This window comes from Tachyglossus aculeatus, chromosome 8, assembly GCF_015852505.1.
Source record: "Tachyglossus aculeatus isolate mTacAcu1 chromosome 8, mTacAcu1.pri, whole genome shotgun sequence".
NCBI lineage: Eukaryota > Metazoa > Chordata > Mammalia > Monotremata > Tachyglossidae > Tachyglossus > Tachyglossus aculeatus.
This window is the reverse complement of record NC_052073.1, coordinates 25014641-25300500: the sequence shown is the minus strand read 5'-3', so window position 1 is coordinate 25300500 and position 285860 is coordinate 25014641. Positions and strand designations below refer to the sequence as shown.

Here is a 285860-nt window from a genome sequence, read left to right as displayed (position 1 = left end):
CCGCTGCTCTTAATCCGGCGCGGCTCCCTCTCCTCCTCCTCCTTTTCTTCCTCTTCCTCCTCCTCCTCCTCCTCCTCCTCCTCCTCCTCCTCCTCCTCCTCCTCCTCCTGGTGCTGCCTCAGCCGCCGGTCCTGGCTTCGACGCTGTCTTGGTGTTTTTGTACTTTTGTGCTGTTCCCTCGCTGTCCCCACTCCAGCCCCTGCTCCTTTCGGGCCGGGGGAAAAAGGCGGGCTCTCTGTGGATTCACCTAACACTTGGTCCCTCTCTTCCTCCCCCTTCCACCTCCTTTCCTCCTCCTCCTCCTTCAACCTCCTTTTCTTCTCCTCCTCCTCCTTCCACCTCCTTTCCTCCTCCTTCTCCTTTCCTTCTCCTCCTCCTCCTTCAACCTCCTTTTCTTCTCCTCCTCCTCCTTCAACCTCCTTTCCTTCTCCTCCTCCTCTTCCTTCTCCTCCCCCTCCTTCTCTTCCTCATTCAATCATTCATCCAGTCATATTTATTGAGGGCTTCCAGTGTGCAGAGCACTGTACTAAGCCCTTGGGAGAGTACACTATAATAATAAACAGACACATTCCCTGCCCACAACAAGCTTGCAGTCTAGAGGGGTAGGGGCTATAAGGATAGAATCCGCCTCCAACAATCCCTCCGTGACCTGTTTCAATCTTTTGTCATCCTGAAAATCAGGAAATTATCTCCTATGTCCCACCCAAGCCTCGGTTTCATGAATCACAAGGGTCAAGAGCAATCAGCCAATCAATAATAATAATAATAATAGCATTTATTAAGCACTTACTAGGTGCAAAGCACTGTTCTAAGCGCTGGGGAGGTTACACGGTGATCAGGTTGTCCCATGGGGGGCTCACAGTCTTAATCCCCATTTTACAGATGAGGGAACTGAGGCCCAGAGGAGTTAAGTGACTTGCCCAAAGTCACACAGCTGACAATTGGCAGAGTCGGGATTTGAACCCATGACCTCTGACTCCAAAGCCCGTGCTCTTTTCCACTGAGCCACAGTGCTTCTCAGTGGTATTTGTTGAGTGCTTACTGCCTACAGAGCACTGCACTAAGCACTTGAGAGAGGATAATACAACAGAGTTGGTAAGCTTGTTCCCTGTTCACAAGTCTCTTACAGTCTAGAGCAGTGCTTTGGGGGGACAGGAGGAGGGTTGGTGGTATCAATAGGGTAGGGACCATCACTATATGTTGCCAACTTGTACTTCCCATGCACTTAGTACAGTGCTCTGCACACAGTAAGCGCTCAGTAAATACGATTGAATGAATGAGTGAACTGAAGAGACTTTAAGGCCGTGACCGGGCAGGGGCAGAGATGTAAGACACAAGATGTGGGGTTTAGAGTTTAAAATCAGGATAGAATTGTGGGCATTGGAGGAAGAGATGAGGTGTAAATAGTTGTATGTTTTTTTTTTCTGGGCAAGGAACATGTCACTTCGTTATTCCATACTTCCCAAGCACCTAGTACAGTGCACTGCACAATGTGGGTGCTTAATAATAATAATGTTGGTATTTGTTAAGCGCTTACTATGTGCCAAGCACTGTTCTAAGCACTGGGGGGATACAAGGTAATCAAGGTTGTCCCACGTGGGGCTCACAGTCTTAATCCCCATTTTACAGATGAGGGAACTGAGGCACAGAGAAGTTAAGTGACTTGCCCAAAGTCACACAGCTGACAAGTTGCAGAGTCAGGATCGGAGCCCATGTCCTCTGAGTCCCAAGCCCATGCTCTTTCCACTGAGCCACGCTGCTTCTCTATGCAGGCTGCTACTATTACCGATCAATGAATTGATAAATAAATGGTATTTATTCATCATCAGTGGTATCTATTGAGGGCTTAATTCATTCATTCAATCGTATTTATTGAGCACTTACTGTGTGCAGAGCACTGTGCTAAGCGCTTGGGAAGTACAACCTGTGCTTAGAGCTATGTACTACGTGATTGGGGAAGTAAAACACAGTAGAGTTGGTGGACACAATCCCTGCTCTCAAAAATCTTACAATGTACTGAGGGATCACAGCTACTACTACTACTATTACTATCACTGCTGCTACTGGGAGGAGTGCAGAAGGTGGGCATTGGAAGGCTCTTTTTGAGTGCCAAGCAAGCAGGAAGAAATACTTGAGGTCTTGAGACCTCAATTTGGGAGGAAGAACAGGGCTGACAGGGCTAACACTCTAATTAGCAGGGAGAGCAGGATTTGAATTCACATTTTGCAGTTGAGGAATCTGAGGCACAGAGAAGTTAAGTGACTTCCCCAAGGTCACATAGCAGGGAAGTGGCAGAGCTGGAATTAGAACCCAAGTCCTCTAACCCCCAGGTCCATGCTCTTTCCACTAGGCTATGCTGCTTTCTGATGCCTGACTTCTTGAAATGCAAAGCTCTGTCCCATTTTCTCTCTCATGAGAAACCTTTCCCTCTTTACTGGAGGGAAGAGACCAAAATTACCTTAAACACATGCCCTAAGACTCAAAAGCAGCCTTCCCCAAACTCCAGAGTCTCTGGTTTTAGACTCTTCCCTCACCCTGATCCTGGCTTTCCCCTCAGGCAGTGCTGAGGAAGCAGCATGGCTAGTGGAAAGAGCCCAGACTGGGAGTCAGAGAACCTGGGTTCCCAACCCAGCAGGAAGGGGGAAGGAAGAGGTAAGAAGACTGTGGAGAGAGAAGAGCAGGAGATGAAGGAGGGCGGGGAGGGGGGAGCAGGATGGAGAGCAGCCTCTGATATTTCTGGATAAAAGGAGCATTCATTGAAATCAGGGGCTGACACTGAGGTCTTGGGAAGAGCAAAGGAATCCCCATGGGGGCAACAAGACAAGACAGGAATGTGACAGATGAGAAAACCCACAGAACAAAGGCGAGATTCGACGGTCTGGCACACAGAGAGGCTGGGTGAGAGACCACCAGGGCCCAGCTCCCAGGAGCTCCTGTGGGATCACCAGCCCCTCGGGGCAGGGGTGAGGGTGGGGCAGAAAACCTGGTGAGACACCCCAAAATCCTGGTTTCTCTTCTGTCTCCATTGCTGAGAGCCCTGGGATAAGGTAATAATAATGATGGTATTTGTTAAGTGCTTACTTTGTGCCAGGCGCTATACTAAGCTCTGGAGTGGATAGAAGTGAACCGAGGTGGAGCCCGTCCCTGCCCACACGGGGCTCACAATCTCACTCCCCGTTTTACAAATGAGTTGACGGAGGCACAGAGAATTGAAGTGACTTGCCCAAGGTCATGTAGCAGACGAGTAGCGAAGCTGAGATTAGAACCCTTGACCTTCTGATTCCCTGGTCTGTGCTCATTCCACTAAACCAAGCTGCTCCCCTGCTGCTCTGTGAGCTCTTTCTCGGAAGGGAACGTGCCTACCAACTTAGCTATGTTGTACTCTCCCAAGCACTCAGTACAGTGCTCTGCATACAGTAGGCGTTCAGTAAATATAAGCGCTCAATAAACACCACTGATTGATTGACTGTGCTGCATTTTTCCCTATCTGAAGAAAGCTTTTTTCTTCCAGGGGCGCTCCTTGGGAAGAGCTGGCACTGGCTGAGAGTCAGCAAGGTCCTCTCCGTCGGCAATGGCCATTTTGTGCACATGTTCAGAGGGATGGGATTCTAGCTCTGGGTGAATCCTTGGAGACCAGAGCAGACTGCTCAGCCGTTTTCTGCCCTCTCCGGGCTCTGCCTTTGACTTTTGATGGCTACAGGTAGGGATGACATTTCCCCCACCAGCACCCATCCGGGCCCTGGCCCTGGCTCTACTCCAATTCCAGTTTCTTTCCTGGCCCGGCCCCTCTCTCCCGGCCCCCCAGCCCATCGATCCCCTGTGTCTCCAAGGGCCCCATTCACATCCTCCTCCTGGACCACAATGTCTCCTGGGGCTTTAAAGCTTCACATGGAGGAAGCCAAGGGGAGAAGATGGAGGACTGGGGGCAGAATCTAGACTGCACCTCTTGAAGTGAGTAGGGAACGTGTCTGGACAGGGCACAGGCCTGGAACTCAGAAGGTTATAGATTCTAATCCCAGCCCCACCACTTGTCTGCTGTGTGACCTTGGTCAAGTCACTTCATTTCTCTGTGTCTCAGTTCCTTCATCTGTAAAATAAGATTATGACTGTGAGCCCTATGAGGGACAGGGACTGTGTCGAACATGATTAGCTCATATCTTCCCCAGTGCTTAGAACAGTGAAAGTGTAAGTGCATATAATAAGCCCTTAAAAATACCACAGTTATTATTATTACCAACTCTGTTATATGTGTCTACCAACTCTGTTACATTGTACTCTCCCAATAGCTTGGTACAGCGCTCTGCACACTATAAGTGCTCAATAAATACAATTGATTGATTGGCTGATTGATTGAAAATCAGGACTGGGCAGGGGAGGACTGAGGGAGCAGAGAGGAGAAGGTGGAGGGCTAAGGGATGAATCGGGAGTGGGCAAGGAAAGGCCAAGGAAGTAAGGAGAATCTTGCTTTTGCTGAATATGGGACATTTTGTCCCAGGATCCTATCTCACCCTCTGGAGTGGATCCTGCTCCCTTCCTTCAGGGGTTAACTTCCCTCTCTGGAAAAGGCGACTCTGAGACGCCCGCTGCCAGGGCCATTCGGCTCCAAGAACGACTGGAATGTCAGCCGGAGCTCCTGGCAGACCCCGGGCTACTGCAGTGACAGTGGCAGCAGAACAACAGCAACAGTAGCAGCGGTGTTGGCAGCAGGGTAAGCAACAGTAAGGAGGGGAAGCAGCAGTCAGTAGAGGTGGCAGCAATAGCAGTGGCTTGAGGGCAGCAGAAGCAGTGACAACCTGCCCCCTGAGAACCACACCCTCCGTGGCGTAGAATACAGGCCTGGGAGTCAGAAGGTCATGAGTTACAATCCCCACTCCTTCACTTGTCTGTTGTTTGACCTTGGACACTGAGTAGGTACCATTTAATTAGATCGGACTCAGTACCTGTCCCCCCGAGGCTCTCAGTCCCCTGCCCGCATCGATAAGGCACTGGTGGTTTTTATGCCTGGGATTTGTATTTTTTGATTTGGCCCTGCCTCTACCTTGGCTCCCACTGCTGTGTCCTGCCTTCGTGTTCCCAGAGAGCTGAGAGGGGAACGCAACGTCACTGGAGATAGGGACACGACACGCTCTGGGTTAAGAGGGTTAGGAGGGTTTCTCTGCCAAGGGCCTCTCTTCCCTGTTACCTGACAATTTCTACAAAACGTCAGCCCACTGTGCTGACAGAGAGTGTCTGGATTTCCCTGAGACCACCAGTGGCTGTATTTTTTTAATGATATCAATTAAGCGCTTACTAGGTGCCAGGCACTGTACTAAGCACTGGGTAGATAAAAGATAATCAGGTTGGATATCGTCCTTGTTGCACATGGTGCTCGCAGTCATAATCCTTTAGTCTTGGAAGCAGCGTGCCTAGTGGCTCGAACCTCGGCCTGGGAGTCAGAAGGTCATGGGTTCTTATCCCGGCTCTGTCACTTGTCTGCTCTGTGACCTTAGGCAAGTCACTTCACTTCTCTATGTCTCAGTTACCTCATCTGTAAAATGGGGATTGAGACTGTGAGCCCCACGTGGGACAGGGACTGTGCCAAACCCGATTGGCTTGTATCCACCTCAGCGATGAGTACAGTGCCTGGCATATAGTAATCAATCAATCAATCAATCAATCAATCAATCAATCATATTTATTGAGCGCTTACTGTGTGCAGAGCACTGTACTGAGTGCTTGGGAAGTACAAGTTAGCAACATATACAGTCCCTACCCAACAGTGGGCTCAACAAATGCCACAATTATTATTATTATTATTCTCCATGTCTCGGTTACCTCATCTTTAAAACGAGGATTAAGACTGAAAGCGCCTTGAGGGAGAGGAACTGTGTCCAACTCGCTTCTATCTACCCCAGTGCTTAGTACAGTGCCTAGCACATAGTAAGTGCTTAACAAACACCATAAAAAATAATAATCCCCATTTTACAGGCAGGGGGATTGAGGCACAGAGACGTGAATTGATTGTCCGAGGTCACGCAGCAGACAAGGGAATTAGACTCCCAGGCTCATGCTCTATCCACGAGGCCACATCCAGGGGCCTCTGGGCTGGGGAGATCTCCTAAGGCCTCTGGAATCTCCTCTGCCCTCTGCCCGGATATTCCAGCTCTCCGCCTCCGAGCAGGAGAAAGGGTGCTTCCCGCCTGGCAGCTGAGACCGAAATTCCAGGAACTCCAGGTGTTTTATATCTGACTCATCGCCGCGGCCAAAACCCCAAGTATGGAGGATTCTGCCTCCTCCCGCTCCCCTGATGAGCCGCAGTTGCACAGAAGCATCGCGCGGTCTGCAGTCGCCTCATCAGTCCCGCTCGCCGAGACCACTTCCCCTCCCCGAGCCCCAGCCTGGGCCCCCAACCCCCCGGGCTCTAAGCCCTCTTCTCGGGGGGGACGGGGAGGAAACTACTATTGGGGTGGCTGCCAGGACACTAAGGAGCCTCAGTTGGAGGGGTGAGGTTCCTCCGTGGCTGGGACAGGCTGGGAACAACTGCAAGCTGTGGGTTGCCTCAGGGAGGCCTACGGGGGGTGGCAATCAATTAATCGATCAATCAATGGTATTTATTAAGTACCTACGATGTGTAGAGCACCCTAAGCGCTTGGGAGAGAAGCAGCATGGCATAGGTGCGGAGCACAGGACTGGGATCCAGAAAGTCTTGGGTTCTAATCCCGGCTCCACCACTAGTTTGGTGGGTGACCCTGGGCAAGTCACTTCACTTCTCTGGGCCTCAGTTCCCTCATCTGCCAAATGGGGATTGAGACTGTGAGACCCATGTGGGACAGGGACTGTGTCCAACCTGAGTTGCTTATATCCACCCCAGTGCTTAGAACAGTGCCTGGCACATATGGACAGCTGCAGCAAGTTGACTGTAAGTTTATTGTGGGCAAGGAACGTGTATGTTTATTGTTGTATTGTACTCCACCAAGTGCTTAGTACAGTGCTCCACACACAGTAATGTTCAATAAATATGATTGACTGATTGACTACAGGGTGAAGTCCCTCTAGATTATAAACTCCTTGTGGGCAGGGAACATGTTTACCAACTCTGTTGAATTGTACCCTCCCAAGTGCCTAAGACAGTGCTCAGTACATGGTAAATGCTTGATAAATACCATTGATGATGATGGAGTCATAGTAGTGAGAGCATCTACTTAGTGGGCTTAAATCCCCGCTCTGCCACTGGCCTGCTGTGGGACCTTGGCTGGTCATTCGACTCTCTCGGCTTCCATTTCTCCATCTGTCAAATGGAGATGAGATAGCTCCTCTCCCTATCTCGGTGTGGGACAGGAGCTGCATCTGATCTGATTCTCTCTTTTTTTCTCTTAATGACAATTGTTAAGTACTTACTATGTGCCAGGCACTGTACTGAGTGCTGGGGTAGATACAAATTAATAAGGTTGGACACGATCCATGTCTCACAGGGCATTCACAGTCTTAATCCCCATTGTACAGATGAGGGAACTGAGGCCTAGAGAACTGAATCGACTTGTCCAAGGTCACACAGCAGAAAAGTGGCGGAGCAGAGGTTAGAACCCAGGTTCCCTGACTCCCAAGCCCGTGCTCTTACAATCTTATTACAGAATAAGAATGGTGATAAATACCATAACTAATCCAGTATCCAAGGGTTTTCTCTAGCAAGTATCAATTTTTCACCCCTGCGGGCTTGAGGATAGGAAGCTGAGGATGGAATGGGGCGGGCATGCAGCTGCTGCCACTGCTGCAGAGTTTTGCCACCTTGGGGAAAACAGTCTGCCCAGGGGCCAGGAATACTTCGTTAGCCTTGGAGAGGAGAACAAGGAAAACAGCCCGAGCCGCCGCACCGGGACTCTGCGGGAGGAAGTCCACGCCAAAAAGTAAGCAACGAAAGTTAAAGAAGTGATTGTCCTCAGTTTGTTTAGCTATCCTCCAGGTAATTGAACAGCCTAGCGGGCAGGAGACTGAAGCAAAGAAGGAGACAATATGCCTAGTGTGTCACAGACTCGTTGAGGAGTTTCTCTAAACAGGGAACAAGAAAAGGAGGGAGAGAAACTTCCCCAGATAAAAGACCCTAGGCTTTGGTCCCCCACTGAAGGCGTTTTTTGTGACACTGGGCTGGCCTGCCTGAGTTGAGGAGCATCCAACTCAGCACACACATGCACATAGTTCTTCCCCAGCATTTCGGGATTTCGAGCTCAGTGAGATGGTGAAATAAGGAGTATGCCTCTTTCCTTCTTGAACCCTCTGAACCTGGGGCCTTTCCCATCCGCTCACCTCCTGGTGGCTTCCGGAGCCTCTGTGAGAATGGGGAGGACACTGAATGATGTGAGCATGGGTTGGGAAAGAAATGAGCCCTTGGCAAGAACAAGGCCCTAGCAGTTGCAGCGGAAAGGACAGTCACCACGAATTTTTGCATTATTTCCCCTCCTGGGAGAGGCCCTCCTTGGCAGCCCCTGTAACTCTCATTCCTCCCCTCTTTTTCCAAACCCTCCCAAAAGGGTATCTCCTCCAGGGTGCTCTCCCTGAGTACCGCTACCCACCTGTCCGGGTCAGCACTCAGGTGTATATCTATTGATTTGCTGTTGATTTTATCAGCTGGTGGGTAGAATTTGTATCTATTCTCTCACACTTACACTGTAGGCTTCACTCATGGATCAAAATAATAAGCACTCAATAAATATGATTGAATGAATGAATAACCAAACCTTTTTTTCTTTCTTTTTAAAGATTTTAGGTTGTTTACTTTCCGATCATGTCCCAGAGAATCCAAAGAGGGAGGTGGGATGGACCACATAATATTGATAATGGTAGCTGTTTCGCTCTTACTAGATGGCAAGCACCAGCCTAAGCATTGAGATAGATTCAAGTTAATCAGGTTGGACACAATCCCTGTCCCATATAGGGCTCACAGGCTAGGGGAGATGACAGTTTTACCATCTCCAGCACGTTCCAGCACAGCACTCTACAGGCAGGGGATGTTCAGAAGAGTGCCATGCATAAAATAGGGGCTTATTACAGTGCTCTGGAATGTTCTATACACAGTAGGTGCTCAGTACAGCTATGACCATATAGCATGACTCAGTTCTGTAAGCTCTACCAGTATCTGAGATGCAAACTCAACCTCATTTCAACCAACCCTTTTTTTCTTTCTTTTTAAAGATTTTAGGTTGTTTACTTTCTGATCATGTCCCAGAGAATCCAAAGAGGGAGGTGAGATGGACCACATTAATTCATCCCTTGAAAATCGGGATGTCTGATCTTGCCGGTGTGGTGACTTCTGCCCTGATTATACTGTACTTTCCCACGTGCTCTGCAATGCAGTAAGAACTCAATAAATATGATTGATTGATTGATTGATAATAATAATAATAATTATGGTACTTGTTAAGCACTTACTATGTGCCAAGCACTGTTCTAAACGCTGGGGTAGATATGAGTTAATCAGGTTGGACACGGCCCCTGGCCCACACGGGGCTCACGCTCTTAATCCACATTTTACAGATGAGGTAACTGAGACCCAGAGAAGTAAAATGACTTGCCCATGGTCACAGAGCAGACATGTGGCAGAGCAGGATTAGAACCCATGACCTTCTAACTCCCAGGCTCCCACTAAACCAAGGTGCTTCTTTGCCAGTTTCTGCCCACACCCCGGGGGGTTTATTTCATCAGAGAGTCCCTTCCGATAGGGGACACATGACCACTGGCAATATCCTTTTCAGATCCTCGCAGCCTGACAGGAGCCACGGGGGCTTGGACAAAAACTGTGACAGTTGCCCTCCCTTTGGGACCCCTGAGACGGACCGGCTCCACTTCTCTCTCCATCCCTGACACTCTTTCTTAATAGATAAGCAGGGCTGGTTCCACTGGTGCCTTGGTCCAGGACCTTCTGCAGGTAACACTGAGGCGAGAACCTCATCCTCCTGTCTCTCCCCACTTCAATCTATACTTCACGCTGCTGCCTGGATCCTCTTTGTGCAGAAACGCTCTGGGCATGTTACTCCCCTGCTCAAAAATCTCCAGTGGCTACCAATCAACCTACACATCAGGCAAAAACTCCTCAATCTCAGCTTCAAGGCTGTCCATTACCTCGCCCCCTCCTACCTCACCTCCCTTCTTTCTTTCTCCAGCCCAGCCCGTACCCTCCGCTACTCTGCCGCTAATCTCCTCACTGGGCCTCATTCTCGCCTGTCCCGCCGTCGACCCCCGGCCCACGTCCTCCCACTGGCCTGGATTCCCTCCCTCCGCACATCCGCCAAGCTAGCTCTCTTCCTCCCTTCAAAGCCCTACTGAGAGCTCACCTCCTCCAGGAGGCCTTCCCAGACTGAGCCTCCTTTTTCCTCTCCCCCTCCCCATCCCCCCCCGCCCTACCTCCTTCCTCTCCCCACAGCTCCTGGATATATGTTTGTACATATTTATTACTCTATTTTACTTGTACATATTTACTATTCTATTTATTTTATTTTATTAAAATGTTTTGTTTTGTTGTCTGTCTCCCCCTTCTAGACTGTGAGCCCACTGTTGGGTAGGGACCATCTCTATATGTTGCCAACTTCTACTCCCCAAGTGCTTAGTACAGTGCTCTGCACACAGTAAGCACTCAATAACTATGATTGAATGTATGAGTGAGAACCGCTCCACTTCGGGAGGGTGCTTGGATCGTGTCTCCGCCACCAACTCTGACAGTCAGAGCCCAAAGACTCTTTCTGGCCACCTCCCGCTTCGATTCATCCCACATTTTGGAGGAAGAGGAAACAGACATCTTACCTTGCAAAAACTTTCCTCTACTATAACCCAGCCTGCACACTTTGGTCCTCTAGTGAAAAACTTCTCACTCTATCTCCTTCTCGTCTGTCTCCCGGCGGATCTCTTGCCCATGTCTGGCCTCTGACCTGGAACGCCCTCCCTCCTCATATCCGACAGACATTGACTCTCCTGCCTTCAAAGCCTTATTGAAGGCACATTTCCTCCAAGAGGTCTTCCCTGATTAAGCTCTCTTATCGTTTTTGTCAACCCCCTTCTGCATCACCGTGACTTGTTCCCTTTATTCATCCCCCTCTCCCAGCCCCACAGAACTTATGGAGATATCTGTAATTTATTTATTTATATTAATGTCTGTCTCCCCCCTCTAGACCGTAAGCTTGTTGTGGACAGGGAATGTGTCTATTATATTGTTCTATTGTCCTCTCCCAAGCGCTTAGTTCTGTGCTCTGCACACAGTAAGCACTCAATAATACGGTTACTATAGTGCTCTGCACACAGTAAGTGCTTAATAAATAGGATTGGCTGACTGACTGACTCTCGGGGGAGTGGGGCAGCGAGGTCGGAGTTGGACTGACTTTTCAGAGTTCCCTGGGGAGGGGAAGGAGGGACCGGAGGGTCCCACACAGGGAGAATAACATGACCTTGGTCTCCGAGCATTTGGTCCTGGGCTGGACAAACCAAGAGGCCCAGGAGGGGAGAAGGGGAAGGGACACTGAAGCTGCCCCCTACCCCCGGCCCCCCCAGGATGGGATGAACCAGGGGGTTGGGAGGTGGGGTGCCTGGAGAAACAATAAGAGGGGATTTTTCTTGCCTTTACGTTTTGTTTTCTGTTGGGTGAGCCTGTCGGGGACCCTGGCGGGGTGAATCAGTGTGGAGGCCCTTGTGCAAACTTTCCCAGGCCCGGCTGTGTCAGCTCTGATACGTGACACCCTTGTCTGCTTCTCCATCCCCTGGGCCCGACCTGGGGGTTGGGGGCTGCCCGGGGCGGGGAGGGAGCACTGGGGCCAGAATGACATCATGGTTACCTGGCACCTCTGCCTGCCGGCTCCCCAAGCCAGATGCAGGCTCCCCCGAGCCCGCCTGTTCTACAGGCAGGAAGGAGACCGATGTTGCTACAGCTTGGGGGAGGGTGGAGATGGAATGCCCCTTCCACCAACAAGTCCCAGCTGTCCAAGCCAGGGATGCAGCATGGCTTAGTGAATAGTAATAATAATAATAATAATAGCATTTATTAAGTGCTTACTATGTGCAAAGCGCTGTTCTAAGCTCTGGGGAGGTTACAAGGTGATCAGGTTGTCCCACAAGGGGCTCACAGTCTTAATCCCTATTTTACAGATGAGGTAACTGAGGCACAGAGAAGTTAAGTGACTTGCCCAAAGCCACACAGCTGACAATTGGCAGAGCCGGGATTTGAACCCATGACCTCTGACTCCAAAGACCGGGCTCTTTCCACTGAGGCATGCTGCTTCTCAGCGTGATAGAGCACAAGCCTGGGAGTCAGAAGGAACTGGGTTCTAATCCCGGCTCTGCCACATGTCCACTGTGTGATCTTGGGCAAATCACCTCACTTTTCTGGGCTTCAGTTACCTCTTCTGTAATAATAATAATAATGGTAATGGTATTTGTTAAGCACTTACTATATGCCAAGCATTGTTCTAAGCACTGGGGTAGATACAAAGTAATCAGCTTGTCCCACAGAGGTCATTTTACAGATGAGGTAACTGAGGCACAGAGATATTAAGTGGCTTGCCCAAGGTCACACGGCAGGCAAGTGGCGGAGCCATGTTTAGAACATCCTCTAACTCCCAAGTTCATGCTCTTTCCAGTTAACCACATTGTTTTGGTAAAAAGAGGATTTAGAGTGTGAGTCCCATGTGGGACAGGGACTGGGTCCAATCTACTTAACTTGTACCGACCCTACTACTTGGCACATAGCAAGCGCTTAATAAGTTCAGTGCTTATTACAGTGCCTGGCACATAGAAAGTGCTTAACCAATACCACAGTTGAGAATTATTATTATAACCATAATTGTTATTATTATTATTACCTCAGGAATTTCCTCTCATGGGCTGGAGCAGGGAGGCCCAGACTGGAAAGGCCTCAGAGCGACAGAAGGGCCTGGATTGAGTGTCCCCTTGGCATGTTCACTCGGGCTGGGGCTGGTGATTCGTTCGTTCAATTGCATTTATTGAGGGCTTACTGTGTGTAAAGCACTGTGCAAAGCACTGATGACTGGGCTCGGGGCATTCCCCTCTCACCACTCATTTCCTGCTCGATCTGAGCGTGCTTACTGCAATGTTGATGCCTCCCCTCTCCCAGAGGCCCTGGTACCTTCTCCTCCTCCCCTTGTGTGTGGGTCCCCCATTCCCTACACCTGGGGCCCAGGGAGAGTGGGGAGGGGGTGGAGAGGACTGGTGGCAGTGAGGACCCCACCCTGCCCTCTTTTATGTGCTCACCTCAGTAAGCAGAGGGAAGCATCCCCTCAAGCCTGGACAGTGTGGCATTCTTGCCCCACGTCTAGCATGCCTCAGCCCCCCACGAGGGGCCACGAGTAGTGATCTGCCCAGGAAGGAGTTGGCTGGGGAGAGGTGCCTCAGTGGGACCTTGTCTGGGCAGGGTTTATGTGCCTGTGGGCCAGCCCCAATCTGCAAGCAGAGGAGGTTCCAGAAACCCCTTCAAATCAGGGGAGGGAGGGGGGAACATATGAGCTTGCACCAGCCCCAGGCTGGACCTTGTTTCTGGTTGATTTCTGGACCTGTTCTGGATTCCTTACCCTGTTCAGTTCCACCTCACCCCACTGAGACAGGACTAAGCCGGATTCTGACCCGCGGGGACGGAACCGTAGAGTCAAGGCCCGGGCCTGCCCCACTCTCTGTTCCTAGGGCCATGGACACAAGGACCACTTCTTCTCCCTCTCTCCTTGCAGCAGGCCGAGGAATCCAATTTAAATCAAGTCAAGCGACCCCCGTGGAAGCGGAGGAGAGGGTCCTCAGGAGGACTTTGGAGATAGGAAGAGCTGTGGTCTAGTGGATTTGAAGCCAAAGGGAGTCTGAGGCCAGGGGAAGGTGCAGGATTGCGTAGCATACTTCTGATACCCACTTGTTGCCGTGTGAAGAGATTGGGGTAGGGTACAGTTTCACTCTTCTAGCTGGCAGAGGTGTGGGCAGATGAAGGGAGCCCCCCCGCCCCTGGCAAGGAGAGTTGGCTCTGGTGGGAGGGGCAGGCCACAAGTCTCTCTGCTCTGTGTCAACATCTGGCCTGAACACATCTGTCAAATATCCTGGAGATTTTTAACAACATGATATTTTACGAACTGTATGTCTGAAAGGAGAGGGGGTGAAGCGTGCAGAGGGGCAGATGGAGAAAACGTTTCTTTTCTTTTTCTTTTTTTTAAAAAATCCGGCTGCTCCATAAATTTTTCCAACAGCCCTTAAAACGGGGCCGACCCTGGGCTTCGTAATGGCGGATGGCTACCCCAGGTCCCCACCCAGTTGCCCCAGCTTCCAGCCCCGGCCCCTCCCCCAGCCCGGGGCTCCAAGGGAGATGGAGGGAGATGGACTCGAGCTGAAGAAACCCAGGGCAAATTCCTATCCCTGCTCCTCACTCCAGGATATCCCCTCCCCACTGCCTCCCCGCAGGCCTCCGGGCCCGCCTCAGACACCAGATCGGCTTCCTTAGATGACACTCAGCACCTCAAAGGAAATATTTAGCAGATTTCCATCCGGCTTCCAGAGACCAACCTTCCCTGGACTGTCTCCTCAGGGTGTGACCGAATGCCGACCCTGGCCCCTTGTCCCTCTGGGCTCCTGGCACGTTGGTGATCGCTTTTCCTTCTCTGTTCCCCCAGAGTCGGGGTCTCCGTTCATGAAATCACAATCAGTGATATTACTGAGCGCTTACTGTGTGTGGACTATTGTACTAAGTGCTTGGAAGCGTATAAGGGCTTGGAGAAGTAGCATGGCATAGTGGGATAGAGCAGAGGCCTGAGAATTTGAAGGATTTATGTTCTCATCTTGGCTCCACCACTTGCCTGTGTGTGACTGTGGGCAAGTCATTTCACTTCTCTGTGCCTCAGTTACCTCATCTGTAAAATGGGGATTGAAACTGTGAGCCCCACAAGGGACAGGGACTGTGTCCAACTTGATTTGCTTGTATCCACCCTGGTGCTTAATACAGTGCCTGGCACATAGAATTGGACCCTTCATCACAGAGCAAATGAATCCTGATTGTTGGGTGGCCAAGGCCAAGGTTGGTTGGGGACACCAGAGTTTGGGGGGCCTGCAGGGAACCCCAGTGGTTCTGTGGTTCCATTACCTCCGCCAACACCATCACCATCATTATCCTCATCATTAATAGTAATGTTACTTAGTAAGTGCTTACTATGTGTGAGGTACTGTGCCAAGTGCTGCAGTAATAATAATAATAATAGTAGTGGTATTTATTAAGTACTTACTATGTGTCAGACACTGTACTAAGCACTGGGGTGAATGCAAGCAAATTGGGTTGGATCTAGTCCCTGCCCCACATGAGACTTTCAGTCTTAATCCCCATTTTACAGATGATGGAACTGAGGCCCACAAAAGTAAAGTGACTTGCCCAAGGTCACTCAGCAGACAAGTGGTCGAGCAGGAATTAGAACCCAGGTCCTTCCGACCCCCAGGGCCATGCTCTATCCACTAAGTGAGCAAACAGATGAAGACCTGCCCCTCTCCCTCAAGGGGCTAGGGGCTTACAAAAATATGTAGTTTCTGTTGAGCTCTACTCAGTAGTGCAATAATAATAATAATAGTAAAATAATAATGATGGCATTTATTAAGCACTTACTATGTGCAAAGCACTGTTCTAAGCACTGGGGAGGATACAAGGAGATGAGGTTATCCCACAGGGGGCTCACAGTCTTCATCCCCATTTTACAGATGAGGGAACTGAGGCCCATAGAATAATAATAATAATAATGTCGGTATTTGTTAAGCGCTTGCTATGTGCCAAGCACTGTTCTAAGCACCGGGGTAGATACAAGGTAATCAGGTTGCCCCACGTGGGGCTCACAGTCTTCATCCCCATTTTACAGATGAGGTAACTGAGGCACAGAGAAATTAAGTGACTTGCCCAATTGGCAATTGCCCAGCTGGCAATTGGCAGAGCGGAATTCGAACCCCTGACCCCTGACTCCAGAGCCCGTGTTCTTTCTGCTGAGCCACGGAAGCTCCAGGCTGTGGGAGTTGAGAGTAGAGAGCCAACAAGGAGCTGCTCAGCTCCTCTTCAGCCCACAGGAGTGTAAGGATTGAGGAAATTGGGCCCAGTGTGAGAGGTGTTCCCAGAGATGAGGAGGGAGGAAAGGTGAGCGGGAGCAAACCGAAGACCTCCACGTGGTGGTCAGTTAGGTCCAGCCAGCGAGGAGAATTCTGGGATCCACAGGACCAGGGTGAGGGCAGGGCCAGGACAGGTTTGATGCGAAGGTCACGATGGCTAGCACGTGGTAGAAAGACTCGGAAAGACCACCTTTTGTGGGAAGACTCAGAAGGACCACCCTCTGTCTGCCCACTGCAGAGGGGCACCATGTCGCCTCCTGTGTCCCTTGGATCAGGTGACGGCCTGGCACCATGGCAGGACAGTCTGGGTCTCCTATACTAGCAGTAGATGCCCGTGTAACACTGGGCATCTGCTCTGCCTGGATCCCACTCCCTCTTCATATCCAACAGACAATCACTCTCCCCACCTTCCAAATCTTACTGAAGGCCCATCTCCTCCAAGAGGCCTTCCCTGACTAAGCCCTCATTTCCTTTCTTCCCACTTCCTTCTGCGTCCCCCTTACACTTGGGTTTGCCCTCTTTATCCACCCCTCCCTCAGCCCCACAGCACTTATGTACAGATCTGTAATGTATTTATTTATATTAATGTCAGTTTCTCCCTCTAGACTTTAAGCTCTTTGTGGGCAGAGATCGTGTCTACTAACTGTTATATTATCCTCTCCCAGGTGCTTAGTACAGTGCTCTGCACAAAGTTAGCGCTCAATAAATGTGATTGGTTGAATGAGAGTGATCTTCTGTTTGGTCAGCAATGTGGGATACCTTCGGGCGTCCTCTTGAAAGCTGTTCCAGTGTGGTAACACCTTGATAGGCGGGAGGGTTTTTGGTGTTTTTTATGGTATTTGTTAAGCACTTTCTATGTACCAGGCACCATACTAAGTGCTAGGGTAGATACAAGCTAATCAAGTTGGACACAGTCCCTGTCCGACATGGGGCTCACAGTCTTAATCCCCATTTTACAGAAGAGGCAATTGAGGCACAGAGAAGCTAGGTGATTTGGCCAAGGTCACACAGCAGACAAGTGTTGGAGCCAGAGTGGGAGGTATATAATAAGCACTTAACAAATACCATTAAAAAAGCTAGTCATGCTTTTCTCCTGGCCTGGCCAAGGACCGAGAGCTTCAGCTCTGCCAGTGGATGGAGGGATGGAGGAGTTTAATAATAAGAACAATAATAATAATAATAATAATGACATTTGTTAAGTGTTTACTATGTTCCAGGCACTGGGTTAGTTATAAGGTAAGGGGGTTAGATGCATTCCCTGCCCCAGATAGGGTTCAGATTCTCAATCCCCATTTTACAGATGAGGTAACTGAGACTCAAAGAAGTGAAGTGACTTGCTCAAGGTCACACGGTAGACATATGACAGAGCCAGGATTAGAACCTAGAACCTTCTGATTTCAGGCCCATGCTCTATCCATTAGGGTACACTGCTTCTCTATCTGATCGACAGGGAGGCTGATGGGTTGCTCTATTTCAGGCAGAGGGCTTGTCTTAGCATGTTTTGTTTCATACTCTCCCTTTAGCCGGGCTTCTTTCTGGGGGTCTCTGGCAGCAGCCCAGGAAACAATTTAGAGGTGAGACCAGGCAGGAATAGTCCTTTTGAGAGATCCCCAGGGGTTCCATGGGCCGTTATTCACAGGAGCCAATAAATGGCTACATGTGTGGCTAGGGATTACCTCAGACGTCAGGAATAGGTAGAGCGAACCTTGGCCCGTGGAATTCTCCTGGGATGTGTGGGGGTATTTGAGGAGTCATTTGAGATGTTAACAAGAAAAACATCCATTACTTGCCAGCGTGTGGTGAGAGCCCCTAACTTGCTGCTTTCAGAATGCAGACCCTCGCCTCTGTGGGGTGGTTTTCTTCTCCCTTAGGAAAGGAAACTCAGTGAGTGGGGTCTGATCCAGTTGACTAGTGAGGGGGCTTCCAACTCCACGGGTGAGACATAGGTGCCAATGCCTTGGGGCCCGACTTTCAGCCTTTCTCATTCCTCATCGTCAATCAGGCCTGAGAGATTCCAAGTAAGGATGAAAAGATCCCAAGTCAGAAGGACCTGAGTTCTAATCCCATCTCCATCACTTGTCTGCTGTGTGACCTTGGGCAAGTCACTTCATTTCTCTGGGCCTCAGTTGTCTCATCTGTAAATTGGGGATTCATACTGTGAGCCCCAAGTGGGACACAGACCATGCCCACCCTTGTCAGCTTGTATCTACCTCACCTCTTAGTACTGAGTAGGGCATATAGTAAATTCTTAACAAATACCATTATAAAAAAAAAGTTGTGTCGTTGCTACCCATCAGCTCTTCATATTCTGCAGGCCATGCCCCAACTCCATCTGGTTTGCTCCCCATGAAACTCTGCCTGTTTTTTACCCTTTCACCCCAACAAAAAATGGGTCCCCATGAGGATGGAGAGGGCTATTTGTGTGGGCAAAGAGGCCCAGGCATAAGGGCTACTGGGAGCAGGGGAGGGCAGCCCCCTGAAAGTTATCTGACAACAAGGTTTGGGAATCACTGAATGTTCTCCGAATCCTCAAGCCATGCCACAAAATGGTGCTTTTTTTCCTCCTCCTTCTCCTCTTCCTTCTCCTTCTCCTCCTCTTCTTCCTTCTCCTGTTCTTTCTCCTCCTCCTCCTCCTCTTCTTCCTCCTCCTCCTTCTCTTTCTCCTCCTTTTCCTTCTCCTCCTCTTCCTTTGCTGGGTTAAATTGGATCCAGTCACCAATTTCCCAGTTGAGAACTGAGGCCCAGTTGTACAGAATTCTTGCCCAGGTAAAAGATTGGAGTTGCCTTAATTTGAAGGAGAGGCTGTTGGGAAATATCTCTGGGCAAAAAACGGACTCTAGTAGGTGTGGAGAAAGAACCCTTCCAGAGCAGGGAAAGGAAATTCTTGAGTTTATGTAGGAACAATGCCAGCATCTCAGAATAGGGTCTCCCGATGTGTTCCTGTGGATTTTCAAAATCCACAGCCTGTCTAGAAACACCACACGGCTTTATCTTTTGCCTCTTGAAACTGCGGAAGTTTGGCAAGGGGGGATGGGGTGGTTTGGTTGTGCTACGGATCTGGAAATCTCCCGGCACAAATTGCTTCCAATTTCGGCCGAGCCTCTTCTGAGCCTGGCTCCCTCCACCCCAGCTGGTCTGTTTTCAGGCTCTGAAACCCTGGAGAGAATTCTCCAGAGAGAAGCTGAACTCATGCCTCTCTCATGTCATCTTCCCTGTTGAATTGTTCATTCATGACAGAGATTCACGCTGGAAGCCGAGATGGGGTTCTGGATCCAGCTGGGTCCTATAAACCATTGGCTGAGACACCTCCCCACTTTGGCAGTGTTCTTAAAAAATAAAATTTCATTTTGAGTGGCGAGGAAGGGAAAATGAATGTGGTACTGTTGATGCTCCTGTACCACGGCAGTGTGGCCTGATGGAAAGAACATGGGATTGGAACCAGGAGATCTGGGTTCTAATCCCAGCCTTCTAGGTGCTAATAATAATTATGGTATTTGTTGAGTGCTATGTGACTTTGGGCAAGTCACTTCACTTCTCTGGGCCTGGGATTAAGATTGTGAGCCCCATGTGTGACATGGAATGTGTCCAACCTTGTGTCTACCTCAGCGCTTAGTACAGTGTCTGGCACATGTAAGTGCTTAACAAATACCACAATTATTATGCTCCAGGCTCTGTACTAAACGTTGGGGTAGATACAAGCAAATCAGGTTGGACACAGTCCCTGACCCACATGGGGCTCATAGTCTCAATCAAGCGATCTTGGGCAAATCATTTAACCTCTTTTTTTAATGGTATTTGTTGAGTGCTTACTATGCGTCAGGCATGTACTAAGCTAATCAGGTGGGACCACAGTCCATGGCCCACTTGGGGCTCACAATTTTAATCCCCATTTTACAGATGAGGTAAGTGAGGCCCAGAGAAGTGAAGTGACTTGTCTAAGGTCACACAGCAGACAAGTGGTGGAGCCAGAATTAGAATCCAGGTCCTTCTGATTCCCAGGCCCCAGGTTCTATCCACTAATCCATGCTATCTCTGGATTGCACTTTCCTCTTCTAAAGAATGGGGTTCAGATATTAATTTATCTCTCGCTGAGATGATGAGCCTCGAGTGGGACAATTATGTTGCCAATTTGTACTTCCCAAGTGCTTAGTACAGTGCTCTGCACATAGTAAGTGCTCAATAAATACGATTGATGATGATGATGATGGGACATGGACTATAGCCAACTCGATTAACTAGTATCTATCCTAGTGCTTAGAACAGTGCTTGACACCTAGTAAGTGCTTAAGAAATACAATAATGATAATATCATTATTAGTATTATTATTTCTCTCCCAGCTTTGGCACAGCCGCATGCTCTTTGGGATAGAGCAGGTGCTTAATAAATACCTTAATTATCACTAAGGAAAATACAAGTTGTAATACATATGTCCTAACTGACTCTATGTGCATGTGCCCAGGTGATTCTTTCAGTACTCATTTCACCAGTGCTTAGAACAGTGCTTTGCACATAGTAAGTGCTTAATAAATGTTATCATTATTATTATTATTATTTTCTATCACACACACACACAGACCATCATCATCAGAAGAAGAATGTTCCCTCATTTTTCCATCATGATGTATCCAAAATCAGAAGACCTGACTGAACTTCAAAGATTGTGTTCAGCGTAACTCAGGGTCTGACCATTATCAAGGCTGGGTTAAGGGGGTTTTAGAAAGCAATGAATCCATCAGTAGTATTTATTGAGTGCTTACTGTGGGCTGATCATTAAATTAAGCCCTTGGGAGAGGACATGTTCCCTGACCATAAGGAGCTTACCATCTGGTGGGGGAGACAGACATTAATACGAATAAATAAATTAAGGATACGTACATAAGTGTTGAGGGGCTGAGGGTGGGGTGAATATAGGGTGCAAAGCATACTGACCATTTGGCTCCATTGTTCTTGAACTAACCACCCAGAGTTAAATCTGTTTCAGTCTAGATTTATAGCCACTTGGAGAGCAACTCACTTCATCTCCTCACTTCATGGTGGGAAAAATCTTCCTTGATTCTTCCATCACCGTCCATCCAGAATGTACGACGAGAACACGTGCCCTAGGACAATTGACTGAATTGCAAACAATGTGAGCTCCATGTGGGACAAAGACGATGTCTGAACTAGTTCCCCCTATCCCAAGATTCTGCTATTCCAAGCTTAGAAGCAGCAAGGATAGAGCATCGGCTTGGGAGTCATAAGAGGGAGGGCATTCCAGGCTGGAGTTAGGATGTGGGCGAGGGGTGAGTGGTGAGACAGGTGAGCTCGAGGCACAGTGAGAAGGTTAGCATGAGAGCAGCAAAGTGTGAGGGCAGGGAATTTGTCTACCAACTCTGTGTATTGTACTCTCCCTAATATACAGTGTTATGCACACAGAAAGTGCTCAGTAAGTATGATTGACTGAATAATTGATTTATAGTTTACTGCAGATAAATGGTCACACAGCAGACAAGTAGCAGAGCCAGAATTAGAAGCCAGCTGCTGCTGACATCCAGGCCTGTGCTCTATCCATTAGGTCATGCTGCTTCTCAATAAATACCAATGATGGATTGATTGACTGATTGATTGATTGAGCCTTGCCCATACCTAGCCCACACATGGTTCTTTGACAATTGCCCACCCTGGCACTTGGTGGTCAATGTCTGATGCTGCCAGTATTTTCCTACTTTTGAGGTGCTGGGAAGGAAGGAGATCTTTGGATGTCCTCCGCAGCGAACTTTGACTGGAGAATAAGAAAGGGAAAAGGGAACTGGGACGATATTCTGAGCTCCCTTTCCCAGCTAGCCTTGGGCATTGTTGACGTGTTAGGTTTCATATTTAATTATCAATGGCCTTTATACTTGTCTTCCTCCCAGACTAACTCCTTGGGTTATGAGACTGTCTAAAATCAATCAATCAATCAGTTGTATTTATTGAGTGCTTACTGTGTGCAGAGCACTGTAATAAGTGCTTGGGAGAGTGTAATCCAACAGAGTTCCCTGTCCACAGTGACCTCATAGTCTAGAGGGGCAGACAGACATTATCATAAATAAAGAATTTATAGATAGACTGTGAGTTTGCTGTGGACAGGAATGTCACAGTTTATTGTGTTATTGTTGCATTGTCCTTTCCCAAGTGCTTAGTACAGTGCTCTGCACACAGTAGAGGTTCAATAAATAAGATTGAATGAATGAGATAGGAACGTAATGCTGTGGGTCTGAGGGTGGGACTAATACCAAATGCTCAAAGGACACAGATAGAAGCTCATAGACGACACAGGGACAGGGAGGTGGGTAAAAGAGGGCTTCAGTGGGGAAGGCCTCGTGGAGGAGATATGACCTTAGATAAGGTTTGGGGGAGAGCGGCGGTGTGGCATATATGGAAGGGGAGGGCATTCCAGGCCAGAGGGAGAATGTGGGAAAGGGGTCAGAGATGTGGTAGATGAGATTAAATCATGGTGAGCAACCTGGCTTTAGAGAAGCAAAGTGTGCAGGCTGGGATGGAGTACTCAGTGAGGTGCGGTAGTAGAGGTCAAGGTGATGGAATGCTTTAAAGCAGCTGGTAATCACCAAAGACCACAAGTCCAAAACCGGCTCATTTTTGTATCCAACCAATGATCCATCCAACACAATCCTTTGTCTCCAACAGTGGCCCACAATGCTCCTGGGGACTGCGTAATGGTGGTGTTCTTTGACATCCACCCTAATGGAAGCATTTAACATCCCTAACTCTTCCCTTCTACCTCCCTAATTTTTCCTCCAGAAGCCCATTTGGGATCACCCATCTATAAAATTCTCCACACTTCTCTTGAATCTGCTGATATTTTTGGCCTGAGCAAGTTCTTGTGCTAACAAATTCCATATGCTTACCACCCACCATGTGGAGAAATGCTTCCTGTGGTCTGATTTAAACCTTCCACCTTCAAGCTTCAGTGGGTGCCTTCTTGTCCAGGAGATGTGGGATTTGGTGAGTGACAATTCCTTATATTCCCATCATTCCTTACTCCATGCCTCCCAGCTCACTGGACCCTCTCCACTTCCCGGGTGGTGTCAAACCTTTTATTTCCTTCCTTCAGAGAATTCTTAAAACACACAGATGCACACCCTCCTCCAGGAAGCCTTCCAGGACTGGATGGAGGTGAGGTGGTGATTTCCCCCCTATTATAATTCAGTACTTTGGCATTCCTCGCCACCTCAATAACGAGGAGCAATATAAGCAGTATTTCTCTTCCAAGGAGGAATTCATTTTCTTCAGGAATCAGGAGAATCTGCTGCTAATCTCCTCACCGTACCTCGTTCTCGCCTGTCCCGCCATCGACCCCCGGCCCATGTCAACCCCCGAGCCTGGAATGCCCTCCCTCTGCCCATCCGCCAAGCTAGCTCTCTTCCTCCCTTCAAGGCCCTACTGAGAGCTCACCTACTCCAGGAGGCCTTCCCAGACTGAGCCCCTTCCTTCCTCTCCCCCTCGCCCCCCTCTCCATTCCCCCATCTTACCTCCTTCCCTTCCCCACAGCACCTGTATATATGTTTTTACATATTTGTTACTCTATTTATTTATTTATTTATTTTACTTGTACATATCTATTCTATTTATTTTATTTTGTTAGTATGTTTGGTTTTGTTCTCTGTCTCCCCCTTTTAGACGGTGAGCCCACTGTTGGGTAGGGACTGTCTCTATATGTTGCCAACTTGTACTTCCCAAGCGCTTAGTACAGTGCTCTGCACACAGTAAGTGCTCAATAAATACGATTGATGATGATGATGCTTCCCCTCCCCTGACACCTGCCATAGTCCTATAGTGCAGACACAGGGCTCCCAGAGGCCTCCACCACAGACAGCTGCACCAGTGGGCCGGTTTCTCCTGTTTCCCCGTGTCCAGGCCGGCCAAAGGGAGTCAGCGCAGAACGCGAATGAAAAACATTGAATAATAAGTAGTCCGGCCTTTCCTGCGGAAAAAACCTGAAATATGAGGACTATCGAGGGCCTGGCAACTTTCTTCTGGAACCTCAGCCAGAAGCTACGGCTGAGCGTGTGGAGGGGACGGGGGAGACAGAGAAGGCTTGATTATGAGATGAGGGAGGGAAACCTGGATCTGTGATTTATTAGTGATCTCATTCCCGGAGTGGCTCCCTCCTGGCGAAAGAAAGACTCAGAATTCTCTCTGCAGACAAAGCTGCCCGCAACCGGTTTTTCAGGTGGTTTTTCCCGAGTTGCTCCCGTGAGGAAATGCATTGAGGAGGGAAGAGAGGGAGGGAGATGGTGTGGACCGAGTCTGGTCTTTCCTCTTTGGGAAAATTCTTCCAGGGAAGGGCAAAACCCAGGCATATAATAATAATAAATGATGGTTATTGGTTAAGCTCTTACTATGTGCCAGGCAGGGTACTAAGCCCTGGTGTGGATACAAGCAAATCGGGTTGGATACAGTACCCTGTCCCACATGGGACTCACGCCTCAATCTCCTTTTCCCAGATGAGGTAGCTGAGGCCCAGAGAACTGAAGTGCCTTCCCAAGGTCACACAGCAGAACCCATGACCTTCTGACTCCAGGTTCGTGTTCTATCTACTACACCAAGCTGCTTCTCTACAAGGATGGCCCATTCCTCATCAGAGACTTTTCCAGAGCTGACTGAGTTCAGAGGACCTGAGCTATCCCCCAGCCATCAAGTTAAAGGCAGAAGCCAGCTGCCCTTCAAGTTCTCTAAGTCTAACGTAATGAGAATTCTTTTGGATTCTAAAGTGGGGCCATTCCACAATTTCATAGCGCTAGATATCCATTACCAGATTGGCTCTTGCTTTCTTTTATCATTCCAAATCTCGTGAGAGGCCTGTACACTTCTAGGGGATGTTATTCATTCAATCATATTTATTGAGCGCTTACTGTGTGCAGAGCACTGTACTAAGCGCTTGGGAAGTACAAGTTGGCAACATAATGTTGCAATGTTATCTATTGCTTGGGTTTTAAAGATAATAGCAGCTCAAACCTTGTTCTTCCTGCTGAGATGTACTTATAAATTCGGTCAGCACCAAACGAATGGGGAAGTGGAAATAAGCCAAGAAGGAATTCATACGAGAGAATATTTATTCATAAAAACTGTAAAATAGAAGCCGTCTCTGTTGGGGTCAGCACCAAGCCCTCTGATTAGTGCAGAGCCAGCTGGCAGGCTATGAATAAGAGTAGGAATAAGGGTAGGGGCAGGAGTGTGAGCTCATTGTGGGCAGGGAACATTGTTGTTGTTGTATTGCACTCTCCCAAGCACTAGGTACAGTGCTTTGCACCCAGTAAGCACTCAGTAAATGCGATTGAATGAGTGAATGAATGATAAGGGACGGGGCAGGGGAAGGGACAGAGATACAGTGAAGCCTAGTGGATAGAACATGGGTCTGGAAATCAGAAGGATGTAGGTTTTAATCCTGGCTCTGCCACTTGTCTGCTGTGTGACCTTGGGTAAGTCACTACACTTCTCTGGGCCTCAGTGACCTCAGGTGTGTAATGGGGACTGTATAAGACTGTGAGCCCCATGTGGGACAGGGACTGTGTCCGACCTGATTTTTTTGTATCTACCCCAGAGCTTAGTAAATGCTACTACTAATAATGGTATTTGTTAAGTGCTTACTATGTGCCAGGCACTGTACTAAGTGCTGGGGTTGAGACAAGCAAATCGGGTGGGACATAGTACCCATCACGTGGACGTAGTACAGTGGCTGGCACCTTGTAAGCACTTAACAAATACCATAAACCAAAAAATGGATGGGGTGGGATCAAGGCCTTCCCAGACTGAGCCCCCTCCTTCCTCTCCCCCTCCTTCCCCTCCCCACAGCACCTGCATATATGTTTGTACAGATTTATTACTCTATTTATTTTACTTGTACATATTTACTATTCTATTTATTTTATTTTGTTAATATGCTTTGTTTTGCTGTCTGTCTCCCCCTTCTAGACTGTGAGCCCGCTGTTGGGTAGGGACCATCTCTATGTGTTGCCAACTTGTACTTCCCAAGCACTAAGTACAGTGCTCTGCATCATCATCATCAATCATATTTATTGAGTGCTTACTGTGTGCAGCTTTACTCTGCACACAGTAAGCCCTCAATAAATATGATTGAATGAATAAATGAATGAATCAAGGGCAAGAGGAGGGGCAGGGACAAGAGCCAGGGGCAGGACCAGGGATAAGGACAAGCGTAGGGGCAGAAATAAAGGTAGGGGAAGGTCCCAGCTCACACACTCAGCTCCTCTAGTGCTAACCATCTCATTGTGCCTCGTTCTCACCTGTCCCGCCGTCGACCCCTGGCCCATGTCCTACCTCTGTCCTGGAATGCGCTCCAGTCCCCCTTCAAGGCCCTACTGAAGGCTCACCTCCTCCAAGAGGCCCTCCCCGACTAAGCCCCCTTTTCCTCAGCTCCCCCTTCCTTCCATGTCACCTCAACTCTCTCCCTTCTCCCCCCACCCATAGCCCTTATGCTTATGTGCATATATCGCTAATTCTATTGAGTTATATTGATGCCTGTTTACTCGTTTTGATGTCTGTCTCCAACCGCCCCCCAGACTGTAAGCCAGATGTGGGCAGGGATTGTTTCTTTATTGCTGAATTGTATTTTCCAAGTGCTTAGTACAGAGCTCTGCACACAGTAAGCGCTCAATAAATATGATCGAATGAATAAGTGACAGGGACGGGGCAGGGGCAAGACTTGGGGCAAGAATAATAATAGTAATGATGATGATGGTATTTGTTAAGCGCTTACTATGTGCAAAGCACTGTGTTCTAAGCGCTAGGGTGGTTACAAGGTGATCAGGTTGTCCCACGGGGTGCTCACAGTTTTAATCCCCTTTTTGCAGATGAGATAACTGAGGCACAGAGAAGTTAAGTGACTTGCCCAAAGTCACACAGCTGACAATTGGCAGAGCCGGGATTTGAACCCATGAGCTCTGACTCCAAAGCCCAGGCTCTTTCCACTGAGCCACGCTGTTTCCCATAGCCACGCTGCTTCCCAGCAGTCTTCCCAGAAGACTGTGAGCCCACTGTTGGGTAGGGACCGTCTCTATATGTTGCCAACTTGTATTTCCCAAGCGCTTAGTACAGTGCTCCGCACACAGTAAGCGCTCAATAAATACGATTGAATGAACGAAAGAACAAGGGTAGGGGCAGATGTAAAGATTTTAGGGATAGGGCCAGTAGGACGGGGGCAGGAGAAGGGCCAGGGATGAGGCTAAGGGCAGGAGCCGGGGCAGGGATTGCCTCGGGAGCAGAAGCCCTTGAGAGACAAGGGCAAAGAGGAAGACAACTAGACACACAACGGGAATTTTACTGCATGTAGTTTACTGCATTTTCCAATCGAAAAATATTTTCTTTAACAACTCAGCAGAGCCTTTTAATACAGGGTAAAGTTCCAGACAGGACTGACCAAAATGTGATTTTGTTTCTAGTAAAGTTTAAAGCATTGACATCTGAAGTTGAGTTTTTTCTGGTGTCCGCAATTTATTCATTTGAGAGACAAACCCTTTTAACTCATGAGTTGGTTCCAGGGAGACATATAAAAGCAGAACTATTTTAGAAATGGGATCATGTCCTTCCTGCATTTTCACTGGTCTATTAACATTTCTGACCAGAAATGGATGACTTTGAGTTTACCGTGTAGTAATTTAAAATGTTGGGCATTGAGACTTATTATTTCAGAAAGTGGTATATCTCTGGGATCTTTCCTTCTTTTTGTTTCATGGTATTTGTTAAGCGCCTACTATGTGTCAAGCACTGTTTTAAGTGCTGGAGTAGACACAAGATAAACAGGTTGGACACAGTCCCTGTCTAAATCAGAGGGAAGAATAATCCCCACTTTACAGATGAAGTACCTGGGCATTGAGGCTTATTATTTCAGAAAGTGGTATATCTCTGGGATCTTTCCTTCTGTTTGTTTTATGGTATTTGTTAAGCACCTACTACGTGTCAAGCACTGTTTTAAGCGCTGGAGTAGACACAAGATAGTCAGGTTGGACACAGTCCCTGTCTAAATCAGAGGGAAGAATAATCCCCACTTTACAGATGAAGTATGTGGGCATTGAGGCTTATTATTTCAGAAAGTGATGTATCTCTGGGATTTTTCCTTCTTTTTGTTTTATGGTATTTGTTAAGCACCTACTATTCGTCAAGCACTGTTTTAAGCGCTGGTGTAGACACATGATAATCAGGTTGGTCACAGTCCCTGCCTAAATCAGAGGGAAGAATAATCCCCACTTTCCAGATGAAGTACCTGAGGCAGAGAGATGTAGAGTGACTTGCCCAAGGTCACTCAGCAGACAAATGGAAGAGCTGGGTTTAGAGCCCAGGCCCTCAAACTCCTAGACCTGTGTTCTTGCCACTAGGCCATGCTGCTTCGTGGACAGGGATCATGTCTGCCAGTGGAAAGAGCCCGGGCTTTGGAGTCAGAGGTCATGGGTTCAAATCCCGGCTCTGCCACTTGTCAGCTGTGTGAGTTTGGGCAAGTCACTGCACTTCTCTGGGCCTCAGTTCCCTCATCTGGAAAATGGGGATTAAGACTGTGAGCCCCCCATGGGACAACCTGGTCACCTTGTAACCTCCCCAGCACTTAGAACAGTGCTTTGCACATAGTAAGTGCTTAATAAATGCCATTAAAAAAAACTTTATTGTATTTTACTTGCCCAAGCCCTTAGTACAGTGCTATGCACACTATAGGCACTCAATAAATACTATTGATTGATTGATTGATTGGTTGGTCAGTTGATTCTGAAGGCAGCTGAATATGTGATTCAACAGTGAAACTTTTCTTCTGAAAGCAGGACACCAAGTTACCCCTTAAAGATCAGAGGCAATTGGTGGCATTCCATTGTTATCACTTAAAATGAGGCAGTGTTGTCTAGTGGATAGATCATGGGCCTTGGAGTCTGAAGGACCTGGATTCTAATCCTGGCTCTGCCACTTGTCTGATCTTGGGCAAGTCACTTCACTTCTCTAGGCCTCAGTTACCTCATCTGAAAAACAGGGACAAAGGCTTTGAACCCCATGTGGAACATGGCCTTCGTCCAACCTGATTTGCTTGTATCTACCCCAGAGCTTAGTATAGTGCCTGGCACACAGTAAGTGCTTTAATATCACTTATTATTATTATTATATCTGGAGGGTTCCCTGGGGGTGGAATAGAACTCCATTTTTAAAAATAGCATTTCTTTACCCCTTGGTGACAAGGACTGGGGGTAAATAAAAGTTAATCAGGTAAGACCGATTTACCTTGCATCTACCTCAGTGCTTAGAACAGTGCCTGGCACATAATAAATGCTTAACAGATACCATAATTATTATTATTATTATTACAAAGTCATCAGGCTGTACCAAGTCCCTGTCCCACCTGGGGCTCCCATTCCCCATTTTCAGATGAGGAAACTGAGGCACAGAGAAGTGAATTGCTCAAGGTCACAGAGCAGACAAGTGGCAGAGGCAGGATTAGAACACAAATCCTCTGAGTCCCAGAGCCACTAGGTCATGGTGTTTTACTTGGTTTTCTTTCGGGAGCTCTTGCTTGGAGATGGGGGAGAAAGTGGCTCTGCTTACAGGGTGAGGTGGGGGAAGGCATGGGGAAGAAAGCCCAAGGTATCCATCTTAATCCCATCCATCTCAAGGTGGCCATGGGGAGGGGTCTGCCCACCTCTCTTATGGAGATTTGGCCAGATTCAGTGCCTGCACTTTGCTCTTCTTTTTTTATTTTTTCCTCCTTTCTCCATAGTAAAACATTCCTGATCCACATGAACCTTCTCAGCTGGATATTTATTATTGTTTCTTTTTGCCTTGATATGGAAACGGCGAGGGCGGTGATGAATAATGGGGAGGCTGTCCCTATCAGCTTCAGCCTCTTGAAGGGTCTCTAGGCCCTGTGGTGAGACACAGGTGCCGGCTGGGGGAAGAATAGGATGATGATGGTCTTCTCACCACCCATGCTCTGGCCCGCCCAACCAGAGAGGAGGGAGGGAAATTAATAATAATAATAATAATAATATGGTTTTTCATAGGTGCTTATTATATGTCAAGCGCTGTTTTGAGCTCTGGGGAAATACAATTTTTTATCCCCCTCCGCAGCAGTTATGTATATCTCTGTAATTTAAGTATGTATTTTTTTTTGGTATTAATGTCTGTCTCCCTCTCTAGACTGTAAACCTGTTGTTAGCAGGAAATGTGTCAATTTATTGTTATATTGCACTCTCCCAAGCGCTTAGTACAGTACTTTGCACGCAGTAAGCGCTCAATAAACATGACTGAATGAATGAATGTATGAATACAAGATTATCAAGTCAAGCTCCGTTTCTGTCCCACAGTGGGCTCGCGGTCTAAGTTGGAAAGAGAACAGGTCTTGAGTCCTCATTTTACCGATGATGTAACTGAGGCACAGAAGTGAAGTGACTTGCCCAAAGTCATACAGGAGACAAGAGGGGAAGCCGGGATTAGAACCCAGGTCCTCTGACTCTCAGGCCCGTGCTCTTTCCACTTGGCCACACTGCTCCTCGAAAATGTGCCAGAGATGGGGCTGTCCAGGCATGGACACTTGGGATGGCAGTAGCGGAAATGGATGCAGCGGGGCCTAGTGGATAGAGCGCTGGCCTGGACATTAGAAGATCCGTGTTCTAATCCTGGCTCCATCACCTCTCTGCTGTGTGACATTGGGCAAGTCACTACACTTTTCTGTGCCTCAGTTATCTCATCTGTATAATGGGGATTAAGAATTTGAGCCCCACATGGGACATGGACTCTGTCCAACCTGATTAGCTTGTGTCTAGCCCAGCGCTTAGCACAGTGCCTGGCTCATAGTGAGCACTTAACAAAGACTGTAAGCTTGTTGTGGGCAGGGAATGTGTCCGTTCATTGTTGCATTGAACTCTCCCAAGCACTTAGTATAGTGCTCTGCATACAGTAGGCATGGCTCAGTGGGAAGAGCCCAGGCTTGGGAGTCAGAGGTCATGGGTTCTAATCCTGGCTCCGCCGCTTGTCAGCTGTGTGACTTTGGGCAAGGCACTTAACTTCTCTGTGCCTCGGTTACCTCATCTGTAAATGGGGATTAAGACTGTGAGCCCCACGTGGGACAACTTGATCACCTTATATCCTCCCCAGTGCTTAGAACAGTTCTTTGTACATAGTAAGTGCTTAACAAATGCCATCATCATTATTATTATTAATAAGTGATCAATAAATGCAATTGAATGAATGAAATGCCATAAAATAGCATTTACTGTCTGCACATCACTGCACTAAGCACTGGGAAGGAGTGAGAATAAGACATGGACTCCATCCCTTGAGGCAAGGTTTGTGTCTTCCCTCTGTGATTAAAACACACACCCTCATTCTCTCTCCTCCCCCAACTACGCAGACCCTGCTGCTATCTCCTTTTTTTTTTTACCTATGCGCCAGGCACCGTATTAAGTGCTGGGGTATCGGTGCAAGTTAAGTAGATTGGACACAGTCCTTATCCCACATAGGACTCACAGTTTTAATCCCCACTTTACAGATGAGGTAACTGAGGCACAGAGAAGTTAAATCACATGCCCAAGGTCACAGAGCAGACAAGTGGAGGAGCCGGCTAAAGATTTCCAGAAGGCTTTTCATTCAAGAAATCCCGAGGGACCGAGAATCAGCTGCCTAATCTGACCTGCCCTTACTCACTCCCAACTAAGGCAGGCTGATTTTATACTGGGCTGTCCCGTATCATTCCAGACAATCCTGCTTTCAGTGAGTCTGCCCACTGTTCAGTACTGATACCATACCAGATGCCTTCATATTTTTATTTTTGGTGCCTGCCTCCTTTTTTTTAATGGTATATATTAAGTGCTTACTATGTGTCAAACACTGTTCTAGGCTCTGGGGTAGATACAAGTTAATTAGGTTGGACACAGTCCCTGTCCCACATGGGGCTTACAGTCTAAGTAAGAGGGAGAACTGAAAAACTGAGGCTGAGAAGCCGAGTGACTTGCCCAAGATCACCCAGCAGACAAGTGGCAGAGCTGGAATCAGAACTTCCTTCCACCTCGGCCCCTGCCCCTGAATTCCACAGCTCAGAGGTGGAATTAGCATTCAGAGGGGTCTAGAATGGGAGGGAGTCCAAGGGGGAGGGGAAACAGTTATTGAATTGCCCCCATTTTACCGATGAGGAAACTGAGGCACAGAGAAGTGAGGGGACTTGCTCAAGGACACATGGCAGACAGGTGGGGCAGCCAGGATTCGCTCCCAGGCTCCCCCAGCTTCCAGGACCATGCTCCTTCTGTTAGATCACACAGCTTCCCAGTTGTAGTCCTAGGAGATGTAGTCCCAAAAGCCCACAGATTCCGTTAATAATAATAATAAGGATGGTATTGGTTAAGCGCTTACTATGTGCCAAGCACTGTCCTAAGCACTGGGGTAGATACAAGGTAATCGGGTTGCCCACACGAGGCTCTCAGTCTTAATCACCCTTTTACAGATGTAATCAGGTTGTTCCACATGAGGCTCACAGTCTTAATCCCCCTTTTACACATGAGGGAACTGAGGCACAGAGAAGTTAAGTGACTTGCCCAAAGTCACACAGCTGATAAGTGGTCAAGCCGGGATTAGAACCCACGACCTCTGACTCCCAAGCCCGGGCTCTTTCCACTAAGCCACACTGTTTCTCTGCTTCTCTATTGCATGGATAGAAACTCAGCACCCTTCAACACAGCCCTGGCCCAAAACAAGGTAAACTCCAGACACGGAGAGCTATCCCTTTATTCACCCCTCTCTCAGCCCCATGACATTTATGTCCATTTCTATAATTCATTTATATTAATGTCTGTCTTGCCATCTAGGCTGTAAGATCATAGTAGACAGGAAACGCATATACCAACTGTGTTATATTATACTCGCCCAAAAGGTTAGTATGATGCTCTGCACACAGTAAGTGCTCAATAAATAGGATTGATTGATTAGCTGATTGATTGATGACCAAAAAAAAATGATTGCAAGGTGGCCTCGATTTTCCCTGCATCGCCTTTTGAGGGGAGAGACCAGGGCATGAGAGAGCTGAAGTGATTCCTGTGACAAGAGCCAAGTTTCCTGCTTTCTTCTCCATTCAGTCCTTGAGATCTTCCTTGGGGCAGAGAAGAGGAGTAGGGGGTGGCCTTTTTAAGTTTTGAATCCCAGCCATGTCTGCAGATTCTGGAATTCTTTTCCACTCACCTGAATCTGTAGGTTTTATTTTATGCAGACCTGGGATTGAAGGTGCTTTGACTGCTTCCAGGTTGTCAGCTGAAGTCTGTTTATTCCTTGAGGAAGGTAAATTGTTTATCTTAGGGAGTCCCTTCAACTTCTGACAGGGAAAATGTATTGGAATGGGGGAAGAGTGATGACCATATCCAATGATATTTTATCCTGGTCTTGCCAATATAAATGACTTGTTGGCCCTATCCAATTGCATTGGGTCATCCTGAGTAATTAAGAGCACATGTTTTATTTATTACCTTGAAAATTCCCCACACACCTTTTTTTTCCCCGAGTATAGTATGGTAAAATGAAAACCAGATATGGCGTCTTAGGAATTCAGAATCTGAGGCTGATTGTATGAGTGACAGGGTAAGGGAGGAACCCCTAACCCTTTCTCCCCCTGCCCTGGCTCTCAACAATCTTCCCAGGAGAGTTGCTGTCAAAATGAGAGGCACCCCTCTCCCCCCAGCCCCACTTTGGTCTCTTCTGCCTCTCCCCTGTGCCTCAGTTACCTCATCTGAAAACCCCGTGAACCCTGTGTGGGACAGGGACTGTGTTCAAACTGATTACCTTGTATCTACCCCAGTGCTTAGCAATTAGTATACACTTAACAAATACCATTATTATTATTATTATTAGGCAGAGGAGGAAGGGTGGGCTGGTCAAGTCAGATTCCAAAGACTCGGGAAGCATCGTCTCCAGTGGCTTCTTGGGGAGGGGGAGGCTGGAGAGGGGTTCCTGGAGGCTCCCCGCTTCCTGAGGATGTCCCTTTCTGAGGTTCAGCCAAAGCGTAAGAGAGCCCAGCATACGATTGCAGGTTTTAGGAGCTAATCAGGTTACAGAGGGAGAAGCTGTAGGTCGTGTAGGAGATGAGTCTAGACTAAGATATCATCTATGAGTTTGCACTCCCACCCCTATGATCCTAACTTTTTTTAAAAATTGCATTTGCTAAGCACTTATTGTGTGCCAGACACTGCTCTAAGCACTGGGGTAGAGATTGGCTCTATTGCTGAATTGTACAGTGCTCTGTACACAGTAAGCACTCAATAAATATGATTGAATGAATGAGTGAATAAGTGAAAAAGAAAGAAAAGCCTTCTCCTTTTCATAGTCACCTGTTCTCCTTCCTGTCTTTCAGGGAGGTGGCATTTTCCATAGCTCATTTCTCTCACCTAATGTCATCAAAGAATGTTTGGCTGGTTGCATCTCTTTTCCATCTTTTCCATCACAGTCTTAACCCCCATTTGACAGATGAGGTAAATGAGGTCCAGAGAAGCAAAGTGACTTGTCCAGCATCATACAGAAGACAAGTGCTGGAGTGGGGATTAGAACCCAGGACTCAAAATTGCCTTTGAATCTGGCCATTAGAAGATCCTGGGAGAGGGCATGCGGAGGAGGGGGTGTCACCAAAATCGGGGTCACCAGTTAATGAGGTCAATAACCTCAGGTCCTCCTCAAGAAGCAACTACCTAAGACCTCTCCTTCCCCTAAGCCGATGTCTTGTGAGCTTCATCTCAGTCCAGGGTCTGCGTCTGCCCTTTATGAATCCCCCCGACACCTGACACTCAATAAATGTTCACGAATAACCTTTATCATCCTGCCAGGGGCTGTGATATTCCAGTGGATCAGCACCTCCAGGGCTTCACCTTGGTGATCCCGGCTTCTTCTGACACTCTTTGTGACTGGTGCGAGGCTTAGGTCAGCTTCTTGGGTCAGTTGCCAGATGGAAGTATGGAGATACGCGGGGCCCGGCCCAGAGGATGTGGTCTTTTCACGGCAACTCACCCGGGTGGCCGTTTCACCTCTTTCCCTGGCCGCGGCGTGGTCTTAAATTCAACGTGTCAGCTGAAATAATATTTCCTTGTTGGACTGTTTATACAAGGGAGAGTCCCCGGTGGTGGGGTTAATCTCATTAAGGCGAGCTGCAGTTGGGATTGTGGGGCTGGTTACGACGCTAATGACATCCAACAAATAAAACTTTCCCTTTGCTGGTCTGTTGGACCCTCGCGCACAGTAGCCGGAGCAGAGTTGACTGGGCCCCGCTGTTCTTCGAGGGTCTTGGAGAGAGAGAATCCCTTGTCTCCTTGCACACTCTGTCCGCAGAAATCCAGTGGGGCCCCTTTTCTCGTCTTTTTCCATTCGGATGAGCATCGCTCTGACTTCATAGTTAAGGGGAGATGAGGTGTCTCTGAGCCAGGAGGACACGCGCTTGAATTTTTTTTGCAGTAGTGGTGACTGTTTGCTTTGAACCATCCACACTCCCCTGTCCGGTCCCCCTGGGCTCAGTGGTGCACACCGAGAGTTGTTTGGACGTTATACTGAACTCTCCTAACCACTTTGTACAGTGCTCTGCACACTGTAAGGTCTCAATAAATACAATCGATTGATTAATTGATTGATTGTTAGGGAGAGAGGGTGCAGTCTGCAGTCACAGAACAGAATGAATCTAAGATCTGAACAGCGACAGCACTGCCCTTTCACCCTCTTTCCCCATGAGTTCGTTGTGGGACGGGAAGGTGTCGCTTTATTGTTGTAGTGCAGTCTCCCGAGCGCTTAGTACAGTGCTCTGCACATAGTAAGCACTCAATAAATAAGATTGAATGAATGAGTGAATGAATGAAAAAGCAAGAAAAGCCTTCTCCTTTTCATAGTCACCTGGTCTCCACTTTCCCTTCCTGTCTCTCAGGGAGGTGGCATTTTCCGTAGCTCATTTCTCTCACCTAATGTCATCAAAGACTGTTTGGCTAGTTGTGTCTCTTTTCCATTTTTTAAATTCATTCAATTGTACTTACTGAGCACTTACTGTGTGCAGCACTTAAATAAATAAAGTTATAATAATAATTTGGGTACTTCTTAAATGCTTGCTATATGCCAAGCACAGGGGTAGGTAAAAAAAAAATAGTCAAGTCAGACATGGGCTCGTGGTCTAAGGTGGAGGGAGAACAGGAATTTAATTCCTATTTTCAGGTGATGGCACTGAAAAATTAGGACACTCGCCCAAAGTCACACAGTAGGCAAGGAGCAGAGCTGAGATTACAATCCAGGTCCTCTGACTCCCAGCCCTGTTCTCTTCCCACTAGATCACTCTGCTTAGCTCTTTTCTATTTTATTCCAAAATAAGTGGACTATTTCTTTATGTGCCCAGTTCTCTTATAACGTGCAGTCGCTGGTTGCTTTCTTGCAGAATTCTGCCTCATGGGAAATTCCCGAATAAGAATGATAATTATTATTATAATATTTATCATAATTGTGCTATTTGTTAAGTGCTTACTATGTACCAAGTACTATACTAAGCACTGGGGTAGATACAAGATAATCAGGTCCCACATGGGGTTCACAGTCCAACTAGGAGGGAGAACAGGGATTGAATCTCCATTTTGCGGATGAGGTAACTGAGGCCCAGAGAAGTGAAGTGACTTGCCCAAGGCCGCACAGCAGACAAGCGGCAGAGCCGGGATTAGAACCTAGGTCCTCCAGCTCCTAGGCCTGAGCTCTTTCCCCTCAGCCATGCTGCTTTTCTGTTATACAAACAGGGTCTGAGTCTCCAGTCGCATAATAATAATAATAATAATAATGGCATTTATTAAGCTTTTATTATGTGCAAAGACCTGTTCTCAGCACTGGGAAGGCTACAAGGTGATCAGGTTGTCCCACGGGGGGCTCACAGTCTTAATCCCTATTTTACAGATGAGGTAACTGAGGCCCAGAGAAATGAAGTGACTTGTTCAGGGTCGCAAAGCAGACTTGTGGCAGAGTCGGGATTTTAGAACCCAGGTCCTGACTCCCAAGCCTGAGCTGTGCACAGATCCAACCCCGCAGACGACGTACAAGGGAGAGTAAGCCGGGGAAAAGAGGATTTAATCGAGGAAAGCCTCTTGAAGGAGGCTTTAAGAATGGTTGGGCGGTGCCAATGCTTTGTCTACCCAGCCCAAGCAGAATGGATGAGCAGTGGCGGTGGCAGAGGTGGCGGCATCAGCTGCCCGTAATCCCCAAGATGTGACTAGTTGTGGCGGCTCCATTCCAGGCTGATTATCTGCCCAAATGCGCCTGCAAAGGCCCAGTTAATCCCAAGTTGTTTTTACTCCACTGCTCTTCAGTGAGGAAGGCTGAGGTGGGGGGCCGCTCCCCAAACAAGGGGCTGGGCCGAGCACTCATCACCCCTCATTCGTTCGTTCAATAGTACTTATTTGAGCTCTTACTGTTTGTGTGGGGCACTGTACTAAGTGTTTGGGAGAGTCCAATATAATAATAATAATAATGATGGCATTTGTTAAGCGCTTACTATGTGCAAAGCACTGTTCTCAAGCGCTGGGGGGGTTACAAGGTGATCAGGTTGTCCCGCGTGGGGCTCACAGTCATCATCCCCATTTTACAGATGAGGTAACTGAGGCTCCGAGAAGTTAAGTGACTTGCCCAAGGTCACACAGCAGATGTGTGGCGGAGCCGGGATTCGAACCCGTGACCTCTGACTCCAAAGCCCGTGCTCTTTCCACTGAGCCACGCTGCGTAAAAAGACACATTCCCTGCACACAACGAGCCAGGGCCCAGATCTGTCTGGTCCGGCCTGGATGACCCGGAACCAATTGTCAGCTGTGTGACTTTGGGCAAGTCACTTAACTTCTCTGTGCCTCAGTTCCCTCATCATCTGTAAAATGGGGATTAAGACTGTGAGCCCCGCGTGGGACAACCTGATCACCTTGTATCCCCCCCAGTGCTTAGAACAGTGCTTTGCACATAGTAAGCGCTTAACAAATACCATCATTATAATCCTTAGGCTGAGCCCTGGGACTGAACTGGGACCAGGCCTGGGAGCAAAGACTTGGAGAGAGAAGCTCACCAAGAAGTAGCTGGCCTAGTGAATAGTGCACAGGCCTGGGAATCAGAAGGACCTGGGTTCTAATCCTGACTCTGCCACTTGTTTGCTGTGTGACCTTGGGCAAGTTACTTAACTTCTCCGTACCTCAGTTACCTCATCTGTAAAAGGGGGATTAAGACTGTGAGCCCACTGTTGGGTAGGGACTAACTCTATATGTTGCCAACTTGTACTTCCCAAGCGCTTAGTACAGTGCTCTGCACACAGTAAGTGCTCAATAAATATGATTGATTGATTGATCGATTGACATGGACTGTGTCCAACCTCATTAGCTTGTGTCTAGCCCAGTACTTAATACAGTGCCTGGCACATAGTAATTTAAATTCCTTTTGCCTCAGTTACCTCATCTGTAAAATGCGGATTAAGACTATGAGCCCCACGTGGTACATATACTGTGTTCCACATAATTAGCTTGTATGTACCCCAGAGCTCAGTACAATGCCTGGCACATAGTAATCGCTTAGCAAATACAATTAAAATAATGCCTGAGGCGATGGTTATCCCAGCCCCAGGTTCCTGAAAGTCTGCCCATTACAGGCCAATCTCTACACACTTCCCCTCCTCTCCAGGTCTTTGTCTCCTCTCTCTCTTGATCTCTTCACCTGTGAGGAGTAATTAATAACAATAATAATAATAATAATAAATGTGGTATTTGCCAGCTACTGAACTAACTGCTGGGGTGGATAAAGGCAAATCAGGTTGGACGCAATCCCTGTCTCATGTGGAGCTCACAGTTCCAATCCCCATTTTACAGATAAGGTAACTGAGGCAGCGAGAAGTAAACCAACTTGCCCAAGGACACAGAGCAGACACGTGGCAGAGCCAGGATTAGAACCCATGACCTTTTGACTGCTCTATCCACTATGCCATGCTGCTTCTCTAAAAAGGTGGCAGGCACTGTACTAAGCACTGGGGCGGGTCCAAGCAAATTGGGTTGGACACTTCTCTGTCCCACACGGGGTTCAGAGTCTTAATGCCCATTTTCCATATGAGGTAACTGAGGCCCAGGGAAGTGAAGTGACTTGTCCAAGGCCGCACAGCAGGTAAGTGGCAGAGTCAGGATTAGAACCCAAGACTTTCTGACTCCCAAGCCAGTGGTCTATCCACTATGCCATGCTGCCTCCTGAGCTTGAAAGATAGAGCCTCTCAGTGGGTCATAGGGTCCAGGAGATGGGGGGCAAACCAGCCTCTGGTGAGGAGAGGGGCAATAGGACATAGGCAGGATATTTTCCAGCTCCTCACTCCGGAGAGTTTGGATTTTCCAGCCTGTGGCTGTGGGTTTGGGGTGAACTTCAGCTCCTCAGCTGGGGAGCGGTGGGTTTCTGGTGGGATCTGTGTGTGGGTGGGCGAGGGATGTGTCAGGATGGGGATTGGGGAGGAGGCTGGCCAGACCGGCTAACCTTTAAGGCTACAGAGACCCTCCTGGCCCCCAAATCCAATCTAGGGAAGCTTAGGGAGTGGATTTAGGATTCTAATTGTCGGGATTGTGGGGTGGCAGGGGGGTGTCCTGACCTGGCCGCTGATTCCAGGGAAAAGACTTGTTTTGGGCCAGGTGGGCTACTATTTTGGCACTCCTGCGAGTAGGGAAATGCCAGGAAATTCCCAGGAGAGCCAGAGGGACAGGAGCTCCCTGGTGGGAGAGAGAGGGGAACTGTCCCCTCTGTCCTCTCACCAAGGGTTCACTAGAACCCCTTGAATGAGGACAGAACTGAAAGACCTTGTGGTTGCCCTGTCCCATCCCACCCTGGGGTCTCTTCTGTTGCCCCCTCGGTTCCCTTGTCCCACCTCCCCACCCTCGACTCAGGTTACTGGGGAACCACCTGGCCTCACAAGGGTGGGATCCTCTTTCTTCTGACCTCTCTCTCCCGTCCCCCCGGATCCCAGATCCGGGAAGTTGCCTTCACTAGGCCCTGGTAGGCCTCCCCCATCTTCATCCTCTGCCTTCTTTGCTTTCTCCCCTCTCTGCCTCCCTCCCTCTTGCTTTCATGTTTGTCTGAGCTCCGGCTGCTGCACAAAAGCTCTCAGAGCTCACTGGGCTGGGACCCAAAAAGCGAAGAATGTTTATATTCTGGTTCACTCCCATGTGGACAGATTGCAATCTCCCTCCTTCTCTCCCCCTCCCTCTTCCTTCCTCTTCCTCCCTCCCTCTGTCTTTCCCCTCTCTCTCCCTCTTCTCTCTCTTTTTCTCCCTCCCTCCCCTCCCTCCCTCCCTCCTCTCTCTCCCCTTCCCTCTCCTTTCTTCTCCCCTTCCCTCCCTCTCCTTTCTTGTTCCTCCCTCTCTCCATCCCTCCTCTCTTTCTTCCTCCCTCCTTCCCTCTTTCTCTTTTCCTTCCCTCTCTCCCTTCCATTTTTCTCTCTTTCCACTCCTACTCTCCTCACCCCAAGCTCCCCCATCCCATCATCCTGTCCCCAGACTAAACTTTCAAACCAAATCATCACAGCCATCCAAATGAATGAAGGCCTCAGCTTTTGGGAAAGTGTAGGAGGGTTGGAGAATTGTGAGAGTGAGGCTGGGGGATGGCTCATGGATTTGGAAACCATAAGGCCTTAAATGTGGGTGTGAGTGACATTTTGAACACTTGTGCGTGTGAGCGTGTGCAAATCCATTTTTCTCTGTTCTTTTCCATCAGCAGAGTGAAGCTCAGCAGGTGACAGGGTGTCTGCCGACAGAGAGGCTTGAAGTTGGGGACCAAGAACTTGTGTTTTCCACATTTCAAACTGCGCGGATCGCAAGGGCCTGGTGCGGGGTGGGGGGTGTCAGAGGATGTGGGTTCTAATCCTGACCCCATCACTTGTCTGCTGGGTGACCTTGGGCAAGTCACTTCACTTCTCTGGGCCTCAGTTACCTCAACTATAGAATGGGGATTATGATTGTGAGTCCCATGTGGGACAGGGACTGTATCTAACCTGTAACTTCACTTCTCTGTACCTCAGTTCCCTCGTCTGTAAAATGGGGATGGAGGCTGTGAACCCCTACCCAATTTGCTTGTATCCACCCCAGCGCTTAGTACAGTGCCTGCCACATAGTAAGTGCTTAACAAATACCACAGTTATCTTGTTTCTAACCCAGGGCTTAGTACAGGGCCTGGAGCAAGCACAGTAAGTACTTAGCAAATACATTTAAAAGAAAAATAAAACTTTGGGTGAGGGGCTGTACAGACACTTGTTGTGGCCAGCAGTATGGCCGGTATGATCATCTCACAGGGCATTGGGGGATGCTCTGCTCAGGCCTGTGCTTTATCCACTAAGCCACATTGCTTTTCTGCTGACAGCACACGGGTCCTGCCAGAGCCACAGTAATAATTATAATTGTGGTATTTGTTAAGCGCTTACTACGTGGCAGGCACTGTACTAAGCGCTGGGGTGGATACAAGCAAACTGGGTTGGGGTTCGCAGCCTCCATCCCCATTTTACAGATGAGGGAACTGAGGTACAGAGAAGTGAAGTGACTTGCCCAAGGTCACCCAACAGACAAGTGGCAGAGCCGGGATTAGAACACAGGTCCTTCTGACTTCTCACCTGTGCTCTATTCACTAGGCCCACAACGCTGCTTAATAGCTGCGTGTTCTCTAAGCACTTCATATGTTCCAAGTGCTGTGGGGAATTTGGGATAAAAATTAAATCAGAAACGTGGGGCTCACAAGCCAAGGGGGAGGCAGAGCAAGTATCGAAACCCCATTTTACAGATGAGGAAACTGAGGCCCAGAGAAGTTAAGTGAGAAGCAGCGTGGCTCAGTGGAAAGAGCCCGGGCTTGGAAGTCAGAGGTCATGGGTTCAAATCCCAGCTCTGCTGCTTGTCAGCTGTGTGACTTTGGGCAAGTCACTTAACTTCTCTGGGCCTCAGTTACCTCATCTGTAAAATGGAGATTAAGATTGTGAGCCCCACGTGGGACAACCTGGTCACCTTGTATCCTCCCCAACGCTTAGAACAGTGCTTTGCACAGAGTAAGCGCTTAATTACCAAAATTATTATTATTATTATTATTATTTAACAAGCATGGAAGTGGCAGAGGCAAGATTAGAACCCAGGTCTCCTGAATCCCGGCCTCTTTCTCTTTGCACAAAGTCACACTGCTTCCTGCCTGTAACTGAATTCCCACTCACGTCCGGTCTATCTATTTGCTATTCCTGTCCCCAGCCTCTGCAGCTCCCAAAAGAAGATAATCAATCAATCAATCAATCAATGGTACTTCTCTAGTGCTTACTGTGTACAGAGCACTGTACTAAACACTTGAAAAAGTACAATAGAGTTGGCAGGTTTAATCCCTGACCACAAAAAGCGTAACCACTCTCCATTGTATATTATTGTTGTTGCTGATGTGTTTTTGTGGGAGTTTTTTTTTGTTGGTGTTATTGTTTGGAGGTTTTTTTTAGGTGGGGTGGAGGTGGGGAGGGTCTTTCTCTATGATTTTGCGATTATTTGGAAAAGACCCTTCCAGACCTTACTTAGCCAATCAAAGTATCACCCTCCATTTGCCACATAGTGCTTAGTAAATATTATTATTACTATTATTATTATTATCATTATTATTATCTCCCTGACCCCAAGCCTATGGGTTAATCTAACGTTTTGTGCTGGCAGAGGTGGCATACCCAAGAGAGGGAGCTGGATTTGGAGAGGAGGTGGACTCCCCTAGGGAGTGAATAGAGTCAGGAGTCTGGGATCCAGCATGAACCATGTGCAAACAATTAAATGAATCCCGGAGAACCCACCTGCTGCACATTTTAATCCAAGCAAAAGGGGGCTGGTAGCCAATATTTTTTAACGGCAATGGATCACCAACCGACGAGACTGCCATTTACTGCACTGGTCTCTCTGCCTCCAGCCTCTCCCCACTCTGGGCCAGATTCACTCTGCTGCCCAGATCATTTTTCCTGAAATATCCTTCTGCACCTCTCTCTCCACTCCTCAGAAACCTCGAATGGCTTCCTGTCTGCCCATTTTACACTTGGATTTACACCCTTTATTCCCACTTCCCTTGTAAATAATAAATAATAATAATTTATTTATGTTAATGTCTGTCACCCCCTCTAGACTGTAAGCTTCATGTGGACGGGGAACATGTCTGCCAACTCTGTTATACTATACTCCCCCAAGTGCTTAGTACAGTGCTCAGTACATAGTAAGCACTCAATACGATTGATCATTCTTCCCCACATGAGCAGGAACTCCTGATCGTCAGCTTACTTTACCTATTCACTCTCTTATCCCAGTACACCTCAGCTCATGCTCTTTCCTCTCAAAGTAACCTACTAATTGTGCTTTTTTCTCATCTCTCCCACTGTGAAAGTTATTCTTGCCCCTATCCCTTCTAACGGGATCTCCAGTTGTTTTGTATAGTGCTCTGCCCTATCATCAGTGGTATTTATTGAATGCTTATTGTGTACAATGCACTGTACTACGCATTTGGGGCCCAGTCCCTGCCCACAGCAAATGATAAATGCTATTGATTAATTGATTGCCCCTGGGTTCACAGAAGTCAGCAGCGGCTCTATGGGGTTTATGAATGTTTCCTGATTGCCTCGGGAGAGCACATGACTAACAGGTGAGCTCAGGGGATGATCTTATCTCCTTTCAAGCAGCCTTGGGGGACTCCAGGGACATACCAGAGACCCTCCGGTGGGGTAAGTGGGGTCAAGACTGGAGACTGGCCTGTTGCAAACATAAGTGAGTTTTGTGATATGGTTCAATTGGAAATCACTGCTGAAAAGTTCAGTTAGGGGGTGGCCAGAGCCCTTGACTGTGAACCGTTTGTGGGACATGGACTCTGTCTGACCTAATTATCTTGCATTTACCCCAGTGCTTAACAAATGCCATATCTTTCCTTCTTTCTTTCCAGTGTGCAATATTGAGCTTACCTCATAAGAAACACTTAGCCAATATCAACAACAAAAAAGAAGATCGTGTGCACTTGGTAACAGAGTGACCCTGAGAAACCTAGTGAGAAGAGCACAGTTGTGGTAACTGAGGCTCAGAGAAGTTATGTGACTTGCCCAAGATCACACAGCAGGCAAATGGTGGAGCTAGGATTAGAACCCAGGTCCTTCTGACTCCCGAGACTGTGCTCTGTCAAGCTATGCTGCCTTTCTATTTTTATTATTAGGGCAAGCTGTTTACTGCTCACCCAGAATCAGGGCAGAGTGTAGCTTCTTTCTCAACATATTGCCTGCCGGAGATCATTAAGCAGCTTGGTGTCCAGGATAGAACATGAACCCGGGAGTCAGAAGGTCATGGGTTCTAATCCCACCTCCCCCACCTGTCTGCTGTGTGACCTTGGGCAAGTCACTTCACTTCTCTGGGCCTCAGTTCATCTGTAAAATGGGGATGAAGGCCCATTTGGGACAGGGACTACGTCCAACCTAATTACCTTGTATCTACCCCGGTGCTTAGAACAGTGCTTGGCAGATAGTAAGCGCTTAGCAAATCCCTTTGATATTATTACTGGCAGGGAATTTGTCTGCCGCTGTTGTGTTTTACTCTCCTAAGAGCTTAGTACAGCACATAATAAGCACTCAGTAAATACACTGATGAATTGATTGCTTGCAGAGAATAAAAAGGGAAGGATTTGTCCAGTAGGGAGGGTGGCTGGGTCTCAACAGGCTTGCAGAGTTCCTCCTTTGAGGATCCTCGTCCAGAGAGAGGCAAAGGGGGAGAGAGAGGAAGGAAGGATAAAGTGCGGGGAAAAGCATGACTGTTCTTGTCATACTTGCCAGATACACCCTTCCCAGCATCCAAATGGCACTTTCCCCCATCCACAGCTGGGACGAGTCTGCAGAAACACTCCAGGCTCCCATGGGCCTCTGGCAGGAAGTATTCAAAGATCCTCTAAACAATCAGCTGGGTGTTTCCTTTCCCTGATCTGCTCTTCTCCCATCAACCCTGTCCAGAATCAATCAGCCAATAAATGGTATTTATTGAGTGGCTACTGTGTTCAGAGCACTGTACGAAGCGCTTGGGAGAGTATAACACAACAGAATTATCAGACACCTTCCCTGCCCATAATGAGTTTACAGTCTAGAGGGAGAAGCACGTGTCTCTGATGGCAGGAGGATTTTCTCTGGTCACTGGGGAACACCAGAGAAGCAGCATGGCCTATCAATCAATCACATTTATTGAGCATTTACTATGGGCAGAGCACTGTACTAAGTACTTGGGAGAGTACAATACAATCGAATTAGCAGATGTGTTCCTTGCCCATAATAAGCTTACAGTCTAGAGCCTAATGGCTAGAGCCTAGCGTCAACAGTTTTACAGCCTAATGGAAAGAACACAGGCCGGAGAGTCAGAGGACCTGGGTTCTAATCCTGGATCTGCTACCTACCTGCTGTGTGACCTTTGGGCAAGTCACTTAACTTCTCTGTGCCTCAGTTCCCTCATCAGCAAGATGGAGATTCAAGACCTGTTCTCCCCCCTACTTAGACTGCGGAAACTGATTCGCTTATATCTACCCGAGTGCTTTGTACAGTGCTTGGCAGATAGTAAGTGCTGAACAAATATTATTATTACTATTATTAACTCACACACCTCTGACCCAGAGTGGAGTTGGCCAGAGCTGTGCTGTGAGTGCAATGAGGAATGGGATGAGAAGAGGGATGATGTGGGGAGCTAAAAGGAGAGAATTAGGGTGATAATAACTGTGGAATTTAAGTACTTGCTATGTGCCAAGCATTGAACTAAGCCCAGGGCCAGATGCAAGCTAATGAGGTCCCACATGGGGGGCACAGTCTAAGTAGAAGGGAGCAGAGGTGTTGATTCCCATTTTACAGATGAGGGAACTGAGGCCCATGAAAGTTAAGTCACTTGCCCCAAATCACACAGCAGGTAATTGGCGGAGCCGGGATTAGAACCCAGGTCCTCTGACTCCCAGGGCTGTGCTCTATCTACTAAGTCATGCTGCTTCTTTCATCCATTCATTCAATTGCATTTATTGAGCACTGACTGTGTGAAGAGCACTGTACTAAGTGCTTCTGTCAGTGTAAAGCCAACAGAGCATCCCTTCTGGGGCCAAAGGGCCAACAGAGTCTCCGTGGTTGAGGCACTTGGGGATGCTGACCCCATGGAACAGGGCACATTGGGAAGCAAAAGAGACAAGGAGGGTACTAACTGGATGCCCACAGACTGGGTTACTGGGCTGAATTGGGGCTGGGCTGTTCATGGAAAGATGGACAGACATTTTCCAGATCAGCCTGGGAACGGGGCTGCAGGAACTTTGCAACTCATCATCCAGAGGGAGCTCAGTTACTCACTCGTTCCACAGAGAAAATGATTTCCAGTGGAAACAGGTTTATTCTCGGTTCCAGGATTTTCCCATTGCTTTCTCGCCAGACCCGGGCCCGCTCACCAAATGCTACCAAACCTCACCCGGGAGTCCCAGTTTAGTAGCTCTCGCTGAAAGTAAAATGTTGTCTTGATTTTTCTGAAAATTCAAATTGGCTCAAAGCACTTTCCATATTGTACCACTCGAGAACATGAGGAAATCATTATGGAGAGTAATTAGTAATAACGTTTTTCAGTTCCACATGGACTGTGGAGCAGGCTTGTATAATTTGGGAAACAATTTTGGCCTACAAATGTATCGCTTAGGCCTTGCCTTCATCACACACACAAACTTTTTCTCTCTTTCTCCCTCTCTTTCCCTCTCTTTATTTCTCTCGCTCTCTCTTTCTCAGTCTTGCATACTGTCAGCCAGTGATCCCTCCACCACACTCTCAGGAAAGTGTGCTGGTAGGGCATTTATTGGGGGCAGTTAGCAACTACTGAACAACAGATCCCAAATATATTTGCATCAATCAATCAGTTGTATTTATTGAGAATTTACTACATACAGAACACTGTACTAAGTTCTTGGGATAGAACAACATGTCGGTAGACCCATTCCCCACCCACAAGGAGCTTACAGTCTAGAGGGAGTCTTATCTTATGCAGTCGAGTTGTCTCCAACCCATAACGATGCTGGAAACAGATGTTATTATAAATGAATAAATTTTGGTAATGTAATAAGTGCTGTAGGGCTGAGGATGGGGTGAATAAAGAGTTCAAATCCAAATGCATTCCAAGTGGCTCACATTGTCTCTCCCACAGACACTTCCAGGTCTGTAGTATTATACTAATATTAATGAAAACGGTATTCATTAAGCACTTACTACATGCCAAGTACTGGGGTTGATACAAGGCAATCAGAGGGGATACACTCCCTGTCCCACCCAAAGCTCTTACCCTAAAGGACAGAGGAGATCAGGTATTTTATTCCCACTTTACAGAGTTTTTAATATACAATATTTGTTAAACACTTACTATGTACTAAGCACTATGGTAGATTTAAGGTTGGAAACAGTCCTCGTCTTGCATGGGGCTCACAGTCTTAATCCCCATTTATCAGATGTTGTAACTGAGGCACAGAGAAGTTAAATGACTTGCCCAACAGGATTAGAACCCAGGTACTTCTGGCTCCAGGGACTGGACGCTTCCTGCTAGGCCACGTTTGTGGAAACTGAGGCCCACAGAGGATTCAGTGACTTGTCTAAGATTACTTAGTGAGCAAGATGAGTCTCCTAACTCTGTTATATGGTACTCTCCCAAGCACTTAGTACAGTGCTCTTTCCCCAGCAGGCTTCCCGGACCTCAGCCACCTCTTCCCCAACCTGCCTCGGTGAGTGGATTGAGGTGCTAAGAGTGCAACTGAACTAAGAGCTGGGGAAATAACAATAATTGTGGTATTTGTTAAGCATTTACTATGAGCCAGGCACTGTTCTAAGCACTGAGCAATATGAGCTCATTCGGGGAAGGGAATGACATTGTTTATTGTTGTACTGTACTTTCCCAAGTGCTTAGTACAGTGCTCTGCACAAAGTAAGTGCTCAATAAACATGAGTAAATGAATGAATATAAGAGAAGCAGCATGGCTCAGTGGAAAGAGCACGGGCTTTGGAGTCAGAGGTCATGGGTTCAAGTCCCGGCTCCGCCAGTTGTCAGCTGTGTGACTTTGGGCAAGTCACTTAACTTCTCTGTGCCTCAGTTACCTCATCTGTAAAATGGGGATTAAGACTGTGAGCCCCCTGTGGGACAACCTGATCATCTTGTAACCTCCCCAGCACTTAGAACAGTGCTTTGTGCATAGTAAGTGCTTTAAAAATGCCATTATTATTATTATTGGGTTGCACATGGTCCCTGCCCATTTAGGGCTCACTCTCTTAATCTCCGTCTTTACAGATGAGGGAACTGAGGCCCAGAGAAGTGAACTGACTTGCCCAAGATCATACAGCAAAAAAGTGGCAGAGGCTGAATTAGAACCCAGGTCCTTCTTACTCCCAGGCCAGGGCTCTAGCCACTAGGCCACACTGCTTCTCCTTTGGGAAGAAGTGGTCTGTCCTCAAAGAGCTCACAAGCTAATGGCGGGGGTGGGGATGTAGGGGGGAGAGGGCATCTCCTACAAACATCTGGGCACCGGCCCAATGCCCATCCCAGACCCCCCTTCTCAATGAGTCCTCTGCCCAGAAGTCTCCCTGAACTGGCCCTACTGCTCCGCGGGGAAAAATGAGAAGCAGCCTGGCCTATTGGATAGAGCACAGGCTTGGGAATCAGAAGGACCTGGGTTTTAATTTAGGCTCCGTTGCTTGTCTGCTGTGTGACCTTAGGCAAGTCACTTCACTTCTCTGGGCCTCAGTTACTTCATCTGTAAAATAGGGATTAAGACTGTGAGCCCCATGAGGGACCGGGACTGTGTCCAATCCGATTATCTTGTATCTACTCCACCGTGTAGTACAGCGCCTGGCACATAGTAAGCACTTAACAAATACCATAAAAACGGCAGGGACTGGAGAACTGCTACTAAGCACAGTGGGAAGGATAGTTGCTGGTTTCCACCTGAATGCAAGGAGAGGAATTGACTTCCCTCATGTTGCAAACAGCCCTCTTTTTAAAAAATGGTGTTTGTTAAACACCTACTGTGTATTGAGCACTGTTCTAGTGCTGAGATAAAGATGAGTCAATCAGGTTGGACACAGGCCCTGTCCCACAAGGGCTTTCCAGTCCATGTAGGAGAATGAATAGGTATTGAATTCTCCTTTTTTTTTTTTGTGGTTGAGGAAATTGAAGCACAAAGAAGTGGTTACTTCCCCAAGGTCACACAGAAGACAAGAGGTGGAGCCAAGATTAGAACCCAAGTCCTCTGATTCCCAGGCCCGTGTTCTTTCCACACAGTTTTCCTTGATCTTGGGAGAGAGGATGCACAACCTCGAGAGAGCTTGTGGTGTCCCCAGGTTCCAGGATGATTCTGAATTTCAGGTCCCGGTCTGCCTCTGGTGATCCCCGGTTGAGTCCTGTACCCATTCCTCCCTCAATTGTCCCCTAATTAGGATGGTAGTAACTTTCATTCATTCATCCATTCGATCGTATTTATTGAATGCTTACTGTGTGCAGGACACTGCACTAAACGCTTGGGATAGTACAATATCACAATAAACAGACACATTCTCTACCCGTCCACTCTCCTCCTCTTTACAGGCTGTAGGAAGGAGAGCCTTTAAGGCAGGAGAGTGCAAAACTCCTGGTGGGAGAGCAAGAGCCCCTCAGAAGAGGGAATTTGGCATTTTCAGCTCCGACTAGTTTCATAAACACAGCAGCTCTTTCTGAGAGGGAGCTGTTGAGTGACTTGATTGTTTCTTGTGGAGCCAAATGTGGGCCCGAGATTTTCCAGAGTCTCTTCTCCGTTATGCGTGTGGCATTTTCCAGATGCCGAGCCCTGGACTGAGGGTTCCTCCTGCCCCCCAGCCCAACTCCCCGCCAACTCCCGCATCCCCTCCCCAACGGGGCTGGGGGGCCTAAACCGAGGCTCTGAGCCCCACGGCGGTATTGACAGGGAAGATCCCTTGTGCCAGCTCTCACAGTGGCACTGGCTACTGCGTGCTCAGTGCTTGGGTTTCTGAGATCCTGAGGAGAGGACCCAGGCTCCCAGCCCCGGAGACAACGGTCATAATAATAATTATGGTATCTGATAAGTGCTTACTGTGTGTCAAGCACTGTTCTAAGCCCTGGGGTAGATACAAGCTAATCAAGCCAGACACAGTCCCTGTCCCACATAGGGCTCACAGTCTTAATTCTCATTTTACAGGTGAGGAAACTGAGGCACGGAGAATGAAGTGACTTGCCCAAGGCCACACAGCAGTCATGTGGTGGAGCCTGGACTAGAACCCAGATGCTTCTGAATCCCAGGCGTGTACTAGAATGGCCTGGTTCACCTGACTGTATCCTGGAAATGCTCAGAGCTTTCCCGGGAGACCCCCACTCCTCTTCCAGAGCTCTTGATGATATCAATAATAATACTAATAATAGTATTAAGCGCTCACTATGTGCCAAACACTGTTCTAAGCCCTGGGGTAAATACAAGTCATTCAGCTCAGACACAGTCCCTGTCCCACGTGGGGCTCACAGTCTTAATCCCCATTTTACAGATGAGGTACTGAATCATTGAGAAAGTAGGCGGCTTACCCAAGGCCCCACAGCAGACAACTGGCGGAGTTGGAATTAGAACCCAGTTCCTCTGACTCCCAAGCCCAGGCTCTATCCACTAGGGCCTTGCCCTTAGGGACTTCAGCCCAGCAGCCGGCCCACCCACCCACCCACCCAAACAGGGGACAGCTTGATTGTCCCAGAGGCTTTGGGGCTGGCCCAAGGTGCTAAGTGGAGAATCCCACTTCTCTCCTCTCTCTGTCAGCCCCTGTCAAGATGTTCACGTTCAGGGAGAGTCTCTTGTGAAATCGTGACAACTGAGGAGTTTCTGTGCCTTCGCCGCTCCTGGGCAGAGAGGTTTCAGCCCTTTGGAGGCAGAGACACCCCTGTGGTCCTGGCCAAGCACCTCCTAGGCTCTCAGTCCTGTAAGCGTTGGGCTTGACTCTCCCAAGTGAGTGAACAGACTCTGATAAGACAATGGAGAAGCTTTCATCCATTCATTCATTCGCTCATTCAGTCTATTTATTGAGCCCTTACTGTGTGCAGAGCACTGGACTAAGCTCTTGAGAGAGTACACTATAATGATAAACAGACTCATTCCCCACCCACAGTGAGCTTAGAGTCGAGAGGGGGAGACGATATAAATGAATAAATCACAGATATGGACATAAGTGCTGTGGGGCTGGGATGGGGGATGAATAAAGGGAGTAAGTCAGGATGACGCAGAAGGGTGTGGGAGAAGAAGAAAGGAGGGCTTAGTCAGGGAAGGCCTCTTGGAAGAGATGTGCCTTTAATAAGGCTTTGAAATGAGGAAGAGTCGTTGTCTGTTGGATTTGAGGAGAGAGGGCGTTCTAGGCCAGAGAGAGGTCATGGGAGAAGGGTTGGTGGTGATACAAATTGGCGGTGATGTAGCTAGGAATCAGGCAGGCAGGCAGACCAGCAGGGTGGTGAGGGGATGGTGGGGGGAGTGGGGAGGTGTAGGCTTGTATAATTAGGTTTCTCTGGAAAGACTCTTTTCCCCCTCCTGGCAGCCCCAAATTGGTCCCTCACATCCACCGAGTCCCTTCCCCAGCCCCCTTCAGGCCCTCTCCCCGCCTCCCCCCCGCCCCCTCGACTCTAGCACATTTTGATCCAGCCTGGAATTTTAGCTTATACAGGCGCAGAATAAACTTTTAACAAGCACCATATTTCTGGCAGCGCTGGCCACATTTAATGTATGGATTGGCTGTAGAGGAGAAAGAAAGAAAGAAAGAAAGAAAGAAAGAAAGAAAGAAAGAAAGAAAGAAGGAAAGAAAGAAAGAAAGAAAGAAAGAAAGAAAGGAGAGAGAGAGAAAGAGAGAGAGAAAGAGAGGGAGAAAGAAAGAAAGAGAGGGAGAAAGAAAGAGAGAGGGAGAAAGAGAGAGAAAGAAAGAAAAAGAGAGAAAGATAGAGAGAAAGAGAAAGAAAGAGAGAGGGAGAAAGAGAGAAAGCAAAAGAGAGAGAAAGAGAGAGAGAAAGGGAGAAAAAGAGAGAGGGAGAAAGAAAGAAAGAGAGAAAGAAAGAGAGAGAGGAAGAGAAAGAAAGAGAGAGAGAAAGAAAAAGAGAGAAAGAGAGAGAGAGAGGGAGAAAGAAAAAGAGAGAGAGAGAAATAGAGAAAAAGAGAGAGAAAGAAAGAGAGAGAGAAAGAAAAAGAAAGAGAGAGGGAGAAAGAAAGAGAAAGAGAGAGGGAGAAAGAAAGAGAAAGAGAGAGAGGGGGAAAGAGAGAGAAAGAAAAAGAGAGAGGGAGAAAGAAAGAGAGAAAGGAAGAAAGAAAGTATTGAATCCCCATTTTGCAGTTGATGAAATTGTGACACAAAGAAGTTACGTGATTTGCCCAAGGTCACACAGCAGGCAAATGGCGGAGCTGGGATTAGAATCGAGTCCGACTCCTAGGCCTGGGCTCCTTCCACTAGGCCATACTGCTTCTTGGCCATGACTTGGAACATGTCGCTTAACCTCTCTGTATCTCAACTCCCTCATCTGCAAAATAGGGATAATAGTACCTGACCTACCGCCCTCAGAGGGTTGTCGTGAGGGCAGAAATGAGCTGATGGGTGTCAGTACTTCGGGAATAAAAGCGCTAGATCCAGACTAAGGTATTCTTATTATAATTACTAGGTGATGTCAAGTGTGTTACAGGGCATGCAGGGCAACAATGGTGTCATACATGCCCTTTTGTGGAAGTGCGCTCTGTTCATGCCATCCCAGAGCACCTGTCCCGGGGGGGGTCCCCTCAGCCCCCTAAGGCTTCAGAGCCGCTAGGCTTCCCCCAGGTCAGCAGGAGATCTAGCGCATTGTCCAGATCGTGCAATTCAGTAGCAGCAGCAGTGACAGAAGGAGACTGGATGCTAAAAATAAAGCCCTGGACATACAGGGAAGCATGTCAGCCAACTCTGCTATGTTATATGCTCCTAAGTGCTTAGTTCAGTGCTCTGCACACAGTAAGCACTCAGTGTGAAACAGCATGGCCAAGTGCGTAGAGCATGGACTTGGGAGTCAGAGGTTCTGGGTTCTAATCCCAGTTCTGCCAATTGTCTGCTCTTTCTCATTCAATCGTATTTATTGAGCGCTTACTGTGTGCAGAGCACTGTACTAAGCCCTTGGGAAGTACAAGTTGGCAACATATAGAGATGGTCCCTACCCAACAGTGGCCTCACAGTCTAGAAATCTCTTCCTTCTCTGGTCTTCCTCCTCCTTCTCCTTCCTTCTGCACTTCACATCAGGGTCCCAATACCTTTGTTCCCACAGTCCCTGATACCCACAAAGGGGAAACTCTTTTGGCCCTGGAAAAATTGGAGCCTATCGGAAGCATGGCCCTACCCACAGCTTCCCAGACTCACAGCTCCCAACGCCACTGGCCTCGGAGATGCTGCTCCAGAGATGTTGCTCCTCACTGCCTGCAGGTGATCCCGGGAACCCCAGGAACTTCCCAGAGACCTGCCTTTCCCAAGAAACTCCCCAGCTCCTCAGGAACCTGGGTCTTTTTGTTGTTGTTGTTTTTTATGATACTTGTTAAGCACTTAATTATAATAATTACGGTATTTGTTAAGCACTTACTATGTACCAGGCACTGTTCTAAGTGCCAAGGTGGATACAAGCAAATCGGGCTGGACACAGTCCTTGTCCCACGTGGGGCTCACAGTTTCAATCCCCTTTTTACAGATGAGGGAACTGAGGCACAGAGAAGTGAAGTGCTTTGCCCAAGGCCACTTGGCAGACAAGTACAGTAGCCGGGATTAGTACCCATGACCTTCCGATTCCCAGGTCCGTGCTCTATCCAGCACACCATGCTGCTTCGCTCTGTATTAAGCACTGGGGTAGATACAGGGTAATCAGGTAGGACACAGTCCCTGTCCCACGTAGGCTTACAGCTTTAATCTCCCATTTTACAGATGAGGGAACTGTGGCATAGAGAAGGGAAGGGACTTGCTCAAGGTGACACAGCAGACATGTGGCGGAGCCGGGATTAGAACCCAGGTCCTGATTCTCAGTCCTGTACTCTATCCACTAGGATACACAGCTTCTTCTCAGGCTCCAGTCCCAGAGCACAGGGTTGTCAGCACCCCAGGGCCCAGGGCAGAGGGGCCCCTCCCTCCTCAAGGGTCATTCTGCTCCCACCAGTTTCGGTCTCCTGCTCTGGATCCAGCCTGGCTCCAGGGCCGGCTCTGGCTCTGACCCTCAAACAGAACCTCCTCACCATTGGCTTGAAACAGTCAGTCACCTTTCCCCCTTCTACCTCACCTCACGGCTCTCCCACTCCAACCCAGTTTGGACACCACACTCCTCCAGTGCCCACCTACTCATTGTACCTCGATGTCATCCATCTTGCCACCTACCTCTCACCCACATCCTGGCTCTGGCCAGGCAGGATTGTCCTCCCTCCACATATCCAACAATTACTTTCCCCCACTTCAAGGCCTTATTGAAGGCCCATCTCCTCTAAGAGGCCTTTCCTGATTAAGTCCTCCTTTCTTTTCTTCAACTCCCTTCTGAGTTGCCCTGCCTTGCTCCCTTTATTCATCCCCCCCTCCCAGCACCGCAGCACTTAAGTCCATATCTATACTTTACTTTTATTACTGTTATCTTCCCCTCTCGACTGTAAGCTCTTTGAGGGCAGGGAATATGTCTGTCACATTTGCTTTGTACTCTCATTCATTCAATCATAATTATTGGGCGCTTACTGTGTGCAGAGCACTGTACTAAGTACTTGGAAAGTACAATTCGGCAACAAATAGAGACAATCTCTACCCAACAACAGGCTCACAGTCTAAAATGGGATCACAAGAGCTTAGTACAGTGCTCTGCACACAGTAAGCGCTCAGTAAATATGATTGACTGACTGAGTGGCTGACTGGCTGGGCGAGGGGCCTGGATCAGGACGACATGGCCTTCCCACATTCCCCCCTCTTCACCAGCAGGGCTGAGCCTCCCCCCGACCACCCGCTCCCACCCCCGGCTCACCCAGCCCATGTGGAGAACATTCGGGTTTTCTAGGGAACAAACAGACCCCATCCCCTCCAGTCAGCCAGAACAGCCCTCTCCCCCTGGGGGGCCTCTTTCCTGGCAACTGGGGAGCCAGCGGGGAGGAAGCCGTCAAAAATGAGTTCCAAATTGCCCAGGAACACAGTGAATCCAGGCCTCCCTCCATTCATCCCTCCCTCCTTCCAGTCAACCTCTCCCCCTCGGTCAGCCTGTCCATTCTTGGGAGACTGGCTGGTCGAGGGCCTCCTGACCATGTGACCCCACTGCTGGATCATAGGATCTCGGAGTTCCCCGCAGGCTCCCCTATTCTCCAGTTGCAAATCTGGTGCCCACCTATGGCACGAAAGGTATAAAAAGTGGCCATCGGCAGGGAGGGGCAAGAAAGAACCAGTAGGATAGGGCCAGGGAGGGGCAAGAGGTTTTGGGGAGCCAGTTGTTCAGAAATAAATTTGCCCCCTCTCGCCCCTTCAACTATCTCCAGTCTTTCTGCTGGGGATCGCTCAGGTCTTGTTGGAGAGTAGGGAAGGGCGAGGCTGAGTGACCCAAAAGCTGTTGTGCTGAAGCAGAGTGGCCTAATGGATAGAGCACTGGCCTGGGAGTTAGAAGGACCTGGGTTTTAATCCTGGCTCTGTCACTTGTCTGCTGTGGGACTTCGGGCAAGTCGTTTCACTTCTCTGTGACTCAGCTTCCTGTAAAATGGGAATTATGACTGTGTCCAACTTGGTTAGCTTGGGTCTACCCGGTGCTTAGAACAGTACTTGGCACATAGTAAGCACTTAACAAATAGCATAGAAAGAGAATACTGGCATTGTGCTCACAGCTGGACAGCTGGACACCCACAGACACAAAGCCCCAATTCCCCTCCCCAGGAGGAGGGGCCGGTGCTCAAAGAGCTGCCCTGCTTGCCCACTCAGAAGAGGCAGAGGGTGGAGCAAAGAAGGGCACAATTCCCGGGTTTCTTCCCCAGTTTGGTGGCCTATGGCTAATTCCTCATCGCTCGGCTTTCTTGGCCTCTGAAAAGGTAGCTTTGGCCACTGGACCTGCCCCAAGAAGGCCTCAATGGGAGGGAGAGTGGGAGCCACCAGGGCCACTGGGGAAAGGAGGAGAGAGGTTTCCCCTACCAGGGAGACCTTGGGCAATCCTGGGCAGACCACCATGAGCTAAACTTTCCAGCTTTTCCATCTCCTTATTGCCTCTCTCTCCTTCCATGTCTCTCTATCTGGGCTTCCTCCATCTCCCTCTGTTTCTTTCCACCTGCTTTCCCTGCCTCTCTCTTCCTCCATGTCTCTCTCCCCCTGCCCTCCTCCATCTTCCTTTGTTCTCCTCCCACTCTTCTCCCCTCTTTTTTCTCCCCACTTCCTCTTTCCTCTCCTGCTCCCACCCCTCCATGCTGCTTAATAATAATGGCATTTGTTAAGCGCTTACTTTGTGCAAAGCAGTGTTCTAAGCGCTGGAGGGGGGATACAAGGAGATCAGGTTGTCCCATGAGGGGCCCACAGTCTTAATCCCCATTTTACAGATGAGGTAACTGAGGCTCAGAGAAGTTAAGTGACTTGCCCAAAATCACACAGCTGACAAGTGGCAGAGCAGGGATTTGAACCCATGACCTCTAACTCCCAAGCCCGTGCTCTTTCCATTCAGCCACGCATTGGCTCCCTTGGCCTCCTGCCCTTCCCTGAATCCCCCAGGGCAGCTGTCCACCCCAACATGCAGGCTCTAGGAGAGTGCCCCAGTTGCTGCCCACCTGAAGCCCAGAATCAGGATGCTTCCTGGGGGATTCAGAGGTCACCACTTCCCCTCCTGGTTCTGTCTGGAGGAGAGCAGCTCCCGGAACTCAGGCCCACCCTGAGGGAGTTTACTGGCTGACATCGTCTGGTCCTCCTGCCCTGGTCAAGTGCCCACTCCCTGCTGTCGCCCTAGTCCTCCTCCTGACAAATGAAAGCTGGGAGGAGGGTGTGGTTACAGGGAGAGGAATCAGCCACAGAGTAGTCCGCCTCAGCCTCAGGGAGCAGGTGCACACGTGCCTTGGGGGTCTGTGGGGTTCCTGGGACCCTTGGCGAGGGGATAGGAGAGAATGGATGTCCTCCACTTGCCCCTCTGCACTCTCAGAGCCACTGCCAGCCTACATGGCCCTGTTGACCCTGGGGGCACCCAGGTTAGGGGGCACAGCAGAACCACCAGGAGTTGAGACTTGGCAGGAATTGTACGTACCCAAGGATGAGGGGCATTGCAGCATTGGGGGAGTGGGTTGTTGGTGGGGACCAAAGTTGAGAGGCAGTGCGGCATTCGGTGGTGGAGAACTGAGACTGAGGGATGCTGCAGGGTGAACTGAGGCTGTGAGATTACAGTAATAATAATAATAATGGTAGTTATTAAGTGCTTACTATGTGTCAAGCACTGTTCTAAGTGCTGAGGAGGTTACAAGGTGATCAGGTTGTCCCGCAGGGGGCTCACAGTCTTCATCTTCATTTTACAGATGAGGTAACTGAGGGCCAAAGAAGTCAAGTGACTTGCCCAAAGTCACACAGCTGACAAGTGGCGGAGCCGGGATTTGAACCCATGACCTCTGACTCCAAAGCCCGTGCTCTTTCCACTGAGCCAATAGTCAGGGGAAACCAAGGCTGAGGGGCATTCAGCATGCTGTGGGATCTAAGCCTGATGGACATTGCAGTATGCAGGAACCAAGGCTGAGGGGCATTAGAGTTTGCAGTGGGAACCAAGGCTGAGGGACATTGTAGTCTTTCATTCATTCATTCAATTGTATTTATTGAGCGCTTACTGTGTGCAGAGCACTGTACTAAGCGCTTAGGAAGTACAAGTTGGCAACATATAGAGACGGTCCCTACCCAACAATGGGCTCACAGTCTAGAAGGGGGAGGCAGACAACAAAGCAAAACATGTGGACAGGTGTCAAGTCATCAGAATAAATAGAGATAAAGCTAGATGCACATCATTAACATAATAAATAGAATAGTAAATATGTACAAGTAAACTAGAGTAATAAATCTGTAAAAAAATATATACAGGTGCTATGGGGAGGGGAAGGAGGTAGGGCGGGGGGGATGGGGAGGAGGAGAGGAAAAAGAGGGAGCTCAGCCTTCAGGGGGAACAAAGGCCGAGGAATCCAAGACTGAAGGGCATTCAAGAATGCAGGGGGAATCAAGCCTGAGGGGCATGGCAGCATAGAAGGGAATCCAAGGCTGAGAGGACATTGAGTTTCCAGATTACAGAAGAGGATCTCCTGTTCAAATTGGGCAGATTAGATTGCCAGGTGGACACAATCCTCTCCTTCCCAGTTTGCCACCAGCTAGCGGCAAGAACCCCAGAACCGACAGCCACGCGTAGCTGCCAGGCCCCAGAAGTGAGCCCAGGGAAGTGAAAGAGATCCTCAGAGGAAGGTGTGTTGTCACAGGAGGTGTGACGGCATTAGTGCAAAACGCTGGGCCTGAATCCCTGGCTCTGATTCCCATTCTCCGCTGTGGATTCAGCTCCGACTTCCTGCTGAATCCAGAGAGTCCCAAGGAAGCACTTCCCAAAATTCGGAGCCCAGTGAGACACAACAAACATCAAGGAAAATGGGAAGGAGGAGCAGAAAGAGGAGGAGGAAGAGAAAGAATGGTATTCTTCTAGACTGTAAGCCCGTTGTTGGGTAGGGACCATCTCTATACGTTGTCGGTTTGTAATAATAATAATAATAATGATGATAGCATTTATTAAGCGCTTACTATGTGAAAAGCACTGTTCTAAGTGCTGGGGAGGTTACCAGGTGATCAGGTTGTCCCACGGGGGGCTCACAGTCTTAATCCCCATTTTACAGATGAGGTAACTGAGGCACAGAGAAGTGAAATGACTTGCCCAAAGTCACACAGCTGGCAACAGGCGGAGCCGGGATTTGAACCCATGACCTCTGACTCCAAAGCCCATGCTCTTTCCACAGAGCCACGCTGCTTGTACTTCCCAAGTGCTTCGTATGGTGCTCTGCACACAGTAAATGCTCAATAAATACAATTGAATGAATGAATGAAAGAAGAGGGGGAGGAGGAAGAAGAGGAGTTGGAGGGAAGGATATTGTATTCATTCAGTCGTATTTATTGAGAGCTTACTGTGTGCAGAGCACTGTACTAAGCACTTAGTTGTACTCTCCCAAGTGCTTAGTACAATGTTCTACACACAGTAAACGCTCAATAAATGTGATCAATTGATTGATGGATGGAGGAGGAGACGGCATTACACCTCTTACGGTCTCAGATCTCCAAACACGGCCTTTTCAGGGCTGGCGGCTGGCACCCGTCCTCGCCGGACTGTCTCCCTGCATCCAAGCTACACATCTGGAAACTGGCTGCCCTAAAACAAACCCCATTATATAACAGTTGACATCTGGAACCTTTCACCACTATATTTTCAGAAAAAAAAAACTGCTTTTGATAGGATTTCTGTGAAGAATGTGGTGGCAGCAGAACCTGCACCCTGGTCCTCTGGGGATCCTGCCAGTGGCCCCACGTGATCCCCCCCCTCGGCCGGACTCTGGCCCATTTTCCAGGGGGTTTGTTGTAGTAGATCCAGGTCCCGGGACGACGGGGAGGGAGAAGCCCCGACTGACCTTTCAAGGGAAGGCGAGGGAAAGGCATCCAAATTTGGGGTGTCTGGGTGCAGGGACTATGGTGGGAGGGAGAGTTTGGAGGCCTGGAATTGGGCCCGGGTTTTGGAGTGGACTGAAGCGAAAAGAGCATAGAGTCAGGAGGCCCGGGGCAGCAGAGATTCTGTGCTCGTCTCAACCTGGTTCTAATCTCTGCCACTTGTCTGCTGTGTGACCTTGAGAAAGTCACTTAAATTCTCTGGGCCTCAGTTTCCTCATCTGTAAAATGGGGATTCAATACCTATTCTCCCTTCAACTTAAACCATGAACCCCATGTGGGACAGGAACTGTCTGACCTGATTATCTTGTATCTACTCCAGTGCTTAGAATACTGCATGGTATATAGTAATTGCTTGACAAATGCTACTCTTCTTGCCTTCCTCTTCCTTCTTCTTTCTTCTTCCTTTCTCCTTCCTCCTCCTTCTGCCTTCTTCATTCTTATTCCTTCTTTTCTTCTTCATATTCTCCATCTAACTCTGCATTAAATTCCCCCTCCCAGGGGCCTAATGCCCCTCTATTTAAGAGGGGATAACAATCTCTTTCTCTTCCTCAGAGTAGTTATAGTCATAATATTTCTGAAGCACCGTCTGTGTGCAAAGCACTGAACTAAGTGCTGGGGAAAGGAGTACCCAGATAAGAAATAGGCAGGCTCCCTGGCCCTCGAGGGCACATAACCTAAGAATAAGGAGACAGGGGGAAAGAAGATGAAACAATTAAAGTAACTAATGTAGTTTAAAAGAATGGAAAAACACTATAAAAACCAAGAACAAGGATAAATACCATAGGAGTTACAGAGCCCTGTGGCCCGTGGCAGGGGCTGCTCAGAGTCGAATAGTTACAGAGAAGCAGCGTGGCTCAGTGTTAAAGAGCCCGAGCTTTGGAGTCAGAGGTCATGGGTTCAAATCCCAGCTCTGCCTATTGACAGCTGTGTGACTGTGGGCAAGTCACTTAATTTCTCTGCCTCAGTTACCTCATCTGTAAAACGGGGATTAAGACTGTGAGCCCGAGGGACAACCTGATCATCTTGTTACCTCCCCAGTGCTTAGAATGGTGCTTTGCACATAGTAAGCGCTTAATAAATGCCATTATTATTATTGCCACAGCTACTGCCACAGCCTCCCCAACCTTAGGATACTCAATGTTTAGAAGGCCTCAAGCTGCTGCTTCATCCTCACCTTTGTTGCATTTTGGGAAGCAGGATGGGCCTGAGGGCAAGGGGAGATTCCTGCCCGGGGGTGGGGGGTTTCTTCTGGCTGCCTCCCACTTCCTAGCACAGAGAAGCAGCATGACGTAGTGGTTAGAGTACAGCTGGGAGGCAGAAGGTCCTGGGTTCTAATCCCGGCTCCGCCGCTTGCTGTTAGAGAAGCAGCGTGGCTCAGTGGAAATCAATCAATCGTATTTATTAAGCGCTTACTGTGTGCAGAGCACTGTACTAAGCGCTTGGGAAGTACAAGTCGGCCACACATAGAGACAGTCCCTACCCAACAGCGGGCTCACAGTCTAGAAGGGGGAGACAGAGAACAAAACCAAACATACTAACAAAATAAAATAAATAGAATAGAGCCCGGGCTTTAGAGTCAGAGGTCATAGGTTCAAATCCCAGCTCTGCCAATTGTCAGCTGTGTGACTTTGGGCAAGTCACTTAACTTCTCTGGGCCTCAGTTACCTCATCTGTAAAATGGGGATGACGACTGTGAGCCCCGTATGGGGCAACTGGATCACCTTGTATCCCCCCAGTGCTTAGAACAGTGCTTTGCACATAGTAGGCGCTTAACAAATACAATCATTACTATTATTATTTGGGTAAGTCGCTTCACTTCTCTGGGCTGCAGTTCCATCATCTGTAAAATGGGGATTAAGAGTGAAAGCCCCATGTGAAACAGGGACTGTGTCCAATCTGACTGGACCTATTCCAGTGCTTAGAACAGTGCTTGGCACATACTAAGTGCCGCCTAACAAGCACCGTAATTGTTATTATGTGGGACGGGGTTTGTGTCCAACCTCATTTGCTGGTATCTACCCCAGCGCTTAGTACGGTGACTGGCACATGGTAAGCGCTTAACAAATAGAATTTTTCAAAGTGTGCTCAGTACATAATAAATGTTCAATAAATGCCATTGATTGATTGGTGCTGGTAAGAGTGGATCGTCAGACCTCTTAGTGAGGGCTTGGGGAAAGTTCTCCTGGCGGGTGTTGGGGCCTAAACCAGTGGCTTGGGCTGAGCATGGTCATTATTCCTGAGTCTGCTCTCAAAGAGCACTGTTGTGAGCAGTAGCGTGACAGACAGAAATGGAATCAGATATACCACCAGACTGAAATAAAAGTAGTTGAATAATAATAATAATCATACTTGTTAAGTGCTTACTACATGCCAAGCACAGTTCTAAGCGCTGGGGTAGATACACGGTTATCAGGTTGTCCCACGTGGGGCTCACAGTCTTAATCCCCATTTTACAGATGAGGGAACTGAGGCGCAGAGAAATTGACTTGCCCAAAATCACACAGCTGACAAGTGGCCGAGCCGAAATTAGAACCCACGACCTCTGACTCCTAAACCCGGGCTCTAGCCACTGTGCCACACTGCTTCTCAGAGGGAAAAGCAGGAACACTGAAGGAGCTGGGTGATTTGCTGTGCGTAATCAATCAGTGGTATTTGCTGAGCGCTTACGCTGGGCAGAGCACTGTGTGCAAGGACTTGAAAAGTGTCTCTCTCAGGAGTCAGAGCAAGAGCCCATTCATCTTCATGTACTCAATCAGTCGACCAGTCGATGGTATTTGAATGTTTACAGTGTGCAGAACACTGTATTAAATGCTTGGGAGAGTACAATACAATAGTAGGTAGACTTATTTTGTGCCCACGACAAGCTTATAGTTTATGCTCAAATTCCCTGTTATGCGGAGGCATTATAGCCCAACGGTAAATTCACATTATAATACAGCCCCGGTGCCCAACGCCCTTCACATAAACATTTCTTCCAACCCTAAGTCATGCTGCTTCCGAGCAGGATCACGCCGTTGGAAAAATGTCTCCAAATTCCCTGATGGCTTCTTGTCAAAGTCTGTAGTGAGGAGACATGTAGCAAAATGGAGTGAATTGGGTCTCCAACAGTGTCCTCATGATGCTTGGAAGAATGGAGAAATGGTTGTCCTCTGGATGTCATTCGGTAGCATTTATTGAGTGTTTACTGTGTGCAGTGTGTGTGTGTGTGTGTGTGTGTGAAATACCCTCCAATACCCCCCTATCTTAGGGTCTGACTGACTGGATGTCAGTCAGTAGCATTTACTGAGCGTTTACTGTGTGCATAGCACTGCACTAAGCGCTTGGGAGAGTACCATATAACAATAAACAGACACATTACTTGCCCATAACTAGCTTACAGTCTAGAGGGGAAGACAGACATTAATATAAATAAGTGAATTACAGATATAATAATAATGGTATTTGTTAAGCACTTGCTATATGCCAGACACTGTATTAAGTGCTGGGGTGGATACAAGCAAATCAGGTTGGACGCAGTCTTCTGTCCCACGTGGGGGCTCACAATCTCAATCCCCATTTTCCAGATGAGGTAATTGGGGCACAGAGAAGTTAAGTGACTTGCCCAAGGTCACACAGCAGATAGGTGGTGAAGAGTCGGGCTGAGTGTCACCAGGTCACAGGCCAGAGGTTCCAGAACCGGTGGCTCTGAGCCCCAAGGGACCCCGGCTCCCCAGCTCATGGTTACACGTGGCCGCCCTCAGGGCCTGGGCATGGTGCCCAGATGTACATTTCTGTTCAACGGAGAAAGGGTTGGAGCCAAACCTCCCTTCCGCCTCTGGCGACATCTTCGCCTCAGACGCCGAGGCGCATTTCCTCACGAAAGGAAGCCATTTGCGGCCACACGCCTGCAGCTGATGTCACTTGTCCCTGCTCCAAATTGGCCCTCCGGCAATTGCGTTGCTCGATTCGTGACTGATTTATCGCTGCCTCCGCTGATTTTGGAGTTCAGAACACTAGCTGCGGGTCCGTCCCAGGTGCCCATACCTCCCCACAAGCTCCCAGGAGACCCCAGACCCTCAAATTGCCGATTCCTTCAATCGTATTTATTGAGCGCTTACTGTGTGCAGAGCACTGTACTGAGCGCATAGGGGGGAACAATTTGGCAACATATAGAGAATGGTCCCTACCCAACAGCAGGCTCACAGTCTAGAAGGGAGAGACAGACAACAAAATAAAATATATTAACAAAATAGAATAGTAAATATGTACAAGTAAAATAGAGTAGTAAATCTGTACAAACATATATAGAGGTGCTGTGGGGAGGGGAAGGAGGTAGGGTCGGGGGGATGGAGAGGAAGGAGGGGGCTCAGTCTGGGAAGGCCTCCTGGAGGAGGTGAGCTCTCAGTAGGGCTTTGAAGGGAGGAAGAGAGAAGGCTGATGAAGCCTGAGACAGATAAGTACCAGTTAGGGGGGCAGGGTTGGAGAATGCCTAAGACACAGCACTTCTCTTAGAGATGAGGGCAATTTTGCTCTCCCCACGAAGACAGAAATCCAGGGAGGCCTGTGGGACAGTGGATTGTGGGACTCCTAGAGCTTGACATAAGTTGCCTGTGAGTCAGCTGGGGAGGAGGGCTGGCTCTCTCCCTAGGGCCCTAAGATAGGGGGTATTGGAGGGTATTTCACACAAATATCCTAATTATTATTATTATTATTCTCTGGACTTGTTACCTCATCTACAAAATGGAGATTAAGACTTTGAGCCCTCGGTGGAACTGGAACTGTGTCCAACCCAATTACCTCAAATCCATCCCAGCGCTTAGAACATATCCACCCCAGCGCTTAACACATACCATAATTATTATTATTAATTATTATTATTCTCACCTGGATGAAAAGCTGGAATGGGGCTGTTCCTGGGAAGATGGGGCTGTTTTGGGGGAGAAGGGGCATTTCTGGGGGAGAACTGCAGTCTGAAGAGCCACTTTCTCCATCATGGCCCTAGAAGCTGTCTGGCTGCGGAGGACAGTAACGTGGAGAACAAAAAACCCTCTCCCTGTCCCCTGACTCACTCCCAGAATCAGCCTGCTTCTGGCACTGAATCCAAACCAACTCCTCACATCATAGGCTGCCTGAGTTGGGGACGGGTGCCGGAGACCTTCAAATTAAAGTCAATCTGCAAGCCAAGGCCTCTTCCCTGGCCTAAATTGAACAACTTGTCTCCAAGTTTCATTCCGGCGACTTCCCAGGGAAGCCATGTTTCTTCGATCAAGAGGCCTCTTGCTCCATCTGCCCGGCAGAACTCCTCACCGCCTCTCATTCCACCGCCGCGGCCCAAGGACTTGAGGGTTGTCTAAACGCTGAGTTCTACTCTCCCATCGCCCATTTCTCCTAAATGTGGGAGCTCATCTGTAAAATGGAAATTAAGACATGGACTGGATCCAACCTTGTAGCTTCCCTAGTGCTTAGCACGGTGCCTGACACCTAGTAAGCTCTTAACAAATGCCATTAAAAAAAAGAACAATGCCCTACCTTGACAAGTGGTCCCTTCCTTGAGGAGGCCCAGGTCCTGGCTCTGGAGCCCAGGGGCAGGTAACTCTGGGTGGGCTGGCTTTCACCCAACTCGGTTCACCAAGGAGCCTGTGGTCTTTGCCAGCCTGGACCTAGTACCATTTGGGCAATTAGCCTCCCTGGTTGTCCCTTCCCACGGCTCATTTCTCCCAAGAAAGAGAGACAGAGAAAGAAGAGGGAAATAATAATAATAACTGTGGTATTTGTTAAGCGCTTACTATATTCCAAGCAGTGTACTAAGCACTGGGGTAGATACAGGATAAAAAGGTCCCACATGAGGCTCATAGCCGGAGTAGGAGAAAGAACAGGTATTGAATCTTCATTTTGCAGCGAAGGGAACTGAGGCCCAGAGAAGTTATGTGAGTAGCCCAAGGTCACACAGCTGGCGAGTGGAGGGGCTGAGAGTTGAACTCAAGTCTTCTGACTCCTAGGCCCATGGAAAGAGTGGAAAGAGTTTCCACTGGGCCATTGCTGGAATGGAGAGAGGGAGACAGGCAGACGGAAAGACAGACAAACTAGATTCCATTGGAATAGAGGTTAATAAGGGCACAAAGCCAATCACTCTCCAGAGACTTTCACTTCATTTTCGGTAACCTGCACTAAATATGATTGATAATTAATTTATATTAATGTCTGTCTTCCCCTCTAGACAGTAAGTTTGCAGTGGGCAGAGAATGTGCCTACCAACTCTGTTATATTGGACTCTCCCAAGCACTTAATACAGTGCTCTGCACACAGACTGAGCCCCCTCCTTCCTCTCCCCCTCCTCATCCCCCCTCCTTACCTCCTTCCCCTCCCTACAGCACCTGTATATATGTATATATGTTTGTACGTATTTATTACTCTATTTTATTTGTACATATTTATTCTATTTATTTTATTCTGTTAATTTGTTTTGTTGTCTGTCTCCCCCTTCTAGACTGTGAGCCCGCTGTTGGGTAGGGACCGTCTCTATATGTTGCCAACTTGTACTTCCCAAGTGCTTAGTACAGTGCTCTGCACACAGTAAGCGCTCAATAAATATGATTGAATGAATGAATGAACAGAGAGCACTCAATAAATATGATTGATTTATGAATCGATTGGTAACGTAAGATGATGCTAAATGTGTCATCCTTGGATGGTGGGTAAATTGAGAGTATCCAAGATTCCAGCACTCTCTCTTTCTGCATCCTCACTCTTGGTCTGCCCTTCATCACCCTCTGACTCATCATCATCATCGTCCTCAACAATGGTATTTATGGAGCACTTACTGTGTGCAGATCACTGCACTGAACACCTGGGAGAGTATAATACAACAGAGTTGCCTGCTCACAAGGAGTTACCAGTCTACAGGACTCCACCTTTCCCTCTCTTCCTCCTTAGACCACAGGCTCTTTCTCTTCAATGTTCTCTAAGAGTCTGGAGAGGCAATCTAGGAGCCCAGGGCTGGGGATGGGGACATTTGGTAATTGCCTCACCTTAGCTCTCTCTGCCCCTTCAATTTCCCTGACGATGGGCAAATTTGTGAGCTTCAGGGGCCTGAAAGGATGAGGCTGCCCAAGTCAGAGGTATTTTCACTGTCTAGCTTTTCTACCTTTAAAAGGAAGCAGCATGACATAATAATAATAATAGTATTTGTTGAGTTCTTACTATGTGCCAGGCACTGTACTAAGTGCTGGGGTGGATACAAGCAAATCGGGTTGGACACAGTCCCTGTCCCACAGTCTCAATCCCCATTTTGCAGATGAGGCAACTGAAGTGACGTGACTTGCCCGAGGTCCCACAGCAGACGAGTGATGGAGCCGGGATTAGAACCCATGATCTTCTGACTCTCAGGCCCGTGCTCTATCCACTATGCTAGACTCCCCACTGCCCAAGATCCCACCCCCACGGCCGCCCCCCACCCCACCTCACGGACTTGAGGAGGAAGAGGCGGAGGGCGGAGATTCCCGAACGCAGAGCTGCCGTCTGTTTTTGTTTCCTCCTTTGGAGCCGCATCCTGGGAGACTCAGACCAGCTGCTACCAGGCCCGTAAACAAAAGCGCTTTCTTCCCAGGGACCTCTCCCCGCTGCAAACCTCCAGTTTTTCCTTTTTATTTACCGGTCCCAAGCCTCGGATGAAAGGAGCGGGCCCCAGGCCAGGCCCGGTGAAACGGTCCAAGCAGAGAGCCGGGCCACAGGGAAGAAAGGGTCCGGAGGAGGTCGGCCTCTGTACAGAGGATCCTGGATCCCGGGGCTGAATCGGATTTCTTTCCCCACCTTCGAATCCTTATTGAAGGCACACCTCTTCCAAGAGGCCTTCCCTGACTAAGCGTTCCTTTCCTCTTCTCCCACTCCCGCTGCATCACCTTGACTTGCTGTCTTTATTCTTCCCCCCTCCCAGGTCCACAGCACTTATTTCCATATCTGTAAATTTATTTATATTAATGTCAGTCAATGTCAGGGAAACAACACTGTATTAGTGGAAAGAGCACACCGTCTGGAAATCTTTAGATGTGGGTTCGAGTCCCAGCTCTGCCACGTGTCTGCTGTGTGACCTTGGGCAAGCCACTGCACTTCTCTGTGCCTCAGTTACCTCATCTGTAAAATGGGGATTGAGACTGTGAGCCCCATGTGGGACAGAGACCGTGTCCAACTCGATTACCTTGTATCTACCCCGGTGCTGAGAACAGTGCTTGGCACATAGTAAGCACTTAAGAAATACAAATACAAATGTGTCTGTAATATTGTTAGAGTTTGCTTTCCCAAGCACTTAGTACAGTACTCTGGACACAGAAAGAGCTCAATAAATAAGATTGACTGACTGATTTCTCACTTTAAGTAGTGAGGGGATCTGACTCCATGAAAAGGCTCATTTTCAAACCAAGATAGCAAAGACTGAAACATCACCCCCATTATGGGCACATTCCTTGCAGGGCTCACTGCACTTGGATTTGTACTCTTATTTATTTATTTTTATGGTATTTGTTAAGCGCTTACTACTGTCAAACACTGTTCTAAGCGCTTGGGTAAGTACATGTCTGTTAGGTTGGACACAGTCCCTGTCTTTCATCAGGCTCGCAGTCTAAGTAGGAGGGAGAGCAGCTATCGAATCCCCATTTCACAGTTGAGGAAATTGAGGTACAGAGGAGTCAAGTGACGTGCCCAAGACCACACAGCAAGACAGCAAGCTATCGGGAGAGCCGGAATTAGAACCCAGGTCCTCTGATTGCCAGGCCTGTGCTCTTCTGCCCTCAGCCCTACTGGAATTATGTCCATATCTTTGCACAGTGCTTTGCACATGGTAAGCGCTTAACAAATGCCATCATTATTATCATTATATCTGTAATTTATTTTAATGTCTGTTCCCCCTTGGCAGAAAATGTCTCTACCAACTCTGTTTTATTGTACTCTCCCAAGCACTTAGTACAGTGCTCTGAACAGAGGAAATGCCCAATAAATACCATTGATCGACTGATTTCTTGCTCTATACACAGTAAGTGCTCAATGAATACAATTGATTAATTATTTATGGTGATTATGGTATTTGTTAATTGCTTACTGTGGGTCAAAAATTGCTCTGCTGGATATTAATGGCTGTCTCTCCCTCTAGACTGTAAGCACCTTGTGGATTAGGAACATGTCTCCCAACTCCGTTTTACTGTACTCTCCCAAGACCATAGTACAATGCTGTGCACACACTAAACTTAGTTGTTTATGGTGATTATGGTATTTGTTAAGTGCTGATTGTGTGTCAAGCATTGTTCTAAGTGTTGACTATTAATGTCTATCTCCCCCTTTAGAATATAAGCTTAGTGCTTAGTGCAGTGCTAAGCGCTTCGTATAGTGCTCTACACACAGTAAGCGCTCAATAAATACAATTGAATGAATGAATAAGCTGCTTGTGAGCAGGCAACATGTCTATCAACTAAAAAAAAAATTCCTTCTCAAGAAGCACACCCCTCACCTCCACTGCTCTCTCTCCACAAGGCCTACTGGTTTTCTTAAGGTGAATGGTGCTAGACAGGGGCAAAATATCCACTATCAGCCCCTGCTTTCCATCAGGTAGAAAACAAAAATGAGACTGCAAGGACTCCGAAGAGCAAGCAGGATAGTTTTCACAGCTTATGCTACTAAGGAGCCTCAAAGCCACCTCCCTTTTTTAAAATGGTATTTGTTAAGTGCTTACTATGTGCCAGACACTATACTAAGGACTGGAGCCCCATGTGGGACAGGGACCGTCTCCAACCCAATTTACTTGTATCCTAATTTACTTGTGTCCTACCTAATTTACCTAGTAAAGGCTTAATGAATACCATAATAATTATTATCATCAATTCATCATCATCATCAATCATGTTTATTGAGTGCTTACTATGTGCAGAGCACTGTACTAAGCACTTGGGAAGTACAAATTGGCAACATATAGAGACAGTCCCTACCCAACAGTGGGCTCACAGTCTAAAAGGGGGAGACAGAGAACAAAACCAAACATACTAACAAAATAAAATAGATAGAATAAATAGAATATTAGAATTAGAATTATAGATACAATAGATACAGATATAGATACAAACAGATATAGATATAATTAGAATTATTAGATACAAGCTAATTAGGTTGAACACAGTCCATGCCCCTGTGGGGCTCACAGTCTTATTTCCCATTTTACAGATGGGAACTGAAGTCCAGAGAAGTTAAGTGACTTGCCCAAAGTCACACAACAGATAAGTGCCGCAGCCAGAATTAGATCCGGATCCTCTGACCCCCAGGCCTGCGTTCTTTCCACTAGGACTCGCTGCTTCTCACCTGCTCCTTGACTGGGTTTCCCAGACATATTTAATAACCGCGGTATTTTTTAAGCACTTACTATGTACCAGGCACTGTACTAAATTCTGGGGTGAATACAAGCAGGTCGGGCTGGACCTAGTTCCCGTCCCACATGGGACTCACAGTCTTAAACCCCATTTTCCAGATGAGGTAAATGAGGGATGGAGGCAGAATTAGAACTCAAGTCCTGACTCTACTCCTCCTAACCCTTTTCTTGTTGAGCACTAACGGCTCGGGTCTGGATGGATGGTCATCTACCAACACTTCCAGAAGACTTTCCATGGAGGAACTTCCCTGTGGAGAGCCGTGGGTGCCGTGAAACTTCCATGGGCCCCTCAGAAATGAGGCCCGGTGGAGGTGATGGATCCAGGAGGAAATCAGTTTTCTATTTCCCTGGAGCCTGGTGATGTTTTCTTGGAGGCGGCTGCGGAATTTCACTGCTTGTACCCAATCCGGGAGAATGGGGTAGCCAGGAGCCGAGAGGAGAGGGATGCTTTGATCCCAGGCCTGGATTCATTTGCACTTTCCAGAGAGTGTTTAAGACACATACTTGGCAAAAGAGGACTTTCTCTTGTACCAAAACTCCCTGGACTTTGTTTATTTGTGATGTATCCCCCACCTCTTTTTGTGTCCTTCCTCCCTTTCCTTAGCCCAAGACTGCTCCCCTGCTGAGCTCCCAAATCTCAGGGCTTCTCTGACAGCTCCTCCTTTCCCGGGGGGCCAGAAGACTGAGGATTGTTTCCCCTCTTTCCATTAATTGCTTGGGGAGAGGGGAGACAGGGGAGCAGGCAGAGATGGGAAAAGGAGAAAAAATGAGCCAGGAACAGGATGATGAGTCGATAAAAGAAGAGGAGGGGCTTTGGGAATGGAAGAGGAGGCTCCATGAAGGCAAGCAAATTATCTGGATAACGTAGGCCCCCTAAGCCCCAAAGTATCTTGGAGCCCTTGATTATTCTGATAATTTGCTCATAATAATAATAATAATGATGATGGCATTTATTAAGCACTTACTATGTGCAAAGCACTGTTCTAAGCATTGGGGAGATTACAAGGTGATCAGGTTGGGCTCTAGACTGTGAGCCCACTCTTCTAGACTGTGAGCCCACTGTTGGGTAGGGACCGTCTCTATATGTTGCCAACTTGTACTTCCCAAGCGCTTAGTACAGTGCTCTGCACACAGTAACGCTGGATAAATACGATTGATTGATTGGGGCTCACAGTCTTAATCCCCATTTTACAGATGAGGTAATTGAGGCACAGAGAAGTTAAGTGACTTGCCCAAAGTCACACAGCTGGCAGTTGGCGGAGCTGGGATTTCACCCTGACTCCAAAGCCCGTGCTCTTTCCACTGAGCCACGCTGCTTCTCTAGCCACTCTAGACTCATTCCCAGTGCTGGCCTAGTGGAAAGAGCACAGGCCTAGAAATCAGAGGACCTGGGTTCTAATCCCAGTGCTCCCACATGTCTGCTGTGTGACCTTGGGCCAGTCACTCAGTTTCTGTGGGCCTCACTTACCTCATCGGTAAAATGAGGGTTAAAGCCATCAGGCCCATGCGGGACATGGACTGCTTCCACCCTGACTAGCTTGTATCTACAACGAGCGCTTAGTATAGTGCCTGGCACATAGTAAGCGCTTAACAAATGCCACAAGCAAACATCTCTGGAACCTCGAGGTTTCGGGGGGGCAGGTCCCCCCGGAGTCTCTCTGTCCTTTCCCAGAGGCCAGGGTTCAGACCTAGGGATGCAAAGACGTGGAGATGGACAGAGGGGCCCTCAGCATCCTTTCTCTCCCAGCCCTGGCCCCTGTGTCCCTGGACCACAGGGCCAAAACATTATTTCCAAGGAATGTTAAGTCCCCTTTATCCACAAATAACATTCCCCCTTGCTTGAGAACCTTTATATTAAAGAAAAACAGAACTAGGGACATTCCATTCCAGCCAGCAGGGCCCAAGAGATGGAGCAGGGAGGCCAGAGAGCTCTCTCACACTTTGCCTAATCAAAGAAAGGCCCCAGGCTTTCAGATTCCAGGCCTGGGTGAGGGATTGGGATAATCCATTGAAGGGGCTTCATTCCTGCCTGCTGGGAGCAGCCCTCGCATGGGAGAGGGAAATGCTTCCCTCATAGTGCAGGTGGAGGAGCTGCTGCCTCAGTTTCCCCCAAGCAGTCCCGGTCCCCCCCCAAACCTGGCTACCAGATGGTCAGCCGCTTGCCGTCATGGCTAACAACTGGATTTGGAGGACAGCGGGGCTGCTTTGCTCCTCTGTTGCCAACCTTCTCACTGTACTTCTATCTCGTCTATCTCACCACCGATCCTTCGCCCACATCCTGCCTCTGGCCTGGAACACCCTCCCTTCAACAGACAATGACTCTCCCCACTTTGAAAGCCTTATTGAAGGTACATCTCCTCCAAGAGGTCTTCCCTGACTAAAATCAGCTTTCCTCTTCTCTCACTCCCTTCTACGCTGCCCTGACTTGCTCTCTTTATTCATTCCCCCTCCCAGCTCCATAGCACATATGTACATATTTGTAACTTATTTATTTATCTCAGTGTCTGTCTTCCCCTCGCTGTGGCCAGGGAATGTGTCTGTTATATTGTTATATTGTACTCTCCTAAAGGTTTTGTTGTCTGTCTCCCCGCTTCTAGATTGTGAGCCCGTTGTTGGGTGGGGATTGTCTCTATTTGTGCTGAGTTGTACTCTCCAAGCACTTAGTACAGTGCTCTGCACACAGAAAGCACTCAATAAATACTATTGAATAAATGAAAGAATACAGTGCTCTGCACCCAGTAAGAGCTCCAAAAATATGATGGACTGAATGACTAACTCTTTCCAACTCCCATCCTTTCTTGGTGGTGATGTTCTCTGGCAGTCTTGCCCCTTATCCACGGCCATATTTCCAGAGGCAGGCTAGCTTTGTCCATGCCCATGTCTTCCTGCTGGAGGGTCCTCCAAGACGGATGTAGAGGGAGCTCAAGGAGAATCCCATTCATTCATTCATTCATTCATTCAATCGTATTTATTGAGCGCTTACTGTGTGCAGAGCACTGTACTAAGTGCTTGGGAGAGTACAAGGAACAGACACATTCCCTGCCCAAAACGAGCTTCCAGTCTAGAGGGGAAGACAGACATTAATATAAATAAATAAATTGCAGATCTAGTTAACCAGGCAGCAAAGCTGTGGGCAGTTGGGTTAGGTGTTGATACAGTGCAGGACCACTCATCTGGGAGGCCAATTCTGATCTCCTTTCTGTCTGGAACTCCCTTCCCCAATGTATTCAACAGACCATTGCTCTCCCTTTTTTTGAAGCGCTGAACAAAGACCATAAAAAATGAATAAGGGAGAGAGCAAGGTGGTAAGTGAGAGAGCAGGAAGATGCGTGTGGATGTGGGTGTGAGAGAGAGAGAGAGAAAAGAGGATGCTGGATCAGTCTCCCCCTCTAGACTAAAATCCACTGTGTGCAGGGAATGTGTCTACCAACTCTTGTTTTTCTGTTGTTGTTGATTTTTAAATGATATTTGTTACGTGCCAGGCACTGTTCTACACTGGGGTAGATACAAGGTAATCAGGTTAGACACAGTCCACGTCCAACATGAGGCTCACAGTCTTAATCCCCATTTTACAGATGAGGTAACTAAATAGAAGTGAAGTAGTTCGATTGACCATATTTACTGAGAGATTACTGTGTGCACAGCATTGTAAGAATAATTACAGAATAATAGTAATGGTATTTGTTGAGTGCTTACAAGTGCTGTTCTAAGCACCGGGGTGGATCCAAGCTAATCAGTTTGGACACAGTCCCTTTCCCAAATGGGGCTCACAGTATTAATTCCCATTTTCAGAACAGTGCTTCTAAGTGCTTTACAAATACCATCAGTATTATTATAATTCTGTAATTATTCTTATAGTGCTCTGTACACAGTAGTCTCTCAATAAATATGACCAATTGAACTACCAACTCGGTTATACTGAACTCTCCCAAGCACTTAGCACAGTGCTCTGCCCGCAGTAAGCACTCAGTAAAAACCATTGGTTGATTGACTGAAGAAAATCAGGCTTTCCAGGAAGCTTTCTACACCCTCTCTTCCTTCAGAAGTGAAATCCCCCTGAAGGTCTGCTCTCCTGTGGACGCAGAGCAAGCACGTTGGGCGAGAGCCCGCCTTGGGTCTGGATGTTAAAGCCATGGGGGAGTCAGGGAGTTAAAGGCAGAGGGCAAAGGCAGGACTGGGGCCCTGGATGGCCAAGGGACCATTTGGGAGACTGGCCTGGGGGCATTCTTTCTTCAGTTGGGAGGGAAGAAGAGAGGACGGGAGAGGTGGAGATGAAAAAGTTTCACAAAATAATAATAACGGCTACATTCGTGCAGCAGTGTGGCCTACTGGAAAGAGCACGGCCTAGGAGACAGGGAACCTGGGCTCTGATCTTGGCTCTCCCATTCGTCTGGTGTGTGACCTTGGGTAAATCACTTGACTTCTCTGCGCTTCTGTTTCCTCCCCTATAAAATGAGGATTCAATACCTCCTGTTCTCCCTCTTATTTAGAGGGAGAAGATAGGGGACAGGGGACCTCATCTGACCTGATTATCTTATATTTACTCCAGCACTTAAAGCAATGTTTGGTAACACAGTAAGCTCTTAACAAATGCCATGGTGATGATGATGATGATGATGAAACTGGCACTGATGCAATACAGTCAGCTTGGACACAAACCCAGTTTCACATTCCCTGTCTCACAGGCCATGGGGGAGGGAAAACAGATATTTAATCCTCATTTTACAGATGAGAAACCGAGAAGTGAAGTGATTTGTCCAAGGCCACAGAGCAGGAAGGTGGGAAAGCTGGTATTAGAAGCCAGGTCCTCCTACTCCCAGTGTTTTTTCCACTAGGGCACGTTTGTTGTTCATTTGTTTGATGATATTTGCTAAGCCCCTACTATGTGCCAAACACTGTTCTATGCTCTGGGATAGGTACATGTTAATTAGGGTGGACACAGTCCTTGTCCTGCATGGGGCTCACAGTTCATTCATTCATTCAGTTGTACTTATTGAGCGGTTACTGTGTGCAGAGCACTGTATTAAGCACTTGGGAAGTACAATTTGGCAACAAATAGAGACAATCCCTGCCCACAGCCTAAGGTGGGAGGAAGAACAGGTATCAAATCCCCATTTTACAGTTGAGGAAACCGAGGTACAGAGAGGTTAAGTGACTTGCCCAAGGTCACACAGCTAGCAATTGGCAGCTAGCAACCAGGATTAGAACCCAGGTCCTCTGACTCCAAGGCCCATGTTATTTCCACTAGCCACGCCCCCTTAGACATCACACAGGATGTCCCCAGCCCCACAGAGAACCACCCTGAAATTTCTCCCGCTGTGGCAACCTGGGATTCGGCCCGCTGCTGACCGCAGTGCTGGCCCGGTTCGGTCTCGGACTTGCATTCCGCCAGCGGTCCCGGTGACCCATGGGCCCAGTCTCCGAACAGAGGTGGGGGGACGTGGCCCCGGGCCCGCTGGCCTTGGCCCCGGATCCTGGCGGAAGACATGGAGAAGGAAGAGGAGGCTGGCGGCCGCCTGCCAGGAAAATCCAACAGAGTTTCCATCGGAGCCTGGGCGTGCAGCTCGGAATTTAGCGGCCGTGGAAAACACGGAGCTTGCCCAATGCCCCGCCGAGGAAACAGTCAGGTTGCAGGGGGAGGGATACTAAGACAGGAAAGCAATCCCCCTTTGCCTGGCATCTCCACCCCAAGGTGGGATTGTAGCAGTTCCGGCCCCGACTGCCGTGGCCCCGTGGTAGCCACTTTTTCCCCAAATTAGGGGATGAAGCAGCGTGGCTCAGTGGAAAGAGCCCGGGCTTTGGAGTCAGAGGTCATGGGTTCAAGTCCCAGCTCCGCCAATTGTCAGCTGTGTGACTTTGGGCAAGTCACTTCACTTCTCTGTGCCTCAGTTCCCTCATCTGTAAAATGGGGATTAAGACTGTGAGCCCCCTGTGGGACAACCTGATCACCTTGTAACCTCCCCAGCGCTTAGAACAGTGCTTTGCATAGAGTAAGCGCTTAATAAAGGCCATTATTATTATTATTATTATGAAAACCCCAGACCCAAGGCGGGGGAATGCTTTCTTTTCCCCTTCCAGAAGGGCAAATGCCTCCCCTCTACAAGTGAAGGGAAGAATCTGGATCAGTTAGCACCAGGTGTAATTGACCATAGCTTTCCCTCTCCCTTTCCATCCCATTCTCCTTCCTTCTTCTCCCTCTTCCATCCCTTTCAATATTTTGTTCCATTATCGGGGAACGTTAGAAAAGAGGATGCCCTGGGTCTGTTGACCCACATCCTGGACCCTCGAAGCCAGCAGAAAGCATGGTAGGCATAGCATAATGCTAGGCACCAAAGAGATCCTGAATAAATGCCAATGTTATTTACAAGGCCTGGCAGGAGAGGATCATGGGGGTGTGTCCACTTAAGTCAGACCACTGGACCATCTGGCTTAGTCACCAGGGAAGACCCCCAGGGGTGGCCCAGGACCAGGGCGGTGGGAACAAATCACAAGAAAAAGCCAAGGAGCAGGGGCTGATTCCCTACGACGCGAGTTCGCCCTGGGAAATAGGAGGTAATTTCAGCAGGTAGTGGTGGGTTGGGGGCTGAGCTCCCTGGACAAATCAGCGCTCAGGGTTCAGGGCTCCAGCAGTGGAGGAAGGGGGTTTCCCTCCGTCCTCCTCCTCCCCTGTTTCCCCTTCCCAAAAAACATCCACCACTAGCGTCCAACTCTCCTGCGGGGCAGCAGCCTGAACAGCAGAAACCACGGTCTCTCTGGTGTTCTCAGATAAAGCAGCAGTTACAGACCAGTTTTTTTTAATGGTATTTTTTTAAGCCCTTACTATGTGCCAGGCACTGTACTAAGCACTGAGGTAGATACAAGATCACCAGGTTGGACGTAGTTCCTATCTCACATGGGGCTCACCGTCTTAATAGCCATTTTGAAGATGAGGGATAAGGGGCACGGAGAAGTGAAGTGACTCGCCGGAGGTCACACAGCAGTCAAGTGGCAGAGCTGAGGGTAAAACCCGGGTCCTTCCGACTCCCAAGCCAGTGATCTATCCACTAGACCACGCTGCTTCCCTGCGACTTTCCATTGTGACTTCCTCCTAGCCCCAGCCCAGGACTCAGTTGCCACCCTGGGTCGGGTGGGGGTCTTCCCCTGGGGTGAGCCAGAGGCCCGGCTCTTGCTGACTGAGTTCAGAGTGCTCCCTGCCAATGACAGAAGGCAAGAGGGGGATGGAGGGATGTTTTATGATTTATCTCCAGCTCACGTTTTCTGTCCAGGCAGGACTGAGTTTTCAGGATTAGCCGTGGCAGCTAGCCACTGGCCAGCTGTCTGCATACGCAGAGAGCAAAAATTTGAATGCAAATCAGGGAGACAGCTGGATGGCCCTTCTCCCTCCCATCTGCCTGGGGTCAGAGACCACTCAAGACCCCAAATTCCAATGCCAATCTCCACTCTCTCCTCTGGAGTCGGCAGAGATGGGAGATAGAGAGCGGTCTGGTTTTCTGGACAACCTCAGACCATCTCCCTGGGCTCTGCCAAGCTGCCTTGTGGACTTAGAATCTCTAGCCTGCTTCCGACTACAGGTTTCTGCTCTCTGAAATGGAAGATTTCACTCATTCATCCCATCAATCCTATATCGAGCACATACTGTATGCAGAGAGCCACTTTCCCTCTTCAATCAAACAATAGTGTTTATCGAGTGCTTACTGTATGTAGAGCACTACTAAGCACTTGAGAGAGAGCAATATAATTAGTAGATTTGATCTCTACCCTCAAGGTCTTGCTTACAATCTTAGTGTGGAAGACAGACCCTAAAATTGCAGATAGGGGCAAGCGATTCAGTTTAAATATATGGTCCCAAGTAATAATGATGTTATTTGTTAAGTGCTTACTATGTGTTAAGCACTGTTCTAAATGCTGGAGTAGATTCAAGCTAAGCAGGTTGGACACAGTCCCTGTCTGTCCCACATGGGGCTCACAGTCTTAATCTCTGTTTTACAGATGAGGGAACTGAGGCCCAGAGAATAATAATAATTATGATACCTGTCAAGTGCTTACTATGTGCCAGGCACTGTACTAAGTGCCGGGGTGGATACAAACAAATCGGGTTGGACACAGTCCCTGTCCCACGTGGGGCTCGCAGTCTCAATCCCCATTTTCAGATGAGGGAACTGAGGCACAGAGAAGTGAAGTAACTTACCCAAGGGCACACAGTAGACAAGTGGAGGAGTCTGGATTAGAACCTGGGACCTTTACCAGGTCTCAGCTCTAGCCGCTAGGCCATGCTGCTTCCTTAAGTGTTACAGTTCGGGGGTGTGGGGTGTGAACATTTTAGGGCCCAAACAGGTATTGAATTGGCAGTTGGGAAGATTTGAAAGGTCCCCTGGAAGAGATGAGATTTCAGAAGGACTTTGAAGATCAGGAAAACAGAGATCTGCTGGATATGAAGAGGAAGAGAGGAGAACAAGTCAAAGCTTTTTTTTTTTTAATGGCATTTGTTAAGCGCTAAGATGTGTCAAGCCCTGTCCTAAGCACTAGGGTAGTTATGACATAATCATGTTGGACATAGTCCCTGTCCTACATGAGGCTCCAATCTCAATTGGAAGGAGGAGGATTGAATCCTCACTTTACACATGTGGAAACTGAGGCACAGGGAAGTGAAGTGACTTGCCTAAAGTCACACAGCAGGCAATTGGCAGAGCGGTGATCAGAACCAGCTCCTCTTCCTCCCAGGCTTGTGCTCTTTCCACTAGTCCACAGGGCTGCTTGGTGAGAAGGTTATTAACTCATCACACCTGTTTCCAGTTCTCCTGGCCGCAGCTTAATGACTCTTCAGTGGCAACAGGTTTGTGTTTCTGAGTGTGGGTGACAGGAGGGAAACAAGGGCAATGGTTAAATCAAGGCATCTTCTAGGGCTTAATACCCTCAAGAATCCCCTGAGCAAGGCCAGGGCTGGCCTTGGTAACCAGCAGCTTTGGGAATGCTGTCTTGCCAGCACCAGTGAGGCCCCTCCCCTCCATTTTTGAGAATCCCTGCATCCAAATCCAACCCCACACACTTGTTTCCACTTGATGCCTCACCTGCAGTTTGACGAGATACCTTCCTTGGAGTCAGGAAGTGCTAAGAGAACAGCCCCCTAGTCACAGCCTGGGAGAGACTGCCTCTGCCAGTTAAATCTTTGAAATAAGCTTGTTATTTGCCACTTTGTCAAGAGAGCGGAAGCTGGATTGATTCTCAAAGAAGATGGTTGGTGTGGTGGCAGGAGAGGATTGAAAGTGAGATATGAGCTGGTGAGTTGGGGGAAAAAAAGACTGTTGGAACAACTCAAAGGGTCCTACATGTTCCTTCAGATTGGAAAGGTTTGGTGCATGAATTTCCCTCATCCCAGACAGAGTGGACATGACCCAGGCTTTCAGTGAGGACTTCCCAAGGGGTTGTTTGTATCCTCCAGTGGTACTGAGGGACAAATGACCTCAATCTTAAGTAGTTTGAGTCTCTCAGAGTTGGAGAAGCTGGCTGAGACCATTTCAAGCTTTGAAAGGTGAACAAATTTTAACAGGCTAAATGTTGGGTCATTAATTGGTGAAGGGAATCTGCTGAGATAGCAGGTTTAGGAGTTGCTGAGGGAGTCCATGAAGGTAGGTAGTACTTGCTTATTCGTAATCAAATCACCTGATAAGTCACTTGGTAGTGAAGAAAGTCTTTGGTAATGGAGTTGGATTCTCCAGTCCTGTGAACTGCCTTTCCGCCGCCCCTGACTACAAGTCGTGGCTGCCGTGAGCTTTCGCTTACCCTGTTGCTTTTTGTGGTAAGTGCTTATTATATCGTAATTATGGTATTTGTTAAGCACTTACTATGTTCCAGGTACTGTACCCAACAAGGGGGTGGATATGAGCAAATCGGCCTGGATTTGTCCAGCGTGGGGCTCACAGTCTTAATCCCCACTTTACAGATGTGGTAACTGAGGCACAGAGAAGTGAAGTGACTTGCCCATGGTCACACAGTCGGCAAATGGTGGAGCTGGGTGAAGAATCCATGACCTTCTGATTCCCGGGCCTGTGTTCTATCCACCAGGCCATGCCGCTTTAGGTCTGTTGTTCTATTGTATCGGTCTCTTGCTCTAGTTTTCAGGCTGATGGTGGGCAGTCAGTGGGACTCCTCCCTATCTTTAGTGAAGAGCACTGTACTAAGCGTTTGGGAGATTATGATATAACAATATTTTTCTGCAGGAAAATAGATCCGTTCCAGGTCCGGAGAGACAGGGAGAGGGGTGGGGAGAGGAAGCGGAGGCAGCCGGCACTGCCCCAGGTTCCCAGCTGTCCGCCAGTCTGAGGGAGGACCATGGGTGGGCTGTGGCAGTGTGGGAGATGCCTTCGCCGGGTGAGCTGGCCAGGCTGGAGGGGGCGGGGAAGGGCGTCCCAGATGGGCCAACGGGAGGGTGGCCGTCCTAGCCGGGAGCTGCCTGCCTGTCGATATCCATTCATCTTTCCTGGGAACCCTCGGCCCCCTGCCCTCCCTGTGACCTTTACCCCGACCCTTCCCGCCCGGCCCTGTGGCTTCTGCACATCCCCTGTTTTCCACTCAGCATCAGGGCTCCAAGCTGTGAGCGCACAAGGCAATATTTTAAGAGAATTCCATAACCAACGGCCAAGGCAAGCCTGGGAAAGCCCTTGGGTCTTTCCCAGCAGCTGGAATCGTCACCCCATCGCCGGCCAAAGCTTCCAGCAACCAACTGGATTGTTATTGCACATGAGTCCGACGCACAGGCCCGTTCCGCTGAACCAAGCAGCTCTCTGCTCCCTTTTTTTTTCCCTTTCCTTCCAAAACACTCCAAAATGCCAGGAAGAGGGGGATGATGGAAGAGGAAATGGATCTCTGGGTGACGGGGAGACTGTTTGCTTCTAATCCTGGTTCTGCCATCGCCCTCTGTTGCGATGGGGGGGAGTCCCCACCCCACTTTGGGGCCGGTTTCATTCCTCTTTCTGCAAGTTCAGGGATGTTATTGAGCAGCTCCTTGAGGGCAGGGAATGTATCTTGGGAGTGCGTCTGTACTCTTCCCAAGTGCCAAGTACAGGGCCTGTGCTCAGGAATTACCACTAAACTAAGCAGCAGCATTCATTCATTCATTCAATCGTATTTATTGAGTGCTTACTGTGTGCAGAGCACTGTACTAAGCGCTTGGGAAGTACAAGTTGGCAGCATATTCATTCATTCGTATTGAGCGCTTACTGCGTGCAGAGCACTGTACTAAGCGCTTGGGAAGTAGAAGTTGGCAGCATATAGAGACGGTCCCTACCCAACAGCGGGCTCGCAGTCTAGAAGGGGGAGACAGACGACAAAACAAAGCAGCAGTAGTAGTGAAAGCCAGGTCTGCTCCGAGTTAGAGCCCCAGAAGTTTCTAGTAGAAACTTCTACTAGAAAATGTTGCCAACTTGTACTTCCCAAGCGCTTAGTACAGTGCTCTGCACACAGTAAGCGCTCAATAAATAGGATTGATTGATAGTAGAAGGTTAATGTCCCCTAATGAACGCTTTGCCTATGTAATGGATGCTCACCTAGAATCCTCTCTGCTGTGCCCTTGCAACTGTCACCCGCCCTCTCGGCTGGGAGAGAATCCCCTTCTCCGGGCCCTTGATTTGAAAGTTCTAGACTGGAAAGCCCCATGGCCTAGTTGTTGTTGTTATTAAGAACTTATTATGTGTCAAGCACTGCTCTAAGTGCTGGGGTGGATATTATTATTATTAATTATTATGGTATTTAAGAACTTGTGTGTCAAGTACTGCTCTAAGCGCTGGGGTGGATATTATTATTATTAATTATTATGGTATTTAAGAACTTATTGTGTCAAGCACTGCTCTAAGCACTGGGTGGATATTATTATTATTAATTATTATGGTATTTAAGAACCTATGTGTCAAGCACTTCTCTAAGTGCTGGGGTGGATGTTATTATTATTAATTATTATGGTATTTCAGAACTTATGTGTCAAGCCCTGCTCTAAGCGCTGGGGTGGATATTATTATTATTAATTATTATGGTATTTAAGAACTTATTATGTGTCAAGCACTGCTCTAAGTGCTGGGGTGGATATTATTATTATTAATTATGATGGTATTTAAGAACTTATTATGTGTCAAGCACTGCTCTAAGTGCTGGGGTGGATATTATTATTATTTATTATTATGGTATTTAAGAACCTATGTTTCAAGCACTGCTCTAAGCGCTGGGGTGGATATTATTATTATTAATTATTATGGTATTTAAGAATTTATTATGTGTCAAGCACTGCTCTAAGCGCTGGGGTGGATATTATTATTATTATTAATTATTATGGTATTTAATAACTTATGTGTCAAGCACTGCTCTAAGCACAGGGGTGGATATTATTATTATTAATTATTATGGTATTTAAGAACTTATTGTGTCAAGCACTGCTCTAAGCGCTGGGGTGGATATTATTATTATTAATTATTATGGTATTTAAGAACTTATGTGTCAAGCACTGCTCTGAGTGCTGGGGTGGATATTATTATTATTTATTATTATGGTATTTAAGAACTTATTATGTGTCAAGCACTGCTCTAAGCGCTGGGGTGGATATTATTATTTATTATTGTGGTATTCCAGAACTTATGTGTCAAGCACTGCTCTAAGCGCTGGGGTGGATATTATTATTATTAATTATTATGGTATTTAAGAACTTATGTGTCAAGCACTGCTCTAAGCACTGGGGTGGATATTATTATTATTAATTATTATGGTATTTAAGAACTTATGTGTCAAGCACTGCTCTAAGCGCTGGGGTGGATATTATTATTATTAATTATTATGGTATTTAAGAACTTGTGTCAAGCACTGCTCTAAGCGCGGGGGTGGATATTATTATTATCAATTATTATGGTATTTAAGAACTTATGTGTCAAGCACTGCTCTAAGCACTGGGGTGGGTATTATTAATTATTATGGCATTTAAGAACTTATTATGTGTCAAGCACTGCTCTAAGCGCTGGGGTGGATATTATTATTATTAATTATTATGGTATTTAAGAACTTGTCAAGCACTGCTCTAAGCGCGGGGGTGGATATTATTATTATTATTATTATCAATTATTATGGTATTTAAGAACTTATGTGTCAAGCACTGCTCTAAGCACTGGGGTGGATATTATTATTAATTATTATGGTATTTAAGAACTTATTATGTGTCAAGCACTGCTCTGAGCACTGGGGTGGATATTATTATTATTAATTATTATGGTATTTAAGAAATGTGTCAAGCACTTCTCTAAGCTCTGGGGTGGATATTATTATTATTAATTATTATGGTATTTAAGAACTTATGTGTCAAGCACTGCTCTGAGCACTGGGGTGGATATTATTATTATTAATTATTATGGTATTTAAGGGCTTACTCTGTGCCACGCGCTGTGCTAAGCTCTGGGGTGGATACAAGCAAACTGGGTTGGACACAGTCCCCGGGCTCACAGTATTTAATCCTCATTTTAGGGATGAGGTCACTGAGGCCCAGAGAAGTGAAGTGATTTTTCCCAAGGTCACACAGCAGACGAGTGGCAGAGGAGGGATAAGAACTCATCATCATCAATCGTATTTATTGAGCGCTTACTGTGTGCAGAGCACTGTACTAAGTGCTTGGGAAGTACAAATTGGCAACATATAGAGACAGTCCCTACCCAACAGTGGGCTCACAGTCTAAAAGGGGGAGACAGAGAACAAAACCAAACATACTAACAAAATAAAATAAATAGAACAGATATGTACAAGTAAAATAAATAAATAAATAGAATAATAAATATGTACAAACATATATACATATATACAGGTGCTATGGGGAAGGGAAGAAGGTAAGATGGGGGGGATGGTCTTCCAGGCCGGGGCTCTATCAGGTCAGACAGGGTCCTGGTCCCCCGTGGGGCTCACAGTCTAAGTAGGAAGGCGAATGGGCATTGAATCCCCATTCTACAGATGAGTAAAATGAGGTGAAGTGACTTGCCAAGGCTCACAAGGCTGGCGAGGGGGAGAGCGGGGATTAGAACCCAGGTCCTTTGACTCCCATATTTGTACTCCTGCTGTTTTAACACACCTAGGGAAGTAAACCCCTTGAAACATCTCCGGGTCAAAATAAGTGTCCTGCTGCTGTTTTGTAATGATAGTATTAGCCTAGCATTGGGGAATAATAATAATAATAATGATGGTATTTAAGTGCTTCCTATGTGCAAAGCACTGGAGGGATACAAGGTGATCAGGTTGTCCCACGTGGGGCTCACAGTCTTAATCCTCACTTTACAGATGAGGGAACTGAGGCCCAAGAAGTTAAGTGACTTGCCCAAAGTCACTTACTGCATGTGGAGCGCTGAACTAAGCCCTTAAAAGTACAATTGGTAGACATGTTCCCTGCCCACAATGAGGAGTGTGGGCCTGGAGGGCAGAAGGACCTGTTCTATGTCTGTACAATTTTACAGATGAGGGAACTGAGGCACAGAGAAGTGAAGTGACTGGCCCGGTCACACAGCAGACAAGTGGCAGAGGCAGGATTAGAACCCAGTTCCTCGGAGGCCCAGGCTCTATCTACTAGGCCACGCTGCTTCCGTGGGGAAAGTCACTTGACTTCTGTGTGCCTCGCTGACTTCATCTGTAAAGTGGGGATTAAGACTATGAGCCTTATGTGGGAAAGGGACTGGGTCCATTTAGAGCAGTGCTTGACACATAGTAAGCACTTAATAATAAGCACTTAATAAAAAGCATCATAAGCATAATAAGCATCATAAAGGAAGTAAAGGCAAATAGAGGACAGAGAGAGAATGACCCAGAAGCCACTGTTACACAATGATAATAATAATTGTAGTATTTGAACACTTACTATGTGCCAGGCACTGTACTAAGCACTGGGGTAGATACAAGCTAATCAGGTGGGACTCAGTCCCTGTCCCAACTGGGACTCACAGTCTTAATGTGAACTGAGGGCCAGAGAATTATAATAATAATAATGATGGCATTTATTAAGCGCTTACTATGTGCAAAGCACTGTTTTAAGCGCTGGGGTAGATACAAGGTAATCAAGTTGTCCCACGTGGGGCTCACAGACTTAATCCCCATTTTCCAGATGAGGCAACTGAGGCCCAGAGAAGTGAAGTGACTTGCCCAAAGTCGCACAGCTGACAAGTGGTGGAGCCGGGATTCGAACCCATGACCTCTGACTCCAAAGCCCGGGCTCTTTCCACTGAGCCACGCTGCTTCTCTGAAAGTGAAGCGACTTACCCCAGGTCACCCAGCAGACAAGTGGCAGAGCCAGGATTAGAACCCAGGTCCTCCTGACTCCGAGGCCCGTGCTCTTTCCACTAGGCCACGCTGCTTCTCTGCAGCTCAGCCTCAGATCCCAGGGCCCGTGGATCCATTTCTGAACGCGCGGCCACGGGCCAGGGCCCGGAGAAGCCGAGCCAGCCCCTCAAACAGGATCCAGGAGTGGATTCATACAGTGCTGCATATATATATGTATATATGTTTGTACATATTTATTACCCTATTTATTTTACTTGTACATATAATAATAATAATGGCATTTATTAAGCGCTTACTATGTGCAAAGCACTGTTCTAAGCGCTGGGGAGGCTACAATGTGATCAGGTTGTCCCACGGGGGGCTCACAGTCTTAATCCCCATTTTACAGATAAGGTAACTGAGGCCCAGAGAAGTGAAGTGACTTGCCCAAAGTCACCCAGCTGCCATTTGGCAGAGCCGGGATTTGAACCCATGAACTCTGACTCCAAAGCCCGGGCTCTTTCCACTGGGCCACGCTGCTTCTCTTATTTATTCTACTTATTTTATTTTGTTAATATGTTTTGTGCTCTGTCTCCCCCTTCTAGCCTGTGAGCCCACTGCTGGGTAGGGACCGTCTCTATGTGTTGCCAACTATGTGTTGCCAACTTGGACTTCCCAAGCGCTTAGTACAGTGCTCCGCACACAGTAAGCGCTCAATAAGTACGATTGAATGAATGAATGAGTGGTCCCAGCCAGCCCCCAGCACCACCTGGGGAAGGCCCAGAGATCAACAAACACCTCCAATTTTTGGCCGGCCCCAGGATTTCCAGATCCCAGCCCCTCGTCCAAAACCAACAAACCCGCCTCTCGGTGCTCAGCTTGTTTATGGGGCAGCAGGAAAGTGGGCGACGGGCTGACGGGTGGAGAGGGTCCGGTCCTGCCCGACTGCCCCGTTGCTGGGGGGGCATCTCTCAGCCTCCCACCCAGCCCACGGAGAGATCCCCCTCGCTCCCTCGGGGTCACAGTAGGCCCAGGGCTTCCTGGCTGGAGCTCAGTACATCTGCGGCAGCTGGGCTCTTGGGTAGCTTCCACTGGCCTGCTGGCGCTTGGGTTTCTGAGGCGGACACAGGCCGGGCCCTCAGAAGGGAATAAATACGATTGAATGAATGAATTAATAAATATTTGGGACTAAAACCCAGGTCTCCTGCTTCCCAAAGCCACTATCTCTCCACCGGGCCAACAGCGGGTCTCGGCCAGCTCGTGGGTCTACGTGGGGAAGTGAGGAGACGACAGGTGCTCAGGCCTTCCAGCTAAACTGAAGTCACCTAAGTCAATTGGAGAAGATTTCAGAATAATAATAATAATAATAATAATAATAATAATGGCATTTATTAAGCGCTTACTATGTGCAAAGCACTGTCCTAAGCGCCGGGGAGGTTACAAGGTGATCAGGTTGTCCCATGGGGGGCTCACGGTCTTCATCCCTATTTTACAGAGGAGGGAACTGAGGCCCAGAGAAGTGAAGTGACTTGCCCAAAGTCACACAGCTGACAAGCGGTGGAGCCGGGATTTGAACCCGTGACCTCAGGCTCCAAAGCCCGGGCTCTTTTCCACTGAGCCAGCTAGCAGTTTATTGCAGGGTGCGTGGCCCTTAAGTTAGAACCGGGCTCAGAATCACTCTGTACAAGACCTTTCACATCCTACTGAGCGCTCACCTCCTCCAGGAGGCCTTCCCAGACTGAGCCCCCTCACCTCCTTCCCCTCCCCACAGCACCTGTGTATATGTATATATGTCTGTACAGATTTATTACTCTATTTTGCTTGTACATATTTATTCTATTTATTTTATTTGGTCTATATATTTTGTTTTGTTGTCTGTATTACTCTATTTATTACTCTATTTATTATTCTATTTATTTATTATTATTCCATTTATTTTGCTTGTACATGTTCTATTTATTTTATTCTGTTAATATGTTTTGTTCTCTGTCTCCCCCTTCTAGACTGTGAGCCCACTGTTGGGTAGGGACCGTCTCTAAATGTTGCCAACTTGGACTTTCCAAGCGCTTAGTACAGTGCTCTGCCCACAGTAAGCGCTCAGTCAATATGATTGAAGGAATGAATGAATGAATGTCTCCCCCTTCTAGACTGTGAGCCCGCTGTTGGGTAGGGACCATCCCTACCTGTTGCCAACTTGGACTGCCCAAGCTCTGCACAAAGTAAGCGCTCAATAAATAGGATTGATTGAATGAATGAAGTCCTGGCCCAGCTCAGGCCAGATGGAAGCGCTGCCCCTCGGTCGGGAGGGGAAGGAGTGCTCGTTGGCTATTCCTGCAGCGGGTCGCGAGCCCGGGGCCGGTGGTCGGGCCACCCATCCCACCCCAACTTGTGGCATTCCTCGGGTCTCCAGGCCCTCACTGCTTCCATCAGCGCTGGGGCGGAAGGAGCGTCTGCTTGCCGGATGCCAGCTAGAGATTAAGCTCACTGCGGGCAGGAAATGTGTTTATAATAATATAATATATAATATAATATATAATATAATATAATATATAATATAATATAATATAATTATAATTATTATAATAATATTGGTTATTAATTAATGGATAATTAATAATATTATTGTAATAATTATATAAAAATATATAATATCATTATATTATATAATTGTTAGTTAATAATAATAATGACATTTATTAAGCACTTACTATGTGCAAAGCTCTGTTCTATTCATTCATTCATTCAATCGTATTGATTGAGCGCTTACTGTGTGCAGAGCACTGTACTAAGCGCTTGGGAAGTCCAAGTTGGCAACATCTAGAGACAGTCCCTACCCAACAGCAGGCTCGCAGTCTAGAAGGGGGAGACAGAGAAGAAAACAAAACATATTAACAAAATAAAATAGAATATGTACCAGTGAAATAAATAGAGTAATAAATACGTACAAACATATATACAGGTTCTAAGGACTGGGGAGGTTACCAGGTGATGAGGTTGTCCCACAGGGGGCTCACAGTCTTCATCCCCATTTTACAGATGAGGGAACTGAGGCCCAGCGACTTGCCCAAAGTCACACAGCTGACAATTATAATAATAATGATGGCATTTATTAAGCGCTTACTATGTGCAAAGTGCTGTTCTAAGCACTGGGGAGGTGACAAGGTGATCAGGTTGTCCCACGGGGTGCTCACAGTCTTCCTCCCCATTTTACAGATGAGGTAACTGAGGCCCAGAGAAGTTAAGCGACTTGCCCAAAGTCACACAGCTGACAATTATAATAATAATAATGATGGCATTTATTAAGCGCTTACTATGTGCAAAGCGCTGTTCTAAGCGCTGGGGAGGTTACAAGGTGATGAGGTTGTCCCACGGGGGGCTCACAGTCTTCATTCCCATTTTACAGATGAGGTAACAGGCCCAGCGACTTGCCCAAAGTCACACAGCTGACAATTATAATAATAATGATGGTATTTATTAAGGACTTACTGCATGCAAAGCACGGTTCTAAGTGCTGGGGAGGTTACAAGGTGATGAGGTTGTCCCACGGGGGGCTCACAGTCTTCATCCCCACTTTACAGATGAGGGAACTAAGGCCCAGAGAAGTTAAGCGACTTGCCCAAAGTCATACAGCTGACAATTGGCAGAGCCTGGATTTGAACCCATGACCTCTGACTCCAAAGCCCGGGATCTTTCCATTGAGCCACGCTGCTTCTCCCAAGGGCTTAGTGTAGCGCTCTGCACACGATAAACGCTCTATACATACGACTGACTGACTAGATAGAGCAAAGGGTGGAGCTAGAATTAGAACCCAGATCCTTCCGAATCCCAGGCCGATTCTCTATCCGCTACACCACACTGCTTCCCCCTAGTCAACTCCCAGCAGCCCAAGTCTCGCTGGACAACGCTGGCTTGCAAATGTCCAATCAATCAATCAATCAATTGTATTTATTGAGTGCTTACTGTGTGCAGAGCACTGTACTAAGTGCTTGGGAAGTCCAAGTTGGCAACATATAGAGACAGTCCCTACCCAACAGTGGGCTCACAGTCTAAAAGGGGGAGACAGAGAACAAAACCAAACATACTAACAAAATAAAATAAATAGAATAGATATGTACAAGTAAAATAAATAAATAAAAAACAAATAAATAGAGTAATAAATATGTACAAACATATATACAGCTGTCCCCATGCAGCAGACAAATGGCAGCAAACCTTGTGACTCCCAGGCCCGTGCCCTAACCCTATGCAGCAGACAAATGCCGGCAAACCTTCTGACTCCCAGGCCCGTGCCCTGTCAATCAATCGTATTTATTGAGCGCTTATTGTGTGCAGAGCACTTAGTGCTTGGGAAGTCCAAGTTGGCAACATATAGAGACAGTCCCTACCCAACAGTGGGCTCACAGTCTAAAAGGGGGAGACAGAGAACCAAATCAAACATACTAACAAAATAAAATAAATAGAATAGATATGTACAAGTAAAATAAATAGAGTAATAAATATGTACAAACATATATACATATATACAGCTGTCCCCATGCAGCAGACAAATGGCAGCAAACCCTGTGACTCCCAGGCCCGTGCCCTAACCCTGTGCAGCAGACAAATGGCAGCAAACCTTCTGACTCCCAGGCCCGTGCCCTGTCAATCAATCAATCGTATTTATTGAGCGCTTACTGTGTGCAGAGCACTTACTAAGCGCTTGGGAAGTCCAAGTTGGCAACATATAGAGACAGTCCCTACCCAACAGTGGGCTCACAGTCTAAAAGGGGGAGACAGAGAACTAAATCAAACATACTAACAAAATAAAATAAATAGAATAGATATGTACAAGTAAAATAAACAAATAGAGTAATAAATATGTACAAACATATATACATATATACAGCTGTCCCCATGCAGCAGACAAATGGCAGCAAACCTTGTGACTCCCAGGCCCGTGCCCTAACCCTGTGCAGCAGACAAATGGCAGCAAACCTTCTGACTCCCAGGCCCGTGCCCTGTCAATCAATCAATCGTATTTATTGAGCGCTTACTGTGTGCAGAGCACTTACTAAGCGCTTGGGAAGTCCAAGTTGGCAACATATAGAGACAGTCCCTACCCAACAGTGGGCTCACAGTCTAAAAGGGGGAGACAGAGAACTAAATCAAACATACTAACAAAATAAAATAAATAGAATAGATATGTACAAGTAAAATAAACAAATAAATAGAGTAATCAATATGTACAAACATATATACATATATACAGCTGTCCCCATGCAGCAGACAAATGGCAGCAAACCTTGTGACTCCCAGGCCCGTGCCCTAACCCTATGCAGCAGACAAATGGCAGCAAACCTTCTGACTCCCAGGCCCGTGCCCTGTCAATCAATCAATCGTATTTATTGAGCGCTTACTGTGTACAGAGCACTTAGCGCTTGGTAAGTCCAAGTTGGCAACATATAGAGACAGTCCCTACCCAACAGTGGGCTCACAGTCTAAAAGGGGGAAGATAGAGAACCAAATCAAACATACTAATAAAATAAATAGAATAGATATGTACAGGTAAAATAAATAAATAGAGTAATAAATATGTACAAACATATATACATATATACAGCTGTCCCCATGCAGCAAATGGCAGCAAACCTTGTGACTCCCAGGCCCGTGCCCTAACCCTATGCAGCAGACAAATGGCAGCAAACCTTCTGACTCCCAGGCCCGTGCCCTATCCCCATGCAGCAGACAAATGGGGGCAAACCTTGTGACTCCCAGGCCCGTGCCCTGTCCATCAATCAATCGTATTTATTGAGCGCTTACTGTGTGCAGAGCACTGTACTAAGCGCTTGGGAAGTACAAGCTGGCAACATATAGAGACAGTCCCTACCCAACAGTGGGCTCACAGTCTAAAAGGGGGAGACAGAGAACAAAGCCACACATACTAGCAAAATAAAATAAATAGAATAGATATGTACAAGTAAAATAAATAAATAAATAAATAGAGTAATAAATATGTACAAACATAGATACAGCTGTCCCTATGCAGCAAACAAATGGCAGCAAACCTTGTGACTCCCAGGCCCGTGCCTTATCCCTATGCAGCAGACAAATGGCAGCAAACCTTCTGACTCCCAGGCCCGTGCCCTGTCAATCAATCAATCGTATTTATTGAGCGCTTACTGTGTGCAGAGCACTGTACTAAGTGCTTGGGAAGTCCAAGTTGGCAACAGAGACAGTCCCTACCCAACAGTGGGCTCACAGTCTAAAACGGGGAGACAGAGAACCAAATCAAACATACTAACAAAATAAAATAAATAGAATAGATATGTACAAATAAATAGAGTAATAAATATGTACAAACATATATACATATATACAGCTGTCCCCATTCAGCAGACAAATGGCAGCAAACCTTGTGACTCCCAGGCCCGTGCCCTAACGCTATGCAGCAGACAAATGGCAGCATACCTTCTGACTCCCAGGCCTGTGCCCTGTCAATCAATCAGTCGTATTTATTGAGTGCTTACTGTGTGCAGAGCACTGTACTAAGCGCTTGGGAAGTCCAAGTTGGCAACATATAGAGACAGTCCCTACCCAACAGTGGGCTCACAGTCTAAAAGGGGGAGACAGGGAACAAAATCAAACATACTAACAAAATAAAATAAATAGAATAGATATGTACAAATAAATACATAAATAAATAGAGTAATAAATATGTACAAACATATATACATATATACAGCTGTCCCCATGCAGCAGACAAATGGCAGCAAACCTTGTGACTCCCAGGCCCGTGCCCTAACCCTATGCAGCAGACAAATGGCAGCAAACCTTGTGACTCCCAGGCCCGTGCCCTGTCCATCAATCAATCGTATTTATTGAGCGCTTACTGTGTGCAGAGCACTTACTAAGTGCTTGGGAAGTCCAAGTTGGCAACATATAGAGACAGTCCCTACCCAACAGTGGGCTCACAGTCTAAAAGGGGGAGACAGAGAACAAAGCCACACATACTAACAAAATAAAATAAATAGAATAGATATGTACAAGTAAAATAAATAGAGTAATAAATATGTACAAACATATATACATATATACAGCTGTCCCTATGCAGCAGACAAATGGCAGCAAACCTTGTGACTCCCAGGCCCGTGCCCTAACCCTATGCAGCAGACAAATGGCAGCAAACCTTCTGACTCCCAGGCCCGTGCCCTGTCAATCAATCAATCGTATTTATTGAGCGCTTATTGTGTGCAGAGCACTTAGTGCTTGGGAAATCCAAGTTGGCAACATATAGAGACAGTCCCTACCCAACAGTGGGCTCACAGTCTAAAAGGGGGAGACAGAGAACCAAATCAAACATACTAACAAAATAAAATAAATAGAATAGATATGTACAAGTAAAATAAATAAATAGAGTAATCAATATGTACAAACATATACACATATATACAGCTGTCCCCATGCAGCAGACAAATGGCAGCAAACCTTGTGACTCCCAGGCCCGTGCCCTAACCCTATGCAGCAGACAAATGGCAGCAAACCTTCTGACTTCCAGGCCCGTGCCCTGTCAGTCAATCAATTGTATTTATTGAGCGCTTACTGTGTGCAGAGCACTGTACTAAGCGCTTGGGATGTCCAAGTTGGCAACAGATAGAGACAGTCCTTACCCAACAGTGGGCTCACAGTCTAAAAGGGGAGACAGGGAACCAAATCAAACATACTAACAAAATAAAATAAATAGAATAGATATGTACAAGTAAAATAAATAGAGTAATCAATATGTACAAACATATATACATATATACAGCTGTCCCCATGCAGCAGACAAATGGCAGCAAACCTTGTGACTCCCAGGCCCGTGCCCTGTCAATAAATCAATCGTATTTATTGAGCGCTTACTGTGTGCAGAGCACTGTACTAAGCGCTTGGGAAGTCCAAGTTGGCAACAGATAGAGACGGTCCCTACCCAACAGCGGGCTCACAGCCTAGAAGATCCTACAATGCCCTAGGGTCTTGGAGTTCACATTAGCGTGGCTCAGTGGAAAGAGCCCAGGCTTTGGAGTCAGAAGTCATGGGTTCAAATCCCAGCTCCACCACTTGTCAGCTGTGTGACTTTGGGCAAGTCACCTCACTTCTCTGGGCCTCAGTTACCTCATCTGTAAAATGGGGGTGAAGACTGTGAGCCCCCCGTGGGACAACCCGATCACCTTGTAACCTCCCCAGCACTTAGAACAGTGCTTTGCACATAGTAAGCACTTAATAAATGTCATTATTATTATTATTATTAGCATGGCTCAGTGGAAAGAGCCCGGGCTTGGGAGTCAGAGGTCATGGGTTCAAATTCCAGCTCCGCCACTTGTCAGCTGTGTGACTTTGGGCAAGTCACTTTGCTGCTCTGGGCCTCAGTTCCCTCATCTGTAAAATGGGGATTAAGACTGTGAGCCCCACGTGGGACAACCTGATCACCTTGTATCTTCCCCAGCAGTTTGCACATAGTAAGTGCTTTACAAATGCCATTATTATTATTATTATTAATTAGAGCATGAACATTCAACAGGCCATTTGGTGGGGAGAAATGGTATAATAATAATGGCATTTATTAAGCACTTACTATGTGCAAAGCACTGTTCTAACCACTGAGGAGGTTACAAAGTGATCAGGTTGCCGCACGTGGGGCTCACAGTCTTAATCCTCATTTTACAGATGAGGTAACTGAGGCCCAGAGAAGTTAAGTGCCTTGCCCAAAGTCACCCAGCTGACAATTGGCAGAGCCGGGATTTGAACCCATGACCTCTGACTCCAAAGCCCAGGCTCCTTCCACTGAGCCACGCTGCTTCTCTCCAAATTGTATGGCCCCGTAGCAGCCTCGGAGAAGAAGGAATTGGAGATAAAGGCAATCTGGGACCACTATTTTCCGCCCAGAAGGCCCGGACCTCTTCCGAGAAGCCCTTCCGGGTCGTGAGCCGGGGAAAGGGAAGCAATTATGTGCATATCAGGGGTGGAAAAGCTTGCGCTTGAATAATCGAGGAGAGACTTGGCCCGCTTTGGCTTTCAAGGCTCATTGCTGATTCTGTGGAGCGTTGACTTTGAGTCAGCTTGCCGCCGGTCCCATTTTCTGACTCCGCGGTAGAGCCGAAGACTGGCTCACCGGCCCCTGTTCTCGTTGGCCACCGGGCCCTCGCGGACTGTCGATGGATTCACTACTGTTCATTCATTCATTCAATCGTACTTATTGAGCGCTTACTGTGTGCAGAAGCACCGTACTAAGCGCTTGGGAAGTACAAGTTGGCAACATATAGAGACGCGCCCTACCCAACAGCGGGCTCGGTGTTGAGCCGGTGATGCCGCTGATGGCCGAGCCCCCTAATTAATGAGCTGATCGGTTGATTACTTGACTTACCGTGGGCCCCGCTGGCTAGCTGACAGGTCATTCGCGTTCGATTAGCTCACCGGGAGCCCGAACAAGGAAACCATTGTGTCCTCCCTGCCTGGCTAATCCGGTGTTTGGTTGAATCTTGGCTGCTGCCTTAATTAAATGCATCTGCTGGAGAGCTGTTCGGCAAGTTGGCCGCTCCTGGTTCTGCGTCTAATTGGCTGCCGGGCTCATTAGTGGGTTGGCTCGGACCGTTCCTTGGTGACTGCTGGGATATGGATGTCCGGGACCCAGGGCGCAGACTTGGTTATTCTCACTTCCCCGGGCCGGTCTGCTCATTCATTCAATCATATTTATTGAGCACTTACTGCGGGCAGAGCACTGTACTAAGCGCTTGGGAAGTAAAAGTTGGCAACATATACAGACGGTACCTACCCAACAGTGGGCTCATTCGTTCATTCAGTCATATTTATTGGGCACTTATTGTGGGCACAGCACTGTATTAAGCGCTTGAGAGAGTCCAATAGAACAATATATTCCCTGCCCACGATGAGCTTACAGTCCAGAGGAGGAGATGGATGTTAATATAAATAAATTACAGATATGGTCATAAGCTCTGTGGGGCTGGGAAGGGGGATGAACAAAGGGAGGAAGACAGGGCAATGCGGAGGGAGTGGAAGAAGACTAAAGGAAGGTTTAATCAGGGCAGGCCTCTTGGAGGTGATGTGCCTTCAATTAGGCTTTGAAGCCGGGGAGAGTAATTGTCTGCCGGGTATGAGGAAGGAGGGCATTCCAGGCCAGAGGCAGGATGTGGGTGAGGGGCTGGCGGTGAGATAGACGACATCGAGATACAGTGCTCCTCCTTTTCCCTTGGGCCTGGGGAACAGCCAACATTGTAAGCGGTCGGCCATGTTCCAGACATGGCTTTCTGGGACTCCTGGCTCTCTTTTCTTCCCCTCGTGGGGCTGGGGTGCATCGGGGCCCACCCACTCTTGACTGCTTCCTGGGGTTGGCCAATCTGTTTATCTTGTATCTAGCTCAGCTCTTGGCACCTAATAAGTAAATAACATCGCGGTCATCATTCTTCCCCCTCGGTGGTCCGGGCCCAGTCCTGGTATCGGGTTTCCCGAATGTTCCCTCTTCGTCTCCTCTGGCGGGAATGCGGTGGGAAAAGAGTATGCTGTTGGTAGGGGTCGTGGCCCTTGACCCCCACGAGGGATGGGGAGTGCTTCTGGCTGGGCCACTCTCTATCCCAGGAGCTGGATGGGTTTGCCGTGGGTGGGGTGTGACTGAGCTTCTCTGTTCTAAGAGCGGGGACGGTCTCTTCCTCTCAGGAGTCCCCCTGACTTTCTGTTGGCCTGAGGTGGGTAATAATAATTTAATAATAATTGTGTTCTCTGCTAAGTGCTGGGTAGATACCAGATATTCATTCAATCGTATTTCATTCAATCGTACTTATTAAGCACGTACTGTGTGCATTTCAGGCATTGCCCCATCCCTCAGTGTAGGCAGGAACAAGAAGAAGTATCTAATCCCCATCTCCTCCATTTCACCACCAACCCCTCGCCCACATCCTGCCTCTGGTTTGGAGCTCCCTCCCCCTTCATATAATAATAATAATAATAATAATAATGGCATTTATTAAGCACTTACTATGTGCAAAGCACTGTTCTAAGCATTGGGAAGGTTACAAGGTGATCAGGTTGTCCCACAGGGGGCTCACAGTCTTAATCCCCATTTTCCAGATGAGGGAACTGAGGCCCAGAGAAATGAAGTGACTGGCCCAAAGTCACACAGCTGACAGTTGGCGGAGCCAGGATTTGAACCCATGACATCTGACTCCACTCTTTCCACTGTGTCACAGGCCCAGTTGTTCATCCCTTGATGGGCGGGCGGCCATCTATCCTACTCTGCAAAGCAAGCCCGAGGCGTATCTGTTACGGCAGGGGCCAGAACCAAGATAGAAAGAGCAGGGACAGCTCTCGAGCCATCATCATCATCATCAATCGTATTTATTGAGCGCTTACTGTGTGCAGAGCACTGTATTAAGCACTTGGGAAGTACAAGTTGGCAACAACACCACCACCCCCTTTAAGTGGAAAACTATGTAGTGGACTTAAGGACAAGGATCATTACAGGCTTAAACAGAGAACTTCTTCTATTTACCCACGATTTCACTAGACTAGTTGCTGCCCTGATTATCTGCAGATGGTTATTCCCTCCCCCCTTCGAAGCCTTACTGAAGGCCCATCTCCTCCAAGAAGCCTTCCCTGACTAAGCCCTCATTTCCTCTTCTCCCACTCCCTTCTGCGTCGCCCTGACTTGCTCCCTTTATTCATCCTCATAGACAGGCAGCGTGGCTCAGTGGAAAGAGCACGGGCTTTGGAGTCAGAGGTCGTGGGTTCAAATCCTGGCTCTGCCAATTGTCAGCTATGTAACTTTGGGCAAGTCACTTCACTTCTCTGGGCTTCAGTTACCTCATCTGTAAAATGAGGATTAAGAGTGTGAGCCCCAAGTGGGATGGGGACCGCGTCCAACTCAATTATCTTGTATCTACCCCAGAACTTAATAATAATAATGGCATTTATTAAGTGCTTACTATGTGCAAAGCACTGTTCTAAACGCTGGGGAGGTTACAAGGTGATCAGGTTGTCCCAAGGGGGGGCTCACAGTCTTCATCCCCATTTTACAGATGAGGAAACTGAGGCCCAGAGAAGTGAAGTGACTTGCCCAAAATCACACAGCTGACAATTGGCAGAGCTGGGATTTGAACCCATGACCTCTGACTCCAAAGCCCTTGCTCTTTCCACTGAGCCACACTGCTTCTCAACTTAGTTCAGCGCCTGGCACATAGTAAGCATTTAACGAATAGTACAATTATTATTATTATTGTTATCTATAAATGAGAGTGAGCTACCTGCTCTCCTTGCTTACACTGAGGGCTCCAGATGTCCCTTCTTTCTGGTCTAGGATTCCGCCCATTGGCCTAAAGCAGGAAAATCTATTCCAGGGAATTTCTGCTCTCTGGAGCAGAAAGTCTGGTCCCCAGTCCTTAGGAAGGTGGGGGAAAGGGGACCCCAGACCCAGCCTCTCACTTTCACACGTGGGAGCCTTGGGAAGGGGTCACTTGATAGTTTTCTTGTAAAGTTGGGTGACTGGAGGACCCCTCCCGAAACAGCTGTTTTCCTACCAACCACAGCCCGTCCACGTCCAAGTGAAGTGCAAGGAGTGAGGCCCCAGCCGTGCGATGCACTGTTTTGAGTGCTTACTGGGTGCAGAGCACCTCAGAGAGAGGCCCGGGAAAGCCACTATCCCTATCTTGGAGATGCTTACCTCCTAAGGGGGGTGACCAACCGAAACAGTGATGAGGAAGTCATACGTTGAGGTCAGGGTGGGTAGGGGGAGGCAGAAATAATAACAGTAATAATAATAATGATGATGGCATTTAAGCGCTATGTGCAAAGCACTGTTCTAAGCACCGGGGGGGATACAAGGTGATCAAGTTGTCCCACGTGGGGCTCACAGTCTTAATCCCCGTTTTACAGGTGAGGGAACTGAGGCTCAGAGAAGTGAAGTGACTTGCCCAAGGTCACACAGAGAAAGGTTAGATGATGATGATTCCAAAGGGAACGAGGGAGAAGCAGTGTGGTCTGGCGGAAAGAGCATAACCCTGGGAGTCAGAGGATCTGGGTTCTAATCCCAGCTCTGCCAATTGCTTGCTGTGGGACCTCGGGCAAAATCACTTAACTTCTCTGTGCCTCAGTTCTCCCTCTTACTTAGACTGTGAGTCCCATGCGGGGCAGGGCCTCTGTCCAACCTAGTTACCTTTTACCTACCCCAGTGCTTAGTACAGTGTTTGTCCCATAATAAGCACTTCACAGAGAAGCCGCGTGGCTCAGTGGAAAGAGTACGGGCTTTGGAGTCAGAGGTCATGGGTTCACATCCCAGCTCTGCCAATTGTCAGCTGTGTGACAACTTCTCTGTGCCTCAGTTCTCTCATCTGTAAAATGGGGATTAAGACTGTGAGCCCCACATGGGACAACCTGATCACCTTGTATTCCCCCAGCGCTTAGAACAGTGCTTTGCACATAGTAAGCACTTAACAAATGCCATCATTATTACTATTATTATTATTAACAAATACCATTTAAAAAAAATCGATCAGTGCTGATGTGTTATGACTGGGCACGGTGGGGGGATCGAGCAGGGATGGTGATGGCATCTGGATTGCTTCTCCTTGGCCGGACTCAGAAGTGAGCCGCTTCCCTCAGTTGAGGCCAGGCTTGGCCGGACCATGCCAACGGTGCCCACGGTACCTTCTGCACCTCACCTCTGCACCTGGACCGGCTGCTGGAGGTTGGAGCTACTATCTGCCAGGAGGTATGCTGCTACAGCAGTAATTATAATAACAATGATATGTGTAATAATTGCGGCATTTGTTAAGCACTTATGTGTCATGCACTGTACTAAGCGCTGGGCTAGATCCAAGATCATCAAGTCCCACAAATGGGCTCACAGTCTAAGTAGAAGGGAGAACAGGGATTGAATCTCCATTTTGTTGGAGGAAACTGAAGCACAGAGAAGTGAAATGACACTTTGGGCAAGTCACTTCACTTCCCTGGGCCTCAGTTACCTCATCTGTAAAAGGGGGATTAATGACTGTGAGCCCCACATGGGACAACCTGATTACCTTGTACCTACCCCGAGGAAACTGAGGCACAGAGAAGTGAAATGACACTTTGGGCAAGTCACTTCACTTTCCTGGGCCTCAGTCACCTCATCTGTAAAAGAGGGATCAATGACTGTGAGCCCCACGTGGGACAACCTGATTACCTTGTATCTACCCCAGTGCTTAGAAGTGCTTGACACATAGCAAGCGCTTAACAAATACCATCATGAAGTGCTTAGTACAGTAAGCGCTCAATAAATTCGATTGAATGAACCATTATTCTGATGTAGAGAGGGAAAAGGCAGGTAGGAAAGAAAGTGTGGATCGGGAGATGATGAAAGTACATTTGTTAATGAGCAGAAGTGCAGAGACTCTGTTTCCTCACTGCCTCTCGGGGTAAGAGGGCTTGGCAGATAGTGCTGATTTGTGTAGCCGAAGACGGTCATTGTCACACTTTCTCCGAGAGAGGAAGGAGACAACTCTGCTGCGTGACTTTGGGCAAGTCACTTCACTTCTGTATCTCATCTGTGAAGTGGGGTTTGACTGTGAGCCCCATGTGTCCGACTCGATGAGCTTACTACAGTGCTGGCATGTAGTAAGTGCTTAACATACCATTTTTTTTTTTAAAGGGGAGGAATGGGGGTCTCTTTCCAAACTGCTTCCTGCCTCTCCCTTCTGGAACAAACTCTCCCTTTTCTGGGGGCTAATGTGAATACGAGACAGTGGCTTCTCGGCTTCATTTCCTTCTCAGTGACTCTTTCATTTTAAACCTTATTCCCATCTTCTGGCAAAAACGAGTGTTGTGCCTGGGACAGGGAAAAGAGGGGAGAGGTGGTAGGATTGTCGTTAGAGGAAGAGCTATGCAGGCAGGGCACTTGTCACTTTGTTGTATTGTGCTTCCCAGACACTTATTGCAGGAGTTTCGCACCAAGAGGGCTCTCAGTAAATGCTACTATGACTACTATCCATCGACCCACCTGGTGAGAGTCAGCCCAAAGTGGATGGTAAAGGTAATACAGGTCAGGCCCCCCGCTTTCCTTCTCAGTGACTCTTTCGTTTTCAACCTTATTCCCATCTTCTGGCAAAAACGAGTGATGCTCCTGGGACAGGGAGAAGAGGGGAGAGGTGGTAGGATTGTCGTTAGAGGAAGAGCTTTGCAGGTGGGTCACTTGTCACTTTGTTGAATTGTGCTTCTCAGACACTTATTGCAGGAGTTTCGCACCAAGGGGGCTCTCAGTAAATGCTACTATTACTACTATCCTTTGACCCACCTGGTGAGAGTCAGCCCAAAGTGGACAGTAAAGGTAATATGGGGCAGGAGATGGGTACCCGGACAGCCCGCTCGCTCACACTGGTCCTGAGGAAAAGCCGGTTGCAGATGGCACCGCTCCTGGAGCCCATGTAGCCCTGCATGGCGGAATCTGGGGCATAATCAGGACAGCTGAAGTGAGCCAGTGACCAGTGCTGGCCAGAAAAAAGGATTTGGGGATGTTGCTCCTGTGCCTCCTGTTGGGAGAAAAAACATGCAAGAACTGGGAATTTTTCTTGGTCTGGTGCCAGGGTCCATCAGGGGAACCCAGAACATCCTGCCCCTTCCCGGCCCAGGAGGTTTTCAGGTAGAGAACAAATAAAATCCACCTCCTTTAAACCATGCCCGTCTGCTGGTGCAGTTACAAGGTTACGGTGGATTCTTGAAAGCTAAAGATAGAGCAAGGAATTGTTATTTGCAGTAACGTGTTACAAGGTTACGGTGGATTCTTGAAAGCCAGAGAGCAAGGAATTATTTGTGGTAATGTGACCGCATTTACTTGCATAATTGCCCCACCCTGATTTTTGAGGAGGAAATAAAAGGGATTGTTGGGTATCACGTAAGTGAAGGCTGTAATAGCCAGTCGTGGGGGCTTAGGTGAGAGGGAAGGTGGAGGGGCAGAAGGGTGAGAATTCAGACCACATCGCAGGGTTGGGAGCAGTTAATTCGTTGAGCGGCTGCTGTATTCAGCACTTGGGATGCAGGGTGGCCCGGTGGAAAGAGCAGAGGGCTGGGAGGCAGGAGACCTGGGTTTTAATCTGGTTCTGCTGCTCGCCCGCTCTGTGACCGCAAGTCGCTTCTGTGCCTCCATCTCCTCCTCTGAAAAATGGGAATTAAATACCTAGTCTCCTTCCTACTTGAACTGTGAGCTCTTCGTGGGGCAGGGACTGTACCTAACCATAGTACCATGTGTCTATTCCAGTGCTTGACACATAGTAAGTGCTGGAATGCCAGTTAGTGGGATAGTGCCAATTCTATCGCTGTCTCAAGTGCCCACTTACCTCATTTTTTTTTCCCCGCTGCTAGACTTAATTCCCCAAGCCACAGCCTCTCCCCTGTTTCTGTGTAGCAAAAGAGGGACTTATTGCCAGATGTCCCTCTTGAGGAAATGAAACACCTGGAAGCCCGTTGAGCCCCTTGGGCTCTCGGTTCAGCTGGGTGGAGCAGTACTGTCCCGAATAAAGTGTTTGCGCTCCGGCAGGGCCTCTCCTGGCTCAGACAAGGGCACGGGCCACGGCGGGGGGCAAATTCCCTTCTGCCAACCTGGGTCCCGCGAGTCAGCACGGAACCGGGGTCTGATCAAGGAAGCTGAAGCTGGCCAAGGCCCGCTCTCCCTCACAGAGGCAGGGAGACTCCAATTCTGCAGCAACCCCCGTCCCATCCCCACCAGCTGACCAGACAGAAGTTTCCCATGGTCATGTTGTCCCGAGGTCAATGTCATCTGCAGATGCCCGACTCCTGTGGACCACGTTGTGGGCATTCCTGGCAAATCAGTGCTCCATCTACAGGAGACAGCAACGTGCCGCCGATTAAAAATTTGACGTTTAAACCTTGTTTCGTTTTGTTTTTTTTCCCCATCCAGGGTCAAGACCACAGACAGTTTATTGGGTACCACATGGGGTGACGGATGACCGAAGGGGATGTGTGTTTGTGACATGGAATTCCATGAAGAGACTCGAGTTACTGAAGAAGGTTTTAGATTTGGCTATTGCTCTTGGAAATGGATTATCAAAAGAACCATAAGAAGCCACTTAAGCCTTACAGAGCAGAGAATCCACACAGCATCGTTTTTCATTTTTGCACACAGGGTCACAAGAGCAGTCAAAGATAAGCCTACACACCCGGAGCAAACATACATGTTGGATAAGGAAGAGCGAGGGACTTTAGCATGCTGTTGGCTCGTTGAATCAAACCTGATACTGAACCCTGGTCCCTACCGAAGATTAGAAGTGCAACTTGGAAAAAGCGACTTTTCCATTCCAAAAAAAGAAAAAAAGACGAAAAATAATCTGCAGAAGATGTTTACAATACCCATTTGCAGTAAGGCCTTCAAGATATGAGGTTGTTTTTTATAGCATTTGTATTAAGGATTTTAGGGCAAATACATGATTTTCTTTTTCTACTAGATAAAAAGAAAATTAGTGCTTGAAAGGTTCAAAAATATATCAATTGAGTGATTTTTTTTCTTTACATAAATAAATTATATTGATTTGGATTTAACAGTTGAAAAAACCCCTTTCTGCTTCCACTGGAGGCAAAACTGAACAAAATGTTAGTTAAATAGCGAGCGCAGCACGTCTAAGAAATCTGTTGAGCGCATTTATATTGCATCTGGGCTTCCGGGGTGGTGTCAGATGGAACGGGGGAACGGGTTCCATTATTAGATTTCTTTAGCCTAGGGTCAGTTGCATGACTTCTGTTTTTATTACTCCGATTTGTTAAAAGGGGATTCTAGTTTCTGAAAACACATTCGGTGGATTTTTTGGTAATGGTTTAACAGACTTCTTTGAGATGCTAATTTTCCACACGTACATAATCCGGAATCCCCCAGGTACAAACGACAGTGACAAAAGCATCAAATAAATAATGCAAACTGAAGGAGCCATGGCGAACTTTTGGACCATCGGATAAATTAGGCAAAACTGTAACAGAAACGAAAACTGTAACAAAGTAAGTAAAAAATACATCCATTTTGGGATGACAAAATGGGAAACTGACGGGACTCTACCCAAACTCTTCCATCGCTTTCAACTCTCCTGTGCTGCGGCTTCCTGTCATTACGGCACCACAGTGGGAAGCGTTTATTCCGTTTATTCCGTGTCTCAGATAGAGAGCTGTAAGTAAAGACCGGGCTGGGGTGGGTCGGGGGGACGGGAGAAACTGATGGAGGGAGGGATGGAGACGCCGGTCCTGGCCAGAGCTTCTGAGCCTGATAATCTACGGGAGAATCAAAAATAATATTAATTTGTAACATTTCCTCAAACAGCTCGCCACCGGGGAGTGAAGTTTGGGCCCAGACCCCGATCGGAACGGGACGGAAAGAAGGGGCGAGGAAGACAAAAACCCAAGGGGCACCCCATTTTAACAGAGCTCCGTGACCTTCGGTGTGGAAAGAGAGGCCTTTCAGACTTCGGCCAAAGGCGTTCTGAGAGGAGGACGAGGAGGAGAAAGAGGAGGACGGTCCGGTGTTAAAAATCCACTGAGCCTCGGTGACCGCTTAACTCGGAGGGGCAAGTGAACGGATGGAAAAAGCCCACCGCTTCAGTAGACGAGGACGGGCTGCTAGTGTCATCGCGGAGAAAATCGGAAGCTGAAAACAGCGCGGACTGCTTCCCCCACCCCGGCCCCAACAACAGCCCGCTCGGTGGTCAACTTTCTCCTCATATAAGTTGGGGTGAGTTTCTGTAACTGGGGAAGAAAAGGGGGCCAAGTCACCAAAACCCAAGCCGTCTGTTTATGAAAATACTTTAAAATGCCTAGATGATATTTTCAGGTACTGCAGGTGCCTGGAACAACCGTGAGGGAGAAAATGAGCTCACTACCAGTTAGGGTTTTGCTTTTTAAAGAAGAAATGAATATATGCATTTTCAATCATTAGTTATATACTTCTGTCTATACTACTAATCTAGTAACCATGATAAAATAGGGCAATATTTTAAATCAAAAATACACAACAGCACGTACTATATAGCTGTGCTTTGTATTTCCCAGACCCTTTTTTCCATTCGGCGTAACTCACGTTCAGAGGAGACTCCCCTCGTCTCTGTTCTTCTGCGTCTTTAGGCGAGACCCCCCTCAAGAGGTACCCACTTCCTCTTGACCTTTTTCTCTCCCCTCCCCACCGCCCCCCGAAAAAGCGAGCGAGTTTGAGGGGTTGGGATGTGTCACCAAGTGCTGGATTTACTATTGTTTGCTGGAATGAACAAGTGGATAAACAGAATGAGAATTCTGTGCCTCCCCTACTAGCTAAACAACACGTATCTGACAGTGGCAAGACCCTGCGACTATGACCGTAGGTTACAATAGCTCTTTTACAGGGAATCGGGTAATATTACTCATGGAAACACAGGTTTTTCTGTAGGTGAAGTGCGGGGCTGAGGGGATCGGGGTGGGGCGGGAGGGGAAGAGGGGGAAAGTAACAAATCTTCATGGGATAAGAAACTTACAAGCCACAATATTTCTCTTAATGAAACAAAAGTTCTAATTGGTGGGAGTCATAGTTTCTTTTAAATTGCTCTCCTCCGCTTGTACACCCCGTTCTTTATCTGTGGGCAAAGGTGGAGTGTGTTCTGTACAGTTCTGACCATGTCTGGGCTCCCTCTCAAACCCCGAGGCAGTCTCTGGGTCTGGATTGGGGAGGTCCCCCCTTGCTTTCTTCCTCTTCCTCTTCTGGCTTTCTAGACTCGAAGTCTCAGAGTGTCTGGTGGGCTGCAGGCCGGGCAGTGCCATGCCGATGCCGGGAGAGAGAAACATGGATGGGTAAATCAGTCCAGGTGACATTCCTGGGATGAGAAACGGGTTAAAAGCTACAGGAGTACTGGCGGGAGTTATTGCGGGTTCGGGCTGGTCGGAAAAGGAGCTGGGGCCGGGCTTGTCTTCGGAGGGCGGGTCCTTCGGGCCGTCGTGGCTGCTCCTGGCTTTGTCTTCTGGGGCCTTGTCCGCGTTGGACGTACCGCTCTTGGTTGTGCTTGTCAGGGCCGTCGGGACGGTCGAAGTGCAGGCCGAGGTCATGGGGGTGTTCAGGAGGCCTCCCACCCCGAACATCTGGGGGACCGTGGCCATGCCCGGCAGCATCATGGGTAACATGCTCAGGGTGCTTTTGACGTCCTCCCCGGCCGAGACGGCCGCGAAGCCGGCGGGGAAGCCCACCAGCCCCGCCAGGGGGATGCCCTGCATGTTCCTCATGTTCTGAAGTCCTACTAGGTCCATGCCGGCGATCAGTCCGTTCATGAACAGGGGCCCCATGCCGGAGGAGGAGTCCGCCGCCACCAGCCCGGGGGGCTTCAGCAGGTCGCTGCGCGGCCGCCTCCCTCTCCGCCGGGGGACCGGCTCGCTCAGCAGGCGGTTAAACTTGTTGTCGGGCAGGAACCCCTGGGGAGCCGACAGAGAAACGAGAGACCCAAACGGTTACGGCCCGGCCGGCGGCCGCGCTCGGAGACTTGTGGCCAAGGGACTCTCCCCGGAGCCTGACCAGGGCCACCGGTCCGGCCTCTCAGTGGGCCCAAGGCGCGGTGGCCTTGGCATGGAACACAGTAAGCGCTTAGCAGATACGATTATTATCATTGACCAATGGTACTTATTGAAGACTTACTGTGGGCAGAGTGCTGTACTGAGCGCTTCCTCCAGACAGTGAGCTCCTTTGAGAAGGCTATGCATCTGTTTGTTTTACTGTATTCCCCCAAATGCTTAGTACAGTGCTCAAATAAGGCTGACTGACTACAATACATCAGAAATAGCAGACATGTACCCTGCCCGTAAGGAGCCTACAATGTAGAGAAAAAACATAAACGAGGTGGCAATGCCTTAACCGTTTATAATAATAATAATGGCATTTATAAAGCGCTTACTATGTGCAAAGCACTGTTCTAAGCGCTGGGGAGGTTACAAGGTGATCGGGTTGTCCCACAGGGGGCTCACAGTCTTAATCCTCATTTTACAGATGAGGTAACTGAGGCACGGAGAAGTGAAATGACTTGCCCAAAGTCACTCAGCTGACAATTGTCAGAGCCAGGATTTGAACCCATGACCTCTGACTCCAAAGCCCGGGTTCTTTTTCCACTGAGCCATGCTGTTTATGTGCTGTAAAGACCACTAAGACCTCTCCCATCATTCTCAATGGGAGTGCTAACCTTCTCTCCTTTCATACACCTTGTAAATTCTGAGAGGGCTGGGCGGCTCACGTTGGGGCGGAGATAGAAACGGGGAGGTGGCCTTATCCACTGCCTTCCCCGTCCCTGAGGACTGTTCTCAATCTTGGGAGGATTAGTTGTTACGATTTTAAGGGACGAGTTTCTGCTACAGGCTTCTCGAGAACAACAATAATTGGGGTATTTGTTGAGGGATTACTCTGGGCGAAGTGCTGGGGAAGAACAGCACAACCAGCTCAGACATGGTCCCTGTCCCACCCTCCTCCCATGATTTCTCCCCCTCCGTGGTGACAGCCACCTGGAGGCAGTGAGACCTCCTTGGTCCGCAAATCGCGGTTCAAGGGATTTTAGACTGTGAGCCCACTGTTGGGTAGGGACTGTCTTTATATGTTGCCAACTTGTACTTCCCAAGCGCTTAGTACAGTGCTCTGCACACAGTAAGCGCTCAATAAATACGATTGATGATGAAGGGAGAGTCTGGCCCAAGCGTCCCTTCCCCAAAATGCACCTGTAGCTGAGCACAGTGTTAATAATAATTGTGGTATTTATCTTTGTTCCACGGAAGCAAAACCGCTCACTGTTCCTCGCTCTTCTCTGTCCAATTCTTGCTCACAGTCCCCGCCACGCCAAGCATTCCCTGCCACCTTCAAAGCTCTTTTGAAATCACACTCCTCGAGGAGGTCTTCCCTGATTCATCTCTTAGATTTACTGTCATACTCTTACTTACTTCATCTAAATTTAGATGAAGACCTCCTTCTTCTAAATGCGCCCCTTTTCCTTCTTCCTACTAGTTAAATTAGCAATTTTAGCATCTGTTTTCCCCCTGCTGGACTGTAAGCAATTTGAGGGGCTGGGATCGTGTCTCCTGGCTCCATTACACTCCTCTAATAATTTATAATAATTATGGGATTTAAGCGCTTTGTTCCAGGCACTGTACTAAGCACTGGGATGAATACAAGCTTGGTGAGGTCCTTGGTACAGCACACCCAACAGATGCTCAATAAATACTACTGAGTGAAGGGGAAAAATTGGCCTGACTGGTGAAACAGAAAAACACTGGATGTGGCATAATGGACAAAAATCTCTGGACTATGAGCTATTGCCATTCTGGTCAGAGCCATCATCCTATTATGCGCAATTTGCAGGCACGTTATCGGGGACGCATCATACAAGGATGGGGAAGTATTCGTTTCACTTCGTTTTGGCCTGATTTACTAACAAGCGGAGTTTTGCTTGGGGCTTTATCGTTTCAGAGGGAAACCGGGGAGGGTTTAGAGAAGAGAATCGAGTATTATTGAAAAGGGAACTCGGATGGTCCATGAGTAAAGGTTACGGAGATCCTGTGTGCGGAGAGCTCCATGGACACTTAATCCGCCGAAAAGATAAAAGGCGACTTTAAAGGCCTGGGAGACGGAGGGAGATTTATCGTTTGCCTAGGAGTCCAGAGATGCTGATTCCAGTGGTCTGAGTCAAACTCCCAGACTTGCTCGGTCTAGGTCTTGGATGGGAGTTTCCCATCATGGCGGAAAAGGCCCTGAAGAGCACATGAGTGCAAGAGAGAGTGTGTGTGTGTGTGTGTGTGTGTGTGTGTGTGTGCACACACTTATTTTCCTTACCCGTCGTCCTGTCTCTTTATGGCCCACAGGCCCCCTCTCTTCTGCACTCAGTGAGCTGATGTCCAATTTGCCAGGCTCCTTACAGCGCTGCCTCCTCTGCTTCGTCTTGTCCGAAAAATTCTAGGGAGCAAAGGTGGGGAGCAAACGTTAGGACAGCCTGAAAAGCCCCCGGCTCCGGGAAAGCTGGTTACTTTCCAAATGCAAGTGGAACCTTATACATGCCTCAGCAGAAGTCAATGAAAATCTAAATCCAGGCATCTCTTTGACTCGTCCCAAAATCAAATGTGGTCTTGGGAAGGGGTTGAGATTACTTCCTGGATGCAAATTCCCCGCTAAGGGTTAGAGTGAGGTTTAGTCAACAAAGTAAGGATTAACTTTCAGCTGTGCATTTTGTTCGGGAAGCCTCAGATAGAAAATAGTGTTGGCACGGTTAAACCATGTCTCTTCCTGAATAATCCCTAGTTACACAAGAAACCAGGTGCATGGCTCTCGTTATTTTTCTCCAGGAGTTCCTGTCTCCGCTTTCCGGGAATGGGCATTCGGCTGCTGGAGCTGCCTCTACTGTGTCTTGGCCAGGCTCGCGGTACAAAGATAACTGTGGTATTTGTTAAGCACTTACTATGTGCCAAACGCTGCACTACAAGCTGGGACGGATACCAGATAATCCAGGCCCACATGGGGCTCACATTCTAAGTAGGAGGGAGCACAGGTTTTGAATCCCCATTTTGCAGATGAGGGAACGGACCCACAGAGAAGTGAAGTTACTTGCCCAAGGGGGCCACAGGTGGAAATCCACCCAGCGGAACTGAGAAGCAGCGTGGCCCAGAGGACAGCACCCAGCTCAGTGCCTAAGAATTCAAGGCATCCTCTTTATACCCTGGATCTCAAATGTACCTGGTAGGATCATTCGGGGGAGGAGGCCAGGGCCACTATGGGGTGATTCTGTTGTTTACCTTCGCTCTCCACACACCGAGGTTTCCCCCGGGGCATCCTGGAAGTTCACTGAAAGGGTGTCGATTGGGTGGGAGACAATTTAATTTTCTCTGTTATGCCCTCCACCTTCATGCTTTTTACAAACCATCCCAAAACTTCATACTCACCCCACTCTTAGAAGCACTCATGTACATATCCCTTTTATCCCAGAGAGCTTCCCCTCTCTGTAATTTAGTTTGTCTGTCTTCTCCACTAGACTGTAAGCTCCTTGAGGGTAGGGATCATACCTGCCTGCTCTCAAGCACTTCTTTATGGTATTTGTTAAGCACTTACTGTGTGCCAGGCACTGTACTAAGCTCTGGGGTAGATACAAGCTAATCATGTTGGCCACAGCTCAGGTCCTACTTGGGGCTCACAGTCTTAATCCCCATGAGGGAACTGAGGCACAGAGATGTGAAATGACTTGCCCAAGGTCATGCAGCAGACAAGTGGCGGAGCTGGATTAAAATCCAGGTCCTTCTGAGTCCCAGGCCCATGGTCTATCCTCTACCCGACGCTGCTGAAGTGCTCACTAAGTGCTCCCTAAATACCAGACTGTCAGCTCACTGTGGGCAGGGAATTCGGTGAGCGCTCAATAAATACAGCCGACTGACAAAATTCCACTAGTGACACCCACAATCCCGACAGTAATGCCATTCCCGGGGCGGTTGGCCTGCTGTTCCACCTCCGGTGGCAACGGGAAGGCCGGTGGGCTGTGTGTGACGCCATCCTCCCGGACATCTGCCCACGAAGGCAAATCTATTCTATTTATTTTATTTTATTTTGTTAGTATGTTTGGTTTTGTTCTCTGTCTCCCCCATTTTAGACTGTGAGCCCACTATTGGGTAGGGACCGTCTCTATATGTTGCCAACTTGTACTTCCCAAGTGCTTAGTACAGTGCTCTGCACACAGTAAGCGCTCAATAAATACGATTGATATATACCGACGCTTAAACTTACCGCCCCGAAGCCAGGAACTTCTATTGTGTAGTCGGACTGTTGCCTCAGCCAGTCGAGGAGGCTCTTGTTGGGGACGGCCTTTTCCTCCTGGACGCTGGCAGCGGGGCCCGTCTGCGGGCTTGAGGTAGCGGTTATTGGCCCGTCCGAGTGGATGGAGCATGGGGCAGGTTGCGTCTGATCTTCTTGAACCTCCTGAGGGGAACCGAGAAACGAAGAGCAGTTAACGTGCGGGGATACCGGCGGGAGAGGGATGTCGATCGATCAGTCGTATTTACTGAGCACTCACTGTACGTGGACCACTGAACTAAGCGCTTGGGAGAAGCAGCGTGGCTCAGTGGAAAGAGCCCGGGCTTTGGAGTCAGAGGTGATGGGTTCAAATTCCTGCTCCACCAATTGTTAGCTATGTGACTTTGGGCAAGTCACTTAACTTCTCCGTGCCTCAGTTACCTTATCTGTAAAATGGGGATTAAGACCGTAAACCCCCCATAGAACAAACTAATCGCCTTGTAACCTCCCCAGTGCTTAGAACAGTGCTTTGCACATAGTAAGCGCTTAATAAATGCCACCATTATTATTATTATAATAATACACCAGAGTTGGTAAACACGTCCCCTGTGCACAATGTCTACAAGGGGGAGACAGTAATATAAATAAATTATGGACATGGACATAAGTGCTGTGGAGCTGAGGGAAGGGGTGAACGAAGGGAGCCAATCCAAGGAGTGGGAAAAGAGGAAATGAAGGTTTAGTCAAGGAAGGCCTCTTGGAGGAGATGTGCCTTTAAGGCTTTGAAGATGTGGGGAGAAACACTTGTCGAATAGGAAGAAGGAGGAAAGGGGAGGGAGGCCAGAGGGAAGATGTGGGCAAGAAGTCGGCGGCGACACAGAGGAGATCGAGGTACAGTGAGTAGGATGGCATTAGACGGATGAAGCGTGCGGACTGGGTTGTAGCAGGAGAGCAGCGAGGTGAGGTATGAGACGGCAAAGTGACTGAGTGCTTTGTAGCCGATGGTAAGTAGTTTCTGTTTGATGCGGAGGTGGTGGGCCACCACTGGAAGGTCTTGAGGAGAGAGGGAACACGGACTAAACGTCTATTTAGAACAATGATCTGGGCAGCAGAATGATGTACGGAATGGAGTTGGGAAAGACAGGAGGCAGGGAGGTCAGCAATGAGGCTGATACAGTAATCAAGGAAAGAAGCTTGGATTTCCGTGGCAGCAGTTTAGATGGAGGGAGTGGTGCATTTTAGTGATTTTGTGAAGGTTGAACCGATTAGAAAGATGTTAAGGACTACATCAAGGTTATGGGCTTGTAGGACAGGAAGGATGGTGGTACTGTCTACAGTGACAGGAAAATCACACGGAGGACAGGGTTTGGGTGGGAAGATAAGGAGTTCTGTTTTGGAAATGTTAAGTTTGAGGTGTCGGCAAAACATCCAAGCAGAGACGTCTTGAAGGCAGGAGGAAATGTGAGTCTGCAGTGAGGGAGAGAGATGAGCGCTGGAGACAGAGATTTGGGTATCATCCGCCTAAAGGTGGGAGTTGAAGCCATGGGAGCAAATGAGTTCCCCAAGGGAGCGGGTGGAGATGGAGAATAGAAAGGGACCCAGACGTGAACCTCGAGGGACACCCACAGTTACGGGGTGGGAGGCAGAGGAGGAGCCCACGAAGGGGACTGAGAATGAGCGGCTAGAGAGATAGGACCAAATGAGGACTGTGTTAGTAAAGCCGAGGTTGGATAGTATTTCCAGGAGAAGTGGGTGGTCGACAGTGTGAAGGCAGTTGAGAGGTCGAGGAGGATTAGGATGCAGTAGAGGCCGATGGATTTGGCAAGAAGATCATTTGTGACCTTTGAGAGGACGGTTTCTGTGGCGTGAAGGGGATGGAAGCCAGTTCGGAGAGAGTCAAAGAGAGAATCTTGAGACAGCGGGCGGAGACAACTCACTCAAGGAGTTTGAAGAGGGATGGGCGTTTGAACAAACAACTTTGGGGTGGGGCTGCAGTCCCTTGGAGACTTCTGGAACTAGTCTTGCTGGGTAGGGCTCACCGGAGAGAACCCGGGAGTCTTTCAAATCAGGAGTGAGACCAGAATCCCTCATCTGCAAAATGGGAATTCCAAACCTTTTCTCTTTCCTGCTTAGATTGCTGATTAACTTCAGTGCTTAGCACATAAGTAGGTGCTTATAAAATACTACACTTCCCCAATCACAATGCTGATGACTTTTTGCAGGGGGACAGGGCCCTGTCCTCGGTTCTAGAAAAAAATCCTAATCATTCCTCAGGGAAGGGCCCTGAAACATTCACTCCTGGAAGACAAAGAACTCCCAGTTCCACCTCCAGGGACCAGCCTTCCAAACCTCCTCCGGCTTGGGGCCTGGCCTGACAAAATTTGACTGCTAGGCAATCCAGAAATGGGCTATTTCGCTCCAGTGGTCCAAGTGGCTTTGGGAACTGAATCTGGTTCCTTGTCGCCACCTGCTCCTGGCCATGCCCCCCAGAAGTAAATGCCAGATGTGTGCATTTCCCTCCCTCAAAGAGAAAAGGCTCTTGATCTATTTCTCCACTTGAAGGAACAGGATGTGCAACCTTCTGTGAGTGTATGGACTTACATCTTAAGTTTTCGGCACCTTTCCATAGGCTGTAAGCTCGATGTGGGCAGGAAACGTGTCGCCCAACTCTCCAGAGAGCTTAGTACAGTGCTCTTTAATCAATCAATCGGACACAGAGCACTATACGAAGTGCTCGGGAGAGTGGGATAGACTGGAGTCGATAGACACTTCCGCTGGCCACAACGAGCTTACAGCCTCGAGGGATGGCGAGTGTCCGATAAATGCCATTGATGAGGAGGAGGAGGATGTTCTTTCGATGGAGAAAACGGGGTACCCACCAAAATCCCGGCCTGCAGCGATTGCTCCTTCAGGAAGATGAGGTCCATCCCTCCTTCTACGTTTTTTCTCCTCCCGCGCCGTCTCCGCGAGGCGGCATCGTCCCTCCGGAGGCTTCCGTTGACGATCTGCCCGGTGACGGGGTGGATCAGCCCGGCCTGCAGGATCCCAGACAGGTCCATGCCCAGGGAGCCCGGGAGGGCGCCGATGGCCCCGATCTTGGGGGTGCTGGTGGTTCCCGGGAAGGGCGGGGGTGGCCCCGGGGACCCGTCCTGGGTGCAGGAGAGGTCCAGGGCCGTCTCCCCTCGCCAGCCGTTGAGCACGACGGGCTGGTGGGCGTGCGGGGTGGGAAACGGCTCCAGGCTCCGCGGCTTCGCGTCCCTGTCCAGCTCAAACTCGTACGGCCGCCTGGGCTTCCGTTCCTCCTTGGCGAACATGGGAGCCAGGAAGCTCTCCTGTGGGCCCCAAATGGAGATCCAAGTGAATACCTGTCGCGTTATTAACATTTCTCACGCTCCCGGCGTCCAGAGGCCATTTCTAAGCGCTTAGTTCAGTGCTCTGCACAGGGTAACACTCAAGAAATACTCCCGGTTGCTTGTCTCTTGAGCTCCCGCCATGGCCTAGCCGTCCCCTAGACGTCTTCTAGTCCAGAAGCTCACTGTACTCAATCATATTTATTCAGCGCTTACTGTGTGCAAAGTACTGTACTAAGCGCTGGGGAGAATACAATACAATAATAAGCACATTCCCTGCCCACAACGAGCTTCCTGTCTAGAGGACTGGGAACAGTCGTGGACAGGGAAACGTGTCTGCCAACTCGGCTGCATAGTACTCTCCAAAGCACATAGTACAGTCCTCTGCACACAGTAAGAGCTTAATAACTACCACAAATCGACTGATTGATTGATTCTCCTAGGTGGCAAAGAGCCAAGGCAAACCTGGCGCAAGATAGAAGAAGATGCACAAGAAAGAAGATGAAAGAAGCAATATGACCTAGGGGAAGGGGTATGGATTCTAATCCTGGCCCTGCCACTTGTGTGCTGGGTGATCTTGGGCAAGTCACTTTTCTCTGCCTCAGTGTAGCCATCTGTAAAATGGGGATTCAATGCCTGTTCTCCATCCTACTTAGACTGGGAACCCCATATGGGCCAGGGACTGTTTTCAACCTTGTATCTACCCCAGTCCTTAGTACAGTGCTTGGCACTTCGTAACAGAAAGACCACACTCGTCATTACAGTCGAGAAGCAACGTGGCCTAACGGAAAGAGTATACAAGTATGGGAGTCAGAGGACCTGGGTTCTAATCCCAACTCCGCCACTTGTCTGCTGAGTGACCCTGGGCAAGTCACTTTTCAGCACCGCAATTTCCTCTTCTGCAAAATGGGGGTTCAATACCTGTTCTCCCTCCTAATCAGACTGTGAGACCCATGTGGGACCTGATTATCTTGCGCCTACCCATTGCTTAGTACAGCAGTGCTTGGCACGTAGTAAGCACTTAACAAACACCATTATTGCTGTTAAGAAACTAGAAAGAAGCATCTAGGCTGGAACAACAGAAGCCTCAGAAGCGAGCGAAAGTTATACTGCCTCAGAAAAGGGAATAACAGGGCTGTGTTGCACATAACTGTTCAGCAGACTGTAAGCTCCTTGTGGGAGGGAATGCATTACTTGCTTGTTTTGTACTTCCCAACCACTAAGTCCCATGCACAGCATGCAGTGGGTGCTCAATAAATATTATTACTACTGCTATTACTATCAGTCCAACCTGGGCTGGTGGAACACGAATGAAATAGCTTAGGCAGAAAAGGATCTTTCGGACAGAGTGCTGCTAGTGGGTTGCGTAAGCAGAGGGGAGTAATTCACGCTAGTTGGGAAACCGCGATTCCCAAATGCACACCTTTTCCAGTTTGTCCCTATTTATCTTACGCTATAAATGAGCGGGAAGACCGTGAAGAGGTAAGGAAGAGGGTCCGGAAAGAGGAATGGGTCTGGGATCCCGTTTATTGAAGGCCTCCGGGAAGCCTTCCCCGACTGGGCCCTCATTTCGTCTTCTCTCACTCCCTTCGCAGACGCCCTCGCACTTGGAATGGCTCCCTTTATGCACCCCTCCTTCAGCCCCGCAACTCTTCCCTCTAGACTGTAAGCATGTTATGGGCAGGGAGGGAGTGCTAATTCTGTTGTACTGTACTCTCCCAAGCACTGAGTACAGCGCTCTGCACGCGGTACGCGCCCAATAAATACCATTGATGGATTTAAAAAATACCATCATGTACACATCCATAATTTATATTAATGTCTGTCTCTCCCTCCGGGCTTCAAGCTCGTTGCGGGGGGACGGGGGTAGAGCATTTACCAGCTGCCCAAGCGCTTAGCATATCGCTCCGCGTAAGGGAAGCGCTCAGTAAATACGACCGATTGCGTTCTACTCGAGGGGGCACCAAGCGGAGACGGTGTCCCACGAGCCTCAACCCACGGTCGGAGCTGTGCCCTGTGGCCTCACCTTCTGGATCTGGGCAACTAAGGTGCCGTTGCTGAAGCCGGGGTTGGGTGGTTTGGGCTCAGGGAGGCTGTTCCGGACGGCCCCGCCGCTCATTATCACCGGGGCGGGCAACGTGCTCGGAGGGTCGTACTGCTGGGAGGACGAAGGCCACTTGCCCTTCAAGACCGCGTGGCAGATGTTATCTAGGCGGTTAATTATCACTCGGTCCTGTAAACAGAAATAGGCAGCTGAAGGGGCAGATCCCTGTCCTTGGCCCTGGCTGTATGTCCAGCGTGGCCTAGTGGAAAGGGCGCGGGCCTTGGAGTCTAATCCCAGCTCCACCACTTATTTGTCTGCTGTGAGACCTTGGGCAAGTGACTTCACTTCTCCGGGCCTCGGCTCCCTCATCGGTAAAATGGCGAGCAAGACTGAGAGCCCCAGTTGGGGCAGGGACTGTGTCCAACCTGTTCATCTTGCGTCTACCCCATCGCTTAGTACATTGCTTGGCACAGAGTCAGCGCTTCACAAATGCCACGATTATTAACGACCAAGCTGGGTTTTGATTGAGTCTTAAGTTCAGGTTTGCAAGCTCCACCACTTGCCACTTCACTTCTCTGTGCCTCAATTCCCTCATCTGTAAAATGAGGATTAAGACTGTGGGCTCCATGTGGGACAGGAACTGTGCCCAACCTGATTAGCTTCTCTCTACCCCAGCGCTTAATACAGTACTTGGTGCAGCCGCTGTTGGGTAGGGATCGTCTCTATATGTTGACAACTTCTACTTCCCAAGCGCTTAGCACAGTGCTCTGCACACAGTAAGCACTCAATAAATACAATTCAATGAATGAATGAATGCAAAGTAAGCGCTTAACCAATTATTAAAGATCCAAGCTGTGGTTTGGATTAACTTTAAGTACAGGTTAGCAGCCACTTCCTTAACGGGAAGATTTTCCTCTGCAAATGTCCCCCTGCACTCTGACTGCTCCCCATTTCCAAACATTTCCCCGCGCCAACCCCGATCACTTTTGAAACTGGAGTCCTGTAAGGCCCTTTTGAAGAGCTGAATCACACAGCCACTACACATACTCACATGGAATTACTGATTAAGCAAAGCAGAGGTTATTCCTTTAAAAAAATAAACAACCCAAAAAACACCAGTGGTAGGTTTAAGCCATGAAACCTTTTACAGGGCACTGTCTCTGGGGGAGGTCGGCAGCCTCCGGTTAGAGTGGGGAGGCGATTTCAGGAAGCTTCCAGATGCTGAGGATGGGGTGGACACAGGATATCCTAAGTGCGGGGGGCCCCGCTGAACCCGGCAACCGAGGACGCATCCTGACCTGCCCAAGAGGGTGTGTATTTTTGGGGGGCACAGGGTGACGTGACGTCTTTCAGCTCCTTCTGAAAAACTTTCCCGAAGCTGGAACACTCTGCTGAACGCTGGCGGGACACAGGTTGCCTTACTCTGAACCGTGATTGCCTTGGGGTGCAGGACGGCGGGAGGAGGTCGATTTAAACTGTAGACTGTCTCTATGCTGTAAGCTCATTGTGGGCAGGGAATGTGTCCACCAACTCTGTTGTACTGTACTCTCCCAAGCACTTAGTACAGTGCTCTGGCACACAGTAAGCGCTCAATACATAGCACTGATTGACTGCTTATGAGATCTGGAGGGCAATGTACCTTGGGCCACTCGGAGAAGGAATAGAGCGTTTTCTCCTGGAGAAGTTGAGCGATCGTGGGTGCTCTGCCATCGTTAAAGTCGTCCCCGATGTCTCCTGCGATCCCAGAAGCGGAGCTTTTACTTTCTTCTTCCAGATATTTCCCTGGGAAATCTGGGAAAAATCCAAAGGTACAGTCATATGGACGGGGGGCGGGGGGAGGTAGCCCCCTGTCCCGTGAGTTCACGACGTCAGTCCTGTCCCTTTAGGGAAACAGCGTGTTCGGCTTGAGTCACCAGTTCATTGAAGCATCACTGAATACTGTGAACGTTCATAAATGCTCATCCATTTTAAAATTAACAACAGTTAGGGTGGAGTTTTCATGAAACGAGAACGAGCCTTGAGGCGAGATGAAAAACCACAAACCCAATAAACACGCATATAGTCTCAAATGCGGATACATTAGCCTGGGCATGCGGGAAGGGATTAAACGACTTTTCATATCTGGTACGGGTGACGATGGAAAATCTGACACTGTGTTCTAACAGACGGACGTTACCGGAGCACGAAACCCCTGAATGAAAATCTTTGGATGGCATAAAAACGCAGTCAAGCTGACACTGATGAGGGGGGAATGAGGTCCAAAAGGCCCCTGACATCGAAGGACAAGGTGATAAAATGGATCGACTTCATATAAGAAATGGTGCAAAGACACTTTCGTCGGTTACACTGATTTCCGACGCAAACAGACCGAAATGCAATTCATTCTCTCAAGCTTCGGGTAGGGGTAGTTTATCGTCAACATGAAATGGATCTTGAAAGATCCACTTACCAGTAATGACAGGGGATATGAGCAGAGAGATGACAGATCCCAAGACAGGATAATTTGTGGACATCTTTTCTCTGTGAAATGACAAGCAACACTTGTCCTTTGAAATGCGGGGACAGCACGCTGATTGAGCAACAAGTGTCAAAATGAATGGCGGAGGCATTTAAACCTTCAGTTGAGTCTCAAAATCCCTACTAAACATGTCCTGCAAACAGCATTAGCCCGGTCTGTGGCCGTACACATTTCAAGAGGGCTCAAGGTCTAAGGAAATATGGCACTCAGACTCGCGTGACTAACAGGCTCTTTCAAGAGTTCCAGTTCCCTTGGAAGGTTCGTCCCTTCTCGACAGATTTTTGCCCATCAGATTAATTATTATTAAAATAACAATAATAATGGTAATAATATTTAAGAGCTTACCACATACCGAACACCGTACTAAATGGTGGGGTACTTACATTTGGATCGGTGACCTCTGGGCATTTGAAATTCACCCCACCCTCAGGCCCACGGCACTTAGGTACATATCTATAAATTATATATTGTAAATTATTTATGTATACGAATGCCTGGCTCTCTGTCCAGACTGTGAGCTCGTTGCGGGCTGGGAATGTGTCTACCAATTCTGCTTTATCATACTCTCCCAACCGCTCAGAATTGTGCTCTGCACATAGTAAGGGCTCAGATTCCTGTGACGATGAAGATGACTGGTAATGGGGTAGAAACAAGATCGACGGGTTGGACAGAGTTCCTGTCCCCCATGGGGCTCAGTCTCAGTAGGAGGGAGAACAGGTCTTTATTTCATCCCCATTTTACAGATGAGGTAAATGAGACACAGACTATTAAAGGACCTGCCTACGGTCACTCAGCACGCAAGTTGCGGAGCTGGGATTAGAACCCAGATCCACTGGCTTCCACGGTTCTTTTGACTAGTATTATAGGGTAGAATCTGTCCTTCAATTTTCCTGGAGAAACAAACTGGCTTTCCTCTGAGTCGGCTGAAATTCCCATACCTGGTTATTCCCACATCCTTTGCTGGACGTGGAGATTTCATGTCCCCGAACTTGAAGACCCGGAATATTTTTACAGCTCTAACCTGACGCTTTTTCATTTGAATTATACGCCTAGCCAACTCAATTCAAAGAAACCTCTGGATTTATGAAATATCCCTGGAGATATCTTCCCTTTTATGGGCCTGGCTTTTTTTTTTTTTTTTTACTCATCCTGCCTCTCCAAGGTCTTCACGGACTCTGCTCTGTCTCCCTGCCTCACCTCTCCCTTCTGATATGCCACTGTGGACTTGCTCTCCTGTCTTCCCTTTAAATCTCTGTACAGTGAGTACAACTTTAAATCAGAGTACAGTGCTCTGCACACAGTTAGCGCTCAATAAATACTATTGAATGAACTGAATGAAATCTCACAGTTCACCCATTCCTGCTAATTGCCCTGAAAACTCCTGAAGGTTTGTCCTTGCCCTGCAATTTCTGTGAGATGAAAGGAGAAAGAGGAAGTTACCCATTTTCTTGTCCCTTCTCGCAATGCTCTCCTGCCCTGTGGCCACTGTTCCTGCAGTAGTCCTGCCACCCCAGGGAAGCGAGACATTACTGGGTGTCAAGGGGCACAGGATCCCAGTGGGCACCCAGAGGGGTAGCTCGAGTTGTTTAGGTGAAATGAGGCAGAAAACTGGCACTATTAGAGACTGGTCTGCCATGCAGAACATCTAAGCGTGCTACCCTGCCAGCGGTTGCCAATGCTCGGTGGATGCCTTGATACCCTTTCCCTGAACTTCTCTTGAATTTCCCTTGCATTAGTGGCAATATCTGCCATTCCATATTGTAGCCTGAAGCTCCATTCCGGGAGCACTGCCGGGGGTTCACTATAGCTATTGATGTATTGGCTTCCTTTTGGAAGTCAGCAGCTACTCTGGAAATCATGCGGCTTTTTTTTTGTGTGTGGTGGAAAAACCCAAGCAGACCCCTAAGCAGTCATCCTCTTCCCTGCAGGAAACCTAGAGATTCCCAACAGTTTACCCCACTTGGTAAATGACTGTCTGCCTCTGTCTCTCTCCTCTTTGGGTTTCAAAGATGGCACTGTGGGTGACGGCGAGATTTCCTTTAAAGGCTTGGCTGTCGACACTGATATGCCACAGGCTTCCCTGCTGCCCGACGCCGTTTTCATTTCTGCTCCAGGAGCTGCAATCGCCTAGAAGATTCTATCAGTAGGTGTCAAATTCAAAAATCCCTTGGCAGATGAAGAGGGTGAGGCAATGGGGTCATGTTTTAGCGCCTCTGGTTTAAGAACGCCAGCAAAAGGATGCCACCTATTCTATTTATTTTATTTTGTTAGTATGTTTGGTTTTGTTCTCTGTCTCCCCCTTTTAGACTGTGAGCCCACTGTTGGGTAGGGACTGTCTCTATATGTTGCCAACTTGTACTTCCCAAGCGCTTGGTACAGTGCTCTGCACACAGTAAGCGCTCAATAAATGCGATTGATGATGATGATGACCTTTAGGATTCGCCCCAGTCGCGAATCAGAACATTTCAGGCTGACCGCATAGCTCTGGACGGGGACTAGGCTTGTTTCTTTTCAAAGCTACATCTACAAAGCTGTCAAGAATAGCGATAAAAACGCACGAAGCAAAAGAAAACGGGAACTTTATCTCAGGAACTTCTGCTCCGCTACATGAGGAAGCTCAGGCCCCTCCTATCTCCTTAGAGGGTAGGAGCCGATGCTTAGGACAGGGAGACTGGAACTGCCCCCACCAGGGACTACAAATTAAGCCCACCTGAACTCTCCCAGTTCTTGAGCAAGGCCTGGATATCAGAGGACGGTCCTGGGAAGTTTGGCATCAAGCACACTCCAATTCCAGATCTCGTCTCCTCCTGCCTGCCACGCTGACACTCACCAGCTCCTGAGGAACTCCCTTTGGTGCCACCCCCTAGGTTGGCACTCGATAAGTGTTTTTGGTGTATAATCTTTTAATCCTTTACTATGTGCAAAGCACTCTTCTAAGCGCTGGGGAGGTTACAAGGTGACCAGGTGGTCCCACGTGGGGCTCGCAGTCTTAATCCTCATTGTACAGATGAGGTAACTGACGCACAGAGAAGTTAAGTAACTCGCCCGAAGTCACACAGCTGACTAGTGGCAGAGCCGGGATTTGAACCCATGACCTGTGACTCCAAAGCCCGTGCTCTTTCCACTGACGGCCTAAATCCTGGTCTTTCAGACTCCTGAGGACTTTGCTCTGCCCCGCTGAATCATGACTCTGGCTTCTCCTGACGTATAATTAGAGGAGAAAGTTGGACTAGGGAACGCGACTGCTAATTCTGTTGAACTGTTACTCTCCCAAGCATTTAGAACAGTGCTCTGCGCATAGTAAGCGCCCCATAAATACCACTGATTGACTGACTGATTAGTACCTGGATGGGACGGACTCTTACCAACAACATGTTCATTTGTATTGAGCTACACTTCACCTTCTAGAATAATTTCCCTGCGGCTCAAAACTTAGTCAGTAAGTTAACAGTGAGCCCCGGAGCGCCTGTTTTGGCTACTAGACCAGACGGCATCAGGTGGCCTGTTTTGTTTTCCCCTGTGCTTTGCTCCGCGTTCGATTTGGCAGCATCCCCCCCCCCCCCCCCCCCCACACTTTTTTTTGGTATGGTATTTGTTATGCTCTTACTACGTGTTGGGTACTGTACTAAGTGCTGGGATAGATACATGGATTAATCAGGTTGGACAGAGTCCCCGTATCGCATGGGGCTCACAGTCCACTTGGGAAGAGAAAGGCGCAGACACCGGCCCTGCCTCTTGCCACCTTGGTTGCAGAGGTGGAGTAGGGTGGAGGAGAGGTGTGCTTTGACTGCTTCTGACCTCACGTTTGCCCATAATAATAATAACAATGGCATTTATCAAGTGCTTACTATGTGCAAAGCACTCTTCTAAGCGCTGGGGAGGTTACAAGGTGATCAGGTGGTCCCACATGGGGCTCACAGTCTTAATCCCCATTGTACAGATGAGGTAACTGAGGCACAGAGACGTTGAGTGACTCACCCAAAGTCACACAGCTGACTAGTGGCAGGGCCGGAATTTGAACCCATGACCTCTGACTCCAAAGCCCGTGCTCTTTCCACTGAGCCACACCCTCCTTGGGGGCACCCACTCCTCTCTACAGCCCCAAATTTAGCAGGACTTGCCCTGGAGTCCTCAGGGGTTAGGGAGTTCCTGCACCCATAAGATGGGCTCTCTAGGAAAGCAGCTACCCTAGGTCCCTGGGACCTAGATGTCCTGCTCTTCTTTCCAGAGCTCAGGTGCCACTTTATAGTAATTTTTTTTCAATATCCTTCATCATCAACTAGATTAAGTCCTCTATAATGCCTTTAGGGAACCTACGAACTCTTTTACATTTCTTGAGATGCTCCTCTCTAATCAAACGCCAAGGAGCCCGATGGGAGGAACGGGAAAAGCCGGAATACGCTAATACATCAATCATTTATCCTAAGCCTTGATTACTGTCTGAGCCTCCTGGTTGACCTCCCCGCCTCCTGTCTCTCCCCACTCCGGTCCATACTTCACTCTGCTGCCCGGCTCATTTTTCCACGAAAACTTTCAGGCCACGTTTCCCCCGACTCCTCAAGAATCTCTAGCAGTTGCCCATCCACCTCGGCGTCAAACAGAAATTCCTCACCACTGGCTTTAGAAAACTCAATCACCGTGTCCCCTCCTCCCTCACCTCATTACTCTCCTAATACAACCCAGCCCACGTACTTCGTTCCTCTACCGCCAACCTTCTCGCTGTAACTTGATCTCATCTATCTCGCCGCCGACTTCTCGCCCACGTCCTGTCTCCGTCCCGGTACGCCCACCTCTTATCTGACAATTACTCTCTCCACCTTCCAAGACTTATTAAAAGGCCCTTCTCCTCCCAGAGGCCTTCCCTGACTATGCCCTCCTTTCTTCTTCTCCCACTCCCTTCTGCATCACCCTGACTTGCTCCCTTTATTAAACCCCTCTCCCGGCCTCGCAGCACTTACGTACGTAACCGTGTTTTAGTTTTTTATATTAATATCTGTCTCCCCTTCTAAACCGCAAGCTCGTTGTGAGCGGGGAATGTGTCTGCTTATTGTTACATTGTACTCTCCCAAGCACTTAGTACGGTGCTCCGCACATGCTAGGTTCTCAATAAACACGACTGATAGACCGAGGAGCTGAGCTCAGTTGCTCAGAGTTAAGTGCGGCTGCCTCTCTGTACCTACAAAGTGGCCCCTGGGCTCTGCAGAAGCCAAAGGGACCCACTTCTCCTGCCTGTTTTTGGTCAGGACTCGAATGACCTTGACACCTACACGAAGCTGAACTTCCCATAGCCAACACCGTGCTGCTGGAAACTGCCAGTTTCCACACACCCTCTGCAGGTAGTGATGGCAAGAACCCTCAGCTGATGGGACCTCGGCTCCGGTGAAGAAAAACTTCCATTCTGGCCCGGAAATTGTTTGCGGCAGCTGAGAGCCCTTTCGGCCCTTCAGGGAGGGTATTGACCTGTCTACCCGGGCTTCTGCAAGAGGGGCACCACCTGGGAGGCCTCCTGCTCAAGCACTACCTAATCGCCATCTACCCCACCTCCCTCCCCCGGAGCCAACCCGGCTCACTGCACTTTGGGCGCTTAGTACAGTGCTCTGCATACAGTAAGCATTCAATAAATACCATTGACGGACTGCTGCCTTTGGCAGAGGCCGCATTCCAGTTAGAAACGTGTTCGGGTTCACCCCTGTTCCCTGGCCTTTCTTCTGAAATCACACTTTCCGGTCATCAGCCTTCCTCTCCTCCCTTGTCCCCCTCTCCTTCCCCCCTTCCCTTCCCCACAGCACCTGTATATATGTTTGTACATATTTATTATTCTATTTATTTATTTATTTATTTTGCTTGTACCTATCTATTCTATTTATTTCATTTTTTTAGTATGTTTGGTTTTGTTCTCTGTCTCCCCCTTTTAGACTGTGAGCCCACTGTTGGGGAGGGACTGTCTCTATATGTTGCCAGCTTGTACTTCCCAAGCACTTAGTACAGTGCTCTGCATACAGTAAGTGCTCAATAAATACGATTGATTGATTGATTGATTGATCAGCCTATTCACCACGACCATCGCTGGTGCTGCAGAGACCAAGTGCTACCTCCATTCATAAGACAGGCCCTTCAACAGCTTCTCTGGCCCGAAACCCGACAAAGCATTCCCCACCGTACTACTGGGTACTAGGGAGTGTGGCCGTTGATTGACTTTTCTAGCTACATTTCTGTATCCGGGGCCCAGCATTAAAGCTGAGGTGATAAATCTATCGTTCCCAAGATTTGATTTGTAACTTGCCCCTTTTCAGTCTTCGATATTTCACTCATCGCCTGTGAGTTTCAAAATAATAATTATAACAACTGTGGTATTCGTTCAACACTTACATTGTGTCAAGCACTGTGTGAAATGCCGGGGAAGATATAAGATAATCATGTCAGACACAATCCCCGGCTCCAACAGCGCTCGCAATCTAACTAGGGGGAAAGAAAAGTTATTGAATTCCCATTTTAAAGATGAGGGAACTGAGGCACACGGAAGTTATGGGATGTGCAAGGTCCCACTGCAGGCAATATGGTGGCGCCAGGATTAGAACCCAGGTCCTCTAGCTCCCAGGCCCGTGTCCACAGGCTATGCTGCTGCAGTACCCTTGCATAATAATAATAATAATGGCATTTATTAAGCACTTACTATGTGCAAAGCACTGTTCTAAGCGCTGGGGAGGTTACAAGGTGATCAGGTTGTCCCTCGAGGGGGGCTCACAGTCTTAATCCCCATTTTACAGATAAGATAGCTGAAGCACAGAGAAGTTAAGTGACTTGCCCAAAGTCACACAGCTGACAATTGGTGGCGCTGGGATTTGAACCCATGACCTCTGACTCCAAAGCCCAGGCTCTTTCCACTGAGCCATGCTGCCTTGCATGTACACTTGAACACCTTACTTATATAATCTTTCTCTAATCACCCTCATTTTAGAGCATCACAACACCCTTTAACTTGATGCCACTTGCCCCAGGTGTCAAATCAGAGTTGGCCCGTTCTGTGGAAGAGGCAAGGCCCTGCCGTCTAGGGGCATCTATTTTCTCTAATAATAGTAATAATAATAATAATAATTTGGGTATTTAAGCTCCTACTAAAGGCCAATCACTGGTGGATATAAGATAATCACATCAGACACAGTCCTTCTCCCCCGTGGAATCACAGTCTAAGCAGGAGGGAGGACAAGTACTGAATCACTTTTTACAGATGAGGAAACTGAGGCCCAGAGAAGTACAGTGATCTGTCCAAGGTCGCACAGCAGGCGAGTGGCATAGTCGGGATTAGAACCCAAGTTCTCTGATTTCCCGAACCACGTTGCTTCCCATCCAGCCAGGGGCAATACTGCTTTTCCTTGGCTGCCTGAATCTAAAGGCGGCCGCACTATTTTCTTGGCTGTGCCTTATATCTTGCATAGCTGGTTTTCATTTATCTGAATGTATTCCTGAAAGTATTACCTCCTCCCTGGTAAGCCAACATAATTCCCTCTTTTGTGGCATTTCCACCTATATTTTGCGACTTTATGAAGTATCTTCCAGTTTGCGCAGCTGCTACCTATCCCCGCCGTCTTTCTTCTTTAAAAGAATGCTTTTCCGTGGGGCCCTAGGGCTGTTTCTTGGAGCCAAATCCGGGTCTCCTGGACTCACTGTGGATCAAGATGCCTTTTCTCTTTGATCCTTTCTATTACTTGCCCGACTTGACATCACTGACATTCTTGCCCTGACATTTTTAAAAAACAAAAAACTTCTCCTCATTTGGCTGATTTTCTGTTCCTTTCCAAAGAATTCTAATTACTTCCATTAAAAATTTCTCACTCTCCCCCGCTTAAAAGAAATCAAATTTTATCAGCATCGGGGGTCCCTAAACCGAAGAAAAGGGAACCTACGGCCTCCCCCGCCAAGAACGAGGGTGTCCGAGGGGCCGTCTGGGTCAAACCGAGGGCTCGGGGGTTTCCGGACAGCCGGGCCCCCGACTCCGTCACGCCTCCGAACAGCCGGGCCACAGTGAAGCGTTGTCGCCTCGCCCTGCCCGAAGCCGTCCTGGCCCGGGCCAAGGCAGGGGCTCGGGAACCGTACCTTGACTCAGACAGCTCCCGTCCTTCTCCTCCCCGTCTTCCCTGGTCTCCGACTCCGGGTCTTCCTGCTTCAGCTCGCTCCCCGCCGGAGGAGACGCGGTGCGACGGGGCTTCCTTCCCGCGCTGGCCTCCCAGGGGTCTTCTGGGAAAAGCCGGTGGTCTGTATTCAAGGGCTCTGATGGGACAGCTGCGGCACCACCCTGTGTAGTGATATTGTCAAGAGCTTTGCCTTTGTGCCGGCCTCTGTCCCAGTCCCTGGGACTCTCCCCCTCTGATTCATCATTTCCCCCCTCGGCTTTCCCCCTGTCTATCGGCTGGCGGTGACATTCGGACGCTGCGCGACCAACGCACCTCGGCTCCCCCGGGCCGCCGTCCGTTTGCTCGGGGTCGCTTCTCTTGGCCGCCGCCTCCTCCCCGACGGCACCCCTGTGCAGCCCCCCGGGAGCGGGGGCGTTGGGGTCGGGCGGTTTCGCAACCTCCGGCCTTCCCCTCAGTCTTTCCCGCAGGGCGGCTGCCCCCGTTTCCTCCTCTTCCTCTTCCTCCTCGTCCTCCTCTTCCTCCTCGTCCTCGTCCTCTTCGTCGTCGCTGGGGCTCTGCCCTCCGAGGCTTTTGTCTTCCAACAGGTCGATGAACTGCTGCTCCGAGGGGAGCTTCCTCTCCGAGTTACAGACGCTGAGGCTGCAGATCTCCACTAACCCACTCAGGCTCCCGTGGTCCCGGGGAGGGGTCCGCCTGCTGCCGCGTTTGGCCTCGGGGGGCCTCTTGGGGTCGGGTCTCTGTGTCGGGGTGTTCATGTCGAGGGTCTTTTCCTTCCCGGGAGAGGGGAGCGGTACCTGCCATTCGTCTTTACTGTTGCTCCGCTCGCCTCCCGTTTCCAAGCCTCCAAGGAAACAGGGGTCTCTGGCGGCCCTCGCCACCCAGATGCCCGGACCGTCCTCGAGGGCTCTGCTCCCAAATCCGGCAACGGCCTCTCTCTCGGTCTCCGGGTTGCCCCGGCTCTCCCGAACGAGTGAGCCCGGCTCCCCGCCGAACGCCGCCTCGCCGTAGGCCCCGGGCGATAAGCCTTCGCCCGGGTGGACGGAAATGATATCCTGGACTCTGGAGATCAGGTGCTCGCAAGTCCCGTCCGGCGGGCCGTCTTCGGGGCGGCCGAGGCGCTCGTCGGCGCCGTCCGCCGTCACCGGGTTCCCGGGTTCGTTCTCCCCGGGCTCCCGAGTCCTCTCCGTCGGGTGGTAGGTGAGGGATTCGTACAGCTTCGAGTTGGTCTGGTAGAAGCAACAGAGGCTTTCCGAGCCCTGAGCCCCGGTCCTCTTGTGCTGGGCGTAGTTCCTATAGGCGTCCAGGAAGGACAGCTGAGGGTCGTTCATGATGTAATAGTCGGTGCGGTTGAGCCCGTGCTTGGCGGTGCCCACCAGCAGGTCCCAATCGTGCTTCCCGCACTCCCACCAGACGGGAAGGTAGAGGCTGGGCCTGCACAGTTTAAGGCGCTCGGCCAACTGAGGGCACTTGAGTACTTGCTCTCGGACCTTCCTCAGGAGTTCGATGCGGTACAGCGTCCTGGCGGCGCGCTCCTCGGTGATCGGCTCCACGTAGATCCCGGGATCCGGGGGGCCTGGCGGGGGGCAGATAAGCGGACAGACCTTTAGTGACGGAGGCGCCGCGGGCCGGCATTCCCCCCGCCGTCGGCCCCTCTGGGTCAGTTACAAGAGGGCGACTCCAAGCCCGACTCCAACCGGCCCCCTCCGAGCAGGGCCGGTTCCGTAGCCAAGAGCCAGCCGCGAGCTCCAACGGAAGCAGTACCGAGCCTAGGAATGATAATTATCGGTAACTGTGGTATCTGTTAAGTGCTCACTACGTGCCAGGCTCTGTCCTAAGCACTGGGGGGAAAACGAGATAATCGGGTTGGACGCGAGCCCCCGTCCCCCATAGGGCTCACAGTCTTAATCCCCATTTTGCAGATGAGGGAACTGAGGCACGGAGAAGTGAAGGGATTTCCCCAAGTTCACACAGAAGACAAGCGGAAGCACCGGGATTAGAACCCAGGTACTCCGATTCCCAGGCCTGCACGGTTTCCACTAGGTAATGTTGCCTCCTGTTGTCTTTAGACCAACTGGGGCCTCCAAGATGGGTTGACTCGATGTGAACCGTGGCTCACTGGAAATAGCCCGGGCTTTGGAGTCAGAGGTCATGGGTTCGAATTCCGGCTCTGCCAACTGTCAGCTGTGTGACTCTGGGCAAGTCGCTTCACTTCTCTGGGCCTCAGTTCCCTCATCTGTAAAATGGGGATTAAGAATGTGAGCCCCACGTGGGACAACCTGATTACCTTGTATCCCCTGTCCCAGCGCTTAGAACAGTGCTTGGCACATAGTAAGCGCTCAACAAATGCCATTGTTATTATTATCAAATCCCGTCTTTTCAATCAATCATCAATCAATCATACTTATTAAGTGCTTTGCTCTGTGCAGAGCTATGTACTAAGCACTTGGGAGAGTTACAATATAACCAAGACGGAAGACACAGTCCCTGCCCACAACGAGTTCACGGTCTAGAGGGGGAGACAGTGATATATTTAAATAAATTACGGATATGGACGTGAGTTCTAAGGGGCTGAGGGAGGGGTGAATAAAGGGAGCAGATACTGTCTTTTATTACGTGCAAATATGGGATTTATTAAACGCTTATTATGTGTCAAGAACCGTACTAAGTGTTGGGGAAGATACAAGCTAATCAGGTTGGACACAGTCCCTGCATGGGGTTCACAGTCTTAATCCCCATTCGACAGATGAGGGAACAGACTTGACTTCCCCAAGATCACGCAGCAGGCAAGTGGCAGAACCGGGATTAGAACCCGGGTCTTTCTGACTCTGAGGCTATCCACCAGGCCACGCCGCTCCTCTGGGCCTACTCTCCCTGACGCTCTAGCCTGTGAACTCTCCGCGGGCCACAGACCGTGTCCAAATCAATAAACTGCGCCCCGTACATTATAAACCACTATTTAAGACTCTTAGAATATGGAAAGCGTAGCACAGGAGAAAGAATTTCCCCTAAATATCATTAGTACATTTGTACCTGGCCAAACACTTTTAGTAGCACAAAAGGATTTGGCCAGCAAGACCCTCGTCAATAATTATTTATGGATGAGTAGGTCGGCTTTCGTCTTTTCGTTTTATTTTTTGAGAGCAAGTCCAACTACAGAAGCAGCGTGGCTCAGTGGAAAGAGCCCGGGCTTTGGAGTCAGAGGTCATGGGTTCAAATCCCAGCTCCGCCAATTGCCAGCTGCGTGACATCGGGCAGGTCACTTCACTTCTCTATGCCTCAGTTCCCTCATCTGTAAAATGGGGGTTAAGACTGTGAGCCCCCCCTCCGTGGGACAACCTGATCATCTTGTAACCTCCCCGGCGCTTAGAACGTAGTAAGCGCTTAATAAATGCTATCATTATTATTATTTATTAGCAGAATTAGCAGGGCTCTCTTCTCCCCTTCAGGTTGAGTGGGGCTGTAGTATCTATCAATCAATCAAGGGTATTTATTGGGTGCTTACTATGGGCAGGGGAGAGTACGATACATGAATTAGCAGGACGCATCTCCTTCCCACAACGAGCTTATATCCTCTTTCCATAGCTGCAGGAAGGAAAGGTCTCCCTCCGGCTCTCTCCTCCCGCTTGGCTCACCTTCACACCCCACACAGAATGTCTGCCTGGAAGCTGGCCTTCTCTGGCAATGCCATTTTACTGTATGTGACTCCAACAAATGGTTCGGAAAGATCCAAGGGGGAGGAAGCGAGGCAATGGGGATGTCGTGAGACACCCCCCACGGACAGCCGAAGAAGGGGCGGACAGTCTGCCCGCCTCTGTATAAATCCGTGGATGCACTACAGCTCATTCTCTGAGAACTGGACCGTAACACTTCCCTCATCTACGAGATTCCCTAGACAAGGGGACCTAAAAAAACAGCATGGCCTAGTGGCTCGAGCACTGGCCTGAGAATCAGAAGGACCTGAGTTCTAATTCCTGCTCTGGCACTTGTCTGCTGGGTGACCTCGAACAAGTCCCTTCACTTCTCTGTTCCTCGGTGCCCTCAAAATGGGGATTAGGACTGTAAGCCCCATGTGGGACGGGGACTGTGTCCAACCTGATTAGCTTATATTCATTCAATCGTATTTATATCTTCCCCAGCATTTATTAAGCACTTACTATGTGCAAAGCACTGTTCTAAGCGCTGGGGAGGTTACAAGGTGATCAGGCTGTCCCACGGGGGGCTCACAGTCTTCATCCCCATTTTCCAGATGAGGTAACTGAGGCACAGAAAAGTGACTTGCCCAAAGTCACCCAGCTGACAATTGGCAGAGCCGGGATTTGAACCCATGACCTCTGACTCCAAAGCCCGGGCTCTTTCCATTGAGCCACCGGTATCTGTATAGGTATAACAATAATGGCATTTATCAAGCGCTTACTATGTGCAAAGCACTGTTCTAAGCGCTGGGGAGGTTACAAGGTGATCAGGTTGTCCCAAGGGAGCTCAGTCTTAATCCCCATTTTACAGATGAGGGAACTAAGGCCCAGAGAATAGGTTGAATAAAATAGGTACCGGTATAGGTTCCAGTACCTGGAACATAGTCAGTGCTTAAAAAAATACCATAAAAAAAAAAAAGAACACAGAGGAGTTCTCAACAAGCTACTGCAAAGATTTTAAAATAACACAATTCCGTATTGGCTTCCTCTAGGTATTCTGACGGGTCCCTTTTCCTCACCGTCATCTTTCCACGTAGGGAGGCGACACACATTCCTGCACATCGCCACGAAGCTGTAAAAATACTTCTCCAGGCTCTCGTCCGTCTTCTTGTCCAGGCGAGAAATGAGGCGAAACTGGGTCCAGTCAAAGGACTTCTGCTCCTGATCGTAGACCACGCCAAAGGAGGACACGGTTCTGTAGAAGTCGGCTTGCTCTCGTCTCGTCCACCTTGAGGATGGCGGCGGGGACAGGGAGGAGAAAGGAATGACAATTTGTCACGATGTGGCCCGTGCCAGACCTGGACTGAACTGAACCGAACGAATCGATCGGCGTCTCCGAGTTCAGATGTGACATTACAGAGAAGAAACACCCGGACCGCTCACCCACCCATTAAGCCCTCATGGTACCAAAAGGATCACAATAATAAAATAATGATTATAACTGTGTTATCTGTTAAGCACTTACTATATGCCAAGGACTAGGTACCTCTTAAGCACTTACTATACGCCAGGGACTAAACTCTAGGGTATGTACTTTATACGCAAATCGGACACAGTCCCTGTCCCACACAGGTTTTATAGTCTGAGTAGAACAGTGCTTGGCACATAGTAAGCGCTTAACAAATACCATCATTATTAAGAGGGAGAGTGGGTATCTAATCTCCATTTTACAGATCAGGAGACACAGAGTAAGCAGCGTGGCTCAGTGGAGAGAGCCCAGGCTTTGGAGTCAGAGGTCATGGGTTCAAATCCCGGCTCCGCCAATTGTCAGATGTGTGACTCTGGGCAAGTCACTTCTCTGGGCCTCAGGTCCCTCATCTGTAAAATGGGGATTAAGACTGTGAGCCCCCTTGGGACAACCTGATCGCCTTGTAACCTCCCCAGTGCTTAGAACAGCGCTTGGCACATAGTAAGCGCTTAATAAATACCATTATTATTATTATTGTTAATTAAGGACTTGTTCGAGGTCACAAAGCAGATAAACGGGGGAGTGGGATTCAAATCCAGGGCATCTTGACTCCCAGGACTGTCCTCTTTCCACTAGGCCCCAGTGTTTTGGAGAGTAAGGAACTAATGTGGGAATGGAGTCACCATGCATCATTCCCATGCCACAGTAGGACTCCCCTGATATCCTGGATGCCCGACTGCTTTGATACAGGGAGGATGAAGAGAATTCTGGGGGAAATCAAAGCCTCCACCATGAAGCAGCGTGACTTAACGGAGAGAGCATGACTCTGGAAGTCAGAAGGACCTGGGTTCTCATCCCTGCTCCACCACACGTCTGTAACTTTGGCAAGTCATTTTACTTCTCCGGGCCTCAGTTACCTCATCTGTAAAATGGGGATTAAGAGTGTGAACCCCATATGGGACAGGGACTGTGTCCAAACCAATTTTCTTGCATCTATTCCAGCGCTTGGTACTTTGGCACAGACTAAGTGCTTAACAAATACAATAATTACTACTACGTCTGATGCAGCCCTGGACACAGCATGAGTGCAACAACGTGGGTTTCCCTCCAAGTGGTGTTTTTTAAGAGTGCCACCCCAATGTCAGAGGAGAACTGACTGTATTTCTACTTTCCTTTATTTCCCCTAGTATTGAGATTAATATACAAGACAGTGTGGTCGTGATAGCCACAGGACATCTGTGAGGTGTAAAATTCACTTTGTTGTGTAAGAATCGTGGAATTCCCCAGAGAGGAGTTTGAGAAATAGCGTGGCCTTGGGGGAAAAAGCAGAGAGTCAAGAGACCTGAGTTCTAGTCCCGACTCCGGCTCTTACCTGCTGTATGACTGGACGAGTCCCTTAATTTCTCTGCGTTTATCTGGAAACTAGGGATTAAATCCCCCACCCTCAACACCATTTAGACTGAGCCCCATGAGCGACAAGGACTTGGTCTCATCTGATGATCCTGACTCCACCCCAGCAATTAGCACAGTGTTTGGTGTTTGGTAAGTGCTTACGAATACCACAACTGTCATAAACAGTAGAGGATGGCAGCAATGCCACTTTCGCCAGTGGGATGAAGGCAGAGATCCTCTAACCTAGGTGGATGGAGACCAGATCTGTTGGGGGACTGCTACCGTTTCCTGGGAAAGTATGTTACCCCTGGGCAAACTGAGTCCTGAGACATCTTAGAGGCCTACGCCTGCCCTGGAAGAATCTCCCACCTCCGGAACTTCTGACGTCTCCCGAGAGGACCAGGTTCTCAGGTTATGACCTGGAAATTCAGGCAAGGATCACCTCCAACTGGACCCCCTGGGCCGGCCGGTCAATCGATCATATTTCCTGAGTGCTTACTGTGTGCAGAGCACTGTACTAAGTGCTTGGGAGAGTACAATACAGCAGTTGATAGATACATTCCCTGCTCACAACAAGTTTTACGGTCTTCAGGTCACTGCTTGAAAGCAGCACAATGGAACGTAACAAGCAGCTCTTTTGGATTGTACTCTCTCGAGCGCTTAGTACAGTGCTCTGCACACAGTAAGTGCTCAGTACATTCCACCACTGGCAGACCTGATTGATGCGCTGCCTGGTCAATGGCCTGAGGCAGCCGTCTTTCTAAACTGGAATGAATGGCCACTCATCCACGGCACCAACCGGATTGACTGTTGTCCCGGTTCGTGATGAACGGAGAATAGAGAACGGGGAAGGGAGAGGCAGCGTGGCACAGTGGATACAGCACGGGCCTCGGAGTCACAGAATCTGGGTTCTAATCCCGGCTCCACCACGAGTCTGCCGTGTGACCTCGGGCAACGCGCTTCACTTCTCTGGGCCTCAGTTACCTCATCCGTAAAATGGAGATCAAGCCTGTGAGCCCCACAGCCTGACTGACCTTGTATCTACCTCAGTGCGTAGAACAGTGCGTGGCACATAGTAAGCACTTTATGAATACCATCTCTGGGCCTCAGTTACCTCATCTGTAAAATGGAGATCAAGCCTGTGAGCCCCACAGCCAGATTAACCTTGTATCTACCTCAATGCGTAGAACAGTGCGTGGCACATAGTAAGCACTTTGTGAATACCACCTCTGGGCCTCAGTTACCTCATCTGTAAAATGGAGATCAAGCCTGTGAGCCCCACAACCTGACTGACCTTTTATCTACCTCAGTGCGTGGCACATAGTAAGCACTTTACGAATACCATCATTATAATTACTATTATTATTCTCGGTGCCTCAGTTTGCTCATCCGCAAAACGGGGATTCAATACCTGCTCTCCCTCCTGCTTAGACTGTGAGGCCCACGTGGGATAGGGCCCATACCAGCTCCGATTTACTTGCATCTTCCCAAGCGCCCAGTACAGTCCTCTAGACCGTAAGCGCGTTGTGGGCAGGGATCGTGTCTGCCATTCTGTTGAACTGTAGCGCTCCGCCCACAGCAAGCGCCCAGTAAAGACGATGGACCGACTGACCGCTCGACACACGGTAAGCGCTTAAGGAATGCACCAGTTATTACGATCGAAGGGAACGTGAGATGAGGAATAGGGCTGTTCCAATTCCCCACAGGGTCCAACCCTCTGGCAGCGGTTCTTTACCGTTTCTGGATCTCCTTGCTGACGGGGTCCATTTCGGAGGCTCGGCGGAACATTTCCTCCTGCAACCAATAGCCCTGGCCGCCGGGCACCAGGACCTCGGGTCTGGTGGGCTCCTTGCGGGTGCAGCGTTGGTAGACAGTAACGAGACGCCGCAGTCGGGCCGTGAGGGCGGAGGCAGCGGGCCAGGGCGATTTGTCTGGGTCGGAGCCATCCTGGGCTTCAAACATCAGCGAGGACATTAGGGTTTACAAGCCGAGGAAGAAACGAGGGTCGGTTGTTTGCAATGAAAAGAACTCCCGGTTTGGACAAAACATAGTTGTTCGGGCCCCAGGTCGGGCAAGGAACCGGCGGGAATGAACTAACCGGCTTCTCTTAGCAGCCGTTTTCCACGTCGCTGCCTTGTTTCAGGAGTCCTCCCTTCTAGACTCGAGCTCGTTGTGGGCAGAAATGTGTCTGTTCTTATTTTGTACTCTCCCAAGCGCTCAGTACAGTGCTCTGCACACAGTTATTACGTCAGTAAGTATGACAAGGAATGAATGAATGACCTGGGTCACGGCGGGCTTGCGTTAATGGGCCCCGCTCATGGATACGCTCAGAGAGGTCAGCCGGCCTCCTGGGCCAATTGGTAGCTGTCCCGGGGGAGTGTGAGAGACATACGCTCAGAGAGGTCAGCCGGCCTCCTGGGCCAATTGGTAGCTCTCCTGGGGGAGTGTGAGAGACACCTTCGGGACACGAGACGAGTAAAGTTCGCTCCCCAGTGCACCTGACTCTCGGCACCGCTTGCAGCCTTCTCCTCCCGGGACTCCTGTCAATGTTTGTGTTCCTCATATCGCTCGACTATTCCAGCACTCCTGAACCCACCTACATGCTACAGCATGGGCCTGGGAATCAGAAGGACCCGGGTTCTAATCCCGGCTCAGCCACTTGTCCGCTCTGGGTGACCTTGGGAAAGTCACTTCATTTCTCCATGCCTCATTTACCTCATCGGTAAAATGAGGATTAAGATTGGGTGCCTCACATGGGCCGGGGACTCTGTCCCACCTGATTAGCTTGTATCCGCCCCAGTGCCTAGTAAAGTGCCTGGCACAGAGTAAACGCTTAACAAATACCACAAAAAAAGAGAAAATAGGGTTAGCTTTCTCGTTTCAGAATGAGGAATTCCAGTTGTCTAAATGGAACTTGCCAAAGCTATTCTGTTGAAGACCTCCCAAAAAAGAGAAGATACTGTTAGCTTTCTAGTTTTAGAATGAGGAATTCCAGTTGTCTAAATGGAACCTGCCAAAGCTATTTTGTTACAGACCTTGGGATGACCTAAAGCTGAGCCCACACTGAGAGCGTTAGTAATTAGCGATCCTGGCCATCTTCTTGATAAGTGGTTAGCGCAAGCGAGACTGGACAATTGGTTTCCTTTGCTGTATTCAGGACATAGTCTCACCTGCCGTGAGGTCATCCTTCTTCTCAAATTCGCCACAGGAACTGGAGCTTTCCTAAGAGAAAACAGAGGAATCATCACTGTAAAGTTCCGCTGGGTAGGGAATTAACTGCTTGTTCACTACCATTATTCAGTGAATCAATCAATCAATCAATCAATCGTATTTATTGAGCGCTTACTGTGTGCAGAGCACTGTACTAAGTGCTTGGGAAGTACAAGTTGGCAACATATTGCGACAGTCCCTACCCAACAGTGGGCTCACAGTCTAGAAGGGGGAGACAGAGAACAAAACCAAACGTATTAACAAAATAAAATAAATAGAATAGATATGTACAAGTAAAATGGAGTAATAAATATGTACAAACCGTCAAAAACAAGTTTCCCTAATAATTCCTTATGCCACGCATTGTTACATATGCACTTAGATACATTTTTTGGAATGAATTTTTTAAAAATACTGCCATTTTGTCAAGGATGGGCTTAAAATGAGTCTACGATTGTGAACCCCAGGTAGAACAGGGACTGTGTCCTATATGAATATTCCGCATCAACCCTAGCGCTTTGCACATGAGCACTAAATACTATGAACTTAAACTATTCTTTGCATTTTTTGTTATACGCTGGATGACAAAGGCATCATTACAATGTTCACTATATTTAGCAATTATGGAAGCAAGTGAGGGGAAGGCACAATTGCTCCAGACCTAGAAGTGGGAGAGGGGGGGAAAAAAGAGAGGAAAAGGAGAAGAGACGGGGATGAAGAAAATGCCTCCTGTTTCTAACTGAAGTGATTTTTTTCAGTGTTTTTCCTTTCTACCTCATTACAATGCAGGAAAAGGGCAGCTGGCATCTGGGTTCCAGCACACTGTTCATAATCTGGTCCAGCAGCCAGGACTAAACACATCCAAAACAGAACTCCTCATCTTCCCACCCAAAATTTGTCCTTCCCAACTTCCCCATCACTATAAATAGTACCGCCACCCTCCCTGTCTCACAAGCCGTAGCCTTAGCATTATCCTTGACTCATCTCTCTCGTTCAACCGACACATTCGATCCGCTGCCAAATCCAGTCGGTTCTACCTTCGAAACACCGCTAAAATCCACCTTTTCCTCTCCATCCAAAGTGTTATTCATTCAATTGATCGTATTTATTGAGCACTTACTGTGTGCAGAGCACTGTACTAAGCGCTTGGGAAGTACAAGTTGGCAACATTATTGTACCGATCCACGCTTCTCCTATCCTGCCCTACTTCATCTGCCTCCTCACTGATCTCCCAGCCTTCTGCTCTCCCTATTCCAGTCCAAACTTCACCCTGATGTCCGGATCCCTTTTCTAAAAAAAAAAAATGTTCGGTCCATTCACTCATCATTCAATCAATCGTATTTATTGAGCGCTCACTGTGTGCAGAGCACCATACTAAGTGCTTGGAAAGTACTAATGCGACTGATTGATTGAAATATACATAACACCTCCCGTATATTTGACTCACCGAGTGCTTCTGTAGTCCATCTAACTTGTCTTCAGCGCTCTCTTCTTTATCTGTACTGCTTCTAAAACAGGAGCCAGAGAGAAAATAAAATCAGACTACGGAAGAGGCATCCTGGGGTTGATTCGACAAGCCCAAATACACGGCTTGGAGAATATGATTAACCTTGTATCGTACTCCCCCAAGTGCTCAGTACAGAGTAAGTGCTCAATAAATACCACTGATGAGGACGAGGAGGATTAGAGAACAATAGGCCAATGCCTGGGGAGGCTTCCGATCTGCCAGGCTGGGAGAATGCAAGATGGGTTTAATGGCTTTCCAGCTCATTCCCACATAAACCCAGATGCATGCGTGAAATTACTTCTAGGTCGGGAAAGCCACAAACAGATGCACGTCTCCAGACAAGTGCACGAAGAACCGTTCTTTGAGCAGGGCTCACTCGGAAAGAAATTGTTCCAAAATGCCCCAATCTTACAACCTTGCAAGACTTATTTCCGAAGCAGGAGCTAAGCCATCTAACTCGCTGCTGTCTTAAAGATCGGGTGCTTAAGAGGGCACGGGCAGAAGAAGAAACAAGTGTTATCGGGGGAGGAAGCAGAGGGGGAGAAAACGGCTAATCATCTTAGAAAAAACTGAAGTCAGATGAACAAGTCTCGAAGTATATATCTGCGCTGGGAGGCAACTAGGAGGCTTAGAAGTCAGTCAATCAACGGTAATTTTTCAGTGCTTACAGGTTGCAGGGCACTGTCATGAGCGCTTGGGAGAGTACAATATTACAGAGATGGTAGACACATTCCCTGTCCATAAGGGATTTACAGATGAGGGACGTTGGGATTTGGGGAATGGAGCTATGCTTTCCGGGGTCCAACCAAGAGGCTGGTCTCCCCCCTTACCTATCGGCAACATCTTGTGCTCCATCGGTGACGCCCTGTTCCGCCGAAAGGGACTTCTCGTCCGGCATGCCGACTTTCTCCAGGAAGCAAAGGGCTGGGTCTGCTCGCATGGCGTTGTACCGCTCGTAACCTAGGCGACGGTGAACCGAGTTGGAAGGTGATGAAAACAGGGCACACAGAACCCTCCTCTACCTTACAGCACAAGATCCTTATTTTACACCTCCATTTAAATAAATGGACACTTACAAGTTTGGACCAGTCGTATCCCTGTCCTTACCGAGAGATCGTTTTTGCGCAGAAATGGAACTTTAAGGCAGCAGACAATGCTCCCGACCGAACAGTTTTACTCTAGGTATATGAGACACCCACTTGACATTCACATTCCAAACCTCATATAAATTGTTACGTTGGTTGGCAAAGGAATCTGAGGACTCTGGATAGCTACCTGTGCAGCTCCCCTTTCAGACTATAGCAGATCAGGTTTTCCTGGTTAGGTTTTATTCCTTCCTTCCTAATTTAAGTGGCCATAAAGGTTACACTGGAAATCCAGGCCCAATGACCCAACTTGGCTGCCCCCAAAACAGGAATTAAAAGCAGAAAATGACTAGTGTGGGTCTTTATTAGATCCAAAATAGACCCATCTGAGTTAGAATGAAGAATTCAGAACAGACTCCTGGCATCCTTAAACCAGAGATGACGAGGTTGAGCGTGATGAAGACGATAATGACGATGGAGGCAGTGAAACGGCCCTTGTGGTATTTTTAGGAGCTTAAGGCGCTTTGACTTTTTTTTAATTGCATCTGTTAAGCGCTTACTATGATCCAGGCACTCTACTAAGCACTGGAGTAGTTACAAGTTAATCAGGTTGGGCGAGGTCCATAACCCATATGGGGCTCACAGTATTAACCCCCATTTTCCAAGTGAGGTAACTGAGGCCCAGAGAAGTGAAGTGACTTGCCCAAGGTAACACAGCACACAAGTGGCTGAGCCGGGATTAGAACCCAGGTCCATCAGACTCCCACGCCCATGCTCTATCCACTAGGCCACACTGCTTCAGTTTAACAGAGGGTGATCATCCCACAGAATTTCTGAATCTTCCACCTTGCACATGGCAAAATGGGTTGTTAAGCACTCAGCCTCTCCACTCACGCCTGAATCCTGCTGGCACGCTGCGGGAGGGGGAAAGCGAGTGTTGTGAGTATCTCGATTTATTTTTCAAAAAGAAGACCCCGGGTGGACTGTGTCCGACATTAATGGGTTTCTTGGTATAAGGCTGTGAAAAGCTCCCTGGGCCAAAACCTTCCCCTGCTGCTTGACATCCCTCCTTGCCTGTAACGTCTGCTGGTTAAAGCCCTAGTTTGGGACCAGAGAAAATCTGCAGCTCCCATGGATAGTGGGGCTTCAAAGAGCAAACGCGGCCCAGGTCGCTGCTGGGATTCCTATGGTAAGACCAGGTTCTCTGTGGGAAAACTAAGACATACCCACCATGTTTGAAAACTCCAATGAGCAGGGATTTATCGGCCTCTGCATCCCACCAGTCCACTGGGATCTCCACGTAGTCAATATCCGGTAGGAGAACATCCAGCTCTCTGAGGAAGAGACAGCAGGGATGTGAGTTTCCCTCCTCCCAGACACCAAAATGAAATACACTTTGCAGTCGAACCCCTGACCTTACCCGCTGCCACTCGCATCCAGCAGCCTGCTCAGGAGTGTGGGTGCCCATTCATTCATTCATTCAATCATATTTATTGAGCGCTCGTGTACAAAGCACTGTACTAAGCACTTGGGAGACACAGACCAAAGGAAAGAGAAAACACTGCGGGCGTTCAGTTTGGGTAATTCCACTGACTTCTCAAAATGGGTTTTCCACTTGCAAATCTATGTACAAACCCAACACGTTTGAAAATTCCAGACCATCCACAGATGAGGCTGCTTAAAGTTACTGGCACCGTGGTCCCCTGGGGGGTCCCTACTTTTTTCCTACCTTATCTCCCACTTTCAGTACCCCCTTGCAGCTCCAGAGTCCCTGGGGCCCCTGGATTCAGCCATCACTCCAAGGCTCCCTGGAGGTCTCCGGTACCACAGAAGCGTCCTCCAGGTTGGCTCTGTCTGCTTCGCCTGGAACCCACTTTAAGTCTATAGGGATCGTCCGGGGAAGCCAAAGAGCGGCCCCTCCTAGAGGGCCCCCAGCCCGGATCAGGATACGATGCCTTAGCTTGAAGTGAGAGTCCGGGACCACCACGAGCTGGAAAACTCCTTCCCGAACTTCCAGGCGACCGTGAGAGCACTGAGGAGTTGGAGAGGCTGGCTAAAATCAGGTAACATAAAGTGACCCTGGGAATGAAGCAGCCTTTAAAAGCCAACCATTCCAAATACTGTTTCTTCAACCAGAAAAATCTATATTAGGGCCACTTAGAGATTGGGCCTGGACTCCTCTGAGAATTTCAAGAGGTTCTCTTGAATTAGGATTGTTTCCCAAGTCCTTGGCAATGGTTTAGGGGCTGAACCAACTGAACAAATGCAGATGTGCCGGGGGCATCTGCCTTCGCCCTGAGAAACAAAGAAGCCCCAGTGAAGGCAGCATTAGGCAGGCAAGCAGGCAAGTCATTCCAAACCAGGAGCTGCCTCCACGGGTTCTGCTTAAACTAAAACCTGCCTCTGCCATAGTTGCCCATTATTGGCCCCATCAGGGTGTCCAGGGGAAGATGACCAAAGTTACCCAGCAGGTTCTTTTTCTCCTATAAGACTTCAGGTCAGGTTTCCCAGCCCAGAGGGGACACTGTCTGGCTCTGGTGTTCTAGGATTTCTCCAAATGGCAGCCCACCTCAGGCCTAGCTGCAAGTCCACCGGGCCCCTAGTAGCCTTGGCTTGGTTTGTGGTCTGGGTCTCTCATGCCCATGGCCTAGTTTCCCCAGAGACTGAGAGGCCACCAGTGCTGGACCCCTTTGCTGGGACCAATAGGCCACATAGGTTCACAGTTATCCCGTCATTCCCTGCTCCCTCCCACCAAGGGATGCTACTAGGCAGATCATGACTCCTTTCCCACATCCTCCCTCTGCCCCGGAACTCCCATCCCCTTCGCATCCGACAGGCCACCACTCTCCCTTCCGTCGAAGCCTTCTTACAATCACTCCTCTTCCGAGAAGCCTTCCCTGATTCCCTCATTTCCCTGATTCCCTCTCCCTGCTGTGTCCCTTTAAGCACTGGATATTCACCCTATCAGCCCCACTGCACTTATGTACGGACTTGTAATCTATTTTAATGTCTGTCTCTCCCTCTTCACTGTTTCTTGTGGGCAGGGAACACGTCTACCAATTCTGCCGTACTGTACTCTCCCAAGCGCTCAATACAGCGCGCTGCACGCAGTGAGTGCTCCATAAACACCACCGATTGATTGATTGAGGAGCTGAGAAACAGCGATGGCAAGGGAAGGAGAGATGAGACGAAAGGAAGAACTAGAAGGGGATGCGTGGAGGGCTGTAAGGGAGAACAGAAGACCCCAGAACAGAAGTAGGGAAGGAGAAGAGTTGATTTCATGTGGGGACAGACTAGTAAAAGTTTAGCCAAGATGATAAAAGTTTTAAATTTAGCGTTAAAGCTCTGTTTAACCATCTCCAGCAGAGAGGACCCCTTCACCCAAGTGCTAGCTTAATTTGAGTAATACTCCTATGCTTTGCTTTTAGAATAATATGGCCAAAGCACTTCCCATGGAATATGGAACCAAAACCTTAAGGAATGAAAAGCTCCAATGTCCATTAATGGGAACAGCCTTGACGTACTACCAAGGGAGACTGAGGAAACTGCATGTCTAAACATTTTTATTTGAAAAAAATTAAGCTAAAAATAAAAGAGACAAACCACCTGTTACGGGTGGCTTAGGAAGTTCATTCATTCAATCGTATTTACTGAGCGCTTACTGTGGGCAGAGCACTGTACTAAGCGCTTAAGTTCATCTGCCTCACAGCAGGAGACTGGACCAGATGACCTCTATTCACTCCCATTTAGCTTCCTTCTGAGGATGACCACCAAGGCCTTCAAAGCTACAACTCTGCCTTGAAGCCACGCTTAGCCCCCCAAGATGAGAAGGATATGGTAGGGTAAATAAATTACGTTACAGAGAAAATCGCAAACCATGAAGGATCGATACAAGCACTAACGAAAAGTAGAGTGTCAAAGGCCCATCAGCCTTTCGGTCCTCCCGGAAGAACAAGGCTGGGGCTGACGTGGTGGGATTTTAAAAAAACAACAAAAAAGGGTGGGGGCCTGGCAGAAAACACGCACTTCTGGACTCTACGGCCTCTCGTCAGCCAGGATTTCTGCAGAGAGGGAGTTTCTGCGCAAAGTGCAGTGGCTACTATACCTGGCAGGGGTTCCTTCAAAGGCTTTATCTGCTACTTCCCCGAGTACTTCAGCTTTCAGGTAATACAGCATCCGGACTCGCAGTAGGACCCTAGGAAAGACACAAGTGTCAGTTCCAACAAAACATAACCCTAATGAGGCCTCGATTCTACTTCCTGGACTAGGCCATTCTACCCCTACCTGTGACCCGGCTAGGAATATTCCATGTTTTTCAAGGACCAGACAAACGATACCATAGCTAGGGTGACTGTCCCCATTTTATAGATGAAGAAACTGATGCTCTGCAAGGCAATACAAACAGCCCAGAGGTGGAAAAGAAAAGAAGACTCCTTGGTCTCCGAGACCTCACCATCAAGCCACAACCGGCTCTCTGTGACGGCGACTTCAAAGTGTTTGACGAGCCTGCCCAGATAGAGCGGTAGTGGTTCCAAACCACCCATGAAGTTTCATGAGTATTTAGCAGGCAGAAGTGGAGCCTTATTTTCAGCGCTCAGCAGCCTATTTCGGTAATCACTAAAAAGTTAACATTTCTCCTGCTGCGGTACTTACCTTGCTCAAGCCGGATCTGCAACATCCTCTTACTTCAAGGAGGATGCAATTGAGAGATGCGTGCTAACATTTTAACCATCGCTAGTGTAAAAACTGAACGTCTGTCCCAGTTGATGATGTGATGGCTAGTCCCAGGGTGAAGAACTGTCTCTACTATATGTTGCCAATTTGTACTTCCCAAGCGCTTAGTACAGTGCTCTGCACACAGTAAGCGCTCAATAAATACGATTGATGATGATGATGATGATGAACCTCTGGGGTTTTGATGCACTGTTATGAACCTAAGGGGAATTGAGATGTGTGGGGGCGGAAAAATAGAACCGAGCCTTAGAGGTGGGGTGGGAAAAAGGCCAAACATCTCCTTGGGAGAAAGCCAGTCGTAGGTCTTAGCCGAGTTAAAACACATCCATACACAGTGGGTGGATCCTTGCCAAAAGGTCTACCCAAATCAGGTTGAGAAGCTCAAAGGGAGGAAGATCAGACAGGATGGTTACCAATCCCACAACCACGGAGTAGTCCCAATTGCTCTGCGAACTGCTTTTCACAGATGCACTATGTTTCCGAGCCACTTATGAGAGTACTTATTTATGGCCTAGGGCTTTATTTACCCATTCTTTTAGCCCAAAACAATCAAGCACAAAGTAGAGAGGAAGACCTGTCATCTTTACCTTAAGTTTTAGTTGGTTCCGTATCTAAAACTCAAGAAGCACCCCCAAAAATTGGCCCAATGTTCCTCCATTTGTTTGAAGATAAATTTAGGGCTTTGGAACCCTGCTGCTGGTGGCTACTTTCAGTTCAAAGCTCAGGTCACTTAGAAAATGCAGGCTCACAGAATTCATTTTGAATTTGGAGCTATGGAAAATGTCCAGTACTCCCCTCCCTACACTGAACATCAATGGAATCCGTTTCAGATTCTGTCTTTCAGGTTCTCAAGTGGATTTAATTGCCAAAAAAGGAACTACCAAGCTACCTACATTCTTGTCAGCCCTCTTCATTCCACAGACGGCAGTAGACTGTTCCTTGGTTTCAGATGACAAGAGCTAACCCTGCAGTTGTACCTGACGAGATACATGACCACTGAAATCTGGGAACTGTAAACGCCTGTCAGCTGAGTCAAAGAATGAGAAGAGATTGAGATCGTTTGCCCATTCCTCAGTTTTCTGAATTTTACAAGTCCTGGACTGCTAGAAAGGAATTAAGCGATTCTGTGGAGGACAAAGTAATTGGGGGATACTTTAGAAAGTATAGAAAGCAAAACCGTGCTTCACATTTTAACAACACTCTCCTTGGAAGAAGGGCCCTAAGCTGACCATCTGTTCGCTGGGGAATTTAGGGTTTGTCACTCAAACGACAACCAGGTCTGAGACTTGGGAGGATTTGGCTTTGCTCAAATAAGAAGCGAAGTCCTTCTTTCATAACCCAGACCCTCTGGAATTAAGGAAATTGGTCATTTGCCCCCATAGGAGTGGCAACTGGAAGGTGTCACTCTAAGGGCTAGGCTTCAGTGACAGTTGAGGGTCAATGCTCATCTGAGTGGGAAGAAGGGGGGCGGTCTCAGGAAAGCCTTGAGAGCTCCCTCCAATTTCCCAAGTAAGCAACAACTATAAATCCCCACCCCAGACTGCTGCCTCTCCCGCCCACCAAACTTGGTTTATTTCCCTCTGCTCGGCTTCTGATGATGAACAATTACTGTTCTTCAGTGAAGACGATTCTGGTGGTAGCCCCTGCTGTGTAAGCTGAGCTTTCTTTGCTCTGCGAGGCCAGACGTAGGAGAGGGAAGCAAGATTGGGAAAGGAGTTGGAGTGAAGCCCTCAGAAATTCTCCGTCCCCAAAATGGAACATAGATTGGTTTAATAATAATAATGATGGCATTTATTAAGTGCTTACTATGTGCAAAGTACTGTTCTAAGCGCTGGGGAGGTTACAAGGTGATCAGGTTGTCCCATGGGGGGCTCAGTGTCTTAATCCCCATTTTCCAGATGAGGTAACTGACGCCCAGAGAAGTGACTTGCCCAAAGTCACATAGCTGACAGTTGGCGGAGCCGGGATTTGAACCCATAACCTCTGACTCCACTCTTTCCACTGTGTCACAGGCCCAGTCGTTCATCCCTCAATGGCCGCCCGCCCCCCACTATCCTACTCTGCAAAGCAAGCCCGAGGCGTAGCTGTTTCAGCAGGGGCCAGAACCAAGACAGAAAGAGCAGGGACAGCTCTTGATCCACCCCGCTTTAAGTGGAAACCGATGTAGTGGAATTAAGGATGAGGACCATTACAGGCTTAAACCGAGGACTTCTTCTACTTACCCACGATTTCACTGGACCAGTTGATGCCCTGCTCTGTCCTCACTGAAGAGGACAATGATCTTATTTGGCTTCTGTACTCAACCAATAGCAGAGTTCCTTAAGTAGCCCGGGGACTGGCCTATTCATTCCTTCACTCAGTCATATTTGTGCGTGCAGAGCACTGTACTAAGCATTTGAGAGAGTACAATATAAGACACATTCCCTGCCCCCAAGGAGCTTACAGTCTAGAGGGCCCTATGCCTCTGATTGCCTCTTATTGGCTGGAAGGGTCTAGGAGAAAGAGAGGAGCAGTGTGGGGCAGACAGATGATCCCACTAAGTCTGACTCCTAGGTGGATGCCGACTGAATTTGATGTCACCAACGCCTTACAATCCCCTCTCATGGTCACACCTGCAGTTTCCAGTACTCTACCAGCCTAAATTATGGGAGGGAGAGTCAAGCAGAGGCCTACTCATTCCGTTCCTAGCTTGGGCAGTGGCTAGCGGGTGGAAAGCGATGTGCTACAAGTCAAAACTCCCCTGTGCTGGGCAGTAGCAGCGGCACAGGAGAGAGTCGAGGGCAGAGACTCAGGTTTACTGCGCGGAAGGAGGAGGTGGTCAACTACTTCCATGTTTTTCCCAAGAAAACTCTATGGATCCACTACCGGAACAATTGCAGATGGGGAGTGGGGCATTGCTACAGGTCGGAGATGACTCGACAGCATAAGACAAGAAAACCCCTTACAGATCTGCTCTCGGGGGGGCTGGGGGTCAGGCGGGGGAATCACTGGGAAGAATAACCTGGCCCTCATCCGGCCCAGGCTGACCGGGTGGTGGTCGGGCGGCGCTGAGTGGGCAGGGCGAGGATACTCACTTGTTGCAGTGTTGTTTAAGGTGCTTTTTGTAGCTGTCGTCATGCAGCACAACTTCAGGGTTGCAGCTGGTCAGCCAGTCTGCGTTCTTGATCTCGGGGAGCAGCATCTGGTTCTTTGTCTTCTTTCCCTTCCTGCCTCTGGGCACCGGGGCCGACAATCCTGTGGCACAGGAAGGAAGCACGGGGCAGGTGGGGCATGAGGAGGAAGGTGGGGACAAATCCTGCCCCAAATTGCGCTTTGGATCCCAAGTCTCTACTCCTCACTCCAACCACGGTGATCCTAGTTGCCCAGCCTGGCCGATCAGAACTTGCTCAAAGCAGGATCAGAAGAAGGAATAAAAGAAGGGAGGTGGGGGCCCGGGACAATAACCCTAGAGAGCTCTCAAAAGTTCTTTTCTTGTGTGTGTGGTTTTTTTTCACGGCATTTGTTAAGCACTTACTATGTGCCAAGCTATGGACCGCCCAAAAAACAAACAAATGAATTACAGAGCAAATTAAACCAAAGTGGTCTTTGGAAGGCCGGATGACTCGACTTAGTTTAGCATATTTTGGACACATCATCAGGAGGATTAATTCTCTGGAGACGACACTAATGCTAGGAAAAGTCCAGGGAAAACGTGGAAGAGGCAGGCCGGCAGCTAGGTCGATAGAGACCATAACAAAGATAACGGAAGAAGCATTAGAAAGGTTGCGGATTATGGCAGAGGACGGGAATGTTCTGGAGAAAGTAGATCCATGGAGTAGCTATGAATTGGAAACGACTCAACGGCATTTAATAATAATAACGTGCCAAGCACTGTAATAATAACAATAATGGCATTTAGTAAGCGCTTACTATGTGCAAAACACTTTTCTAAGCGCTGATAATAACAATGGCATTTAGTAAGCGCTTACTATGTGCAAAGCACTGTTCTAAGCGCTGGGGAGGTTACAAGGTGATCAGGTTGTCCCATGGGGGGCTCACAGTCTTAATAGATGAGGTAACTGAGGCACAGAGAAGTGAAGTGACTTGCCCAAAGTCACACAGCTGCCAATTGGCAGAGGCGGGATTCAAACCCATGACCTATGACTCCAAAGCCCGGGCTCTTTCCACTGAGCCACGCTGCTTCTCACTAAGCAGTGGCACAGATACAAGCTAATCAGATTGGACACAGTCCCCGTCCCATGAGGGACTCACAGTCTTAATCCCCAATTTACAGCTAAGGACACTGAGGCACAGAAGTGACTTGCCCAAGGTCACACAGCAGAGGCTGGATTAGAACCCAGGTCCTCTGGCTCCCAGGCCTGAGCTGTTTCCACTAAGCCCCTCGGCTTCTCAGTTCTGACCAGGAAGCCACTCGTATCTGAAGAAAACACCTCTCTTCACACCTATATCACTGACTAAAATCACACCTCCTCCAAGAGGCCTTCCCTGATTAGGCTCTCATTTCTCCCATTCTCCCTCCTTTCTGCATTGCCTATGTACCTAAACGCTTAGTACAGTGCTCTGCACACAGTAAGCGCTCAACAGATACTACTGATTGATTATGCACCCGTTTCTCTCCCCACCCTTAGCCCCCCAACACTTATATTTCATAGTTCTGACTTTCCCATTTCCCCTATTGGAAATTTATCTCCTCACCTTTCTCCTCTTTAGACTATACGCTCTCCACTGGAAGCATCTTGTGGGCACGGAACACGTCTTTCAACTCGACTGCATTCTCTCCCAAACTCCTAATACAGTGCTCGGCCTCCAGTAAGCACTCAAAAAATAGCACTGACTGATTGATTACAGAGGGGGTCCAGAGGCAGGGAATGAGCAAACCTCCAGCAAGAGAGGCCGAGTGGACAGAGCACGGGCCTGGGAGACGGAAGGACCTGGGTCCCATTCCCGGCTCCACCACTTGGCTACTGTGTGACCTTGGGCAAGTCACTGCGCTTCTCTGGACCTCAGTTTCCTCATCGGTAAAATGGGGATTAAGACAGTGAGCCCCATGTGGGATATGGACTGTGTCCAACCTGATTAGCTTGCATCTATCCCAGCGCTTCGTTCGGTGCCTGGAACACCGTAAGCGCTTGTGCTATCATATCCTATTTAGGAGGAACTCTTGGAGAGGTGGTTAGGAGCCGCCTTTTAGGCAGAGTGGTGCCCAGCCTACATCTGCTCTACAGCAGAGAGACAGGAGGGAGGTCATGGGTTCTAATTCCGGCTCCACCACTTGTCTGCTGTGTGACTTTGGGCAAATCACTTCACTTCTCTGTTACCTCATCTGTAAAATGCCGATGGAGACTGTGAGCCCCACATGGGACAGAGACCGTGGCCAACCCAATTTGCTTGTATCCATCCCGACGCTCAGTACAGTGTCTGGCATGTAGCAAGGGCTTAGTAAATATCGTTATTATTATTATTATCTCCAGAAGCTTCTAGCCCAGCTGGTCTTACCTGAGTGGTTCTGGAGAGCCTGGTTCTGCCCATCCTTCGTGGGCGTGATCAGGTCCCATATAAAGCTCTTGATTTTCTCATCCCCCTTGTAGTGTTTGACGCAGTAGACCAGGAGAGCCCGGCAGATCATCTCCATGTCCTTCTCGTTAAGGTGCCACTTGAATCGGCCATGGGTCAGAATGTCCTTCCACCGTCCCCAGCTGAAGGATGGAAAACCGGGAATAAGCTCTTGGAATATCGATCCCTCGACTGTGCCCACTTGCTGTGGGCAGGGCATTGGACTAGGTGCTTGGGAGCATACGGCAGTGGAAAAAGACGTGACCCCCGGGCCTTTAAGGAGTTTACAATCTACCGGGGGATACAACGTACGAAAGAGTTTAAAGAGACGAGAGAGACGAGAAGGGAAAGATGGACAGGTGAGTGAATAAAGCACCAAAACAGTAGAGTTTCTAAACCGATGTGCACAAAAGCTTTGCGGGTGGCTGCTGGGACCCAAGTGCTGAGGTGGCAGTGTCCTCATCCGTATTTATTGGATGTCGCACCCTGAAATGGTACCCCCAGATCCACAGAGAAGGAAATCATCCACTATGACTAGAGTCCTTATAGGCCTCATGGAGAGCCCTGAGGGAAGCAGAGTGAAAGAACACGGGCCCGGAGGCCAGACGGCCTGGGTCCTCCTCCCGGCTCTGCCACTCGCTGGCTGTGTGACCTTCGGAAAGTCACTTCCTTCATCTGTAAAACGGGGATTCGATCCCCATTCTCTCTCCTAATTAGACTGTAGCCCTCTTGTGGGACAGAGCTGTCCAACCCGATTAACTTTCATCTACCCCAGCGCTTAGAACAGTGCTTGGCACAGAGTCAGTGCTTAACAGATACGATTACTGTTATCATTATGCTGGGAAAATCTCAGGGGGCTGTACATCAAGGCTATCAGAAGGGAGGGGGCAGTAAGGTAAAGTGCAACTCCAATCCTTGTGTTCATTAGGAATGGTCTCAGACAGTCTTCTCTCTCTCTACACTCACACCTGGCAACAACCCTCTCTCTAATATTGAGTTCCAAATGAGACCAGAATATCCCCGATCAAAAGCTGCGTTTCACCTTGGAGCTTCACAGAGCAGACTCATTCCCTATTACTGCAGACAGCTCCCAAATAATAAGCGTGGCTATCAATCTTTCACCTCCCAAGTACCCTCATCTGGTAAGTCTAGCCTCTCTCCTCTCTGCCTTAGAGCTCGTGCCGGCTCTTTCTTCTCTATTTCCCTCACTGAATCCCTTACGCGAGCTGGGCCATTGTGTGTTTGACCTACTGTAACCTTCTTGTGGGCTTCCAGCCTCCGAGGCTCACAAAACCACATTCTAAAACCTTGGCTACTCGATTAAAGTAGCCACGTAGTAAGAAAACAGCATAACCTATTGAAAAGAGTTGGGCCTTGTGGTCAAAAGACCTGATTTCTAATCCCAGCTCCGCCACTTGCTGCTGTGTGACTCTGGGCAAGTCATTTAACACTTTTGTGCCTGTTTCCTCATCTGTAAAATGCGGATTCGATACCTGTTCTCCGATTGTACGACAGGGGTTGTGTCCGACCTGATTACCGTATATCTGCCCCAGTAGCCTGGAATAGTGCTTTGACACGTAGTAAATGCTTAGCAAACACTATTATTATTATTATGATGATGATGATCAATAATAAATGCAACCTTGCCCCATATTACTCAAAGTCAGCGCCCACCAAAAGGATGGGCTGGACAGTATGGAGGGGTGAATTACCTCAGCAATTCACTTCCAAATCCCCTCCGAGTGTCTAAAAGCCTGCTGGGAAAGGATACCTACCTGCTGAGCCGGGCTGAAATAATGATAACTGTAGTATTTGTTAAGCGCTTATTATGTACGAGGCACTGTACTAAGCGCTGAGGCGGATACAAATCTGGTTGGACACAGTCCGTCCCATGTGGGGCTCACAGTCTCAATTTTACAGATGAGGTAACTGAGGCCCAGAGAAGAAGTGAAGTGACTTCTCCAAGGTCACACGGCAGATGAGTGGCAGAGCTGGGAATAGAACCCATGACCTGTTGCCTCCCGGCCCCCGCTGCTTCAAGCACTATAATAATAATAATGATGGCATCTGTTAAGCGCTTACTATGTGCAAAGCACTGTTCTAAGCGCTGGGGAGAATACAAGCTGATCAGGTTGTCCCACGTGCGGCTCACAGTCTTAATCCCCATTTTACAGATGAGGTAACAAGCCCAGAGAAGTTCAGTGACTTACCCAAAGTCACACAGCTGACAAGCGGCCGAGCTGGGATTTGAATCCATGACCTCTGACTCTCAAGCCCAGGCTCTTGCCACTGAACCACGCAGCTTCTCTAATAATAATGGCATTTGTTAAGTGCTTACTATGTGCAAAGCCTGTTCCTAGCACTGGGGAGGATACAAGGTGATCAGGTTGTCCCACGTGGGGCTCACAGTCTTAGTCCCCATTTTACAGATGAGGGAACTGAGGCCCAGAGAAGTGAAGTGACTTGCCCAAAGTCACTCAGCTGACAAGCAGCAGAGCCAGGATTAGAACCCACGACATCCGACTCCCAAGCTTGGGCTCTTGCCATTGAGCCACGCTGCTAGTTCCAAGCACTATGCCACACTGCTTCAAGTATCCGCCCCCGGTTGATGGCCTACTTATTCGTAAACTCTTTGGGAGAAGGCCCCACTGCTCACATCTCCTTGAGAAAATGGTTTGTTGAGAGAGCACTGCCATTTGATGGAAATGCTATTTATAAACCCAGGCCAGATCTTTAACCACAAAGCACTCCTCGGCCAAACTCAAAAGGCCAAGGCAATGAGTGCGTGAGGGCGGAATCCAGCTGAATAACGCGGAGCCTCCGGAGAGCCTGGAATGGAGGCCAATCACCGCTCTGACCGACAGCCAGGGACTCCCTACTTCCCCGTCGGTCACAGGGCCGCCTGCTGGGACCCAATGCTTCCGGAGAGAAAGCAGGGATTCGACTAAATACGATTGATCGATTGACTGATTGACTTAGTATTCAGGCTCATTCCCTAACACGGGAAGGACCCGCACGAAAACAAGCGGGGAGAAACGAAATATCACGGTGAGATCATTTCCCGAGCCTCACTGGAAATTCTGCCCCGTTTCAGTGGATCCCTGCCCAAAGAGAAGGCCTCGAGCTGACCAGAGGTTCAAGCCTCCAGCTGGAAACGGGCTTGGGTCGCCCCCTGAAAGACTTGGGACCCCGAGAGCCGGGAGCCACTGAAGCAGCGGGGCTCGCCCCATACCCACCCGAAGATGAGCAGGTTCTTCTCCACCCGGAAGCATTCGGCGCGGAGGTAGCGTCTGGTTTTCTCATTCAAGCGCCGTGACCTGGTGGGCTTCTCGTCGGAATCACTGTCCAGCTCCGAAAACTCCATCAGCTCGTCCTCCTCGAAGGAATTGTAGTGTTTTGTCTGCTTCCTCACGCGGGGCCCATCAAGCACTAGGCTCTCCTATGGAGATGGAGCAAAAGCGCTGTAGTACTGGAAGACTTCTACAGAAACACACACACAAGCACACGCAAGCCCACACATGCACACGTGTGTCACGAGGCTGCGTCCTGGCTAGAAGTCCCGAGCCTCCCTCGGGAGGATCGATTTTGGCGGACGGAAGAACTCTCTCTCACACCTGCCGCCCCTCCTGACGACAGGAAAATCGGAGCGGATCCCCGGAGTTTTTAATGAAATCAATGTGTTCCCCAGCCCCCGCTGCTGCCTGCGGCCAGCTGCTGCTCCTGCAGATATCCTAGCAGGGCTTTGGGAGGACGAGGTCTCCTCAGTGCCCAGAGGAGCAGTTCCCTCTTGCCAAGACAAAACCAGAGTGATGAGCTCCAGCTGCTCAGCTCAGCACGCGGAGAGACGGGTGAGCCCCGGAGACGGGGCTTTGATGAAGGATTCCATCTGTTCGGCAACTTTCTTTGGGCAGGTGAGCCTTTCTTCCCGTTTCAAACTCTGCTTCCCAATGATTTGGGCCCCCTGTTTCTAACCCAACTCCAAAAAAACCACTTTTTCCCCAATGGTATTTGAGACCTTACTCTGTGCTGGACACTACTAAGCACTGGTGTAGATAGAAGCTAATCAAGTTGGACACAGTCCATGGGAAGCAGCGTGGCTTAGTGGAAAGAGCCCGGGCTTTGGAGTCAGAGGTCGTGGGTTCAAAGCCCAGCTCTGCCACTTAGCTGTGTGACTTTGGGCAAGTCACTACGCGTCTCTGGGCCTCAGTTCCCTCATCTGTAAAATGGGGATTTAAGACTGTGAGCCCCACGTGGGACAACCTGATCACCTTGTATCCTCCACAGCGGCTTAGAACAGTGTTTTGCACATAGTAAGCGCTTAACAAAGACCATCATTATTATTATTATTATGGGGTTCACATGATTAACCTGATTAACTTGTAGCTACCTCAGTGCCTAAAACAGTGCTTGGCACATAGTAAGTACTTAACAAGCACTATTATTAATCCCCATTTTACTGATGAGGTTACTGAGGCACCGAGAAGCTAAGTAACTTGCCCCAGGTCACACAGCAGACAAGTGGCAGAGCCAGGATTAGAACCCAGGACCTTCTGACTCCCAAGCCGGGCTCTATCCACTAGGCCATGCTGCCTCCCGATTTGTTAAGCACTTACTATGTGCCGAGCGCTGTTCTAAGCACTGGGATAGATACAAGATAATCAGGCTGTACAGAGGCCCTGCCCCATACGGGGCTCCAGTCTAGATAGTGGGGAGTAGGATTTAAGAGAAGAATCACTTTGGGGGCTTTTGGGGAGTGGCCACTATTCCCAAGCCTTCAGATACGACCTATATAATGGGGGCCACTTTTGGTTCCTGCGCTTCCAATTCCATCTGGCTTTCAGGTCTGCCTCCCCCTCCATCTACAGGGCATCTCCTCAGGAATGCCTACCTCCTCAGATAACTGCCAACTGAACTGCCAACTGAACATCTCCCGTCCCTCCTGCCAGGCTGGGGTGGGCGAGAAACGATGCCCCATTTCTAATGGCCTGTATGCTCCGGAACGAGCTTTTTGGTGAGATGGAGGAAACGAAGCTCATTAGCCGATTAACTGATCTGCTGTGCGACCTTGGGCAAGTCACTTAGCTTCTCTGTGCCTGTTACCTCATCTGCTAATGGGTTTGTTTTTCCGACGACATTTATTAAGCGCTTACTATGTGCAAAGCACTGTTCTAAGCGCTGGGGAGGTTACAAGGTGGTCAGGTTGTCCCACTGGGGGCTCACATTTAATCCCCATTTTCCAGATGAGGTAACTGAGGCACAGAGAAGTGAAGTGACTTGCCCAAAGTCACACAGCTGACAAGTGGCGGAGCTGGGATTTGAACCCATAATAATAGTAATAATAATAATAATAATAATAATATTGGCATTTGTTAAGCGCTTACTATGTGCAAAGCACTGTTCTAAGCGCTGGAGGGATACAAAGTGATCAGGTTGTCCCATGTGGGGCCCACAGTCTTAAGCCCCATTTTACAGATGAGGTAACTGAGGCTTAGAGAAGTGAAGTGACTTGCCCAAGGTCACACAGCAGACATGTGACGGAGCTGGGATTTGAACCCATGACCTCTGACTCCAAAGCCCGGGCTCTTTCCACTGAGCCACACTGCACGGTTAAGACCGTGAGCCCCATATGGGACATGGACTATGTCCAACCTGATTAGCTTGTCTTTATCCCAGAGCTTAGAACATGCACTAAGTGCTTAACAAATAGAGAAGCAGATCTTAGGGGTTCGAGCCCGGACGTTAGAAGAAAACCCCCCAAAAAGAACTGATTCTGTCCAAGAATGGGGAGCAGCAATGCCTGGTGGACCAAGTACAGGCCTGGGAGCTAAAGGACCTGAGTTCTAATGCCGGCTCTACCCCTTCCCTTGTGTGTGACATTGGGCCTCACCTCTCTGGACCTCAGTTCCATCACCTGCAAAATGGGGATTCAATACCTGTTCTCCCTCCTACTTACTCTGTGAGCCCCATGGGCACCTCATTTTTCCGTATCTAGTACAGTGCTTGGCAATACTAAATGCTTAACACACATCACGATTGTTATTAATTGTTATTGTTACTATTGAAAAGTGCCACTGCTGCGGCTCTTTTGGCAACTTCCCCGCTTTTCCCCGGGTGACTTGAAGTGTGCGTTCTTATCGGCCTGGCTGTGACGACCAGCCCAAGGTAATCCAAGTGTACCTTTTCGTTCTTCGCGTCCGTGTCCAATTCGGCAATCTTGGCCCATTTCTGCCAGAAGTTGGGATCATCTAAGGAAATATCTGTTCTGTTTCCAGATGCCACAAAGCTGGCCTGGGAGGGGAAACAACGATCCGTAAACAGACTGCCACCTAACACGGCACAAGCTGATCAAATGCCCACATTTATTTCTGAAGGAGCCAAAATCCCAGTACACTGCGGGCTGGCATTTTAAAGAACAGCTGTCCAACCCACCGTCGCAATGTGTGCTTCAGGACGAACCGAGCTAATGGCTTTTTCCAAGGCAGGCACATTGCCACACACGTGATCGCCCACTGCTAATTTACATTCCAGATATACAATGACGACCCATCCAGGATCCACACGAGGGGCCAAGGCGAAGTAACGTGATGGCAAATTCGCTAGCGCGAGTTTGTTACTCAAGGGCTGACTCTTGAGACTGCACCACTCCAATTTTCACCCCGACTGAAACGCATCCTCGTCTTTCTTCCAACCAATCAAGGTACAGCGTATGCTGTGCGCAAAACGAGATGTGGGGTCTCGAAAAACCGACAACGGGTGGGTGGTTTGAATCTTGTCTGGATAAAAGAACTGTTTCTGCTGGGAGGTATCCGGCATAGGGATGGTGTATAAAGAGACCAGATCCTGGGTCAGAAGGATCACGCGGGCTGCATTTGTTAATCTACTGGGAAGATCTAGCGGCAGGAGTGAAATGGCTTGTTGGTCTCTTTTCCGAGATCCAGGGAATTTTGAAATGCTCCCCCCTGGATTTCAGAGCCACTGAATTCCTCCCCGCTACCCTCTCCTCAGTTAACATCCTTGTCCTGTCGGCTGTAATCATCCGGTGAAAAGAGCTGGGAGTCAGAGACCTAGGTTCTAATCCCATTTCTGCTACAGGCCTGCAGTGTGACCTCAAGAAAGTCACTTAATCTCTCTGGGTCGCAGTTTCCTCATCTGTCAAACAGTGACGTTTACACCTGCCTGGCCCTACCATAAAAGTATAATCACTGATGTGAAGGAGGAGAGAAAGTGGTGCCTCTGGGGCTTTCTGGAGAATCCTGCTCCCAGGAAATGAAAGAGACACTTCTGCTCTCAACTAGAATTGGCTCAGTGGCTAGAGATGGGCCTGAGAGTCAGAAGGTCATGGGTTCTAATCCCGGCTAAATCCCTCGACTGCGTGTGACCTTAGGCAAGTCCTTTCACTTCTCTGGGCCTCAGTTCCCTCATCTGTAAAATGAGAATTAAGACTGTGAGCCCTATGTAGGACAAGGACTGTGTACAACCCAATTACCTTGTATCTATCCCCAGCGCTTAGGACAGTGCTTGGCACATAGTAAGCACTTAACAAATACCATAATTATTATTCATTGAGTACTTACTATGTGCAGAGCACTGTACTAAGCGCCTGGGAGAGTACTATACAACAGAGTCGGTAGACACATTCCCTGTCCACAATGAGCTTACAGTCTAGAGGGACTGTAGAAATTTCTCTCTTTATTCTATTCTGTTCTCTCTTATTAACCTAGATATCCTTTAGAAGATGGTTCAGGGGACTCAATTACCAACTATAAGCAGGGATCATGTCTTCTAACCCTATTATTCACTCCCAAGTAGAGTACAGAGCTCTGCACACAGCAGGCATTCAAATACTACTGACTGATTAAATGAATCACTCCACGCAACCTTGATAATAATAATAATAATAGTAATAACGGCATTTGTTAAGCACTTACTATGCACCAGGGACTGTACTAAGCACTGGGGTGGATACAAGCCAATTGAGTCGGACACAGTCCCTGTCCCATGTGGGGCTCACAGATTCAATCCCCATTTTACAGATGAGGTAACTGAAGCACAGAGAAGTGACTTGCCCGAGGTCACAGAACAGACAGGTGGAGGAGCTGGGATCTGAACCCACAAACTTCTGATTCCAAGGCCCTTGGTCTATCCCTTACACTGTGATGCTTCTCCAAGGAGTCTGATCATTAAAAAAAACACAAAAAAACAGTTGTCTTTGTGTGCCTCTGGGCAGGGGACATGTCTGTTCTATTGTTATAGCGTACTGGCCCAAGCACTTGGTACAGTGCTCTGCACACGGTTAGCGCTCAATAAATACGATAGATTGCTTGTCCCTTTTAGGAAGCCTGTTCCTGAAACAAGCTGACATCAGACAGACAATAAATTGCCTTTCTCCAGCACAGACACTTGATGTACTTTACAAGTCACAAAACAGACACCCAGTTCAGGCAATCTCTCCTCCCCTTCTCCCAGCTCGGCTCTTGAGCGGGAAGTCCTGTACCTTGGCGAACGTGGAGCCTTTTCCTTCCGACTGGATGGTGATGGTCTGTGTCCTTCGCTGCAGGATCTGATCGATATCTTCCTCACAGAACTTGGAGCCTTCGTCTTCCTCGTCCATCAAGGCTCCGTACGCTCCCTTCCGAAGCAAATCCTCCACCTCCATCTTGGAGAGCTGCTGCACCTGCCCGGGGCGATAAAGACCATTTGGGAAACTGAAAAAAAAGGTTCTTGGGGGAAAAACCGCAAACTAATTCTCACTGTGAGAAAAACCACCTCTTCTACGCAGAATTTGTGAAATACTAAATTCCAGCCCACGGCAAGGAGCGTCAAGACTTTAAAGACCTCTGGACATCATTAACGATCGCTGTAAAACCTCACCAATCTTCCCTCCCAACCCGCCCCCCCCCAACAAAAATGGTTTGCCACGGGTGCAATTTAAAATTTGAATGTTGTAGTTTGACTATTTATTTAAAACATATCGTTCTGATTAAAATCAGTAATCACTGACCAATAATAACAGTTATTAAGTGCTTATAGTGTGCAGAGTGCTTAATCCTTGGCCCACAGGGGCTGACCCAAAAAAGCACCACTGATATCACAAGTAACACAAATTCTTAGGTAAAAATGACAACTCTTTCTCTCTTCGTGTGTACGTGTGAATAACTGAGTCGGCTGCACCTACAAGGGAGCAGTTTTCCTTGGTTCCAGTTATAACAAAACAGAACGCTGTATTTCTCGATAACTTAACTGACAACTTTTGTCTCTTCCTAGCCTCTTTGTGTTTCTTTTTTTCTCCCCACGTCCGCCTTTCGGAAGACTGTATCATCTCCCCTAAGGTATCTGAGCTCCACACTCACGATTTTGCAAGGCCAATGCAGCATGGGATTTGATTCCACTCCCTAGCCCGTTACTGCCCACTCGGTTCTACAGGGCCTGAATTTACTCATCCTTTAAGGGGAGCTTTGTGAAATTCCTGGACAGTTTCTGAAAATTGCTCTCAAAGGCGGAGGAGAATATAGGCAAGGAAGCATATGGATGTGGGGTACTGAAAACGTAGCGTGGAATAGCGCCAACGAGGCATCGCTTCCCAGCCCACTTACCCCGTTGGTACTGCCCTTCCGGTTAATGTCCTGCAGCACGGCTTTATCCAGACCCAGCTTCAAGCTGGCTTTGTCGAACATCTCCCGCTCGTAGGAGTTTCTGGTTATCAGCCGGTAAACTTTCACGGCCTTACTCTGGCCTATTCGGTGACAGCGTGCTTGAGCCTGGGTGAGTTAAGAGGAAAGGCGGCAACATGATGCTCATTCACAGTTACGAGGTGATTGGGTTGGGGGTGGTTAACAAAATCGACCTGAACTAGGACTAGACGGCACAAGAAGAATCTCCAGCCGTCCTGAAAGTGACAGGGGGAAAAGGATCGGCCTTGTACCTCAAACCTATATTATAAATCTGGTGAAAAGTCCTTCGTGGGCAGGGAAAGTCTGTTATACTATACTCCTCCAAGTGCACGGTACAGTACTCTGCACACACTAAGTGCTCAATTAAATGGGACTGACTGATAAAATCGGTGTCTCTAGTTTGGAAAAGAAAATAAATAAAGACTAGAAGAGTAACAGGGGAAGAAATCCCAAAGTGAAGTGTAGAGCCAAGCTGGGGGGCTGGACTTCTTCCACCCCAGTAAATCAAGAATTTCTTCTAATGTCAGGCCTCTGGGTATCAGTAACACCCGGCAAGGCACAAGTCGGGGGAGGAGTTGGGTCACCATGGGCAACTCGGGCCCACCTCTCCGGAACAGAACAACAGGTGCATCTTAGCCCTTGTGCCACTTGGTAAATGCCCACCCTCCCCTCTACAGAACAACAGGTGCATCTTAGCCCTTGTGCCACTTGGTAAATGCCCACCCTCCCCTCTAAACTGTAAGCTCGTTATGGGCAGGAAACGTGTTTACTAATTCTGTTTTAATGTACTCTCCCAACCATTTACTATAGTGTTCTGCGCATAATCACTGATTGACATATTCCCTTGGGGAATGTCCAAGGCTGCTGGGGACCCAGAGCAGTGGTATTAGAGGAAGGTCTAAGGCATGAGTCAGGCCCGAGAGGCTGGACACACTTGCCCAGCCCCGCCCAGGGAAGTTACCTCATTCTTCTCTTCATCGGGAAAGATCTCCCTCTTGAATTGTCTGTCCTATCTCATCCCATTCTGCCCCTCATTGTTAATGGAGGCTGGCTGCAAGTTACAGCCCCTATAGGGCTGTGGGGTAGGGGTGTGACTCTCTGCCAACCCCATTCTCACAGCAGAGGCTGGAGGTGCTTCAGGCCTTGCCCTGCCCAGCCTTAGTGGGTCTTATGGGCTCCACTGGGATCCAGATTCAATCATGACATGGGTTCCCCAACAAGCCTCCAATTTCCTTGTTTGCCCCCTCAACTATATGGACCTGCAGGTCTACCTCCGAGAGAGAGAGAGAGAGAGAGAGAGTGTGTGTGTGTTTGTGTGTGGGCATGTATTGTTATATACATGTCTGGTGTCCACCTCTGATTCTGCCTGTATCAGTGCCTCTCTCATTTACTCCACAGCCCCGCCCCAAGTTCACCCCTGTGCTTGAAATCCAACATTGGACTCCTTGCTTCTGATATTAAGTGATAATTTAGCAACCGCCGAAGAGCATCTGCGGCTAACGCTCCCTGGCTGACACCGACATTCAGGAGGAGCCAGAACAATGCCCTGAGAACCTGCTGACCTCCTGGCCTTCCCGTTTCAAGAACACCATCATCTGCTTTTTCCCCCAGGCTGCCGCGAGGACCCCAGCTGCCTCAGTGGGTGGTAGGAGAGCCAGCCCCACGGGAGGTTCCTTCAGGCAGATTTCCGCGGGCTCTTCCGACCACTTTCGGTGAGCTCCAAACGCCAGAGCCCCAGCACGGCAAATGTGGAGCGCAGTGGATAGAGTCCACCCCAGCCCCAGTTTTTGCAGCTCCACAGACCATCAGCTCGTCACGGGCGGGGAACGTGTATCATCCTAAGGTTCATCCCTCCCCAGAGGCTCCTGACTCCGAGCCCTGGGTCTAGTCTCGCCGCGGGGAACACCTGCTCTCGGTCTCGCCGCAGTTACCTGTAAGTCGTTCTGGGGGTTCCAGTCCGAATCGAAGATGATGCAGGTGTCGGCGGCGGTGAGGTTGATGCCGAGGCCGCCCGCTCGGGTGCACAAGAGGAAGACAAAACGGTCGGAGTCGGGCTTGCAGAAGCGATCGATGGCCGCCTGGCGCAGGTTTCCTCTCACTCGGCCGTCGATTCGTTCATAGGTGTACCTAGTCGGGAACCCAGAGGAACGGAAGCCCCGGCATTAGAGCGACAAAGTGATTCCCAATGTGAGAGTCATTAAATCTCGTCCTTTTGGGAGCGTCTTAAATGACCTAGGAGTCGGGATGGAAGCACGGTCTCTCCGGATGCCATGATGCAGTTACCTCACACTGCACTGGGGCACTTCACCTTCTTCAAAAGCACCAGATCCCGGCTCAAGATCAGAGAGCAAGGGAAGGCAGGACGATGCGTAATCTTCTGCTGCAAAAGACGTGTGTCTCGTTTTGGAAATAGGGAGAGCAGAGAGGACGTCCGAGTCAATCTATCGGATTTATTGGATGCCTACTTTGTGAAGAGCATCGTACGGAGCCCTTGGAGGAACATGATACAATATGTATGATCCCTGCCCTCGAGGGGTTTACAGTACAGTACGAGAGGCAGACACTTAAAGAAATTACAGGTAGAATATAGTAATAGAGTAAAAAGATAGGCACAGTGTAAAATGGGGGGGCTGTTGTGAATACTTAAGTGACTGGGTGTGGCAGAAGTGCTGAAGCGGCAAATGGGGCCATATGAGATGGGGAAATTGATCCTGGAGGAGATGGGATTTCTGAAGGGATTTGAATAAGGAGGGGGCAGTGTGAAGGCAAGTTCCCAAGTAGAAAGGAGGGCTTAATCGGGGGACTGAGAGGTGAGATTCCCTCAGAAAGAGCAGCAGAGGAGACGGCGTCACGCGGAATGAGCCGGGTCTCGGTGACGACCGCGAGGAGGAGGAGGGACTGCGCTGGGAAGAGGCCGAGGGAGAAGAAGAGCTTGCCCTCGCTGGAATGGGGATTCCAGGGGCTGCAGCTTGACAGGAATGAGGGATGGGGAACTGGGGAAGGCGGGTGCAAGGCTGGGGCGGATAAAAGTGAGCTCGCAGGGAGCACTGCCGTGTGGCGCACTTCTGTCTAAAACCCCACTTGAATTTACAGAGATTTTTCAGCCTCGGAAAGGTCCCGGGGTAGTGAAATCCCTACGCTTCCCACCCACTGGGAGAAAACATGCTTGTGCGGAACCTATTACTATCGCTGTTATTGATGGAACCTGTTGAGCATTTACCAGGTGTCAGGCACCGTACTTAGTGCTGGGGTAGATACAAGCTAATCAGGTCAGACACAATCCACGTGTTCTGCACATGGTAAGCACTCACTAAATACCACTGATTGATTGATTGATGTCCCAAGTGGGGCTCCCAGTCTTAATCCTCATTTTACAGATGAGGGAACTGAGGCACAGAGAATAATAATAATTATTATTATGGTGTTTGTTAAGTGTTTACTCTGTGCCAAGCACTGTTCTAAGCAATGGGGTAGATGCAAGGTAATCAGGTTGTCCTGTGTGGGGCTCACAGTCTTAATCACCATTTTAAAGATGAGGTAACAGGCACAGAGAAATTAAGTGGATTGCCCAAGGTCACACAGCAGATAAGTGGCAGAGCATGGATTAGAACCCACATCCTCTAACTCCCATGCCCATCGTGCTTTTTCCACTAAGCCAAGCTGCTTCTCCATCTCTAATCTCTAGACTGTGAGCCCGCTGTTGGGTAGGGACCGTCTCTATATGTTGCCGACTTGTACTTCCCAAGCGCTTAATACAGTGCTCTGTACACAGTAAGCGCTCAATAAATACGATTGAATGAATGAATGAATAATCCTCAAGGGGTGTTTCCCGGGATAGTGCTATTCCGGGTCGGCTAGGTGAACGAAAATTCTGTGCTTGCCTATCCACACCTTTCATGATTTTGTCAACTAGGCCTTCGTCTCTCCAATTCTAATCCTTTCAACCTAGATCCACAACCTTATAAGCTAGTCCTCTTCATCATCCAAGACTTCGTTTTGGTTTTTTTAAAAAATGTTTGAACTGCTACATTTTCCTAGATTTCGATTTCCTTAAGGAACGCAGAAAGCTTTTACCAATATAGAGAGGGGGTTGCTGCGAAGCTCCAGTAGCTCATGTGATAAATGATCAATAAATACGATTGAATGAATGAATGATTGAATACTTGAACGTTTGTACTATTCTATTTATTTTATTTTGTTAATATTTTTGTTAATTATTTTGTTAACAAGTTTTCCCTTGTTGTCCATCTCCCCCTTCTAGACTGTGAGCCCGTCGTTGGGTAGGGACTGTCCCTCTATGTTGCCGATTTGGACTTCCCAGGCGCTTAGTAGAATGCTCTGCACCCAGTAAGCGCTCAATAAATACGATTGAAGGAATGACTGAATGAACATATGTACTACTCTATTTATTTTATTTTGTTAATATGTTTTGTTTTGTTGTCTGTCTCCCCCTTCTAGACTGTGAGCCCGCTGTTGGGTAGGGACCGTCCCTATATGTTGCCAACTTGGACTTCCCAAGCGCTTGGTACAGTGCTCTGCACCCAGTAAGTGCTCAATAAATACGACTGAATGAATGAATGAATGAACATATGTACTATTCTATTTATTTTATTTTGTTAATATGTTTTGTTTTGTTGTCTGTCTCCCCCTTCTAGACTGTGAGCCCGCTGTTGGGTAGGGACCGTCCCTATAGGTTTCCAACTTGGACTTCCCAAGCGCTTAGTACAGTGCTCTGCACGCAGTAAGCGCTCAATAAATATGACTGAATGCATGAATGTGATCAGTCGAAATAGAGCCAGAGCTGCTTAGCATTTAAGGATAGATCCTTTCAACTGGAGGTGGGACCTTGGGAATTCTGGGATTACAGTCCCCAAAATGAGAGTGCAAATGCGGTCTGGGGAATCTGATGTAGCAGACACATTGAAAACAGCCCCCAAACTTCAGTTTTGTGGTCAGAGTTATCCGCGGTTCAAGCACAAAACAGAGAGGCGGAATTCGGGCTTTTGAAATTGCCAGATTTCCTGTCCTCCTTTAAAGCTATTTTTCATGCTTTTCCTAAGTCAGAGCCTGTGGCTACAGCCTCATCCCTTTATCAGAACCACATATGAAATTAAACAGGAGCTACACCAAAGAGACAGCTGGAGAATCAAGAGCAAGGAGAAAAAGTTGGAGGGCCTTCATTGTGAAAAAAACAAAAAACCCAAACCCAGAACACCACACATCATTGAATCCAGGCCTCCGGCCAAACAAGCGATTATGTCATGATAAAAGCGACTTTCCCCCATGATTTCTATGACCGTTCTCTGGAAAACAATCAACTCGTTAGACTCGTAATCCCAGGTAACAGCCACCTAACATTCACCCTGACTGACAAATTCTGTTGTTTCTTTAAGAGTCCTTGAGAACCAAGTAGCTGAAGGCAGGGGTGAGGTTGTGCTCTCCAGCGACTTTGTGTATAGAGCAGAAAGAGTAGGATGCACAGAACAGAGCCTTGAGGGATGCCCACAGACATAGGATAATAATAATACTAATAATAGTAATATTTTTAAGCACTTACTATGTGCCGGGCACTGTTTTAAGTGCTGGGGTAGATATAAGGTAATCGGGGTGGACACAGTCCCCGTCCACACAAAGGGCTCAGAGCCTTAATCCCCATTTTATAGATAAATGAGAGGGTAGGCTTTAGCTACCACTTTTTAATGGTATTTGTTAAGCACTTGCTAAGTGCCAGGCACCGAACTGACCACTGGAACAGACACAAGCTCATCGGGTTGGACAAAGTCCCTGTCCCACACGGGGCTCACAGTCTCAATCCCCATTTGACCAATGCGGTAACTGAGGAACAGAAAAGTGAAGTGCCCCAAGGTCACCCACAGCAGACAAGTGGCCAGGATTAGAACCCAGGTCCTGGGCTCTACCCACTTAGCCACACTCCTTCTCAACTTCGAGTGGCTAAATCAACCAGAAGTGTCACTGAAGACCATCTCTTCTGAACTAGACCCCAAGTCACCCCTCACACACGGACCCACCGTGCAGAGGAGGGAATACGGAGGACAGGAAGATGAGTCTCCCCGTTTTGTCCGTACCACGGAACAGCAGGAAAGATCCCCATCGTGCCAAATCCTGCTAGATCAGGTGGGTGTTTAGCTCGGAAAGCTGTGGTGCTTGAAAGGCTCTGAAAATAGCAGGCCCAGTGATTGGAGATGAATGAGAAAATCCCCAGCTTCCCATTGAATGGGCAAAGCGCAGCTTTTCTTTGGGGCCCTTGTGGATGAGCAGTTATGTAAAACTAAACGGAGAAGCAGCACGGCCTAGTGGAAGGACCTTGGGCCTGGGAGTCTGCGGACCTGGGTTCTAATCCTGCCTCCACCACTTGTCTGTTGTATGCCCTCGGGCGAGTCGCCTAACTGCTCCTTGCCTCAGTTCCCTCATCTCTAAAATGGGGATTACATCCTACTCCCTCCTAGGTGGTGAGCTCCAAGTGGGATGGGGACTGTGTCCAACCCAATTATCTTTTACCCATCCCGGTGCTCAGTACAGTGCTTGGCACACAATAAGTATCAACAAGTACCACAAGAAAACAAAAAGCAAACATTAAAAAACTGAAAAGGACAAGAGAAGAGTGAGGGGCGGGGAGGGGACGGACCTGTCAGCACAGTGTCTGACACTGCTCTGCCTCTACTCACCGCCTTTGGATGAGATAATCTTCCAGGATGTCAAGGCAACGCACCATCTGGGAGAAAATGAGCACCTTGTGTCCACCGGCGATGAGCTTGGGGAGCAATTTATCGATCAGGACCAATTTGCCCGCTGCTTGGATCATCGCCTGCAGCTGAAAGTCCAAAGCGTCGGGGCTGTGCGTTTTCCGGAAATCTTCCAGAATTTTCTCCTCTGCCCCTGCACAGGAAGAGAAGAAAACCACTCGGTGCGCCTGCTTCCGAGATGTGGGAGGAGATGCAATGCGCTCCGAGGAGAGGAACGGCTCAAACGAGAAGCGGGACTCTAGCATGAACTTCCAGGTGGCAGGTTGATGAGACCGGAGCTGTGGATCGATCGCTGCTTCGGTCCCGGACCAGTTGGTCAGCCTTCTACAAAGGGCTGGCACCATGTCCTGCTGGGATTCCCTTCCAGGCAGAGGGCTGTTCAGCCTTTTCCGGGAGCGGAAAGGGAATCTCCCGACCAGGTCGACCTTTCAAGCCCTTCTAGTGCTTGGGATCTGGCAAACCCACAACCTTTCGGTTCAACGTCTTCTTCTCCCCACCTTCTCAGAGCTCCTCTGAGCAGGAACAACTTTCCTAGTCCATACAATCCTGAACAAACGAACGGGTGAGATACTGTGGTGCTGGAAGCCCGGGCTTGGGAGTCAGAGGTCAAGGGCTCTAATCCCAGCTCTGCCCCATGTCTGCTGTGTGACCTTGGGCAAGTCACTTAACATCTCTGAGCCTCAGTTCCCTCATCTGTAAAACGGGGATTAAGACTGTGAGTCCCACGTGGGACAGCCTGATCACCTTGCATCCCCTCCCTCCAGGACTTAGAACAGTGTTTTGCACGTAGTAAGCGCTTAACAAATGCCACCATTAATCAATTAATTCATTAAATACCTGGTCCACATGAGGTTCAGTCAGCTTCTTGGCTATAAACAGCTTAGTACGAGCCTTTACCTCAGCCAGGGAAGCCATCAGGGGCCAATGCTAGCCTTATGGGAAACAGCGTGGCACAGTGGATCAACCACAAGCCTGGAAGCCAAAAGGTCATGGGTTCTAATCCTGGCTCTGCCACTTGTCTGCCGTGTGGCCCTGGGCAAGTCACTTAACTTCCCTGTGCCTCAGTTACCTCATCTGTAAAATGGGTATTAAGACTGAGAGCCCTATGTGGGACATGGACCGCGTCCAAGCTGACTTTGCTTGTATCCACCTCAGCAGTTAGTAATAATAATAATAATAATAGTATTTGTTAAGTGCAAAGCACTGTTCTAAGCGCTGGCGAGATTACAAGGTGGTCAGTTTGTCCCACGGGGGGCTCACAGTCTTCATCCCCATTTTACAGATGAGGTAACTGAGGCCCAGAGAAGTGAAGTGACTTGCCCAAAGTCACCCAGCTGACAGTTGGCAGAGCTGGCATTTGAACCCATGACCTCTGACGCCAAAGCCAGTGCTCTTTCCACTGAGCCACGCTCCTTCTCAGTACACAGTATCTGTAATATTTGTACATATTTATTTATATATTATTTATATATAAATATATGTTTTATATATATTTTATATTTATATTTATTTTATTTTGTTACTATGTTTTGTTTTGTTCTCTGTCTCCCCCTTCTAGCCTGTGAGCCCACTGTTGGGTAGGGACCGTCTCTATATGTTGCCAACTTGGACTTCCAAGCGCTTAGTACAGTGCTCTGCACACAGTAAGCGCTCCATAAATACAACAATGAATGAACATAGTAAGCATAGTACATGCTACATAGTAAGCACTATATAAAATACCACATTTTTTTTTTAAAGTGCCCTACCCTGGCCCCATGAATGGCTCACCGTTGATCAGGTAGGGGTGGTTACAACACTTCCTCAGCTCCATCATGGTGTTGATTAGGTTGGGCATGTTGTGCTGGTTGGCCCCTTTGGCCAAGAAGGAGAAGTTCTTCTCCAGGATGGCCCGATAGTACTTCTTCTGGATATTGGTCAGCTCCACCTCAATGATCGTCTCTTGTTTCGGCGCCAAGTTCTTTTCCACGTCATCTTTGAGCCGCCGCAGCATCATGGGCTTCAGGATGGACTGCAGCTTCTTCACCTGCCCGGGAAACGAGACGCGGTGGGGATCGATTAAGTCACTGACTCACAGATCGATTGATTTCCACCGAGGTGGAGATCCTCTCTAGGGCATTTCAACCACTGTGAGCCTCCGCAAATACGACACGTCATAGGGGTGTGGCGACGTGCTGGGCGCTGATAATAATAATAGCAATAATAATAATGGCATGTGTTAAAGCTCTTACTGTGTGTCAAGCACTGTACTAAGCAGCGTGGCTCAGTGGAAAGAGCAGGAGCTTTGGAGTCAGAGGTCATGGGTTCAATTCCCGGCTCTGCCAATTGTCGGCTGTGTGACTTTGGGCAAGTCACTTAACTTCTCTGGGCCTCAGTTCCCTCATCTGTAAAATGGGGGTGAAGACTGTGAGCCCCACGTGGGACAACCTGATCACCTTGTATCCCCCCCAGCGCTTAGAACAGTGCTTTGCACATAGTAAGTGCTTAACCAATGCCATCATTATTATTCTTATTAAGCAGCACGGCTCAGTGGAAAGAGCACGGGCTTTGGATTCAAGAAGTCATGGACTCAAATCCCGGCTCTGCCAGTTGTCAGCTGGGTGACTTTGGGCAAGTCACTTCACTTCTCTGGGCCTCAGTTACCTCATCTGGAAAATGGGGATGAAGACTGTGAGCCCCCCCGGGACAACCTGATCACCTTGTAACCTCCCCAGCGCTTAGAACAGTGCTTTGCACATAGTAAGCACTTAATAAATGCCATCATTATTATTATTATTAATAATAAAAGTTCCCTTGGGGTCCCCCGCCTGCTTTCCGTCACCCCATTTCTCCTCACTGCTAGGCAGCCTTCTAAGAGCCATGCTTGTCACTACTCGCCTGACATGCCCTGCCCAAGTATATTCAGTCCATCGTTATCAGAGCACAACCGCAGAACACCTCAGGAAACCTTGCCCCACAAAACCAGGCCTCATCGGCCCTCAGGGGCACGTCGATGACTGTTCCTAATGTCCTCATCTCTCAAATGGGGCTCGTGTTTACTCATCTCGAGTAGGGGAATTAGCTTGCTTACCCTTCCGACATTTGGCTTTGCCCTTCAGGAGAGGACTCTGCAAATGCATGCGATTATCTGGATTGCCTCCAGATGGTTTATTTTTCAGTTACCTGTTCTTCTGTCTTGAGGTCCCCGAATTCTTCCAGGAAAGCCGTTTCGGAAGGGAACTGCAATGGTTCTAAGAAATTCAACAGGCTGAAGAGCTCTTCCACAGAGTTCTGCAAGGGTGTTCCGGTCAGCAGCACTTTATGTTCCTACGCAAATGAAAAAGAAGAAAAAAAAAAAAGCAGAGTGATTAGTGGTTACAGGCCCTGTCCATACCGTACTCTGGTGGAAAAATGAAGCGGAAGGAAAACTGCCCTCACACTCACTGGCTTCCTTGGCTCAGTGCTTGTCAGTAGAGAGAGGGTTCAAACGGTATCCAGGATTTTATCTGAATAGTGCTCCTGATGCATTTTCCGGACATCCCCTTCAGGCTGTTGATTCCCATGCAATTTAAGGCCACTTAGATATACCTAAGGTTTATGCGCAAGAGCTTGAAAAATGCAGCTGGTCACGACAGTGTATGTGTGTGTGTGATTTAATCATATTTACTGAGCACTTAAGTACTACTCTCATTACTAATTAATCCCCATTTTACAGATGAGGTAACTGAGGGCCAGAGGAAGTGAAATGACTTCCAGAAGGACACACAGCAGACAAACTAGGGACCCAGGATTAGAACCCAGGTCTGTGTGACCCCCGGGCCTCTGCTTTATCCACTACACTGCTTATCTACCTGAGGAGGGTAGCTCATTTCTTAGATGAATGACAATCAGAGACGTAAGAAAACGTCCACCACGGGGACGGTGGACTTTGCCGGGGGGCGGAGGGGGACAGGGGCGGGGGTTTATTTGCGCGGATTGAAAATCCTCACCAAGGCCATGAGCTTCAGCCCCTCCAGAAGCTTGCAGTTCCGGTTCTTCAGCCTGTGAGCTTCATCAATGATGACACAGCTCCACTGGATCTTCTTCAGTTCCGGGCAGTCGGCCAAGATCATCTCGAATGTGGTAATGACGACGTGGAATTTGAAAACTCCCGAGAGAGGGTTGCCCTGGGGTGAGATACGAAGCGGAGACAATGATTTATTCCACAGAACGAGGACTCGGCCGGCCGATGGGTCTGGGAGCGGTGGAAATTCTCCCGGGGCAACTGGAGAGGGGCACGTGACTCAGCGGTCCCGTGGCCACTGAAGACGGTCAGATGGTGCAGCCGTGGCATGGGAAAGATGACCTGGTGTCACAGATTCATGAACGGGAGGGCCTAAAAGATTTAATGAGTGGAAGGGGCACTCGCTTTAATAAAATACATTTAAAGAAGAAGCCTAATTAGGGTAATAGCTTGACTTCTCTAACGCTTGGGAAAAGCCAAGAAATGTGGAACACTTTAGGCAGATGGAGAACGTTTGATTTACAAGCTGGTAAGAAAAAACGGAAAAATACAGGCTCCTTGTGGACAGGGATCAGGCCTTACGTTTCTGTGGTACCTCTGCCGGTGCTTGATAAATGCTATTCTTACGATTAACGAGGAGTTATTTCATGGCTTCCTGGAGGACAGAGAGTGGGCTTAGGGATCTTACTGTATCGGGGGGTCCAGAGCTCACTTTGGGCATGCTCTCTCCATTTTTAGTTCTGGTACAAAATAAGGGATACCAACTCAGCCGATACCAGCTTCGGCTTTAAGGCACTTAATCGGTTCTCCTCCCTGCTACATTTCCCCATTAAAACCCACCCTATGCACCTTGTTCCATTAATGCTAACCTATTTCCTGTGCCTCGCTCTCGTCTCTCCGGGTGGCCCTCTCACTCTTGTCCCCCTCCCTGGGTGGGACTCCCTCTCATCATATCTGGCAGACCGCTATTCTCCCGATTTTCAAAGCCCTCCTCAGTCCTCAGATCGCCTCCAGGAGGTCCTCCCTGCTTAAGCTTTCATTTTCCCAACCTTTCCTCTGCTACATCCCTTAATCCTGAGTCTTCAACCTCTGATCATTTACACATGTTGCCCATCCCCTCCCCGCCGAAGACGCCGACGTACCTATCTTTAAATTATTTGCCCTGCCCCTACCTGTAGTTCATTTTAGGATTGGTTTACCCTGACTAGACTGAAAAGCTCCTTGAGGGCAGGGATCGTATCTACCAATGCTAATGTAGTCTCCCAAGTCCCAAGTACAGTGCTCTATACGGAGCAAGAGAGCAGCATGAGAAGCAGTGTGACTCAATGGAAAGGGCACGGGCTTTGGAGTCAGAGGTTCAAATCCCAGCTCTGCCAATTGTCAGCTGTGTGACTTTGGGCAAGCCACTTCACTTCTCTGGGCCTCAGTTCCCTCATCTGTAAAATGGGGATTAAGACTGTGAGCTCCCTTTAGGACAACCTGATCACCTTGTAACCTCCCCAGCGCTTAGAATAGTGCTTTGCACACAGTAAGTGCTTAATATATGCCATTATTATTATTAATATTATTAAGAGAGCATTCAATAAACAGTACTGATTGACTGGGTGAGTTTCGCCAGCTGGCAAACAGCTTTGTCTCTTAACTACCCCTCCCTTCCCTTAATGAGTTGAGCTGATGGAAGAAAAGACCACTTAGCTCCGTATATTTTGGTGTGCCTTTTCCAATTCTCTCCTCAACCCCTCCCTTCAGAGTATACAAGGCAAGACCTGAGACAGCCAGTGTGACAGATTCGGATTTTCTCAATCATCCGTATACAGCAGAGGCAGCTGGCTCCCGAGAAGCAGCACAGCCTAGCAGGTAGAACATGGGCCTTGGGAGTCAGAAGGACTTTGGTTCCAATCTGGACTCCACCACGTGTCTGCTGTGTGACCCTGTCGCTTCACTTCCCCGGGCCTCAGTTACCTCATCGGCAAAATGGGGATTAAGCCTGTGACCCCCATGGGGGACAGGGATTGTGTCCAACCCCATTACCTTGTATCCACCCCAGTGCTTAATAAGCACCTTGTATGTAGTAAGCACATAACAAATACCACAATTATTATTATCAGAAGCTCGAACGCTAGCATTAACAAGAACCACTATCCGGGCCTTTCACATTTTCAAATCGCTTTTCTGTCTGTCTTCAGAGAAGCAAAGGAATAGCTTCCTTCAATCTCCATAGTGAGAATAAAGCTAATAAGAATAATTACAGTAATAACTGTAGTATTTATTAAGAGCTGTGTGCCAAACACTGTACTAAACACTGGGATAGATACAAGATAATCAGGTCCCACATTAAGCTCATATTCAACTGAATCTCCATTTTGCAAATGAGGGAACTGGGCACCCAGAAGTGACTTGCCCACTGTCACGCAGCAGACAAGTGGCGGGGTCAGGATTAGAACCCAGGTCCTCTTACTCCCAGGCCCGTGCTGTTTCCACTAGACCACGCTGCTTCTCAAAGCTCAGGATAGAATGAAGATGGAGCAGGATATCACACTGCGACTAAAAACCTCGGCAAAATAACCCAATTTTTTTGTTTAGTTCATCTATTTGCACTAATATCTCTGTCCCCCTCTAGACTGGAATGCGTGCAGGGAACGTGTCGACCGACTCTGTTCTGTTGGACTCTCTCAAGCGCTTAAGTCAGCGCTCAATAAATACGATTGATTTGGTAGTTTTTGCGCAATTTACAGCTGGCTTCCTCTGTCCACCCTCAGAATGCCTCAACTCACTGGACCTCGTTCTCGCCCGTCAATCAATCAATCAATCAATCGTATTTATTGAGCACTTACTATGTGCAGAGCATTGTATTAAGCGCTTGGGAAGTACAAATTGGCAACACATAGAGACAGTCCCTACCCAACAGTGGGCTCACAGTCTAAAAGGGGGAGACAGAGAACAGAACCAAACATACCAACAAAATAAAATAAATAGGATAGAAATGTACAAGTAAAATAAATAAATAAATAAATAAATAAATAGAGTAATAAATATGTACAACCATATATACATATATACAGGTGCTGTGGGGAAGGGAAGGAGGTAAGATAGGGGGATGGAGAGGGGGACGAGGGGGAGAGGAGGGAAGGGGCTCAGTCTGGGAAGGCCTCCTGGAGGAGGTGAGCTCTCAGCAGGGCCTTGAAGGGAGGAAGAGAGCTAGCTTGGTGGAGGGGGAGAGGGAGGGCATTCCAGGCCCGGGGGATGACGTTGGCCGGGGGTCGACGGCGGGACAGGCGAGAGCGAGGTACGGGGAGGAGATTAGTGGTGGAGGAGCGGAGGGTGCGGGCTGGGCAGTAGAAGAAGAGAAGGGAGGTGAGGTAGGAGGGGGCGAGGTGATGGACAGCCTTGAAGCCCAGGGTGAGGAGTTTCTGCCTGATGCGCAGATTGATTGGTAGCCACTGGAGATTTTTGAGGAGGGGAGTAATATGCCCAGAGCGTTTCTGGACAAAGATAATCCGGGCAGCAGCATGAAGTATGGATTGAAGTGGAGAGAGACACGAGGATGGGAGATCAGCGAGAAGGCTGGTGCAGTAGTCCAGACGGGATAGGATGAGAGCTTGAATGAGCAGGGTAGCAGTTTGGATGGAGAGGAAAGGGCGGATCTTGGTAATGTTGCGGAGCTGAGACCGGCAGGTTTTGGTGACGGCTTGGATGTGAGGGGTGAATGAGAGAGCGGAGTCGAGGATGACACCAAGGTTGAGGGCTTGTGAGACGGGAAGGATGGTAGTGCCGTCAACAGAGATGGGAAAGTCAGGGAGAGGGCAAGGTTTGGGAGGGAAGACAAGCAGTTCAGTCAGTGCCAGGGAAGAGAGGCAGAGGGGGACCAGGGTGGGAAGGCAGAGGGGGACCAGTGCCAGGCACTGTACTGAGCACTGAGATATACACAGGATAATTGGGCTGGTTCACTCTCGGCTTCAAGGCTCTCCATCCCCTCGCCCCCTCCTACCTCACCTCCTTTCTCGCCTTCTCCAGCCCAGCCCGCACCCTCCGCTATTCTGCCGCTAACCTACTCACTGTACCTCGTTCTCACCTGTCCCACTGTCGACCCCCGGCCCACGTCCTCCCCCTGGCCTTGAATGCCCTCCCTCCGCACATCCGCCAAGCTCGCTCTCTTCCTCCCTTCAAAGCCCTACTGAGAGCTCACCTCTTCCAGGAGGCCTTCCCAGACTGAGCCCCCTTTTTCCTCTCCTCCTCCCCACCCCCACCTCATTCCTCTCCCCACGGCACCTGTATATATGTTTGTTCAGATTTACTACTCTATTTATTTTACTTGTACATATTTACCATTCTATTTATTCTGTTAATGATGCACACCTAGCTTTATTTCTATTTATTGTGATGACTTGACGCCTGTGCACATGTTTTGTTCTGTTGTCTGTCTCCCCCTTCTAGACTGTGAGCCCGTGGTTGGGTAGGGACCGTCTCTATATGTCGCTGACTTGTACTTCCCAAGCGCTTAGTACAGTGCTCTGCACACAGTAAGCGCTCAATAAATACGACTGAATGAATGCCTCAACCACAGTGGCTGGTGCAATTTCCGCTGATTTCACCTGCGCATCCCTGTAGACCATCTCATACTGCTGGATCATTTGCCTGCTGATCTGGCTGCCGTGGTACACGATGGCGTTCATCTCCGTCCACGTCCGGAACTCGCGCTCCCAGTTGGTGATGGTGGAGAGGGGAGCGATGATGAGGAAGGGGCCGTGAATTCCCATCAGGAATATTTCCGAGAGAAACGTGATGGACTGGATCGTCTTCCCCAAACCCATCTCGTCGGCCAAAATGCAGTTTTTCCTGCAGAGAATAATAATAATAATGATGATGATCATATTTGTTAAGCACTTACTATGTGCAAAGCACTGTTCTAAGCGCTGGGGAGATACAAGGTGATCAGGTTGCCCCACGTGGGGCTCACAGTCTTAATCCCCATTTTACAGATGAGGGAACTGAGGCACAGAGAAATTAAGTGACTTGCCCAAAGTCACACAAAGTGCAAGGATGTGATACAACCGACAACGGCGAGGCCTGTGGAGGTCTCGTCTGCGGGCACAACAATTTGACCAAACGACCGTAAGCCTCCAGGATGTAAAAGCATTGATAATAATAATAATGATGGCATTTATTAAGCGTTTTTTATGTGCAAAGCACTATTGGAGTTACAAGATGATCAGGTTGTCCCACGACAACCTGAATAATAAATTCAGACCGTGGGGCTCATGGTCTTAATCCCCATTTTACAGATGAGGGAACTGAGGCCCAGAGAAGTGAAGTGACTTGCCCGAAGTCACACAGCTGACAATTGGCGGAGCCGGAATTTGAACTCATGACCTCTAACTCCAAAGCCCAGGCTCTTTCCACTGAGCCACTCTGCTTCAGCATTGACACGGTTCCACGCTGGCTGCTTATAACAGCTCTGAAAAACCTTCCCCAAAAGGGCTAATTTTCCCACTCTGAGAGCCTGCCATTGTAAATCCATCTTGGACAGCTGGAAGAGGCTGCCAGTTGCAGGAGGGCATCTCTTCTGTTTGGTCCTCTGCTTTCTGCTTTTCTCTTCCACAGCAGTGCAAGAAAAGCCATCCAGTGTGGAGAGAACTTTCTGTTTCTTTCTACAGCTCAGACAGCAGATGGAATCGAACCTTTTTAGAGATTCTGGTTTGACCCCAGATCTCTTTCCACTGAATAAATTATAATAATAATGATGGCATTTGTTAAGCGCTTACTATGTGCAGAGCACTGTTCTAAGCGCTGGGGAGGTTACAAGGTTATCAGGTTGTCCCACGGGGGGCTCACAGTTTTAATCCCCGTTTTACAGATGAGGGAACTGGGGCACAGAGAAGTGAAGTGACTTGCCCAAAGTCACGCAGCTGACAATTGGCGGAGCTGGGATTTGAACCACGACCTGTGACTCCAAAGCCCAGGCTCTTTCCACGGAGCCACGCTGCTTCTCTAAGATCCAGCGCTTAGTACAGTGCTTTGCACATAGTAAGCGCTTAATAAATGCCATCATTATTATTATTATCCTTTCACTGAAGGGATCTTTGTGACCGGCCCTCTACTACGAGGATGTTTTGGACCCCGAAACACATAGGGAATGATCTGTGAGGAGTATGTCGGTTCTCCCAGAGAGCTTTAACCAGACACCCCGGACAGTAGTCCACCTCGGATACGATTTTCAACTTCCAGGTGTGCAAGGCGAAATGGCCAACTATCCAAACTCCACCATGACTCTTCTCTGAGGAGAGAATGGCTGGAACCCCCTTGCTTTGCTGCCACTTCCGACGGCAAGACATGATGAACGCGTTTGCTGCTGGAGGGACTGCTCAAGCCGCCCCCCAGCCACACACACACCACACACCACCACACCGGCCCCCACGGCTGGCTACTCACCTGTTGTACCAGTTGAAGAGCAACCAGTTCATCCCTTCCAGCTGGTACTCTCGGAGCCGGTTGCTGTTCTTGTACTCCCGAGACTTCTCCAGTTTCTGCCACGACTCGGAGGCGGGACGCTCCTGCCGGAGGGAAGCAGAGAGCACCCTGAGTGGAGAGTTACCTCGGCAGACCTGGGTGGGAGGACCAACCTTCAAATGCGCCAAAGAATGGCTCTACCTTGGGGCCCTTCAAGTTAGTATTTGCCCGCCCACACCCTCACATCCTACTTCCCCCACCCCACTACAACCCAACTTCACACTCTTGGTTCCGCTCAAGCTACTAATAATCATGATTCTGGTGCTCGTTAAGCACCAAGCACTGCTCAAAGTGCTGGGGTGGGACACAATCCCTGTCCCATGGTTGGGATCGTGGTCGAAAGTATGTGGGGGTAGGATTTGATCCCCGGTTTACAGATGAGGTAACTGAGGTCCGGAGAAATGAAGTGACTTGCCCATGGTCATAGAGCCGACAAGTGACCGAGCGGGGATTAGAACTTCTGACTCCTGGGCCCGGTTACTTCTACTAGGCCATGCTCCTTCCCAATCTACCCATCAAGCCTCATCCTCTTCTCTCCCGCTTCCAACCTCTTGTTCACACTGTCCTGGAACATCCTCGCCCTCCCCATCCAAGGGACACCACTCTCCCCACCTTCAAGGCCCTTCTGAAACTACATCTCTTTCAGGAGACCTTTCCTGATTACTTTCTTTTCTCCCCAGGCTAATATCATCCCTAAATCCAGCACCCCTGCATTTTAGTACACAACTCACACACCCTTACCTATCACTTAAGCACTAATTTATATACGGATCCCCCATCCCTTCTCCCCCCCTACATGTAAATTACTTTAGTGTCTGTCTCAGCATCTAGATTGGAAGCTCTCTGAAGGCAAGGATCATGTCTACCGATTCTACTGCATGCTCCCATGCACTTGGTATCAATTAATGGTATTTACTGAATGCTTATTGCATATAGAACACTTCAATGATGTTTATCTTGTATCTATTTGTTTATCTTGTATCTATCCCAGCACTTAGTATTGTGCCTGGCACAGAGTAAGTACTTTGCAAATACCATTTAAATGTTTACGAAGCACACACTGTGTGGTAGGCACTGTGCTGAATGCTAGGGCCATCAGATAATAATAATAATAATAATGATGGCATTTGTTAAGCGCTTACTATGAGCAGAGCAACGTTCTAAGCACTGGGGGAGGATATAAGGTGATCAACTTGTCCCACGTGGGGCTCACAGTCTTAATCCCCATTTTACAGATGAGGTAACTGAGGCTCAGAGAAGTGAAGTGACTGGCCCAAGGTCACACAGCAGACGTGTGGCGGAGTCAGGATTCAAACCCATGACCTCTGACTCCAAAGCCCGGGCTCTTTCCACTGAGCCACGCTGCTTCTCTAAGCTGCTTCACTACAGTTGGTACTGTGCTCAGGACACAATAGGACTTCAAAGTGATTGACATTCCTCACCTGATAGTAATTATGAGTCCAAAAGGGAGTCAGACTTTTCAGCCTCCACCTTTCCCCCAGCAAATGATCTTTTCCCTCCACGTGTCTCTCGTTTTAGCAAGTCAATGGTCCATTTTTTCTTCCCCCTTTGCTTCTGGGGGCAGAAACTACCCCGCCTGCTTTGGGTTTCTGAATGTGTACAGTATTTAAAAGTAATATTGAGTACGCTGGGGAGATGAACACTGAGTCTGCTAGTAGGTCACTCGGGCTTTCTGTGCCTCACCAAAATACAGTCTTTTTCCGAGTACAAGCATTCGTTTAAGAATATTGAAGGTTTTTAGATTCTACAGGTCCATTCGAACAAATGATAGTAAATCCATTTAGTTTGATTCCTGTTCCTGTGGTTCTGAAGAATTAGCTTCTAAAGATTCCCTCCTCCGTGACCCCTTAATACTTTCATACACTGATCTGCCAACTCATTTTTATATTCCCACTTTATGTAATAACTCTAATAATAAAAACTGTGTTATCTGTTAAACACTCTGCGCTATCCTGTCCTACCCATTAGAGTAGACTAAAGTCTATCAGGTCAGACAACGTCCCTGACCCACACGGGGCTCACAGAACAGATACTGAACTCCCATTTTAGACAGGGAAACCGAGGCCCAGACAAGTCAAATGACTTTCCCAAGGTCACACACCAGACAAGCGGCAGAGTCGGGATTAGAACCCCGGTCCTCTGACTCTCGGGCCCAAACGGGATGAGCGATGACATGCTAATGAACAGTCTAAGCTCTTCCCAAGCCACTGCAGCCAATGGAAATGAGGAGGACCCATCTGGGAGACAAGAAAATGGGTCCAGGAGCCGCTCGGTGGTTCTGGGACTGGGATAAAGTGAGCTTCAGACACTCTCCAATCTAACAGACCTACTGGGCAAAGCAGAGGAACTACTTCCCCAGAGATCCCTTCGTTCTCTGCCAGTCCTGGATGGAGTTCGTACTTACATCATTTTCCCCACGCACTGACGACACTGCTTTCTTTCCTTTCGTCCACATACCTCCTGCAACTCCTCCCCTTCATTCTGTGACGTGACCCCCGATATTCTGACTTTCGGAGCATGCTTTCACTCCCTCTGCGGCTCCTTTCCCTGGCCTAAACGTTCTGCAGCTCCTAATAGTTCCTCCTGCATGCCCCTTCCTTTTCCGGAGTTTTCAGATATCACACCTTGACTAGCCCTGAGACCAAATGGAAACTTTAGCCTAGGCAAAGCGGGATGGCGGGCCAGAGAAGTGCTGCACGCTGTAAAAGCAAACGGCCTAGAGAAGCAGCGTGGCCTAGATGGAAAGATCCCCCGGCCCGGGAGTCCGAGGACCTGGGTTTTGATCCCGGCTCCGCCGCTTCTCTGCTGTGTGACCCTGGACGGGTCGCTTCGCTTCTCTGGGCCTCAGTTCCCTCGTCTGCAAAACGGGCATTCGACAGTCGAGACAGACGAGATCGAGCTACAGTGAGCAAGCTGACGTTAGAGGAGCCATGGAGGGTGTCAAGGAGAATGCTAGGGACTGGCAGATAGATTTCCATCAATCAATCATATTTAGTGAGTGCTTACTGTGTGCAGAGGATTGGACAGAGTGCTTGGAGTATTTAGGGGTCATTTAACATAAAACAGGACTGTGCATCACTGAAAATGGCAAGATCTTCACTTCCACAGGCTCTCCCAACACCCAGGGAAAACGATCGCCTCGCTGCAGATCATCGGCGCTTAGAACAGTGCTTTGCACATAGTAAGCGCTTAATAAATGCCATCATCATCATAAGCAGGAAAAATGTCAGGCGCTTGAGGTGGAGGTCTACGCTCTATTTGCCGAATCCCACAAATGCCCTTTCTCTGTAACGAGCAAAAAAAGATAGGGCTTAAGTGAAAGAGAATCAATCAATCGTATTTATTGAGCGCTTACTGTGTGCAGAGCACTGTATTAAGAGCTTGGGAAGTACAAGTTGGCAACATATAGAGACAGTCCCTACCCAACAGTGGGCTCACAGTCTAGTAGAGAAGGGTCTTTTAGGTTTGGCTCTGTTGTAATGTACCCTCCCAAGCACTTAGTAAACTGCTCTGCACAAAGGGAGCGCTCAATACATATCACTGGTTGATGGATTGGCATGGTGAAAGTCCAGGCATCCGGGCAGTAGGCTCTAAGGCAGTACAGAGCAGCAACAGCAGTAGTAGTAGTAATCGTACACAAAAGCTGTCTCAGAGAAGGCATCACACACATCCACGCTACTCACAACGAACTCAGTCAACTACACCAAAATGTGGCCCATTGTGGGTATCCTAGGGAAGATCGCCAACTGAGCTCATTGATCAGGATGGGAATACCACTGATTCACTGACATTGATATTATTAATAATAATGGTACCTGCTAAGCTCCAAGTGCTGGGATACTAAGTGATAGGAGATAATCAGGTTGGACTCGGGCCCTGTCAAATCCTAAATAGGAAGACAAAGGGGTATAGAACCCCCTTTCCATTCTGTTCTCTGAGGAACAGAGAAGTTAAGCGACTTGCCCAAGGTCACACAGCAGGAAAGCGGCCGGGATGGAATCAGAACCTCCCAAGCCTGTGCTCTTCCCGCTAGGCCACACGGAGAAGCGTACCGGGTAGGAGACCCCAGAGTCGGCAGGCAGGCCCGAGGAACGTTAAGAAAACGTCCGGCTGCCCGGCGTTATCTTGATCGTGAAGTTCCCGTGCCCACTGCAGCCCAACTTCACAGAACAAACAATACGCAAGCAAACACCAAAGTCACATTATTACCACGTGCTTAATCTCTGGGAGGATTTGTAGGGACTCAAATTCTTTCACTTTCACGGGGTCCACGTCTTCTTCCAGCTCCCAGGTGCTTTCTTCGTAAGGCAGCGAGCACCACTTCACGAGGTAATGCGTCACCTCCTGCCGGGGATTTTAGGAGAGGAGAAAAGGAGAGGCCGTGTCACTCTGAGCGACTGCACAGAGGCCTGGGAAGCTCTGGCGATCAGACAGCAGACGTTGGCCACGTGTGAAGAACCCACTGGGCCAAGGGACGTTGAAACGCCAATGTATCACAAAGGACAAGTGGAACCACACGAGCAAGAGACGCAAGCAAACAAAGTGAGTTGGAAAAGGAACTGACCTCCCCCGTATCTGAGTCCTTCGTGTGGGCCACTTCCAAGATCCGATCCACTTCCACGTAGTCTGGATTGAACAAATCTTCATCAGGCTAATGCAAGCAGAGGAGGGGAGTTAAAAGAATGCCCCCTCCCCTTATGCCCCACACCCAGTCTTTCTTTATCTTCCAAATACCTTCGGGCTCCGACTCTACCGAAAAGGATGGAAAAACAAAACAAAACAAAAAAACAAACAATAAAAAAGGGTCCACCGGTGTGCACTGATGATAGTTTCAGAAATGAAATACAGGCTTTTCTCTTTCCATCACCTCTTTCCCTCCCCCATTCTGTCTCTCTTTTTTTCTCTCCTTTCTCTCTCTCTCTCTCTGTCTAGGAAGATTCCCTATTTCCACACCTATCCTTTTACCTTCAAATTACTACAGGTCTCTTCAGCCCGTTGTCTACCTGCACACTTTATCAATAGTATTTACTGAGTGCTTGCTATGTACAGCATGCTGTACTAAATGCTTGGGAAAGTACAACAGAATTAACAGAAAGGTTCCCTGGCCCTAACAAACTTAAAGTGTAAACATTTAAGTACACATTTTACAGATGGGAAGAGTCCAGAATTTCCTAGTGGTTCTTCTTGTTCTTCATGCCCACTATTTCACTTCTGGATTTCCCAGTTCCTCCCTTAAACCCTCTTTCATAAACACTGTTACTTTCCATTAGTTAACCTCTGAAGGTGGAAGAAGAGGTTCTTTTATTTTTTAGGATCAAAGCGTTCAAGAAAAGAATTGTATAGAATTACACAACTGATCACTGACTGTAGCATCCTAATGGACGGCCTTCACCAGCCAGTACTGGTAGTGGTGTTGGGGTGTCTGTCTCTGTCTCTGAGAGACAGGGACATCTATTTTAGTAGTTAATATATAAGTGATCAGGGGAATCAGAGAAAATATTGTATCAGGAGAAAAGAAAATGGGAGAGGAAGAGAAAAGGAAGGGAGGGGAAAGGGGGGGGGAAAGGGAGTTTCTCCAACTGGATTATTCCTTTCCTACGAAACGAAATTCTCCCAAGGCTATATTTCTGGGGAACAAGTCCCTTCCCTAGAACAAAATTCCACTCCCTTTGGCAGCTTCTCTTCTTTATTTGACATTCAAAATTCTTCCCCCATACATATACACACTCAGCCACACTCTTCCACCAACAAGAGATTCTGGAGTTTCTAAGGAATTCTTCCAAACTCTAAAGCTATAAAGGACTGGAGTGCTCTGCACACAGTAAGCGCTCAATAAATACGATTGATTGATTAACTGGAGGAGGGAAGGAGATAGATGGAGAGTGGAGGGGGGGGAGAGAGAGAGGGAGAGAGAGAGAGAGATAGCATACATAGTTTTCACCCAGATATACTTCTAGTATGCCATGACAATTTCATCTCAGGAATTGAGCGCTTAGTACAGTGCTCTGCACACAGTAAGTGCTCAATAAATACGACTGAATGAAATGAATGAATCTCAGAAACAATTTCTATCTCAGGGAAACATTTTCTCTTGCTGACTATTCCTTGCCCTCCTCAAATTTCGCTTCCGCCCCCTTCGCTCCATGGACCTCTCTAAGGACACTAATGACTTTCTTCCTGCCGAATCCTCCACCATTCGTATTTACCGAGTGCTTGCTGTGTGCAGAGCTTGTACTAAGTGCTTGGGAGAGTACAATATAACAGAGCTGGTAGACACATTCCTTGCCCACAAGGAACTTACGGTCTAGAGGGGGAGGCAGACATTAAAATGAATTACAGATATGTACCAAAGGGCTGCGGAGCTGAAGGTGGAGTGAATATCAAGTTCGTAAAGGGCGCGAATTCGAGCGTCAGGGTGATGTTGAAGGGAGAGGGCTTAGTCGGGGAAGGACTCTTGGAGGAGATGTGCCGTTAATAAGGCTTTGAAAGTGGTCTGGCAAAACTGAAGGTGGAGGGAGTACCAGGCCAGAGGGAGGATGTGAGAAAGGGGGGCGGGGGAGGCGACTACCACACAGTAAGCACTTAACAAGGACCATTATTATTTTTATTATTATTACTACATAACAGGGACTGTTCTAAGCGCTGGGGTGGATCCAAGCAAATCGGGTTGGACACAGTCCCTGTCCCCTGTGGGGCTCACAGTCTCAATCCCCATTTTACAGGTGAGGTAACTGAGGCCCAGAGAAGTGAAGTGACTCGCTCGAGGCCACACAGCAGGCAAGTGAAGGGTCCGGGAGTAGAACCCATGAACCTTCCCTGCTTTTAGAAGAGCTATTTGTGCATTGCAAGAGTCTAATGAACCTAACTGGCAACTGTTCTTAGGGCCCACAGTTCAAACTCAGGCAACGCTTCACTCTATCAATCAATCAATCAATCGTATTTATTGAGCGCTTACTGTGTGCAGAGCACTGTACTAAGCGCTTGGGAAGTACAAGCTGGCAACATATAGCGACAGTCCCTACCCAACAGTGGGCTCACAGTCTAGAAGGGGGAGACAGAGAACAAAAACAAACATACTAACAAAATACAACAGAATAGATAGGTACAAGTAAAATGAATAAATAAATAGAGTAATAAATACCCATGAACCTCAAAGGAAGCAAATTTTTGGCTCCCGGGGCAGCTTTTCCCATCTCCGCTTGCCCTCCACCCGGTAATCCCAGTTCCAGGGTAGTGACCCCCGAATCCAAGGAAGGGAATGTGTGTCTCTTTATTGTTATATTGTACTCTCCCAAGCGCTTAGTACGCTGTTTTGCGCACGGTAAGTGCTCAATAAATACAACTGAATGAACGACGCACTCCTTTCTCCTACAACTCCCCTCCCACAGAGGGGAGCCACTTCATTCCAGTAGGCCTCTCAAACACTAAGCGCTTGTGTGGCTCACTGGAAAGAGCCCGGGCTTTGGAGTCGGGGGTCGTGGGTTAAAATTCCGGCTCCGCCAATTAGCTGTGTGACTTTGGGCAAGTCACTTAACTTCTCTGGGCCTCAGTTCCCTCATCTGTAAAATGGGGATTAAGACTATGAGCCCCACGTGGGACAACCTTATCACTTTGTAACCTCCCCAGCGCTTAGAACAGTGCTTTGCACATAGTAAGCGCTTAATAAATGCCATCATTATTATTATTATTATTTAACTCTTCCAAGCACTTGGTACAGTGCTCGGCACACAGTAAGCGTTCAATAAATGCCCCTGATTGATAGATGCGCCCCTGCCACATTCACACACTTCCATTTCCCCCTTGGGTAACTTCACTGGCTTAGAGATAATTTCATTTTACACTGTTTCATTTGAATTGTCCCTAAAAATCAACTGATCACTTCTACTGAGCGCCTTACTGCGTGCAGAGCACTGTACTGAGCCTTTGGAAATAGGCGACAGGACCCCCGATTAACAACCTGAAAAAAACGGATACCCTTCGGATGAAATCCGAGAGCAACCGATTGCATTCTCAGTTCCAGACCAGTCAGTTACGGGGATAACGGGGAGTCTCCCTGATGTTAAAATGTCAGTACGGGTCTTTCCAACTCTGGCGCTCAGAACATTGACCAGATCTCTGTGCCGACTATGCTCCAAATTCCTCTCTCATCCACAGCCCTCTCCCCCACCCAGTCTCCACAGCTGATCGCTCTTCCCCTGCGGTAATCAGGGCCGATCACGCTTGCAAGCCTATGTGGTCAGCAATCTGGCAGGAGCCCTGGACTTGCCTAGGACCTTCGCTCGGATTAGCAAACCCCATCTGACCTTCAAAACTGGCCCGGCTCCTCCAAAGCTACGGCAGAAAGGAGGCCAAATGATCAACGCTATTTTACCTCGGTAAAAATGTGCTTCATCTGGGCTTGTTTGTTCCTGAAGCGTTTTATCTTCTGGGAGATGCGGGGGTCTTTCTCCAACTCTTCCAGTGTCGCCCATTTGCAATGCAAGTAGGAACTGCAGAAGACATAGAGATTTTTGTTTTGTTTTTTTTAATCAGTGAACCTGCGGAACGGGTAAGAACGCGCCTTCTTTTTTAATAGTAACAGAATGGGGCTGGACGTTTCTATCAAAGCCAGCTTGGTTGGTTTGGATTGTGGGTGTGATTAGCGTTTGGTTACTGGGGCCAAGAATCAGTCCAGCAACCACAGTTTCGCTGTTCTTCAAGCACCTGCTCAAGGAATTGGGCTTTGATGAGCCTTGCCTTTACAGGGAAGGAAAAGTAGAAGATGGATCCTAGCAGGGATTCCCCTACGGATCAATTTCTGGCAGGGGAGGGGGGAAGAGAAAGGAGAAAGAAGACAACAGAGGAAGTAAGGGGAAAATAAATGATAAAGACGGAGGGCAAAAAGAAGAGATTTACTACCCCTGCAGTAAATGAAGCTCTAGAGGAAATACTGGACACACCAGAGATGAGTCAGTGACACCCGATTTCAACCTCCCACCTTGGTTTACAGGCCCGAGAAAGGAGGAGGAAGAAGAGAGCATGGTCTTAAAGGCCCAAATCCACTGAATAAGTTAAAATAAGTTAAAGCTGCAAAGTATACACTTACAAATTCCTGTATTTCACGTAGAACAGTTCCATGTCGAAGGGGAGCCCACCGGGGTGAACCTGGAACCAACAGCAAGCAGATTAACAATCCTGTTCCCGTGGTGTAGGCGGATCCAGGCAGGTGGAACTCTTGAACTACTGGATTTACATGGTTTCAGTAGGTATTGTGACAGAAAGTTTCCCTGCCTCCCGCCTTCTGGTTTCTAATAGCTCCAGACAAAATTTACTGCAGGTCCGATCACTGTGTTGTCCGTTGGCTGGGCCACGAGCCGATGGGAGTTTGCACCGTTAAGCGGCCACTGGGTCCGCAGACTGGCACGTGCCCGAGACACAGCACCAAAACTAAGTCCGAGAACCGGAGCCGGAAATGCTTCCAAACACCTCCAAGTTAGTGTTCTGGAAAACGTGGTATAAGGTGGGATTCCCCGCTGTTGCACTGTAACCATCAACTCCCTGAACTGTATTCCAGGCTCCAGGCTCCTTCAATGGGAGGCCCAGGCCACCCAGAAATATTTTTTTCATTCAATCGTATTTACTGAGCTCTTACTGCGTGCAGAGCACTGTACTGTTCAGCGCTTAGAACAGTGCTTTGCACATAGTAAGCGCTTAACAAATGCTATCATTATTATTATTGCTAAGCACTTGGGAGAGTGGAATACAGAAATATACAAAAACACAGAAACATTACCTGCCCAGGGTGAGCTCATTTTTTTCATTCAATCATATTTACTGAGCTCTTACTGCGTGCACAGCACTGTACTGTTCAGCGCTTAGAACAGTGCTTTGCACATAGTAAGCACTTAAATGCTATCATTATTATTATTACTAAGCACTTGGGAGAGTGGAATACAGAAATATAAAAAAACACATAAACATTCCCTGCCCACAGTGAGCTTATTTTTTTCATTCAATCGTATTTACTGAGCTCTTACTGCGTGCAGAGCACTGTACTGTTGAGCGCTTAGAACAGTGCTTTGCACATAAGTGCTTAACAAATGCCATCATTATTATTATTACTAAGCACTTGGGAGAGTGGAATACAGAAATATAAAAAAAAAACACAGAAACATTCCTTGCCCACAGTGAGCTTACGGTCTAGAGGGGGGATACAGACACGAATATAAATGTATAAATATAAATGTAGAAGCAGCGTGGCTCAGTGGAAAGAGCACAGGCTTTGGATTCAGAGGTCATGGGTTCGAATCCCGGCTCCACCACAAGTCTGCTGTGTGACCTTGGGCAAGTCACTTAACTTCCCTGAGCCTCAGTTACCTCATCTGTAAAAATGGGGATTAAAACTGTGAGCCCCACATGGGACAACCTGATCACATTGTATCCCCCCCAGCACTTAGAGCAGTGCTTTGCACATAGTAAGCGCTTAACAAATGCCATCATTATTATTATTATTACTATTATTATAAATAAATCAATTACAGATATGCACATAAGTACTATGGGGCTAGGAGGGGGACAAAGGGAGCAAGTTACAGTGAAGCAGAAGGGAGTGGAAGAGGAAATGGCAGGGGGGAGTTGGTCAGGGAAGACCTCCTGGGGAAGATGTGCCTTCAATAAGGCTTTCAAGGCGGGGAGAGTAATTATTTGTCGGATTGGAGGACGTGGGCAAGGGGTCAGGGGTGAGACTGAGAAACAGCGAGAAGGTCAGCACTAGAAGACCAAAGTGGGCGGGCCGGGTTGGAGTGGGAAAGTTGAATTCTAGATCTGCATTGCAGTATCTCGCTCCCTCGGACGGCACTATACTGCCGGCTCACAATCCGTTCATCCACCGTGACCCTGAGACCTTCCTGCAGCCACACTGGCGTTAGTCATTTCCCCTTTGAGAATCCTACACTCGGTCGAGAGGCCAGTCTATAGGCGAGTGGACGTCTATACCAACCAAGAGAGATTACGATGTCCTACTGAGCCACCTGGGCCGAAATTTAAACCCGTTTCCTCCTGGTCCATCCTCTTTGGCTGCCCAGAGGAACTGGACGACATCCTCTTGAATAACCAACTCCTCAGGCTAAGTCATGTTACGTTGTGGGCAGGGAATGTGTCTGTTTATCGCTACACTGTACTCTCCCAAGCGCCTAGTATAGTGCTCTGCACACGGTAAGAGCTCAGAAAATATGACTCAATAAAGTTTATTTCTCCTCCCCAAGAAAAATAACCCCATTTCCTTTAACTCCTCCTCACATTCATTCAATCATATTTATTTAGCGCTTACTGTGTGCAGAGCACTGTACTAAGCGCTTGGGAAGTATAAGTTGGCAACATATAGACGGTCCCTACCCGACAATGGGCTCATATGACCAACTTTCACCTTTTTCATCATTTCTATCCTATTCTCTGAACCCCCTCCAGTTCCTCTCCATTATATTCCCCCTCTAGACTGTGAGCTCATTGTGTGTGGGGAATGAGTCTGTTTGTGGATTGTATTGTACCCTCCCAAGTGCTCAGTACAGTGCTATGCACACAGTAAGCGTTCAATAAATAGGACCCAACGAATGAATGAGTGCACTACAAGAATTGTGACCCAAACTGGCACCATCCTCCAATAAGGGTGACCGATGCCAACCAGACGGGGAGGAATAATAATAATAATGACACATTCCCCGCCTACAACGTACCATGACTTAGTGTGAGGAGTGTGACCTCGGGCGAGTCACTTCACTTCTCCATGCCTCAGTCACCTCGTCTGTTAAAATGAGGATGAAGATTGTGAGCCCCATGTGGGACGGGGACTGTGTCCAACTTATTGATTTTGAATCCACCCCAGGGCTTAGAACAGTGCTTGGCACACAGTTAGCACTTAAGTACCATTATTATTGTAATTAATAACACAAATGGGAAAGACAGTGACCCAGGATGCTAGCGACCTGATTGGCAAGACAACGTTTACAGCTCTAAAGCTGAAAATGGCCAAGGCCGAGCAGGTGGTCTGATCCCAGGCCCCGGGGCGATGACATGTGTTGTCGGGAAACTTTGCTGGGAGAACGGCTGAAAAAACAGGATCTGGACTGAAATCGCCCACCAGCTAAAGTCACGCATAACCGGATGAACGTCTCCTCTACTCCAGATGCAGCTTGGGTCGAGAGAAATACCAATGCAGATCTTTCTGGTCCGGTACAACAGCCAGGACAGTCCAGCAAACCAAAACGGTTCACAGAGCTTAGCTCAGTCTCCGGGATCTTGGCTGAGCAGGTGGTTGCCCCCACATCAGAAAAGCCCACTCCCTGAGGGAGGAGGAGAAGAGCATTTGGCCGGCCTGAGCCTGCTCGTAACCTCGTTCTCTAAAATACAGACAGACATCTGGCCCTCCAGGCCACGTCAGGACGGGTGACATTCCCACCGCACCATTGTCTGCTGATCAGAATGGCCGAGGGGTCTAAGGCATTGCGTTCAGGTCACGGTTTGCCCCGGAGGCGTGGGTTCGAATCCCACTTCTGACATCTCTCTTTCCCCCTCCAGACGGTAAGTTCACTGTGCACAATGGAATGTTTCTGTTTATTCTGGTATTGCGTTCTCCCAAGCGCTCAGTACAGTAAATACAACTGACTGACCGTCTGATCGTCGGCCCCGTTCAATCCTCTGGACCACTGATGAATTTCACTGGGTTCTGGCCGGCGTGGCGTAGTTCTCTCTCCCCTTTCTCAAGGGGGAAAATCAAATACAGTGTGAAGCTCCGGAACTCTTGGAGGGGAAAGGCAGGTAAAGGCCCGGAAACCACATCTCAGCCGGGACCTCGCCGCCCGGATGTTATGGAGGGGACCACTCACCTCCTTCTGGACCATCTTCGATGCCAGGATCTTCTCGATTATATTAGCGTCGTCTTCCGGGGGCTCCTGGAGACGTGGGGAAGGAGGTTACTTACTGCACCAGAGGAAGACCCCAAAGGCGCAATCTCCCCACGCATTCCACGCGCTGGCGTAAGGAGAGAACCATTCCGGGTTGGTGCCCGGTTCTTGGTGGAGGCTGCCTGGCTGCAATGGAAGAGCTCGAGCAGAGGGCACTTGAAACAGAAAAACTAACTCTTGGGCAGCTGGCGGACCCTCCTTTCCTCTCTCCCACCCCTCCTATCAGGAGAAAACTCCCTGGAGCCTGGCATAATCAACTTGCTCACGGGAACCAAAAGTCAAGCCCCTATCCACTTTCCCCTCTCAAACAATCCTGTGGGCCCTCTAAGCACCTCAGATCCAATTTCCCTAGCAATTCCTGAAACTGCTCTCTATATCCCTCTCCCAACTGCCTCCAAGTCAGCCTTAGCCTTCTCCGTATATCGTTACCTTGACCCGGCTCGTGGTGAAGAGGGCTCTCGGGATCCTCAAATCTTCTGAATTCCTACAAAAACACCAAGCCCTTTTTCCCCCCCTTAGGAAGCCCTCTTGATTCCTAACTTGATGCTCTTTGCACATCTATAGTGACAGAGTGTTTACAGTATGGAAGGTGCCACAGGGCTTCCTTGTACTATAGCAAGTCTTGTTTTCTACATACTTCTTCAAGGCCCTTAATCGAGCAGCGGTTTTAGGGGAGGTTTGATGTTCTGGTAAATTTCACCTGTGACGCCCATTTATGAGGAGGACTTTCACATACTGGAAGAATGCCACTCATAAACTTAAATGATATATTATAGATTACTTATTTCTATTAATGGCTGTCTCCTCCTCTAGACTGTAAGCTAGTTATAGGCAGGGAATGTTTCTGCTAATTCTGTTGTACAGCGCTCTGCACATAGTAAGCACATGCTTTGCACATAGTAAGTGCTTAATAAATGCAATCGCAAAAAAATACCACCGAGTGACTGATAATGGACTCATTAATGGTCAAAAATAGAGAAGCAGCGTGGCTCAGTGGACAGAGCCCGGGCTTTGGAGTCAGAGGTCATGGGTTCAAATCCCGGCTCCGCCAACTGTCAGCTGCGTGACTTTGGGCAAGTCACTTAACTTCTCTTAGACTCACGTTCCCTCATCTGTAAAATGGGGATTAAGATGGTGAGCCCCCCGTGGGACAACCTGATCACCTTGTAAACTCCCCAACGCTTAGAACAGTGCTTTGCACATAGTAAGCACTTAATAAATGCCATCATTATTATTATTATCATTATTATTAACAATAGAATCATCACCAACTTTGAGAACTGGTACTTGTAATCCCTACCCCTGCTCTGACTGGATCTGCTCATTCCACAACTGCATCAATCCTTCAAAATACGCTACTGGTGATTTTATTATTTTTTTATGGCATTTGTTGAACATTTATATGTGTCAGACACAGTTCTAAACACTGGGGCAGTTACTAATTAATTATGTCAGGCACAGTCCCCGTCCCGCATGGGGCTCACAGCCTAAGAAGGAGGGGGGACAGGTATCCCCATTTTGCGGTTGAGGAAACCAAGGCACAGAAATGAACTAACTTGCCCAAGGTCTCACAGCCAGCAACTTGTTGGAGTCAGGATTAGAACCCAGGCCCTTCTGACACCCAGACCCGAGCTCTCTCCACTAGGCCATGCTGCTTCTCATGCAGAAGTTCATTTCCTGAATGTTTATTTACCGTTTTTCACTGGAAGAAGTGTGCCCACACAAAGCCAGAGGTGGTAAAGAATATAGCTGGCAACCGAATCGGGATGCTCGACATCATCAGTGGTACTTACTGAGTGCTTATTATGTGCAGAGTCACTTCTCTTGGGCAAGTCGCTTCACTGCTCTGTGCCTCAGTTCCCTCATCTCTAAAATGGGGATTAAGACCGTGAGCCCTATCTGGGACAGGGACTGTGAACAACCCGATTAGCTTGTATCTACCCAGTGCTTAGAACAGTGCCTGGCACATAGTAAACGCTTAATACTATTATTATTATTATTTACTTCGATCTCTAGTGGCGGCCTCCCTCCTCTCCATTCCCGTATTTCTTCTTCTTCTTCTTTCTACTCTCCACTTGGCTGTTCTGCCTCAAACCTCCCCCATCTACAGCTGAGCTCATTTTTCCTTTTAGCCACTGTCTTTCCAGTCTGCCATTCCTACAACCTCAGAAAACTGTTTAACCTGTCTTTCCTTGGGCCCTCTCATCTAGTCTGTCGCTGAATTTGGTCACTTTTTCCTCAGTGAGATCACTGTGGGCAGGGAAAAATGTCTACCAGCTCTTTTACATTGGACTCTCACAAGTGCTTAGTAATAATAATAATGATGGTATTTGTTAAGCACTTACTATGTGCAAAGCACAGTGCTCTCCACGCACAATAAGAACTCAACATATGTGGCTGATTAAAAAACAAAAGTTCTTCCTCTCCATTTCTGCCAGGACAGCTATGTCCAGGCCCGAAGCAACTCGCATCTGGACTACAGTTCCACCTTCCTATCAATCAATCCATGATATTTATTGAGTGCTTACTATGTGTGGAGCACCGTACTAAGCACTTTGGGAGAGTCTGATACAACACAATTAACAGCCACGTTCCCAGCCCATACCGAGTTTATGGTCTAGAGGAAAAATTGTTAAGTGCTTACTAAGTGCCAGGCACTGTACTAAGCGCTGGGGCAGATATAAAGCTAATAATGATCATTAATAACTATGGTACATGCTAAGCACTTTATATGTTTGTACATATTTGTTACTCTATTTTATTTGTACATATCTATTCTATTTTATTTTGTTAATATGTTTGGTTTTTCTCTCAGTCCCTTCTAGACTGTGAGCCCACTGTTGGGTAGGAACCATCTCTCTATGTTGCCAACTTGGACTTCCCAAGCGCTTAGTACAGTGCTCTGCACACAGTAAGCGCTCAATAATTGCGATTGATTACTATTTTCCAAGTTGGGCAGATACTTGGTAGTCAGGTTGGACACAGGCCCTGCCCCACGCGGGGCTCACAGTCTTAATCTCCTTTCTACAGGTCAGGCAACCGAGGCCCAGAGAAGCGAAGTGACTTGCCCAAGGTCACACAGCAGTCAAGCGGTAGAGCCGGGATTAGACCCCGGGTCCTTCTGACGCTCAGGCCCGTGTTCTATCCACTGAGCCACACTGCTTCGCTACACGGTCCAACCTCAGATCTATTTCTAGTCTCCTTACTAGCTCCTCCTGACTGGTCCTGCTCCAAATGGCCACTAGAACCATCCTATTGAGGAGTGATGTAGATAACACCCCTCCTTCTTTCACCAGCACCTCGGAAATCCGGGTCTAGCAAAGGCCATGGGCCGTTCGAATATCCAGGCATTTTTCCTAGCCACTCTCACCTCCTCCGCCGGTGCTCGACACTTCTGTCAGGCCACAGGTTCACTCTGCTCCTCATTCGGTACCCGCGCACAAACCATTCACTCTCTCCGTCTGGAATGGCCTTCCTTGCCTGTTTGCCAAAACTCCCTTCTTTCCTTTCCTTGAAAAGGTCTTCTAAAAATTCCCTATTCCACAGGTGACGCTAATCATTTTTACCTCAAGTGAACCACCCAGGCCCTGGAACCCCTCCACCCCAACAGACTATAAGCTCGTTGTGGGCAGGGAATGTGTCTGGCTCTTGTTGTACTGTACTCTCCCAAGCGCTTAGCACAGTGCTTGGCATACAGTAAGCGCTCCTTACTGAAAACTCACCTCCTCCAGGAGGCCTTCCCAGACTGAGCCCCCTTTTCCTCTGCTCCTCCTCCTTTCCCTATCGCCCCATTCATTCATTCATTCAATCGCATTTACTGAGCGCTTACTGTGTGCAGAGCACTGTACTAAGCGCTTGGGAAGTACAAGTGGGCAACATATAGAGACGGTCCCTACCCAACAGTGGGCTCACAGTCTAGAAGGGGGAGACAGACAACAAAACAAAACACATTAACAAAATAAAATAAATAGAACACGTACAAATAAAATAGAGTAAGTACAAGTTGGCAACATATTAGAGACGGTCCCTACCCAACAGTGGGCTCACAGTCTAGAAGTCTAGCCCCAATTCCCTCTCTCTGCTCTACCCTCCTCCCTGCCCCACAGCATTTGTGTATATCTGTACGTATTATTCTATTTATTTTATTAATGGTGTGTATATATCTATATATTTATTCATTTCTTTTGAAGCTATTGTTGTCTGTCTACTTGTTTTGTTGACTCTCTCCCCGCTTCTAGACTGTGAGCCCGTTGTTGGGTAAGAACTGTCTCTATCTGTTGCCAAATTGTACTTTCCAAGGGCTTACAGTGCTCTGCACACAGTAATCAATCAATTGTATTTATTGAGCGCTTACTGTGTGCAGAGCACTGTACTAAGCACTTGGGAAGTACAAGGAAGTACACAGTAAGTGCTCAATAAATATGACAACGAATGAATACGACTGAAAGAATGAATGTTTACTGTTGTACTGTACTCTTTCGAGTGCTTAGTACAATGCTTGGCACGCTGTACGTGCTCAATAAATAAGCTTGAATGAACCCTTCATGAGAAGCAGCGTGGCTCAGTGGAAAGAGCCCGGGCTTTGGAGTCAGAGGTCATGGGTTCAAATTCCGGCTCCGCCAACTGTCAGCTGTGTGACTTTGGGCAAGTCACTTCACTTCTCTGTGCCTCAGTTACCTCATCAGTAAAATGGGGATTAAAACTGTGAGCCCCCCGTGGGACAACCTGATCACCCTGTAACCTCCCCAGCGCTCAGAAGTGATTTGCACACAGTAAGCCCTTAACAAATACTATCGTTATTATTATTATTATTATTGTTCCGGTTTATTTCATGACACCAGGGACTGAGGGGAGAGTGAGAGGCGCAATATTAAAATGCAAATATTAAATGACAGGCTCCTGCAGCCAAAACGAGCGTGGGGGAGGGTCAAGAACGGAGACAATTCATTGCCAGTGACCCTTGGTTGCATTTTTATTCTACCCTGCTGAAAGCAACTGCAGCGACTGAGTTGCCAAGCCCTAAGGTCCTCCCGGGGACGCGCTAAGGAAGTGTGAGCACCTGCTAAACGGGGAAGAGGAGCAAACTAAAATTACGCTCCTGTTCAGAACGTCTGGGTATGTGTGTACACTCACGGGCACCGTACACAGATATAAACTCACACGGCTTGCCAGTGAAATTTCCGAACAGCCATCTGGTTTCGCTTGCTCAGAATTTTCTCAAAAAACACGCTTCTGAGTTGGAGAGTTCTGGGAGCCCCGATATGGGATCGGTGGAATATCTGAGTTTGATCTGTTCACTCCTACCTCAACCCTACTTTCCCCCCTCTAGATTTTTTAACAAGTTTCCCTGAGGGGATTAAGCGTTACAGTCGTATTTATTAAGCACTTACTGTGTGCAGACCACTGTACTAAGCGCTTGGGAGATCTTGTCCATCTCGCCATCGCTCCCTCCTCATATCTTCTCTATATGTTGCCAACTTGTACTTCCCAAGAGCTTAGTACAGTGCTCTGCACACAGTAAGCGCTCAATAAATATGATTGATGATGATGATCTGACAGGCAATCTATTTCTTTTCGAGTACAGGTAAGGTCAATTTTCCAAGCGTGTCCCTTGTGTTCTGTTTCACAAGAGAGACCGGAAGGTGCTGTGTAGGAACAGGGGATCTTTTGGGGGAAAATACAAATCTATCGATTGTAGTCATTTCTTGAGCCCTTCCTGTGGGCAGGACACTGAACTAAGCACTTAGGAGAGTACAATATGACAGAGTCGGACACATTCCCTGACCACAACAAGCTTACGGTCGTCTCCCCCTTCTAGACTGTGAGCCCGCTGTTGGGTAGGGACCGTCTCTATGTGTTGCCAACTTGGGCTTCCCAAGCGCTTAGTACAGTGCTCTGCACACAGTAGGCGCTCAATAAATACGACCATCTGTTAATGCTGAAGGGAGGGAATGGAGCAGCTTCAGGGCATCCGACAAGGAGGAGGGAGAACCAATCTGCCTCTTTTTGGGGTGTATGCGCCCGCTGGCTTGGCCCCCCGGGAATATTGCTTAGGAAGCATCTATTTGGGCCAGGGGGGGAACGGTCAAAGTGGCCCGATCAGCACAGATGCCAACAGGAAGGTGCAGATGCCTAAAGGCAGGTTTCTAATTCAGACAAACATCTGGAAGAGGGGAAAAAAAAGAAATTACACAGGACTAGCATATGGGAGACACACATGTCCTTTCCTATTCCACGCAGAGAAGCAGTGTGGCCTAGCAGATAGTGCACGGGCTTGGGAGTTAATAATAATAATAATGATGGTACTTGTTAAGCGCTTACTATGTGCCAAGCACTGTTCTAAGCGCTGGGGGGATACAAGGTGATCAGGTTGTCCCACGTGGGGCTCACAGTCTTCATCCCCGTTTTACAGACGAGGGAACTGAGGCCCGGAGAAGTGAAGTGACTTGCCCAAAGTCACACAGCTGACAAGTGGTGGAGCTGGGATTTGAACCCATGACCTCTGACTCCAAAGCCCGGGCTCTATCCATTGAGCCAGGCTGCTTCGGAGTTAGAGGGACCTGGGTTCTAATCCGGACTCTGCCACTTGTCTGCTGTGTGTGACCTTGGGAAAGTCACTGCGTTTCTCCGTGCTTCAGTTCCCTCATCTGTCAAAGGGGGATTAAGACTGTGAGCCCCATGTGGGACAGGGACTGTGTCCAACCTCTTTAGCCTCTATCTCTCCCGGCGCTTAGTACAGTGCAGGGCACACAGTACGCGCTTAACAAGTACCATTTAAACAAACAACAACCAAAACACCCTGAATTCCGATAGTTCTCAGGGCCCATTTCCGGGATCTAAAAGGTGACTCTTCCCGATGTCCTGGGAAGAGATGACTGGCTACTTGGATTAGTGTCTGTCTCCCCTTCTAGACTGTAAGCCCGTTGTGGGCAGGGAATGTGTCTGCTACATACCGTACTCTCCCAAGCGCTTAGCACAGTGCCCTGCACAAAGTAAGAAATCAATAAATACAACTGTCTGGCTGAAAAGAAGAGACTGAGCCAAAGATTTTGATGAACCAAAGTGAATTTCCTGGGTCCAGGGGGAAGGCGGAGGCTGATTCTAATGCCTGAACTCTTCTGCCTGCTTAGACCTGAATTACTTTCTAATTTATTCAATCATATTTATTGATTGAATGACTGTGAGCCCACTGTTGGGTAGGGACCGCCCCTATACGTTGCCAACTTGTACTTCCCAAGCGCTTAGTACAGTGCTCGGCACACAGTAAGCGCTCAATAAATACGATTGAATGAATATTGAGCGCTTACTGTGTGCAGAGTAATTCAATCATATTTACTGAGCGCTTACTGTGTGCAGAGCACTGTACTAAGCGCTTATGCCCCTCTAAACTGAAAGCTCATTGGAGGTGGGGAACACATCTACCGACTCTGTTGTATTATACACTCCCAAGGGCTTAGTATAGATAGTGCTTTGCACATAGTGAGTGCTCTATAAATACCATTAATGATAATAATGCCTAGTAATAATAATTATAACAATAATAATAATAATAATGGCATTTATTAAGCGCTTACTATGTGCAAAGCACTGTTCTAAGCGCTGGGGAGGTTACAAGGTGATCAGGTTGTCCCACGGGGGGCTCACCGTCTTAATCCTCATTTTACAGATGAAGGAACTGAGGCCCGGAGAAGTTGAGTGACTTGCCCAAAGTCACACAGCTGACAAGTGGTGGAGCCGGAATTTGAACCCATGACCTCTGATTCCAAAGCCCGGGCTCTTTTCCACTGAGCCATGCTGCTTCTCAGTATAGATTAGTATAGATTACCCTGCAGCCTCTCCCAATAGGACATGTAAAACTACCTTCACTTCTTCCTCATTCAAGATAGCCTTCGAGGTTAAGAGCTATGCTCAATAGCAATTATTGATAATTAATGATTAATTCTTGGTTGAATAACTATTACTTAAAAATAAACTGAGAAGCAGTGTGGCTTCGTGGATAGGGCACACGTCTGCGAGTCAGACTTGCGTTCTAATTCAGGCTCCTCCACTTGTCTACTGTGTGACCTTGGGTTAGTCATACCTTTGCTGTGCCTCAGTTACCTCAACTGTAAAATGGGGATAAAGACTGTGTGCCCCATGAGGGACATGGACTGTGTCCAACCTGATTACCTTGTAAATGCCCCGGCGCTAGAACAGTGCCCAGCCCAAAGTAAGCGCTTAACAAATACCATTTAACAAAAAAAAAAAATTTCAGTCCCATCTTAAGTAGGCAACAAATATTTTCCACCTCCTCCAACATTATCCTTGAAAGAAAATCTGGGAACTCTTCTGAAAAGGTCTTAAGTGACTTCTCGTATTGAGACCATTTATGGGCAGGGAATGTGCCTGCTAATTCTGTTGAATGGTACCCTCCCAAGTGGTTAGTATAGTGCTTTCTGCATCGGAAAAGCTCGATAAATACCATGGATTGATTAACTGAGACACACGGCGCTGTAGGCGGAAGGACTCCTGGTGGTCCGGGCTACTTATCTACCACGGAAAAAAGCAAAGTTCCTGACAGTGCTCTAACCACGGAGATAAACAATCAAATAATAATAATAATAATAATGGTATTTATTAAGCGCTATGTGCAAAGCACTGTTCTAAGCGCTGGGGAGGTTACAAGGTGATCAGGTTGTCCCACGGGGGGCTCACAGTCTTAATCCTCATTTTACAGATGAGGGAACTGAGGCCCGGAGAAGTTGAGTGACTTGCCCAAAGTCACGCAGCTGACAGTTGGCAAAGTAGGGATTTGAACCCATGACCTCTGACTCCAAAGCCCGGGCTCTTTCCTCTGAGCCACGCAAACCACGGCACACAACAGTCACTTCGCAAGGGCTTTGCTGGCATCAAGTGCTGGAGTTTGAATAATTCATACATGACTGCTTAAGTATCCGGCCATATGCCGCTCTCGAAAATGGCTATTCATATCCATTTGCTTAAGGAAATACTGGAAAGCTTGTTTAGCAGCAAATTCGAGTGTGAAAACTCTGCTGAAAAATATCCCAGAGCACCGAGGAAAGTAACTTAGTCTAGAGGAAACGGTACGGGATAGGAGAAAAGGCCTCATATTAATATCGGTGTGACCCTGACCACAATTTCTGCACTTGGAAATGGGAATAATACCCATTCCTATCTCCGAGGATAGGTGAAGATTAAATAAATCAATACTAACGGGGCTTTGAGATCAAGCACCAAGGAAAGTAACTTAGTCTAGAGGAAACGGTACAGGATAGGAGAAAAGGCCTCATATTAATATCGGTGTGACCTTGGCCACAATTTCTGCACTTGGAAATGGGAATAATACCTATTCCTATCTCCGAGGATAGGTGAAGATTAAATAAATCAAGACTAACGGGGCTTTGAGATCAATATAAATCCTCTTCTTCGCTCTTTTTTCTTTCTTTCTGCCTCTCGCTCTCTTTCTCTCTTTCTCTTCCATAGTTGTGAAGTGCTCACTTTGTGTCAAACGCTGCTCTAAGCGCTGGGGTAGATACAAGTTAATCAATCAATCAATCGTATTTATTGAGCGCTTACTGTGTGCAGAGCACTGTACTAAGTGCTTGGGAAGTACAAGTTGGCAACATATAGAGACAATCCTTACCCAACAGTGGGCTCACAGTCTAAAAGGGAGAGACAGAGAACAAAACCAAACATACTAACAAAATAAAATAAATAGAATAGATATGTACAAGTAAAATAAATAAATATGTACAAACATATATACATATATACAGGTGCTGTGGGGAAGGGAAGGAGGTAAGATGTGGGGGGATGGAGAGGGGGAAGAGGGGGAGAGGGGGACAAGAGGGAGGAGGAGTTAACTAGGTCGAATACGGTCCCCCTGTCCCGCATGACTCCCAGGCTAAGTAGGAAGGAGGAAAGCGGGAACTGAGGCCCGGAAAAGTGAAGCGACTTCCCCACGGACACACACACAGCAGACAGGTGACGGCCCTCTGACTCGCGGATTCGTGCTCTTTCCCCTCGGCCATGCAGCTTCTCCTGGAACTGTCCTAGAAACTGTCATTTACCGCCAAGAAACTGGCATTACCTTTCAAGAGAGCACATGGGTTCAGAAGGGAAGCCGCGATTCAGGACAACTAGATTCCTCCAAAACCTAACAACACGGCAGCCGGCCTCAGCTCCGGATGGTTGGGGAACGCAAGACGACCTGACCCTCACTTCCAGGAGACTGTGTCCAACCTGATATCTACCCCAGTGCTTAGAACAGTGCTTGGCCCACAGTAAGAGTTTAATAAATACTATTAGGATACCATTTACTGACTGCCTCAAGCGCTACCTGGGACTTGGGGCTTTCTCTGCGGACAGACTCGGGTCTGTTTGCGCATCCCCCTCCAGCCTCTTTGGGTGCTCTCTTTCATCTTTTAGACTGTGAGCCCACTGCTGGGTAGGGACTGTCTCCATATGCTGCCGACTTGTACTTCCCAAGCGCTTAGTACCGTGCTCTGCACACAGTAAGCGCTCAATAAATATGATTGATTGATTCTCCTTCCTTCCTCTCCCCCTCGACCCCCTCTCCATCCCCCTCATCTTACCTCCTTCCCTTCCCCACAGCACCTGTATATATGTATATGTTTGTACATATTTATTTATTTTACTTGTACATATCTATTCTATTTATTTTATTTTGTTAGTATGTTTGGTTTTGTTCTCTGTCTCCCCCTTTTAGACTGTGAGCCCACTGTTGGGTAGGGACTGTCTCTATCTGTTGCCAACTTGGACTTCCCAAGCGCTTAGTACAGTGCTCTGCACACAGTAAGCGCTCAATAAATATGATTGATTGATTCATTCATTCGTTCACTCATTCAATCGTATTTATTGAGCGCTTACTGTGGGCAAAGCACTGAACTAAACGCTTGGGAAGTACAAGTTGGCAACGTATAGAGACGGTCCCTACCCAACAGCAGGTTCACAGTCTACAAGGGGGAGACAGACAACAAAACATATTAACAAAATAAAATAAATAGAATAAATATGTACAAATAAAACAAACATTCATTCAGTCAATCGTATTTACTGAGTGCTTACTGTGTGCAGAGCACTGAACTAAGCGCTTGGGAAGTACAAGTTGGCAACATATAGAGACGGTCCCTACCCAACAGCAGGTTCACAGTCTAGAAGGGGGAGACAGACAACAAAACATATTAACAAAATAAAATAAATAGAATAAATACGTACAAATAAAACAAACATTCATTCAGTCAATCGTATTTACTGAGCGCTTACTGTGTGCAGAGCACTGTACTAAGCACTTGGGAAGTCCAAGTTGGCAACAGATAGAGACGGTCCCTACCCAACAGTGGGCTCAGTCTAGAAGGGGGAGACAGACAACAAAACATATTATCAAAATAAAATAAATAGAATAAATATGTACAAGTAAAATAAACATTCATTCATTCAATCGTATTTACTGAGTGCTTACTGTGTGCAGAGCACTGTACTAGGTGCTCGGGAAGTCCAAGTTGGCAACAGATAGGGACGGTCCCTACCCAACAGCGGGCTCACAGTCTAGAAGGGGGAAGACAGACAACGAAACCAAACATATTAACAAAGGAAAGCAGGGTGGTCTAGTAGACAGCACAAAGGCCTGAGATTCAGAGGGCCTGGATTCTAATCCCGGATCCGCCACTTGTCAGCTGGGGGATCTGGGCATGTCACTTCTCTGGGCCTCAGTTACCTCATCTGTAAAACGGGGGTTAAGACTGGGAGCCCCACGTGGGACGCGGTCTGTGTCCCACCTGATCACCCTGTATCTACCCCAACCCTTAATACGGTGCTCGGCTTAACAAGTACATTTTAAAATAAATACAGAATTCCCCTCCCTCATACAAATCCTCTTTTTTTTTTATTACTCAGTGCATGTGGGTCAAATCCCGCTTTCATTGCTCTATACCTCTTCCATTGCTCAATCTGCTGAGGGGAAGCGCTTAGTGTGGTGCTCTGCACAAAGTAAGCGCTCAGCAGGTATCACTGATTGACAGTAAGTGCTCAGTCAATACCACTAACGCAAGTCCCGTGGAGAGAGATGCAGTCCCTGAATCCTTTGCCTGCTCCACAAGATTCTTACAGGAGGAAGCTGTTCAAATGCCCCTCTAAAGTGTAAGCTCCCTGTGGGCACGGAACATTCCTCTCAACTCTGTTGTACTGTACTCTCCCGAGTGCTTAATACAGTGCTCGGCCCACAATAAGCACCACTGATGATGATAAGAAGCAGTGTGGCTCAGGGGAAAGAGCCCGGGCTTTGGAGTCAGAGGTCATGGGTTCAAATCGCAGCACCACCACTTGTCAGCTGTCTGACTTTGGACAAGCCACTTAACTTCTCTGTGCCTCCATTCCCTCATCTGTAAAATGGGGATGAAGACTGTGAGCCCCGTGTGGGACAACCTGATCACCTTGTAACCTCCCCGGTCACATAGTAAGCGATTAATAAACGCCATCGTTATTATGAAATGCCTACTGAAGCAGAGAAGTAGCCTAAGAAGTAGCCACGCTGCCTAAGAGAAGCAGCGTGGCTCAGTGGAAAGAGCCCGGGTTTGGGAGTCAGAGGTCATGGGTTCAAATCCCGAGTCTGCCAACTGTCAGCTGTGTGACTTTGGGCAAGTCACTTCACTTCTCTGAGCCTCAGCTACCTCATCCTTAAAAAGGGGATTAGTACTGTGAGCCCCCTGTGGGACAACCTGATCACCTTGTAACCTCCGCAGCGCTTAGAACAGTGCTTTGCACATAGTAAGTGCTTAATAAATGCCATTATTATTATTATTATTATCGTTATTATTATTACTGAGGGAGACACCAGGACAGTTGGGAGGAGTGAGGGTGAGAGGCCCCAAGTCCCAGGCTTGTCTTCCCAGCTCCTTTGCCCAATAACCGTTACCTCAGCTTGCCAGGCCAGCGTCGAAGCCGAGAGGGCCGAGGTGCGGCCGGCCCCGAGGACCGCGATCGTCTCCCCGTCGTCGTCCACCACTTTGAAGTCCAGGTCTTCGTTGTACTTTCTTCGTTTCACCTGCCGTCCTGAGCGCCGCTTCTGAGGGGCAAACGCACCCAGTCAGACGAAGGCTGCCCCTCTCGCCAGGCCCAACTAGCAAAAATATGCGTGTGGGGACAAGGGGGAGGAGGAGGAGCGGGAGAAGAAACGGAAAGGATCTTCTTTTTTTATATATATAAAACAATTCCAAAAAGAGGAGGGAAAATAAGACTAGAACGGATCTCCTTGAGGATCTGGGGCCTGGAGTGTTCTAATAATTCTGTAATTATGCTTCATCCAACAAGGAAAAATATATGTCTGCCGAGAGAGAGATAGAGAGAGAAAGAATGCATGTGTGTGTCTTTAGAGAACTTGCTGGCTCCTGCCTAAGCTCTTCATGAACACCATTATTACTACTACTACCTTTTCCCCAAATTGACATCTACTTAGTAGTGCAAAGACATGCGAGCCCTGAAGTGGGTTAGCTTCAAACAGGTCTGCTTGGACTACCACCTCCGCAACAAAGGGAGGTGATTTTCATCTGCAGGAGCCCCGGCCACCATCCGTCCTCACTTCATGTGCCCCACGCCGGGGTTCTTCTGCGGCAAACAATAATAATAATAATGATGATGGCATTTGTTAAGCGCTTACTATGTGCAAAGCACTGTTCTAAGCGCTGGGGGGGATACAAGGTGATCAGGTGGTCCCACGGGGGGCTCACAGTCTTAATCCCCATTTTACAGATGAGGGAACTGAGGCCCAGAGAGGTGAAGTGACTTGCCCATGGTCACACAGCAGACATTCATTCATTCATTCAATCGTATTTATTGGGCGCTTACTGTGTGCAGAGCACCGTACTAAGCACTTGGGAAGTACAAGTGCCAATCGTCAGCTGTGTGACTTTGGGCAAGTCACTTAGCTTCTCTGTGCCTCAGTTACCTCATCTGTAAAATGGGGGTTAAGACTGTGAGCCCCACGTGGGACAACCTGATCACCTTGTAACCTCCCCAGCGCTTAGAACAGTGCTTTGCACATAGTAAGCGCTTAATAAATGCCATCATTATTATTATTATTACAAGTTGGCAACATATAGAGATGGTCCCTACCCGTGGCCGAGCCGGGATTCGAACCCCTGACCTCTGACTCCAAAGCCCGTGCTCTTTCCACTGAGCCACGCTGCTTCTCTAACAAGCCGCTAAGGTCAGGCTCTGACTAGCCGGACCTTCTAGATGGCCCAGCTAGGTCCTGAACCAAGAGGTTTAGCTCACTCGGGACCCCGTCGGCATCTCGTCAAGGGGTTGAATCCCAGCTGCCTTGCCCATCTTCCATCCCTGGTAATGAAGGAAATGGCCCGCGATTCTTCTGAGAGAAAGCTTGCCAATGTATCTGGGATTAGTGGCCCAGGAGCGGCATTGTCAGCTCCAGGACCCACTGGAGGGAAGGAGGGGGTTGGGGACAGAATAGCAAGAGAAAAGAAACGAGCGAAGAGCCATCCGGCCGCCGAAAACCACGAAGAGGGCCCCTCCCGTCACATCTGTACCTGGCTGTCGGCAGACTCCTCCATGTTCTGCAGGGAGGGGTTCAGCAGACCCTGATCCAGCTCTAAACTCTCCACTGAAGTCTCGTTTTTCCTCTTTCCTTTCTTCTTCTTCTCCACTGGGGTTGGTCCTTGCTCCTTGCTACGAGGAGAAATGGACAATTAAACCCGCTGTCTCGGAAAACGGGAAGTCCAGAAACTCCCGCCTACTTCTTGGGGCCTGAGGAGCTCCGTGGAGGGGAACGGAAGACGATGCTACCCGACGCTTCTCGGCGGAACGGGAGGGAACTTCCCCAGAGACCGGCGGAGAACTTAACAAAAAATGCCTTCTCTTTAAATAATCACACCACCATCACCCGCAATCAAAACATGTTGGATTTTCACAGCACTCCTCTCAAGGAGACCCAAATGCTTGACAGATTTTATAGGTTTTTAAAATCGAATTTTCAATCTAATCTTTTAATCTTCCTTGCACGAGGGCTGATACACGCTGAGAAGCAGCACGGCGTACTGGGCAGAGCGCGGACCTGGGAATCAGAAGGTCATGGGTTCTAATCTCAGCTCCGCCACTTGTCCGCCGCATGACCCTGGGCAAGCCACTTCACTGGGCCTCGGTAACCTCATTTGTAAAATGGGGATTGAGGCTGTGAGGCCCGCGTGGGACAGAGACTGTGCCCAACCCGATTTGCTTGTATCCATTCATTCATTCATATTTATTGAGCGCTTACTGTGTGCAGAGCACTGTACTAAGCGCTTGGGAAGTACAAGTTGGCAACACATAGAGGCGGTTCCTACCCAACAATGGGCTCATCCACCCCAGTGCTCGCTCAGTACAGTGCCTGGCACACAGTAAGCGCTTAACAAATACCATTATTATTATTATTATTCTACCAAGGAGAAAGGCGACCCTGAAGAGGGAAAGGGACAGGTGAAGTTGTGTGCCTCCTCCCACTCCCTCCGCCTCTCCCCACATCTCCTGGGGCCCCGTTATCCATCTGTCTCCCTCTTTTACATCACTGAGCAGCTCCATCCTTGGAGTAGAGCAAGCAGAGCAACTCGTTCCCATCTTCTAAAACCTCAGACGAAGACTTGATGTCTCACCTTTGGAGAGGATGTCTGATAGGTGCCTCATTTTACCCCAAGGATGAGCAGGAAAACGTGAGCAACCTTGCCCCCCACAACGACCACCACCACCAACGGAGTCCTGGAGTCTGGAGCAGGTGAAGTTTTTGGTGTTCATTTTTTATGGTATTTGCTCATTCATTCATTCAATCGTATTTACTGAGCGCTTACGGCGTGCAGAGCACTGTACTAAGCGCATGGAAGGCACAATTCGGCAACAGATAGAGACAATCCCTACACGATAACGGGCTTACAGTCTAGAAAGGGGAGACAGACAACAAAACAAGTAGACAGGCTACGTGCCAGGCACTGAAATAAACACTGGGGCAGATTAAGCTAATCGGGTTGAACACTTTTCAGGTCCCACATGGGGCCGACAGTCTTTATCCCCGTTTTACAGCAGAGAAATTAAGTGACTTACCCAAGGTCATACAGCAGATAAGTGGTGGAGCCGGGATTAGAAACCAGGTCCTTCTGACTCCCAGACATAAGAGTTCCCGTCTCTGACCCCTCTCTCACAATGTTCCTCTAGCCTGGCTCTCCCTCTGCCCTCAAACCCGCCAGACCACGGCTTTTGGAGCTTCAAAGTGCTCCTACAATCCCACCCCCTCCAGGAAGCCGGGATTAAAATGCAGCTCCTTCTGACTTCTATGTCCACGTTCTATCAAACAACACCTGCGACAGAAAAAGACCATCGGACAGAGCCTGGAAAAAATACCTCACCCGACTTGACGGCAACTGGCAGAGGCTGTTGCAGGAGGAGGGCGAAGAACGGGGGATGGCACGACTTTAATTTTACTGAAACCTCGTTAATCTCAGGATGACAGGGCTTGCGTACTGGGGTGCCAAGGGGCACGGCGAAGGAGGGGGATGACCAAAGGGGGATGTGGACGAGCAGAGGACAGCTGCGGACTGTCCCTTTTCTAATAGGGGAGACAGACGGTTGCTGAATGTCTCAGAGACTTGGTTGAAAAAGCACAAAGAGCAACAATTGTGAATACTGACATCGGCTTCTCTTTAAATGACAAGGCTGGGTTGAAAACTAGCTCCTGGGGACGAGACAGGTGCTAACGAAGGGAATAAATGTCCACTGACGAGCCACAAGAAAAGCAGCCCCATCATAAAATACTTTAAAGGCTTTGATTTGCTTGATGACTTTATCCAGCAACTCTGCGATATCCTTCTGCGGCTCCACACCGCCTGATAACCATCACTCCTCTACAAGAACACACGAGGGCCAGAGAAACAGTGTGGCCTATTGGACGGAGCCTGGGCGTCTGAAGGATCTGGGTTCTAATTCCAACTCTACCATGTGTGACCTTGATCAAGTCACTCAACTTCTCTGTGCTTCAACTACCTCATATGTAAAAATGAGGTATTTTATAAATATTATTTATTTATTCACCTATTTATTTATTATTTATTTATAAAGGAATATTTATTTATTTATTTATTTATTTATTTTGTTAGTGTGTTTGGTTTTGTTCTCTGTCTCCCCCTTTCAGACTGTGAGCCCACTGTTGGGTAGGGACTGTCTCTATATGTTGCCAACTTGTACTTCCCAAGCGCTTAGTACAGTGCTCTGCACACAGTAAGCGCTCAATAAATACGATTGATGGTGATGATAAAAAGGGGATTGCGACTGTGAGCCCCATGATGATGACGTGGCATTTATTAAGCGTTTACTATGTGCAAAGCACTGTTCTAAGCACAGGGGAGGTTACAGGGTAATCAGGTTCTCCCACAGGGAGCTCACAGTCTTAATCCCCATTTGACAGATGAGGTAACTGAGGACCAGAGAAGTGAAGTGACTTGCCCAAAGTCACACAGCTGACAATTGGCGGAGCCGGGATTTGAACCCATGAACCCTGACTCCAAAGCCCAGGCTCTTTCCACTGAGCCACGCGGCTGGACATTGACTGTGTCCAACCTGATTAGCTTGCATCTAACCCAGTGCTTAGTACAGTGCCTGGCATATAGTAAGCACTTAGCAAATACCATAAAAACGACCATGGACAAATAGCAAAAGGCCCTTTAATGGTAAAAAGGCAAATGGAGAATATAATTTTAGATATACGAGGCATACCAAATCAATCAATCAATCAATCGTATTTATTGAGCGCTTACTGTGTGTGGAGCACTGTACTAAGCTCTTGGGAAGTACAAGTTGGCGACATAATCTCCCTGAGGGAACAATAATAATAACTGTGGTGTTTGTTAAGCGCTTACTATGTGCCAAGCACTCTTCCAAGTGAAAGATAAACAGGTCGGGCACACAGTCCCCGTCTGGAATGGGGCCTGCAATCTAAACTACTGAATCCTATTTTACGGATGAGGCACCTGAGGCACAGAGAAATCAAGTGACTTGCCCTCAGCCGTGACACAGCCTGGATTAGAACCCAGGCCTTCTGGCTCCCCTGAATCACCAAGCTTCTCAGTGGGCAAAGTGGAGTCTATAAAGTTAGAAGGATGCGTGCACTTGTGCCCTCCAATGACCCAAAACCAGGCTTGCCACAAGAAGGGTAACAGGCCCGGGCTCCGTCTCCCCAACTCCCCATTTAGCGAGGCAGCGTAGTTTCCCGGATACAGCTGGGGCCTGGGTTCTAATCCTGGCTCCGCCACACGTCTATCTGTGTGACGCTGGGCAAGTCATTTCACTTCTGTGGGCCTCAGTTCGCGCACCTGTAAAATGGGGATTAAGAGAGGGAGCCCCATGGGGGACAGAGACTTGGCCCACCTGATTAACTTGTACCTACCCCAGCGCTTAGAATGGTGTTTGGCACATAACAAGTGCTTAATAAGTACCATAATTAATTCAGGCCTTTTTCCGTGTACACGGATGAGCCGCCTCCCACCCTGGCCAACTTATTCACAACTAAACACACTTAATGGTTTTTCCTGGAGTTTTCCTCTCAGGGTTGCACCTGAAGAGTTTCCATTACTCTACGGGTATCCACTACGGGAAGGAGGGTCAAACGGAGGCACAGTAAGCGCTCAATAAATACGACTGATTGACTGATTAATATCCATTCCATTCCTAGCTTGGGCAGTGGCTAGCAGGTGGAGGGCAATCTGCTACAAGTCGAAACTCACCCACGCTGGGCGGCGGCAGCATGGGAGACAGTCGAGGGCGGGGCCTCGAGTTTGCTACGTGGAAGGCGGCAATGGTGAACCGCTTCCATATTTTCACCGAGAAAACTCTCCGGATCCACTACCAGACCGACCGCAGATGGAGAGCGGGGCGTTGCGGGAGAGACGTGGCCACGATGTCGCTACTCGACAGCATAAGACAAGACGATCGGGAAGTTGCATGACTGTAATGAGTTACCCCGCCCCTTGTCTGCTGTGTGACCTTGGGCAAGCCACTTAACTTCTCTGTGCCTCCGTTACCTCATCTGTAAGATGGGGATTAAGACTGTGAGCCCCACGTGGGACGACACGATTACCCTGTGCCTACCTCAGCGCTTAGAACAATGCTCGGCACCTAGTAAGCACTTAACAAATACCATCATTATTATTATTACTGCTATTATTATTATTCTTTTTTATTCACCCCTTCTCAGCCCCACAGCACTTACGTCCATCTCCGTAATTTCTTTATTTCTAATAATGTCTGTCTCCCCCTCTAGACTATAAGCTCACTGTGGGCAGGGAATGTGTCCGTTCATCGTTATATTGTATTCTCTGAAGAGCTAAGTACAGTGCGCTGCACTCAGTAAGTGCTCAATAAATCATCATCATCATCATCAATCGTATTTATTGAGCGCTTACTATGTGCAGAGCACTGTACTAAGCGCTTGGGAAGTACAAATTGGCAACATATAGAGACAGTCCCTACCCAACAGTGGGCTCACAGTCTAAAAGGGGGAGACAGAGAACAAAACCAAACATACTAACAAAATAAAATAAATAAATAAATACCACTGATTAACTGACTGATTGATTGATGATTGCCCCATCTTTGATAACCTTTCTTGCTCTCTTCCCCCTGCCCCTGGGAATCAGAACTAGGGTTGGGGGAGGGCGTCATCACTTTCAGAGCAAAGTGCAAATAGATCATGACTTCTAGGGCTTGAGGGCCACCCAGAGGACCCCCAGCTGGGCAGGGTCAATCAATCAATTAATGGCATTCACTGAGCACTTCCTATGTACAGAGCACTGTACTAAACACTTGGGAGAGCACCATACCGGATGAAGTGCAAATCGTGGCGTGAAGGCCAAAGGGTGCTTAAGTGATTCTGGACATTTCCTGAAAAGGGAATCTGAAGGGAATCCGCATGCACTGGTCAATCCATCAATCAATGGCATTTATTGAGCGCTCACTCCGTGCAGAGCACTGTACTTAGCCCTTGGCAGAGTAAAACACAACAGAATCGGCAGACACGTTCTCTGCCCGTAACAAGCTTCCAGTTTAGAGGGACTGAATTGGTCGACTGGAAAGAGAGCGGTCTCCACGACAGCTTTTTCCTGGTGACAAGAGAGTGACCGGAGGGGCTCCAGCCCTCGGTATTTCACACCGACAAGGTTCGACTGTTACCTGGTTAACAGTCTGCCGGGACGCAGCTGGGTTGACCGCAGTTCACCTCCCTTAAATCCAGGGAACCAGGATCTCCTCCGCCCTCCACCCCCAGAATTTAGTGTGAGTAAGGCAAGGAGGGTGGCCCAACCTGGTCTTCTTTGATCTCATCCTGGGGGCCGCCTCCGTGTTACTCCTCTTGTCTTTCGGATCCTTGGACACTTTGGACTCCCTGGGTTTCCTGGACCTCTTGACTACCTCTTTTTGTTTGGGCTCCTTCGGCTTCTTAGGCTCTCTGGCCTTTTTGGGTTCTTTAGGTTCTCTTCTCCTCTTTGGTTTCGGGTCCCTATCCTTGGCTCCCTTCTCTCCCCCTTCCTGCTCGCCGGAGTCCTTTTTCTTCCGTTTCTTCTTCACCCCGGTGCCCCCGCCCCAACTGTCCTCCGTCCCATTGTGGGAGGTCATTTTCTTCGGGAAGAGGGTGTCGGCCTCAGCTTCCTCCTCCTCCTCCTCCTTCTCCTCGTCCTCCTCCTCTGGAAACAGGTCCTTCTGCGTGAGGCAGTGACTGGCCAAGTCTGTGATTTTCTCTTCCTGATCAGTGCTGCTGGCAAATGGGGACTGGGGGTTAGACTCGCAGGGGACGGAGACATCAGACATCGGGGAACAACTCAGCACTTTGAGGCTCGGCAGCTGCGAAAGAAAGGGAAGACGTGGGAGTGACAGATTAACAATCCCCATTTTACAGATGAGGGAACTGAGGCCCAGAGAAGTCAAGCCACTTGCCCGAGGTCACGTTAGAAGACGGCGGACTTCCTGGCATATGCTCACGAGTATCCACCCCTGGGATTTCACCTCCAGAACCCATCTGGATTCCCAGGATGTGTCCGACAACCTGGCATCCTCCTCTCTAGCCCACTGGATCTGTGGTTCTAGCTAGACCAAATACCACCATGGGGACATATGAATATCCGAGTATTGGTCTCCCCTTCCCCACCAACCCAATCAATCGATCATTCGTATTTACTGAGTGCTTTACTACATGCACAGTCTTTTAGACTGTGAGCCCACTGTTGGGTAGGGACTGTCTCTATATCTTGCCAATTTGTACTTCCCAAGCACTTAGTACAGTGCTCTGCACATAGTAAGCGCTCAATAAATACGATTGATGATGCACAGCCCTGGACCGAGCGCTTGGGAGAATACAATAATACAGACCTGTACACAGGTTCCCCACCCACGATGATCACATAATCACACAATCACACTTTCCCCTTTACACCTTCCCCCCTTTAAAGCCCTACTGAAGGCTCACCTCCTTCACCCCCAGCCGCCCCAAAGCATTTCTGAATGTAGGTACATATCTATAATTCTATTTATTTATATTGATGCCTGTTTAGTTCTTTTGATGTGCATATACCTACAATTCTATTTATTTATATTGATGCCTGTTTACTTCTTTGGATGTGTATATAGCTATAATTCTATTTATTTATATTGTTGCTGTTTACTTGTTTTGATGTCTATCTCCCCCCTTCTAGACTGTAAGCCCAGTGTGGGTAGGGATTGTCTCTCTTTACTGCTGAACTGTACTTTCCAAGCGTTTGGGACAGTGCTCTGCACAGAGTAAGCACTCAATAGATTCGACTGACTGAATGAATGAATGACGAGCCTAGAAGGGGAGACAGGAGTTAATTTAAATAAATTACAGGTGGGTACATAAGTGCTGTGAGGCTGAAGGAGGGATGAATAAAGGGAGCAAATCCAAGTGTTTTGTTTTGTTGTCCGTCTCCCCCTTCTAGACTGTGAACCCGCTGTTGGGTAGGGACCGTCTCTGTATGTTGCCAACTTGGACTTCCCAAGCTCTGCACACAGTAAGCGCTCAATAAATACGACTGAATGAGTGAATGAAAAGTGCAAGGGTGACACAGAAGGGAGTGGGCTGACAGGAAATGAGGACTTAGGGAAGGCCTCTTGGAAGAGATATGCCTTTGATAAGGCTTTGACAGGGGCAAGAGTGATCGACTGTCAAAGAAACAGAACAAAGGGGAGTGTGGTAGGGGCTAAGAATACACAAGGAAAAACAGAAGGCTCTAAGAACACGGGACTCACTTGTGGTAAAATCTCTTGGAACCAGTTTTCCTCTTTCTTGTCCATGTATTTTTTGTTTAGTGCCCTTAGGTAGGTTTCCCTCCCTCCAACCTCTGACCCCTTCAGTCTGCATGGAAGAATCAGAATAATAATTCGCAATAACGCGGTATCTTTTAGGCTCGCCGGCCAGTCTCCACATAGCGCCTGAATACCATGTCGGTGTTCAGAGTGAAAAGCTATTCCTTGCACCTTATCCTCTAGAGCCTGTTCTTCTTAATCCACTGTACCCCTCTCCTCCTCCTCACTCCCACTCTGAGTTCCATCCCCTCCATGCCCCATGTGCCACTTGGCCTCATTCTCCCCTCCACACACACAAATAAGCCCTACAAAAAAGCCCTACTGAGAGCTCACCTCCTCCAGGAGGCCTTCCCAGACTGAGCCCCCTCTTTCCTCTCCCCCTCGCCTTACTTCCTTCCCCTCCCCACAGCACCTGTATATATGTTTGTACTCTATTTATTTTCTTTGTACATATTTATTCTATTTATTTTATTTACTACTCTATTTTACTTGTACATATCTATTCTACTTATTTTATTTTGTTAATATGTTTTGCTTTGTTCTCTGTCTCCCCCTTCTAGACTGTGAGCCCGCTGTTGGGCAGGGACCGTCCCAATATGTTGCCAACTTGTACTTCCCAAGTGCTTAGTACAGTGCTCTGCACACAGTAAGCGCTCAATGAATGAATGAATGAATGAATGAAGACCTAGATCGACAGACACTCACTCAATCGTATTTACCGAGCGCTTACTGTGTGCAGAGCACTGTACTAAGCGCTTAGACATCCACCCCTTAGTGCGCCACTCCGCGATTCTGAGCTTGATGTTCCTAAGAACCATTGGGAGATTTCCAGGACGGGAGGAAAGAAGAAAAGCTTCAACATCGGACTGCTACTATTCCTAACACTTGGTCTTCCAGGACAACTTTAATCCACTGAATGGCACCGTGTTATAGGACAATGTCATTTCCTTGCACTGTGTATGACGTCCGTGGGAGTCCCGGGGGGGACACAGACTGTGTCCAATCTGATTAGTTTGTACCTACCTCAGTGCATAGCAGGGTCCGGCACACACCAAGCACTTAAATACCATTAAAAAAAAAACCCAAAACCTCTGTAACTGTCTTCTGTTTAATACAGCTTCAAAGAGGAACCTATTTACTCCAAATCCCTCTAAGCAATTAGCTTAATCCCTAAAATCCCTTGGCACTCTAGAAAAACAATGGTATGTGAATTTTGACACTGGGGTAAGATGCCATTGCCAACAACAAATCCAAGTGTTCTCATAAAGATCTTTTACCGATAAAGGCTCTGGCTGCCGTATTTGCCACTCTCTTCTCCCCGCCCTTCATTCAATCATTCAATCATATTTATTGAGCACTAACTGTGTGCAGAGCACTGTACTGAGCGCTTGGGAAGTACAAGTAGGCAACATATAGAGACGGTCCCTACCCAACAGCGGGCTCACAGTCTAGAAGGGGGAAAAAATAATGACACTTGTTAAGCGGTTACTATGTGCAAATCAATCAATCGTATTTATTGAGCGCTTACTGCGTGCAGAGCACTGTACTGAGCGCTTGGGAAGTACAAGTAGGCAACATATAGAGACGGTCCCTACCCAACAGCAGGCTCACAGTCTAGAAGAGGGACAAAATAATAATGACACTTATTAAGTACTTACTATGTACAAAGCACTGTTCTAAGCGCTGGAGAGGTTACAAGGTGATTAGGTTGTCCCATGGGGGGCTCACAATTTTAATCCCCATTTTACAGATGAGGGAACTGAGGCTCAGAGAAGTTAAGTGACTTGCCCAAAGTCACCCAGCTGACAAGTGGCGGAGCCGGGATTTGAACCCGTGGCCTCTGACGCCAAAGCCCGGGCTCTTTCCACTGAGCCGATATTGGTCGTTCTTGATTATGCCAATACCAAGAATAAATCCAAGTGTTCTCAGTGAGTTTTTAAGATCTCAACATACCCTGTAGGGTAATCAAGCTGGGTTCATTTCCTGTGACCCACTGTTGGGTAGGGACTGTCTTATATGTTGCCAACTTGTACTTCCCAAGTGCTTAGTACAGTGCTCTGCACACCGTAAGCGCTCAATAAATATGATTGAATGAATGAATGAATGAATGAATGTAACAAAATTTACCTAGAGACCCCATCTACTCCCTACCAGCAAACCTTCGAGAGGGACTCTTGTGAAAGTCAGGAATCCGAAAGTGAGGTCCAGCCCTATCGCCATTTCCTCTGCCAACGATATAAGGGAAGAAGCAGCAGGGGACTCAATAAATACGACTGAATGAATGAATGAATGAATGAATGACTCTGCCACGTACGGACCACAATCTGAAATCATTTCAATTGGTGCTTTGACGTTGCTTTCAAAATATCTATTTAGTTGGACTTGACGCTTGAAGACAATTTCAATCAATTAATCAATAGATCGGTGGTATTTATGAGCGCTTCCTACGCGCAGAGCAGCGTACTGAACGCTTGAGAGAGCACAATACGAGGAAGCAGCACGGCCTAATGGAATTGTACTTTCCAAGCGCTTGGCACAGGGCTCTGCGCACAGTAAGCGCTGCACATAGTAAGCGCTCAATAAAGACAATTGAATAAACGAAGGAACGGTTAAATCAATCAATCAATCAATCGTATTTATTGAGCACTTACTGTGTGCAGAGCACTGTACTAAGCGCTTGGGAAGTACAAGCTGGCAACATATACAGTCCCTACCCAACAGTGGGCTCACAGTCTAAAAGGGGGAGACAGAGAACAACACCAAACATACTAACAAAATAAAATAAATAGAATAGATATGCACAAGTAAAAAGGTTAAAGCTCAGGGCTGGGAGTCAGAAGGACCTGGGTTCTAATCCTGGATCCGCCACTTGTCTGCTGTGTGACCTTAGGCAAGTCACTTCACTTCGCTGTGTCTCAGCTAACTCATCTGTAAGATGGGAAATAATACGTGGGACATGGACCGTGTCCAACCTGATTATCTTATGTCTACCCCGGCGCTTCGGACACTGCCTAGCCCATAGTAAGTGCTTAATAAATACCATAAAAAAACCAAAACACAGTTAGCAGACGGGTTTCCTGCCCATAACGAGCTCGCAGTCTAGGGGCACTGTGATGCCAGTGTAAGCTCATATGGACGGGGAATGTGTCTGCTTATTGTTATATTGCACTCTCCCAAGTGCTTAGTACAGTGCTCTGCACACAGTAAGCGCTCAATAAATACGATTGAATGAATGAATGAGAGGCCAGTGTTGCTGTAAAGGACTCCCGGCCTTCTGCCCCCCGTTCAAAGACTGTCCTTTACCCAGTCAATCAATCTGCAGTATTTACTGAGTGCTTACTCTGGGCAGGGCACTGTCCTGAGCGCTTGGGAGAATACAACAGAGTTAGGAAGACATGACCCCTGCCCTCACGAAACTTCCGATCTAGTAGAGGATGCAGACACTACACTAAATCCAGGGAGGAGGAAGAAGGGGAGTATAAAGATATGCACATAATCGCGACATCGTGGAGGGTGTGGACTGCACAAATTCTTGGGTGACAGAGAAGAGCTGATGTGGCAGTGGCCCTATTTATTTTTCAAATAATACTTTAATGAGCATGTCTCAGACGCATGATCGTTAAGGACTGAAGTTAAGGACTGTTTGCTTCTCCATCCTCTGTCCTTTCTTCCTCTCAATTGCCCAGAGCTGCTTTCCAACTCTGGAAATGTTTATAACCCCGACTCTCTGTAGAGAAGCAGCGTGCCTCAGTGGAAAGAGCGTGGACTTTGGAGTCAGAGGTCATGGGTTCAAATCCCGGCTCCGCCACTTGTCAGCTGTGTGACTTTAGGCAAGTCACTTCACTTCTCTGTGCCTGTTACCTCATCTGTAAAATGGGGATGAAGGCTATGAGCCCCATGTGGGACAACCTGATCACCTTGTAACCTCCCCAGCGCTTAGAACAGTGCTTTGCATATATAGTAAGCGCTTAATAAATGCCATCATCATTATTATTATTCAGCTACTTTGGCTGGTGTGTACATTCGTTCATTCAAACACATTTATTGAGCGCTTACTGTGTGCAGAGCACTGTACTAAGCGCTTGGGAAGTACAAGTCGGCAACATATAGAGACGGTCCCTACCCAACAGCGGGCTCACAGTCTACATCTTCATGCTGGAAAGCAGCCTGGCCTAGTGGATAGAGCACAGGCCTGGGAGTTAGAGGACCTGGGTTCTAATCCCCACATGCCACTTGTCCGCTGTGTGACCTTGGGTAAGTCACTTCACTTCTCTGGGCCTAAACTGCCTCATCTGTAAAATGGGGACTAAGACTGTGAGCCCGATGTGGGACAGGGACTGTGTCTGACTCAATTACCTTGTATCTACCCCAGCTCTTAGTACAGCGCCTGGCACATAGTAAGCGCTTACCAAATTATTATTATTTATTATATATAGTCTTTCAGCATGAAAAGATGTGGGAATCAAGACATTTCCTAACAATAATAATAATTACGGTACTTGTTTAGCACGCACTGTTCTAAGCACTGGGGTAGATATAAGTTAATCAGGTTGGACAGAGTCCCTGCCCCACATGGGGCTCACAGTCTTAATCCCCATTTTACAGATGAGGGAACTGAAGCCCACAGAAGTGAAGTGAGTTGCCCAAGGTCACACAGCTGACAAGTGGCGGAGCCGGGATTAGAACTCTCGTCCTTCGGACTCCTGGGACCCCGCTCTATCCACTAGGCCGCTCATGGTGGGCAGGGAAAGTGTCCACCAACTCTGTTATTTTGTCCTCTCCCAAGCGCTTACTACACTGCTCTGCACACCATAAGCACTCAATAAATCTGACTGGTTTCCCATTGATACAGAAGAATAAAGAAGACTCCAACACCAGTCTTGCCATGCTGAAAAAGACTGTGTGAAGGATGCTGGTTGTCTAGAAATAAAAAAATAGAACAATGAAAATCTGTCCCCTAAGAAACTTTCTTCCCACCACTTCACTTCTCTGGGCCTTAGTTTCCTTAACTGCAAAATGGCGATTCAATACCTGTTCATTCAATCAAATTCATTCGACTGCATTTACTGAACACTTACTGTGTGCAAAACACTGTACTATATGCTTGGGAAGAATATAATATAACAACAAAAAGGCACATTCCTGCCCAAAACAAGCTCACAATCTAGAAGGAGAGACACATTACTATAAGTAAATAGAAAAATAAATAAATTACAGATATTGCAGATACCTGCTGTTCCTCCTAGTTAGACGTTAAGCCCCATGGGAGACAAGGACTGCGTCCAGCCTAATTATCATTTATCTATCCCAGTGCTTAAAACAGTGCTGGACCCCTAGTAAGCACTTAACAAATAATAATAATAATAATAATAATAATGGCATTTATTAAGTGCTTACTACCATTAACCAAAAAAAAAAAATGTCTATGAACTGCATCTCTTCCTCTGCTTGCCCAGGCCAAAGGGTTAAAGCTACAGACATCCATAAACATACAAACAAGCCCCTGGAAATAAGCCACCTGACGACAGTTGATAAAACTTCAATTTGAGGACCAAAATGAACCGTGAACAAATATTCTCCGGAAGGTCAGGGAAGCTTACTACCTCTGGAGGCCTTTCCCGCTCCGCAGGCTTAGGAACCACATTTCAGAACCCAAAATACAAAACTACAAAGAAAAGGGAAAAAAAAAACAAAAACCCTTCTGAAGTCACTTAAAGAAATTGGTTCAGACCATTATAAATCGCACCGATCACCTGTTTATCACTTTTGTCGGTTGTCACTCTCCAGCTCTCCCGTTAAAAGCTCTCAGGGCATAATTGGTAGAAGGCGGATTGGTTTGTTTCAGACAATAACTCCAAAGAGATTTCCCCTCCGGAAGGACAATATGTCTCTATATTAAACAGGTTCTATTCAATTCTTTATCGCTCCGTCCATTTTCCCAAGGCACCAGACACCTGGGAGTTCAAGTGATGCCTCACAAACTCACTCCTAAACCTAGTTGTCTGCAACGGCAGTAGCCCTACCAATCACTCAATCAACGGCATTTACTGAGCGCTTAGTGCATGCAGGGCACTGTACTAAGCGCTTTGAAGAGTACGATGTAGCAGAGTTGGGCACACACGTTCCCTGCCCACAAGGCAGTCTAGAGGGGGGACTAGACATTAAGATAAATAAAATTCTGGATACGTACATCCATCCAATCATATTTACTGAGTGCTGACTGTGCGAAGAGTACTGTACTAAGCACTTTGAAGAGTACAATAAAACAGTGCTTTGCACATAGTAAGCGCTTAATAAATGCCATCATTATTATTACAATACAGCACTAAACGGACACCTTCCCTCCCCACATCGCGCTTACAGTTTAGAGGGGGGAAGACGGACATTAATAAAAATAAATGAATTAAAGATAGGGACGGAAGTGCTGTGGGGCCAATACCAAATGCCCAAAGTGCACAGATCCAAGTGTGTAGACGATGCGGAAGGGAGAGGAGTCATCTTCTTTTTGCTGGCAAATGATGGCGAGCGGTCCAATCATTCTAATGGGTGGGAGTTGGGGCTTGGCCAGGGATGTGGGATTAAGTCCTGGAGGCCTGGACGGGAGGTTCGCAGGTTCAAATCCCCTCCCTCCCCGCCGCATTTTGGGGTCGGGGACTCTGCTGGGCACCGGCTTTGGATCTACCCCCAACTGCACAATGAGACTTGACGACACTGTCACCCTGACTTTTCATTCATTCAATCGTATTTATTGAGCGCTTACTGTGTGCAGAGCACTGTACTAAGCGCTTGGGAAGTCCAATTTGGCAACATATAGAGACTTCTGTCCCTTTGCTAAATGGGAAACTGAACCAACTTCAACCACTTCACTTAAACCACGTGCCCTAACTGGTTGTCAGATAATGATCACGTTCAATCACTTCCTCCCCGATTGGCGTCGACCATCCCCAAACCGCTTCTTTTTCCAAACCGCCTCATCTCCTCCCCCTCCTATGGACTGTAAGCTCATTTTGGAAAGGGAATGTGCCTGTTTACTGTTCTCTCCCAAGTACTTAGTACAGTGCTTTACACACAGTAAGCGCCCGAAAAATACGACTGAATGAATGCATCTCTCTTCACTGCCATATTCAGGAAATATTTTAGGGTACCCCTGCATCCTTTCAGATCCTTCCTGAACTGAATTAGAAAGACAAAATGCAAAGGTTACACCACAAGTGAAATACTATAACAACTGATTAAGCTTCCCTAATTGGAACATTAAAGCAGAGTTTCAAGGGGGGAAATCAGCTAGACAAGAAAAGCTTTTACTGATCCTGTTGGGTTTTGCCTCCTTTCACCTACCAGTGGATGAATTTTTCGATATTCTCTATCAGTCAATCATATTTACTGAGCGCTTACGGTGTGCCGAACACCATACTAAGCGCTTGGGAGAGCACTATGGAATATAACAGACACATTCCCTGCCCGCAACAAGCTTAAAGTCTCTGCTCCCCTGTGAGTTTGGTCTGAGACAAACGGATGGAGAACCTCAAGTGTAAGTAAGCCACTTAATTTACAGAGACAAGCTCAGGACCTGGGCAGAGAAAGGGCGAAACGGAGCTAGCTAAGGAATTACTACCGTAGTACAGAGTGGTCAACGCTTATTCCCATTAAAAAGTCACATTCATTCCAAGGAGTTGAGGCCACCAACCTGCTTTTCTTTCTTCTGTATTTTCATTATCAGCAACCGGAGGAAGAAGCCGGCTTCTGCAAAACACACAAGGGAAAAGTTCATTGGAAAAAAAAATCCCACTGGTTTCGAGAAATAGCTGCAGAATTGTTCGCGCCCTGTTTGGGTTTGAATCACAAGGAAAGCAGTGAGGCCTGGTGGAGAGAGGGGGCCTGGGTTCTAAGGGTTTAGGACAACGCTCTGCACACAGTAAGCACTAAATAAATACCACTCATTGATTGATGTCTCAATGTGTCACTGCTGATGGTGGTTTGAGAAAGAGGCGCATAACTTGAAAGTTCATTTCACGTGTGAACATGGTAAATTTTTTTTTCCAACCAACGAGAGGACTGTAGTTATAAACCTGAAGTTAGCCAACAGTGATGCTTCGGATATCTGCCAGGCAAAAGAATAGGCCTAATTAGATATTTTCCAACTGCAACCATTTTAATTGCTATGCTTACGGGCGACCTCGCTTGGAGTTGTCATAATTTAGCGGGAAATCCTCTTTTCTCCAAATCGCTAATAAAAACCGTTATTCAGAGAGGTCCTTTTGCTTCATTATGTGGGGCCGGAACATTTCTAATCCCCGGTTCCACGCGCGGAACGTCTGAAGCCTGGAGCCCAGGGCAAGCATCCCGAGGCTAAACACTCGGCAGGCCTAGAAACCGCAAGGCCTGGTGGCCTAGTAGTACGAGGATCTGGGTTCTAATGCCGGCTCCGCCACTTGTCTGCCGTGTGACCTTGGGCAAGTCACTTGGATTTTATTTTGTTAATATGTTTTGTTTTCTGTCGCCCCCTTCTAGACTGTGATCCCACTATTGGGTAGGGACCGTCTCTATATGTTGCCAACTTGTACTTCCCAAGCGCTTAGTACAGTGCTCTGCACACAGTAAGTGCTCAATAAATACGATTGAATGAATGAATGAATTCTCCGTACCTCAGTTTCCTCAACTGCGAAAAGGGGATTACGACTGTGAGCCTCATGTGGGACACAGAATGTGTCTAAGTTTTTTTTTTCAAATGGCATTTATTAAGCGCATACTATGTGCAAAGCACTGTTCTAAGCACTGGGGAGGTTACACGGTGATCAGGTGTCCCACGGGGGGGCTCACAGTCTTCATCCCCATTTTACAGATGAGGTAACTGAGGCCCAGAGAAGTGAAATGACTTGCCCAAAGTCACAGAGCTGACAAGTGGCGGAGCCGGGATTTGAACCCATGACCTCTGACTCCAAAGCCCGGGCTCTTTCCATTGAGCCATGCTGCTTCTCTATGTTGCCTATGTTGGGTAGGGACCGTCTCTATATGTTGCCAACTTGCCAACTTGGACTTCCCAAGCGCTTAGTACAGTGCTCTGCACACAGTAAGCGCTCGATTCATTCATTCAGTCATTCATTTATTGAGCACTTACTGTGTGTAGAGCACTAAGCGCTTGGGAAGTACAACTGGCAACATATAAAGACGGTCCCTACCCAATAGCAGGTTCACAGTCTAAAAGGGGGAGACAATAAATAAGATTGAAAGAATGAATGAACCCAACGGCCTAGTACAGAGCCTGGGGCAAAGTAAGTGTTTAATCAAGACCATGTTTACACACACACACACACACACACACTCTCTCTCTCTCTCTCTCACACACACACACACACACAAAAAAAAATAGCAGCTTCTCTGAACCTTCATACATGTCATAACCGAGTCATAATTGAGCTTCCTGATGGGGGTGTGAAATGAATTTGAAAAGAAAAATCACCGCAAATTACTGTTTTAAACGCGATGGCGTGCGTAGCTTCCAAAAATACAACTGAAGTCTACCTCCAGCTCCCAAGTTGTGAAATAGTCTGTATTAAGGCTATATCAAGAAGAACATGCTTTTTGTAGAAAGCAGCGTCCCAAGATTTACATCAAGATTTAAATCAAATCCAGCCCGCCAGAGACGAGCAACAAAAATGATTAAGGAGATGGAAAATAAGAACTCCAGGGAAAGGTTCAAGTGATGAATTGAAGCTGTTTACCTTGGCCCAGAGAAGGCTAAAGGGTGACTTAATAACCGTTTCCAAGTACAAGAAGTGTTTCTAAGAAGAAGCTTGTCTCGCCTTCCGCGTCCACCGAGGACAAACTGGGGGAAATGGGTTTAAATTGCAGCAAGGGAGAGTTTGGCTGGAAATAAAAAATGAACTTCTTCATTAAAATTGAACTGGCTACCAAGGTGGAGTTTCTATTTGTGGAGACATTTGGAGTGAGAACAGACCCTGACCAGTTTCTATGGTTTAGGATGAATTCCCTTCCCCACAGCACCTGTATATATGTATATATGTTTGTACATATTTATTACTCTATTTATTTATTTATTTATTTTACTTGTACATATCTATTCTATTTATTTCATTTTGTTAGTATGTTTGGTTTTGTTCTGTGTCTCCCCCTTTTAGACTGTGAGCCCACTGTTGGGTAGGGACTGTATATGTTGCCAATTTGTACTTCCCAAGCGCTTAGTACAGTGCTCTGCACATAGTAAGCGCTCAATAAATACGATTGATGATGATGAAGGAGGTGAAATTGTGAAATGCCTTTCACCCTGACCTACCCATGACATCATTAACCTTGCTGAATTCCATGGCTGAATTCCATGACGCTTGGCTCTGTCACCACTATTAGGTTAGAAAAATAAACGAACTTCACTAAACTCCTGGTTGCACTATCTCGATAGTGCTGGGCTTTCTATTAAACATAAATTTTTCCCTAAGTTTGGAGCTCAGGAACGGACCCCTCGCCCTCTCACCAACATCATCATCATCACAGTGATATCTGTTTAGCGATAACGAAGTGCTAGCACGGTACTAAGTGCTGGAGGCGATACAATGTTTGCAGCTCAGAAACAGCTATCATCCCACATGGGGCTTACAGTTTAACCAGGAGGGAACATGTGCATTTAATCCCCATTTTACAGATGAGGAGACTGAGGCCCAGTGAGATGACCTGATGGTGATAATGTTTACTGTGTCGCTGTTGCTATTCTTGTCACTCACTGTTCTAGGTGCTGGGGTTAATCAAGTTAATCAGGTCGGACACCGTCCCTGTCCCACAAAGGTTCGCAGACTAAGCAGGAAGGAGAATCCCCATTTTGCAGATGAGGAAAGAGACCCAAAGAAGTAAAGTGACTTGGTCAGCAGTCTAGTGGAGGAGCCAAGATTAGAACCCAGGTCCTCCGGCTCTGAGGCCTGTTGTACTTTCCCAAGAACTTTGTGGAGGGCTTGGCACTCAATAAGCAGACGATATATACCATGACTACTATTACTACTACGACAAATGTCTGGTGAAAAATTATTCTCCTACAACCTGATTCCCTATTTAAGTGAGTTTTTGGAGAACTTTGATGCACTTAGTCTTATGCTTGCTCAAGTCTCGTTTTTCAAGGCCGTTACTACAGCGCTAAGTGAGAAATAGCTATTAAAATCCAAGATACGCTATTAGGACAAGGAAACTGATCGAGGGGTGATGTCTCCATAAAAGCGTGATTCTCTACTCAAGGTGTGGAGCTGGAGTTAGAGAAACAGTGGAGATGGTTTGGTGGAGCAGTGTGGACTAGTGGATAGAGCACGGGCTTGGAAGTCCCTGGAAGCAGGGGCTGTCCCTGGCTCCGCTACTTGCCTGCTGTATGACGTTGGGCAAGTTGCTTAACTTCTCTGTGCCTCAGCTTCCTCGAGTGTAAAATGCGGATTTTACAATTGTCCTTCCTCCTACTAAAGAATGTGAACTTCATGTGCGACAGGGATTGTGTCTAACCTGACTGACTTGTACCTCCGCCCGAGTTCAGAGCAATGCTTGGCACAAAAGCACTTAATAACAATAATATTATTACTACTACTGTTATCAGTAACAATATTAACAGTATTAGTACTGTTATTAGTAGAGCAGTGCTTTGCACATCGTAAGTGCTTAATAAATGCCATTATTATTAATAACAAAACCACCTTCCTGAGGACATGGGAGAATAGTAACAAAGTTCCCATTAAGACTGTACATATAACCTATTGGCTTTTATTGGCTTCTATTTATTTTATTTTGTTAGTATGTTTGGTTTTGTTCTCTGCCTCCCCCTTTTAGACTGTGAGCCCACTGTTGCGTAGGGACTGTCTCTATATGTTGCCAACTTGTACTTCCCAAGCGCTTAGTACAGTGCTCTGCACACAGTAAGCGCTCAATAAATACGATTGATGATGATGATGATTGGCTTTCTTTCTTTGTCTTTCTCTTTCTCCTGGGCTTACCTCTAAATTGCCTCCTTTAGGGCATGCTTTCCGTTTCCTCTTCCTCTCCCTTTTCCTATTTCTTTTGTAGCCTGTTTCCTTTTCTGTCTACTTCTCTGTCTATTTCACTGCTTAGAGACAGAAAGAGAGGGAGAGAAGAGAAAGCGTTGGCAAACATGCTCAAATTCACTCATTCACTCACATTTATTTAGCGCTTACTATGTGCAGTGCACTGTACTAAGCGCTTGGAAAGTACAATTAGGCAACAGACAGAGACAATCCCTACCCAACAACGGGCTCACAGTCTAGAAAGGGGGAGACAGATGACCAAACACAACAAGTAGACAGGCATCAACAGCGTCAAAATAAATAGAATAATAAATACACACCGTTAATAAAATAAATAGAATAATAATAGTGAGTGCATTTCGGTGGGGGTGGGATGGGGGGATCTGGTCCCTAAAGGCAGACCCGAAATAGCCGAGGATCGTAGAGGACGGGTCAAAAGATAATCCAAGATCAAAACTCACCAGAGAGAACTGTGGTACTAATATTAACCCTGCAAACCTTTTCAGCTAGGACTATAAAAAACCATTGGTATTTACTGAGGGCTTCCTAAGTGCAGAGCACTGTACTAAGCAGTTGGGAGAGTACAGTACAACACAATTAGCGGACGCAGGAGGGGGTTCAAAGTTTAGGGGGAAAAGCATGAGGGTACGGAAATTGAAGAGGTGAGGGAATAATAAAGAACATTTTGCTTGGGAAGTGAGCGGGCCGGATGGCCACGGGAAAAATGCATATAATAATAGTAATAATAATTGTGATATTTCATCGCTTACTGTGTACCAGGAACTGTACCGGGCACTGAGGTGGATACAAGCAACTTGGGCTGGACATAGTCCCTATCCCACATGGGGCTCCCAGTCTCAATCCCCATTTTACAGATGAGGGAACTGAGGCACAGAGAGGCAAAGTAACCTGCCCAAGGCCACACAGCAGACAGGTTGCAGAGCCGGCATTAGAACCCATGACTTTGTGACTCCCGGGCCTGTGCTCTATGTGGGAGGTGGAGTGATTTGGTACAGAAATTTGGGGCCAATTGTGACTAATTTTTCTTTTTTTTCCTGGTATTTTTTTTTACATCATTTATTGAGTGCTTACTATGTGCAAAACACTGTTCTAAGCACTGGGGAGGTTAGAAGGTGACCAGGTTGTCCCACGGGGGGCTCACAGTCTTAATCCCCATTTTCCAGAAGAGGTAACTGAGGCCCAGAGAAGTGAAGTGACTTGCCCAAAGTCACCCAGCTGACAATTGATGGAGCTGGGATTTGAACCCATGACCTCTGACTCCAAAGCCCAGGCTCTTTCCTACTGGGCGACGGTGCTTCTTTAAGAGCTTAGCATCTTGCCAGCCACTGTACTAACGGCTAGGGTACACAGCAGCATGGCTCAGTGGAAAGAGCCCGGGCTTTGGAGTCAGAGGTCACGGGTTCAAATCCCAGCTCTGCCAGTTGTCAGCTGTGTGACTTTGGGCAAGTCACTTCACTTCTCTGGGCCTCAGTTCCCTCATCTGTAAAATGGGGATTAAGACTGTGAGCCCCCCGTGGGGCAACCTGATCACCTTGTAACCTCCCCAGCGCTTAGAACAGTGCTTTGCACATAGTAAGCGCTTAATTAGTGCCATCATTATATACACGCTAATCAGGTGGTGTTCCAAGTGGGGCTCACCGTCTTTATTTTTTTAATGGTATTTGTTAAGTGCTTACTATGTTCATTCATTCATTCACTCAATCGTATTTATTGAGGACCTACTGTGTGCAGAGCACTGTACTAAGCACTTGGAAAGTACAATTCGGCAACAGAGAGAAACAGTCCCTACCCAACAACGGGCTCAGAGTGTAGAAGGGGGAGACAGACAACAGAACAAGCACCGTGACTCAGTGGAAAGAGCCCAGGCTTTGGAGTCAGAGGTCATTCATTCATTTTAAATCCCGGCTCCGCCAATCGTCAGCTGTGTGACTTTGGGCAAGTCACATAATAATCATAATAATAATAATAATAATAATAATAATAATAATAATAATAGTATTTACTAAGCGCTTACTATGTGCAAAGCACTGTTCTAAGTGCTGGGGAGGTTACAAGGTGATCAGGTTGTCCCACTGGGGGCTCACAGTCTTAATCCCCATTTTACAGATGAGGTAACTGAGGCACAGAGAAGTGAAGTGACTTGCCCAAAGTCACCCAGCTGCCAATTGGCGGAGTGGGGATTTGAACCCATGACCTCTGACTCCCAAGCCCGGGCTCTTTCCACTGAGCCAAGCCACTTAACTTCTCTGGGCCTCAGTTGCCTCATCTGTAAAATCTGGATTAAGGCTGTGAGCCTCCTGTGGGACAACCTGATCACCTTGTAACCTCCGCAGCGCTTAGAACAGTGCTTTGCACATAGTAAGCGCTTAACAAATACCATTATTATTATTATTATTATTATTATTATTATTATTATTATTATTATTATCATTATTATCCCCACATTTTCCAGACGGGGTAAAGAAGACGATTTACCCTGCGGAAAACCGGCAGCTCCATTGGCTGCTCGGCCTACCCGAGGCCAAAATTGGCCCCAGACTGAAGCGTCTCCCTAATGGGGAAATAATGGACTTATGCAACTGAATATTAAGTCATCAATTACGCATCACTCAATTAAAACCGTACTACGGGAATCTGTGCTAGAAACAGTACGAAGTGCCCATTGTGCACTAAGCATTATATTTTGTCTTGGAGGGGGAAGGTGCGGTCCCTGTTCACAAAGGGCACCCAACATCGCGGGGAAAACAAGCCCATACAAATCGATAGCTAGAAAACCATTCGGAGAATAGATATGGACAATCGCCATACATTTATTCTTAAAATAATTTCCCGGTTTCATACAGTGCTCTGCACGGGCTAACTGCTCAATAAATTCATTCATTCATTCAATCGTATTTATTGAGTGCTCACCGTGTGCAGAGCACTGTACTACGCGCTTGGGAAGTACAAGTTGGCAACATATAGAGATGATCCCTACCCATCGATTGTTTAATTATGGACAAAAGAGAGTTGAGGAGGGGGCGGTGAAGCTATGACCAGGAGGAGAGATGAATTAAGGAATATCCCTTGGAGAAGGTGGTTTTTTAAAAACGGTTTCAAGGAGAGGGACAGATTTTGGAATAGCAGTAGGGAAGAAGCAGCTTGGCTCAGTGGGAAAAGTTGGCAAAATATAGAGACAGTCCCTACCCATTGATTGTTTAATTATGGACAAAAGAGAGTTGAGGAGGGGGCAGTGAAGCTATGACCAGGAAGAGAGATGAATTAAGGAATATCCCTTGGAGAAGGTGGTTTTTTAAAAACGGTTTCAAGGAGGGGGACAGATTTTGGAATAGCAGTAGGGAAGAAGCAGCTTGGCTCAGTGGGAAAAGTTGGCAACATAGAGAGACGGTCCCTACCCACTGATTGTTTAATTATGGACAAAAGAGAGTTGAGGAGGGGGCGGTGAAGCTATGACCAGGACGAGAGATGAATTAAGGAATATCCCTTGGAGAAGGTGGTTTTTTAAAAACGGTTTCAAGGAGGGGTACAGATTTTGGAATAGCAGTAGGGGAGAAGCAGCTTGGCTCAGTGGAAAGAGCCCGGGCCTGGAAATCAGAGGACAGAGAGGGAGAGGGAGGGAATGGTACTTGCTAAGCGCATACTATGTGCCAAGTGCTGTTCTAAGCAGGATGGACACACTCCAGGACAAAGGCCCTGGGTTCTAATCCCAGCTCTGCCACTTGTCTGCTGTGAGACTTTAGGCAAGTCCAGCGCTTAGAACGGTGCTTTGCACATAGTAAGCGCTTAACGATTGCCATCATTATTAAGTCACTTCACTTCTCGGTGCCTCAGTTCCCTCATCTGTACAATGGGGATTAAGACGATGACTGTGTCCAACCCGATTACCTTGTCTCTACCCCAGTGCCTGGAACATAGTAAGCGCTTAACGAATACCGCCACTACGATGACTGTGTCCAACCCGATTGTCTTGTCTCTACCCCAGTGCCTGGAACATAGTAAGCACTAGCGTGGCTCAGTGGAAAGAGCCCGGGCTTTGGAGTCAGAGGTCAGGGGTTCAAATCCCGGCTCCACCAATTGTCAGCTGTGTGAGTTTGGGCAAGTCACTTCACTTCTCTGGGCCTCAGTTACCTCATCTGTAAAATGGGGATTAAGACTGTGAGCCCCCCAGGACAACCTGATCACCTTGTAACCTCCCCAGCGCTTAGAACAGTGCTTTGCACATAGTAAGCGCTTAATAAATGCAATCATTATTATTAATACCACCACTGTGTCCAACCCGATTATCTTGTGTCTACCCCAGTGCCTGGAACATAGTAAGCACTTAATGAATACCGCCACTACAATGACTGTGTCCGACCCGATTATCTTGTATCTACCCCAGTGCCTGGAATATAGTAAGCACTTAACGAATACCACCACTACTATAATTAGTAGTAGAAGTAATAGTAGCAGCAATGGCTATATAATGAGTCCCTAGTATGTGAAATAGACACTATATTAGGCACTTGAAAAGTACAACAGAAGTCCTCCATTTCCAAGTAGGGCAAAGACTTGAGTAGAACACAATATTTTTAAAATTTGTTTTCTAGAGAAAGAATGTGAATGTGTCTCTCTGCCTTTGAGACAAGGCCATCTGGACAACCTCCCAGCATTTAAAAATCACTCAATCGCATTTACTGAGCGCTTACTGTACCAGATCCCTGTACTAAGCCCTCTGGAAGTCTAAGTCCGCATTCCTCCTCAAATCACGTCTCCTCCGTGAGGCCTTCCCTGATCACAGAGAAGCAGCGTGGCTCAGTGGAAAGAGCCTGGGCTTGGGAGTCAGAGGCCATGAGTTCAAGTCCTAGCTCCGCCACATGTCTGCTGCGTGACCTTGGGCAAGTCACTTAACTTCTCTGAGCCTCAGTTCCCTCATTTGTAAAATGGGAATGAAGACTGTGAGCCCCCCGTGGGACAACCTGATCACCTTGTATCCACCCCCAGCGCTTAGAACAGTGCTTTGCACATAGTAAGCATTTAACAAATGCCATTATTATTATTATTATTATTATTATTATTACCAAATGCTTCATCTCCCTACTCTATTTCAATCAATCAATCAGTGGTATTGATTGAGCGCTTACTATTTATTGAGGGCTGGGGAGGGTACAAAACAAGAGAGATGGCGGGCATGTTCCCTGCCCTTAACGAGCTTACGGTCTAGAGGGGAAGAGGGACATTAATGAAAATCACACAGTAAGCGCTCAATAAATACAACTGAATGAATGAATCAATGACTTCTGGAATTTAGAGATCTCTACATCGCTTCCAGCCTTTCTACATCCCTTACACCCTGGGTTGTTGATGGCCCCCTCACCTCGCCCCTTCGACTCCCCGCCCGACACTGTACCCATGAGCATCTCTTAAAAATAAGTATTATTATGGTATTTGTTAAGCGCTTACTATGTGCCGGACACAGGCCTAAGCACCGGGGTGGATACAAGCAAATCGGATTGGGCACAGCCCGTCCCACATAGGGCGCACAGTCTCAGTCCCTGTTTTACGGACGAGGTAACTGAGGCACAGAGAAGTGAAGTGACTCACCCGAGGTCACACAGCGGACAAGTGGCAGAGCCGGGATTAGAACCCATGACCTTCTGGCTCCAGGCCTGTGCTCTAGCCACCGTGCTGCTTCTCCATAATAATAATAATAATAATAATGATAATGGCATTTATTAAGCGCTTACTATGTGCAAAGCACTACTCTGCGTCTCGATCGACTGACTGATTAGTCGGTCGCTGAGGTTAAAAACTGGAAAGGCCTGGTTTCCTAAACGGGAATTTTCAGCAGTGGCCGGCAACGGGGAGAATGGCCAAGCCACGAGCCCCAGCCTTGCCCAATCTCCTTTCGGATCAAACCCGCGGACATTCATCTGAGGCCAATTTGGATTTGTTTTTTAAACTTTCATCTTCCGAGCTTCCGGCACCATTACCAAGGGCCAAAAGCACGATCGAAATTTGGACTTGTTTTCTAAATTGAAAGCAGGGCCTGCCCCCGGGTTCTTCAAGAGTTTCACAATGCGGGGCGGGGGAGCCTCCTAAGATAATAAAATTCATTCATTAATTCATTCAATCGTATTTATTGAGTGCTTACTGTGTGCAGAGCACTGCCACAGATAATAAAATTCATTCATTAATTCATTCAATCGTATTTATTGAGAGCTTACTGTGTGCAGAGCACTGCCTCAGATAGTGAAATTCATTCATTAATTCATTCAATCGTATTTATTGAGCGCTTACTGTTTGCAGAGCACTGCCTCAGGTAGTGAAATTCATTCATTAATTTTCCACTGAGCCACGCACATAGATATATACACCTTCCTCCCAGTCTCCCCAAAACCCAATATTGCACGTGTTTTAAGGGTGAGGTCTCTTGGTACCCATTTCACACCCAGTGTTATAACTAACTTGATTTTACAGAAAAGGATGGCAAAATGAGTCACTTCAGGGACATGGAAGTGATTTTATGGGTCTACTGGCAATGGAGTCTCCTAAGGGGATTTGGTTCTAGCGCTAGAGGTCTCTGTCAGGCCCTCTCTCAATAATAATGACAAAAATAATAATAATTGTGGTATTTGTTAAACACTTACTGTGTGCCAGGCACTGTACTAAGGGCTGGGGTGGCTACAAGCAAATTGAGTTGGTCACAGTCCCTGTCCCACAAGGGGCTCACACTCTTAATCCCCATTTTACAGATGAGGGAACTGAGGCACAGAGAAGTGAGGTGACTTGCCCAAGGTCACACAGCAGGCACGTGGCAGAGCCGGGCTTAGAAGCCAGGTCCTTCTGACTCTAGGCCCTTGCTCTACCCGCTAGGCCACGATGCTTCTCATACGTTGCACTCAAGAAGCAGCGTGGCTCAGCGGAAAGAGCCCGCGCTTTGGAGTCAGAGGTCATGGGTTCAAATCCCGGCTCCGCCAACTGTCAGCTGTGTGATTTTGGGCCTCAGTTCCCTCACCTGCAAAATGGGGATTAAAAACTGTGAGCCCCCCGTGGGACAACCTGATCACCTTGTAACCTCCCCAGCGCTTAGAACTGTGTTTTGCACATAGTAAGCGCTTAACAAATACCATTATTATTATTATTATTATTATTATTATCATTATTATTATTATTACTCTCCCAATCGCTTAGCCCAGTGTTCTCTGCCCCAAGTCAGAGCTCAATAAGGACCACTGACTGGTCTTTGCCCAGAAGACGCGTTACTCGAACTCATTTCTCCTGGTGTTCGGCGAGGAATTTTTCCCTCAAGGCCAACAGCCGGGGCCCACCTGGCTCACACGAAAGAGCCACAATTCCTACCGTCTGGCGCCTTCATCCTGAAACACAACGCTGCTGCTTGTATCCACCCCAGCGCTTAGGACAGTGTTTGACCCCCAGTAAGCGCTTAACCAACAGAATAAAAAAAATAATAATAATGAAGTGCTCTCCGGGCCTGCCTTCTGAGAGCGGCAAAACCAGTTCCCCTCACGCCGCCCCCGCTTTAGGGCTGCGCCCTCTGATTTTACCGCTGGCAATTTTCGGTTCGCGAAAAAGTAAACACAACTTCGGGTAGTCCCTATTATGGGAAAGCCTGACAAAAAGAGGGGTCTCTTGCTTACACAAGACGGAGGCGGCGACACAAAGGAGGAGACGGACGTGGGAGGCGAAAAGCAGGATCGGCCGACCTCCCTTCGGTCCCGTGGGAGGGGACGGAGATGGAAAGCTGGGCAGCTCTGACAACGGTCAAGGCCTGTTTCGTGATGAGCTAGAGCGTAGTTATCATCATCATCATCATCAATTGTATTTATTGAGTGCTTACTGTGTGCAGAGCACTGTACTAAGCGCTTGGGAAGTACAAGTTGGTAACATAGAGAGACAGTCCCTACCCAACAGCGGGCAGTCATATAATCATAATAACGATAATAATAATAATAATAATGGCATTTATTAAGTGCTTACTATGTGCAAAGCACTGTTCTAAGCACTGGGGAGGTTACAAGGTGATCGGGTTGTCACACGGGAAGCTCACATTTAATCCCCATTGTCCAGATGAGGGAACTGAGGCCCAGAGAAGTGACTTGCCCAAAGTCACCCCGCTGACAAGTGGCGGAGCCAGGATTTGAACCCGTGACCTCTGACTCCAAAGCCCGGGCTCTTTCCCCTGAGCCACACTGCTTCTAGTAATAATGAGGAAATTTATTAAGCACTTACTATGTGCTGTTCTAAGCACTGGGGAGGTTACAAGGTGCTCGGGTTGTCCCACGGAGGGTGGGGCTCACAGTTTTTATCCCCATTTTACAGATGAGGGAACTGAGGCACAGAGGAGTTGAGTGACTGGCCCAAGGTCATGCAGCAGACAAATGGCAGCAAACCTTGTGACTCCCAGGCCCGTGCCCTAACCCTATGCAGCAGAGAAATGGCAGCAAACCTTCTGACTCCCAGGCCCGTGCCCTGTCAATCAATCAATCCTATTTATTGAGCGTTTACCGTGTGCAGAGCACTGTACTAAGCACTTGGGAAGTACAAGTTGGCAACATATAGAGACGGTCCCTACCCAACAGTGGGCTCACAGTCTAAAAGGGGGAGACAGAGAACAAAACCAAACATATAACAAAATAAAATAAATAGAATAGATATGTACAAGTAAAATAAATAAATAGAGTAATAAATATGTACAAACATATATACGTATATACAGCTGTCCCTATGCAGCAGACAAATGGCAGCAAACCTTGGGACTCCCAGGCCCGTGCCCTATCCCCATGCAGCAGACAAATGGCAGCAAACCTTGGGACTCCCAGGCCCGTGCCCTGTCCATCAATCAATCGCATTTATTGAGCGCTTACTGTGTGCAGAGCACTGTACTAAGCGCTTGGGAAGTACAAGTTGGCAACATATAGAGACAGTCCCTACCCAACAGTGGGCTCACAGTCTAGAAGGGGGAGACAGAGAACAAAACCAAACATATTCACAAAATAAAAATAAGTAGAATAGATATGTACAAGTAAAATAAATACTGTCAATGACAAAGTAAGAAATCAATCAATCAATCGATCGTATTTATTGAGCGCTTACTGTGTGCAAAGCATTGTACTAAGCGCTTGGGAAGTCCAAGTTGGCAACATATAGAGACTGTCCCTACCCAACAGTGGGCTCACAGTCTAGAAGGGGGAGACAGAGAACAGAACCAAACATATTCACAAAATAAAATAAGTAGAATAGATATGTACAGGTAAAATAAACAAATAAATAGAGTAATAAATACGTACAAACATATCTACATATCTACATATATACAAGGGATGCATTTGGTCCACGTGCCTGCCGTTTGACAGCACTGGCTTATTTTAAAAAATGGCTTTGGGTTCATTCATTCAATCGTATTTATTGAGCACTTACTGTGTGCAGAGCACTGTACTAAGCGCTCGGGAAGTAACAAGTTGGCAACACAGAGAGACGGTTCCTACCCAACAGTGGGCTCACAGTTTCCATTCCTCCATTCCGCCGTCACTTCTTTTTCGGGGGCGGAGGTTTTTTGGGGGGTCATATCCCTATCCCGACACTTCTCTTCTAAGGCGTGCTCACTTCCCAAGCGCTTAGTACAGTGCTGTGCAACACAGTAAGCGCTCAATAAATACAACTGAATGAATGAATGAATACGACTGAATGAATTAAAATCAAAATCAAGGGAGGCATTTGGTCCACGCGCCTGCACTTGGACCGCACTGGCTTATTTTAAAAGATGGCTTTGGGTTCATTCATTCAATCGTATTTATTGAGCGCTTACTGTGTGCAGAGCACTGTACTAAAGTACAAGTTGGCAACATAGAGACGGTTTCTACCCAACAGTGGGCTCACAGTCTCCATTCCTCCATTCCGCTGTCACTTCCTTTTCGGGGGCGGAGGTTTTGGGGGGTCATATCCCTATCCCGACACTTCTCTTCTAAGGCCATGCTCCCAAAAAACCCGGCGTTAAAGAAACTTCACGTGCAGGCACTCACCTTTGTGTCCAACACCATGGACTCGGGGTGACATAAGTTTCATTCTATCACCGTGCTATGTTCTATTCAGACAGATGGGCATTGTCCAAAGAACCCTCTCCCTTATGATGATGATGACGGCATTTATGAAGCGCTTACTATGCGCAAAGCACTGTTCTAAGCACTGGGGAAGTTACAAGGTGATCAGGTTGTCCCACGGGGGCTCACAGTCTTCACCCCCCTTTTACAGATGAGGAAACTGAGGCCCAGAGAAGTGACTTGCCCAAAGTCACATAGCTGACAAGCGGTGGAGTCGGGACTTGAACCCATGACCTCGGACTCCAAAGCCCGGGCTCTTTCCCCTGAGCCACGCTGCTTCTCTAATTCCGCCATCGCAATCTACCCGACGCTCACGCTCCCTAGGACGGAACAGAGTACGTAAGGCATAAATCCAAGTGCCCGGCCATCGAACAATGGTATTTATCGAGCGCTTATTATGTGCAGAGTGCTGTACTAAGCGCTCGGGAGACAGATGGGCATTGTCCAAAGAACCCTCTCCCTAATTCCGCCATCCCAATCTACCCGAAGCTCACACTCCCCAGGACAGAACAGAGTACGTTAAGGCAAAATCCAAGTGCCCGGCCATCGAACAATGGTATTTATTGAGCACTTACTACGTGCAGAGCGCTGTACTAAGCACTCGGGAGAGAACAGTACAAGAGAATTAGCGGACATCTTCCCTGCCCGAAATAAGCTGACAAACTTTCAATGGGGCCCTCTAGACTGTATGATTGTTTTGGGCAGGGAATGATCTGTTGACTGACTCTGTTATGTGCACTCTCCCACCCAATAAATCATATTGACTGAGTGCTCACTGTGTGCACAGCATTGTACTAAGCGCTTGGGAGACTAATAATAATAATAATAATGGCATTTGCTAAGCGCTTACTATATGCAAAGCGCTGTTCTAAGCGCTGGGGAGGTTACAAGGTGATTAGGTTGTACCACGGGGGGCTCACAGTTTTAATCCCCATTTTCCAGATGAGGGAACTGAGGCCCAGAGAAGTGAAGTGACTTGCCCAAAGTCACACAGCTGACAAGTGGCGGAGCAGGGATTTGAACCCATGACCTCTGACTCCAAAGCCCGGGTTCTTCCCACTGAGCCCTGCTGCTTCTCAAAGTAAGCAGCTTCTCATAGTAAAACAAAAATACAAAAGAGTTGGTGGACACCCTCTCTGCCCACAAGAAGGTTTACAACCTAGGGGGGAAAACTGCGGTATTTGTTACATTCTTACTATATTCATTCAATCGTATTTACTGAGCCCCAATATATTTGGGGGTTAAAAAGAGAAATCCTGACATCCACGTCCTTATCCCAGTTCCCCGCAATTTCAATTAAAAAAAATAAAGGTACCCACTATCTGTCAAGTCAATTAATCATATTTACTGAGCGCTTTACTGTGTGTGGAACATTGTACTAAATTCTTGGGAGAGTACAATTATGGCTCAGTGGGAAGAGCCCGGGCTTTGGAGACAGAGGTCATGGGTTCAAATCCCGGCTCGGCCAACTGTCAGCTGTGTGACTTTGGGCAAGTCACTTCACTTCTCTGTGCCTCAGTTACCTCACCTGTAAAATGGGGATTAAGACTGTGAGCTCCCTGTGGGACAACCTGATCACCTTGTAACCTCCCCAGCGCTTAGAACAGTGCTTTGCACATAGTAAGCGCTTAATAAATGCCATTATTATTATTATTACAATATTCATTCATTCAATCATATTTATTGAGCACTTACTGTGTGCAAAGCACTGTACTAAGCGCATGGAAAGTACAATTTGGCTACAAATAGAGGCAATCCCGATCCAGTTACGGACACACTCCCTACCCACAGCGATCTTAACGTCTGGAGGGGTAGAAAGACACCAACATAAATAAATTACAGCCACAGCGAGTCAAGATTCTGGAAATTCAGGAATAGAAGAGGTACCCAGAAATTGATGGGATAAATTCATTTAAAGAGATTTAGCGGGCCTAACTGCAACCGTTTAATCTTAATCTCTTTTAATCTACATCTAGTCAGATTTTTCATTTAAATTCTGAACCGTTAAACCGTGCCACCCTGCAGGACTTCTGGCACAAATCGGGTCTGACTGACGGCTATCCAAAGAGCGAGAGTCCAAGTGAATGCAAACAGATCCGCATTTGTGAATTCACTCACTTCCAGGCAGCAAGACTAAGTGTTTTTTTTTCTTTTCTGGCTTTTGCTGAAAGACCCTTTCATTGGAATTATAACCTCTAAAAATGTGGCAACTAAATTGGGGTCCATATGAAAAATTTCCCTCCAGACCACAGTGCTTGGCACATAGTATGCGCTTTAACAAATACCATTTTTTTTAAAAAAAAACCTCCTTTTGGTCAGGTAACAGGTCCACCAATGCTGAGGTATTGTAATAATAATAATAATGATATTTGTTAAGCGCTTACTTTGTGCTGGGCACTGTAGTGAGAGCTGGGATAGATACACACTAATCAGGTGGACACACAATCCATGTCCCACATGGGGCTCTGCCTAAAAGCAGAAGCAGCGTGGCTCGGTGGAAAGAGCCCGGTCATGGGTTCTAATCCCGCCTCTGCCACTTGACAGCTCTGTGACTTTGGGCAAGTCATTTAACATATCTGGGCCTCAGTTCCCTCATCTCTACAATGGGGATTAAGGCTTTGAGCCCCACGCGGGACAACCTGATCACCTTGTAACCTCCCCAGCGCTTCGAACAGTGCTTTGCTCGTACTAAGCACTTAACAAATGCCATTATTATTATTACTATGATTATTAAAAGTTCTTCCTGAATGATATATTTTGCCAATTTGCCCTTTTCCCATTCCAGTGAATGGGAAAACAGAAAGAGATGCCCCCCCGCGCACCATTCTAGTTTCCAGGAAATATCACACAACAAACACCTATTTGAGCGGCCCTAGTCCTCTTCAATTAAAGTTTCGGGACCACATCCTACTCCTCATCTCTCCACATCAATCAATGGCATTTACTGAGCGCTTACTATGTACAGAGCACTGTTCTAAGCACTTGGGAGAGGACGATACAGCAGAATTAGCAGACATAATCCTGTGCAGAAGCCAGTAGACTCCACAGGAACTCGTTGAGGGCAGGGGATGAGTCTAACGTTATACTGTATTTTCCCAAGCGCTTAGAACAGTGCTTTGCACACAGTAAGCACTCAATATAATTGAATGAATTAAGCGCTTAGTACAGTGCTCTGCACACAGTAAGCGCTCAATAAATACGATTGATTGATTGATTGAATGAATTAGGGCCACCTGAATTCAGCCAGCTCCCTGAACATTCCTACGGATTAGGGTTTTTGTTTATTGGTTCTTGGTTTTGTTTTTTCATTTTGTTTGGGTTTTGGGGGGCTCAGAACGGATGAAAGATTGCGGTTTCTTCATCTCTTCCCTTATCCCTCTCCCACACGCCGAATAACAAAAACCCAAGAAGGCACCGCGGCACGGAAAGGCTAAAAAAAAAAAAAAAAGAAAAGAAAACGAGTCTGTGGGGAAACGCCACGAACATGGCAGGATGCTGCATAATGGAGACCGGAGAGTTATTTTTAAAAAGAAAACACGCTCCCTGCTATCGCCAGCAAACTGCCGTTAGCAACTGGTGCAAACTCGAGGGAAAGGCGGGGCCGCGTTGGCATGTGATGGATAAGCCGGTGTTTCGTGCCACCCGGCCGCCCCGAGTTTCCGATGCGGCTGCACAACTTTCAGACCCGCCGAAGGTGAGTGAGATTCATTCAATCGCATTTACTGAGCGCTTACTGTGTGCGGAGCACTGTACTAAGAGATGGCACGCGGGGAGAGGGAGGGCATGGCCGATGTGTGGCACACCTACCCCGCCGCTATGGGCAAAGAGAAAGTAGCCCGGGCAGAGAGGGCTTCGCTGAGTCCCTGAAATGACCCCCGAGCACCAAGGCCACTTGCGATTCTGCGGCCACCGCTCTCAGCGTGCTCGTTCCAAATTGGAGCCCTCCAAAAGCCTCCACCTGCCCGCCCTGGCGTTTATTAAATGCTCAGGGTGTGCGGGGCACACTGGAGAAACTTCCAAGGACGCGGACGGCGGTACGGTCCCGGATCCGCCTGACGTTCCCGGTCTAGGCCGGTGGCCGAGCTGGGAGAGGAAAAGAGAGGACCAAGGTGGGAGAGGAAGTATTCATTCATTCAACTGTATTTACTGAGCGCTTACTGTGTGCAGAGCACTGCATTAAGCACTTGGGAGACTACAATAACATCGGACACACTCCCTGCCCACAAAGAGCTCGCAGTCTAGAGGTAAAATCCGCATTATAGTCCTCGTCCCGAGACTGGCTTCGCACCCATATCAGATTAGTTTCTCCTGGCACTTCAATCAATCGATCATTAATAATAATAATGGCATTTATTAAGCACTTACTACGTGTAAAGCACTGTTCTAAGCGCTGGGGAGGTTACAAGGTGATCAGGTTGTCCCATGGGGGCTCACAGTATTAATCCCTATTTTACAGCTGAGGTAACTGAGGCACAGAGAAGTTAAGTGACTTGCCCAATGATCGTTATTTACTGAGTGCTTACTGTGTGCAGAGCACTGGCGTGGGAGAGTACATTACAACAACAAAAAAGACATGGCCTGCCCACGAGATGAGCATACAGTCTAGAGGAGGAGAAGCAGCGTGGCTCAGTGGAAAGGGCACAGGCTTTGGAGTCAGAGGTCATGGGTTCAAATCCCTGCTCTGCCAATTGTCAGCTGTGTGACCTTGGGTAAGTCACTTCACTGGGCCTCAGTTACCTCATCTGTAAAACGGGGATGAAGACTGTGAGCCCCCTGTGGGACAACCTGATCACCTTGTAACCTCCCCAGCACTTAGAACAGTGCTTTGCACATAGTAAGCGCTTAATAAATGCCATCATTATTATTATTAGGAGGAGGAGCAGACATTAATATGAATAAATAAATTACGGTATATAAATAAGCGCTGTGGGGCTGGTTGCGGGGGGGATTGAATAAAGGGAGCAAGTCAGGGCAATGCAGAAGGGAGTGGAAGGAAAGGAAAAGAGGGCTTAATCAGAGAAGGCCTCTTGATGGAGACGGGCCTTCAATAAGGCTTTGAAGGCGGGGAGAGTAATCATTCATGCTGATACAGTAATCAAGGAGAGATGCTGGGACAAACGCCGGGGCTAACGTGGTGGCAGTTTGGATGAAGAGGGAAGGACAGATTTTAGTGACGTTGTGGAGACTGAACTGACGGGACTTAGTGATTGATAATGTGGGCTGAAGGAGAGAGAGGAGCCAAGGACACCACCACAGTTACAGGCCTGTGAGACAAGAAGTATAGTGGTGCTATCTACAGTGATGAGAAAGCCTGGGGGAGGATAGGGTTTGGGTGGGAAGCTAAGGAGTTCTAGTTTGGATGCGTTAAGTTTGAGCCAAAGGCGGGCCATCCAACTACAGGAGTCTTGAAGGCAGGAGGATGCAGAGAGGGAGAGAGATCCGGGCTGGAGATGGAGATTTGGGAATTCATTCATTCATTCATTCAATTGTATTTATTGAGCGCTTACTGTGTGCAGAGCACTGTACTAAGCGCTTGGGAAGTACAAGTTGGCAACATCTACAGACGGTCCCTACCCAATAGTGGGCTCACGGGGAATCATCTGCATAGAGGAGGTAGTTGAAGCTGTGGGAGTGAATGAGTTCTCCAAGGGAGTGGACGTAGATGGAGACCAGAAGGGGACTCTGAACAACCCTCCAGGGACCCCCACAGTTTTGGGGGTGGGAGGTAGGGGAGGAGCCCATGAAAGGACTGAGAATGAATGGCCAGAGGGATAGAAAGGGAATCGGGAGAGGACAGCGTCAGTGAAGCCGAGGTTGGATGACGTTCCCAGGAGGAGAGAGTGGTCCCCTGGACAACCTTGATTACCTTGTATCCCCCCCAGCGCTTAGAACAGTGCTTGGCACGTATTAAGCGCTTAACAAGTACCAACATTATTATTATTATTACCCCATCATTTTATTTATTTTTTTAGCGAGCTAGAGGCAGGGACGCCCCTGGAGCCCTAAATTAAGGGCATCCTGGACCCTCTAGCAAACACGAAGGCCACAGGGGAGAGTCAGGCAGCTTTAGTCCTCCTCCTCCTCCTCCCTTGCCTAGGTTTCCGGGGAGTGGGCTGGCCTCAGGGGAAGCAACGGGACAGATGTCGCTCCACCGGAATTCGTGAAGTGTGCAGGACTTTCTGAAAACCAGCCAACGTCTTTGCTGCGCGGAGCCGGAAGGCACGCTTATCCAGTGAACCGTCGTCGTTGGTGGGGGGCTCTTTCTCTGTGATTCGCAAGGGGAACGACGGACAGCGATGAGTTAATCTTCTACCCCCCCTCAGAGCATCGAAAAATATGTTGTGTGGAACTAATGTTGCTCTGAGCTGCGTGGTCGGGGGACGGGGGAGGAGGGGACTAGCTGTGTGTGGCAGAAAGGAGGTACAGAGGAGCTAATGTTATGGAAAAAACAAACGTTGGGCAGTTTTAAACCGTAAAATGCAAAAACGTAGTGCTGAAGGACCACAAAACGGGACTCAATTAGGGCAGCCACGTTATAAACAAAACAGCGACCAAGAAACATCTGCAGGGAGGCTTTACTACATAGGTATACCGCGAGCACCCAAATTCATTCATTCAATCGCATTTATTGAGCGCTTACTGCGTGCAGAGCACTGTATTAAGCACCTGGGAAGTACAAACTGGCAACATAAAGAGACGATCCCTACCCGACAACGGGCTCTGGACCCAGTCCCCGTCCCACGTGGGGGGACAACAACAAGTCACTTTAACTTCTCTGTGCCTCCATTACCTCACCTGTAAAATGAGGATTAAATCCTCCTCCCTCCTAGACTGTGAGCGCCCCCGTATAATAATAATAATGATAATAATAATGGCATTTATTAAGCACTTACTACGTGCAAAGCACTGGGGGGATACAAGGTGATCAGGTTGTCCCACAAGGGGCTCACAGTCAATCCCCATTTTCCAGATGAGGGAACTGAGGCCCAGAGAAGCGAAGTGATTTGCCCAAAGTCACACAGCTGACAGTTGGCAGAGCCGGGATTTGAACCCATGACCACTGACTCCCAAGCCCGGGCGGGCTCTTTTCCACTGAGCCCCGCTGCTTCTCAGCGTATAGAACAGGGACAGTTACCGACGTATTTACCTTCGATCTACCCCGGTGTTTCTTAGTGGAGGGCTTGGCAAATAATCAGCACTTAATTAATACATAAGTATGATTATTCACTATTAGGTCACACAACTCCCAAGCCCATGTTCTTTCCACCAGGCCCCGCTCCATTATTTTCAGGTAACTATAGCTTTAATTGAACGTGTTTACCATTCTGCGTAACTTAATAATAATAATAATGTCGGTATTTGTTAAGCGCTTACTACGTGCCAAGCACTGTTCTAAGCGCTGGGGGGGATACAAGGTCATCAGGGTTGTCCCACGGGGCGCTTGGGTAAGAATAGTTTGCCCACCTTGGGTCAGGATCCGCTCGCTTGTAACATTGTTCCTTTTGGGAAAGCCCAGTCCAGATATTTCCACTTCAGAGGTAGCTTTTCTGGAACCAACTAATGGCTGCCTGTATTTTATTATTTTTTTTTAGGTATTTTGCGAATGCCACGGACTGCCCGAAAAACAAACGAATGGATTTTGGAGCAAATTAAACCAAAGTGGTCCTTGGAAGGTCACATGACGACTTAGATGAGCGTATTTTGGACACATACGCTTAGTACAGTGCCCACAGTCACTTAGTACAGTGCTCTGCACATAGTAAGCGCTCAATAAATACGATTGTTGATGATGATGATCATCAGGACTGATACTCTGGAGAAGACACGAATGCTAGGAAGAGTCCGGGGAAAACGTGGAAGCAGCAGACCGGCAGCTAGATCAATCAATCAATCATATTTATTGAGCGCTTACTGTGTGCAGAGCACTGTACTACGCGCTTGGGAAGTACAAGTTGGCAACATATAGAGACGGTCCCTACCCAACAGTGGGCTCACAGTCTAGAAGGGGGGGATTTGAACTCGGGACCTCTCGCACCCAAAGCGAGAATCATACCCCTAGACCAACGAGCCAGTTGGACAGAGACCATAACAACGATAACGGAAGAATAGTTAGAAAGGTTGCCGATTACGGCAGAAGACAGGACGTTCGGGAGAAAGTACAGTACAGTGCTCTGCCCACAGTAAGCGCTCAATAAATACGACAATGAACCCATGGAGTCGCTATGAATCGGAAACGACTCGATGGCACTTAATGATAATAAATTTGTCAAGCACTAGTCTAAGCACGTATAGTAATGATAATAATAATAATGATGGCATTTATTAAGCGCTTACTATGTGCAGAGCACTGTTCTAAGCGCAGTGCTCTGCCCACAGTAAGCGCTCAATAAACATGACTGAATGAATCCATGGAGTCGCTATGAATCGGAAACGACTCGACGGCACTTGGTGATAATAAATGTGTTAAGCACTAGTCTAAGCACGTATAGTAATGATAATAATAATGATGGCATTTATTAAGCACTTACTATGTGCAGAGCACTGTTCTAAGCGCAGTGCTCTGCCCACAGTAAGCGCTCAATAAATACGACAATGAATCCATGGAGTCGCTATGAAGCGGAAACGACTCGACGGCACTTAATGATAATAAATTTGTCAAGTGCTAGTCTAAGCACGTATAGTACAGTGCTCTGCCCACGGTAAGCGCTCAATAAATACGACTGAATGAATCCATGGAGTCGCTATGAATCGGAAACGACTCGACGGCACTTAATGATAATAATAAATTTGTCAAGCACTAGTCTAAGCGCTGAGGTAAATACAACATTCGCAGCGGAGAAGAAGCATGGCTCAATGGAAAGAGCCCGGGCTTTGGAGTCAGAGGTCGTGGGTTCAAATCCCGGCTCCGCCAACTGTCAGCTGTGTGACTTTGGGCAAAGTCACTTCACGTCTCTGTGCCTCAGTTACCTCACCTGGAAAATGGGGATTGAGACTGTGAGCCCCCCGTAGGACAACCTGATCACCTTGTAACCTCCCCAGCACTTACAACAGTGCTTTGCACATAGTAAGTGCTTAATAAATGCCATTATTATTATTATTATTGGACACAGTCCCTATCCCACAAGGGGCTCACAGCCTAAGTAGGAGGCGCGAATAAGTAGTGAATCCCCATTTTATGGTTAAGGAAACTGAGGCACAGAGAAGTGACTTGCCCAAGATCACACAACCAGAAGGGCCACTTGCCAGCTGTGTAACCTTGGGCATGTCATTTCTCTGTGCCTCAGTTCCCTCATCTGTAAAGTGGGCATTAAGACTGTAAGCCCCTTGTGGGACAGGGACTGTGTCCAACCTGATTGCCTCGTCTCTCCCCCAGTGCTTAATAATAATAATAATAATGGTATTTGTTAAGCGCTTACTATGTGCAAAGCACTGTTCTAAGCGCAGAGGGGGAAACAAGGTGATCAGGCTGTCCCACGGGGGGCTCCCAGTCTTAATCCCCATTTTCCAGATGAGGGAACTGAGGCTCAGAGAAGCTAAGTGACTTGCCCACGGTCACACAGCAGACATGTGGCGGAGCGGGATTCAATCAATCAATTGTATTTATTGAGAGCTTACTGTGTGCAGAGCACTGTACTAAGCGCTTGGGAAGTCCAAGTTGGCAACATATAGAGACAGTCCCTACCCAACAGTGGGCTCACAGTCTAAAAGGGGGAGACAGACAGCAAAACCAAACATACTAACAAAATATAATAAATAGAATAGATTCAAAACTGTGACCTCTGACTCCAAAGCCCGGGCTCTTTCCACCGAGCCACGCTGCCTCTCCGCTTGGCACAGAGTGAGTGCTTAACAAATACCACAATTATTATGATTATTCGAGCCAGAATTAACCTTTCCAACATGGCACTGGGTGTCATATTTGCCCCCAGTGTGTTTCATTCACTCTACTCCCTTTTGACCACCTCTTTCATTCAGCCCGGTCATTTTGAATCCTAATGAAAACCCCGCTCAACTTTATCCTTATTTTGGGGGTGCCTGTAAATCCAAAGCGGGCTTTCCATTCCACTACCCAAGTCATTCCTGAAAACTGCAAATTAGCCCCGGGCTTGACGGTTTCTCGTCGAGACCTGCCGGGATCCTCCGGGCTGACAAGAACTTGACTAGATCGACCCTTACTAAGCGCTCAATAAATACGATTGATGATGATGATCGCGAGAAGGAGAACTGGCGCGTTTCTGTCGAGTGCTTTCCACGCGCCACGCGCTCGAGTAGATGCGATCGGACTCATTGGTTCCTTCACATTTGTTGAGCGCTTACTACGTGCAGGGCACTGTACTAAGCGCTTGGGAGAGTAGGCTATAACAATAACCAGACCCATTTCCTGTCCACAATGAGGTTAGAGTCTAGAGAGCAGATCAGATTATTTTATTTTGTTAGTATGTTTGGTTTTGTTCTCTGTCTCCCCCTTTTAGACTGTGAGCCCACTGTTGGGTAGGGACGGTCTCTATATGTTGCCAATTTGTACTTCCCAAGTGCTTAGTACAGTGCTCTGCACATAGTAAGCGCTCAATAAATACGATTGATGATGATGATGATCAGACACAGTCCCTGCGGGGGAGGGAGAGCAGGTATTGAACCCCCCAAGTTAACAGATGGTCCAACTGAGGTGCAGGGAAGTGAAATGACTTGCCCAAGGTCACACAGCAGTCAAACGCTGAAGCCCGGATTAGAATCCAGGTCTCCTAGCTCCCAGCCCTGTGCTCTTTCCACTAAACTGCTTCTCGACCTTAACAGAACCCTAACTATAAAAAAAAGACAACATTTTATGACTTTTTTTCTTTATGGTATTTGCTAAGCGCTTACCATGTGTTAGGCACTGATTCAGTCATTCGTTCAATCGTATTTATTGAGCGCTTACTGTGTGCAGAGCACTGTACTAAGCGCTTTGGAAGTACAAGTTGGCAACATAGAGAGACAGGGGGTCACAGTCTAGCTGGGGTATTCATTCATTCATTTGATCGTATTGATTGAGTGCTTACTGTGTGCAGAGCACTGTGCTAAGCGCTTGGGAAGTCCAAGTTGGCAACATATAGAGACGGTCCCTGCCCAACAAGGGGCTCACAGTCTAGCTGAGGTATCTAGCTGGGGTATTCATTCATTCATTCGATCGTATTTACTGAGCGCTTACTGTGTGCAGAGCACTGTACTAACCGCTTGGGAAGTACAAGTTGGCAACATATAGAGACGGTCCCTGCCCAACAGGGGGTTCACAGTCTAGCTGGGGTATTCATTCATTCATTCAATCATATTTATTGAGCACTTACTGTGTGCAGAGCACTGTACAGAGTGCTTGGGAAGTACAAGTTGGCAACATCTAGAGATGGTCCCTACCCAACAGGGGGCTCACAGTCTAGCTGGGGTATTCATTCATTCATGCAATCGTATTTATTGAGCGCTTACTGTGTGCAGAGCACTGTACTAAGCGCTTGGGAAGTCCAAGTTGGCAACATCTAGAGACGGTCCCTACCCAACAGTGGGCTCACAGCCTAGAAGGGGGAGACAGAGAACAAAACAAAACATGTTAACAAAATAAAATAGAATACGTACAAATAAAATAAATAAGTAGATACAAGATACTCCACGTCCCACATGGGGATCACAAATCTCCAACTTGTATTTACTGAGCCCCTACTGTGTGGAAAGCACTGTCCTAAGGGCTTGGGCTAGTACAACCATAAACTGACATATTCCTTGCCCACAGTGAGCTTGGAGCCTAGAGGGAATGTTTAGATGACGCACTGAGGCTCAGAGAATTTAAGTGACTTGCCTAAGGACACAAGTGGCAGAGCCGAATTAGAACCCAGGTCCTTCTGACTTCTTATTCTACTTATTTTACTTGTACATATTTACTATCCTATTTATTTTGTCCAGGAGGCCTTCCCAGACTGAGCCCCCTCCTTCCTCTACCCCTCCTCCCCTTCCCCTTGGAGCCTAGAGGGAATGTTTAGATGGCGGAACTGAGGCTCAGAGAATTTAAGTGACTTGCCTAAGGATACAAGTGGCAGAGCCGAATTAGAACCCAGGTCCTTCAGACTTATTATTCTATTTTACTTGTACATATTTACTATTCTATTAATTTTTTCTAGAAACTGACTCTCCCCCTCACCTCCTTCCCCTCCCCACCGCACCTGTATATATGTCTGTACAGATTTATTACTCTATCTTACTTGTACATATTTACTATTCTATTTATTTTATTTTGTTAATATGCTTTGATTTGTTGTCTGTCTCCCCCTTCTAGACCGTGAGCCCGCTGTTGGGTAGGGACCGTCTCTATAGGTTGCCAACTTGGACTTCCCAAGTGCTTAGTACAGTGCTCTGCACACAGTAAGCACTCAATAAATATGACCAAATGAATGAACGATGTGCATATAGTTTTAATTCTACTTCTTATGATTTTGACACCTGTCTACATGCTTTGTTTGGTTGTCTGTCTCCCCCTTCTAGACCGTGAGCCCGCTGTTGGGTAGGGACCGTCTCTCTATGTTGCCAACTTGGACTTCCCAAGCGCTTAGTACAGTGCTCTGCACATAGTAAGCGCTCAATAAATACGACTGAATGAATGAATGACTCCCGCGTTCGTGCTCTACCCACTAAGCCACCCTGCTTCTCTAGTTCTGTCCACTAAGTCCATCTCTCCAGTACTGAAGGAGCCTGAAGATGGTATGAACGTCCCTCAGCCTCCCCCTGGCTCGCGTTCAACACTCCTAACCCTCTTCCCAGTTTAGGGAGTCAGAAGGACCTGGGTTCTAATCCCGGCTCTGCCACCTATCTGCTGTAGAACCTTGGGTAAGTCACTTCACCGGGCCTCAGTTCCCTCAGCTGTAAAATGGGAATTAAGACTGTGAGCCCCATGTGGGGTATGGACTGTGTCCAACCTGATTAGCTCATACCCACTCCAGTGCTTACAACAATGCCAGGCACATAGTAAGCACTCAAATTCCATTTTTTAAAAAAATTTCAGCAGGTCACCTTTAAAATGCTCAAAAAGCTACTCAACCAGGAGGCAAAATTAGCTGTGTTCGTAAAGCCGATGTCCTAGAGAAGCAGCGTGGCTCACTGGAAAGAGCCCGGGCTTTGGAGTCAAGGGTCAGGGGTTCGAATCCCGGCTCTGCCACTTGTCAGCTGGGTGGCTTTGGTCAAGTCACTTCACTTCTCTGGGCCTCAGTTCCCTCATCTGTAAAATGGGGCTTAAGATTGTGAGCCCCCCATGGGACAACCTGATCTCCTTGTAACCTCCCTAGTGCTTAGAACAGTGCTTTGCACATAGTAAGCGCTTAATAAATGCTATTATTATTATTATTATTAGGTGGAATTTTCACTTTCTTTCATCCACCCTCCTGCGGGACCTAGGGTCAGAGACTTCATTCATTCATTCATTCAATTGTATTTATTGAGCGCTTACTGTGTGCAGAGCACTGTACTAAGCGCTTGGGAAGTACAAGCTGGAGACTTCAGTAGCCTTCAGGCCCATCCCAGGGTCTGCCTGAGGCAGTGCTCACTGGATTCAGCTGAAGTGCTCACTGGCTTCAGCTGCATTCCCAACACATTCCTCCCCCACCTCCAACCCTTCTAGGAAACTCATTCCAAGAATTCCTGAAGCAGAAAATACCACCACCTTCATTCTTTCTCTGAGAAGCCAGTCCCTTGCTCTAAAATGTAATTCTTCAAAGTTAATTATCAGCTACTTTAAATGAAAAAGGAGGAGAGGAAAGGAAAGGAAGCACCGTGAACTCGTGGAAGGAACACGGGCCTGGGGGTCGGAGGATTTGGGCTTTAATCCCAGCTCTGCTGCCTGCTCGCTGCGTGACCTTGGGCAAGTCACTTAATAATAATGATGATGGCATTTATTAAGCACTTACTATGTGCAAAGCACTGTTCTAGGCACTGGGGAAGTTACAAGGTGATCAGGTTGTCCCACGGGGGGATCACAATCTTAATCCCCATTTTACAGATGAGGTAACTGAGGCCCAGAGAAGTCAAGTGACTTGCCCAAAGTCACACAGCCGACAATTGGCGGAGCCGGGATTCAAACCCATGACCTCTGACTCCAAAGCTCGGGCTCTTTTCACTGAGCCACGCTGCTTCGTCTCTAAAATGGGGATATGATACCCGTTCTCCCTCCCTCTGAGACTGGGAGCCCCGTGTGGGACGGGGACGGTACCTGATCTGTTTATTCATTCAGTCGTATTTATTGAGCGCTTACTGTGTGCACAGCACAGTACTAAGCGCTTGGGATGTACAAGTTGGCAACATATGGAGATGGTCCATACCTTGTACACTGGTAAGCAGCATAGTGTGGCGGGCCTAGGATCTGGGTTCTATTCCCGCCTCTGCCACTAATCTTCGTGTGACCTTGAGCAAGTCATTTCACCGCGTCTCAGTTCCCTCATCTGGAAAATGGGGATTAAGACTGCGAGCCCGTGTCAGACGGGGACTGAGTCCAACCTGATTAACTTCTACCTGCCCCAGCGCTATGAACAGTGCTTGACGCATAGCCAGCGCTTAACGAATGCCATAATAATTAATAAAAAAATAAGAGCAATACCTAGGCCACCGAAAACAGTCTGTCAGATATTCTGGTTCTCTTCAGCCAGCCGGGTAGAGTCCTGGCACAGGATGGCATCTACGCACAGGATGGTTTGGATCAAGTGATGGGAGCTGGAAAGTTAGATCCAGATTACTCCCTTTCATTTTGCCCCCACAAGAGTTACAGATTCCAAGTTCCGGAAGGGACAGGACCATCTCTCTTTGATTTATTCGGGTCCTTCCAAGTCTGATGGGATTCTAATAATCGCTTCTCAGTGTGGAGAGTGATAATAATAATAATAATGGCATTTATTAAGCGCTTACTATGTGCAAAGCATTGCTCTAAGTGCTGGGGAGGTTATAAGGTGATCAGGTTGTCCCACGTGGGGCTCACAATCATAATCTCCATTTTACAGATGAGGAAACTCTTGCCCCCCACAAGAGTTACAGATTCCAAGTTCCGGAAGGGACGGGACCATCTCTCCTTGATTTATTCGGTTCCTTCCAAGTCTGATGGGATTTTAATAATCGCTTTTCAGTGTGGAAAGTGATAATAATAATAATAATAATAATGATAATGGCATTTATTAAGCACTTACTATTTGCAAAGCACTGTTCTAAGCGCTGGGGAGTTTACAAGCTGATCAGGTTGTCGCACGTGGGGCTCACAATCATAATCCCCATTTTACAGATGAGGTAACTCTTGCCCCCCACAAGAGTTACAGATTCCAAGTTCCGGAAGGGATGGGACCATCTCTCTTTGATTTATTCGGTTCCTTCCAAGTCTGATGGGATTTTAATAATCGCTTTTCAGTGTGGACAGTGATAATATTAATAATAATAATGGCATTTATTAAGCACTTACTATGTGCAAAGCACTGTTCTAAGCACTGGGGAGGTTACAAGGTGATCAGGTTGTCCCACGGGGGGCTCACAATCATAATCCCCATTTTACGGATGAGGGAACTCTTGCCCCCCACAAAAGTTACAGATTTCAAGTTCCGGAAGGGACGGGACCATCTCTCTTTGATTTATTCAGTTCCTTCCAAGTCTGATGGGATTTTAATAATCGCTTTTCAGTTTGGGGAGTGATAATAACAGTAATAATAATAATAATAATAATAATAATAATGGTATTTAAGCGCTTACTATGTGCAAAGCACTGTTCTAAGCACTGGGGAGTTTACAAGCTGATCAGGTTGTCGCACGTGGGGCTCACAATCATAATCCCCATTATACAGATGAGGTAACTCTTGCCCCCCACAAGAGTTACAGATTCCAAGTTCCGGAAGGGATGGGACCATCTCTCTTTGATTTATTCGGTTCCTTCCAAGTCTGATGGGATTTTAATAATCGCTTTTCAGTGTGGAGAGTGATAATAATAATAGTAATAATGATGATGGTATTAAGTACTTACTATGTGCAAAGCACTGTTCTTAGCGCTGGGGAGGTTACAAGGTGATCAAGTTGTCCCATGGTGGGGCTCACAGTCTTCATCCCCATTGTACAGATGAGGGAACTGAGGCACAAAGAAGTGAAGTAACTTGCCCGAAGTCATACAGCTGGCAGGTGGCGGAGCCGGGATTAGAACCTGTGACCTCTGGCTCCCAAGCCCGGGCTCTTTCCATTGAGCCATGCTGCTTCTCACTATCTACCCCAGTGCTTAGTAGAATGCCTGGAACATAGCAAAGAGCTTAATCAATACCATTTGAAAAATAAAAATTGTCCCGTTCCACACGTCTTCGACCCCCTAGCCCAGACTCTGTGCTAGCCAATCGATGGGCTGGAGGTCTGGGAGTGGACACCTACAAGAGGGAATTCTCAGGCTCCAAGCCGGACCCGAGGCCTCACAGCGTGACAGCGGGGGTCACTCCGAGCTTCGCCTTAGATGGACATCGAGGTACGGGAATCCGCAACTGCTAAACCCCGTTATTTCCATCTCTGAAAAGCACGCAACCGGGACCGAAGTTCAACTAATTACCGCTCTCGATTCCAGAAGCCCCTGAAATGGCGTTTTTCAAAACTTTACCCAAGGAAAAGCCTGGGTGGACCGTTCATAAAAGTTCCCTCCCTCAATTCTGGGCAGCTTTTCCACCCCCTATCAATCAATCAGTGGTATTTACTGGACACTCTGTGCAACACACTGTAGTGCAATACACTGCACTGTACAACGGAATTAGCAGACACCTAACGGGCTCATAGTCTAGATAGGGAGCCGGGCATTAAAATGAACACTACTGGATTAGGGGGACTCGATTAATGACTGGATGAGAAGGAATATAGTCCAATCAACAAATAACCACCTACCGGAAGGAATAAGCTAAACTTGGAAATTGCCTACGACTGAACTGCTCCATTGCTGCCTTTGACGTTTTATATCCCCAGGTTGCAGATTCCGGGAAAATCCTGGGCAGATCAGTGTTCTACTACTAAGATTCTCACATATACACACACACGTTTCCCCTCCGACACCAGAACCTAAGGAGCTCGTGCTGTTTCCCTTTGTTGGGCTGGGATGTTCAATCAAACATACTCACTGAGCGCTTGCTTTGTGTAAAGCACTGTACTGAGCGTTTAGGGAAGTACAATATGACAGAGTTGATAGACAAGTTTCCTGCTCACAAGGAGCTTACTATAAATCAATGGGATTTACTGTGTGCAGAGCACTGTACTAAGCGCTTGAGTGCGTACAATACAACTCCAGGGCTGACAGCTTCTTCTTACAGGAAACAACCGATCTGAAACAACCGGGCCTCTTTTTTTATGGCATTTAAGTGCTTACTAAGTGCCAAGCACTGGACTAAGCAACGGGGGAGATACGAGACAATCGAGTTGGACACGGTCCCTGTCCCACCTACGGCTCACAGACGTGGCACCTGAAGCACAGAGAAGTTAAGCAACTTGCCCAAGATCCCACAGCAGGTACGTGTTAGAGCCGGGACGAGAACCCAGGTCCCTCAGGTTTCCGAGCCCGTAATCTTTCCTTGAGGTCACGCTGCTTCTCTAGTTCCCATTTCTCATCATTCATTCGATCGTATTTACTGAGCACTTCCTGGGTGCAAACCACTGTACTTGGGTGAATACAACACAACAACAAGCAGACACACTCCCTGCCCACAATGAGCTCACAGTCTAGAGGGGGAGACAGACATTGATATAAAGTAAATAAATAGATAAATAAATAACAGATATATTCGGATATCTACATACGGGCTGTGGGAATGGGAGGATGAATGAAGGAGCAAGTAAGATCGGCGCAGACGGGAGTGGGAGAAGAGTAGACAGTCAGGGAAGGCTTCTCGGAGGAGATGTGCCTTCAATAAGGTTTTGAAGTGGGGGAGAGCAATTATCGGTCTGATACGAGAAGCAGCGTGGCTCAGTGGAAAGAGCCCGGGCTTTGGAGTCAGAGGTCATGGGTTCAAATCCCGGCTCCGCCAACTGTCAGCTGTGTGACTTTGGGCAAGTCACTTCACTTCTCTGGGCCGCAATTACCTCATCTGTAAAATGGGGATTAAAACTGTGAGCTCCCTGTGGGACAACCAGAACACCTTGTCATCTCCCCAGCGCTTAGAACAGTGGTTTACACATAGTAAGCGCTTAACAAATACCATTATTATTATTATTATATGAGGAAGGAGGGCGTTCCAGGCCAGAGACAGGATGTGGGCGAGGGGTCGGCGGCGAGATAGACGAGACGGAGGTACAGGGAGAAGGACGGAACTGGGGGAACAAAGCGTGTGGGTTGGGTTGGACTGGGAGAGTAGCAAGGTGAGATAGGAGGGGCTGATTATTCTAGGGGCCGATTACTGCCTTAAACAAAGGTGTAACTGCCGTTTTTCAAAATAATTAGCTGCCGATTCTCCGCGGTACACACACTGGGTGAAGCACAGAATGCAGTAAGATAACTGCCCACCCCTCAAGGAACGTGCATCCTAAGAGACCAGACGGCTAACAGAGCACAGGCAAATAAACATGTCCTGCCCGTTGATCGCACATGCTCAGACAGACTTTTGGCTTTATTATTATAAGCCCGCGAATGGCCTTGAAGAAAAACGGAGTGAAAGCTGGGGAGAATTCAGGGTCCCCTGAAACAGGAGACAAAATTACTTCCGAACCAGGGGAAATGATTTAGTTCTCGGTCAGGAGCTCAGGAGTACTCCGGGTTAGGAATGTGGGGGGCTATTTACAATACCAGCAAATTCCTTTGTGCCACGAGGAGCCGAACGCTGCAGGGTCGGTGTCCCTTCTCCGGCTCCAGATTTTGCTTCCTGCAGCTCGTCTAGCCGTTCGGGTGATTCAGCTCGCTCTCCTTCCAGCGGCGGAGAGGGAGGAGGGTTTGGGCTAAAACACCGGGCTGTCGGACCGAGGAAACGGCCCCGGCGACTCGCCCCCCCGCTGCACCGGGCAGCGACCGGCCGGCGAAACACAACTAAAAGATGTCCTGGGCAGGGAGAGACGGACTTGAAACAGCCAAGTCCAAGTTCGCTGACCGGGATAACCCAGCGCTCCCTACGCATGCAGGGGAAAAGATAAATATTCACCAAGAGTTCCTGTTTTGGGCTTTAATGGTGCCGGGAGGAAGTCAGGATGATTTCATTTATACGTCTCTGGCATTTAAAAAAAAAAAAAATCCAGTCTCGCAGGGGAAGGGAAAAAGATCTAGGCTGCAGGATCTGTGACTGTACACGGAAAGAGGAAGTCAAAAGATTCTCAAGGATTTACGCAGTGAAAAAGGACCCGTGGAGGAAAAGTACTCAATCACTATTTAGCTCCTGAAAGGCCTCCTATCTGTCCACCCCGCAACCCCCAAGAGAATGCAAAGCCGGGCAAACTTTGTAGTCTAAGTTTCTAGACTTATGTATATACGTTTGTACGTATTTATTACTGTATTTATTCTACTTGTACATATCTATTCTATTTATTTTATTTTGTTAGTATGTTTGGTTTTGTTCTCTGTCTCCCCCTTTTAGACTGTGAGCCCACTGTTGGGTAGGGACTGTCTCTCTATGTTGCCAACTTGTACTTCCCAAGCGCTTAGTACAGTGCTCTGCACACAGTAAGCGCTCAATAAATACGATTGATTGATTGATTGATTGATTAGCTATCAATGGTATTTTTGAGTGTTGGGCATAGAGGACTGTCCTAAGAGCTTGAGAGAGTACAATACAACCGCACTGCTATGTCTGGGAAGTCAAACTTTGCAAGCTACACATTACTTGTTGAATAGAAAGTCACACCAATTCACTGCATCCGGGATTAACGTTCAGATTGCAGGCGAGAAAAGCAGCAACTGGAATACAGACAGGTAGCCTTGGCAGATGATAATAATAATTATTATTATTATGGCATTTATTAAGCACTTACTATGTGCAAAGCACTGTTCTAAGCGCTGGGGAGGTGACAAGGTGATGAGGTTGTCCCCGGGGGGGCTCACAGTTTTAATCCCCATTTTACAAATGAGGGAACTGAGGCACAGAGAAGTGAAGTGACTCGCCCAAACTCACACAGCCGACAATTGGCAGAGCTGGGATTTGAACCCATGATCTCTGACTCCAAAGCTTGGGCTCTTTCCACTGAGCCACGTTGCTTCTTTAAATCCCACTCCCTCCTACCTAGACTGTGAACTCCATGCAGGGCAGGGGCTGTGTCCAAAATAATAACCTTGTATCTGCCCCTCTAGATACATAAGGGAAATAAACCACCAGGTTTCCTGGACTTATAGGAGGAATATGGGTTTTTTAATATTCATATATACACAAATAATAATAATTGAGGCATTTGTTAAGCGCATACCATGTGTCAGGCACTATGCCAAGCGCTGGGGTGGATACAAGCAAATCGGGTTGGACACAGTCCCTGTCCCATGTGGGGCTCACAAGTCTCACTCCCCATTTTACAGATGAGGTAACTGAGGCCCGGAGAAGTTAAGCGACTTGCCCAGGGTCACAGAGCAGGCAAGTGGCAGAGCTGGGATTAGAACCTGTGATCTCCAGACTTGCAGGGCCCATGCTCTATCCACTATGCTACACTGCTTGTGTGTGTGTGTATATGTGTATGTATATATACACATATACATACACATATACACACACACAAACACACAAGCAGTGTGGCATATATATATAGATTAGATAGATATAGATAGATAGATTGATTGATTGATTGGATAGATAGATAGATAGATAGATAGATAGATAGATAGATAGATAGATAGATATGGGAACAGCAGAGATTTAAAAGGCAAAGCCAATTTACCAGCTTTCTTTGCTCAAAGGGTGGAGGCAGGTCATGGAAGGAACCAAAAATCCCCTTTGAATCAACGGCATTTACTGAGCACTTACCTACCCTTTAGAGCACTGTACTAAGCGCCTGGGAGAAGACAGTACAACAGAGTTAACCAAACCGCCGTTCCTTTGAAATGCCTGATTTATTTCAGTACGCAATCCGGATCGTCAGTCACGCTGAGAACAAAGATCTTACTCCCAAGATTGGAAACGCTGGACTTAATTATCCTTCGCCGTACTGCGTCCGGGGAAGAGATTCTGCTTCAACAAAAAGCCCTGCGGACACAAAGAGGATGTAGGGACCCGCCGGAGAAAGCGGCCCCCTCCTCGGCTCCGGTAAACAGCAGAGCAGAGCAGAAAGCGGTGAGCTCATAAATGAAAGAAGAGTCTGGGCTGTGATGCTCACCACCCCACGCTGTTCGGATTTGAAAGTCTCCGGTGCGCAGGACACAGGAAAGCCGGGAGAGGAAAGTCCCGCTTCAAACCAATACAACTCACTTCCTCAGCTGCATATTTCTTCTTGGTTTGGCTTCTGGGGTTTTTTTTTTTCTGTTTTGTTTTTTCACACCCGCTCGCAGGTAGCTGGGCACAGAGCCCGGGCCTGGGACTCGGAAGGACCTGGGTTCTAATTCCGGCTCCGCCGCGTGTCTGCTGTAATAATAATAATAATGGCATTTATTAAGCGCTTACTGTGTGCAAAGCACCGTACGACACTGGCCAAGTCGCTTCACTTCTCCGGGCCTCAGTTCCCCCATCTGTAAAATGGGGATGAAGGCTGTGAGGTGTGTATCTACCTCAGCGCTTAGTGTTCTTGGCAGACGGTAACCGCTTAATAAGTACCACAATATTATCATAATTACCCTTTGCAGGACAGTGGCTGTTCTTGTCGGCTGACTTCTTGGAAAGACAAAGCAGCCGTGTCTACCAACTCTGTTCTATTATACTCTCCCAGGTGCTTAGTACGGTGCTCTGCACATGGTAAGCACCCAATGGGTACCACTGATGCCAACAATCCACCCATCTGCTGCTAAAAATACGCCCACCGTTAACATTTTCATTCATTCACTCAGTCGTATTTATCGAGCGCTGACTGCATGCATAGCACTGTACTAAGCGCTTGGGAATCTTCAATGGAATAAGGAGAGTTCCATCAAGCTGGGGGAAATCTCATGGTCTGATTCAAAAAGACAACCCGTACTGGAGTGGATGTTGACAGCTTTTCCGCAATGCTAGAAAAGCAATCAATCGGTGGCAATTTTTTGAAAGAGCACTGTACTAAGCACTTGGGACTGTACAGAGAAGCAACACGGGCCCGGGAGCCAGAAGACCTGGGTTCTAATCCCAGCTCCGCCACATATCTACTGTGTGACCTTGGGCAGGTTATGTCACTTGTCTGCGCCTCAGTTTCCTCATTCGCAAGGGGGTGGAGGAATCAATAACTGTTCTCCCCACTCAGACTGTGAGCCCCACGTGGGACCTGACCATCTTGCACCTAGCGTGACTCAGTGGAAAGAGCCCGGGCTCTGGAGTCGGAGGCCACGGGTTCAAATCCCGACTCCCCCAATTGCCAGCTGTGTGACTTTGGGCAAGTCACTTCACTTCTCTGGGCCTCAGTTCCCTCATCTGGAAAATGGGGATGAAGACTGTGAGCCCCCCGTGGGACAACCTGATCATCTTGTAACCTCCCCAGCGCTTAGAACAGTGCTTTGCACATATTAAGCGCTTAATAAATGCCATCATTATTATTATTACCTCAGCACTTAGAACAGTGCTTTGCACATAGTAAATGCTTAAAAAATGCCATCATTATTATTACTACCTCAGCGCTTGGTACAGTGCTTGGCACATAGTAAGCACTTAAAAGATAACTGTGTGCGGAGCACTGTAATAAACACTTGGGAGCGTAGAATACAACAGAGCTGGTAGACTCATTCCCTGCCTTCGATGAGCTTACGGTCTAGAGGACTGTCTAAATAAATGCTTCTCTTCTTTAAAACCCACTGGGCAGCAGCTGCTAAACCTTATATAAAATCAGTCGGCGTTGTTCACATAGTAAGAAAATAAATTTCCCATTCCCTTCCAAAACGCAGTCTCCCGGTCCAAGGTAACTCATCCAACTACTTTAGGCCGGAGGGGGCTCGGGGAACGGACGGAAAGAGACGTTAGTCGGCAATTCTTTAATTCCAATTGGAAATACTGAATATTTATCTCCGGGTACACAAGTGGATTCCTGCATTTCTTCCCGCTTACAATTTAACTCAAAGGATGCCCAGCTCAGCATATCACCTCACTAGAGCGATCTCTTTTTTTATGGGACTTGTTAAACACTTGCTAAGTGTCAGGCACTGTAATAATGAGACAACACAAATTAATAATGGTAGTAGTTGTAAAGTGATTACTATGTGCCCAGGCGCTGTGATAATAAAATAATAATAATTAATAATGATGGTATTTGTAAATCATTTACTGTGCGTGCGGGCACTGTAATAGATGATAATAATAATAATTAATAATGATGATATTTGTAAATTGTTTACTATGCGTCCGGGCACTGTAATAGCTAATAATAATAATAATTAATAATGATGATATTTGTAAATAATTTACTATGAGCCCAGGCACTGTAATAGATGATAATAATAATAATAATGATGGTATTTGTAAATCATTTACTACGCATCCAGGTACTGTAATAGACAATAATAATTAATAATGATGGTATTTGTAAATCATTTACTATGCGGCCAGGCACTGTAATAGATAATAATAATAATTAATAATGATGGTATTTGTAAATCATTTACTACGCGTCCAGGCACTGTAATAGATAACAATTAATAATGATGGTATTTGTAAATAGTTTACTATGTGTCCAGGCACTGTAATAGATGATAATAATAATAACTAATAATGATGGTATTTGTAAATCATTTGCTACGTGTCCAGGCACTGTAATAGATAATAATAATAATAATTAATAATGATGGTATTTGTAAATCATTTACTACATGCCCAGGCACTTTAATAGATAATAATAATTAATAATGATGGTATCTGTACATCATTTACTATGCGTCGAGGCACTGTAATAGATAATAATAATAATTAATAATGATGGTATTTGTAAATCATCTACTACGCGTCCAGGCACTGTGATAGATAATAATAATTAATAATGATGGTATTTGTAAATCATTTACTATGCGTCCAGGCACTGTAATAGATAATAATAATAATAATTAATAATGATGGTATTTGTAAATCACTTAATACGCATCCAGGCACTGTAATAGATAATAATAATTAATAATGATGGTATTTGTAAATCATTTACTATGCGTCCAGGCACTGTAATAGAAAATAATAATAATAATTAATAATGATGGTATTTGTAAATCATTTACTACGCACCCAGGCACTTTAATAGATAATAATAATTAATAATGCTGGTATTTGTAAATCGTTTACTATGCGTCCAGGCACTGTAATAGATAATAATAATAATAATAATGGTATTTGTAAATCATTTACTATGCATCCAGACACCGTAATAATAAAATAAAAATAATAATTAATCATGACAGTATTTGTAAAGCGCTTACTACGTGCTAGCCACTGTACTAAGCTCTGGGAAGGAGTCAAGCAAATCGAGTTGAACACAGTCCCTGTCCCACGTGGGGGGCTCGCAGGCTTAATCCTCTTTGAACAGATACGGTAATTTAGGCCCCGAGAAGTGAAGCGGCTTGCCCAGGGTCAGATGGCAGACAAGCGGCGGAATTGGAACCCAGGTCTACCTGACTCCCGGGCCATGATTTCCTGGAGTCTTTAACTCTTCCTGCTGTCAGAGCAGCGGGGGAAACTTCTGAGCGGTTTGTGGGGTGCCAACGACAGAGGAGCGGTCACTCTTCGGGACCGTGGGAGTGTCTGGAAGCCCCCCCGGGCAGCCAATGTTGGCACTCATAAGCAGTGCCAACATCTCTTTCAACGGTGCCAAGGAAGGAGGGAGGCTAATAATAAGAATAATCATTATTATTATGGCCTGTGTTAAGTACCTATGTGCCAAGCACTGTACTAAGTGCTGGGACAGAAACAAAATAATATAGGGGCTCACATTCTAAGGAGAGTCCGTTTTGCAGTCGAGGGAACTGAGGCCCAGAGAACTGCATTCATGCAATCATATGTATTGAGCGCTTACTGTGTGCAAAGCACTGTACTAAGCTCTTGGGAGAGTACACTATAATAACAGACACATTCCTGCCCACAAGGAGCTCACAGTCTAGAGGGGGAGTGACCAGCCCAAGGCCACGCAGCAGACAAGCGGCGGAGTCGGAATTAGAACCAAGTCCTCTGAATCCCAGGCCTGTGCTCTTTCCAGGCGGACACACTGCTTCCCTGAGGATTCTCATCATCAATGGTATTTATTGAGCACTTACGTGCGGGGCACTGTACTAAGCTCTTGAGACGGTCCAATATGACAGAGTTGGTACCCAAGTTCCCTGCCCATATCGAGCATACAGTGTGGAGGGGGAGACAGACATTAATATAGTTATATAACTTACAGATAATAATAGTAATGGTATTTGTTAAGCACTTACTAGTAGAGCTCCTCAAGGGGCAGGGCTCCGTGTCTCATTCATTCATTCATTCAATGGTATTTACTGAGCGCTTACTGTGCGCAGAGCACTGTACTAAGCGCTTGGAAAGTACAATTCGGCAACAGTTCCCACCTGTACGCTTTTTCCCCAATGCTTGGTATAGGGCTCTGCACGCAGTAAATGCTAAATAAATACTGTTGCTACTACTACAGAGCACTGGAGTAGATTCCATGCAATCAGATCAGACACAGTCCCTGTTCAACCCGAGCCCCACCATCCAAGGGGGAAGGCGAACAGGCCTTTAATCCCCACTTCACAGATGTGGAAACGGAGGCACGGAGATCTCAAGCGATTTGCCCAAGGTCATCCTTTGAATAACGGTCGTAGCTGGGCGCTTACTATGTGCCAAGAACCGTTCTAAGCGCTGGGGTAGATAAGGGGCCATCGGGTTGGAACCAAACCCTAATATGGCAGACACACTTTCCGATTCCTTTCCGCATCGCCTTAGCTTCAGGTCAAGGAGATAATAATAATAATAATGGCATTTATTAAGCGCTTACTATGTGCAAAGCACTGTTCTAAGCACTGGGAAGGTTACAAGGTCATCAGGTTGTCCCACAGGGGGCTCACAGTCTTAATCCCCATTTTACAGATGAGGTAGCTGAGGCACAGAGGAGTGACTCACCCAAAGTCACACAGCTGACAATTGGCGGAGCCGGGATTTGAACCCATGACTTCTGAGCCACGCTGCTTCTCATATAATGTAAGTCAGATGTAAGTCAGGGACCACAAAGAGCCAAGGTGAAGCATGGCCCCAGGAGATCTCTGAGGAAACCCTAGATCTCTAGTTGAAAATAAATCAGCAGTAGAGTACTTTTGTTAAAAAAAAAATTCTAACGCGCTTTGGGCACCTTTGGGCCTGTTGAATTTTAACGCCGGTTTATCTTCACCGCTCTGACTTCCCGATGGCGTTCGGGTTGTTCCACTCTGAGAAGCACCCGTGCTTTCGTTCTGAGAGAGTTGGGCCCTCCGGGGCTCTCTTATCAGTGGCCACGCACCCACAAACACAGCTGCCGTGTTTTGAACGCAGGCTGCCCCTCAAAAAAAATCAATAAAGTACGGGACGTCGTGAGTTTCAAGTGTGCTTCCAAAACAGTGCGGAGGAAAAAAAAAAAATCATGAGAAATTAAGGCCGAGGAGCCGCGTGGCCTATTGTCAAGAGTGTCAACAGTCAGGAGGACCTGGGTTCTAATCCTGCCTCTGCCACGTGTCTGCTGTGTGACCTTGGGCTTCGGTTACCTCACCTGTAGTAAGACGGTGAGCCCCATGTTCGTTCATTCATTCATTCAACTGCATTTATTGAGTGCTTGTATGCAAAGCATTCATTCAATCGTATTTATTGAGCGCTTACTGTGTGCAGAGCACTGTGCTAGGCACTCGGGAGAGCACAGTACAACAATAAACAGACGCATTCCCTGTCCACAACACATGGACTGTGCCTGACTGGATTAGCTTGTACCTACCCCAGCGCTTAGTACATAGTAAACACTTAATGAACACCACTGGGGAAATAATTATAAAAAAAAAAGGTTGACCGTTAAATTAGAAGTGCTGAAATATCCAAACCAGGGGAGCAACAAAATGACAAATGGAAAGATTTTTGTTTGGCCAAGGTCAACAGTAAGGGCAAGTATGGATTTTTTTTATGTGTATATGTTTTAAACTGCTTCAATTTAAAATATTATGGATATATATTTAAATTGCTTTGTAATCATCGACTGTCCCAAGTGCACACTACAGTGATCTGCACATGGTAATATGTTTCGTTTTGTTGTCTGTCTCCCCCTTCTAGACTGTGAGCCCGCTGTCAGGTAGGGACCGTCTCTATATGTTGCCAACTTGGACTTCCCAAGCGCTTAGCACAGTGCTCCGCACACAGTAAGCGCTCAATAAATACGACTGACTGGATGAATGAATGGTAAATGCTCGATAAATACCACTGATTGATGGACGTTAATACTGTTAATTATATATGTTTAATCACTTCACTATCTTTATAGTACTTTGGTAACTTTTAAATTTCGGGAGCCTATTAATGGGCTGGGCTCTTTCACTTAACACCGTCGTGGATCCGAAGAAGAGCGGTGTCAGTAAGTGTTTAAGAAAAAAAAAAGATGACCATTCCCCCCCAGCCCCGCAACATCCTTCCAATTAAGCCTGTTTCCATGCTTGGCGACCCCAACTAACAAAAGACCTGGGATCTAATCCCAGCCCCTCCATGGGCCTGCTGTGTGACCTTGGACTAGTCACTTCACTTCTCTGAACCTCATCTGTAAAATAAGGATTAAGGGTGTGATGTGGGACGGGGACAACGTCCAACCTGCTTAACTGGTGTCTACCCCAGCCCTTGGAGCGGTGCTCGGCACAGAGTAAGCGCTTAACAAGTACCATATTTATTATATCCTGTTTGGGTTTTAAGAAGACTGTTTGGAAACTGGAGAGCGACCCCAAATAAATTCCAGGAGGCCCTGAGTAAAGATCTTCAACTTGCTGGCTACCGATTTCCGAAAAATTCCCACGAAAGGCATTTGATGGTGTCTCCCGATGACAGATAAACATCTAAGAGGGTTGTTTCTTTGCCTAAATTCTTCCTTATCTCTCGCCTAAACTGCGTTCTCCTTCTGTTCAGCTGTGCTGTATTGTACTCTCCGAAGTGCTTGGTACAGTGCTCTGCACAGAGTTGCGCTCAAAATACCACTGACTGGATGAAATATAATTGCTTTTTGTTCAGCAACGGCTGTTTTCCATGCTCTACCTATCGTGTAGTGAAGATAATAGCTCAGATACCTTTTACCCAGATTACAATGATTAAGCCTACTGCCTAAATTAATAAATTATTTTCAGTCATTTTTAACTTTGGGTGGCTCGTCTTCGGGTGATTCTTAACTTTGATTCGATTAGGTTCCTCGCTGGTGCTGGAAAAATTACTTTTTGCATCTAGTAGATGATATGCCCATTAAACCCAGAATCGTGTATCACTGCCCGCTATTTCACACTCAGTCTACTTTCCACTCTAATCGACTGACTTTGCGTTACACGTTTTGTGCACGCGAACTTCATACGGTACCTGGCGAAACATGTCATGGTCACCTTAAATTCTCTCCATGTCTTTCCCACTTGCTGTCATCCTCAAAATGAATGCGTGCACAGTGGATCAACTATGTTGCCGATAAAAATATAGGGTTACACCGAAGAGACGCCCTGGTGGGCCCCCACCAAAAGAGGGGTTTTTTTGTTGTTTTTTATGGTAATTGTTAAGTGTTTACTATGTGCCAGGCACCGTACTAAGCACTGAGGTAGATACAAACTAATCGAGTCGGACACAGGCCCTGTTCCCACACAGGGCTCCTGATCTTAATCCCCATCTTGCAGATGAGGTAACTGAGGCACAGAGAAGTAAAGTGACTTGCTCAAGGCCACACAGCAAACAAGTAGCAGGGTCAGGACTAGAACCCCTAACCTTCTGACTCTAAGGCCCGAGCTCTATCCACCTCGCCATGCTGCAATTTGGGGGAGGGTATTTCCCTCAACACAACACAACAAATGCAATGATAATAATGGGGAGTAGCCCCGGGAGACTGTAATTTATTTATTTATATTTATTGAAATTAATGTGTCTCCCCCTCTAGACTGTAAGCTCATTGTGGGGAGGGAACGGGTCTACCAGCTGTTATATTGTGATATTATACCCTCCCAAGGGCTTAGTACAGGGCTCTGCACACAATAAGCACTCAATAAGTGCTTAGTACAGTGCTCTGCACAGTAAGCGCCCAATAAATACGACAATGAATGAATGAATGAACGCGACTGAATGAATGAGGCCCCCAAATCAACTCTAGGTCATCCAAGCAGCGTGGCTCAGTGGAAAGAGCCCAGGCTTTGGAGTCAGAGGTCGTGGGTTCAAATCCCGGCTCCGCCACTTGTCAGCTGTGAGACTTTGGGCAAGTCACTTCACTTCTCTGGGCCTCAGTTCCCTCATCTGCAAAATGGGGCTGAAAACTGTGAGCCCCTCATGGGACAACCTGATCACCTTGTATCTACCCCGGCGCTTAGAACAGTGCTTTGCACATAGCAAGCGCTTAACAAATACCAACATTATTATTATTATTACCCAATCGATCACTTATCGGTATTTTTTTAATGGTATTTGCTAAGCGCTTACAAATGCCAAATGCTGTTCTAAGCGCCGGGGTAGGTATAAGTTAATTAGGTTGGATACAGGCCCTGTCCCATACGGAGCTCACAGTCTAAATACTAGGGAGAACAGGTATCCCCATTTTACAGCTGAGAAAACAGAGGCCCAGAGAAGTTAAGCGGCTTACCCAAAGTCACACAGCAAGCACCTGGCAGAGCCGGGATTAGAACCCAGGTCTAATTCCTAGGCCTGTGCTCGCTCCACTGGGCCACGCCGCTTCTGAGCGCTTACGGTGGGCAGGGCACTGTGCTAAGTACTTGCATTATACTCAATTCTTTCTGGAGGATCCCAAGATAGTGCTTTGCACATAATAAGCGCTTAATAAATGCCATAATTATTATATCGCCCAGGATATATATCTCCCCAGGATATATATCTCGACGCTCTTTACGTTTCTCTGGTCTGGTGGGCGAAAGTCCATTAACCAAGACCTTACCCCGTTTGTCCCCACAATGGCCATTCACTCAGTAATAATAATGGCATTTATTAAGCGCTTACTATGTGCAAAGCACTGTTCTAAGCGCTTCAACCCTTTTTATTGAGTGCTTACTGTGTACAAGGCGCTTGGGAGAGTACAATGCAAAAGACATCTCACTAGAGGCGGTTTTGTGTAGGAGCTGAACGGTGTTTGCGGAGCAGGAATTGTATTATTTTTCTCGAGCTGAAACAAACTGAAATTACGGTATCAACCGCAAGTGCTAATAAATTGCGATGCGCGCTTTTATGTTATTTTGCAAGCGGTAAGAAGTCAAGTCACTCGCTGCGATCCTGTTCTTGGAGTGTGTGGAGACCCTCTCTAACCCACCTCCCACCACTTCACAGACTGAGACCCCCCCCTTACCCAGAGACAGAAAATAGGAACCCGGCTTGTCCTTCTCTGGGCCTCAGTTCCCTCATCTGTAAAATGGGGATTAAGACTGTGAGCCCCCCGTGGGACAACCTAATCACTTTGTAATAATAATAATAATGGCATTTATTAAGCGCTTACTATGTGCAAAGCACTGTTCTAAGCGCTGGGGAGATTACAAGGTGATCAGGTTGTCCCACGGGACGCTCATAGTCTCAATCCCCATTTTCCAGATGAGGTAACAGACACAGAGAAGTGAAGTGACTTGCCCGAAGTCACACAGCTGACATTTGGCAGAGCCGGGATTTGAACCCATGAACTCTGACTCCAAAGCCCGGGCTCTTTCCACTGAGCCACGCTGCTTCTCCATCCTCCCCAGCACTTAGAACAGTGCTTTGCACATAGTAAGCACTTAATAAATGTCATTATTATTATTATTTCAAACTCCCGTGGGAGCCATCTGCAAGAGACGGGATCATGTTCTCCGAATCCACGTTACGCCCCAGGTTTACGGAACATTAAATTTCGATTTCACACACTTCTTCGTGCAAAAAGACAGCAATGAACAGTAATGAAGTTTTACTACGCGAGACCTAAGAGTCTGTAGCCAAATACTGATAGGAGTAAATAAAGTTTTTCCCGTCCTGCTGTTTTCTAATTCGATACGCAGTCGTTTGAACAATTATTTTCCCCACAAATAAACCGCTGAACCTCAGTTAATTCCAAACCTGAGCCAATCGATTCAGAACAAAAATCACCTCGACTTCAATACGCTGGTGCTGTAAACTCCTTGGGGCCAGGGATCGTGTCGACCTAATCCTGGCTCCGCCACTTTGCTGTGTGACCTTGGGCAAGGCACTTCACTTCCCTGGGCCTCAGTTCCCTGTAAGCGCTCAATAAAGACCACCGACTGATGGGGTGGCAGATACAACGGATTTAACCGACACATTCCCTGCCCATAACCACACTAAACGCTCCAATCTTTTCTTCCAGAAGCCTTTAGTTCTGAGCCCGCTGTTGGGTAGGGACCGTCTCTATATGTTGCCAACTTGTACTTCCCAAGCGCTTAGTACAGTGCTCTGCACACAGTAAGCGCTCAATAAATGAACGAATGAATGATGGCTTAGATGAAATCGGAGATTGTGGGACCACTGACATTGCCCATATTTTGGAAGCTCCTTCTCCCAGAAGGTCACCCACGTCGGAGAGCGTCAACATCCACCTAAAATGCCCAAGTGCGGCCCATGATCACCTGCAAAACTGGATGCTTGGAAAAGATCAAACTACATCCCAAACTGAAATTATCAATCAGGCTGTTATAACTTGGCGGTACACGGAGATGATTCAAGAGACTTGAGAAAACAATCGTATTTATGGAGCGCTTACTGTGTGCAGTGCGTTTGGAAGAGTACAATATAACGCTTATAATATAATAATATTATAACGTTATAATAATATAACGTTACTGTAATATAAGAGTACAATATAAGCGTTTGGAAGAGTACAATATAACGGACACAATCGCTGCCCACTTTCTCTGAAAAAGAGCTAACAAATAAGACAGATCTACCCACATTACCATCTTTAAAGAAGAAAGTATCCTAAGATTTGAGATGAGGGCTATCAACTGAGATATCAGGGCTATCAAATGAAATACGGTTGAATGAATGAGATATCATCTGCAGGGTTGACTCAACTCCCCAAACCAGTTTCACATTCACAGTTTAGGTTAGGTGTACGCTCAAGAAAGGCACGGACATCTCTGCAGAGATCTTCTTCAGGCCAATATGGAGAAGAGGAACATACTGGTGACGAAAAACATTCATACTCACCCCTCGGAGGTTATTTCTTGGGAGTGCTTGACTCAGAAGAGAACCATGTTGCTAGGACAATCGTGGTTTTTGTTGAGCAGCAAGGCATAGTGGATAGAGAGCAGGCCTGGGGGTGGTCAGGAGGTGTGACCTTGGGCATGTCACTTCACTTCCCTGTGCCTCAGCTACCTCATCTGTAAAACGGGGATTGGGACTGTGAGCCCCACGTGGGACAGGGACTGTTTTCAACCCAATTTGCTTGTATCCACCCCAGCACTTAGTAGGGTGCCTGGCCCCTAGTAAGTGCTTAATAAATAACCATTATTATTATTATTATTAAACATTTACTGTGTGCCAAGCCCTGTACTAAGCGCTGGGACGGCTACAAGATACTCAGGTCCCACATGGGGCTCTCAGTCTACATAGGCGGGAGAACAAGTATGGAATCCCCATTCTGCAGATGAGAGAACTGAGTCCCAGAGAAGTTAAGTGATTTGCCCAAAGCCAACCGGCAAAGTAGTGGAGCCTGGATTAGAACCCAGGTCCTCCTACTCCCGGGCCTGTGCGCTTTCTAGAAGACCAAGCTGCTGCTTTGCAAATGCTAGGATCGGAGCATTTACAACAGGGAAAATCAAGTGTGGGCAGAAACAATGAGCCACAGACAGAACTAACATCTGAGACCGCACGTGATGAAAAGAAATGTGTGCCTCGGCTGTAAAAAAAAAAAAAGTCCCTGGACCTTGAACTGGCTTAAGTAGCCATTTCCAGTTCCGTAGTTAAGTCAATCAGGAGAGGCACCGCCACCTTTAACTGAGAGAGGGTTGTCCACTTAAACACCTAAGTGATTTATGTTCCTTTATTCTTTCCAGAACTCTTAGAGCCAGGCCAATTCAGGAACAGGCCAACTTCTCGGTCCAAATCGGAGACACTAAGGCCTCTTACCTGGCTGTACTTCTCTCCCCGCTGGTAAATACAAACCTGTCATTATCGAGCCACTGGTAAAGAGAAAATTCCCAACCTTCTCCGAGTATAAGGATAGAGATGGACTGGTTCTATAAAACGCAAAGATCGTACGAAGCCCTCATTTGAACGGCGACCTCCCTGACGCTTTTACCTGCTAAACAGCAGCAAAATGAACTCATTTGAGTTTGCTCTCCTCCTCCTTCCCTCCTCTGGTGAAGGGGCCCATGAATAAGAAGCAGCCAGAAGGAGGGGAAAGAGAAACAAAGGGCCTGAAAACTCTCCGAAGTGGATAACCGCGTCTAACTAATCAGCTTGGCTTTGGACTCCTCCAAGGTGTGGGTTTATGCCACCAATGTATGGGTTTTTAATGCCGCACAATCGTGTAATTCCCCCGAGGGTTAAAGAAGCAGAAGGTGTGGCCTATTAAGAAACTTACAGTTCTGCTATTGTAAATTAGAAGGTACAGCATATGTGAAACAAACTGGATTTATATATTTGCCTCTGAAGAGCACAGTGTATTGGTATTATTGCTTTTCTAAATTTATCAAGGGCACCAGAAAACCTACCTCTCCCCTCCCCTGTGGCCTCTTTATAAACCTTCCCCTAGACAACCAGCAGATAATCAGTTGCTTAAAATCCCAGGCAACCATATTTGAAATTGATTGGGGTTACAAAGAGAATCCTGGTTTAATGAAAGAACTGCACATAAGATGGCATAATAATGATATTATTTCTTAAACGCTAAACTCCGTGCCAAACACTGTGTTGAGCGCTGAGATCTCTGTGGCAGAGAACGTGTCTGTCATATTATGTCGGACTCATCGAAGTGCTTAGCAAACAGTAAATGCTCAATAAATGCCACTGATGGACAAGATCAATATATCGGATCGCCCAGTGCTTAGAACAGTGCTTTGCACATAGTAAGCACTTAAATGCCATCATTATTATTATTGCTCATCAGGTCACTCCCCCTTCTGCATCATCTATGCACTTGGATCTGTGACCTTTGGACATTTGACATTCACCCCAACCCCACAGCCCCAACCCCATAGCATTTATACACGTAACTTTCAATTATATTTGATAAACAAGTTATCCATATTAATGTCTGTCTCCCCTTCTAGACCTTAGGCTCGTTATGGGCAGGGAAACTAATTCTGTTGTATTGTACTCTCCCAAGGGCTTAGTGCAGTGCTCTGCATGTGACAAACACTCCATAAATACCACTGATTGATCAGACGTGGCCTCTAAAACTCATGGAGTTCCCAGTCTAAGACAGAGACAGAACAGGCATTTCATCCCCATTTTATTGGGAGAACAAATCTCTGTTCTCCGTCATTCAATTCATTCAATCATATTTATTGAGAGCTTACTGTGTGCAGAGCACTGTACTAAGTGCTTAAGCACTGTACTAAGTCCATCCTACTTAGACTGCAAGCCTGGTGTGGAACAAGCCCTGTATGTCCAAACCAATTATCTGGAATCTACCCCGGTTCTTAGAATAGTGCTTGGCACTGAGTAGGCATTTATTTAATCAATACCGCGCTAAAAGATGAGGAAACTGCAGCGCAGAGGAGGTAAATGTCTTGCCCCAGATAGAATTCCTGACACTCAGTCCCATGCGCTTTCCCTGAATCCGTCTTGAATAGTATCTCCTTTACCGGCAAAGTGGAGCTGATGGAAGGATTTGGATATCCTGAGATAGCAAATTCCTTTCCCCTTGTCCAACTCGAAAGTTTCAGGTCATATGATAAACCAAAAAGACTTAGGAGAAACACAGATCAAAGACAAACAAAAGAGCTTTTTATTCTTTCTTGACCTAAGGAACTTACAACTCTATAAAGTATTCGAATTCATCTCTAACATACTCTGCTTAATTGGGGGGCTTTGGCAGGTTAATAGTTTCACTTTAAATTTTATTATTAAAGCTATTACTTTATTATTATGATTTATTATATTATTATTATTAAAACTATTAGCCTTGGCTAATAGTTTCACTTAAAATTTTTGTCCGTCACCGATACGCTTAGACTTCCTTAACGCAGTTTTTCTTTTCTCCCTTTCTGACTAAAACGCAAACCGATTACAACGACAGTGAGACTAGAGTTGCATAAAATCACCACTGGTAAACAAAGCTTAAGATTGAGACCTCACCTACTTGTCTACTTGCCATTACCTTGGGGAGGATTTCTTAGATTACTCCCAGTTTTCCGGGAATCCAAAGCACACAGTCCAGGTACTAACGTGTGGGCAGCATCAAACCCTCGATTTAGTGAGCGCTTACTGTGTGCGGAGCACTGTGCTAAGCCCTCGAGAGAGTACGATCTCACCGTGTGGGTAGACTCATTCCCGGCACACAACGGGTTTACGGTTTAGAGGGGGAGGCAGACCTGAATATACATAAATTACGGATATGTATGTAAGTACTGGAGGGCTGAGGCAGGGGTGAATAAAGGGAAGAAATAGGGGCAAGGCGGAAGGGAGGGGGAATACGGGAAATGAGGGTTTAAGTCAGGGAAGGCTTCTTGGAGGAGATGTGCTTTCAATAAGGCTTTGAAGGTGGGGAGAGTCGCTGTCTGTCAGATGGGGAGAGGGACAGAGGCAGGACATGAGCCAGAAGTCAGCGGCGAGATGGACGAGACGGAGGTTCAGTGTGTAAGTTGGTCATCATCATCATCATCAATCGTATTTATTGAGCGCTTACTATGTGCAGAGCACTGTACTAAGCGCTTGGGAAGTACAAATTGGCAACACATAGAGACAGTCCCTACCCAACAGTGGGCTCACAGTCTAAAAGGGGGAAAGTTGGTGCGCAGTTGAAGAGAGTAACGAGGTGAAGTACGAAGGGGCAGGGTGATCGAGTGCCTTAAAGCAAAGACGCGGATCACTTCTCTCTTCTTCAAGAGCTAGTGAATACCTTCCTCTGAACGGAGCAAGGCCGGGCCTTCAAATCATCACAACAAACACAACTCAAAATCAATTCTATTGAGCCGCAGAGTTGCCTAGTGGAAAGAGCGAGGGCCTAACAGTCAGAAGGCCTGGATTCACAACCCAGCTCTGCCAGTTGCCTGCTGTGTGGCCCTGAGCAAATCACTGGACTTCTCTGGGCCTCAGTTTCCTCATCTGTAACATGAGGATTCAGTGCCTTAGACTATGAGCCCCAGGTGGGGCTGGGTCTGTGCCTGACCTGATTGATTTAATAATAATGATGATGGTATTTGTTAAGCACTTACTATGTTCCAGGCACAGAACTAAGAGCTAGGGTGGATATGAGTAAATCGGGTTGGATGTGGTCCCTGTCCCTTGTGGGGCTCACAGTTTCAACCCCCATTTTACAGATGAGGGCACTGAGGCCCAGAGAAGTGAAGTGACTTGACCAAGGTCACACAGCAGACAAGTGTAGGAGCCGGAATTTGAACCCATGACCTTCCTACTCCCAGGCCCGTGCTCTATTCACTACATCAAGACTTGTTTTTACACCAGTGTTTAGAACAGTGCTTGACACCTAGTAAGCACTTGAATAATAATAATACCCCAGCACTTAGTATAGTCCTGGACATATAGTAAGTACATAATACAATTATGATTATTAATTTTGCAAAACTTCTGTAGCTGGACCAATCCAACTGGAAAACTAGATTTCCTTCCTAGAAAGAGAGGATTTCTTTGCTTACCCAAAACTTTTTAAAGTATACTTTCATGTAATACAAAGTTTTTGCCTGAAAAACTTTCTGCTCAAGACTAAATGCATGAAAGCTTTGAAGAAAACAAGCCCACAAATATTCTTGATAAGAGATTCCTCCAAAATGTTTAAAAAGGCAATGAGAGAGTCCAAAAGCGTTGGTAAAGTCCAAACTATTTACACAAACTTTTTCAAGATGGTGATGAACTGTCCCTTCCAAACTGCAAACATTCTAGCTGCACACAAGAAGAGCAAGATCAGAAGCAAAAAAGTTAACATTTATAAAGGTAAGGTCAATTAACAGGTATGTCCCACCCTGATAACAGAAATTATTGCCTTCCGAGTAAAACTGTAATCAATGGACGCAGAAGTTTGAAACCTGAATAATTATATTTGCTTCTATACCTAAAGTGTGAACTAAAAACGCTTTGGCAATTTATCTTCGTTTTTTCAAATACTGTCGCAAATGTTCTGGAAGAGGAAAAACAAAACAAGCCCTACCAGATAAGGAGCCCATGAAACCATCAGCAGGGTTTTTTTTTTTTTTTTGGCTAAACAACTTTCAAAGCCTTTCAGAGCAACTTTTTCATTGCTAAAATAGATTCAAGAAAAGATTTAACATCTCAAAACACAGGGGTCTTGCCTCCTGTCTCTCCCCACTCCAGGCCATACTTCACTCCGATGCCCAGATCGTTTTTCGCAAAATCAATAAATAAGTGTATGTTCCATCCATGTCTCCCCATTCCTCAATAAACTCCGACGGTGGCCCCATCCACCTCCGCAGGTGGAAACTCCTTAGCGAAGGCCGGTCAACTCTTAAACTCTTACCTCGCCACTCTCCACTGCAAACCCTGGGCTCTTCTAATGCCAACCTACTCACTGCAACTCAATCTCATCTATCTTGCCCACCACCTCGCTCTAGCCTGGCCCCTCTTCCCCTTTCACACTTCTCCCTCCTAAAACCAACCTTCTCCAAGGTGCCTTCCCTAAGTCCTGATTTCCCCTATTTGCTCTCCCATCTGCACTGCCTAAGTATTTGGATCTCTACCCCTTAAACACTTGGACACCCCAGCCCCGCAGTACTCTCTAGTTCCTCTCTCCATAACCTATTTTTAATGTCCGTCTCCCCCCGTTAAACTGGAAGCTTCTTGTGGGTAGGGATCATACCTACCAACTTTGCCCAAGTGCTTGGTACAGTGCTCTGCATCCAGGAAATGCTCAAAAAATACCACAGATGGATTGATATTATGTCAACAGAACCTGGGATGGTGCAAGAATTAGGTAAATATTGACGACTGTCAGCTGCGTGACCTTGGGCAAGTCACTTAACTTCTCTGTGCCTCAGTTACCGCATCTGAAATCGGAATTAAATCCTCCTTTCTCCCATGTAGACTCTGGGCCCCATAGGGGACAGGGAATTGTGTCCAACCTAATTATCTTGTATCTATCTACCCCAAAACTCAGTACTGTGCCTGGCACAGACTAAGCACTGAACAAGTACCATTAAAAAAAAAAAAACCCAACAACACACACTAGAGAAGCATCAAGATGTAAGGAAGGAGAGCAAAGAATAAGAAGCCCTGATGGAAAAAAAACAAGGGATTCACCTACACGCAACTGGCCTGATTTAAACCTTTTGCAAAAGCTTTAGGTGTTAAAAATGAGTATTATTTTTAAATAGCTCCATTTTGCATCTCTCAAACCTAATTCATTTACATTGTTTGTCTCCCGCTCTACACAGCAAGCCCCTCATGGGCAAGGATTGTGTTCGCCAATCCTTTGCCACACGGCAAAGGCTCAATAAATACCATTGATTGATCGATCGCATGGAGTATCTCAAAGGGCTACGTGAGCCGCTCTAACCAAATTAAAAAAAAGGAAACTGCAGTAAGCAAAAAGGGCCTAGATTTCCTTTGGGAAGAAGCATGGCCTAGTGGATAGAGTATGGGCCTATTAGTCAAAAGGACCTGGATTCTAATCCCGACTCCACCACTTGTCCGCTACGCGACCGTGGGCGAGTCGCTTCACTTCTCTGTGCCTCAGTTCCCTCATCTGTAAAATGAGGATCAAGACTGTGAGCCCCACGTGGGACAGGGACTCTTTCCAACCTGATTAGCCTGTCTGCACCCCAGCACTCAGAACAGCGCCTGACGTATAGTAAGTGCTTAACAAGTCCCATTAATTATTATTATTGTTATCATCTGGTACTGCTTGGTTAGTTCTGTCAGATTATCTCCGAAACTGGAAGTGTCCCATGAATGCAGCTAGCAGACGCTCGGTCGGACTAAAATGTTTCCTCAGGTGAATTCAGCTCTCAGAGGCAAATTCATAAACAGAAAAGGAAACACGACGATGGACCAAAAGTGTGCTTGTTTACATACCTTTCCACCTCACTGCAGCTGGCCCCCCAATCTTTAATTTCCCTAAGCAGACACACTAGGGCTAATGCTTTACTTGGGAGACGGGATTAGATCAGAAATCCCAACTGCAGCATTAAGATTTAAAACGACAAATAAAAAATTTGCAAACGCCGCGTAACCAAGGCATTTCTGTAGCTAGAATCCCGCCGTTCGAGAACTCGATCAAATCGGCCCAACTCCGATTTCCCCCTTCGTCTGGGTGGCATTCTGATTCCCAACGTAACCATGAGAGGTGAAAGTTAAGAGGCCAGATCCTTGAAAAGCCATAAAAGAGAGTCAAGGTTTGAAGTGCACTGCAGCTCCGGAGCCCTGTTGTTGCAAACACACCAAGCCCAACAAATTCAGCCCTAGTAGGGATGAGAAAACACCGAGTCGTCAGGGGCACGATGGGAACTGGGAGAATATTACATTCATGTCTTGCACATTCCCCCGTGTCTACTGCAACGCCACCCAAAAACAAACATAAAAAAACCTCCCTCGTTACCAAAGAAGGAATGAAAGAGAGAGCTTATATTGCTTCTGGAAGAATCACGCCCCTCACCTAACAGGAAAAAAAAAAGGCAAAAATATGAATCCTGCTCATATCAATCTCTCAATTAGGGCCCGGTTTCTATACAGACTTGCAATCGGCTTCCAGACTTTGCTAGATCTTTTATGTTGTTTTCAGAAAAGTAAACCAATTAATGAAGAGATCCTTTTGCGACCCAATAGCGATCACTGAGGAGTCCCTTCTCTGTCTCTAACTTCTTGGCCGGTTTGGCGTCAAAAGCTCAGTGACTAGCTCAGAGAAATCTATTTTGATTAGCCTGTGATTTTATTTCCTTTAGTAAAGGTACACAGATTACCACTAGACAATGGTAAAGGTGATCAGGCTTAAGATCTTTTCTGCAGGAGGATCCAGTAGCTAGCTGTGAGAGAACTCCAGGGTGAAAAAAAAAAAAGTGAAGCCAGACTCCTGTAATACAACTGAACTTTTACAATAGATTTAGGTTTGCTTGGCAAACAACCACAGGGGCAGAGTTACAGCGATGCAGATTCTATGGCCAGGTCCTTCTCCAAGAGTTGTCCATTAATCTGAGATTTTCACTTATCCACATCAATCCAGAAATGGCACAGGAGAACGTGTCTTTATTATGCTACGAGATAAGCGAACAGACTGAGGAGCCAGGAGTCAGATGGGATCTGTCTTGAGAGGGTACTGCAAATTATTTTTCAGCCTTTTATTTTTATCAAGTTAGTGTTTCCTTTCATTCATTCAATCGTATTTACTGAGCGCTTACTGCGGGCAGAGCACCGTACTTAGAGAAGCAGCGCGGCTCAGTGGAAACAGCCCGGGTCACGGATTCAAATCCCGACTCCGCCAATTGTCAGCTGTGTGACTCTGGGCAAGTCACTTCTCTGCGTCTCAGTTCCCTCATCTGTAAAATGGGGATTGACTGTGAGTCCCCAGTGGGACAAACTGATCACCTTGTAACCTCCCCAGCGCTTAGAACAGTGCTTTGCACATAGTAAGCGCTTAATAAACGCCATCATTATTATTATTATTATTACTAAGTGTGTGGGAGAGTATCACAGGACTATAAACAGACACATTCCTTACCCACAACGAGCTGACATTCAAACTCTATGTTCCCCTGGGCCTTTGATTAATGTCATGCTTCGGCTCTGACACTTTCCTAAGCCATGAGAGTTCCAGCTGGGATCAGGCAAGTTAACATAATGTCGTACGATGTCCTATGCCTAATCTATCCGGCCTGCAGAGCTCCCAAAGAACCACCAAGTCGATGTAAGAGCCAACCCGCAAGATGGTATTACCCTCTGATTTCCTTGGGATCCGGGCAGCACACGCCTTCGTATTAAACTTACCCTACTTACTCAATGGAGAAAGGAATACATAATATTTCACTGTTTGCTGACTTTGCTTTTGTAGTGATGAGACCTAACACCACTGAAAACCACAACTCATACAAAATTGCAGCCTTTAACTCCGCTGTCCACAAGAACAGTACCGGGGTACTGTTGCACTCTCCCAAGAGCTTAGTCCAGTGCTCTGCACACAGTATGCACTCGATAAATACGACTGACTGACCGACTGGCATCCCAGTGTGGCAATTAGCTAGACGAGCCACGAGAGGATCTGCCTCACAATGGTGAACAACGCCGACTTTCTATAACTTGCACATCCCTATGAAAACACGGCACTCTCTCAAGTTTCCCGTGAAAATCTGATTATTTTTCCCGTTGAAGGTTCCTTCTTGGCGTTCCTCGACAAACGCCGGCCCAGATCCACCACACCAGAAACGGGAGGTGGAGGAGAGAGTATCCAAAGTGACGGAGAAGGGGTCGGGCGGTGGGTTCATGGGGCACCGCACCTGCAGCGGACGAAGCCCTTGAAACCGGAAACCTCTGGACGAATCCACGGGATCTGCGATCCCCAGTTGGAGAATCCCGGCCTATCAACTCAAAAATGGAACCGTCCTGCCTTGTTAGACAGAGCGCTCGACACGCCACAGTCATATTAGTCATAACTGCAACCAAGGACGCTTTATATAAGCATAGACGAGTGCTTGCTTATGTAGTTTTAAGTCCTCCAAATGAAACCGAAGCTGCGAATTTCAGCTCAGTTCAACCGACTTGCTGGCGAGGTGACTTCCTAAAAAAGACTCTGAAAACAGAGGTGCCGATCCCTGACGTACTTGAAGGGTATTCCCCGGAAATCCAGGAACCAACCTTCATAGGCCCTGAGGGAATACTTGATTTTTCATTTTTCACCCCAGGCTCCCCATCCCAGACACCGCTCCAGGTTTGCAGTGGCTCACGGACTAAAACGCCCCCCATTCTGGAGCCGGGCAAGGGGGCCAGGGGGCGAGACCGTTGCCTGGGGGGGTGAGAGGGGCGAGGGCAGAGCTGTGATCTTTTTGGATTTGGGCTTGGAAGGCTCTTAAAGAACAGTGGCCGGGCTGAACGAGGCACGAACAGGACTTGTCAAGATGCTGAAGCCCTGGATGGATGGATGGGAGGGAGGAAGGGAGGGAGGGAGAGAGGGAGGGAATACCAAACTTCTCTGGGGGCCACACTGTGCTCCTCCTTCTCCTCCTCCCCTTAAGCCCTGCTCCTCCCCCTCAGAAGGAAGGGAGGGAGGAGAAAAAAGGAGGTGGGGAAAGGGGGGAAAGGAGAGGGGGAAAAGGGGGAAGGGGGAGAAAGGGATGAAGGGGGGAAGAGACAGGGAAAGGGATGAAGGGGGAAGGAGAACGGGAAAGGATGGGGGGGAAGGGGGAGAGAGAGGGGGAAGGATGGGGAAGGGGGAAGAGAGAAGGGGAGAAGAGAGAAGGGGGAAGGAGAGAAGGAGAGAAGAGAGAAGGGGGAAGGAGAGAAGGAGAGAAGAGAGAAGGGGGAAGGAGAGAAGGAGAGAAGAGAGAAGGGGGAAGGAGAGAAGGAGAGAAGAGAGAAGGGGGAAGGAGAGAAGGAGAGAAGAGAGAAGGGGGAAGGAGAGAAGGGGAGAAGAGAGGAAAAGGAGAGAACAGGGGGAAGGAGAGGGAAGGGAAGAGAGAAGAGGGGGAAGGCGAGAAGAGGGGGAAGGCGAGAAGAGGGGGAAGGCGAGAAGAGGGGGAAGGCGAGAAGAGGGGGAAGGCGAGAAGGGGGGAAGGCGAGAAGAGGGGGAAGGAGAGAAGAGGGAGAAGGAGAGAAGAGGGGGAAGGAGAGAAGAGGGGGAAGGAGGGAAGGGGAAGGAGAGAAGAGGGGGAAGGTGAGAAGAGGGGGAAGGAGAGAAGGGGGGCGGAGAGAACTGGGGGACGGAGAGAACGGGGGGGCGGAGAGAACGGGGGAAGGAGAGAAGAGGGGGAAGGAGAGAAGAGGGGGAAGGAGAGAAGAGTGGGAAGGAGAGAAGAGGGGGAAGGAGAGAAGAGGGGGAAGGCGAGAAGAGGGGGAAGGAGAGAAGAGGGGGAAGGCGAGATGAGGGGGAAGGAGAGATGAGGGGGAAGGAGAGAAAGGGGAAGGAGAGAAGAGGGGGAAGGAGAGAAGAGGGGGAAGGAGAGAAGAGGGGGAAGGAGAGAAGAGGGGGAAGGAGAGAAGGGGGAAGGAGAGAAGAGGGGGAAGGAGAGAAGAGGGGGAAGGAGAGAAGGGGGGAAGGAGAGAACAGGAGGAAGGAGAGAACAGGGGGAAGGAGAGAAGAGGGGGAAGGAGAGAACGGGGGAAGGAGAGAACGGGGGAAGGAGAGAAGAGGGGGAAGGGGAGAAGAGGGGGAAGGAGAGAACAGGGGGAAGGAGAGAAGGGGGGAAGGAGGGAAGGGGAAGGAGAAAAGAGGGGGAAGGAGGAAAGGGGAAGGAGAGAAGAGGGGGAAGGAGAGAACAGGAGGAAGGAGAGAACAGGGGGAAGGAGAGAACAGGGGGAAGGAGAGAACAGGGGGAAGGAGAGAACAGGGGGAAGGAGAGAACAGGGGGAAGGAGAGAAGAGGGGGAAGGAGAGAACGGGGGAAGGAGAGAACAGGGGGAAGGAGAGAACGGGGGAAGGAGAGAACAGGGGGCAGGAGACAGAGGAAGAAGAAGGGTAGGGCATCCATCCATCCATCCACCCGTCCGTCCATCCACCCATCCATCATCCATCGTGTGTATGTGTGTGTCCCTCGTCTTCCACCCGCGCCGTCCCCGGAGGGGAGGGGAGGGGAGGGGAGGGCACCGCACCGCGCCGCACCGCACCGCGCCGGGCCGGGCCGGGCCGGGCCGGGCCTCCCTCACCGGGGGCCCGGGCGGAGGAGCCCCCCCCGCCTCAGAAGGGAGAGGAGCGGAGAGAGACCCCCCGGGCGGGGGGGGGCGCGCGCCCGCGCACGCGGCCCCGCCAAGTTCGGGGCCCAACTTACCTAAGATGGCTCCTGCGGCAGCCCAAATACAAACAGCTATTATTTGGGGAAGTTTCGCTCAGACACCCTGCAAGGACACCCTAGCCCGGCGCGGGCCCGCCCCCGCGGCCCCCCGATTGGCCGGCGCCGGCCCCGGGCGCGGGCCCATTGGCCGCGCCGCCCGCCAATCGGGCGCGGGCCCCGCCGCAGGCTCGGTTGCGCGGCGGGCCACGGGCTCGCTCCATTGTGCTCCGATTTGCATGCGGGGGATCGCGGCGCTCATTGGTCGGTCCGCCCGCCCGCCCGCCCCTACCCAGAAGCCCCCGCGCCCGCACCGCCCCTCCCCCGCCCCCACAGGACTCCCGCTCGGCTTCGCGCCCCCCCCCCCCCTCCGCGCAGCCGCGGTCCCGCTGCCCTCAGGCCCCACTTCCGCCCAAACAGCTTCAGCTCGAGGCCCAAAGTGGCTCCCCTCTTCCCTCAGGCCCCACTTCCGCCCAGGCACCTTCAACTCGAGGCCCGCAGTGGCTCCCTTCCTCCCTCGGGCCCCACTTCCGCCCAAACACCTTCAACTCGAGGCCCGCAATGGCGCCCCCTTCTCTCAGGCCCCACTTCTGCCAAGACACCTTCAACTCGAGGCCCGCAGTGGCTCCCCTCCTCCCTCGGGCCCCACTTCCGCCCAAACACCTTCAACTCGAGGCCCGCAATGGCGCCCCTCTTCCCTCAGGCCCCATTTCCGCCCAGACACCTTCAACTCGAGGCCCACAGTGGCTCCCTTCCTCCCTCAGGCCCCACTTCCATCCAGACGCCTTCAACTCGAGGCCCGCAGTGGCTCCCCTCCTCCCTCAGGCCCCACTTCCGCCCAAACACCCTCAACTCGAGGCCCGCAATGGCTCCCCTCTTCCCTCAGGCCCCACTTGTTGCTCAGACACCTTGAACTCGAGGCCCACAATGGCTCCCTTCTTCCCTCAGGCCCCACTTCCGCCCAAACACCTTCAACTTGAGGCCCACAGTGCCTCCCCTCTTCCCTCAGGCCCCACTTCCACCCAAACACCTTGAACTCGAGGCCCACAATGGCTCCCCTCTTCCCTCAGGCCCCACTTTTGCTCAGACACCTTGAACTCAAGGCCCACAATGGCTCTCCTCATCCCGTCCCCCCACCACCACTCCCCTCTTCCCTCAGGCCCCACTTCCGCCCAGACACCTTGAACCCGAGGCCCACAATGTCTCCCCTCATCCCATCCCCCCTCAGGCCCCACTTCTGCCCAGACACCTTGACCTCAAGGCCCACAATGGCTCTCCTCATCCCGTCCGTTCCCCCATCACTCTCCTCTTCCCTCAGGCCCCACTTCCACCCAGACACCTTGAACTCGAGGCCCACAATGTCTCCCCTCATCCCGTCCCCCCTCCACTCTCCCGCTTCCCTCAGGCCCCACTTCCTCCCAGACACCTTGAACTCGAGGCCCACAATGGCCACCCTCATGCCATCCCCCTCCGCTCTCCCGCTTCCCTTCCACCCAGACACCTTGAACTCGAGGCCCACAATGGCTCTCCTCCTCCCATCCCGCCCGTCCACTCTCCTCTTCCCTCAGTCCCCACTTCCGCCCACGATGGGGGCCCCGTGCACCACGGAAAGGTTGCAGATATTATTTGAATGTACGCGGTCTTGCTGCCATATTCGGTACGGGCCTTAGCCCCTGCAGCCCACTGGCCCGGTCCGAGAACCAAATCGAATAAGGAGATGATAGAATCCGCCCAGCTCCGCACCAAATCTGTACCAATCCAGTCCCCGCTGTTTGCAAATCTGTACCAGTCACTGATCAGCAACAGCAGTATATAAACTCGTTGCGTCAGGCACTCGGGGCCTTTTCCCTTAAGGAAATGAGCCCACCGGGTGCGTTACCCCCTATTCGGTCTTCGGCCTTCCCAATAAAACTTTATTAAAACTTTCGGTAGCCACATGCTGTCTGATTAATTCTTTAGTCACCCGGCGACCTTGGTGGCCATCCGGAACAACCGCCGCCATCACCCGGACACCTTGAACCCGAGGCCTGCAATGGCTCCCCTCACACCGTCCCCCTCCGCTCTCCCACGCTCCCTCTTCCCTCAGGCCCCACTTTCACCCAGACACCTTGAACTCGAGGCCCACGATGGCTCCCCTCCGTCCCGTCCCGCCCAAAAACATCCCCACTTAGGGGCTCAGAAGATCATCATCATCATCATCATCAATCGTATTTATTGAGCGCTTACTGTGTGCAGAGCACTGTACTAAGCGCTTGGGAAGTACAAATTGGCAACATATAGAGACAGTCCCTGCCCAACAGTGGGCTCACAGTCATCTCCCGATGATCAGGGCCTGGAGCCTAAAGGGCCCATGCGGGGGGAAGGATAGAGAAGGAGATGAGGAAAAATATGAGGGAGAAAGCCCCAGAGAACCAGTATGGCCTAGCGGATAGAGCCCCATCCCAGGAGCTGGAAGACTTGGGTCCAAATCCTAGCTCCGCCTCGTGTCCGTTGGGTGACCTTGGGTGAGTCTCTGTGGCCTCAGTTTCCTCTCCTGTAAATAGGGGATTAAGACCGTGAGCCCCATGTGGTACACAGACTGTGGCCAACCTGACTTTCTTGTAACTACCCCAGTGCTAACGAATGCCTTAAAATAAAAAAATAGCGTGGGAGCCATTTTGCAGCTGAGGTAACTGAGGCACAGAGACGTCAAGTGACTTGCCCAAGGTCACGCAGCAGAAGAGTAGTGGGGCAGGGATTCGGGCCCACTCCTTCTGGCTCCCAGCCATGCTCGATTCACTAGGCCATGCCAGTTTCCAAGTGACTTAGTCCAACTTGACAATCTCGTATCTACCCCGTGGCTAATAGCGGTGTTGGACACGTAGTCCGTGAGTTGCAAATACCATTTTTTAAAAAAAAAAGTGGAGGGTCTGAAGGGGGACTGGTCAGACCCCTTTGATTTCTGATCCTCTAAGTGGTCTAATGATTGTCCAGTAATGTCACCCTTCTTATTGGACAAGCTACCTGTTCTTCCAACTGGGATGCAGTAACAAGAATAATAATAATAATAATAATAACGATGGCATTTGTTAAGCACTTCCTATGTGCGAAGCAAAACTTAGTACCTTCATCACTACGTTACTCCAAATGGGGCATGATAATAATAATAATTATGACATTTGTTAAGCGCTTACTCTGTGTGCCAGACACGGTACTAAGCACGGGGGTGGATACAAGCAAATTGTATATTTGTACGTATTTATTACTCTATTTTATTAGTACATATTTATTCTATTTATTTTATTTTGTTAATATGTTTTGTTGTCTGTCTCCCTGTCCCAGGCTGTGAGCCCGCTGTTGGGTAGGGACCGTCTCTAGATGTTGCCAACTTGTACTTCCCAAGCGCTTAGTACAGTGCTCTGCACACAGTAAGCGCTCAATAAATGCAATTGAATGAAAAGGTTGGACACAGTCCCTGTCCCACTTGGGGCTCACAGTCTCAATTCCCATTTTGCAGATGAGGTAACTGAGGCCCAGAGAAGTGAAGTGAGTTGCCCAGGGTCACACAGCAGACAAGTGACGGAGTCGGGATCATTCCACTAGGCCACAGCGATCCCAAGTCACAGGGCAGTTGATCTTCAGCCAGAACTGAAGTAACGTGGCCTAGCGGATAGAGCCCGGGTCTGGGATCACAAGGACCAGGGTTCTAATTCCGGCTCCACCATCTGTCTGCTGTGAGACCTTGGGTAAGTCACTTCACTTCTCTGGGCCTCAGTTACCTCATCTGGAAAATGGGGATTAAGACTGTGAGCCCCACGTGGGACAGGGCTGTGTCCCACCCGATTAGCTCATATCTACCCCTAGCTTGACATATAGTAAGCGCTTAAATACTATTAAGACTATTAGAGGAACAGTTGAGCAAACCTGCTCCATTCAAAGCCTGCCTTTTTCAACTTGTACTTCCCAAGCGCTTAGTACAGTGCTCTGCACACAGTAAGCACTCAATAAATACGATTGATTGATGTTTTCTGGTGCCTTCTGTTTTGAAATAACGGGCCGCTATAACTGGATCAATCAATCAATCGTATTTATTGAGCGCTTACTGTGTGCAGAGCACTGTACTAAGCGCTTGGGAAGTCCAAGTTGGCAACATATAGAGACAGTACCTACCCAACAGTGGGCTCACAGTCTAAAAGATGGGGGTTGATCATGGCTCTTAGTGTGGATAATAAGAGAATCACAGTAGAGAAGCAGCGTGGCTCAGTGGAAAGAGCCCGGGCTTTGGAGTCAGAGGTCATGGGTTCAAATCCCCGCTCCGCCAATTGTCAGCTGGGTGACTTTGGGCAAGTCTGTGCTCTGGGCCTCAGTTCCCTCATCTGTAAAATGGGGATTAAGACTGTGAGCCCCACGTGGGACAACTTATCTTGTATCCCACCCAGCGCTTAGAACGGTGCTTGGCACATAGTAAGCGCTTAACAAATGCCATTATTAAATTAAGTCTGTGCTCTCGGCCTCAGTTACCTCATCTGTAAAACGGGGATTAAGACTCTAAGGCCCAAGTGGGACAACCTGATATCTTGTATCTCCCCCAGCGCTTAGAACAGTGCTTGGCACATAGTAAGCGCTTAATAAATGCCATCGTTAATCACAGTACGCCCTCGATCAAAGGGAGGAGCATCACGGGAGTGCGTCACCACGGCTCACGGCTGGTTTTCGCAGTCTCGTGGTTCCTCGGAGCCAAAGTTCAACCCCTCGTACCCTGGCTGAGAGCAGGCGCGGGCTCAAATGTGCTTGACCGAGCAGAGGCGAGCTCCGCTCCCGGCCGCAAATTCTCCTACCACTCCATATGCATGCCCTTTCTTCCCTGACATCCCCCTGCCTCCACGCCCCCGTAACGGCTATTTTCAACCAAGAAAAGCATCATCATCATCATCAATCGTATTTATTGAGCGCTTACTATGTGCAGAGCACTGTACTAAGCGCTTGGGAAGTACAAATTGGCAACATATAGAATGACAGTCCCTACCCAACAGTGGGCTCACAGTCTAAAAGTGGGCTCACAGTCTAAAAGCAGACTGACTTAGGGTAAGAACAGGGCAAGTTGAGCTTTTCAAATGCTGCTGCATTAGAGAAGCAGTGTCGCTCGGTGGAAAGAGCCTGGGCTTTGGCGTCCGAGGTTGTGGGTTCAAATCCCAGCTCTGCCAATTAGATGTGTGACTTTCACCTAATCAATCAATCGTATTTATTGAGCGCTTACTGTGTGCAGAGCACAGCACTTGGGAAGTACAAGTTGGCAACATATAGAGACAGTGGGCTCACAGTCATCATCATCATCATCAATCGTATTTATTGAGTGCTTACTGTGTGCAGAGCACAGCGCTTGGGAAGTACAAGTTGGCAACATATAGGGACAGTCCCTACCCAACAGTGGGCTCACAGTCTGAAAGAACTTTTCTGGGCCTCAGTTACCTCATCTGTAAAATGGGGGTTAAGACTATGAGCCCCACCATGGGACAGACTGATCACCTTGTAACCTCCCCAGTGCTTTGCACGTAGTAAGCGCTTACTAAATGCCATCATTAGTATTAGCTGTTTCTAATAACTGTGGTATTTGTTAGGCACCTACTGTGTGCCAGGTACTGTACTAAGCATTGGGGTGGATACAAGCAAATCAGGTTGTACACAGTCCCTGTCATTCATTCATTCAATCATATTTATTGAGCGCTTAACTGTGTGCAGAGCACTGTAGTAAGCGCTTGGGAAGTACAAGTTGGCAACATATAGAGACGGTCCCTACCCAACAGCGGGCTCACAGTCTAGAAGGGGGAGAGACAACAAAACAAAACGTATTAACAAAATAAAATAAATAGAATAGTAAATATGTGCAAGTAAAATAGAGAGCGTAATAAATATGTACAATATGTATATATAAATATATATATGTAAATATATATATACAGGTCCTGTGGGGAGGGGAAGGAGGTAAGGCAGGGGGATGGGGAAGGGGAGGAGGGGGCTCAGTCTGGGACCACTTGGGGCTCACAGTCTTAATCCCCATTTTACAGGTAACTGAGGCACAGAGAAGTTAAGTAATTTGCCCGAGGCCACACAGCAAACAAGTGGAAGAGCTGGGATTAGAACCCATGACCCGCTGCTGCTACTACTACTATTATTATTATTATAGAACAGTGCTTTGCAATCATTATTACTATTAATAGCAGTATTTGTTAGGCACTTACTATGTGCCAGGCACTGTCCTAAGCACCGGGGGAGATACAAGCTAATCTGGTTGGACACAGTCCCTGTCCCACCTGGGGCTCGCAGTCTTAATCCCCATTTTACAGGTAACTGAGGCACAGAGAAGTTAAGTGATTTGCCCGAGGCCACACAGCAAACAAGTGGCAGAGCTGGGATTAGAACCCATGACCTGCTGCTGCTACTACTACTATTATAGAACAGTGCTTTGCACATAGTAAGTGCTTAACAAACGCCATCATTATTACTATTAATAGTAGTATTTGTTAGGCACTTACTACGTGCCAGGCACTGTACTAAGCACCGGGGGAGATACAAGCTAATCCGGTTGGACAGAGTCCCTGTCCCACCTGGGGCTCACAGTCTTAATCCCCGTTTTACAGAGGAGATAACTGAGGCCCAGAGAAGTGAAGTGGCTTTCCCAGGGTCACACAGCAGGCAAGTGGCGGAGCTGGGATTTGAACCCGTGACCTTCGGAGTCCCAGGCCCATGCTCTATCCACTGGGCCATGCTGCTTCACCACTAAAGAGCGCGGGCTTTGGAGTCAGAGGTCATGGGTTCGAATCCCGACTCCACCACGTCTGCTGCGTGACCTTGGGCAAGTCACTTAACTTCTCTGAGCCTCAATTACCTCATCTGTAAAATGGGGATTAAAAAACTGTGAGCCCCCAGTGGGACAACCTGATCACCTTGTATCCCCCCCCAGGGCTTAGAACAGTGCTCTGCACATAGTAAGCGCTTAACAAATGCCATCATTATTATTATTACTACACTTTGATAGCCCAGCCCCATTCCATTTATGTAAATATCCTTCTACTCTCCTATTTCCCGCATATGCAATTTATTTTCACGTCTGTCTCCACTTTTAGACTGTAAATTCCTTGTGGGCAGGGATCTAGAGAAGCAGTGTGGCTCAGTGGAAAGAGCCCGGGCTTTGGAGTCAGAGGTCATGGGTTCAAACCCCGGCTCCGCCAATTGTCAGCTGTGTGACTTTGGGCAAGTCACTTCACTTCTCTGGGCCTCAATTCCCTCATCTGTAAAATGGGGATTAAGATTGTGAGCCCCCCGTGGGACAACCTGATCACCTTGTAACCTCCCCAGCGCTTAGGACAGTGCTTTGCACATAGTAAGGGCTTAATAAACACCATCATCATTATTATTATTATTCTCTGTGCCTCAGTTACCTCATCTGGAAAATGGGGATCAAGACTGTGAGCCCCCGGTGGGACAACCTGATTACCTTGTAACCTCCCCAGCGCTTAGGACAGTGCTTTGCACATAGTAAGTGCTTAATAAATGCCATTATTATTATTATTATTATTCTCTGTGCCTCATTTACCTCATCTGGAAAATGGGGATCAAGACTGTGAGCCCCCCGTGGGACAACCTGATCACCTTGTAACCTCCCCAGCGCTTAGAACAGTGCTTTGCACATAGTAAGCGCTTAATAAATGTCATCATTATTATTATTATCACTACAACTCTACTGTACTCTCCCAAGAGATTAGTATACTCCTCTGCACCCAAGTGAGCCCTCAATAAATACCACTGATGGTATTACTATTTATTTTATTTTGTTAATACGTTTTGTCTTGTTTGTCTCCCCCTTCTAGACTGTGAGCCCGCTATTGGGTAGAGGCGGTCTCTATATGTTGCCAAATTGGACTTTCCAAGCGCTTAGTACAGTGCCCTGCACACAGTAAGCGTTCAATAAAAACGATTGAATGAATGAACCATTTCACAGATGAGGAAACATATTTGATATTCGCCCAACCCTCAATCGCACAGCACACATCTATAAATTATATATTATCAATTATTTATTTATATTAACATCTGTCTCCCACTCAGACTGAGCTCCTTGTGGGCAGGGAAGGGTCTGTTAACTCTTTAGTATAGTACTCTCCCAAGCACTTAGTACAGTGCTCTGCACACAATAAATAGTAATAATAATAATAATGGTATTTATTAAGCGCAGGGGAGGTTACAAGGTGATCAGGTTGTCCCACGGGGGGCTCACAATCTTAATCCCCATTTTACAGATGAAGGAACTGAGGCACAGAGAAGTTAAGTGACTTGCCCAAAGTCACCACTGATGATGATGTCTTCTAGATTGTGAGCCCGCTGTTGGGTAGGGACCGTCTCTA

General features: G+C 47.9%; 1 protein-coding gene and 1 pseudogene across 4 annotated transcripts; both read right to left on the bottom strand.

Annotated features, from left to right (window-relative positions):
* Positions 1-102812: 102812 nt before the first annotated feature.
* CHD6 (chromodomain helicase DNA binding protein 6) lies at positions 102813-277556 on the bottom strand. Of its 4 annotated transcripts, XM_038750444.1 has the most exons (39): positions 277480-277556; positions 218719-218774; positions 209020-209555; positions 203234-203372; positions 201604-201753; positions 188592-188657; positions 184817-184875; positions 184103-184220; positions 180466-180480; positions 180296-180382; positions 179941-180075; positions 175633-175754; positions 173796-174039; positions 169190-169366; positions 168384-168527; positions 166992-167247; positions 165144-165354; positions 160389-160584; positions 158380-158544; positions 157281-157460; positions 154964-155074; positions 152023-152225; positions 148730-148929; positions 146308-146467; positions 142605-142694; positions 139730-139833; positions 138245-138374; positions 137355-137415; positions 135868-135919; positions 134433-134649; positions 130917-131125; positions 126168-127778; positions 117195-117346; positions 115538-115744; positions 113041-113493; positions 110156-110347; positions 108224-108343; positions 104907-105831; positions 102813-103677 (listed from the first exon to the last, which is right to left on the bottom strand). In XM_038750444.1, exons 2-38 carry the CDS (start codon positions 218743-218745, stop codon positions 104941-104943), a joined length of 8190 nt encoding a protein of 2729 aa, XP_038606372.1. In that variant the 5' UTR covers positions 218746-218774; positions 277480-277556; the 3' UTR covers positions 102813-103677; positions 104907-104940. The 4 variants fall into 4 exon arrangements, with proteins under 4 accessions (XP_038606372.1, XP_038606371.1, XP_038606374.1 ...); XM_038750443.1 differs by having other exon boundaries at positions 102813-105831; XM_038750446.1 differs by lacking the exon at positions 113041-113493 and having other exon boundaries at positions 102813-105831.
* LOC119931933 lies at positions 106496-106611 on the bottom strand (annotated as a pseudogene).
* Positions 277557-285860: the final 8304 nt, after the last annotated feature.

Coding starts and splice junctions, on each gene's coding strand:
- CHD6 (XM_038750443.1), bottom strand. CDS start 218,745: ATGAAAATACAGAAGAAAGAAAAGCAG. Junction 167,248..168,383: donor ACCTCAAGACAGAAGAACAG/GTAACTGAAAAA, acceptor TTTCCCGGGCAG/GTGAAGAAGCTGCAGTCCAT. Junction 158,545..160,388: donor ACCCCCAGAACGACTTACAG/GTAACTGCGGCG, acceptor TAACTCACCCAG/GCTCAAGCACGCTGTCACCG.